General features: G+C 33.3%; 1 protein-coding gene across 2 annotated transcripts; it reads left to right on the forward strand.

Annotated features, from left to right (window-relative positions):
- Positions 1-27,010: 27,010 nt before the first annotated feature.
- On the forward strand, positions 27,011-209,427 carry LOC123549849 (carbohydrate sulfotransferase 15-like). 2 transcript variants are annotated; one of them, XM_053544972.1, is made up of 9 exons: positions 27,011-29,004; positions 46,098-46,204; positions 57,784-57,873; positions 76,913-77,120; positions 89,771-89,872; positions 128,146-128,302; positions 167,761-167,902; positions 187,743-187,890; positions 207,716-209,427. In XM_053544972.1, the coding sequence occupies exons 1-9, from the start codon at positions 28,908-28,910 to the stop codon at positions 207,895-207,897; spliced, it is 1,233 nt and encodes a 410-aa protein (XP_053400947.1). In that variant the 5' UTR covers positions 27,011-28,907; the 3' UTR covers positions 207,898-209,427. The 2 variants fall into 2 exon arrangements, with proteins under 2 accessions (XP_053400947.1, XP_045194224.2); XM_045338289.2 differs by lacking the exon at positions 57,784-57,873 and having other exon boundaries at positions 207,716-209,425.
- Positions 209,428-278,150: the final 68,723 nt, after the last annotated feature.

Genomic DNA, 278,150 nt, shown 5'->3' on the forward strand with positions numbered 1-278,150 from the left:
TCAAGCATTTTCTCAATAAACATATCAACTGCATTAGGACATTTGTAAACTTGTGTTGTTTTAGTGTAGTGAGAATCATAACAACAAACAACTTAATAATCGTAACCACAATCTATATGTTTTTGATATGGTTCAGTAAATGAAGATTCTTTTTATTTTTTTGATTTAACGTCGCACCGACCCATGATAGGTCATATGGCGACTTTCCAGTTTTAATGGTGGAGGAAGACCCCAGGTGCCCCTTCTTGCAATATTTCGTCACGAGCGGTCACCTGGGTAGAACTACCGACCTTCGGGAAGCCAGCTGGATGGCTTCCTGAAAATAAAGATTCAGGTGATGGTGATGGCGAAGCAGTTGATACTTTCTTAGTTATTGATTCAAAATCAACATAAATTATAAAAGGTACGGTTAAGCCTTTATGATAATTTTAAAATGTATTTTACTTCCCTCTTTTGGCATTTTTACAGCTTGAATACCATTAATAGCTAAACAAATTGGAATATGTTCATTTAGTATTCTTTGTTGAGAAAAAGTTTGTAAACATGATTTACAGAAATGTTTTTTATTTGCATGTTTTGTTTTATTAAACATTAATATATTAAAGTCTTTTATCCAAAGATAATGTGTTATTCTGTCATTATCAATTAACAAGATTTCACAGTGTTCTTCATATTGATATTTTGAAATGTACTGTGGATAAACATTATTATCTTCATAACCAAATATATTTAATGAAATATCATTCTGAGTTTCTATTTTACGTATTTGGTTTAATATAACAGGAATTTTTATTCCTTTATAATTGAGTTTTCTATATGTTTCTTTTTACATTTTAAAATTCTTTGAGGATCTTTTTCAACAGGAAATTTGTAAGCTAAATGGCGCCATCTAAAACATTTATTATCATCATTCTTTATATTTATCAATCCTTTCTTTGGTGTTGTAATTGCTTTGGTAATTCTAAATAACTAGAAGCAGCTAAGGGATTATATTTATATCTGTTTATATAATGAGCATCAACTTACTCTATTCTTCAGTCGCTTCCTTCTGAAATCCAATTACCAATCCTATTTATTATTTTATCAAAGGTTTGGCGTAAAGTTTTTTGTTATTTCGTTTGTATTAATAATGATTAATGCCTTTGATTGAAAATTAGCTGATTTATATATTGTATCTGTTTGACTTATATTCGCAAAAGTTATTTTTAAAACAACATTTATTTTTATAACTTTTAAAGTTTTAAGTTAAGATTTAAGAATATCAAAAAGAATTTTCTATAGTTAAATATAATTGATTTTTTGGATCTTGTCTATATGAGCCCCGTCAAGCAAAACGGGTCCTTATGGTAAATTTTCATGTTTATCTTATTACTATTTACTGAAAGAACGCTTTATTTTGTATCAGAAACCGTAGTTTCTGTTGTCTATCTTTAGTAATTATGGAAATATGCTATATTTTGTGACATTATATAATTCAAAAAAAAAAAAAAAAAGCAACAAAAAGTACTAATTCAGAGTTATTTATTTTGAACAGAATACGGAGTTCATCAGCTTATTATCTGCAGTTGAAAAGTAGGAATCAACTTTTTTAATATTCTGCAGCATATATACAAATGATGCTTTTAATCTATAAGATGCAACTGGAATAAAAATTATTATAATTTTCGTTGCCATAGCAACGGATGAAAAAAAAATTTTTTTTTAGGAGATCAATGATATTATAGTCGAGAAGAACTGCTGACACTAATAAAAAAAGATACCCCAAAACACTGAAAATGCTATATTTGCATAAATATGTGTTTCGTGTAAAAAAATTCCTTTTAACAGGAAAACATAGGTTTTGGATATCGCATTTAGAAGTTGATGAATCAGTTTTATCATAACTTTTAATCGGTTTCTCTATATGCGTAATAATACACATATATATTTATATTATTAACCTATTGACCTGTACTGTCTTTGTCATGTAAACATAACGTTCGAGTAAAACACAGAATGATCAAAATCAATAGCTACTGTTTCCATGGCAACTGTTTTCTTTTTAAAATGTAGTAGCGAAAATGATATTTTAAGAAAGGCTCGAAAATGCTACTAATTAATACTTCTGCAAGTGATATTTAGAAACCGCTAAAATTCATTAACATGTCATTTTTGTTCAGTCCATCCCATCAAGCTATTACTTAAACAACAAAGTATAGAAAACATTATTGGTCTAGTGAAGTATAAAGAACAATCAGTGGTAATGAACATTAATCTTTTTAATATATGAAATATATTTTCAACTCGAATTTCATTACTTGTTTCCTTTTCATTGATTCTATAAAGGCAATTGTACTTTAAACTTTCCCTTTCACACAGATTTTACAGAATAATAGCAAATAGTTACTACCAATAATTTATCGTTTCCATGGTAACACTATGCTATGATATTGTTCCCTAAAAGTCACTGAAATGTGACTTTCAAGGAATGATCTTCGGACATTTCAAATCCAGTAGGATTATTGAATATGTTACGTAAATCACTAAAGTTTTGTTACTAGAAAGAACTAGTCTGCTTACTTACTGCATACGATAGTTACAAACGTTTTGGAAAATATTAAACAATTACACTGTTTTGAACGTCCATATAATGCTTCATAAAACGGATACGTAAACATACAAGTTCAGTTCATTCTGAATAAGTTGACAGAAATAATCTTCAATTATAACAAACTTTTCCCGATAAATTTTAATAGCTGCTTTAATACTTTATTATATTTTTCCATTGTAACGTTTAAAATTTTGTGCAATACTCTAAACTGTCACGTCGTTTCAAAAACTCTGCTATTACCTATACTGGCATTAAACTAAACACTAAACGACTCTATTCCGTCTGAGTAGGAGTCGGGCAAATTATGTCCTGAAATGGTTGCCTAACAAGTGGTCTCACGTGCCGGAACAAGTATTCCTGCCTCTCTTTACTCAATCCTCAAGTACGTCCGAAATATCGGTGACATCCATTTATAGGTGATGCGTTTCACAGATGATAAATCGGATTTTATCTACATCGTCTGCGTTTTCTTTCATATAGACGACGCCGGATTGTTCAATGGTGAATCTGAAACTGTGATATTTTGATATGTTTGGAACTGTTTTAAATCTGTCGGACAGAAATACTTTCCACGCCCGCCATATCCATCCGTCTGCACCATAGGTTACAGGAAAGTTGCTGACTGACGACTTTCTGACTACCTCAGATATGTGTTGCGGTGTATCACAGTCTGTTCTCCGATATAACTTTTTAATGTTTCAAAATCCCGCATCAATCAAGCACCATAAATTATGTCGATAGAAAAGCGTTAAAGTTATTACTTTATATATATATATATATTTATCAAACAGGTACTGACATAGTCTTTTATGTACATAGGATAATCCGAACTCCATCTCTTAATGTCTGCATATCCGCTATTGACAGGATTTTGTCTTATAGTGACACATAGTGTTTAAATTTGTAAAACAGTAGACACGTAAATATTACATGCAAGTTGCTAGCATTACATCTGGAATATAAACGAATGAAAGAAAGTGACTGTGATTACGACAGGTCGTTTGAAGGAACTTACCTACGCAGCAGACGACATAATTTATCATTTGTATTTCCGACTCAAGCAGATTTTTGCATGAAAAAAGATGTTCTGATAATAAAATGCAGACTAACATGTAACGCATGTGAAACATGTAATCTTAACCATACCGAGTATGTCCGGGAATCTGAATCATGTATGTAATATTTCTGTGTTTTCCAACCATGATTCTCCAGGCAAAATACGCCAGAGCGTAACGATTCTTGTTTTGACCTGTTGAAGATGTACAAAATATTAATTACATGTATGTATCACTATCGGCCGACAATCGTCTGCAATACTAAATAAATAAACATTAAACAAGTTTCTAAACACACTAGTTGGGACTAAAGTTCATGGAACAAGACAAAAGTTTACAAAACAAATTTTATTGATTTCCAAACAATAAGCCGTGACTTAGATTCACACTTGCATTTATGATCATAGTATTACCATGTGTATAAAGAGCATTCAGGGCTAAATGCCCGAAATCGTTCTTACATCGTTACATGTGACTTCTGAAGCAAGGCAAATTACAATGTCTTTATGACGTAATTATTTCACTTTTAGTACTGTTGCAGCTAACATAGACAGTCTGCTGAACTTTATTAAACTTGTACAAACTTGAGTTGCGCATACAAGTAGATTATTATTTTTATGATGAATACATTACTCATTTAAATAGTCATTTAGGAAAGCAGCGAACAGTACAAAACATAATAAAACTAGAAGAATAATCATTAAACGGACTTACCGAAACAATTGTCAGCATGAATGCTACAGTCGTTCTCACCAGATCCGTATGAATGGAACGCATGGTCTAACATGGAAATAACTGAATCTGGTCCGTGCGCCAGCTGTCTTTCACGACCTGCAATATGTTGATGACTTATTACACATTAGCACACTATACTTTGTTTAAATCATTCATTTTAGAACAATACCAAAATTACCGTCTGTTCTGACAAAGGCAATGCATTGCAAAAGTGTATTTAAGGGTATGTTATCGAGTTTTCGAATATAAAATAAATTTTTTTATAAACAAGTGCAGATGGGTAATAATGGAAACACACGCACGCTCACACGCACAAATACCAAATACACTACTTACCTAATGTTTCGTTCTCACTGATGAGGTAGTTGTACTGGCAGCAACCATCTACCTGGAAACCAAATATCTGTACCTTGACGGGTTGAATAAAATATGTCGGCCCCTTTTTTCTGGAGTGATGTGGCAATTTCACGTACTGGGAAAAATCAAAAGTATAATGTATATCGTCCATTGAAAAATTGTCTCCCGCAGATGGATCAAGTTCTTCTCTTTTTCTAAACATTTCAGCTGACCTTTCTTCACATTTTTGTACACGTCCCTCTCCTTTCTAGCTTGTAAAATATGAGATTGATATCTTCCTGTCGCCGTCAACTTATCATCTTCACTCATAGCATGTTTAATTTCTTGTCTAAAATCTTCGCAAGTGCGACCCACATCTTCTATTGTTGAACTTTTCTTTATATGCGAACACATGTTAACCACAGGTCTTTGAATGTTGTTAAACCAACGTATAGTTTGTCATTTTCTATGCACACCTGTTTGTATTGTTGATGGATTGAAAGATTTGTGTCCGACGACGGCAAATATATTGAAGGTTCATCACTGCGACCTCTGGGAGCTGCCGGCTAGGGAAGGCCGACTTCACTTGCGTAGTTGATTAGAAATTGGATTTTGTGCTCGTCTGCCTGTGTGGCCATGAACGCGCGGTTCCGTTCCATGTTCTTTCATGTGTGCCAAAATGTTTCTTAGGGTCTTATGTTTAGTGTCAAAAATAAATGAAAATGTTTTTTGACAGATCTTTTTTGCCATCAAAAGTATAGTCATATCTTTGTCGCGTTCCTTCTTTATTTTTACATCTGGAATTGTCACCTATCCGTTTTAATGTCCCTATTAGAAGCATTTCTTTTTTAATTAAAACACTTGATATTTAGACAAAGATAACAAACAAGACCCAAATGATATTAAAGAAATTTAATGTCCGCTCACGTGTCACGTACGGCATGTAATACGATAAACTGATATCAATGAATAAGTAAAGAACGACAAAATTATCTAAAATCAGTGGAAAACTGAAATACCCGCAACAACCACTATAGATTACCACAAATCGATTACATGCATATTCAATTCATTTGTGTTCTTTTACATATATGTTTTGATATCTATTTTACCATGTTTTGTATACATTTTATGCAGAAATAAATCTATCTATCTATCTACATGCAATATCTCTCAAACAATATAATTTAAATATATTTTGAATGTGTACATTACAACCACAAAATGCTTCAAAATACAAATAAATCATTATGCACCTTCAATATGTGACTCAATAGATTCTTTACCACGGTTCAATTAATCATTATCATTATATAATATAATTGTACATAATATTATTATAACACACATTTAATAGAAACACACTGAATAGTTAATCAATCAACTAGTGTCTTGTTTCACTTGAGTAGCATGCCTTCAATTATTCAGAGATATGCAATGCAACAATAATATATTATTGAATGGAATATCAACGAGCGTCTCTTTCATTTCATTTTTTTTCAAAATGTCTCTAGCACTCGATATTCAAGTTTCTCTAAACTATAATACTAACACATGTTAAAGCCATGATTCAATGTCAAAACAATACAGTTACTTACATTTATTTAGCAAATAATGTTAATTTGCTAATGAACTATAAAGTAAAGACAAAACAGGCTATAGTACAAAATTGCATAAAAACATACAATAAATGAATAAGGGTAACAAAAACACATGGAAAACATATAAACATTAAAACACAATGGACACACAAGGGGTATTGGAAAGGGGTGGGTGGGTATTTCAAAATGTCATTGTGACACGTTCAACAACGAGTACTATATAACGCTATATTGCGCGGTTCCTAATTTGAATGATGGACACACCCAATCAAACCAATATACGCACCAATGAAAACCAAAGATAAAAGATGTATGGTTACCGGCTACTAATGGGAAATACACAATAAGCCGGGCTAAAGTAGGGTGTGATTGAATTACACATTTTAATCGGATAAAAATAAACCAATTAAAGCACTTGATATTTAGACATAGATAAAAGACAAGACCCAAATGATATTAAAGAAATTTAATGTCTGCTAACGTGTCACGTACGTCATATAATACGATAAACTGTTATGAGTGAATAAGTATAGAACGACAAAATTATCTGAAATCAGTTGAAAACTGAAATTCCCGCCAACTCTCAGCCAAGCCGAGCAAAAACTAAAAATACATGTAAACAAAGCAACTATAGAAACAAAAAAAAAAAGCAATAACATAATAGTAGTAACCCTATCTTACTTGTGATACTACAAAGTCTGGAAAGAACAATTTTAAAACATTAAAATTACAGATAGAAGACAGTGCGAATTTTTTATAGTTAAATGGAATTGAAGACCTGTTTATGTAAATGACATAAAGCCTCAAGATAAAGTAGAAATAACTCTCAGGAAAAAGAATCTTAAACGATTCAAGCCTTCTGTATTCAAATGAAGACCCTCATCATGTTTAGCAAATAAGAAACGTTTGGTGGCTCCCTTATGTGAAAAGAGTCTATATGACCTAATGTATTTGAAATGCAACTCTGTTGCCAACACATCATGTAGATGAAAATTAAAACTTTAGAACAGCTGATTGCGTGCGTAAGTGATCTACAGGCCTGGGTAATATAGAAGAGACTGTAATAACTATATATCTATTTAACTTGCGAATTGAAGCATATAAGTTGGCAAAATCAGATGACATATGCTCAAGAGAATGACCGTTTGCTATATTGTTAGTTCCAACATGAACAATCACATAATTAAAGTCTGTGAGAGGAACTGCTCTTGAATCTATCAAATAAGATAATGTACCAATTGTAGCACCAGGAAAGGCCAATACGGAAACGCCTTGAATTAAGGTAGATGTTTAATGATTGAATCTCCAATAATACAAACACGTCTCACGTCTGTAACAATAAATAAGGACAGAAAATGTACCAGAATATATAGACAATCAAAGCTATATACTTAAAAAAGCTAAAAACACAGCAATTATTATTATTTGTTTTAATATTTAACAAATGTCTATATATAACAAACTTAGTTTGAAGTGGTCAGATGTAATTTATATACAAAAGTATTTAAAGAAATAATTATTAAGTAAAGTAGACGCCATAATATCAAACCAAGAATATTTCAATCCGATTACAAGCAAACTCGGAAAAAATCTGTCCGGAATGTTTAAACACCTTACCGACAACAGAAACATTTCTCCGTAAAGACGAAATGCCCAAGAAAGCCAGGTAACCAGATTGATTGAAGATGAGCTAGGTCAGTATTATTCTTTAAATGAAGATTTAAGCAGGTTTTTTGCCACAAGACGTGAAATTTTAAATTTGTCTGTCAGTGAGTACTGTATGTATCTTTTGTATGCATCAGAGCGCCAGTCCCCCATAAGTTGAATGAGATCTGGTGGAATTTCTAACTGAAAGGCTAAGGTAGCAAAGCCTCTTCTAAAAGAATGGGTGGAAAAGTTAAACGGATTAAGACCATCGTTTTAATACATGATCGCAAAGTGGTTTGGAAGTAACAATTTTACCTGCTGTCAAAATAAAATGAGGGGACTCATCTGAAGCAGGAAAACCTTTAACCATATTACAGAAGGCTGTCACTGGACATATAAACAAGAATGAGCAATAGCAGATAAAGGAGTTTTGAGTACCCTTTCACCCGCCTGTATAGTTTTGGTCCAATGCATGGAAACCAATAGTTCGTCATGTTCATTACCTATTAATTCTACATCTGTTCTTAATAAAAAAATTGCATTATCAAGCTCTTTTTTAAGAGTAGGAACCAAATTTGACTTTCTTGCCATTAAAAAGAAAGCAAACAAAAACTAACACGAATAAGTGATATTATATGCCTTCGAAAAATCTAATGTCAAATAAATATTTTGTAAAATCCATGGCATAATTGCTTCAGCTTGCTTAACTGTGTGCATAAAAAGGTGTTCATATAAATAGTATCACAACCTAACAACTGATGCATAACCTTGATACCACTGATGCAATTCTTAATAGAAACCACTGATTTGAAGGACCTGCTTAAAAACTGAGCATACAATTGTAAAGTTCCGGTAGAAACTGGCAGAAAACACAGTTTAAAATACAAACAAAACATTAAAAAAGTCTCCCATTGAATTCTAAGATTTCTTCTAGAGCCTTCTGCGTAAGCAGCCTTGTTACAAGCTCTCAAATCGTGCTTCAAGACATTCAACTGTGACTCTGAAAAGGTAAAAATACTGATCTCAAATCTATGATTTGAGTAAAACTGAACTGGACTGACTAATGAGTAAATTAAAATTTTTACCAATTGTTAAAATAAAAAAAATAAATTAAATTAAATTAAAATTAATACTAATTGTTAACAAACTCGAAGTCAGATTCAGACACAAGGTATTCTGTTAAATCAAATCCAGATGTTAATCGTCTAAATTCCTGTTCATGGTAACTACTCAAATGCTATTCTCTACAAATGATCTGCTATACGATTTTCGTCTGACTTTAAATGTTGAACTTTTATTTCAAATTCATTTAAAGCAGCTATCTAACAGATTTCCCTCAAACAACTTTGCAAGAATGTACACTTTGATTGACTTGTATTAACCGTGATACTGACTGATAAGTTATCAAACAAGATGACTATTTTTTATGTTTAAAGTATTTTCCCCATAAGTGTAGACAAACAACTACCGACAACATTTCTAAAGCTCCTATGTGCAATTCTTTTTGTAAAACACTTTCAGGAAATTGTATGTAAAAGTAATTACCATTCCAGAAACCACCACAAGCTTGCAAACAAGCATCTGAGGAAAAGAACTGAATCTGCCGCAGACCAATTATACAATGACATCAAAGAAACACCATTATACAAGTGTTAAAAGTATTCCACCATAAAATATCTTTTTTTGACCTCTTCTGGAATTTGATGCAATTCTGTATCCTTGGTAATATACAACAGTTTTAACCAATCCAACAAACGACTCTACTGGATTTCACACAAGCTCCAATAAAGTTTAATTTTCCAAGTAAAGACTAAACTTCTTTGACTGATGCTTTGTCCTTGTACAACTATATATGACCAAGAGAACGAATTTCTGACAATCTGTCAGTAGTGATTTCCATAGTCATTTTAATGGTGTTAAACAAAACACCTAAAAAGGTCATGATGGTTGATGGAGAACAACTTTTGTTTAAAGCTTCTTCTATACCACACTTAGATAAAACTCTTTCCAATAGCATGTAAGCAAAATCTGCTGTATTGGGCCTTTCTACCCTAGCAAAATCATCTAGGTAATTCAGGACACAGACTTTGAAATTGAGTAATATAAAGGCAATGGCATTAGAGACTTTTTGACAAATAGCTGCTACACTTCTAAGACCCATTGATAATACTGTGTCGCAAAAAATATGCTTTTTCGACACAAAGACTACCAGATTATATTCACGCCATGTACCCGGATAATCTTAACTCTGTTCAGCGACCCTAACTCAGTGCCAACATGGCGGATGTAAAGCCGATACAACTTTGTTTTCTGTGTAATTACGATGTATAAAGGAATGTTTCTGTTGTTATATCTATCTCCATTGATCAAGTGTATATTTATTTCAAAATATATCATGTTAAATATATCAACCTTTGTGTATTCATGTGGAAAAACGACGAACAAGGCAACTTTTTACATGGTCTGATTATTGTAATTATTACTTTATAAGCGGTATTGTCTTCTAACTTTGTCATTAATTTTAAGATGTTATATGTGTGCCCACTACAGTAAAATATGTTTCCATAATTTTAATATTATGCAAATAGCAATGTTTGTAAAAATCTGGATAAACCCTAAAAAATAACTCGTTATAAAAGTCAAAATTATTATATTTACATAAGAAATTATTTAATACCACCGATGTTCGAAGTTCTGTAGTCCCCAACCCTCTCTCCCTCTCTCTCTCACACACACACACACTGTTTCAAAAGAAATGTGTTTATTTCAAATCTTGTATATCGTATAGTGTAAGAGATTTTTATAGAGGTGCTAATGGAATATGGAATATTTTTGATATTGTTTAAATGGGATTAGATTTATGATTAATTATTAAATATGATATTTTTCAGACGGTAAAGAGGGAAGAAAAGAGTGTGTGTGTGTGTGTGTGTGTGTGTGTGTGTGTGGTGGGGTGGGGGGGTGAGGCATGGACTGACGGAACAGGGGTGTGGGTATCGTTACATTTTTCACTTGTCCACGGACACTTAAAATCCACTTGTCCATAGTCAAATTTTACCTTCTCTGATTTGTAATATGAAACCTTCATGAAAGCGCAAATAGACTGGAGATCGAGTTCTTTATTTAGGACAATGAAAAGAAAAGCATATCACAGAACTGTGGTAAAATATAAGCTGTTGAAATATTTGCCTTTAAACGTTCTTAAAAGTCTGAAATCGCGTAATCAGTGTTCGGGATCTTTTGAGGTCATGCCTGAAACACTGCTCACACAATGGTGCAAAGCCAGACTAATTCACAGAAAGACTCTTAAAACGTTCCGACTTGTTTTAGTCATACTTGCGATCTCTGTGTGCTTTTGATTTTAATTTGGCTGACTACTGGGTCAAATATTTCATTTGACAGTGACTTATTGTCTCAGCAGTTGGAATTCTACTTACAAACTTGTCATAATACATTTTTAAGTCGTTTACGTTTTTGATTATTTAAATGTCCTTTTAGTTCTCTGTATGTAACCCTTGTTTTCCTATTTTTAGTTTTAGTTACAGAATGCTATATGCTGATGATGCAAACATTTTTCTTCAGCTACTTTAAGTAGTCCTTATGTTCCCTTTAGCATGTATATGGTTTCTTCTTTTATGTTTTTGTTTAAATGCATGTGGTAAAATGTGACTCTTCTTATTTTTGTGAAGTGTCAGCTAATTTGTTTATGTTGCTTTAATTGTGCTAAATCTGTATGTGGTAAATTACTTTTTCGTTTTATTTGCTAGTACATATGTGCTATTTTGTTTTAATGCGCTGTTACATGTATGTGATAATTTGTGATTTGTTTCTTATCTACTTAGAGCCAGATGCTTTATTTGCTTTAATGTGCTTTAACATATTTGCATTTTATTACAGCTGTTTTACTTTTACTTATGTTGAGCTTATTTACATGTGTTTGTCGGAAAAAAGCTTTAAGCTAGTGTTATATGTTTATACTTTTCCGACGTTAAATAAATCTTCTTGTATCTAAATCTTCTCTGATATTTTATTATATTCACCGAGTAACAGTGTGCGCGAGACCTAGTCAAAGAACCCATTATCTTTATCACCTCCATACACTTGAAGCAACACACAATCTAAATGATATTTTATGTTTTCTCATTTATACCTGAAAAAGTATGCTTATCCGCGGACACACAGAGTGAAAAATGCACTTGTCCGCCGGCAACAAATCACGAGTCGGATAAGTTGGACATAGGAATCCCACATCCCTGCAGGGATGGGTAGATCAAAGAACTTCGAGCATCAGCAGTCCATAAAAAAGCACAGACGAACAGCAGTTTTCGTTTGGTTAGGTGTTTATCCATTCTAAATTCGTATTTATCCAGCACTGTTTCCTATACCAGTTAGGAATTATCCGCAAATTTAAACCCACCTCATAATCAATACAATTTTTAAGCTATAAAAATCGATTTCAAACTTTGGTACTGTTAAACATTGTCAAAGAGATATTTATGGAACTAATACATTTAATAAGTAATTAATAAGTCTTACTGCAACTTTTTGGTACTTTAAAACAGTTAAAACATAAAACATGTTCATTTTGAAGACTTTTTGAGTACATTTTAATGAATTCCAGCCACATAATGTGACATTTCGATTGAAATATTTAGTACACAAAACATGTTATCAATACAGGATATTATGACTATCAAAAGTTTTACGCTAACATTGCATACTTACATAAAAACACGAAAAAAGACAAGGAAATTACTTAAATACATCGTCTTTCTGTCAGCCATGTTGACACTGAGTTAGGGTCGCTGAACAGAGTTAGGATTATACGGGTACATGGCGTGATATTGGGATGGGCAAATACTAATTTGTCTGTAAGCCCTTTTTAGACCGTTTTTAAACATTTAAGCACCTTGACCTTTAACTAAAATCAAATTTACAAAGTCATATATCTTTGGATATGTCAAAGTAACCTGCTCGCCTAAAAAATATCTTTGTCTATATGATCGCTTACCGAGTTAAGCTGTGAACCTTTCTTTGGAATTGTGTTCAATGGATAGATCACTAAATTACTACGAATTGGGTTTGATTTAAAAGGACCTATTATAGCCTTTTTCACTATATTCTTTTACTAAATAATCATTGATAGCATCAGAGAATTCATTTGCCCTTTTATAATTTTTATTCAAGAAGGTCACAAACTTCTAATTTTGTATAAAGACATCATTATTGATGATTATTCTTGACCACCAGTAGAACTATCAGTATCGTTGTCACTACCCGAACTGCTTGAGATGTCCAAACTTGATATTCGTAGACCTAATTCTTTGATTTGTTTATTAGCCTTTTCTCTTAAGGATTTCGAATTTCTTAAGTCAGCTATTGTTAACGAATCAAAATCTTTTTTCTTAAGAGTACTTTTTTCACCACTCATGTTACTTGCAGAATGTTTTTTAGTATCTGGATTTTGAACAGAATCTTTGTTCGTAACCAAAATGTGAGAAGAAATGTCCAAACCTCTTAGTGTTTTCACCTCATTTCTTTTCTCCACCACTCCTTGTCTTAGCTCCTCCTTCTGTTTTATATTTTGAAGTCTGACTTCGTCCTTTTCCAACGTTTTCCGATTCATTCTGCAATGCCTCGATTTCTTGGTCATCTGTATAAGCCTCGTCTCCCGAAGATGCGCCTGATTCTGACTTCATTGTTTTTTGTTTGTTTTTTTATCGGTAAGAACACAGAATCTTTCGGCGGCTCCGAAATGTTTGCGCCTGCCTGCTCTTTGGATTTATCACATCCGTCAGGAGAAACTCCATCATCTACAGGAGAGAGTCCTTGCTCATTCATGATTTTATAGTTTATCTTGGTGCCTTTTCTCCGAATGGTTGGCATAATTGTCGATCTCACAAACCACTTTGGATATTTTTGACCTGCCAATATAGGTCAAGATCAATGTCCACTTGTAGTAAAATTTAACTACAGATTGACGTAAATATCATTCAATTCATTTCAATACACAAATAGTTTGTCTTATATAAAATGTTACTGTCTTTCTTTCTGTGCCTTTTTGATACCCCAGGGCCACGTTTTAGTTTTAAAGTCACTTTATGAGGTTTTACGTCCTTAATATTCCTTATCCTATATCCGTTTCTGAAATTATAGTTATTATATATAACACTACTACGATACTGATATTTCAAAATGTCATTGTGACACGTTCAACAACAAGATTTATAGTGACGCTAAAATACGTGGGTCCTTATTTGAATGAAAGACATATCCAATCAAAATCGCTGGAACAAACCAATTTACACACCAATGAAAACTAAAGATAAACACAAATTGTATGGTTACCGGCTACTAATGGAAAATACACAATAAGCCGGGCTAACGTAGGGTGTGCTTGAATTAAATATTTTAATCGAATTAAAATAAAATCATTCTTGGACATCTCTCATAGACTAAGAATATACGTCTGAATTCGGTCCACAGTAAAGTTCAGATAGCAATTCCTTTTGCAAGGGCAACCTGTATTTATTTTAGTTGAGACGTCACCTATATCACTCTGAGGATCATACTCATTGGTCACAGGGACATGGTCGTCATGTTGATCCTCTGTGCCGTCTGCTTGGTAAGTCTCTTCTGTAACCGCTACTGCTACAAAGAAACGGTTAATACGTTCTTCTAGTGAGGTTTCAGTAGCAAAAGTCGGCGATGTTCTACCGGAAGACTGATCTTGTGAGGTATGTGTGGGTGGTTCGCCTAACCCAAACACGAAAGCAAGTCATCCAATTCCTGCACAAATTCAAGAAAATAAAAATTTAAAATTAAAAGTTTAATGTTGGTACGTTATGTTATATTCAAAACAAAAAGTTCCCACCAACAGGAATCGAACTCCATACCTCTGGCTTACAAATCCCCAGCCTTAACCTTGGCGCAACGTAGGACTTTAAACGCCTTTAATAGATTACCTTATTCCCACATTAAACAATAAAGTAAATCGGTAGCTGGATTTTTAAATTCCATAATTTTCTTAGAATAAAATATCATAAACTTTCAACATACCAAACCTAATGCCACGGTTAATTACCATTTCTTTATAATAGATCTGGGTGGAAAACAAACGTCATGCCTAAGAAAATTACTTGGAACAGAAAGTTAAAACCTGCAGATCTATCTTTAGTTTTATGTTAAAACAATTGTTTTTCTTATTTGCGCATTTAAAACAACCTACCTACAACAGGTTATATCATGTTATAGTCCATGCTAACAGGTAAACATTGCCATTGGCATACTTTAAACAAATCTGCTTGATGCGAATAACTCAATAATAAAAAAAAGTTTTGTTATCTGTATTATTCCAGCAGAGAACGCATGGTAGAATAAATAAACATGTATGGCATTCTATTAAAAGAAATGTACATAAAGTATGGGTTTTTTTTTAATTTTAAATATCACTTGCCTCAAATGTATCTATTATTCTGTTTTTCCTTCTGTTTAACCTTGATGTATGTCAACATCTGGGCGCGGTCATATTGATACGTCATCATTTGACTTTGACGTCATTTGTCTCGGAAACCTGTCAGTTACGATAAGGACCTTTTATGCTTGACGGGGCTTATATGTAATTTTAATTTCAAATTTCTTAATATATTGACTTAAAGGCCCCTCTATTTCTCTAACAGCCATCCATGTATTATATTTAGAAAAATAAATCGTTAAGCCAGAACCCGCTCCCCTCCGCAACCCCCCTACCCCCCCCCCCCGAAAAAAACACAACAACAAAAAAATAAAAATAAATAAAATGAAATAAAATAAAATAAAATAAATAAATAAAAAATAATGTTTAAGAAGAGATAAAATATTCGAATTTGTACTTGCTTTCACTTATTTTCGAATTTCCACATTTTACTCCGATGTTCCCTTCACAGCACATTTTTATTAAACCAAAATTGATATAAAGGTCTTGAGATGCTGCGTAAATACTTTTATATGTTTTTTCTTCATTAGTGCCACAATCGGTTGCAATAACTCTTTTAGAATAGTTTCGTTGATTATTTGGTGTGGGGCAATCACATAATATTTAATTACTTTACTCTTCTGCTAAAGGCACTGCTAAAGGCACTGCCAAAGGCACCGAAATTAAACTACCATAATCCCATTCGAATAAATTTATATTCTCTTCAAAAAGATTAGGATCTATAACATTTTGCAATTTATCAAGCACATGTCTTTTATATTCATCGCTAACTATTTGATCATGTTTTGATTTAATAACGTTTCTTCTTTTTAGTACTTATATGAATTTCTATCTTCATTCATTATTTCTCCTAAAGTGCTAGATAATGTTGGCATAATCATTCTATCTACCTTTCTATTAACCATTTATATAATATACTTATACTTGAAAAGTGGTGTTAAACACTGATTACACCGTCGTTACATACATATAATATACTTATAGAAAAAATCTTTAAAAAAACGCACGTAAAAATACATTCAGCAATCTAAATTTGATACAACTCTTCTTCTCTTTTTTATTTCTGTATTCGTTAAGTTTAAATTCCTTCATATACGTTTCAATAAGCATTGAATAGTTTTATTTTCTTTCTGCATTTCTAACAGTATTGTAAAAATAGCTTAAATAACTTTTTTTCTCATGCTCATTATTTACCTTTCCATATTTATTTTGTGGTGATGTAATTTTGAAATAGTTTTCTTGTCTTCAACTTATAGTCTATAAATAAATATAGTAATTACTGATGGAAGAGCGCAAGCAAATTCCACAAATATAGGAATAGCTTGAACAAGTGCTAATGCAGCCGAGCAGCCAAAAATACCCGCTGTAATTTGTAATCCTGTATTTACTATTCCACAAAATTTATAACTATTTCTATAAGCAGCAGCAAGTTTAGTCAAGTGGTCTATTAATTGATCATTTATATAATATATTTTTCAAATTTAGTTATATTTGTTTAAGTTCACTAAACGGAATGCAGTTATTACATTTTTTACTATAACCTTTCCACTTTACTAAAGCTTGTTTCTTTTCTTATAGTCTCGTCTAATAACTTTTTCTATTCTAAAAACCTCTTATTCAGTAGGTAAACGTTTTTGCTCATAAAATGAACCCTAAATTATTTCATTATTCAAATCTTTAATAGAGTATGTTCTGTGATTTGTATTAGGAATTGTATCATAGCTCGGTGTTTTTTCTTAACAAATTTGGTGCAGGTAAATCGTATACACTGAGCGCCGGGTGCGGTAACTAAAAGTGTGCAGGTATTAAATACCCGCACGCTAGTTACCGCACTGTTAGATAGGAAAGTATGCCAGCATGTATGGGCGTGTCTCTAACAGCAGACAGCGAAGTGCATTTTATTGATTTTCTACGCTCGCATTGGTTTATTTTACCTGAGCTTTACACATTTGTAAAGCAAGGATTTTAAGTACTCACTGAACTGCTGTATATGGCAATGTGGAACGCCTACTGAACTACCATATATGGATGGCTATGATACAAAACAGAAAGAACATTAAAACTCTCGGGTAAACGATTTATACTCGGGGGCTACGCCCCCTCGTACAAACCGTTTACCCTCGAGTTTCAATGCTCTTGTTATTACTTGTATCAATTATAAATATTTCCTTTGTCCAGTTTGGTGTATACCCTTTCTCAAACTGTCGTTTAAGTTTGCTTAAGCGAACTCGATCACAAAGTTTAAATTTTGGTTTACTCTTTTGTATCCTTAAATAACCATATAAATCAAAGTAAACAGTACCTCTATTTACGTTTTTACTGGCTTTAGTTGGTGTCGTGTCATTGTTATACTATAATGTGTTGTTTTGTTATATTTATCAACCATATCCTGCAAATTGTCAAAATAAATGTAAGTGTTATTTGCTGAAAAATATTTCCACATTATTCTTTAAACTTCAAATAAATCTTTCGATTACTACAACTTTTTCTTCATTAAATGTATGATACATTTTAATCTTATTTTTATTAAAAAATGATTCAAACTTTTTCTCATAAAATTCTTTTCCTTCATCTAGCCATAAATTTGTAGGATTTCTACCTTTAGGTCGAGCGTCAAGCTCAGGAGCTGAAGCCCCCATTTTTTTTTTTTAAATGCTTCAGTAACACATTCTTCAGTTTTATTCTTTAATGGAATAACCCAAGCATATTTGCTAAACACGTCAATAACGGTTAATAAAAACTTGACACATTTATTATGTTTTGGAAAAAGCTTGTAAATCAACTAAATCAGCAGACCAAGTATCATCAATATCACTAACCCTCACTATTCGTTTCATAAATTTTCGTTTAATTGGTTTATGTAATTCTTCTGATAATTCACCACTCCGTGTTATTTCTGGGACCATTTTAGTAAGCTTTTAGCTCCCAAGGACTTACATAAATGCTCTACCCCATTTTCCCGTTTTTTAACCTTTTCACCGAGTCCAAGTTTGTATTTCGTTTTAATTGCTGGTTTTACAAGTAAATGTTTTACAACTTTTTCTCCAAATGTTTTTGATTGAGTATTGTTTAAGTTGAAATGCATTTGCTTGTAACATATATTTTTTTACACCACTGTCGTAGCAAAAGTCATGGTCCATACATACAGCGTCTAGTTCATTAACAGGTGGTCCACTATACTTATATTCTGGAAATGTTAAACCTTTCTTAAGTAACAAAAGTAACATTGCTTTATGAATATCAATTGCTCCTCCAGAACGTTTCATAAACTGTGTTTTATTTTACCACAGGATGCACACTGAGCACTTATCATAAGTCTACCATTTTTCGTTTTAACATATTGAGATTTATACTATCGGGTAATTTTCCTTTCTTTTACACAATATATTTTATTGTGTAAGTTTATTTACATTATATGTATTTAAAATTATTTAAAGACTACTAATGTAGTTACTAATTGAAAATCAAACCTATATCTTTGCACTTTATCAATTAAAATAACCATCCAAAGTTTTGCAAAAGTTGCACACACTGACAAATTGCTGCCTTCGTGACAGAAATTTGGCAGAAGTTTGGCAAAAATGTTTAATTTGTGTGAGCTGTCAGCTCACAGGGACTTACATCTATCAAACCGGGGTTTTCACAGTAATTTGTTAAATTCTGTGTGCTTTTGAGTTTGCCGGTATTGGTCAGTTAGGTCAAGGGTAAGGGTCAAAATGAGGTCAAACTGCGCGCATACCATCATAATCTATACTACTGCTGTTGACAAACATCTGTCCCAGAAACAACAGTTAACACCTTTAGCAAGTTTAAAGTCTTTACACAACTTAGCTTTTGGAAATAAGTGACTGTAGTCTGCAATTTTTTCAGTAGCACTATAAAACCGGTAAAATCATGTAAAACTGGGCATATTCAAAACAATATATTTAAATTTTCAGAACACATTGAAATAAAATTATACGAGCTATCCTTAAGGATTATTGTGCATTCTTTTTGTAAATATTGGTCAAAGAATAAGCATGTGGGCAAGTTTTGATAATCTTATTGCAAAAACAATGAAGAAAAAGGTATGTTTAACTAAACAGTTAAATATTTCACTAAAATGATTTTGCAGAAACTGAATTTTGACATTTCGATGTAGAAAATTCCGCTCTGGTAAGTACAACACCAATATTAATAATTATTAATCTGTCATGTGTTTACGAATCGGATAGAAATATCCGTCCCGAGGGCACCTGCGCATTGGGCGGTAATGAGGTCTGTTGAATTACCGCCCATGCGTAGGTGGCCGAGTGACGGATATTTCCATAAATCCATTCGTAAACACAAGACTGATATTTTTTCTTGCATATCGTCTACTTGCTAGCATTTTATTCTGGCAGATTATTTTTCTTGCATACCGTATTTTTGCGAATAACAGGTAGAAATATTTTCATTGTAGCTCTCTTTCTTATAGTAGAGCGCGGGAAATTAACACCTGTAAGCAGAAATGACGTCATGATGTTTTAAGTTTTATCGTTTGTAGCGTAACGTTATGTTCTTATGGTAAATTAACCTATTTTGAATCGAGAAATATACTATAAGGAACGGAGAGAAATTATCAAGGTACCTGCTTTTCTCGTATTTTTACATAAACATATATAATATTATCAGTGCATGAACCACTAGTTGTCAATAACAGCACTAGAGTCATCTGGCATGCGGGGAAGTGGGGGTGCCGGAGGGGTTTTGCTGGCATGGGTAAAATCACCGAAAACGCCGGTGCTGTGTGCAAGAAACTCAATCACGAACATACCTTCTGAAAAAATAACGTGGCGTTTAAAATGTTTACCTTATTTATTTAATTTATCTATGTGATTTATGTAAAATCACATAACGTATAACATATGAAACAAACTTGAAACGTTTCAACTATGACTGGGAATCAAACCCGAATTCACTCACACATCCGGTGATCACTACCAACTCGCTATAAAAGCTGGCTCCTGCAGCAAGACCGTATAGATTTAAATTTATACCATAGCCTACCTTAATGTACCCCCTTTCTATTTGAGAAGATCCTCAAATTCCAGGAGTCTGAACCCTTTTGGGGCGTTCCCAGGTATGTATTTTGGTGTGTAACGTCTTCTTTTCGCCCACGAAGATACGAGATTTAAGAAGCTTAAGGCGCAACTTTTACTGTACGATAATAAGCGCCTTTTTAGCTTCATTATGTTTTTAAGACTCGTGTTTTCGCTCATCGGTCTCGTGTTTTCGGCCCGTGCATCCGCTATTTAGTGTGTTTTCTCCTCGCGCATTCGTTCTTTCGTCCCAGTGCAAAAGACATATTTAAAACCTCACTGAATCGAACCTGGGTCCTCTTACACCTAAAGCGGACACCCTGTTGCTATAAACGCTAGCTCAAGAAGCAAGGCCAATATAAGTGCATCCTTGTATTATACCTTAATACGCGTATGTCTGATATGTTGCGTTTTGTTCGTGCTAGATATGAGGTATACTGAAATAGGGTTTCATCCCTTTAATCGTAATATTTATAATTGAAATTATTATCAAAACAATGTTACACTGATACTGGCAATGAAATGAAAAGATAAAAGGAAAATGCAACACAAATAAACGATGATATTTCTCATGAATATTGATAAGAAAATAAATATAACCTTATCAATTACAATGTTATTATTTCTTAATACTGTGTCTCCTCTTGGTAAAGACGCTTATTGCATACTATAGAAAGATCATGCTGTCGTACCTTCATATTAATTTGAATGATCATTTTCATATTTTTCTAAAGATTTAACATTGTATGAAACACGAAAGCATAATGTTTAAAGAAAATGTCTGGCAAAAATAAATGGGCAAAAACACCACTGATTACGCAATTAGAAATAAGGTTGCACCTGAAATGAAATTCTGCGTATTCTTCGTATGTGATTTATACAGTGTCCGCATCTTCTGAAAAATGATGTGCCTGTATGACCGAAGGATGCAGAACATGCGCCGAAATTGCATAGTTTCATTTCGGGCATATTACCCTAATATATCAAACTATTTCTTAATGTACGTATCAGTTAACGAATCTAGTGATATGTCCATTCAGAATGTTCACTTATAACCCTGCTTTTTGATAGAATGCTCTGTATCGCTTTGCATGACGACATGACGAAGCTTATATAATTCAAATAAAAACGCACCTGTAATGATGAACAGAACATAAATGGTATTTTATTTATCTTGCAATCAAATTTGAATATAAAACTACCAGTATTAAAGATCTATATTCAATTTTGTAATATTTTAAATATATATTTAATCCACTCCACTCCACTCCAAGCATGTGATAACCTTCCATTTTAACACTCCAAAGAATTGCGCATTGTTAAGTTTAAGAAAACCACTGGTGGTGTGCAAATATTTAACGTATGTACATACAAGTTTGCAACATAAACTTGCGTATGTAATGTCACTGTGTCGTTGATTTGCAAACAGTGGACTCAAATATTGCATAAAATAAAGGCTAAAAATATATCTTATTACAATCCTTAAACTTGCGCAATATAATGCTATTTATCGTGTTTTAGTTATACATGAACAAATTGTATGTAACTGTACTAACATATAAATCATGTCGCAAGCACTTCGCTTACGTCTCTTACATGTCATAACAAAGCGCTGAAAAATGATCATTTTCTTTTTTAAAGTAACAGGAAGTCAAAGATTAGACGGAAAAACTGGACGTCGTTGTCGATGCCAGCAATCACACATGTATATCTGACACCAAACGCAAAATGCATAGGGAAAAACAGAAAATATTGTTAATATTTACATCGTTGTATATTTTCGTCGTATCATTACAAACAAAATCAACATTTCATTAACAAATGTATTATTCTGATAGGATAGTTTGACCTTGTCTCTCCGTCCATTAAAATGGATTAAAGTAGTTGAGGATAAAATGACAGAATATATAGGAGATTTCCTTCGCCTTTAAATGTTTTAAAAGGGCTCACGATAGCTTTTCTAGACGGGTCGATATTTATCCCAACACCGTGCCAATTTGGTTGTTTCTAATCGATGTAGCTCATTGCAGAGTTGGAGCGGTCTTCTGCGCTTGCCCGGAAGTGATTATTTAATGTCGCGTACGGCAAAATCCGCAAATTATTGTATGTTCGCACGTATTTAGTGTATAATATATATGACATACTGACTAGAGGTTAGTATCACCATGATTACAAAATATATACATTTAAAGTTCTTTTAGTTCAAATTGCCTCATTCCAGCATATACCCGAGTCTGTAATTTATACCGGCGCTCAAACTCTGTATTGAGTCACAGCCGTTTATATTCCCGTTTCGTACCCATACCGTGCTTCCGTATTAATAAACTATAGGTTTTGTTCGGAGAAAGGCGGAAACTTACACCGTTCTTTGACATCAAAATACTTAAGAAACACGTTAAAATCCGCTTATTAGAAAATCTGCCGTTTGATAATTTGATATATCTCTGAGTCATTTGCTCAAACACTGAAAGAGTTTCTGTGTCATTTCTAAAGAATGAATAAAGGAATGAATGAATGAATGAATGAATGAATGAATGAATGAATGAATATTTCATTCAGCATGTGTTACTGGTACTGTTTAGTTTCTCAACATGACCATTTCGGCCTAGGTGGTTCTAATATTCCCGCTTTCATAGCCTTGGGTATTGTTTAATCACCGCTTGGATATGGTGGCTGCTTTTTAATTTTGTCTTTTGACAGTTCGTGTGACACGCAGGCTCCATAACCTCAGATCCTCTTCCTATATTCCAGTTTATTTAGTTCTGTCCATTGTTTTCTCGTTTGGGGCAAACACTTTATTTTATCTGGGGACCAAACGCTGCTCTTCATGGAATTACACGCCTTAGCAAGTGTATCATTGAAGGTTCCATGTTCATCGCCGTTTAAATACATCTGCGGATGTCTCTAACTTGCTTTTCGTACTTTTAGCATGTATAAATGTTGAGTTCTGCTCAACCCGGGGCTAGAGGGCGTGGACGGTAACATGCATTTCCACTACCGTCCATGAACAGGCTAAATCAACCCGAGCCTGCAAAATTTTTGTTTTTGTCGTGTTGAGCGACCTGTGAAGTTTCCACTTTTTTCTATTTTGTTATCACAGCAGCGTTGTTTGTGCCGTGTGGCGGCCGTAAAATGTATCCCCGTACGTTCAATCAGGGCTGTTATATTAAGATCTTCTCAGATCGTTCAGCACGACTTTTATGTGTGTTATTGGTACAGTTTGGTTTCTCAACATGACCATTTCGGCCTAGGTGGTTCTAATATTCCCGCTTTCATAGCCTTGTGTATTGTTTAATCACCCCTTGGATATGGTGCCTGCTTTTTAATTTTGTCTTTTGACAGTTCCTGTGACACGCAGGCTCCATAACCTCAGATCCTCTTCCCATATTCCAGTTTATTTAGTTCTGCCCATTGTTTTCTCGTTTGGGGCAAACACTTTATTTTATCTGGGGACCAAACGCTGCTCTTCATGGAATTACACGCCTCAACAAGTGTATCATTGAAGGTTCCATGTTCATCGCCGTTTAAATACATCTGCGGATGTCTCTAAATTGCTTTTTGTATTTTTAGCATGTATAAATGTTGAGTTCTGCTCAACCCGGGGCTAGAGGGCGTGGACGTTAGCATGCATTTCCACTACCGTCCATCAACATGCTCAATCAAACCGAGCCTGCAAAATTTCCGTTTTTGTCGTGTTGAGCGACCTGTGAACTTTCCACTTTTCTCTATTTTAACCTGTATCCTTCAAACGTAGTGGGATGATTGGCTAAATGAAGTGAATAATTGTTACACCTATTGCTTTTACGATGCGGCAGCCAAAATTATGAAATGATTTCTTTCTATAGAAATCCAGAAAAAAATTCTACAATCACACTTTCAGCGAGTTTATTCCAAATGTTCCTAAGGTGAGCGATCTTGGGCCATTTGATCCTCTTCTTAAATATCTCTGCCTTAAGCTGTAGACAAATACAGAATATTGTCAAGATTTTGGCTAAATATATACCCGTGTTTGAAATGAAGATTGTTCACATATTTTGTACTATTTTTGGGAAAACAATTACGAAACTGTAGCGAGCGTCTGTAATATATCAACAAATAAGACCAAACCAAGAGCATGTTGTCTTAAATTTTTGATAATCTATAGATATAAAAACAAAATAGCTCTAACGTTCACAAAAAAAAATCTAACGTACAATACATTTTATATTATGAACCATTTAGTGGTCCTCTTCTTGTAAAGTATATAATTGCATAACTTGTACTATAATATCTTAGTCTAGTCTACAGTATCAATTTCCTATTAGTAACACACTCGCAGACCCGCAAGAGTTTCCAGTTTTTTACGTAAAGTTGTTATTGTAAAACTGTTACTTATTAGAACCAACAACAAGCTTGAACGTTTTGACGAAACTGACAGAACGTGTCTCTTTATTCTTTATAGCTGAAGTACAAGAAATATTTAAAAAAATATTGTATGGAGTAAGAAAACCAGTCAAAGGAATTCGAGGTGGATACCCCATAGGAATCAGATCTAATATAAAGGCATGTTATTAGCATGTTTTCGTGTTGTTTTAACGTCAATAATTCACATTATGTCCGCTTGATCAAGTGCTCGTACACATCTCTCCTAAACGAACCAGTGGTGGAGGAATATTGACTTCTGATAGTATTCACTATAATAATATCCATTGTAATATCACTTGATCAAAGATTCTGACCGGTATATAAGTTTGACTGTACTATTGGTGACAAATGTTACTACATCTAACTTAAGTTAATGTTTCCTTTTACGATGAATTGTAATCTGCTAGGAATATCAGTCCACGCTTTTCATACCCCAGATATGTTTATGTTTTCAAATCTACATCTTAAAGGGATTTACAATAGTCTTTATGCGCATCTTTCTGCGCAGCTGACACTTTCTACGGAAAACTGGAGTGAAGTCAACATTTGTTGAAACATGTTACAGACAATCTTAAATATGAAGAATCTTGAATGAAATAACATTGGTGATAACTTTAATCAGTAATCAAATGTTGATACTGGTTTATGTTGTATTGACAAGTACCCTGCCTGACAGGTATCTTGTCATTTTTGTGGTTGTGTTTTCAAATCGCAGTTTAGTACAAAGACAGTGTCGTTCATATAATGTAAGACAATTGACTTAGTACTAGTAAGACAATATCACCTTTCAGATTATTTAGTATTCAATTACAGAAAAAAAAAAGAATTTTTAAAACATTTTTTAAACTTCTAGCAGATATACATGTAATCAATTTGGTCAGGTTCGCGCCATTTTCCGTCCAAACAGGTATTGAATTCAAGAGGTCTCAACATAAAATTTAGCCCGGTGACCCATACATTTTTAGGCATTTTTATATTTCTATGCTCGCAATGATAAATTATACGCTAGAAAACAGGAAAAAAATCTATGAAACAGTTTTTTTTCAAAATTGAAAAAGAAATATTCTTCACTATGGGTATTTTTCACTGAAAACAGTTCAAAAAAGTGAATAGGAAACAAGATATTTTTTTCATTTGTACCCATTATTGAAAGGATATAGTATTACAAATATGACTATGATATCAAATAAGTAAATAATAAAATCTGTAAAAAAGAATAAAGTTTATTGTGCTGTCTTGATGTATATTTTGGTTGGTATTTATAAAAAAAGCAGAAAATTATCAAAATGTTGAAAAATCGCTGACAGTTTCAGCAATAGTGAATGTGTTCAGCTTTTTTTTGACACAAACAAGCCTGGTGACCCATTGTTTTTATTTGTTCATTGTTTTCAGCACAAATTTTCCTATCATATATGTGAATTAAAAAAAAAATCTATGAAAGGAAAAAAACTATAGGAATTCTCTTTAAGAAGGGAAGTAGTTTATTGTTTGGAATAAAATTATTATTCAAATACCAGTAAGCATCCGCATGTGAAAAATTACTTAAAATGTGTAAACTGCATATTCTTTCTAGAGGCCGAAAACAATTGTCACCATATCCACCATGTTGCCTGCGATTGTTAGGAATACATTGAAGGCGTTCCAAAAGTGTAAACCTTGCAAGCTTTTAGTAAAACTGAAATTTTTGCGAGCATTGTTTTAGGCTTTTCATTGCAAATATATATAGCAAAACAAGATAAAATGTAACATTTAATTTCAGTTTGTCCGTTTTCTGTCTGGTCGAAAGGTCGTTGGCGCAAGTAAGATTCTGTTCTATCAGACTATAGGCGAAGGTCAACATTATGGTTTACATAATAACTACTGTTAAATCATAACTGTGTTAGAGAACTGTTTAAATGTTAGCTTTATAATAATGTTAAGGACTTTGTTCTCTTAATCTTTTATTTAACATCTGACAGTTAATAAATACATCGATAAATGGAGGAAGCGGAAATCTATAGAAAATTAAGAAAACACTAGAGATGAAACAGTGAGAATAAACACAAGATTATTTGATTTATATACCGTATAAGGTAGTCCCCTGCCAGTGTTTTACCAAATATTTGAAAGGTAAGGCACGTATTTAAAGATCGGTAATTTTGTTTAACTGCAATAAAAGTAACATAGTGAGATAGTGTTTTACATGTACTATTAAAACTTAATTTTAATTATAGAAATAATAAATGATTTTTCGTCATAAATAACAAGTTAGAAGCTAGTATACAAAGTCTAAAAAGATTATTAAACACAAATACATGATATTCTAGTAAGAAATAAGCAACAACTAAACAGTTTTAAGTTCTTAAGAAATATAATTATTATTATGTTACGTGGTTACAATCTGAAAATAAAGTGCGTGGAGGCCATACACCTCTTGGATGATCTACATTTTCTTGACAGTGCCGTTTCCAATTCAGTGATTTGTCAATGGAAACTGGCGTGTTTCGTACTAATTATTTTAATTGTTGGCGAGGAAAGACCAAATAATAGTCATGTTGACAGGAAGAACTACATAGAAAAATATTTCCTTCGGAGCACTATTCATACAACCTTATAAACGACAGGTATTGCCCCAATGTGTGAAATTGTATTACCGTTTGAATCCTGTCCCTAGTGCTGGAACAACTTGTTCAATTATATTGTTTTTGTTTTTTTCGTCCTGGGAAATGTGTTGGTGCCTGATACAGCCTGGTTGGAAGTGTACGTAACAGTGCCAGTGAATATATAATTTTACAAGATTGAAGTGGAAATAGTTATTGCAAATATTTATTCAGCTTCTTGACAATGGATTGTGGAATGTTTGACCGCAGAGAATAAAACATAAGAGAGATGTGTAAACACGTGTTCTTTCAATTACTGCTTTGAAATTTTCAGGTTATAAACGTTCAAAATTTAATTTTGTCTGAACTTACCAGATGTTGACTTTTTTAAGCAAGTATGTTTCCCAACATGATATGTTGTATGCTAAATGAATAAAATGTTTCTCAAGCATTAAAGATGTTAATGACAGATGTTACATTTTTTCAACTTTTTGAATCACACATACGACAGTGATGACGCATTCGAATATAAAGATATATGTACTCAGGACTACATAAGTCCATTTTACGTGTAATCAGACACAATCAAGTAAACAGTGACTCAAATAAAGTAAAGATAATTATACATTGTCTTACGTATTTACGTCTGCAGAAGTCCTCTGGAATGTGTGCGACTGAGACTAAAAGAGACGGTACAAGATGTTCATCTGCACGGAAAGAAATGTCCGTCCCTGGGAAAGCATTTTCAGAAAAAAAAGTCTGTATTAACAGTTATGGAATTACATCGCCTTGTTAAAATGTGATTTTTCTTATCATAATTTTGAATAAACACTAATGATAAAGTTTTAAATTTTGCAGATATTAGTCGGATTGATCTGGTATACAATAGATACTCCAACATAATTATCGAAGTTCGTTGATACATACATGCAAATACACACAGACTTGCAAATTCATTCTATCGAAAATCGGCCACTTTTGTTGAAACATGTGGACAAAAAGGTCATCAATACGAATCGGCCATCGTTATGGAAATCGGTCTGCATTGTGGGACTAGCCAGTGATATGAAGGTTTCAAATATAAAAGTGACTTTTCAGTTTGACTTGTTAACATGTACAAATTACTCTGCTATTATCTTCATAAAGCAGTGTTCTTATATCGACATTCCTTATTCCGATTTCTATCGTTACTCATGTTTACAATTCTTGTTGATTATTTTCTGCAATAACAAAGTATATGATGAAGTAGCTAAATACTAAGGAAGTGTATAAATTCTGAGGAAACAGAACCTGTGATTTAAACTTTAGCTTTTTGAAAAGGAAAGATATGATTTTTATGATAAGAAGAAAATAAATGGCAGTGAAAGCGGCACGACTATAAAATTTAATCACGCTTGTTTTTCGTTTTGAGTAAACATAATAGAAGATGAATGACCAATTTAAGCAAATACTACTGTGTTTCATTCTACTTTTATCCATCTTTTATTCTGTGTTTACTGTCGTGATCTGGAATGGAAACGAAGGTAATATCATATTATTAATTAAAAACTTAACTATATTAAAAGAAGATTTTGTCTTTTACTTTTCTTTATGAATATGAAAAGCCTTAAAGAGGTTAATTCGTAATACAGATATATTAACTCAAACATTTAAATACCTTGTCGCCCGTATTAATATCATGTGTACAAATAGAAAAGAAAACTCATTTAAAGATGAGACTATTGCATTAATATAAATTACATGCATTTAATAAGTTTATAAAGTATTTTACAATAGTTTCTATCTAGTGAATGATACTATGTAACACATTGATTAATCTTATGAACAGACTCGGTCATACAGTATCTGCTTGTTACTCTATTTTTTGGAGTTTTCAACGGCGCTTCTTTCTGCTTTTATTAAGTATCACCGTAGCAGTCTTTAATTAGCGTGTGGTGGTCCTAAACCATATATTCCATAATAAGATTCTGTCCTTCGGGATCATGAAACCCATTTAATGGGTTTGTTTTATGACATAATTTGTCTTTAGCCGGTGAAAAGGCGTGAGGGGTGTTTCAAATTTCATTACATATCATGAAGTGACTAGCTTCATCCTTGTCTGCTTTTGTATTGATATGATGCGTTTTATTCTTTTAAATGATCTTCTTCTTATTGACATTTTTGTTTATTCAGTTTCAAATACTTAGTAATGTAACATGATAAAAATATACTATTTTAAGTTTGGCTTCGGAAATGTAAATTCTTGCGAATATTTTTACGGCATTTCCACTAGAGCACTTACCTAATGAAGATATGTCACTAAAAACTTATAATTTTCTCCGACGATGGATTTTACAGATGTGAGTCAGTCCATGACAATATTCAACTATAGCAATAACGGTAAAATAAACTCAAGATAAGTTATACCTAGTCGCCTTCTTTTAAATATCTCGGAGAGAAAAAAATATCTTGCGGTCGAATATACTCATGTGACAACGAGAGTGCAGTTTTCAAATATCCGCACGTGATGCAATTGCTGGTCATAGTGTGTGACAAAAGTAAAGATAAGCTTTATTTAGTTTCAATACCTGAGCTGAATCGCTGGTGAGGGACAAATGAAATTATGAAGTAAGTAGCACTTAAATTGGCTTATTTTACAACCTGATACTAGTATCCATGTCTAGTACAATTTTATTTCACACTTTGCTGAGGTTTTGACTTGGCAAGAATGACAGCTTAGAAGGACGAGATAGCACTTGGTATGCTGTTTGTCGGAAAATATACAAATCATTTAATTCATAACTACAATGATCAAATTAATATAAATGGCGCTGTCTTATTATTTTGAACATTGCATACTTACAAAGTTTTGGTTAACTGACGCTTTAAAGTAGTTCTGCACGTTCTGATAATTTTTTTCTACGATATAGAATCCGCTTGAGCCCTGATTTTTTCAAAACTTCTAAATACAGTCAGAAAATTAAGAAAATAAAAATGACGATGTCGTGTGTTTTTTCGCTGGATTAATTTGAAAATTTCGACCTCATGCACTTTTATAATGGGAATCTATGGGAAAATCACAGTTTTCCTAATATATTCGCAATTAGATTTTAATAAAACTCCTCACAGTGGTAAATAAACATATGGCCTATACTATGGAAATACGATCTATAGATCCGCATATGTCAGGCGGGTTTAAGACAATAGAGAGTTTGAGATTTCAAACTTCGCCTTCCCCTTCAACGTCTCTCATATATATTTTTTTGGGTAAAACGTCACCGACATGCGTGTAATTTATTTATATCACACGTTGCTACTAAAAATTTCCATGTTATATCACGTAAGCCTAAGACTTCTCTTTATTACTATGCGAAATAAAAAGCTTAGTTTCAGGAGTTCTGCTTAATATGTTATTTGATTATCCATATATATAATTAGAATAAATTTGATGCGAAACACTATCAATAGGTATAAGAATGATGAAGTTTTGTATGGCTAATAACTTTAACTAAATACATTGAATTGAACCTGGAAGTAGGAAGTTATCAACTGATTTTGAGAAACTTTGAGATTTTGTTCAAACTTTAACTTCTACGGCATATTTGTGTCCCGAGGCGGTATCGATTATACCAGATGGGCCTTTTTGTCGTATGAAGTGAAGTTTTGAACGTCCGAAGATGTGATATCACGAAAGTCGAAACTTCATTCTTTTTACATCTATTCTGTCCACATACTCGGCATCAAAGACTGAAATCTGGATGGGGACACATGGCATGGCAGTCATTTTACTTGAAAAATAAATAATTACGCGCGATTATCATTTGGTGGAATATTTTATTTTCACATCCAAATAAAATCAATCTGTTTCTGTCGGACACTTAATACGACAATTGCGTTTTAATTATAAACATAAAATGGTACTAGTAAGACGGAAAATTCTTTTGAAGTTTAAGACAATTTCAGATCTATGATATCATGATGAGAGACGTTTCCTGTTAGCCGTATGGGATAACTCCATTCTTTAAATGCACGGAACCACAGCCTGGCAGAGGGACATTGTGGGTTAATTCCCTCTTTGATTCTTACATTTTACAAAGAAAGTCGGTCTTGAAACTCGGTGTAATCCTACCCTACCCCTACACCCCCCCCCCCCCCCCCCTCATGAAATGGGTGACCCCCTCTTTAATGTTGGTTTGTTTGTTTTGGGTTTAACGCCGTTTTTCAAATGTATTTCAGTCATGTAACGGCGGGCAGTTAACCTAACCAGTGTTCCTGGATTTTGTACCAGTACAAACCTGTTCTCCGCAAGTAACTGCCAACTTCCCCACATGAATCAGAGGTGGGGGACTAATGATTGCAGACACAATGTCGTTTATTAAGTAGTCACGGCGAACATACGCTCTTTAATGTTGGTGTCCCTCTAACCAAAAGTCCTGGATCCGCAGATGCTTTACTTATAAAATAGTATATTGAAATCATATTGTGCTGTCTGAGAGTTTGGCATTATACAGAGTCATACAGAGTGTCATTATCACTTTGATATGATCATTATAGGTTATTAACTTTGTATGTGGAAATATGCACGAGTTCTGCAGCGGCAATATTGTCCGCGATTTAATGAGTGCATGTATCCACATACAAAGTTGATAACCTTTTTATTACATATCCACTATCAAATGATTAATTTATATCTAAATTTTCGTTCTGTCACGACAGGAAAAAATACTGAAAAAAATCTCCGAAAACGCAATAAACAATTCAGACTGACGCGCATTAATATTTTCCGCGAAAATGACGACAACTTGTTGTCGCAACGTGCGCGTGGACGCCATGGACGTCACGCGATTCTTTTCATTACAACGTTAAGAAAACATTCCACGTCCTACATTAGTTCAACTCATAACGTAATTAAAACTTTCATTTCATTTCAGTCTGATAAATTACTGCGTGCTAAGTATCAAATAGGTCAGATTAATCAAAGTGTAAAAGTAAACAAATTAGTGCATAAATTACAAATTAAACAAACACATAATAGCAACAAAAATCTAAAGAAACGAGATTCGTAATGGACGGACCGTCAGGGGAGGTAACTAGAGTCACGGATTGGGACTAGTCCGATATGAAAGCGTTCAACGTCATGATATGGAAAAATATTGCACTATCGCGGTCCATTGAAACCCAATGGAAATAATTTTTGGTATGTAATAATCATTTTTATTTCCTCTCATGTATGATTTACAACAATCGTGCATTGTATACTGACATAATATTTTATAAAACCTAAATGTTTTGAGCAACACTAACGAGTTTTTAACATTGTTCACATTGTTTTATCGGTCTTTTTGTTGTTGTTGATGGACGGATTAAGAGAAGTAAGGTTCATTCTAATGTTTGAAACCTCAAGGAATTTTAATCGAACTTCAACTTCATACGTTAACTTCGCAAGAGACGTTGAAGGGGAAGGCGAAGGTTGAAATCTCAAACTCTCTAATATTCTGTATTATTTAATGTTTCAGATGTTTCAATATCATCTTTTAACTTTAAAGATTGTAACGTTGCTATCAGAATATATTTACTCACGGATTGCCATTAATTGATAATAATGGCATAATATTAAAACATCTGATAAGTATAATAATTCAAAACAAGCGTCCACACGCCCGTTGCGACAACAAGTTGACGTCATTTTCGCGGAAAGTATTAATGCGCGTCAGTTTCATTTGTTTATTGCGTTTTCGGAGAATATTTTTCCGTATTTATTCCTGTCTTCGTGACAGAACGATAATTTAGATATAAATTAATCATTTGATAGTGGATATATAATAAAAAGGTTATCAACTTTGTATGTGGATATATGCACTCGTGCATATATCCATATACAAAGTTAATAACCTATAATTATCATATCAACGTGATAATGACACTCTGTATGACTCTATTTAATGCCAAACTCTCAGACAGCACAATATGATTTATAATATACTATTTTATAAGTAAAGCATCTGCGCATCCAGGAATTTTGGTTATAGGGACGTCAACATTAAAGAGGGGGGTCACCCATTTCAGGGGGGAGGAGGGGAGTGGGGTAGGGGTAGGGTAGGTTCACGCCGAGTTTCAAGACCGACTTTCTTTGTAAAATGTAAGAATCAAAGGGGGAATTAACCCACAATGTCCCTCTGCCAGGCTCTGGTTCCGTGCATTTAAAGAAAGGAGTTATCCCATACGGCTAACAGGAAACGTCTCTCATCATGATGTCATAGATCTGAAATTGTCTGATACTTCAGAAGAATTTTCCGTCTTACTAGTACCATTTTATGTTTATAATTAAAACGCAATTGTCGTATTAAGTGTCCGAAAATAAAATGTTCTACCAAATGATAATCGCGCGTAATTATTTATTTTTCAAGTAAAATGACTGTCATGCCATGTGCCTCCATCCAGATTTCAGTCTTTGATGCCGAGTATGTGGACAGAGTAGATGTTAAAAGAATGAAGTTTCGACTTTCGTGATATCACATCTTCGGACGTTCAAAACTTCACTTCATACGACAAAAAGGCCCATCTGGTATAATCGATACCGCCTCGGGACACAAATATGCCGTAGAAGTTAAAGTTTGAACAAAATCTCAAAGTTTCTCAAAATCAGTTGATAACTTCATACTTCCAGGTTCAGTTCAATGTATTTAGTTAAAATCATTAGCCATACTAAACTTCATTATTCTTATACCTATTGATAGTGTTTCGCATCAAATTTAGTCTAATTATATATATGAATAATCAAATAACTTAATAAGCAGAAATCCTGAAACTAAGCTTTTTATTTCGCATAGTAATAAAGAGAAGTTTTAGGCACACGCGTATCGGTGACGTTTTACCCAAAATATATATGAGAGACGTTGAAGGGGAAGGCGAAGTTTGAAATCTCAAACTCTCTAATGTCTTAAAATTACCTCCTTGAAACGTGCGATTTACTTTAATTATACTCAAATATCTCAAAAATAAACCCACGGACCAATACATTTTATTTCACCACATTATAGGCCGTATATTTATTTACTACAGTGAGAAGATTCATTTAAATCTACATTGTAGAAAATTATATTAACGAACATGTTATGAAAGTTGTGACTGTCCCAAAGAAAAAAAATAAAATCAATCTACATTCCTGAGACCTGTTTGAGATCTTGTTCAGAAGTATTATGCGGTGGAATAGGAGCGTGACGCCCGGCTGATCTAGAAAACTATTCCAGAACAACAGCTTCAAGGTTGGGTTATTTCGATGAAATAATATTTTCCGGGCTTTTTCCGTAGCAAAAAAATTGGAGAACTGGTTGTTAAAATGCCTCAACGATAATATTACTAAGATTACAAGACTTTTAATTTTGATAGTTGAATTTATTAATCCATCCTTCAATTATTCGTTTGTGTCAAAAAATGCAAACATCTAAAATTGATACATACTTAATGAGATATAGGGGATATAGACTCTTGATATTTCACGAGTTTTGTTTTTATTGCAAAAACAAATTATTCACCGGATATGGCTTTTATTTAGTTTTAACGAAAAATGAATGCCATACGATCACTGCAAAGAGAACAGTCTGATGCTTGACGCATGAGAAAAATGATAATAGGTAAGGGTAGACTTCTTGGAAGCACGGAGCACCAAACAGTGTCAGAGCCACGCATTTACAAAGTAGGCCCAAAACAAAAAAGCAGCTGTAACGGAAAAATAATACAGACGGGTTGCTACAAAAATCTAGGAAGTACATGTAAATTTATGCAAAATATAGATAGAGGGCAATGAAGTTGAAAGGGGTAAAAAAGGGGGGTGTTGAGGGGAGTGGAGGAGGTTGAAGGGGTAAGTAGAACAAGGATGAATATAATTTACCCTAACCCTAAGCAACTCATGAACGGACACAATTTAGTCAAGTCTGTATTAAATTCATCTAGGTTGTGTTTTATGGTCCTTTTAGGATCTTCTAACAGATTTTATTTTTTGCGATTTATGCCATGACGGTGATCATTCCTTATCAGTCACAATAACTCATATAAAACGCACTTTGTCCGGATGATTTGTATTCGGATATATCCTTAACGTTACATGCAACTGCATATAGTATGGGACCCTTAACTTTGTTTCTTTTCTATAGGTATAGTTAGATTTATGTAGCTAAGAAGAGTTCGTACTTCGTGGTCATTTTGATTTAATTGAAGTTGTAGCTGAATCCCACTTTCACGCATTATGCCTGATAAATATTTAAAGGGTACGAATTATTGTTAGAGCAGTTGCCCGTCTACATACTATATACAAATTTAGACCAATCATTAATGCTTTTTACAGATACCAATCAGACTGCCCTACCGATATAGCACAGGCATGCCTATGTATAAAACGTTGGACAAGAAGCAACATGTCATTCTTTGTCCAATGATTTTTGAAACACCAGTGAAATCTACCTTGTTAAGAAGCTATTACAGCTAGTGTCAGAACTGATACATTATCTAAAGTAAGATGACGTCTGAGCGTCATAGACTGAAGAAACGTTGCACTATCTTAACTAGTTTAGATGTTGAGTATTAGGATCAGAAAAGAAGTTATTCTTTTCCGATTGTCTAATGCTATAGACGATATTAAAAAGCTAAAATATCGGATAGCTTTGACAAACATAAGAACTTTAAAACCCAGTTTTATCAACTACTCATGCTATATAGGTTACAGACAGACGAGGTTCAACGTTATCGGTGAAGTACAACTAATACACCCTTATCAGTAAAATGACAACTGAGGTATGTTAGTCCAAGCTTGTTAGGGGCTCAAACAAACCATACTAAACCATTCTGTTGTATTGTACACTTCTTGACAGGCAAGCCATTTAGTTTGTATTTTAGTGCATGACATTTGAATTAATTGTAAGTTCTATTTTGATATATTTGACTTACTAGCCGGGTAAACATTGTGGTGAATACAAACTAGTCATCATGCACAATGGACTGGCGATGTATATCACGCAAATCGATTAAGAATATTCAGGTCAAATTTAAAATTCTATGAATTTCAATCTACTAGTAACATGGTGCATACCTTTCTCTCAGATAAACACGTCAGACATCACACATTTGAAAGCTCTCTTTCACACATGTGTTAGCTATTGCAGTAAAAATATATTTCAGAATTTATACAAACAGACATTAGAAAACTATGAACGTTGAGGTAATCCATTGCAGAATATTCCTCAAGCATGTAATTTTCCACTAACGGTGTTGAAAGATTTAAAAAGACAATCATTCTGACAACAATTAGGAAGATCAAATAGAAAAGGTGGCCTCTAGAGTGTTAACAAAATTTTCCTATCATAAGAAATAGTGACATAGTTATTTTCCTATGATTAGTAGCCCAGGTGCAAACAAGTCCTCTACATTTTGAAGAGACAAACATATAACGTTCAAAAGGTTTTCCTTTGAAACGACCCAGGATCAAGTTTTGGACCCTAGGTTACCATTTAGTGATCTCGCCTAATACTTACTTAAGACGAGTGCGGGAGGTCGTGGGTTCGATCCCCGGCCGCGTCATATCAAAGACTTAAAAAATGGTATTAGCAGCTTCCATGCTTGGCGCTCAGCATTAAGAGGGTAGTACTAGGACTGGTCAGCCCGGTGTCAGTATAATGTGACTGGGTGGTGTATCATGTCACGTGTCTACGGCGTGATATTCCAGTGATGCAGCACTATAAAGTTGGACATTGTGCTCACTGCTACAAGTAGACACCGTCGTTAATATGACTGAAAAATTGTTGAAAAAGACGTTAAACCCGAACACACACACACACTTAATTAAGGACAATATTATGCACCATATTCATTAACTAGGGCTTAAATTGTGACCTATAGACTGTAAATAGTCAAATTATTGTAGATGCAGGATGGATGACGACTGACTATAACAGAGGATAATCGTAATAGCTCACCTTTAGCTGAAAATGCATACGCATATAATAGATCCAAAGTGAAAGACACTTTTCTTGTGTATATTGTTATATTGCAGATTAAAGAAAATATCTTAAAGGGCTGCTCATATATATATGTGTGTGTGGGGGGGGGGGGGGGTGTGTTTGTGTGTGTATTTGTGTGCGCGTGCGTGCGTGCGTGTGCGCGTGCGTGCGTGCGTGTGGCATGCGTGCGTATTGTCAATGCAAATTTGTCTGTTTTTGTTTCCTTTAAGCAAATTAGTAAAGCTCATAAAATATGCCTCCTCAACATTAGAATCCAATATGAATCTGGCTCAATGTGATACTATTTCAAAGACTTTATCAAACTTGTTTTCTATTCAACATAACTATTTCAATAAGCTTGACTGGCTCGGATCGATTTTTGTATTACATGGACAAGCAATTTGTTTTTAATCACTCTAAGTTACTTTTACTTTTTACTGCATTGAGAGTAAATGATAATTTTTGAAATATGTTGAATTTGTAATACAGCATACCCTAAAAACCTCAAAATAAAACGCGGTATATTTTACGGATTTAATGGCTTATTGTCGAGACCGGTTTATGTTTGAGTCCGGCAAACTTTTGAGTACATCTATCTGGTAAACGACGTCGAAATTTTTTTTGTTGGACTTAACGTCGCACCGACACATGCTAGGTCATATGGCGACTTTTCAGCTTTAATGGTGGAGGAAGACCCCAGGTGCCCCTCCGTGCATTATTTCATCACGAGCGGGCACCTGGGTAGAACCAACGACCTTCCCTAAGCCGGCTGGATGGCTTCCTCACAAGAAGAATTCAACGCCCTGGATGAAGTTTGAACCCGCATCGATGAGGGGCAAGTGATTTGAGGTCAGCGACCTTAACCACTCGGCCACGGAAGCCCCAACGTTGGTAAATACTTATACTTTTGACTTACCTGTTTTATTACAATTTCTTCCTGAATAAATCCGATGCTAACAGATGATTACCAATTAAAATGTTTTGTCTGGCTTAACAAAAATAATGACAAATGATAATAACAAAAAAAATGATACTGAGATATTTTTCAATATAATTTTCATGGTGTTTTTTTCCTAAATTTTTATTTTTTTCGGGAATTGTTGAAAACGTTCAAGATTTATTAGTTAGTTCAAGTTAATGTAATGATTTTGAAAAACAAAATGTTCTTTTTTTAACAATATAGTGTCCTGATATTTTTACAATGGCAAAAAATACCCATTCGGCCATGAAATGTACGTTGTATAGTTTATATCTGGGTCTTGCAAACAAGCTGCAATTCGCAAAAGTTCTGTTACAGATTAGGCGGACCAAACTGTAGGAATAACACCGAGCAGGATATTCAAAGAATGTGAGAATTAAAACCGCCCACACACCTTACCGTGAAAATCGCACTTTGTGAATACAGTTTATGAAAAATGTTGTTGTAATAATAAATCAAAATGTTTAAGATCACGTCCGAATCATAAGTCCCTGACTTTGGTGGTTCCAATACTTCTGCTTTCATAGCTTTGGTATATTATATGTTCATCCCTTGGATATGATGCCTGCGTTTTAATTTTGTATTTTGACAGTTTCCTCAGATCACCTCTGTAAGTTCTAGTTATTTTAGTTCTTTTTATTGTTTTCTCGCTTAGGGCAAATCCATTCCTTAACTGAGGACCATACGCCGCATTTTGTTTAATCACACACCAGTGTCTCATTAAAGGTGCCATGTACACCGCATTAGGAAAAAATCTGCAGATGTCTTTAAATTGTTCCTGGTACTAGTATCATACTTGAGTGTTGATTTCTGCTTAACCCTGGGCTAGAGGGCGTATAAGTAAAAACCGTCCAAGAATAGGCTCAATCAAACCAAGCCTGCATCATGTCGTGTTGAGCTGCCTGTGGAGTTACCAATTTTAATATTTTGTCAAAAAATGTAAATCATAAAATTGTCCTTCTGAATCCTTTCCAACTGTTGTTTTTTTTAACTGCAATACAAGGATACAACTGACGACCGGTTCATGAACTCTGTTATATGAAATCTCACGATAATAATATATCAATAGTTGTGAAAAAAAAATTGATTTTATTACAATAGCAACGTAAGGAGTTATTGACAGTCATTTCTTTTGCAAAGTTTACGTTTGATATTTCCATTTTGTCAAACATCATGAGAACAAATTTTGCGTCTTCCTGGGCAATAGACAGAGAAAACATCGAATCCGGAGTCTTTTTAAATGTTTGCCATTTGATAACTGTCATCATTTAAAACTGATGGAAAGCGTGTTGGTAGAAATTGAATCCATTTAAGTTTAGGGACGTGTCTAAGTTTAGCCTTTAAACCAGAAGTCATATTATTATCATATTTTAATTGTTTAATAGATTGGATAGACACATCTTTTAAAATGTCACTTAGAGACTGAATGTCTTTATTGTGTACTGTTGGAAAGTACATGTTTAATTCACTTTAACCTTAACGTCCAGCGGTTTTGAGTCAAGAAGAGTTATCCTCCTTTATGTATTTTTACATAAATATTATAGTGAGTGTACTAAAGTACCTCGCACAAAATTCTACGGATTTTGCCTACATTTAAATGCAATTTCATATTTCAGTAACAGATATAATGGCTTCAAATACTCATCAATTATTTTTAACCTATCAAACTGTCACAAAAAATTATTTTATTTCATCTTTTTTGTTAAAATTCTGGTATTTTGCGATTAAGGATCGTATTTTCTGTAAAAATGCTTTTTTTCAATAAAATAAGCATATGCATTTAAGGTATGTTTATTATAAAATGTTTCCGTGTATTATAGTGAAAGTAATATATTAAATACATGCTAAACAGATACATGTGCTTTATGTTACGCCCGTATAAAAATATGATGGTAGGAGAACAATGGGTGGTCCATAATGTCAATGTTACAGAACCTGCCATGCTAGTATCCACATTGATGTGGATGTAACTTCAATTTAATATTATGCAAAGTTTGCATTTGCAAGTTATACAGAAAAAAAAAAGATTTAGATATTTCTGCCAGTTGCATCGGACTGAGATATGTGGTGTCGACGTCGGGGTTATTTCCGGTGATGTCGGGGTTACTTCTGTTGGAGTCTGTGTTAGTGCTTGTGATGGTAGTGTCGGTTCCGGTGACGTTGCAATGAGTTCTGGGGGCATTGATGTTAGTTCTGAGATTGTCGATGTTTATTCTGGGGGCGTCAGTGTTAGTTCTCTGCAGGTCCGGGTTAGTTTCGGAGGCGTTGAGTTTAGCTCTGGGTGTGTCGATGTTATTTTTTTTGGGAGGGGTTTTTTTGATAGATCTTTACTATTACACTGGTTTCTAAATATGTTGATATCCTGTTTGATATATGTACTTTATTTTCTATGTTGTAACAACTATGTACTTACACCTTGGAGGTATTTTTTTTTCATTCTTGAAGAACACTCCCACACTCCGACACCCGTCATCTTACCAAGCACCCTTTTTGTAACACACGTATATAACAATTATTTACAAAGGCATGTGGACTATTTTGTTGCAAATACTGCAAATAAGTTGTATTTGATATTTGTAATATTTTTTCTTAAATTAATCAATTTTGTTTTTTTGAATAAAATTCAGTAATACATTTTAAGGTTATTGTAAAAAAGCAAACGGATATTTTTTTTTATATTTTTGACCTATAAAAATATATTTGTAATTGTAGTTGCGTCACTGTGGTAGGGAAGCATGTTTAAATGAAAAAATAAAAAAGATTATTGTTTACATTACAGTAGAACATTTCAATAAAAATGGGACTGAGAAAGGTTAGGGTTAGAAAGGTCAATCAAGCCACTTTTTTTGGGTTCACAATCTTGTACAAATTACTAGACTACATCCCGAAATGATCTTTATTACGCTTTTTCAGAAGTCTGGCCTTAACTCAGTTTTCACTTATTGGATTGGCAATTTAAATATAATAATGTCCGATGTCCTTTCAAAATTTATTGCACACTGTATTAGCGATGAAAGATCAGGTAAAGATAGATCTGATATAAGTAAAAAGATACTTCAATATGGCACGTTTTAAGCAAACCCCTCATAAACCAAATATTCAAGCACTTAGACACATGCATATATCAAAACGTTTCCACACATTTGACAATAAAATCAAGAAAATATAAATATTTTACAATCAAATGACGCTTTAAAAAACAAAATTGTATCGGGGCCCCAAAAGCAACCCTTATCATACATAGTCCTTTTCTGAAAATCCCGAATATGAATGTCCCACTAAATTTCCTCGCAAAATTGAACTGATATTATTGTCACGCTGAATCCCTATAAATATTATATTCAAGCAATGGTAAAAAGATATACATTCAGACCAATTTTTATTGATTATGTAAAAAGCTTTAAAGGGGACATGGATAGAATACAGTTGCTTCTGAATCTATGAAAAGGCAATATGTATTTAAAATAGCATAGGGTGATTTTTTTTCAGGCAAACATGAATATTAAAGCACTATTTGGGTCATAGAACCCAACATGAATTGAAACGATGACATATTTTAGTAAGTTTGACTTTCAGAAATTGCCACATTTTTCGAAAAGTAGAATATTCCCGAAACAATGGCAACCGGATTTCTTCGTAACTTCCATTTTTATCGATTTTATATACCTTAATCTTCAAAAAAGAATACAACACTGTGACAAGACGAATGACACGAGCCAGACAAAAATAACAGAAAATGACACATTTTAGTAAATTTTACTCTCAGAAATGGCATTTATCGCTTTAATCAGAATAGTTTGTTGCTATTGTAACCAGTGCTTATTCACATTTTCTAAATTTGTTCGATGCTTGAAAAGAATTGATCTTTAGTACTTTTTTCACAAAATATAATATTACAACTGTGAAAAAATTAAGCACACGGGCTTAAGGTAATATGCGCCACCTAACGATTTTCAACGGACTGTTATGAAGTTTTGCCAAATTAAAGTTGACGATATTTCCGATTGACTGGTATTTTTTCAAGTTTTCTGTTATTCTTCATTTTGCAGCTGTAAATCTTCGAACATGACCACTAACGTCATTTTTTTAGCAGAGCGCAAAATGACGTACTGGACAGGTTTTATAAGTAGCGTTTTTATATACAACAAAACTGTGGCAAACATTCTTTGTTTTCAAATTTGTATTAAAATTATCTCTCCAATGATATGTAACTTGTCAAGTTTATTTCGACGTCACATCGGAGGCAAACAATTTATGAACGCAAAGCACGCAAAACTGACGTCGAGTTTCACCCAAAAAGACGCCCATATTTAAGAAACTGCCAGATAGATTTTTGAATAAATTTGAACAAGCGTGCAAATTTTTAATCGCTATCGATTCCGTAAAAGAAAAATGGGGGTCACCGGTTTAGATTTTGCTCTATTTACCGTGGCGCTTCCCCTACCCCCAGTAAAACGTTTTTTATACTTATTTCGTAAATTTCCACTAGTTTAAATTCAGTTTCTGTTTCTGTTGGTGGATATAATGAAATGATATCACAATAATGATAAAATGAAGACGTTATTTCATGATATTCTTCAAACAGATGAATGTTTTCGAGAAAATGTTCTATACATGACAAACAGAAAGATTTTATTATTATAGACAACAACTCTGCCTAAGTGCCTGTGCAAAGTGCATTAACAGTTCTTTCTGAAATGAAAGAATGTTACGTTGTTGTTTTTTTTTTTAAGTACTTAACTGGTATATTTTGTTTATTCGCCGTGATAATTTTTGAAATGCATGTATATAAAATTCAATGGAACACCAGCACATGAATACTAGACTACAATAATAAAAATGGTCTGACTAGGAACTCTAGTATTTTGAAGAGTGTGCAGTTAATGATTCCATCCTTACATAGAAACAGTTAACAGTAATTTAGATTACGCATACAATAATCTAATGTTGAGAGAAAGGGACTGTCCGATAAGGTTATTTAACATGTTTAAGGTGTTATGAATCACATGTACCTCAAACACTTGCATACTTCATAGTTTCACTCGTAGCACTTGACGCGCAGATCTATCAGCGGAAGTGTCAACAGAACAGTTTCCAATAAGTTTGAAAATGCATACGTGTTTTCCTTTGTTTGAAGAGAATGAAAATAAAACGATTTTAAACTTTTGATTAATATTGAGTACTTTAACAAAATACTTGTTTTGTTTATATATCCCGATAAATGTTACAAACTACACCGAGACTTAGGTTCGTACATGTGCTATATATTCCGACAAAAACTGGTAAACGTCTGCTGGAATTTATGCAGTAAATTGAATAAATTACTCACAAAACGTGAGCACGGCTTTATATATTGATATATTTATTAATTTGATTTTATACTACAGTCATGTTTTCCAAAGTCTCCATTTTTTCTTACCACATTTACTTAATTAAACTATCTACTGTGCACATGCATTCAGTACCTTTAAAAACTGGTATTTGTATGGTTTGAACATACGTCTCCTGATATCTGTGTAGTCTGTAAAAATTTAGAAGACGATCTTAACTTTTATGGTTTGACAGGTTTAAGTGACAGGTATTGAACAGTCAACGTAGCAGTATGAATGACATAAGGAAGTAAAATGTAAAAGGAATAGAAAATTAATGTGTAAGAAAAAAGAATCAGTTTTTTATATTTCAAAAATGCGTTTAGACCCGATAATATATTGTTTTAATAGGACTTATAATAAATGCACTCGTTTATCGAAATTACTGCATTTTTTATTAAGAACACACCGTCTTCTGCGTTTTCTTATATACAGTTGCATCTGGTCTTTGTCACACGAACTGGCCAACTGCACTTCCGGGGAGGAAGTTCGAACTTTTGCCTGTTTCCTCTCCAGCTACCGGCTTGTGAACACAAGTCGCGTGCAGTTTTTTTTTCTTGCATGCCGGACAGGATTTTCTCGTGCTTTTCCGGTGCTAGAAAAACTCATCTTAGAAACAGGGGTGTAAGATGACTCACGTGCTATAATATATGAATGAATGTGTAAATTCATATGTTACTATAACAAAATAGCGCCTTCAAGAAAAACCTTCGTTTTTCTTTATATCTTATACAAATTGAAGAATAAGGCACGCAAGAAAAAGAATCAATCACTGGCAGCGGGTAAAGATGGGAATATTCGGCAATCGGGTAACTGTTTAGGCGGTAACTCGACAGGAGCCTCGTTACCGCCTAAATAATTACCCTCGTGACGGATATTCCCATCTTTACCCGCAACCAGTGAAAGATTCTTATACTATAACGGTTCCTTTTGTCCCTATCATGCGTTCGACAGAATACGAATGGAAGATAAAAACACACTGACATGGGAAGAACTGGTGCCGGCATGAATCATACCTGGATATTATCAATTGCGTGAACATAAATTTAAAACGAAGTCTTAGATCAAGTAATAGAATCTCTTAAAGATTGACTATAAACATTTTATTTAGAACTCTAACAGTTGATTTTAGTATCAAATGGTGCTTGTTTGTAAGATTATATTCACTATTCTGCTAATGTTTTAACATTTCAACAAATTTTGTTAATTTCCTCAAATTTAAAATCAGCGAAAGCCCGATGAATACGACTTTTGGCTAGAATGCACTTAACCAATATGCATTTCCTGTTTCAATAAAAGAACTGTTTGTATTTCTGTATCATGTTAGGAGAGAATTTTCTCGAAATCATTCATTTATTTCAAGAATTTCATATAATAATATCTTCGTTTTATCATTATTGGAATTTTATATCATTATATTCACCAGTAGAAACAGAAACTGAATTTAAACTAACGGGAGTTTACGAAATAAGTATAAAAACGTCGTGATTTTAACTGTGGGTAGGGGAAGCGCCACGGTAAATAGAGCAAAATCTGAAACGGTGACCCCCATTTTTCTTTTACGGAATTGATAGCGATTGAAATTTTGCACGCTTGTTCAAATTTATTCAAAAATCTATCTGGCAGTTTCTTAAATATGGGCGTCTTTCCGCAAAACTTTGGGTGAAACTCGACGTCAGTTTTGCGTGTTTTGCCCTGATAAATCGTTTGCCTCCGATGTGACGTCGAAATAAACTTGACAAATTATATAACATTGGAGAGATAATTTTGATACAAATTTGAAAATTAGTAATTTTTGCCGTAGTTTTGTTGTATATAAAACCGCTACTTAAAAAACCTGTCCAGTACGTCATTTTGCGCTCTGCTGAAAAAATGACGTTAGTGGTGGTCATGTTTGAAGATTTACGGCTGCAAAATTGAGAATAACAGAAAACTGAAAAGAATACCAGTCTATCGGAAATATCATCAACTTTAATTCGGCAAAATTTCATAACAGTCCGTTGAAAATCGTTAGGTGGCGCATATTACCTTAAACAGAAAATCTGACAATTTTGTCACTTTTTCTTAGATTTGCACCGGCTATGAAAAATTGGTTTGAAAGGCACGCATGGAATATTCTTTGACAATGCACGTTTCATGCATGCATACGTAGTTAATATTGTTTGATCTATTAGTTCTCTTAGAAAGTTTTTTTTTCCTTGTTCATCTTTGTCTTTGTGTTTACAGTAACAAATTACTTGAACCAATACCGTGTACTACATATGATAAATACAATGGTATCACATGTTGTTCAACAGGTACACAGAAGACTACTTCCTATCAGTCTAGGTATAGAGAAAACACTTCAGAAAGAACCCAAACGTATGCATATTACAACATGACAGAAACCATATCCGAAAGAACGGTAAGAAATCTGATTTCTTATTTCCAGATTAAGATTTATATTTGTTACAGCAATAAAGTGATATTTTGTACAGATGGACGGCTTGGCATTAGTCACCATTCTCTCAGCAACAACAAGTTTACTTTGACATCTTCCCATCTAACATCAATAGGTGGAAAAGTTAGCCAGGATGTTCATATGATTTTTTTCTAACAAATTTTTCAAAAATGCATTCTATTCCATGAATAATTTTGGCTCAGTGGCAGCCAAGACAAAAAAGCAATATCGTCAAGGGCGTGTGCTAAGGTACTTGACCTGTAGCATTGTCAAGTACTCCTAACCAAATGTATTGAAATCATGTCCTATTTGTCCTAATCGGCTCCTTCCAAGGTCTCGATTATTTTACAAATACTTAAATAGAAACACAATTCTTGTGTTTTGCATTTTATGTTCCTAGGAACCTAAAGTTAACGTTTTCTTAGATATATCTTATATTTGTCAATTTAAAAATATGGTATGGCAGGGTTAAGTATAAAAATATATCATACTGACAACGATCCTCGACAATGTATTAATCTAAAAACAGCGCTTTCAAATTTGATCAAAGATGTTACTTAATAGCATGTTCAAAAGGAACTGTAACATTGCACAACTGTCTCGATTAACTTAAACACACATACACACACACACACACACACACACACACACTGAGCTGAATATTTGCCCTGCAGAAAAAATTTCCATCATTTTTGCCAAAATTGAACTGTTTAATACAAGATATTTTAACATTTGAGGTCTTGGTGTGTGACGAGCGTGACGAACTTTCATTTGGCACCATACATGAATAAACAAACACTTCTATCATATTTGATCTAAATTTTACAATGAAAGGCATATAAGAATCGAAATAATTTGCTGTTTAAACACTATTTATACTCCCTGGCGGTTGTTCGAAATTATTTACCCTGGCGTATAACCACCAATCGTGTATTAATTACCGTTAACGCACGGCTTTGCTGTAAATTATTTCTTAGATTATTTGAAATGCTTGTGTTTAATATATTGTATTTTTATTGCACAATTTGAATCGTTGTGGCATGTAAATGTATACCCACTGCTAACATGTATGTAGATTATGGCTATAGAGTAAAGTATTGTTTTAGTTTTATTAGCTCACCTGTCACGGAGTGACAAAGTGAGCTTTTGTGATCGCACTTCGTCCGTCGTCCGTTGTCCGTCCGGAAACTTTTACTTTAAACGACATCTCCTGATAAACCGCTAGGCCAATTTCATTTACACTTCCCAGGAATATTCCTTGGGTAAAGCTCTAAAAAATCTATTAAAAAAGTTGAATTCTATGCAGAACTCTGGTTGTCATGGCAACCAAAAGGAAAAACTTTAAAAGTATTCTTGTCCAAAACCACATAGCCTAGGGCTTTGATATCTGGTGTGTAGCATAATCTAGTGGTCCTCTATCAAATTTGTTCAAATTATTTCCCCAGGGTCAAATATGGCCCCGCCCCGGGGGTCACATGGTTTATTTAGATTTATATATAGAAAAACTTCTTGTACAAAACCACATGGCCTAGGGCTTTGATATTTGGTATGTAGCATCATCTAGTAGACCTCTACCAAGGTTGTTCAAATTATCTCCCTAGAATTAAATATGACCCCGCCCGAGTGTTCACATGTTTTTTGTAGATTTTCATAAGGAAAACATTGAAAATCTTCATGTACAAAACGACAAGGCGTAGGGTTGTGATATTTGACATGTAACATCATTTAGTGGTCCTCTACAAAGACTGTTCATATTATTCCTCTGAGGTCAAAATATGACTCCGCCCTGGTGGTCACATGGTTTATACAGACTTATATTTGGAAAAAAATGAAAATCTTCTTGTACAAAACCTCATGGCCTAGGGTTTTGATATTTGGTATTTAGCATCATCTAGTAGACCTCTACCAACATTGTTGAAATTATCCCCCTAGTGTCTAATTTGGCCTCGCTCCGGGGGTCCCAATTTTTACATTGACATATAGGAAAAAAAGTTAAAAAATCTTCTTGTCTGAAACCACAACACTTAGACCTTTGATATTTGGTTTGTAGAATTGTCTTATGGTCCTCAACCAAAATTGTTCAAATTGTACCCCTTGGGTGAAAGAAGGCCCTTCCCTGAGGTGTCCAAAGTTTTATATCGACTTATGTAAGAGAAAGCTTTAAAATCGTCTTGTCTGAAACCATACGACCTAGGCTTTAGATAGTTAGTATGATGCATTGTCCAGTATTCCTCTACCAGAATTGTTCAAATTATGACCCTGGGGTTAAAAGAGTCCCTTACCTATGGGTCACTTAGTTATTATGTAAGTTATATAGGACAAATACTTAAAAATCATCTGATCCTATTTCCAAGACTGATTAATTATAATTACCTGATGGCCCCATGAAATATGATGTCACTTGACTGTGACCTTGACCTACTGACATACTTTCTTGTTTCTTTTAAGATACAGCATTGAAATTTAGATGACATACACAGTTTTGCACACAAATCGTAAAACTGAATTTCACTGACCATGAATGTGACCTACTGACTTTCTTAATATTTCTTCGTCAGTTTGACATTTGAAACATGTAGCTCATGTAGCTCATATTACTCGGGTGAACGATCGATGTCATCAAGACCCTCTTATAATAAAAAGTACATCTGAACAACATTGGCAGAAATATCACAGGAGTACCATAACTAAGTAAACTATTAACCTTTATTCCGTTTCCCAATTTCCATTTCTTATACTGTATCAATATGTTTACTTTCCTCGGGTATCAGGTATTTTTGGAAAAGTTATTTTTAAATTGATTTACTAAATTTATGCTTGCACTGTGTTGCCCATCCACAAACATAGCAGAAATCGTGAATCCGCAGATGTGTAACAAAAGATGTACTGTTCATAGTTATGCTCACAATGTAATAGAACATACAAACAACGTCTCTGAAAAAGCGATTCCCTTTCGTTTATATAAGTACGTTAAAATTACGCTCGCCTATTTACGAATGATTTAATACTTAAAGCAATGACAGGTATTCTTTAGTTACGAAATATATAACATTTGCAAGGAACAGTGTGTCTACAATCAGCCATTCATTAAGCCAGCAGTAAGATACACATTTAATTGGCATCATTAATTTTTGTCCTCGCATGCATGTGAACACAACACGAAGACATTGCGTATGATACGGGAATATGACAAAGGTGATACTAACATTGTATACTAGAGAAAAGAAAGCAATCCGTCTGTATCATTCAGGGTATCAGCGATTGCTTAGTAGATTAACAGCCTGCACCCATGTGTATAAACAATTTAACCAGTGGTTAAATTTAACCACTGGTTAAAAGCGTGGTTAAAACATGGTAAGCATTTGTATGAAATCTATAGGTAAATATAACCGGTTATTTTTCGTGGTTAACTTTACCCACCTCAGGAACCATGGTAAGTGGGTTACCAGACAGGTTACCAAGTTCAAAACGGCCGACATCTTTAACACCAACCAAAGACAACCGCGAGAGTTTCGACGAATTGACCGACAGCTTACCACTGCGGAAAATGGTTCTGTATACGGGAGTGTACGCATTCCGTATACTCCTAATATACGGGCGTATACGGAAACATTTTTCCCGTATATGGAACATTCCATATACGGGAAACCCGTATTCTTTAATTGGACATTCATGTTTTCCTCACATGGATCAGTTCATTCATACTAAGCATCAATACGTTTCAACAGTTTATGTCAGTATTCAAAGTTAGGGATTGTCAAGGTCCAATAGTATATTTAAGGCGTAGGTTTTGATCATACTTTCAGGAAAGATACCTTTTATATGATATTCGTATATTAGATATATACGGGACCGTATATACCTGAGCTACAGATAAAGCTACAGGTTGCCGTCGGACAACATTGACAGCCTTGTACGGCTGTTACAACACGGACTGGAACGGCGGACTCGACGGAACCGACCCCTGACACCACGTCAACAGGTTATGATTGCCCAACACTTTTATGCGTTCGGCAATGTCTTACAGGTCATCGGTGATACGTTTGGAGTTGACGTGGCAACCGTATCACGGATAGTGACGGACGTTACGGACGCATTATTTGACTTGAAGGACAGGGCTATCCGATTTCCAAAAACAAACGTTGAATTACGGGCAACAAAGAATTGGGTTTCCGCTTTACGTTGTTTTCCCTGTGTTATCGGGTGTATAGATGGCACACACGTCAAGATCATCGCACCTGGTCAGCCGGACGAACCAGCGTATGTTAACAGAAAGCGACAACATTCAATAAATGTAGAAGCTACGTGTGGCAGCAAAGGTGTTTATTTTCTTTTATAATACTAGTGTAAACAATCTTACTCTAGTAATATCACAAAGATCCTTTGAAGTTATTTAAACACTATTAGAAACAGTCTCTTGTGTGTACTGTATATGCAGATCCACATGTGTAAAGTTACAAGTTAAACAGCATTACTGATGTCATTGTCAACAAGAACTTTTTAACTTTGGGGCTCCATATGGGTGGTGAGAAAATAAAATTTATGTTACACTTCTAAGATTTATAAATGTTGAATAATAAAGTAAGACATACAGTATAGATCTACTTAGTCGTCGTTTTCTTATCTTGTAGTATTTATTTGAAAACAGCCCAGGCCTATGTAAAACTTAGCCCTCTGTCAATTGTTTATTTAATAGATCTAAATATTACTAAATTTATTTGTAGGGAGGTTCACCAACATTAATGCTTGCTGGCCAGGATCATGCCATGATGGTCATGTTTTCAGATACTCTAGCCTTTGTCAACATCTAGAAGGAAACCATCAAGGTTGCTCACAATGTTTTCAAAACGATATTAATACAAATTGATAATGATAACATCACAACTACATTAGGCAATTATGATATTATAAGAAAATTGATTTGCTTAATTTAAAGCGATTAAATACAATCAATCACATAAAAATGTATTTGTAACGAGCTCTATATGTTATTTTTATACATAATTTTTACCTGACAAATCTCATTTTTATTTAATTGATTAATTAATTATGCATTTATGAGTATATCAGCTACAGCAGCGATAACTCATAATCAAAACTCTTCTGTTATAATAATGTTAATTTAATGACTTTGTGGGTTTGATCTTTAACTGTTCATTCATTTTTTTTTAAATTTATCATCCATATTCTCCCATTGTTTGAAAACAATGACCAATTTTCATACTGTACGAATTCAGATTATTTACAAAATACTTTTCCAGATTTTGCAAAAGGTGCACTTTTAGGGGATAGCGGCTACCCATGTAGACCATTTCTTCTTACACCTTATACAAATCCAGGTCAGTTACTGTGGACATTTAAAAAATAAATGAACTTATTCAGCGTTAATCTTTATTATTTTATGGATTTAAATTTGATTTGCCTAGAACTTTCTTCTTATGTATGATAAACCTCAAAGCTAGACTTTTGTTTTTGCTGGCCCTAAGTAAAATTGTTACATTTGACATGGTTTCTCAGCCTAATTCAGTATTTTATATATAACACTACTTCACAGGCCTGTTTTTATTCGGATAGGGTTGCAAGGGAGGAAGTGTCCAGACCAACGCTTATGACAATTACAAATCTAACTGGCCAGCAAACTACAATTATTACATTAAATTAATTCTACCAATATCTCTTGAAACGTTACTAGTGCTACTTTGGCATAAGTGTATAAGTTTAAGGTTTAATTATATTGCATTAGAGTTACTGCATTAGACTATAAGGTTCAAGAAAATTGCATAAGGTTAATGTCAAAGTTTAAATTGTACTTTAACTTTAAATCTTTAAACTGCTACTTTCCTCAATTATTTGAGGGGTAGTTTTAAAATAGAAAAAGTGGAAACTTCACAGGTCGCCCAACACGACAAAAACGAAAATGTTGCAGGCTCGGTTTGATTGAGCCTGTTCATGGACGGTAGTGGAAATACATGCTACCTTGTTTTAACATGAATTTCATTGTAATTCATATAAACATCCCAAATTTGTCATTTCATAATCAACAAGAAATATTTTTAAAAATGATGGTCGGCGAATTGTAAAAAGGAAAGAAGTTTATGAATTTTTCATCTAACATTCATCTTTCATCTAACATTTTTCAAATTGCAAAACTAAACACCGCACTTTAAAAATTTAAATGGTTCTCTTTTAATTTTTCGCAAGGTTTCGTAGGGTTGCAATTTTGTTTCGTTTATCCTTAGACGAATAATTACAGCAGTAGTTTGATGAAGATTCATGAAGCGGTTCATGAGAAGAGGTCATTAAACGTGTTTATATTTTTAGCTAAATTGGTCCCTATCCCCAGTTGTAACAAAATAGCAGGAGACCTTACGATATTGTTACACATCGAGTTTGATAAAAATCCATTACATTTTAGTGGTTAATGCGAAGAAAGGCATATGTACTTTTAGCTATAGTTGTCCCTAATAGGGCCCAAGTTCCTATATAAATAAATTTGGAAGAGGACCTTATAATGATGCTCCAGACCAAGTATGACAAAGATCCACCAAGCTGTTCATGAGACGCTGTATAAAGGCATTTCTAGTTTTAGCTCTAGCAGCCCCTAAAAGGGGTCAAATGTCCCAGCTGAACAAAGTTGGCTGCGGGCCTAATAAAGATGCTACAAATCAAGTTTGATTAGAATACATGAGAAAAAATCAATTAAAACATTTTTTTTATTTATTATTTTTATTTATTTCTAAAATAGGCCAACTGATCCCGCTTTAACAGATGCATATTCGCTATTCATGAATCTTTGGACAATGACGTCACACCTATAAAAAAGTGAAGGTCAAGCAAAACATACAATTGTAATTATTTCAATATTTCTGTTTCATAATCATAAGTTTGACCGTAGTCATATCAGAGAGATGAACTGTATACAGCGTACCTCTTTTTCAGTGTAATGAGATTCAGTCATTATATAGCATATACAAAATCAAACAGATTTCAACTGAGTTCAATATTTGCATACCATACTAAAGAAAAATATTCATATATAATAAATCAGTTAAATAATTTATAACAAATATATCAAAGCAAACAAGTACTCATTTTAATATGCTATCTGAATAAGTCACAAAAGCAAGAAATCATTTCATATACAGACGACAATTGTAACAAGGAAAATCTTTTAAAAAGTACTTCTCTACATAATGGACTCTTATCACACCCTTATTCATGTGATACGCAGACCGTTTTCAGCTCTTTCTATAATTTGATATATGTTGGTATTTGAACAGGTTTTTATCATATTTATTAAACTTACTTATCATTTTGAGATATATCAATATTCTTGCTAAATATACTGAGCCAAAGTTAGCTTTAAAACTGTGAACAGCGTCGATTAGGATACACGCTTTGTCTACATTTCACTTAGCATAGCACAATCAACAGAGTGAAAGAAATTGACACTCTCGTCCAATCAGGCAGTGTTGCATAAATCTTCCATTTTGATAAATTATCTATAATGCGTTATCAAGTAGTTTGATTTGCAAACTGAAGTCACGTGGCATAGGTAACGAATTCGTTCTTTGACGGCGTTCGCCGAAAAAAAGATCTTTACTTTTTACAACTATTGAAGCAAATGCCAAGGAGGAAAGATATAACATGTCACACATTGCTACCAGAAATCTGATAGAAATAGTATTTGGAATGTGGAAACAAAAGTTCTATGTATTACATTCAGAGGTATAAATTGTTCGTATTTCTAGTTTGCAAAATAATTTTTAAATGAACATGTAGTCTTTGCTATTTTCTTGAAGGTAAATTAATAAAAAAGTGATAATTACCGGTAGCCCTATTTTAAAAAAATGTTGTTATGAACTGGTAGATAAACTTTAGGTAGTCTCAGAATTACTTCTTTTGAAGTTTAATACAAAATTTGCCATTTATTTCCACTAATCACATTAATTTCCACTAATCAACAAAGGTAGACCATTAGTTTGCACGCTTATGTAGTCTGATTATGTTCTTCACCGTTACACTTATGTGTTAAATGTTTATTTTAGAATCCTTTAAATAAAAGACTGATTTCTCAATTTGAGCCGCGCCATGAGAAAATCAAAATAGTGACTTTGCGACCAGCATAGATCCAGACCAGCCTGCGCATCCGCGCAGTCTGGTCAGGATCCATGCGTTCGCTAACAGTTTTTCTAATTGTTATAGGCTCTGAAGTCGAACAGCATGGATCTTGACAAGACTGCACGTATGTGTAGGCTGGTGTGGATCCATGCTAGTCGCAAACGCATTATGTTGGTTTTCACATGGCGCGACTCATTTGTATTTTATCAAAACAATGAAATACGTAAATATTTTTGCAGATTCTCATGGAACCTCTAAAGGCCAGTAAGGTAATAGTCGCATGCGCAGTTTTACACAATCTGTCAATCTTATGGAATGAGCCTCAAGATGCTGCTGACAGTGAAGATGATCAGCCTCAACAAGATAGATATGACGGGCCGATGGATGGAAGAGGTGTCAGATCTCACATTACAGACACATACTTTAACAGATGGTAAATTAGTTTATATCAAGTACAGAAAAAAGAACAAATTTATTACTGTCACACAGTCACACATCAACTAATGTAAATGTATCGACCTATATCAAAAATAAGAAGAATGATTCAGATAGATTAAAAGTTTAAATCTTAAATTTTATTGTTGTTATTAAAGAAGGTCTGTATGTGAAGTGACCCTTGGGTGGCGGGGTCAGTTTTGACCTTTTGGCAATGAGGCATAATTTGAATAATCTTAGTACTTGACCAGGATACTACACACCAAATATCTTACGGTTTCTTCTATAGCCTTGTTTATCATTCAAGTGTCCTTAACTAAGATTTGTGAGTTTGTGCGTGTGTTCGGGTTTAACGTCTTTTTCAACAATTTTTCAGTCATATAAACGACGGTGTACTTGTAGCAGTGAGTACAATGCCCAACGTTGTATTGCTGCATCACTGGAATAAAACGCCGTAGACACGTGGCTAAGATTTAGACCTAAATTGAACTGTATTGGTTGAGATCTTTCAGTCGAAGGTCTTTAATACCTCGCCACCTGTCATGAGTGGTGGGGGTATAGAAATAGTCTCGCCCGTCATTCCGTCAATAACATTTTGTATCCTTTCTGTATCTCATACACCCCTTGAAGGATAATCATGAAATTTAGGTCAAATAATCACTTCATCAAAACAATGTGCAGAACATTTTAGTCAGCCATGTCGACTCAAGATCATTATTAGAACTTGAAAGTCAAAGCTTTGAACCTTCCATTTTGTGTCCGCTTTTAATATATCAATCCCCTTGCAGGAAAATCATGAAACTTAGGTCAAATGATCACCGCATCAAGACAATGTACAAAACTTACGAGTCAGCCATGTTGGCATAAGGCCAAGGTCACAACTTAAGGTTTAATATTTGAGTCTTCCATTTTGTGTCCGCCCTGTATCTCCTAAACCCCTTGATGATTTTTATGAAGCTTGGGTCAATTAATCACACCATGAAGACAATGTGCATAACTTATGAGTCAGCCTTGTTGGCTCAAGGACACAACTAAAAGTCAAAGGTTTAAGCGTTCCATTTTATGTCTGCTCTATATCTCCTTAACCCCTTGAAGGATTTTAATATGACTAGGCTTTAATATTCCATTTATCAAGACAATTTGCAGAATTCATAATTCACCCTTGCCAGCTTAAGGTCAAGACCACAACTCGAGTGTTTAATGGTTATACCCAATACCATAAACGCTTTCACTATCCATGACAATAGCGGCAAATATAGCAGTTTTTCAGACTGCCTTGTTGCCTTTGCGACCAGTGTAGATGAAGATCAGTCTGCACATCATTAATTTTATCTCTTTGAATTATAATGTATGTAAACCTTTTTTTTTTAGATATGGTACGAGGGAACTGCTCGTTATACAGATATGTTGTCGGACTGATTGATATTTTATAGAATACCCCTGGAAATACTATAATAGTGAATAAATGTATAGTAAAATTATTCCTTGTTCTTTCCTTCTGTTTAGTTTAAAAAGAAACAGTAATTTCAAGACTCTGGTACTATATTAAGGTATTCATTTCATATTAAATAATTAATTTGCTCTATAACAGGGATTGAAGTTGGAAAAGGAACAAGATGTTTTAAGTGTTAAACGCATCTGATAAGTTTAGATATGTATAAGGAACATTTAAAATACATATAAATGTTGAGAACATAAAAAGTCTAGCTAAAAATATAAATAAGCTAGACTAGAATTTAGGAATTGAAACGTCTGCAAGCTTTGCCATCTCAACAGAACACTCTGTCTGGACGTTTTGGCCAGCTATTGCTTGCTGATAGTATTCCATCTATAGCTCCTTGAGCATCTTTGGTTTGCTGAAATAAAAATGACAGTAATCAGGCTTGACAAAGAAACAAATGCCCCAATCAAATTTACGTTAACCAATATGCATTCACGCATTACAAGAAGAACAAATGCAACAAGAATTGTTTTTGAAACACAATGTTCCCGTTGAAATAAAGAATTTTGTCCTTAAATAAATAAATAAAAAATACTGTAGCATTTCACATGGAGATTTATAAGACAATCTTTATTTGGTTTGTAGAACGGCCTAGTAGTCATGTTCCAAGATTATTCAAGACTGATTACACTCAGGTAAGCGAAATTGGGCCATCATTCTCCTCTTGTTTTGTAAGTTGTGTGTTTATGTTTCAATAAAAGGAAGTGTGTGTAATTTTCGGACATAATTCACTTTACAGTTTTGTTAGTACCTTTGGACTTCGGCTGCCTTAGTATTTTACCTTCTGCATATCCTCCACCTGAAAGCCCTACAGGAAAGTCAAATAGTACAAAATATAATGTCGGTTTACGTTAATCATGGTTATAAAATTTATAACTAATTAACAAAAACACTTTTTGAATTATTATCTTACAAACAAATCAAAATACTACATTATTTATTAATATGTAATAAAGCAATAGCGTTAATCTTTAAGTATTTCTTTAAATCATTGATCTTGATGTAAGCAAAGAAAGTAGTCATGCTTTTAATTAGATTACCAGACTGATTCAACTTTTCAGCGCCTTTTCCACTTGTAGAAGGGACTCTGACCGTCATATCATCCTCACTGAATTCCTTTTCTGTCTCGTCAACTGAATGATGTAAAAAAATAGATTCAGTCTATGCGTCTAAGACCAGATAATAGGCAAAAAAGACCCTAAAGCCGAAAATGACCCGTTATAATGAGTGAGTGAAAAAAAAGACAGCTTAAACGGCTCATGTCTGTACGTCTAAGATGATAAACACCTGTACACGAAAATGGTAAAAATATGTCCTCAGTCCCCAGGGAAACTAAAAAAAAATCTATTTTTAATGTAAAAGAAAATAAATTATATGTACTCATGTATTGAAAATAAATATTCCATCCTCAAGATTTATACCTCATTTTCCTCATATTATTATATAAAAATGGCATCCGCTATTTTAACCCTTCTCTTTTTTTCAGGCCCTACTGAAAGGTGTCCCCATTTATTTGCCTCGTCAAATGACTAGTAAGAGTCGAAGTACATCCCCTAGTAGTCATACAGATTACAAGGTATTATAACATATCATAACATTATAAGAATAATAGGTACATGTTATGTGCAAATACATTTTTGCAATAGGGGTTTTATACTTGCTTGAATAGAAAAGCAACATAGCCCAATTTGCTTTTTTCCTATTATGATAGAAAAAAAATTTTAAACATTCAAAAAACACTTAGTTAATTTCTTTTCTTAAAGATATGTTTTTGTAAAATAATAAAAATAAAAAAATAAAATAAAAACTCTCACACTTGTCTGCTTTATCTCTGTTTATATATTAGCCCCTACCCAGCAAAATTTATGTAACGAACTTGTCCATCTTCCAATTTAGAGAGGCCCATTAACTTTTTGAAAGGGTGATTACCCATCAAAATACTAACTGGATGGTGAAAAATGCAGATCTCGGTCAGACTGCACATATGTACAGGTTAATCATGATCTACAATGGTCCCATAGGCAGATCTAATCGTGTCTAACATCATAGGGGTTAATCTGGTTCCCTCTGTTCCTTTTACTTTTACAGGGCTACATAATATCTTTTTTTTCTTTTACATCAATAAATTTGGCTGTATGGAATAGAAAAAAGATATTTAGAAAACCTAAAATAAAAAACACCTCTTATATGAATTTTTTGTTATATTGGAGGTTAGTTTACTTTTTCTTTCAGTCTTAATCAGCGCAGCTACGGCAAAAGATTTTTCATAGATGTCCAAGTGTTTTTAAAATTTTTGATATTTATGCCCCCGAAGGGAGGCATATAGTTTTTGAACCGTCTGTCAGTCTGTCATTCTGTCAGTCTGTCCGCAATTTTCGTGTCCGGTCCATATCTTTGTCGTCCATGGATAGATTTTCAAATAACTTGGCACGAATATGTACCACAGAAAGACGACGTGTCGCGCGCAAGACCCAGGTCCGTAGCTCAAAGGTCAAGATCACACTTAGACGTTAAAGGTCATTTTTCATGATAGTGCATTCGTGTCTGGTCCATATCTTTGTCATCCATGGATGGATTTTCAAATAACTTGGCCTGAATGTGTACCACAGTAAGACGACGTGTCGCACGCAAGACCCAGGTCCGTAGCTCAAAGGTCAAGGTCACACTTAGACGTTAAAGGTCATATTTCATGATAGTTCATTGATGGCGTGTCCGGTCCATATCTTTGTCATTCATGCATGGATTTTAAAATTATTGTGCATGAATGTATACCACAGTAAGACGACGTGTCGCGCGCAAGACCCAGGTCCGTAGATCAAAGGTCCTAAACTCTAACATCGGCCATAACTATTCATTCGAAGTGCAATCGGGGGCATGTGTCATCCTATGGAGACAGCTCTTGTTTTATTTAGTGTTGCCGTTTCTTTTTCAATATTAGAATTGAAGTATATGTAATTTTTGGCTCCTATTACTGTAGGTGACGAATTAAGTATTTTGCATTGATAAATGTACATTTTGAAAAAAAATAATACTAGGTTTTTAGCTGATGACGATTCGTCATTTTTGCTGTACCCAAAAATCATTATATTTTCATTCAAGGAAAAACATGTGTGAGTTGTTAGTTTCGATAGCTGATTTACAAGATTTTTTGTTGTGTCACATCTCCAGAATAAGTGTTCGATTGTTTCGTTTGCCTGTTTGCAAAAAGAGAACAACGTACAATCTTTATATTTCATCTTGTACAACAGATCATTTGTTCCTAGAATTCGAATTTGAAACCACTGTACCTTTGTTTTTTCGTGATTTTAAAAGGTAATTCATAGATATATTTCCATTCGTTTTCGTCAAAGTCCACATTTAACTTTTCTATCCATTTTTCTTGACTCGTTGGCTTTGATTTGTTCGCATTGTTATGTTTTATTATAAATCTAATGTATGGTGGTAACTTTGGTCCATAGCTAGCACTTATGTTATTTACAGTAAAACCATATTTTTTAAACAGTGTTTATTTGTATTTTGCATTCCCTGAAAAGCTAGGTAATTTGTTCGAAGGTTGCATTTTGAATTCTTCTACTGATAAAAGGGAACCATCACTGTTCAAAAAATCTTCTATGTAATGTACACCAGCGTTAAACCATGATTTTAGAAAAACACTTTTTGTACCTATTAACAAATGATTGTTATAAAATAATGGAAGTTTTCCAATGGAGTTTGTATCAAAAGGAATTGCTCCGATAAGTGTAGAAAAGGCGGTAAAAGTGTCTTTCTAAAACATGTTTCTTTTACTAGCTTATCAATATAATGTTTTCCACAATGAAATAATTTCTGCATTTCAGTTTTTTCGTCAATAATGCTTATCCAACATGCGTCGCCTGTTATTCGTCTTAACCACGTTGTTTTTAATGCCAATATAAAAGCAGTAACATTAATCATTTTTAAACCTCCTTCAGAATAATTTTTAACTATGACATTATTTTTAACCCTTCTCTTGCTAAATTTATAACACGGGCTTCTCCAATTTGTAGTTCAGACAATACCATTTATAGTTCAAAGGAATTTTAAATTAAATATTTACAACAGTGCAGACCATATACTGAAAAGCAAAAGAAACTACCCAGATGAATAACTCTATTAGCTGGGTTATTTGTTGATAAATAAAACAACTTATATTTATAGTTTTGACTTGTTTTCTTTTTTTCCACATCGCACTTGAAGACCTAATCATGCATTAGATTTAGCAGATCAGTCATAATAAGTCAGTAGACCTACAATGACCGTTTTGCACAAAATTCTGGCTCTATCTCCTGCGCGCCAGGTGCATTTTAACACCCCACACCCTGGCTGAATTTGAATCAGTCGTGCTATGCAACCGAAAAAAGAAGTTTCTACTTTATGCCGTCTTTTCCAAGTAAGTAAATCATAAATGTTTCCAAGGACAATAAAATTTCCCAAACATAAGCGTGTGTGAATTTCGTGCGAAACAGCTGCAATGGGATTACTGACTTCGCGGTTAATCTACTCTTTAAAATTTTACACGTTAAGTTTTTCAATTGTAATGTGGAATGAAGAAAACAAGTCAAATGTATTAACTTAAGTTATTTTTTTATTAAAAATATAAAATATTCCTGTTTTGCATCTGGATAGTTTATTTTGCTGATCAGTATATATAGCGTGCACACAGTTTATGTTGTTCTATTTTTATATCAAGTTTCCTTATGATTGGAAGATATAATAAGAAAACGCAGCTTAAATATATATATATATTAAATATAATAGTCGAGCTAAAAAAAGAAACACACAATTTCATACTATTGTATTCTATTCTGTTTGTCCCCTATAGAACCCCCTGTGACTGTGGGAAAAGCCGAGACACTGTATTACGTCACCATCTCGCTTTTTGTTTTGGCATATAGATATATCTGGATATATCTAAATGAAATTCTTGTTTTACCTATAAATATTACGTGAGAAATAACCGCTATCGACATTCAAACGTATCTCTTAAAATTTTGGAGAGGATGTTTTATCTCAGTTCTGCACTACACTGTGTTGAAAAATGTATTAAACCTTCGTATACTAACACAGTTCTATGTACTTCACATGTTGATTAACAGAATGTAATGTAATAGGATTCTTTATGAGGACTTTTTGTAAAAGGTTAGTAGTGTTTATTGACTCTGTTTTCTTTAAATGTTTTACCTTCCTATCAAATGTATTTCCTAACATCGGTCGACGAAGGGTCCATGCAGTCTGCCAAGGTGTCTGTTTTAGATTTTAAAAGAACATTAACTTTTCATAAATTCGGAAGTATGAATATAAATTATGCTTTAAAATTTAAATTGCCGGGTAGTGTATGAAACTATGGTAGTTCATTAATAAATGTAAATAATTGATGATAGATCTAGATGATGTATTTAATAGCTGAATAAGTACTATTTACTGGCATACAATACAATTATTTACACGCATTTTCATGTATTTTAATCCAATTAATAAGTCGTGATGGGTTTTGTAGTAAAAATGTCAGATTTTTTAATGGGGTTAGATTGGTACACGTTATGAATCTAAACTGCATTGACTGCATTTGGAAAAACTGTTTCGCAAATATTAGCACCAGGTATGCCACTGAATGACGCACTCTCCTTCAAAAAGTTGACAATAACCAGCGACGTCTGTGACAATTGTGGCAGTGCAGGTCCGCCCCTAGTCTTGCCCAAGCTGACCCGTTCCGCTGTGTAATCAGCTTTGGCTTTCTTCATCTTAAAATAATCAAACATTTTTCAATGTTTCTTTACTCGACGCATTTGATTTTTAAATAGAAATTAGCTGTACGAAACTTTAGACAACGGTAGGTATCTACTATATCTAGTCCGAACATTTCTGCCCATTGTTTTCTCGTTTGGGGCAAACCCTTTACTTTATCTAGGGACCAAACGCCGCCCTTCATGGAATTACACGCCTCAACACGTGTATCATCGAAGGTTCCATGTTCACCGCCGTTTGAATACATCTGCGGATGTCTCTAGATTGCTTTTTGTACTTTTAACATGTGTAAATGTTGAGTTCTAATTAACCCGGGGCTAGAGGACGTGGACGGTAGCATGCATTTCCACTACCGTCCATGAACAGGCTCAATCAAACCGAGCCTGCAACATTTTCGTTCTTGTCGTGTTGGGCGACCTGTGAAGTTTCCACTTTTTTCTATTTTATTATCACAGCAACGTTGTTTGTGCCGTGTGGTGGCCGTAAAATGTCTCCCCGTACATTCAATCAGGGCTGTTACATTTTGATCTTCTCAGATCGTTCAGCACTACTTTTATGTCGTGTTATTAGTACTGTTTAGTTTCTCAACATGACCATTTCGGCCTGGGTGGTTCCAATACTCCCGCTTTCATAGTCTTGGGTATTGTATAATCACCCCTTGGATATGGTGCCTGCTGTTTAATTTTGTCTTTTGACAGTTCCTGTGAGACGCGGGCTCCATAACTTCAGATCCCCTTTCTGAATTCCAGTTTGTTTGGTTCTGCCAATTGTTTTCTCGTTTGGGGCAAACCCTTTACTTTATCTGGGGACCAGAGAATTACACGCTTCAACACGTGTATCATTGAAGGTTACATGTTCACCGCCGTTTGAATACATCTGCGGATGTCTCTAAATTGCTTTTTGTACTTTTAACATGTGTAAATGTTGAGTTCTGCTCAACCCGGGGCTAGAGGGCATGGACGATAGCATGCATTTCCACTACCGTCCTTGAATATGCTCAATTAAACCGAGCCTGCTACATTTTTGTTCTTGTCGTGTTGGGCGACCTGTGAAGTTTCCACTTATTTTCTATTTTAGACTCAGCAGATGAATATATTTTGAGGTCGATATCAAACGTAAAATATCACACTAACTGCTTTGAATGGGTCCAAACAGAGACATTCATTTAATTTCAAACCAATTTCGACAATGACTGTTGATTGATTGATTGATTGATTGATTGATTGATTGATTGATTAGTTGGTTGGTTCGTTGGTTGGTTTGTTGGTTGGTTTGTTGATTGACTGATTGATTGATTGATTGATTGATTGACTTATATACTTATTTATGTATTTATTTATTCATTCATTCATTCTTATAATAGGCTACAATGTTCCTCCATTTTTCCTTCACTTGAGCCACCGTCCTCGGGCGGTTTCCAACCGCGTTCACTGTCTCCGTAATTTCAGCCCATATTCTGTTCGTTTTCTTCTTCGTCTGGGGATTGGGAACTCCATTTGAATGTTTGGCTGTATGTTCCCCGTGCTTGATTTTCATCATCTCTTTTAAGTCCTCTGTTTCGCGATGGCTAAACTGTTTGCTGCGATACCGCTTGTCTGACGCAATTTTGTTTTTGTTTGTCTAACAGTCGTGCGCAAAGATTACGTCACGATTGTATTGTATTGTGGGATTATTTGGTAATTTTAATCCACGGTTAAAATATACCATATCTGGTTACTTACAACAGGGTTAGTTGCGTTTATACATATGCTTAACCAACTTGTTAACTTAACCTTGATTTTAACCGCTGGTTTGTTTTAACCAAGGTTTATTTAACTAGTGTTTATACAAATGGGTGCAGGATGTTAATTTGATATATAAAATGTATTTTGTAACTAAAATACTAAAAACGAGGCGGTTTTGCAAAGTGCAAAATATATTGTTGCATTAAACACTTTTCTTGAAATGCTGATATGTTATTAGCTTATGTAATTCTAAGAAAGTAACAATTCAAAACTGTTTAAATGAACGTAAACAATATTCAGCAAAACTGTTTGCGTTAGAAATAAAACAAGGAAGAATATTCAATCGGGAAAGCCACGTTACAAAAACGCAGCCTCCTCAAAGAACAACCCTCGCACACCACACACACAAAAATGAAAAACACAAAAGGAAAAAAAACAAACACATACATGAACACAGTGGGGCACCGCCTTGGAACGGTCAATGGCAAAACCACCACTGGGGAGTCTAAACGGGTTTATGGTGCACCTAACCTCTACTAATTTAGTAACGGTTTTAAAATAAAGAGAGACCTGACATGTGTAAACCAATACTGTGATGAAACATCATTCAACAAAGAGGATGGCTTGAACTCGACATGTAAGGCATATGTCTTCTACAAGTGCTTATTGCCGTCTTCTTTCACCTAACCGATTTCAGACACTCTTTATAAGGTGTCAAGTAGTTTTTTTTTTTTTAATTATCTTTTGAAAGCAACATGGAAACCCTTATTGCACTAGCAACGTAACACTAGTCATTTTAATTTGATTCATTTAAATTATGTGCTTATTTCATTTTGGAATTAATTATATACATACTGGTGAAATATACAGAAATCTTGATGAAATAAAATGCATGTTTTCGTCGTATTTATTTTTCTCCGAAGAGACACATATTTTCCATATTTTCAGTGCAGTGATTTGATTTTCTTTTCACCGCTTATCTAGATATATTTTACTATCCTTGTGCGGTCCTTTTGGGATCATTTCAAGAATACTTGCTAATGAATAATGAAATAAACTATGTTTCTTTCTTGCAAAAGTCAATATTTGAAATTTAAAATGATTGCTATCTGAGTCCACGGCATTTAAATATCACCAAAGGGACTCTACTCGGTAAACCGCGTCACCACTTTCAGAAAATAAACATATCAAAATTTGTCAAAATGATGGGGAATGGCGAGTAATACATAAATCGTACAACATGTTTTATATCTTCGTTGATTCTGTGTAATTGACAACTGTTTTAAGTCTGAAAGGCGACCTCAGTACACCATGACTCGGGCCCGCTAAATGGTTCGACAATCGACGGAGTTTGGCACAAGGGCGTCCCTCAAGGGTCTGTGTTAGGTCTTCTTTTATTCTTGATATACGTTAATGATATAGCTGCAAATCCTGAAAGTTTAACACGTCATTTTGCTGAGGACAGTTCCTTATCTATAACTAGTTCCAACTTAAACTTTATAGAAATAACTCTCAATGAAGACCTCAAACGGATGACAGAGTGAGCAAAACAGTTGTTAGTTAGGTTTAACTCTTGCAAGAAAGAAGTTTTTTACAACCCTTTTACTAATAATCCTAAATCTAATTTGTTTTTTGATTATGTTCAGTTAAATTTTACTCAACAACATAAACATCTTGGTCTTACATAAAGTGAAGACGGTACATGGCATGAACATACTTAAAATATAACTAAATCTGCCTAAGAAATATTGAGATCAATGTTATTGTTAAAATTCAAATTAAACAGGAAAACTTTAAAACAAATTAACATTTCGTATATGCTGCTTATATTAGAGTATACCGGTGTACTTTAAAATAGTTGTACCGTATACGAAAAGGAAAATATTGAAAAATTACAGTATAAAAGGTTGCTAGGACGGGTATCATTATCAGACCGTCCATTGATTGAAAATTAATTGATATGTATAAAGCAAAATACGTCCATTTACCAGATTACCTTAATACTGTCTTTCCACATGAAGTTTCAGAAACTGCTCCATGTATAGTAAGAAACGATAATAATAATGAAGAACACAAATATTTTCCAAATCATTTATACCATCTGCTATTTCTGCTTGGAACAAACTAGAAATTAATATTCGAGAATCGTCCACTTTAAACGCGTATCAGACAAGTCTCAAAGAAAAAATTATACCTCCACATGTTCCTTTGATTTACTTATCTGGTGTACGACATTGTCTGTTCATCAAGCCAGATTTTGAAATAGATAGAGTAGCTTAAATGGTAACCTTTTAAAAAAATCATTTAAGTGATTCAGCTCAGTGTGAATGTGGCTCTGGCATTGAAGATGCTGAGCATTTCGTTTTTAAATGTAATCGTTTCCGAGATCAAAGACACCAATTATTTACATCCACACACCCCTATCATCCCCTGAGTACTAACGCATTATTATTGGTAAAGAAGTTTTAACAATAAAGGAAATTTTACTGATATTCAACAAAGTGAAAAAGTTTATCATAAAAAAGGTGTGAATAATACATAGTATTAACAACAGATCAAACAAGATCAATAAGATCTTACTATTATCTGAGTAAATTTATTCCCCAATGTTCAAAACTATATAAACGTTTAAAATCTCGTGACAGTCGCTGACCGACAGAGAGGCCCATGCCATCACAAAGTTTTTTTTTCTTTGTATTTTATTTTTCCGTTTTATTTTCATCATGAAAAAGTGTTTGTATCTTCATTACTTTATTTTTTCTTAAAAATACTTGCATATCCGCCATATGTAGTTGATTATTGCTCGAGTTTATATGATGTTATTTTTTATGTTCGTCTTTCCTATCTATAGCATAAGGGAACGACTGTCTCTAATGGTGTCAGAATTTGTTGTCCGAACATTTTGCCCTTTGATTATGTATGTTTGAATTATAATTGTAATAACTTCATATCAAAGAGCAATAAATATGATTAAATAAAAAAAAAATAAAAAAAAATTAACGGTCACCCGGTCCGACACAAAAGATTCCAGGGTAACGCAGAGGGCATTGAAACTAACAAAAGTGGAAAATGAATTCCGAAAAAATCCTCAGATCCACGAATAAACAATACTGGTCCCCCTTAGATCGTCACACTCTGCAATTGTAATCAAAATTCAAAACTAATAGAAGGGCATAGGGTCACCGAAACGCAACTCTCACCTTGAGTTCCCCGAATGTCGACCGCCGGTGTCTAGTGTGGCCTAATCCTCTCTATAATAATCAAAACAAAAATAGAAGGTAGCCCCTCATCTGAATAAGTATATAGTTCCGAGTAAACGTTTCTTATCAACTTCGAGACACGTTCACGGGTATAAAAAAAATTCTAGGTCAGCTAGCCCATGAAATTATTATTATTACTACTATTATTATTATATACCACATTTATATAGCACTCTTTTCATATAAAAGCACGTTCTAAAGTGCTTTACATAAAAGCATTTATATAACGTTCAATAAAAGTGGCAATTGAACATTTATAGAAAAAAATTAAAATTGCATCACGGTTGTAAGATACATAGCGTTTTAAATTAAAGGTAAGCAGATCAAAACATGAAACACAATACAATAGCGCAAAACATTACCTGACCTATCAAAGACAGGTCAAATCAGAATAAAACAGAATATGTCTTACATTTTGAACAGACAGAATTAACCCAGTATGATTCCCGTGAAATGCATCACAACTTGTAAACCGTCCCGGATGATTGGGTCTGCCCCCGTCTAAACGGTCCGGAGAACATCCATGACACAACCCACAGAAAAAACATTGTCCATATTATTCTGTCTTACAAGAGTTCTTGATTAGAGTATATATATTTGTCAGGATACTGGTTATGTGACCCAGGGAAGTCCCTACGCCTTAGGTATCTTGAACAATGGTTTGGGTCCAATCGCTAACGTGACTATGTCTTAGATTAGCTGACAAGCGATGTAGAATGTCCTTTGTTAAAACGTAGAGCTGGTGAGACCAAATATATCGTATATAGAATTTTCCTCTGGCTACTTTGCCTAAATGATTCGTGTATCAATGATTCGTAAATGATTTCCATCATGAGCTAGACAATTTCAGGGATCAGACAAATCACTAAATGTTTCAAACTAACAATCTTCAGTTAAAAATAATAAGCTCAAACTCCTAAAGGCTGGAGACTCTATACTTGTCTGGTCTTTTTGTTGCCCTGACTTCTGGATGATCAGCGCCTATATGATATCATATGTAGCATTTAACCACCATATATATCCCCGATGCCTTGGCTGTATTTCGCCAATAATGCTGAACCGTCTATAAGCTCTCCTACTATCTCAGTAGATTACCAAACTCTGGGTCTCTGTCTCAGCTTCCCTATGCTCGGCCTATATATGCTATCGTCTATGGCATTCAGTTACCTTTAAGGTAAAATTCCTATGTGCTGGCCCTATAGCTGGAAACTATATTGAAATTCTGCAATTCTTCTTTAGTGTATGAACTTCCAAAGTATTCTTTTTAATAATTTATCCGCCTTGACATGGTAACTGCAGTAGTCTCCTTATCAAGGTATTGGGATCAATTATTAGTTGAATCCTCTATGTTTTCTTAAACCGCTGGATACCAAATGAGCTCTCTGTCATCCATCTACCTATTTATACCCCAGCAGACGTGCTACTTTTAGAACTTGTTTCTGATTGGTCCAAGTTAAAACAAAGCGTTTTACAACGAGTACTTGCTCTATCTGGTTCCCATTAACTTTTGTATATGACTTTATGTGTGATGCTGGGACCAAACTATCCATATAATGAACCTTAATCACCCACAAATGATCCAAATTCTATCAATTACAGCAATTCAACAATAATTATAGCAACGACAACCTGAAAACGGATTCAAACTCTATCTGTGCTTATGTGTCATGTTATCAATATATTAAATATACAAATATTCTGACAGTATTTGATTGGCCGGCAAAGTACCTACATTATTTTACCAGGTAATAATTGAGATTAATTCCCAAAAGAATTGTATGAAATAATGCCTCTTTAGCGCTGTTTTGCAATTTTGCAAGGTCTTGCACTCTCTTATACCAAATGGGAGGGCATTACATAACCTCGCAGCTGCTGTCTGAAAGCTGCTGTCACCAAATCGCACTGTCCTACATTTGGGCACAACTGGTTTGAACGCATTATTCTGCGATCTCAGATTTCTGGATGGTTTATATATTTGTAACATGTTTAAAACATAAACTGGTGATTGATCGAGTGACTTATAAGTATTTGTTTGAATTTTGTATTCTACCCTACACTGCACAGGAAGCCAACTGAGTTCACGCAGCACAGGTGTTATATGGTCGTATCTAGATATTCGGGTTACGATATTTTTGACATATTGTTGTATGTTCATTGACTGTTTTGGAATCCCATATAGAAGAAAGTTGCAATAATCAAAACGTAAGAAAACCCATTCTTAAGTGTCAAAGCCGTGCAGATCTATATTTTGTTCACTTATGTGTGTGATAGGGAAGGTAAACCTCACTTGTAAAAATTTAGAGGATAGGGTAAAGTTTACGTCTACCAGTTTTTTCACTGTTTAATTACAGTAGCTATATGATTGTCAGTAAATGCATATATGTCAACCAATGTCTGAAAAATAAATTGATCCTAACGAAATGAAGGGCAAACTTGATATTTAAGGTCAAAGGTCAAATTTTTGTACAAATCGCAAAAATTGGCATACTTGAAATTTATTTTTATTCTTAAACATTAGTGTGTCACTCAGATTTATAGATGTAATGTGTACATATCAGTAAAAATCAGAAATGCAAATCTTATTGCAAAACGTCAAGTACAACCCTAATAATTGAAGGTCAAAGTTCATTTTCATGCAAAAATATGAAAATTGTTACATTTACTTTTTCTAACGTTTTAATATGTATTCACGTTCTTAGTCACTAAAGTTAATTCGTTTTAACGTCTGTATGTCAGGCAAAGTCAGCAGTGCAAAGTAACCCCAAAACTGCCAAAGATAATGCATATTTCAAAGGTCAAAGGTCAAATTTGTGTGAAAATTGAATGTCTTCCTGTTTGAAATATAGCTCTGTTTGATCATTATTTGTAATTTTTCGTGGTTTATTGTAATGTATATATGTCCCACAATGTCAGTAATAAAGATATCGTCTAAAATCAGACAGGTTCAAATGTGATATTAAGGGTCAAAGGTCATTTTCAAGTAAAAATTGAAAAAAAATAGCTCTTGAACTTTTCTTCTTGTTAATGATATTTTGTCGATATCAGTTCATTTTAATGTGTAAAAAGTATGCGATGTCTGGTATGTACATATTATTATTTCAAAACATTCAAGATCGAACATAATTTCAAAGGTCAAAGGTAAAAATGTGAGTAAAATGTTGCAATAATATTATTGTTTAGAAGTATTTGTTTTGTCATTTTAGTAACTGATCGTTGTTAATTTTACTGTATATATGTCTGACGATGTTATGGAAGAGAAAATAAGTCAAGGTCGAACCTGGTATTAAAGGTCAGGGGTCATTGTGCAAAAGATCAAATTGTAGCATACTTGCTCATTACTTTGTTCAAAAATAATTAGCGCCTATTAGAATTTTATTTAGCAATTTATTTTAATGTATACATGTCAAGCAAGCTCAGGAATGTAGGTCTTATCCAAATAAGGCAAAGCCAAGCCTATTATCAAAGGTCAAAAGTCAAATTTGCGTGAAAATTAGCCAAAAATCAACAGTATTTTTGCAATGGTTTTTCACTAATTTGTGAGAGTATTTCAAGGCTATTAACTAATTATTATTCATTTTTAAGTATATAAAACAGATAATATCATTCTTGAAATAATAATGAAAAACTAGTCAAGGTCAAATCTGATATTAATGGTCAAAGGAGAGGCCCTTAAAATCTCGCCATTATGAAAAAAATCTTGCTGGAACAAGTTGGAAGTAAATGCAAAGATCCTCTGCAAGTCTACACAGGCAACGTACGGCCCATAGCAGAGTATTCATCAACCTCATTGGTACCTGCTTCCAAAACCAGTAAAGATAAACTAGACAAGGTTAAATTTCAGGTCTGAGGATAATCCAAGGCAATGAAAACAACTACAATAAAATAAATGGAAAAGACAGCCAACCCTAAGCCATAAGAGACAAGACGAGAGTACAAAGCTTTTGTGCATGCAGACAAAGCAAAGAAACTACCAATCCGACCACTCGACTCAAAACTCGAGAGCTCTCTGTCATCCATCTACCTATTTATACCCCAGCAAACGTGCAATTTTTAGAACTTGTTTCTGATTGGTCCAAATTTAAACATATCGTTTTACAATGAATACTTGCTCTATCAAATATCTGGTTCCCTGTAACCTTTGTATATGACATAATGTGTGATGCTGGGATCCAGCTATTCAAATAATGAAACCAAATAAGCCACAAATGACCCTAAGTCTATTATTTACAGTAATTCAACAATAGTAATAGCAATGATTACATGGAAAGGGAGTCAAGCACTATCTGTGCTTATGTGTCACGTTATCAATATATCAAATATACAAATTATTCTGACAAATAGATATAGCCCCCTCCTCAAGAAAATGCTTTAGGTTTTTCATAAAGAAGTAGATTAACTATTAAACAAATCTCTTTATCTTTTTACTATTTCCTGATTTATTTTTAAATATTTTTTACATCTAACACATATAATTTTCTTTATTGTCTGCTTAAATAATCAGCACATACATTTACGGTCCCTTTAATAAATTTTATCTTGAATGTGTAACACTGCAAAAACAATGCCCATCTCATTATTCTCGAACTTTCTACTCTACATTTCTGGCAATAATCTTCGCATCATTCTATTAAATGTAGCACCTGAATTGATCATACCAAATGGCATTTTCCGGAACTGAAAGCTTCCCTCATATGTTGCTGTCAAGTGCCAAGATTGCTTTTCCACAGGAAGCTATCAGTAACCTTTGTTGAGTTCTAATTTTGTGAAGAACTTATCCCCATACAGGTTTGACTGGATATCTTCAACATTTCCCATACAGAATTCAAACGTCTGAAATCGATACAAAATCTGTTTGTATTGTCTTTTTTACACCATAATAATAGGGCAGTTGTATGCAGAAGTGGCAGGCCCGATAAAATCAACCTGTAACATGTTTTGAACCTCTTGGTTAACATCATCCCGTTTTGCATATGGAATTGGGTATTGTATGACTCTTACAGGTTCTATAGTTGTTAGTTCGACCTTATGTTCTACGACATTTGTAGTCACAGGACTTTCTGTGAAAATGTCTTGATACTGTTCCAGAAGAGTTTTGATTTGAGCGATTTGGTCTTCGGATATCTGAGGGTTGATTTTTACACATTTATATGTTTCAGATCCTCCTATCCTGGTAAGGTCAAGCAAATTTTCGTCATCAAACACTACTCTCTCTGTACTTTCATCGGCTTCGATCACTGAAATACTTTCGGCAAAAATATCCTATCTTCCTTATACTTTATAAGCAAATTAATATGGTAAAGCCCTATTTTGTCACAGACTTTTACTTTATAATCCATTTTATTGACCACATCTACTACTCCATAAGGTTCTTTCCACTGGAGCATCAACTTATTGTGGTCAGTTGGTAAAAGTAATAGTACTTTATCCCCGATCTTCAAATTACTGTTTCTGGCACGCTTGTCATAATAGTGTTTGTACGTTTCTTGTGCTGCATTCAGACTTTTACTAGCTATCTCACAAGTTTTCTCTGGTCGATTTCTAAGATCTGAAACATCTGAGACGTTGCGGCGGCCTATTGGATGAGGATTTTTTTTTTCAAAACCGTGTTTGAAGTTATAGTACCGCCATGAGCTTCAATGTACTGTTCTACTAACTGCGTGATCTCAGCTCTCGATTTTGCAACTCTTTCTTTTAAGAACAAAGCAAGGTCTGTGTAGCATGTTAGGATGAACTGTTCTCTGATCATAAGGTCTTTCAGCATTTCAAACGTATTTTCAACTTCTGTCATTTCTGTCATTTCTGTCCATCGACTAAAATACCTGTCCAGCCTTGCCATAAACTGAAACAGTTTCACCACGCTCTGGCTTGCATTCCTTGAACTTCAATCTAAAACCTTCTTCTGTTAACTGATAACGCTACAGAACTGCTTTCTCCAATATTATGCCATAATATTATAGTCATTGGCTTGGTCTGGAGGCATTCTTGTGTATACGTCAAGGCCTTTTCCTGTAAGTAATGAGCTGAGCTTACAGCCCATGTTTCTTCTTCCCATCCCTGGCTTTTTGCAAACCGCTTTAATCATTCTAGGTATGCATCCATATCACCCTTACTTTCCTCAAACTTCGGTAGCCTTGGGCGCAATGTTCTAATATTTAACTGCTCAGCACACTTATCAGCTCCTAAATCTCCGGCTTCAGCTTTTATTTTAAGGACTTGCAGCTCATGTTCCTTCAAAGCTAAGTCTTGATCCTTTTATGTTCTTTCTTCTTTTAAAGCTCTTTCCTTTTTCTAAACTCTCCGACTCAAATAACCTTTTTTCTCAGCTTGCTCAAGCTCTAACATCTGTTTCTTTTCTGCTTTGTGAACCTCAAACCTACGCTGTTCATCATCATAACACCGTCTTTCCTCATCTCGTCTGTGTCTCTCGTCTTCCCGTCTGAACATACGTTCCTCACATTCAGTATTTCCTTCTCTTTTCTGTCGACATACCAGTAATCACTAAGCTCAGAACCTGTAAAGTCCATTCGTTCTCCCATCGCCATCCCATTATCGTAGTCCATTTTAAAACGTTAATATGGAAGTCTATCTAACAAACTAAAATATATGAAGCTCAGTCTTCCCTTATTCACTGGTCATTTTAGTACACCAACAAAATGTTTAAACCACTAGTCTCTATACTTCCTTTGATATGAATCACGGACGAGCCCCCAAATTGTCAGGATCAGGACACATCTGCGGATGTCTCAGGACGACTTTTATGTCGTGTTAATGATACTGTTTGGTTTCTCAACATGACCATTTTGGCTTGGGTGGTACAAATACTCTCGCTTTCACAGCCTTGGGTATTGTTTAATCACCCCTTGGATATGGTGCCTGCTTTTTAATTTTGTCTTCTGACAGTTCCTGTGATACGCAGGGTCCGTAACCTCAGATCCCCTTTCTAAATTTCAAATTGTTTAGTTCTGCCCATAGTTTTCTTGTTTGGAGCAAACCATTTACTTTATGTTGGGACCAAACGCCTCTTTTCATGTAATTACACGCTTCAACACGTGTATCATTGAAGGTTCCATGTTCACCGCCGTTTTGAATACATCTGCGGATGTCTCTAAATTGTTTTTTGTACATTTAGCATGTGTAAATGTTGAGTTCTACTCAACCCGGGGCTAGAGGGCGTGGATGGTAGCATGCATTTCCACTACCGTCCATGAACAGGCAAAATCAAACCGAGCCTGCAACATTTTCATTTTTGACGTGTTAAGCGACCAGTGAAGTTTTCACTTTTCTGTATTTTAGTATCTTGAACAATGTTTTGGGTCCAATCGCTTAGGTGACTATGTCTTAGATTAGCTGTCAAACAATGTTGAATGTCCTTTGTTAAATGTAGAGCTGGTGAGACCAAATATCTCATATATAGAATTTTCCTCTGGCTACCTTGCCTAAATGATTTATGTACCAATGATTCGTAAATGATTTTAAATATAAGCTAGACAAATTCAGGGATCAGGCAAATCACTAATTGTTTCAAACTAACAATTTTCAATTAGCTCAAACTCCTATAGGCTGGAGACTCTATACTTTACTGGTCTTTTTGTTGGAAGTTTCCATTAGACAATGTCTTTGCATCAACAACATACGAGTCCAATCGCATAGATGCTCGGACTCTGTCCTCTCAAATCCTATATGATTGCCCTGGCTCCTGGATGCTCAGCGCTTATATGCTATCATATGTAGCTTTACCATATAAGTATGTCCCCGATGCCTCGGCTGTACTTCGCCAGTCTATATAACAACAAAAACACAGCCCCAGAGCCATACATTTTGCATAATAGGCCCACAACAAAAATAAGCTGTAATGGAAAAATATTTCAGACGGGTTGCTTCAAACATCCAACAAGTACATACTAATATGAACTAAATATTGATAAAGGGAAAGGAAACGGTAAGGGGCGAAATGGGGTCAGGTGTAGGGGTAGGAATCCGAAGGGAATAGTTGAACAAGGACGAATATAAAAGGGAATGTCATATTCTTTAAAAACAGCAGCACTACAACGTAACCTAAAGTAGCGCAGACACTCATGTACCAAAGATAAATACACAACGATGATCAACTGAATAACATAGAAAAACGAACAAGCAACACATAAGAAAACAGTAGGGCACCGTTATAGATTCAAAAGCATACAAAATGCATCCACACAAGTAGGAAAAACAATCAAGTGCTATCTTGGGATTCGGCTGCCTAAACAAGGAGGAGCCACGAAAACTTACTATAAGTAATGGGGGAGGGGATGCAAAAACATAGCATAAATGAAGGGAAAGGATAGGGCAAAGCGGGGGGGGGGGTGTGGGGCGGAGGAAAAACGCTTACAGCAAACAAGAAAACATACACAAAATATAATACCAGAGAGACAAAACAACCTGTTGAAAATAGGGGTACAATCTTGGAACGGTCAGTAACATAAATTAAGGAAACTGGTGGTTTAAACGCGTTTAGGGCATGCCAACCTCGCACTTACCATATTTTTAACAAGTAAACAACACACTGTAAACCGAGTCTGCTATTATTCTTCTTGGTTTACAGCCTTTATTACATGATCAAAGGGCATTTAAACCATCAGTTTATGCACAAAGTTTAATTTACATTATTTATCTATGAGTCATTTATATCAATCACACATAGACAATACAATGCACAATGGAATTAGTGCTGAGGATCTGAAAGTATATTTTATTTGAAACTTATACTTCTTTAGTTTTTCAGTTTAAACACATTTTATACTTATCTATACATCATAACTACATAAATAATATGCACAAATGGGTTATTCATGCATTATTTAGGGCTATGTATGAAGTACTTATTCAGTTTTACAAGATAAAACAGGTAAGGATAGTTTTCTAGGAAGCAGATAGCAAAACAGCCACGCGTTTGCAAAGTAGTCCCACAAAAAACGTGTAACTGAATGATATTACAGACGGGTCACAGTTACACCACAACGTAAACTACTGCAGCGCAGACATTCGTGTACCCCCCCCCCCCACACACACACACATAACTAACATAGATAAACAGACAAGTAAGATATAACAACACTGTAGGGCATGACCTAAGATACAAATGCATAAACTTACTCAGTAAAGGGGGAGGGGGTGCTAAAACTAGGGAGCGCAATTGCAAGGGAAACGGATAGGGGCGTTAGGGGTAATGAGGTAAAAGAGGAATGAAACGCTAAAAAACAAACAAGACAACAAACGTACAGAGTACAAGACAGCCAGGAAACAAGTTGAAACTAAGGGCACCACCTTGGAACGGCCAGTAACCTATAAAAAGGAAACTGGAAAGAAGACCTAGTGTCCGTTCCAAGACGGTGCCCTAAATTTCAACTTTATTCTTACACTTAGTCTGTAATGCAATTTGTCATGAATGGATTCTTGTTTGCTAGTGTTGTTTTTTATCCTTCTTTCTCCTTTCTGCATTTACAACCCATTATTTTAATTATTATATTTATATCATGTTATTGAGAAATTGAAAATGCCGTCTCTTTTGAGAGTACTGGCCAGCGTTTGTTGTGTTACTCTGGCTATTATTTGCTGTTCTCCATTAACCTTTAGAATGTCCACAGGACATTAGTCAAATATATTAGTTTTTGTTTCAATAACAATCTTTGAGATCCTATGAATGTAACATAAATTCATGTTCATGCCTAACATAACCGGATTGCTTAAATAATTGAGTAATTGAATGATTTTACTCCAAAATGCAAAGATTTTAAACTACTTAAATCGACACCTGAACTTCATTAAAATATCATTAGCTTTAATGTATCAAGACGGACACATATAGACTTTTATTATTTTTTATTTTCAGCTAAGGTTTCTACCAAATTTCAAGAATCCGTGCTGGAGAGAAATATTAGGTAATAATGTTTGTACCGTTTGTTTGCCCTATTACTTTTTGGTCGGCGTAGAAAAATGTGGGACATCAGACTTACATCGACGGTTGTTGAAACATCCCCTTATTTCACAAAACGTTAAGAAAGAGACTCACTGGCTTGCACGACTGAGATTCACCACAGGTATATCTTTAAGTCTTGCTATCAAATATTAAAGTAGTCTGTATAATATATACACTATGTTAGTTTTAAGCATTTACTGCTAAACATCGTTGAACCCAGTGGTTAGATTTCTTACTGTATAAAAGATATGTTTCCGATATGTCCGTTAAAAGCGGACTAAATAGAGGTATGCCTCTTATCATTTTTCGAATCTGTCATCTATGTGCTAAATTATCATCACATAATAGCTGAACAATATGACTAGTTTTGCTTGCAACTAATGCAGCTAAAAACACAGGTGCATTGGCAAATGGCAAAGTCATGTAGATCAATTGTATTGATCTCCATGAAACATATCTGCATTTTCTATAAATATTAGAATGTTGATCAGAAAATTGAACTTCAACGAAGAACGAGAAACGTATTTGGATATGTTTAACAATATTATTAATAAATTAAATAATAATAACTTTATTTTACATATCAATAGTACATAGTATACATACAACTTATTTCCAATATGCCCTTCTATATAGATATAAAAAGACAGTATCTACAAGAATAAGAGTAACAGTATCACAATTTATACGACAAATACACTTTATCAGTATTATGACGTTGCTCTTGTAATTAATAATCCTTAATTTGTCGTTTAAATGTTAATAGTTTATCTCGCAGGAATGTTTATAGTAAATTTGTGAAATATAATGGTCTTAAAATCAAATTTAGGATTGCAACTACTTCGGAGTTTATTAGGTCTGAAAAGTTATTCTTTGCTTTGTAAGACCTCATTCATACAAACAAAAAAATGAACATTTAATAAATCACAGCTCAACGAGTAAAACTTGACTTTGAGAAAAAACGGCTCATAATGTTAAAATGTCTTCCTTATTCTGGAAGCTAAAATGACAGAAAAAATCAATAGATACAATGCTAGATATTTAATTAAATCAGTGCAAAATATTAAAATTTTGTCAAAATTGCAGCGGAGTAATCTGAGTGGAAACAACTTTCAGAATCGTAAACATCTTTGAAACATCTAATGTATTATGCTGATAAAAATGAAAACTGTAAATTGGGTTATGTTATATCTCACTTCTGTAACAGACTTTACAAAATAAGAACACAATATAATCAAACTACATTTATAGAATACTGGTACCTAGGAACTGTTTTCAATGACTGAAATGGCATACTTGTATGTTCTCAAGGTGCAAAACACCAAATTCATAGGTTATAAAACAATAGTATCTTAGCAGCCGTATAAAATGAAAATAAATATTAAATAAACAATCATATTGCGTCAATTGAGTAGTCATTAACCAAATCTCCATGAGCGTTCTGGTCAGCGCTTCTGGCGTCTTTGTCTTGTTTGAGGAGAATACGGCTGTGAAGATACATGTGGTATAATGACTGAAACTGGTGTTTTGAATGACTGATTGAGTAAAACAGAAAAGTTCTGATCCAACGTAAGAACTAGGAGAATCTGGAACAATATAAATCAGAGAGGGAGTTCGAACTATAAAAGGTGAAACCTGGTCTACGCTGGTGGGAAGACTAGGTGTAAGATCAACGCGTGGATATCTACTCATAGGAATGCCATAAGTATCGGTGCCTGAGTTGGAACTAGAATCCCCATTGTACTGGACGTCTTGTGTCAGGTAGATTTAGATCTGACCTTACTGACCGGCATAGCTGCAGGTAAAAATTACTTACAGGGAGCAGAAATGAATTGGAGTAAAAGATGTGGGCCTCTAACTGAACTTTGTATACTGCATATTATACATAAAGGATACAAGATAAGAGTTTTTTTCCCTTTTGTCAGCCAATTTGTTATTGCCGTTGACGTGTACAAAGGTCACCAACACAATGTCGCAAACGGTCCACTTCTCAAAAGGGCTTTATTCTGCTGGTTATTTTTGTCAGATTCATAATAAACAACACTGTAGGCGTAAATACAATTCTCTTGTAGTCTGTTGACATGTGTGTCAAGTCCATGAGCGCTGTAATTTATCGGTAAAAGATTTAAGGATGACGATAATATTAAATACGTTATGTCGTTCGCCTGACTCTTTTTCCAATTGGTTGGGCTGACTATATCGATTGGTGGCAGAAAATATTTAGCAGCCGTTTGAAGAGCAGAGTAACCAGGCAAATATTCAGCGGGCAAAAAAGATGCAGTAACACCTGAAGCATTGACGTCTTCAAAGAAAATGGCTTGCAAATTAATGCATCATGTTCAGAATTAGGTTTCCAAGACTTGTAGACTTTATTGAAGATAAAAGCCGATAAAACAGCAACCCACATATGACCACTGCCATCAAGCTCTGCAGTTGCTAACATAAGTCAACGGATTGTTGCTAGTAAAACAGTAAAGGAGTAAAGATAATCATGGAAAATTTCCGATTTATTCCATTTCCGCGCGAGGAACTCTGGCTCGTGTGCAGGATAATTCAGTTCACTGGGTCGGAACGTTCTACTTGCCTAAGTAATTTCTCGTTGGCTGCCAGCGTCTTGCTCTTCAATCAGAACTTTCTCCAGTTTACATCCGCTAGGGTCAGAATAGATAAACAAGAGAGTCATGATGACCCTAGATCGCTCACCTGAGTAATATGAACTACATGTTTCAAATATCAAACTGATGCTATAATATTAAGAAAGTAGGCCAGTAGGTCACATTCACGGTCAATGAAAATCAGTATTCAGATCAGTGTGCAAAACTGTATTTGTCATCCAAATTACAAGGCTCTATCTCAAAGAAAACAAACTAGTTTATTTCTAGACATTTTCGGAAGAAGATTTCCTATGTACTATCAAGTAACCCCTGTGGCGGGACAAGTTTGACGCCGTGGGTCATGATTTGAAAATTTTTTGTAGAGGTCCTCTAGACAATGCTACGTGTCAAGTATCTAAGCTCTAGGCCTTCTGGTTTATTTTTAGATATTTTTTTTGAACATTTTCCGATGTACAATTAAGTTACCGCTGGGTGGAGGGTCAATTTTACCCCGGGGTCATGATTTGAACAAATTTTGTAGAAGTGTACTAGGTAATGCTACTTCAAATATCAAAGATCTAGGCCTTGCGGTTTATTTTAAGAAAATGTTTAAAGATTTTTCTATGTTAAATCAAATGACCCCTGGAGCGGAGACAATTTGACCCGGGGGTCATGATTTGAACAAATTTTGTCTGTTTTTTTGTTTTGGGTTTAACGCCGTTTTTCAACAGTATTTCAGTCATGTAACGGTGGGCAGTTAACCTAACCAGTGTTCCTGGATCTGTACCAGTACAAACCTGTTCTCCGCAAGTAACTGCCAACTTCCCCACATGAATTATCAGAGGTGGAGGACGAATGATTTCAGACACAATGTCTTTTATCAAATCGTCACGGAGAACATACGCCCCGCCCCGGGATCGAACTCGCGACCCCGCGATCCGTAGACCAACGCTCTCCCTACTGAGCTAAGCGGGCGGGTAACAAATTTTGTAGAGGTCTACTGGGCAATGCTACTTGTCAATTATCTAAGCTGTAGGGTTCTGGTTTTTGAGAGGAAGATTTTTTTTAGATATTCCTATGTAAAATTATATGACCACTCGGGCGGGATCAGTTTCAACCCTTGGGTCATGTTTTGAACAAACTTGGTAGAAGTCTACTAGGCAATGTTTTAAACCAAATATCTACGCTCTAGGGCTTCTGGTTTTTGAGAAGAAGATTTTTCTTCTTTTTTTTTCGATTGCCATGGCAACCAGAGTTCTGCATGAAGTTCAAGTTTTTTAACAAGTTTTGAAGAACTTCACCCAAGGAACATTACTGTGAAGTGTGGATGAAATTGTCCTAGCGGTTTATGAGGAGATGTCGTTTAAAGTAAACGTTTACGGACGAACGCCGGACGAAAGACGCCGGACGGTGAGTGATCACAATAGCTCACCCTGAGCCTTTGGTATATGAGTGTCTGCGCTATTGTGGTTTACGTTGTAGTGCGACTTTTTTTTAAAGTTCAAGTTTTTTAACAAGTTTTGAAGAACTTCACCCAAGGAACATTACTGTGAAGTGTGGATGAAATTGTCCTAGCGGTTTATGAGGAGATGTCGTTTAAAGTAAACGTTTACGGACGAACGCCGGACGAAAGACGCCGGACGGTGAGTGATCACAATAGCTCACCCTGAGCCTTTGGTATATGAGTGTCTGCGCTATTGTGGTTTACGTTGTAGTGCGACTTTTTTTTAAAGAACATGGCATTCCCTTGTATATTTGTCCTCGTTCAACTTTTCCCTTCGGATTCCTCCCCCACCCGGACCCCATTTCAACCCTTACCATTTCCTTCCCCTTTATCAATATCTAGCTTATATTGATATATACATGTTGGATGACTGAAGCAACCCGTCTGAAATATTTTTCCATTACAGCTTCTTTTGTTGTGGGCCTACTACGTAAATGCGTAACTCTGGGGCTGTGTTTTTGGTGCTCTTTGCTTCCGAGAAATCTACCCTTACCTATTATCATTTTTGATGGTGGAGGAAGACCCCAGGTGCCCCTCCGTGCATTATTTCATCACGAGCGGGCACCTGGGTAGAACCTCCGACCTTCCGTTAGCCGGCTGGATGGCTTCCTCACATGCAGAATTCAACGCCCCGGGTGAGGCTCGAACCCACATCGATGAGGGGCAAGTTATTTGAAGTCAGCGACCTTAACCACTCTGCCACGGAGGCAAATTAATGAGGAAGATCTTTTGTTACCTGAAGAGATATCTAATGACATAGAATTTATGATATTCAATTCAGAAATAACAGACGAAGAGATTCTTAGAGGCCTTAGAGGTCTTAAACGCGGTTCGAGTGGGAGAAGTGATAACATTATTTCTGAATTTTTTATCAACGCTATTGACTTGCTTCTAACCTTAAGCTGCAAGATGTTGTACAGTGGCGCTCGCGATAAACTTCCGTGTAATCTCGTTTGTAAACGCTGTTGAAACGCTTCTGCAACGTTTCTCGTTTCCCGGTTATCTCAGTGATAGTCCAATCAAATGATATCTAAACGAGAAGCATTAATCAAGAATCATTCAGCCAATCAAAAGTACGGTAGGCGTTCCCAATCAGTGGATCGATCACCAAAAAAAACAATAAGCTGCTTATTATTCTACTTTGAAATGACGAAAATGTATACTTTTTACATCCGATATAATGAGATACTGGATAAGTCTAAATATTAATATAAAAAGAAAACGAATTATGAAAGAAAGAAATATCGATCTTACAGTTTTTATATGAATAAATGACAATATATGATTCGGTGCCATGTTTGTTTTGTAATTGATGTAATTATTACCTCATATTCCACTTAACAATTGAAACAGAAAATAAATTTTAAAAAGTTTCTTTCTTCATTTTTAAATGAATTACATATTACATATACACTAGCGTATAAAACACTCTTATCGAAAAGGACTGAACATCGGAAAGGATTTCTGATATATTTATCATAGGGTATTATTAAAGTATTTCTTCATATTGCATTTATCAACTAGAAATAGAAAAAAATCTGTTTTTAAATGAAAAAAGACAAAATATTAGTCAAGGCATAAAACTCGCTGATCGTTATTAGAAATGACCTGACATATATTTACTATTGCACTTTATTTCATTATTTTTTATGAGTCATAAACAACTCATAAAGAAAATAAATGCAATTTCAGCCAAATAACACAACATTCTTAACTATGGGTCGTAAGACAGGTTACAGATAAGATCAATTTAAGAAACACATGTTAGTTTTGATTGAGTTTGATTGGATTATCACACCTATCGATTATAACCATTAATTAGGATATTTGCCAGTACATAAAATTTGCACGCGACAATTTTTTCCGCACTTTTTTTTTTATACCTTTGACTTCTAAACAGTTGACTGCCTCTATTTACTTTAGGTGCTTTCTTCAAATAATTTTGCTTTGATACCATGGGTGTAAAGTGTTTTAGATTTTTACTATACATGTTTTTCAATAAAATACACAAAGGATTAGCATGGAACAGTGTGACTGCATATTCTGTAAGGTAAGTGCAATTAGATATGACTGTGCAACATATGACATAAGTAACCATATCATTTGAAAGTGAAGAACAACAGGTAAATTTGATATGATATTCTATTTTCACACAAACAGTTCAAAATGAGGATGCATTCAACGAATGATATGCCAGAGCAAGATGGATTTTTATGTTTCCGTTGTTTATTTTATTCCTTCTCTTTTGTCTCAGACGTTCATGCCGACAAAATCAGGCCAGTCGTTTTCCAAATAACCCACATTTCTATTTCTTAAATTAATTTATCGGAAAAGAAAGTTGCTTCGAAATCTACATTTTTGTTATCTACATTCGCTTACAAGATGAACAGTTTCAATATAGATTCCTAACCAGTGTTCATGGATTCTGTACCAGTACAAACCTGTTCTCAGCAAGTAACTGTCATCTTCCCCACATGAATCAGAGGTGGAGGACTAATGATTTCAGACACAATGTCTTTTTTAAATAGTCACGGAGAACATACGCCCAGCCCAAGGATCGAACTCTTGACCCCTCGACCGACGCTCTACCTACTGTGCTAAGCGGGCGGGTAGATTAGACGATAACAAACCCGCATCCAATCTATATACTACCTCCGCCCCTGACAATCACCGTGAAAACGAAGACTGTGTATACTATTTCCATGGAGTATATTTTTGTTAAAGTCAATTTTTAGTTAATTAATAGTTAAGAAATAAGAAGTTCTCAATCGTGGTCTGTCGCAGAATAACCCGTGATTTGAGTTCTTACGCGTAATAATATACCATGAAGGCCCGAGGTCTGAGTGATTTATTGTTTCACATAAGAACGAAAAACTCGGGCTATTCTACGATAAATCACACTTAAGAAATTATTTCGATTCTAACACGACACACTAGTATCAACGGTGTTAGAAAAAAATGGTTACTACTTTTTATGACCGTGATACACACCTGGATCGGATAACGTCTTTGCACGCAGAATAACCCGCGATAGATTTTGCTCTATATGTATGTGTGTTATTTGCTGGTTAGAATTTTTAATGTAACAAGTTTGAAGCGTAGTACACTAAAGAAAAAAGTAGTGTCGCACTATGTGAGCCGCGCCATGGGAAATTCAACATAGTGGCTTTGCGACTAGTACGGATCCAGACCAGCCTGCGCATCCGCTGTCCATGCTGTTCGCGTTCAAAGCCTATCGCAATTAGAGAAACCGTTCGCGAACAACATGGATCCTGACCAGACTGCGCGGTCTACGCAGATTGGTCTGGATCCATGATGGTCGCAAAGCCACTGTGTTGATTTCCTTATGATGTGGCTCATGTATTTATAGATATTTGATGAAAATGTTTAGAAGTTTAGAATAATTGCTGATTTACGCAATGTTAAGGCGATGTCAATATGCCAAGATTATTGATCGTCAATAAAGTGATAACGTTTCGGCCACACAGTCTAGTGTCCCATGTGATACGCTTTCTGTACGCATCTGCATTCTCTGACATACCTAATCATGCTGATAATGCATAATGGAAAAAGGATGACACTGAAAAGTAAAATGATTTAAGCCGCGCCATGGGAAAACCAACATAGTGCGTTTCCGACCAGCATCCGCCCATGCTGTTCGCTAACAGTTTCTCTAATTGCAATATACTTTGAAAGCAAACATCATTGATCCTGACTAGACTGCGCGGATGCACGCGCTGGTCTGCAACCATGCTGGTCGCAAAGCCACTATGTTGGTTTTCTCATGGCGTGGCTCATTTGTGTCATGCGTAATCAAATTCATGGGAAATAAAATGGTTACATTCTTTTCAGTATCTGATGCACTATGTTAACTAGGTATATCTATGTGATTTATGTGGGAATGGAATACTGTCTGTATGTGAAAAATGTACAGTTTCAGAATTGTACATCTTTGAGATAATACGTGTTGTACAACAAAAACCTACCGTCTGTAGAGGGCTACAGCCCCGTGGTTGCCTTCCTGACTTACACATAAGCCACACAAGAAAAAGACTGCTACTGCCCATGAACTAAGTCTATGCACTACTACTGTATTTAATAACTATAAAACCTTAAAAATATATTAAAACTTTAAAAACACCTTTATAACAACAATTTATTTACGTCCGATACATTTTTATACCCAGGTTTATTTTTAGATTACACGCCACGCCTATATGTCATATCGATAAATATGTTACTCCATGTACTTTACTATTCGCATTATAGTTAACGATTTCGCTTTACTGTTTGTTTTTAAATTGATGGCATTTTTTAATTATTAAAGATTTTTCTATTCTGTTTTTTTTTTGCCTTTTCTAGCCGAAAGTTCAAATTTAATGTTTGTATCTTAATGAAAATGCCTTGATATTCTAGCTATATCTATCCTTTATCGATGTTGAAAGTTTGAAGCAAATCTATTGGGTAATAAAAGCTCTACACGCGTTACCTGTGTACGGGACTCCTAAATTTCGTGGTATAATTCTTAGCTAAAATTTGCCTGTTTACCTGTTGCCAGTTTTTGGTTGCCTGTCGTCGTCTGCTTGTTTACTGTACGTCCTCACTACTGGAATTTCCTATAGTGACTTCTTCCATATACCTTTTACCCTGCTCTGTATGTTGTTTATGCCAGCATAGGTCCCTTACATCTTTTTACAAATGCGGGACTAGCTTGATGGCATTTGGTTAAAATTGATAAAATTTGACAAAACTTTAATAAAATTGGTAAAATCAAAATCGGCCTTTGCCGAAAAACGAAAACACTGACATTTTGTTCTGATTTTTATTATGTCAAAAGGTTTAAAATTTTACTTTAGAATTATATTTAAAGTAATTAGATAAATTCAGGTGACCATCTTTACCGAAAAGATAAAGAGTCTGCAAGAATATGTCTCCTGTTTTTTTTTGTTTTTTTTTTAATTATAGTCTAAAATTAGCCTTAATATGGCTTAAAATTATGTATATGTTTACAATTAGAACAATATAAAAGTTTGTAAATAATCAAAAAGTTTAAGGCCTTTTAATTATGTGTTATAGAACATTATAAATAAACATGTATATATACATTTAAATTAACTAATATTATAAGGTAAAATAATAAAATTTATAATAATAAAACCTTTTTCGGGTTTTTTTGGTATGTTTCATAGAAAATCAGCTCCTGATATTGTTTTTAGATTGCTGGCTATTCACTGTTGTAGCCCGACCATAATAACTTTCATAGATAGCGCCTTTCACCCTGAGGATATATTGCTCATATTGTCCATACCAGTTCAAGTTTGTGCTAATTAGGGGACCTTTTATAAGTAGATCAAAACACCGCAAAGGCGGTATTACTCTTTGAACTTTTTGGAACCGGATATTGGTCGCATGTCAATTAGTGTAAGATAGTGTAATGACGCGTGTTCGGAATCAAACAATTTTGTGAAATGCGAAAGAAGGCTATGTTTTTTTTTTTATATGGATATTTACTTTTTGCTGTTTTCACTGCTTTCTATTTCAGTTTTCTTTTTTAATTACTTATTTCTTTGTTGTTGTGAAATAGTAATTCCGATTTTTACTCAGCCTGAATGTAAAAATATTGAAAAATAAATAAATAAATGAAAAACAAAACAAAAAAAAAACAAAAACAAAAAAACAAAACAAAAGAACATAATAAATTTCGGGGTGGGGTATGGGGGTGAGGAAGCTTGCGTTAAATATGGGATAAAGGGGTGGAGATAAATCCGTTATGGTAATAAATGATAATGTCTCTATTGTATTAAACGATTCAGATTTTTCACGGTTATCGTTTCTTTTCTCGCTGCGCAGGCGCAGTAAACACTCGTTTCACGGCTCTCGTTTAACGGTGCGCATGCGTATTTCATTTACACGTTTCACGGTTATCGTTTCATGAACACTTACCTAACGAATATCGTCTCTTTTCCCGAAATTACGGAAATTTATCGCAAGCGCCACTGTATGATACCGGTTTCTTTCCAGAATCATGGAGTAAGGCGATTATAGTTACCATTCATAAAAAGGGGGACGTAAATGCTCCTTAAAACTATAGAGGTATATCTCTTTTAAACACATTTGGCAAAATTTGCATACGCATATTAACAAAAATATTGACATCTTATGTAAATATGTTTCATAAAATAGAAGAACCCCAAGCTGGTTTTCGAGAACGCTATTCCACAATAGATAGATTTTATACTTCAGTTATTGATAAACAGCTTTCAATAATTATACGTAGCATTTATTGACTTTATGAAATGTTTTGACCATATAAATAGACATAAACCTTGGCAAGCACTGGGGAAATCTGGTTTAAAAGGTAATCTATATGACGCGATTAGCGGTATGCACAAAACGGTACAAGCATGTGTTAGAACAAACGAATGTTTGACAGGTTATTTCAATAGTCCAGTAGGCTTAAAACAAGGCTGTTTGGCTTCCCCAATCATGTTCCTAGTCTTTATCGATGAATTAGTGAGACGTATTGAGAAAAGTGGTTTCAGAGGAATTCAACTTTTTCCCTATACAACTAATTTACTGTCTTTACTGTTTGCTGACGATTTAGCCTTCATCGTAAATACAGTCGTAGGGCTACAAAGGTCATTAAACTTATTAAATGATTTTTGCGTTAAAAAGAAAATAAAGGTTAATCCTACTAAATCTAATGTTATAGTTTTTAGAAAGGATGATAGACTATCAAAAAACAAACATTGTGTGTATGATAGCCAAAATCTTAAAACTGTAAATGTTTTAAAATATGTTGGTGTTACATCATCACAACAGTTGTCCTTTCACAGAATGGCAAGTTATCAAGCTTTTAAAGCAGAACGAATTCTTATATTGGTTCTGTCAAACCTACACAAGTATGGTCAGCTACCGCAAAAAGTATTTTTCAACATATTTGACACAAAAATTAACCCAGTTTTATTATAGGGGACTGAGATCTGGGAAATATACAGGTTAGCACCACCAGAATTAGTACATAATTATCAATGTAAAAGATATTTATGTGTCAAACAAAAAACAACAAATGCTGAAGTGCTTGGTGATTGTGGGAGGTTTTGCAATGTTCATCAATTCTAAAAAACGGGTCGTCAGATACTGTTGTAAAATTCTTAGACTGGGAGAGCATATGTTGGTAAAAAGTGTTATCTTACGCTGAAATGCTCAGACAATAGCGGTCGAACAAACTGGTGCACGGGTTTAAGAAATATGGTATATAGTAATGGGTTTGGATATATTTGGTACAGCCAGCGGGTAAACAATGAAGATATTTTTATTAAATATTTTGTACAAACAGACCAATATTTGCTGGAATGGAATACAATAATTTGCGATAGTCATAAATTATCTGTGTACAGTCAGTTCAAGAATACTTTTGAACATGGAAAATACTTAACTGTTTTAATGATTAGAAAATTCAAAAACGGACTAGCAAAATTACGCCTTTCTTCCCTTAGTCTTGAAATAGAGAAAGAGGTAGATAAGGTATCACACCCAGAGAGCAAAAAATATGTGTACTTTATAATAATGCAGTTGAAAATGAGTTCCATTTTATATTAGTTAGCCAAAAACTGTCCACACTAAGAGCAAGACATATCGCTAAGAAATATTATGACAAACCTAACATTCATAAATTAATATTTTAATGAGCTCAAACTCGGAAAGTGTTATTTAAAATTTAGCAACGTATGCTTGTTATGCATTTAAGACAAGGAGTGAATTATTGCATGATACTAGTACTATGTGATATTAATATCATCATCAGTCCAGTAGATATAAAAGTCAGCAAAATAGTATTTATCGGATCAAATGTGAACTAAAATACAAGTATATATCATGACTACAGAGTGAATAATACAAATTTATGTTAGTATGCTTCATAGTATGATGAAGTACATGTATTTGTATGAATATTTATATGTATGTACCATATGTACATGTTACAAGATTTAAAATATTGCTTTTATGCTTAACAACTGAATCGAAATATAGCAAGAGATTACACTCATACATGTATAGGTTCTGCATAGTTATACTCATATAACATGAGATTGTATCTAAGGGTACCAAAGAAGCTTTAGTAACATTATGCTATTGTATATATGTATTGTATAAATGTTGTACACAATAAGTACATTGATGTACTAACTGTGGTTCTAGTCATTGTCATTGTGATGAATAATGTACAAATAACTGTTGATACGGGCCGGAGGCCATCGATTAAATCATTGTCATGTCATTGTCATATTCACTTTGTGATAGAATAGCTGATGCAAGTGTTGGGGAAATGAAAATAGTGCAGACCCCATTACTAGCTCTTATTAGATTTGTTGACTTCTAAGCTGTCATATAAATTCCTTCAGTTTTAGTGTTTAAATGAGTAACCTAGTTTCCTTTGTAGTTACTTGCTCCTTACTTCAGTCTTATAGTATTGATTTTGAAGCTGCGCTGTAATAACTGAAACTAAAATGTTGAAATCATCTGTGAATTTTGCAAGTGATCTAATCTGAAAATTGGAACAGGGCGATTTCACTGTTGATTTAAATATATTTAAGGAAACCTTCAAGTTAAATTTCTTCAACTCGTTCTACTGCAGATAGCACTTATGTTATATTATTTAACATTTTACAGAAGGAATGCAGTCATTATCAGCATATCTGGAATTATTTCAAGATGCCGTTCAGAAAGATATAACAGTGATTCAACAAAATGGATACTACAACTCTATATTTGGTAAGACAAACACATGTCTTTTGTGGATTGAAAAAGAAGTGACTGCTAAATCATGAGGGTAAAAAGTGGTTTAGACAGTCCTGGAGATAACTCTGCCCATTTGTTTCACAAGTCCAAATTGCTGCAAGTTCGTTATGAAAATGAAAAATACTCAAAAATGTGTATTTCATACGAAAAACACTAACATGCTTTGATGCTAAGAGCTAAAGAAACTTTCATAGTTACATTTTCCCTAATGGGAAAAATGCAATAATAAAGGTAGTTTCAAAGTTAATTAAGCCACACCAAATTGATGACTTGGTTAACGGTTTTCCCTCTCCATTTTTTTTTTGCAGAATCAGCTACCGCTTGCATCAATTTTGTAGACTTATTTCAAAACTACAGAGCAGACATATTTTCCTGTTACCTTAAAATGCCTTCTTGCTGAAGAGCTAACAGAATAATGTCTAATCATAACAAATTTCTGATGATAGAATCGTTAATACTATAGCTGCCTGAAACAATTACTGAAGTTAACAAACTGCCAATTTCTTATTAGATTAGTCGTAGAAGAAGATATATCTATCAAACACAGTTACCCCTTGTGCTGAATATCCTCATCTGATTTGTCCATTCTTAAAATGTTGATCAGATTGCCTATCAAAATCCTTTTGGATTCAAGTGAATTTAAATTTCGGCAATTTTGTACACATCAGCTATGTAAAATGAACACAATTTTCTGGTGGAGAAAGGAAACTCAATCAGGGCAAAAGAATCCTAAAGGACTCAGGAACTCTCAATCCACGAAAACACGCATTGAAGGCAATTTTTAATGGTATCATAAGATTAGAATTGGTATCATAAGATTTTATCAAATAGAAACTGAACATGGGAATGCATTTATTGTTATGACTGCAGCATCATATGTATGTCTATCCTATTCTGCAAAAGTTAAATCTTAAAGCAAAGAGCAATAGAAGCTGCAAAATTAGTCCTTGATTTCATAAATAAACTGGGCCATCAGGAGATGATGGATTTTCTGGCATCTGGCGAAATTGCATTGAAAGTTGACAAACACTATAATATATAGATCATAGATACCTATTGTACTTGTGAGGTTATTGCAGTGTTTTCCTTATATATATTAATTTCTGATATACACAACACAAGAGTAAGAGCTTACTTATTTTTATGTAGTGAGTTAATATTCCAGTAGAAACGTTTGTTTATGTGACTAGAGCATACAAATTTAGCCAACAAATCAGTTCTTTTTAATATGAATAATAAAAAACCCGTAACTCTATTCGCTAGAATATATTTAGAATGCAAGGTTTTTTTTGTACCTTTTAGCTTATTTACATTTCTTAATACTTGTAAATATTAAAATGTAGCGCGTTCCGATAAACACAAATATATGTTGGAGTCAGGTGTTGAGTGGCGGGGTCATGTGTTTTTGGAGCAATTTGTCATTTAACCTTCAATATTTAAGGATCTTTGCTTATTTTTTTGTAATTTCAAGCCTTTCTGAAATGTTTTGGCAGTTTCATCAAATCGCTCCGCTCCAAAAAAAAAAAATAAAATAAATAAATAAATAAAAAAAAAATAATACACAGTATTATGCATTGGATCAATAAGGTTGCTGAAGATCAGACTTAGGTTCCTAAGTGCAAATACAGAAAAGTTTTGAATTACATGAGTTCGTGCTATTGATTGTTCATGTCGGATGTCATATGATCAAATAGTTATTGAATCGACTCCCGGTCAATAATCAAAAGTATTATCTTGGCAAGCCATCAAGTAAATATAAAATATAGTGTTAAATACACTGTCTCGTTTTTCATATGAACGCGTATGTATAATACACTTTTCGCAGTCTGGAGATGAAGGCAAAAAACTTTACATGCTGTCAGCGCAGAAATCTACAATGGCATACGAAATAATATGGTTGAAAACTTAAACTCAAGGCACTGGTTGTCCTGCCTAAAGCACCCTTAAGCTATATCAATATTAAGGGAATATATTGCACATGATCTTATGACCTGGGATAACTAATTAATGAATTCAATAAAACCTGTTTAAACAGTCTCCGGATTTAGTTTGCAAATCCGGAATTATCGCAAACTCAGCTACCTTTTGCCTTTGACTTTTCTCTGATTTTTTTTGACATTAAACGATAGTTCAAGTCCCATAGAGTAATAATTGGTCGTTTCCTTCTTTATATCTTAAAGAATGAATTCATGGGAGGTTTTCAAAGTTGGTCCTCCCATGGGAGTATTTTTCCTCCATTGGGGTTTTGCTAACCCATGGGACGTCCCGCGGATGGATATCTCCCACTTTACCAATTACTGGAGAGAAAAAACGTGGGTTTTTTCTAAAATTTTCAAATCAAAATATTTTAAGTCAAATTAATAATTAATACAATAAAAACTGTTCTGACAAAGAAAACGACTTACTTGTATTGAAATAGCTGCGCACATATCAATATAATATATATATGAGCCGCGCCATGAGAATACCAACATAGTGACCTTGCGGCCAGTATGGACCCAGACCAGCTTGCGCATCCATACAGTCTGTGCCAGAGTCTATGCTGTTCGGTTTCAAACCCTATAGCAATAAGAGAAACCATAAGCGAACAACATGGATCCTGACCAGACTGCGAGTATGTGCAGGCTGGTCTGGATCCGTGCTGTTCGCAAAGCCACTAAGTTGGTTTTCTCATGACGCGGCTCATAAATCCTCGCACATGTAAAAATGTATCACTCGCCATGTTGGAAAGTACCGGTGGTTTGGCTTACTATTGTGTAAGCACTTACCAGCCATTACTTAATAAGTGCGCTGATGCAATCTTTATATCAATACGCGCGGGTATTAGATTGTATATGAGTACGAAACAAATAAAAACATAAACAGTTAATAAAAACATCTATGCCACATCTGTGCTACCGTAGGTAGTACTAGCATCGCAGTGTATATGTGGTTCCTTCAATGTGTATTATGTATATGTTATGACTTGACTTTTTAGTATGGAAAAGTGGATTCTAGTCGAGTGCAAAGCGGTCGTCTGCTTTACATTATGCAACCTTGGCCCTAAATATAAGTCCCAAGTGCATGTATATTGATTCTTACTGATTTTAAAATACTAGATATAGCGTGAAATGTTGTTTTTTTTTTCTTTTAAAAAAAGATCAGCTCCGCCACGTGATATATGAGCCGTGCCATGAGAAAATCAACATAGTGGCTTTGCGAGCAGCATAGATCCGGACCAGCCTGCACATCCGCGCAGTCTGGTCAGGATCCACGTTGTTCGCTTTTAAAGTAATGAGAGAAACCATTAGTGAACAGCATGGATCCTGACCAGACTGCGCGAATGCTCCATGCTGGTCGAAAAGCCAGTGTGTTGGTTTTCTCATGGTGCGGCTCATTTATTTTAGGATATTTCTGAAATATGTAGGTATGCAGCGCTCAAAATATAAACTATCTGACATCAGAGGTATATGCTAACACTTTTAGACAATATCAGAAAAGATTTTTTGAATGATTTGATAAAGTTTGTGTTATTTCCGAGTGCAAACATTTTTTCGTAGATGAAAAGCTGGCATGTCTTACTAAAGCCCAGGTATTTTCAAATCTTAGAAGAAAATGAACATTGACCCCTTATTAGCAAAAGAAGCAAAAGAAGTCCACGCTGATACATTTAGACGGCGTAGTAGCCCCTGCGCGAGACAAATGCGACTTTCTTTTCCGAGTTTAACCTATGTACTTTGATTTTCACTGCTACCGCGAAAAGCTGAAGGTCGTCTGACATCATTTCTTGTGTTGTCAAAGACGTATGTATACCTGGCGAGATTGTTTTAAAATATTAGGACTGGGACGGTTAATCGGATGCGATTCGATTACTAGGTGAAACCGGTTTCAATTTTGCAAGACCGCTAACCGCTCTTAAACAATTAACATTACGATCGTTCTTTATCTTTATATATTTCTTTGAGCAGCACATTGACTCGCAGTATATTTCCGCAAAGAAACAAAACAATCAACAGAATCAATAGTCTTGGATTAGCCCGTCGTGATATATTTAAATTAAAATACACCAAAATATGATTTATTAATTATCAAAAAGCTTGCAAACGATAAAGTCCGTAAGTTCCTAATGAAGTCAGCTGCTGGAAGTACCTTGATACGGTCATCAGGAAAGAAAAGAGCATTTTCAATATGGTGGCCGATTAACCGGTTCGATTCGATTTCATACAAATGATTAACCGATTTCAAAATTTTGAAATCGTCCCGGCTCTATAAAAAATGTCGATCGTCCTTGGGATAAATGCCGTGAATAGGTATTTGAGGGGGTTGTATTGTAACATTATACTGTTGTTAAAACTTGTTTACAACAATAACCTCCAAAAGTCAAATAATTAAAAATCTCAAAAACTCAGGCGACACGAAGCGTGAAAAAAATATGAAAACAACAAAAATGGCATTTTCTGACCTCATAGGACATCTGATGCTTTTTATGATAACTCAACTGTTATAAATTAAAGTAACAAATATCATTTTTTTTTTTGCTTCAAATACTGCTTACGGATACATAATCGACAAAAAAATAAACGTCGGGAATTGGGTTGCGCGCCGGGAATGGAGTTGCTCGTATACATCATAATGTATATAATGTATACGCCCAACTCCATTCCCGGGGCGCAACCCCATTCCCGATTATTTTTTGCCAATCTTTCCCCCAAAAGCAACAGTTCAAGTGTATGTAATATTCATGACTTTTTTTACACGTGTTTGATAATTAGAAGCGTCACATTTCCAGAAAGAAGTCACAAGAGTTAGAAAATTTGCAGTTTTTTGTCCGAGCCAGCAGAGTTTTCGTGATAACGGCTGATTCTTAAATTACTAAGTTGGTATTTCACAAATATGATCTTTATTCATTTTTGTGTCGAATAGAATTTTGCTTTTTTTCGAAAGCACTTGTAAATGTGCTATTATTTACAAAAACAAAAACCCACCTACCTCGAGTTTGCATATATTGATGCGCAACACCAGCACCGGAAGTCGCGCAACCCATTTTTAGCGTATTCCCAGTGGGAACTGGATTGCGCGTTTAACACCCGTGAATCGTGGACAAAAGCATCGTGTGAACTAGGTCACAGCCATCCGAAAGCGAAAGTTGAAGATGGTCGAAACTTACGGTGTGTTACGAGGATGGTCGAAACTTACGGTGTGTTATGAAGATGGTCGAAACTTGTCACGTGACCCAAGTTTTTTTTCTTATTGTTTTTTAAATGTGATAAAATATATATAGAATCTACATAAATATAATATTTTATCATTTAAATAAAGTATTAGTGTATCATACATCTACGAATAAGAAAAAATCTGTGCAGTATCGAAAACCTGTCACGTGACTTGCTCCATGTCCCACGTGCGAAAAAAATTAAGCATACCAATAAAAATTAAGACTTACCCTAATTTCAAGATTTTGACACTTTGGCCGGAAATTTCATCTTCTTTTCTAGCTTACACCTTGAAGTCGTGCTTTTACCAGCTTGAAAGTAGTAGATGTGCAAGTTTTGTCAATCGTAGTGAAGCAATCATACCTGAAACAATCACACTTCGTTATTTATCAATACTACTCAGTTATAGTTTGGATTTATTAAATCGGTAATTTCTTTATAAAATTTACGCACAAACTGATCCTAACAGATGTATGAAATTGACTGTCTAATCGTTCATCATTTCAAAATCTACACTTCTGAAACATTATCAGCAAGATAATTACAGAAACTGAAAACAATGTCGGAAAGAGAATGTGTTAACTAATGTAACACAGATGAAGTATAAATGCATGCGTTGTACAGAACTTTAAGAGCAGGCCTTTCGAGAACCGAGCTTTGCGGTAACGCACATGGTGATGGATTTGAAAACATCCGCCGGAAGCTAACAAGGCAAACCTATCGGCGAGAACTTTTTTCTCTGCACAGTCGGAAGAGAGGACGTCATTCTATTGCTCTAAATTATCACTCAAGTTTCAAAATGATCATATTCTTCCGATAGATAAACTTTAGAAAGATACTGGAAATACTGGCATTAATATTCAAAACGCCAGTATAACGTGGCGAATAGGAAATAACGTCACCATGACATCCGTTCTTTGGAAAATTTACAAATTATAGGAACAGAATAGAACAGAACATTTCATTTAGGATTTTAACTGTACAGTTTCTCATCCATAAACACAATCTCTAATACAAATACAAGGTCAAAATATATAATAATAAATGTATATAATATAATAGAGGATGGTATATAAACAAATTGCATCCATGTTTATATACAAATCAGTATTCTAAATAACTACATTTGTATGTTTCTTAAAACATTTTCACGAACTAATAACGCTTTTTCAATATATCTACATAAATTGCATAAAATCTTTTTTCTTATTGCATGTTAACATTTCAACAAATTTAAAAATACTGGGTCTTTTTTTATAATATTTCGGTAAAAGGGTCTTTCTTACAAATTATAGGGACAAGGGGCTGAAAACACGCAAATGCCACAAGTCTGCGTTGATACAATTGCGAAAAACGTCATTAAAATCCAATCATGAGAATACTAGGGAAGTCTAGAGTGGAAGTAGTGCTTATTATTAGTACGTCATCTGACGACATTTTAAGAACACGTGCATTTACATTCAACAAAATTCCTCATCCGTCAGTTTTTATTGTATTACTATTTTGTAAATAATGTAAGTATTTACACGAAATTTCACATACTGACATTTAAGTAGGTACTGCAGCTAAGTATTGATTTACTTTCGACCGATTTACCGCCAAAGTATCGCTTTAGGCGTTTTGGCCAATTAACATATTTTGCACGTGCATGGCATGTGCACTAATATGCACATGCTAATGAACACTTTTGGCATTATTGACGAAAGTCCTACTAGAAAAACACATATCATCGTTAAATTGCCACAAGAGCAACGCGCCCGGGCTGTTGGAATTATACAACAAAATTCAAAATCGGTCATTCCAATGAATTGTACTTTGGTTAAATTTCGAAAAAAGAGCGCGGATGGTAGATAACCAACGAGTGAAGGTTCTTGTAAACGGAAATAAGGTTACAAATGGAAATAACCATCAAAGTAACAGTTACAAACAAATAACATCAAAATTCTATTGAAATTGTAAAAACAATAACACACGTGCCGTAAATGTGTCCTACCTAGCAACATTTCGACACCTCGACCCCATTGCACTTGTCTCAATTTCACCATAATATGTGTTTTTCCATTTGGACTTTCGTCAGTAATGCCAAAATTGAAAATGAACACGTGCATGTTGGTGCACATGCACTGCACGTGCAAAATATCCAATATTAGGCAAAACGCCTAATGCGGTTACTTTGGCCATGAGTCACCAAAAATAAATTAATAATTAGCTGCAGTACCTTTTCAAATGTCGGCATGTGAAATTCCGTGAAAATACCTGCATTATTGACAAAAGAGTAATACTAATATAAACTGACCGATTAGGAATTTTGTTGAGTGTATGTATACAATGATAACTGTCGGTAAGTTGTCTGCTTCTGATTACTTAAAAAAAAGAAGAAAAAAAAAGAAAGACAACAACAACTATACGTAAGTTCTAACAACAAGATACATTGTACTGGTTATGCTTAAATGCCCTTTAACTAAATATAGGTGTTCTGTAGCATTTCGCACCTGATCAATAAAAGTGTCATACCACATAAAATTTAATTTAAAAATCAACTAACTCTTCATTCCTTTATCGTCCGTGTTATCATCTTAGGAAGCAGTTGGAGTTGTTTGGACATTTCACAAGTCGGCTAAAGATAATCGCATGCACACAGAGATCTGAAAGAAATAAAGGATAAATAAAAAATGTATCGTTTTGTTAATTTGCTAAATATGGGTGTTCTGTAGCATTTTATACAAATATGTACCATATATTACATACTTCAGTCAATCTTACTGATTGTTCAAGTAGAGCTAGCAGCCGATAGTTTCTGTTTTGAATTTGACTCAAATTTTGAGCCGCTACATAATGTCATTTGAATGTTTTTCAGAAGTTTACTGATAGCGAGCTCAAAGAATCGAGCTTTACGGTAACGCAAGTATAGATCTTTTTACAGAGACCTATTACCCAAGCAACGAGAGACAATTTTCTCGCATGCGCAATCTATGTAGGGCAAAAAGACTTGACCGCACAATAGAAATTACGTTAGAGTTATATTGTATTTCAATCTATTCGGTCAATAATGAATTCATTTTATAGTAAATATCCACCACAAGAAAAAGAAAATATATTTGTAAAACCGCAACTGGTATACTTTAACTAATGCGTATTATCATGGGTGGTTTTAGATTTATAAACATTTTTTCAGCAATTTTAATCTCGACAAATTTAGTTTAAGAAAAAAATGATATTTTCCAAATTTATAAAGTAATTATGAAGCTTTTATTTTATTTCCTAACATGATCTCACAGAACTTACCACCTATGATAATAAGCTTACATGATACTTTCAATATAATTTAAAGTCGAAGTTAAAAACAAAATATTCAATTAACGTAGTTCAGCCTTGGATTTTGTATCCACTTATACTCAAATGGGGATCAATTCATTCCGTATAGACCTTTTTACAGGGAGCTACATCCTTGGCAACGGAAAACAATTTTCGCGCATGCGCACTCTACGTAGGGCAAAAAGACATGACTGCACAATATAAATAACGTTAGAGTTACATTGTATTTTAATATATTCGATCAATAATGAGTTTGTTTTATAGTAAATATCCACCGTAAGGCAAAGGAAAATATATGTATATATTTGCAAACCAATAGATTTAACTAATGCGCATTATCATTGATGATTTTGGATTAATGGACTATTTATTCGGCACGTATGATCTCGACAAATTAAGGTTCAGTAAAATGAAAAAAAAATCCATGAATTAATAAAGTAATAACAAAGATTTTGTTTTATTTCCTAACGTGATCTCACATAACTTACAACGTGTCGCAGTTACCATACATGTAGTTAAAAGTCGAATTTGAAAATAAAATGTTCAATTAACAAAGTTCAGCCTATGGTTTTATGTCCAATTATACTCCAATGGGGATCAATTCATTCAGTATTCAAAAACAAACAGCTATAAAATTTTATAGTTCTTTGTCAAAAATAACAATAATCATCTTAAAAAAGTTATTTTTTAATTTCTGTTGTTTCTTCGAATTTGCAAGTTTTGTATTTGACATTACCAACTGGCCGAATGGTCAATGCAGCGAAAAGATTTGATAGAAAGGCGGCGGGTAGCGGGGAGCGGTGTTCTACACTTACACTCTTTATCTGTTCTATTCTTTGCGGAATTCAAGTTTATCATAATTATTCTAAATCACGGGTAATGACTTCTTTCGATATGAAAATGATCCAGCATGAAAACATAAAAAATAGATATTTATATCAGGCATTTTCCTTCAGTGTATAGTTGTAGTCCTTGATATGATTCATATCTTACGAATTTAGATTTTTTGTAACTACACTGTCATCTTTTTAAAATTAAATGTCCATTAAAGTTCCAAATATATAGCATAACATAATATTCTTATAGTTGTTTTTATACTAGTACTAGATATCACGTTTATCAATGTTTATTTTTTGATTCACAAAACAGCTCCGCCACGTGATATCTTCATCCGTGTGCGTTCTTTTAATGGAATTGATGACCGAAAGCATTAATGTATATCACATCAAAGCCAGCTTATTTGCTTCAGTAACTTTTATAATCCGCCCTAATTAGAGGATACTCTCGGTCTTGATTACCCAGGTAACCTATGTTTTATCATGACATTTGCATAATATTACGCAATGATTTCCGGTATATCAGTTAATATAGCAACCTCAGTGACATGGAGCCGCGACATGTCATTCAAGGCGGAGAAAAATGTATATAACAACTATTTAATATTGTTGTAAAAATAGATATTTGGAAAAAAATATGAATTTTTAAACGTAAGGAACAAGTTTTATATGTGTAATGTGTGGAAAAAACTGGAAATGCTTGTTCTTTTCTGACGAAAATAAGAATAAAACAGACTTTTCAGGTAAGATATGTTGAATTTTCACAGATGTCTTTAATCAAAGTATACTGTATGATAAATTACTTGAATTAAATTATCCTTATAATGTCAAAACAATTCGTAATATGATGATAATTTTATGTAGGTTTTCTTATGGTTGAGAGTTCTTTTGCCACACGTAAAGAGCGCATGCGCGTTAAAACCAAAACATCCGCCGGTTAGCATAGTTACAACTTGTATAAAATCATCTATTCAAAAGATATTTATCATCTTAAAATTGTTATTTTTCATTTCTATTGATTTTTTGAATTCGAAAGTTTTTATTTGACAATATCAAAGTAGTTCGGATGGTGAATGCAGCGGTTAGATTTAATAGAGAGGGTCGGGTAGCGGGGAGGGTGTTCTACACTTACATTCTTTATCTGTTGTTAACCCTTGTCCTGCCTAAATTTCTATAATGTTCTCTCAATCTTTCAATTTGGACAGTACCATTAACTGTTAAAAGGGGTGCTTACCAAAAAGATACTGATTGAATGACGAACAGTGCCGATCATGATCAGACTGCACGGATGTGCAGGCTGATCACGATTTACACTGGTCGCAAAGGCAGACTCAGTCGTGTCCAGCATGATTAGGTTAAACGATGTTCTATTCTTTGGGGAAATTCATAATTATTCTATTAATTACGGGTAATGACTTCTGCACACGATCTTTTCGATATGAAAATGATCCAGCATGTAAACATTAGAGATCAAAAAAAGAGAGATTTATATTAGGCTCCGCTACGTGATTGATGCCGTACAATGAAAAAAAAAACAACAACATAGTGGCTTTTGACCAGCATGGCTCCAGACCAGGCGGATGCGCAGGCTGGTCTGGATCCATGCTGGTCACAAAGCCACTAGGTTGGTTTTCATATGGCGCGGCTCAATATTTTTAATCCGAGTGCGTTTTTTATGACATTGTTGACCGAAGGCATTAAAGTATGTCACAACAAAGTCATATGCTTCAGTAAATTTAATGATCCGCTCTAATTAGGGGACACTCTCGAAATAAAGTTAGGGTCTTGATTACGTAAGTGACCTATGTTTTATCAGTCAATTGCATAACAGTTACGTAATGATTTCCGGTTGATTACTTAAATCAGTACATTTTTAGCTAAATCTGATTTCTTTGAGCTCGTTTTGAGACCTTTCTTATTTGTATTATTCACTCTATGTTTATGGTAAATTTCCATAATTTAAAGATTTTGACCCTTGCAAGTCGCATCTGTGTCCGGAAATTACGTTTACCATCTGTTTATACGCATTATCTTGTAGACGGCATTCACCGTCCCGACTCAGGCGTCTTTATGAACGACATACTGAAATTTATCAAAATTTATCGGGAACTTAAAAACATTCCTCACTGTTCGAATGCATTAAATGATAAATTTTGTCAAAAAAAAAGACGAAAAAAAAAAAAAGAACAAAAAAAAAAATGAAACAAACATAAGAATTTACGATAACCAAAATGTGTTTGTTTATTTTTTTTGGGGATTCTTTAATGATACCCCCAAAATAAGAATAAATGACCTCAGAAACCCCCCAAAAAAAATTGTTGGTTACAATGCCCCCAACAGACGCCCCGAGTTTATATTATGTTTTTAAACCAAACAAAATTAAAGCAAAATTTTAAGATTTCATCTCAAAATCATGTGTTTAGCATAATTTTTCATTCTAAGCAATTTTTAAAACCTTTTTTTAAACGGCAAATATTTCATTTTAGCTTATAAAAAAATGAATTACAGCCGTCGAAAACCCGTTAAATAATTTATTTAAAAAAGTTTTGTTTAAAGTGAAAAAAAAATGCGTTACAATGGAAAACACCACCCATGTCATAGAAAGAATTATAAAATTCGAGATTTCGAAATTCAAAGGGTAAAAACATAAGACGATAAAATGTTACACAGAGATTTGTGTTAAAATTTTTTTTTTCATTTTCTTTCACTTGAATACCTTAGAGGGTTGTGTACTTAAACCTGGGGGAAAGTTTTTACTTGAAGGGCAAAAGAAACTTTTTAATTTACACGAAGGAATGAATTGTGTGATTCGTTTTATAAAATCTACCATTTTGAAAAGGTTTAATTCATTTTTAAAAAATATTATACATGAAAAATATGCATGTTATCGGGGTGTATCTAAAATTTTTCTTTTAAGCAAAACGAATAAATAAACTGTGCGGCGAAGAAAAATGCAGTTTAAAGGTATCATTAAAGCAACATTCAGGGGCCAATTTCCCAAAAAAATTTAGTAATTGCTTAGCTATTATAAGTGTGTTATTTGAAATGCTTGTTTTTTTGCATGGTATGCGTTTCATGTTGACTTTATTCATCTTTATCAGGACCGTACATGACTATTTCTAGATCCCCCCCCAAACCAAAACAATTTGAAATTTTTTTTATAGGAAAATGAATAGTATAAATTTTTTATTAAAAAAATCACTTAAGTTCGTTATCTCGTTGCTTAATAGAAATAATCGAATTTGCGGTTGAAATAAGTACTGCCTGACAAGTACTATAGCCTAGTTTAATTTAGCTATCAATACATTGGTATAGAAAAAAACAATCACATTAGATAACAACAGCTTAAATAATAGCATACTCTTAAAATAACCAGACTTACTATGTAATTACTTAAGTTTTTCTTGTGAAATTGGGGCCTGGTGAATGTTTTCAAATATTATTTCTAAAAAGTTTGAGAAAATATAGATAATTAATCTGAAAATACTAGTGATGTAAAATTCTGCCTTAATTCAAGAGTTGCAACGGTAAACTACCGTTTCCAAGTTGGGCGAATATTATGATTCCGAACGCACAATACTTTTAACGGATTAAAAAATAGCACAATAGATGATGCACCCCAGTCAAATTAATGTCAAGTTAAATATATTAAAATGTCTGTTCTGTCTTTTTTCAATCTGTTTATCCGTTTGTTCTCAAATACAATTGCATAAGCAACAAACGGTTAAAATACCCACTGCGAAAAGATAAAGGGTCAAGTACGGGAGTGTACGGTCCGGTATATTTCGAAAATACGGGAGTATTACGGGATGTATATTAACAAATATACGGACTAATTAGATCCCGTATTCGGAACATTAGTATAAGGGAAGTCCGTTATTTGTCATGCATATACGGGAGCCCGTATACGCACGAATATACATATATGTATATTTCCCGTTATAGCCAATATACGACTTTTAAAAAAAATCCCTAGAAATGGTGTTTATTCGTGTCCTGCTTTAAATAAGTTTCATTTTCATGTATTCGATGGGTCTTGAGACTTTTTTTCCCGTATACTTTCGTATTGTAGAATATACGGAACACGTATACGAAGCCTGTATATCCGATATAGTAGTAATACGGATCCCGTATTTTTGTCATATACGGACTGTGATTGCATCTAATATACGGGGCATATACGGACTTGTATTTTCTAATATACGGGTTCGGATTTTTTCCGTATACGCATTGATATACGTAGTATACGGATCCCGTAGTTTTGTCATTTCGGACTGTGACTGCATTTAATATTGGGCCATTTAACGGTCTTGTTTTTCAAATTTCGGGCTTCGGATTTTTTCGTATTTAAAAAAAAAACGCAGGATATACTAAGTATACGAATACCGTACTTTGTCATATACGGGGCATAACGAACTATACTTTTTGATATACGGGCTCCGGACTAGTCCCGTAAAATGCATGGTATACGCAAATATACAGATCCCAACTTGTGTCATATACGGGGAAATACGAAACTGTTTTTTACTATTGGGCTACGGATAGTCGTATATGCATGGTTTACGCAATATACGGATCCGTACTTGTGTCATATACGGATGTATTTGCATTGATATTCGGGGATATACGAACTGTGTTTTGATATCGGGCCAGGTTTTTCCCGTTAAGCTAATATTTAGACTGAATTTGGTTTTGTATTCGGGGAATTCAAGGACCAGTATTCTAAAAGATACATTTACCCAGACTTTTCGCGTCTTGCAGTGTTAGTATAACAAATCCCGTAATTTTTCTTTTATGTGACATGAATTTTGGATTCTGGGCACACACTGAACGATGACAAAAATGAATGTCCGGTGATACTACAGCAGAAATACGGTATGTTAGAAAATAAGCAAGACAAAGACAGGGTATGAGAAAAAAATTACTATTGTTATAAACTGGGAGACATGTCGATTAAACTAAATTTTATTCAACTAAATACTTTTTAAATAGTTTTTCAAAACGGTTATGATTCATTTTCAATTTCATGTCCAAAAGGATATAAGCAGAATTAAAATGTGTGTAATCGATAACATCAGCATTTCTTAAATATTATTATGTTCATTTCTAACTGACAAACTAGCATTAACATTTATTTTCTGCGCGGTTGACTCGGACAAAAATCAGTGGAGAATCACTTCTTTTCTATTGTTGACATGTTTTCGTTATTCCCATGATGCTGATTACGCTCCAGTCTTTTAGATTTGCGTCTTCTAAAAAGGCAGTACACCCTCCTATGTACGAAGATGTACTTTAAAAAGACGGAATGTTGGTTTGTACTGGCACACGATATGTAAGGTAGGTTTACAAATGATGAAACCACATGGAAGTCTTCAGTTTCATGATCTAATAAGTATAAGCTTTTATCTGTTGTTACGAAAGTCACTGCGAACGGAATGGTTATCGGGCTGTCTGTCTGTGTCTGTTGATCAATACTAGTAGAAATACTTCACACATAAGTATTTCTCTATCGTGAAAATAAATAGTCGTCCCGTTTTTTGATTCAGTAAAACAATTCTTGTGTTCAACTGGAATAAAATAATGAAGCATTAAAAGTTATAAAATAAATGGACTCTTGCAATTCATAGATATGATAATTATATCTATTAAATGATGCGAAAAATTATCACGCATATAAATGACCTGTGGCAGGGATGACGATCATTAAGTGTCAGACACGCCCTTACTCATTTTCGTCGCGAAAAGAAATTAGATCTCATTAAAACGGTGCCTGTTGTATTTAATACAAGTTATCTATGTGTGTTTTATTTGCATTTTATGGTTATATTACGTTAAAATCTATCTTCCCAGTAATTTTATATAAAAATGCATGGTGTTCATAGTGGCCGTCACACGTTGTCCGGTCAATCCTCACATCATTTTGATAGCTGTCTTCAACTGGACCTACAGTACAGACAACATAAAGAGGAGAGACTTTTTTCAAGAGAGTTTTTACCTGTCACAAACTTCAACGACATAAGTGCGGTAATTGGATTAAGATAACACTTCCCTTTTTTATTCCTACCAAATGTCAAACTACAGCCACGGTATAATTTAAACCACGCTAGTGTTAACGTAAACTATGCTAAATATTATTGTTCCTTACCTGTCCGCATTACGCAATTCTCGTGTGAGAACTTATTCAAAATGCACAATAAAATCTTTTGTACAGTTGAATAAAATTACATAAGTGACTAAACAGCATTCTCGCCATACCAGAGGTCTACGTGTTCCCCGGGATTTGGTCGAACATCTGATGATGAGAATGCATAACCGTCGCGTTGTTAAGTTCTTGTTTATTTAATTTAATATTTCAAACATCTCTGTAAAATTTGTGACTGAAAAATTCTGAACGATTATCTTTGCTCTAAACGTTTTAATATTTGTGTTAAACAATCTGAAGATTTCCAGAATTTCCAATCTCGCGGTCAGGTATAATATTCTTAGACAGTAAAATCTTATCTCCAGTCCCATCTCTTTTCAAGGGTTCATAAAATATAATGCATCTGTAAATCTGGATTTAAATTATCCAAAATCTCATAGATTAACATATACTAAAATATAATAAATAATATCAGGGTATCAATATAATTTCCATTAATTTCATATTAGAGTTGCCGAATATTCGATAATAAGTATAGTAACAGTTTCTTCATGTCTTATCAGTGTAAAATGAAGAAATGGACTAGTTTGATTGAATGTTTGAAGTTCGCATGTACAGAACATACTCAATTTCATTCCTAATAAATGACACTTTGTAAATTAGAATGCTTGTTTGCACGAGCGCATGTCTTTTTGTGCACGGAACAGGCCTGCTAGAGTACAGAAAAACGGGAGTCAGCAAAGAATAGACTTCCGCGACTGTTATTGTTCTCATAGTTTGTTTGTTTTTTCGAAATATATTGACCCCAGGCAACAGGCTTTAATATTCCTTAATCAATCACAGGATATGCTTGACGATAAATTCTACAAAGAACATCTAGGAGTAAAATATTGAATGGGAGGTTCGATTAAATGCACAATTATCAGTTCATCAAGGATACCTTTTAAGACTGAAGTTGTCACATTATGAAACTTAGAATAGGAATCATTTCGTTTCTATAAACTATTTAAAACTGTCATATATAGAAAAAAAAGTTGTGTCGCGCGGGAAACGAACCCTGACCGCAGCGGCAATAAGAAGTTTTCCACTGTCGTTACCAATTATAACGGCAATGGAGGGTTGTGTTTTATGCGCGTTAAATATTACATTTTTATCGTTAAAAATTAGTTAAAATCTAATTCTCTGTGTTTACGCAAAATTTTAGTCTGTCAGTATACGTATGCATAAATAATACCACCATTAATATCCATATATCTAAAAAAATATAATGAATAAGAAACCCAAATAGTGGGTTGCGACCGCATGGATCGAGACCAGCTGCGCATCCGTGCCGTTGGTCAGGATCCATGCTGGTTCGCTTTCAACGGCCTAGTAAATTAGGAAAAACTGTTAGCGACAGCATGGATCCTGGCAGACTGCGCGGATGCGCAGGTTGGTCTCGATCCAGGTGGTCGAAAAAACTAAAACTATGTTGTTTTTCTCATGGCACGCTCAACTATATATTTTTTTTTCGTGTTCTTGTCGGCCGATTGGAGACAGTTGTTTTTGAGTATTCGTTTAACATTGCGTTTTTCTTATATTAATTTTTACCCCAAGATTGCATACGTTACACTAAATATAAGAATAATTTATTGTGGCAAAATGGTTTAATCACCCTTTAAATTTCATTGTGTATTACAATATTGCCTGGGGATAGAAATATCCGGTCAGTGTTGTTTCAAGCTGGGGTCATAAAAATTATGTTACCCACTTACTACAAGTGATAGGTACTTTTAAAAACTTTATGGTTGATGGTTAACCTGTTTACGAACTTCATTTTGCGCTGCTGAAAACAAAGCGTTTGGTCATATTTGAATATTTACAGCGGTAAAATGGAGTAAATCAGGACTGAATAACTACAGTCAATCGGAAATATCGTCAACTTTAATTCATTAAAATGTCCAAATGGTCGTTGAAACGGAATTAAGATAACAGACTAAGCTGAGCAATTACTTATCGTTTGTACATGTATGGTCTGAAAGTAAATTTTTGTTTTAGATGTATAATGTGTTAACGATTTTAAAAAGTAGATACCATATTCAATTACTAAAATATTACTTTTATTTGACAATAAATAAAAGATTATATACATATTCGACTTGGTTCCGCATTTCCCTTTAATATTAATTAAACTTTCATTCAAGTACATAGTTAGTAAACGTTTGCATGTAAAGCATCAGATGAAACATTATATGACCAAAGCTTTTAGTTTTATCGGATTCACCCCACCCCACCCCCGTGTTACAACAACAACAGCTTTGTACGGGAAATCGACAATTGGATATTTTTCTCCGCTTTATCCGGTTTTAAAGAAGTTACTAAAAATTGGTAATGCAAAAGATCTATAGTGTGTAGTATTTTAGGTCACTATAAAATTCTATAACTTTCAGATTAATAATCAAATTCTACATAATATAAATTTTTATTATTTCCAACCATTTTCTTCTAGACAGAGGCCCAGAGATGTTGTAATTTTTTTGCAAAGATGCACCTAGAATATAGCGTTATTTTGACAGAATTACAATACCATTTTCTAAACCTCCCGCTGATATCCTTCTTAAACCTTTAATGCTTTTCGAGGGATTCAGTTTTATCGAATGAATTGAAGTGCGTGCCGCTTATTCATCCTTAAAGCTAGCCTCGGGCATACCTAGTTCTACGAAATAAACTTCTATTGGAGTTGTTTTTGGTCCTTTACAACTTAAATCTCGTTTTAACCCCCAAGGGTATTCATCAAATGATTTTTGCACGATATTTTTTTTTATTTAAAACACTTGGCAACATCAAACATTTGGTGAACTGACATCCTTGTAGACTATCGGATGAAGAATGAATGAAATCATAGTAAATGATTAGTTGTTGAAGAAATGTTCAATCATGAATGAATGAATGAATGACTACTTAACGGGCTATTTCTAATTTCTTTTTATATTAAGTTTACAAAAAATAAACTGACTGTTTGGACGCTTATGAATTTGTTAAAGCAATTAAAAAGCAACCCGCCATTTCGCTTAATTGAAATATAGTCATGGTTGGGTTTGTCACAACAATATCGGTTTATTTAAAAAATTAAAACATATAAATTAAATAAGTACTTACTCGTGACTTCCTTTCCCTCTGAAAATATGCATATACAGATTATCGTGTGCGGTCACTTTGAGCAGATGTTATCGTTCGGGGATTGAACCCGCGAAGCGTGACGAGCGTGTTCCAATGATTGGATACCTAAATCTCTATGCATTAAAGGATCCCAATTATTTTGCGTAATTTGTGTTAAATTTGGCATTCATCGAGTTTCTGTATAGTCTATTTGCAGGTAGAAAAATGTTTGAAATTGTCAGATGGATTACAGGCTTAGGGTACAAAAATCAGGGATATCTGTCTGATTTAGTTAATATGTACAATTATATCAATTAATGTTGCAGTAAAAACTGTTCGGCAGAAATTATATGTACAGTTTATTTTCGTGGAGCTGGGGTAAATCAGTTGTAATTGCTTATATCATTTGATTTAATGAAAGACACTCATTAATCTTTGCAGATTTGTTATTTTATACGTTCAATCAGTGTCACGCCATCCACATCCCAGGTTATCATTGCTACCAGTCACGTAATTAGATGTTAATCGGCTACCTGTTTTAATCTTTATAATTTTTATTTTTTCTTTAAGTATTTATTTTTAGTACGCTTTGTGACTGGTGAGTGTCTTTTCTTTTTGTCTAGATATTTAAATATTGACTTTTTTACAACGGGTGAATATGAAAACTTTTAATAAATGGACCATAATATACGGTGCGTTTGACAAATAAGTGAAAGTCTGCAAATAAATTTAGAGGGAATAGGTAGGCCAAAACTCGACCACTACCCTGATATTAGCAGCTGAACGCTTTGCCGGCAGCTACCTGCCATGCGATCGTATATATCATAAGAAAAATTATATATGTAATATTTGGTATCGCTATTTATGTTTGGACATGAAAATGAATTTATGGAAATATACGAAATATACACATGTGCTAGGTCCATACTAAATGACCCTACTTCCACGAGAAATACAATAGTCTTGCCAACAACACAAAAAATGTATACTACAGTGGAATAGAGGGGACATAGGAAACATTTTATTATCACGTGCACCAAGTGTTAGCACCACATTCCAATGTTAGATACCACGTGCGGATGTGTTGATTAAACCCGAGCGCACGTAAATAACTATCTTAGCTCACACGTTCGCATGTGATAGCTATCACGTTCGCAGTGTAACTTACACGTGCGAACGTGAAAATCTTACTCAAACGAAATTACTCGTGTATCATCCTTTTTTCAAAAAACCAGAAAACGTACTTCGTAAAATTACAGCTAACTATCCCAAAACACCCTTTACTGAATGTCATCCATTTAAGAAAAATTGCAGATCTGTCACGCTTTTTCATTGATCAGTAACCACGTGCGCACGTGTTAGTTATCACATGGGCACTGGTAGTATAACGTGTGTCACTTGCGCCACGTGATAGTTATCACCCGCGCACGTGTGAATTACCACAAACACACGTGGTAGCTAACAGTGCGCACAGAAAAAATAAAAATATTTCATATGTCTCCGCTATGCCACCGTACTATACATAGAACATCTGCAGAATTAATTCGAAACAAAAGTCAACGAATTTAAAATATTTTTCGCGTAATGATTTATAATTAAGTACCAGTTGAAGTGAAATTTGAACAAAAAGGTATAAAAATACATATTTTATGCTCTTTGAATTATATTAAAACTGAATGCCTTCGGTAGATTATGTGCTTTCTTTATTACCAAATACTATGATATCTACATGTTTGTTTCAAGATTCGACCCTGGAGTGGGTTTCCGTGGTCGAGTGGTTTTAGGTCGAATGACTTCGAACAGATGCCCCATCACCGATGCGGTTCAAGGTGACTCAGCAGTGTTAAAATTTCTCCATGTGAGGAAGACAATAGCGGTGCTCGCTCGTCACGATGAAAATACTGCAACGTTAGGCACCTGGGGGTATTCTCCACCAAAGAAAACAGGAAAGTCGTAAAGGACGATAAGTGTGTCAGCGCAACGTTAATCCCACCAAAAACAAAAAAATAGGACCTACTCGGTCGGGAGCAGACGTACTATATTAAATCGGAACGAAAGCGTTTGTTCGCATCTTTGGACACAACAACATTATATCGATTATGATTGTCTGTAAAAATATTAGAATTGATTTCTTAGTATAGTAACAATACATGTCTTATATACTTTTTCAGTACAAATATAATGGATTAGTTCCTCTTGATTTTCTATAATATTTGAATTGTTTGCACAAGCGTTGGAAATTGTGCAGAAAAGAGTTAATTTATGCTTGCATTTGATTTTTACAATGGCGATGATCCAGGATGTATTTATCACTACAAATAAATAGGGATGAATTGATTAATCTTTTCTTTTCTCAATCGGCTATTAGATTTAATGTAAAATAAATCGGGAACGCGCTAGATGAAATTATGGTTTCATTCATGTTTGATTTTAGATTTTATACCTGTTTTGGTCGTGAATGCTTTTTTCAGTTCATGTCATATTAGAATTAACATTTCTTTCTTTCACTATTGGCATTCATGCTTCATACACGTACAAGTTCGAAAAACATGCAAAACGTTAGACCTTTGACATGGCCGGCGAATATAATTTGCACTACACATATTGATTGCATCCTGTTATTTTTGAAAATATATAAATTATTAAATCCCGTCTTCGGAATAACGGGGAAATATTCGGAGTTGTATACCAAGCATACACGGATATCGTCCGTATTTCGAAATATACAAATTATTTAAATCCCGTTATTTCGGCATATACGGGAAATATTCGGGTTGTATACGAAGAATATACGGAAATTTTATCCCTGTATTGTCGAAATATTCAATCTGTACATACCCCGTATATTCAGAATATACGGGAATATACGGGGTTGTATACAAAAGAATATACGCGGAAATATAAGTCGTTTTTTTAAAATATACAAATTATTTAAATCCCGTATTTCTGGCATAAACGGGAAATATACGGAGTTGTCCCCAGCATATACGGGACTATCCGTGCGTATTTTCGAATATGCAAAATATTTAAATCCCGTATTTCCGGCATCTACCTATCAAATATACGGAGTTTGTTACGAAGAATATACGGAAATTTAATCCTGTATTTTCGAAATATACAAACTATACATCTCCCGTATATCCGGAATATACGGGAAATTACGGAGTTGTATATGAAACATATACGGGACATATACGTCCCGTATTTTCGAAATATACAAATTATTTAAATCCCGTAATTCCGGCGTATACGGGAAATATACGGAGTTGTATACAAAGAATATACGGGAAATTTAATCCCTGTATTTTCGAAATATACAAACTATTATACATATCCCGTATATCCAGAATATACGGGAAATATACGGGAAATATACGTCCCGTATTTTCGTAATATACGGATTTATGTATTCCCGTACACCAGACATATACGGGAATATACGGTGTTGTATACGATCAGAATAACCCTTTTTAGAATTTCCAGTATTTCAATAATATACGGGGTATCGTATACTAAGAATTCCGTATCTCATAGTATACGGAAATCCGTATTTTATTAGTATACGGACTTTTAAATATACAAGCCCCGTACACGCCCGTATTTTAGTTTTCCCGTATTTCTTCCCGTATACGGGTAATATACGGGATCCCGTACACTCCCGTATATTAACTCTTTTTTCGCAGTGTACAAACCTGCATTAAGTCCTTAATCAGAGCCTGTATGTTCTCTCGCACTAATCCGATTTAAAGTGACTATGTCATGACAGCGGGGCATTTATGACCTGGTGCGCAATTCGGACTGGTGTTAGATGAGCCACAGAGTGTGTATGACATTTTTATTACATTGTTATGTCATATGATAGATAAGGTTTTAAAGTCCCTTGAGACTCTTATCTAATTAATCTAATTAAGCATGTTAAGTGATACGGTATAAGAAATGTGATACGGTATAAGAAATATTTCACATTGTGTGGACATCAGGTGCAATATTTTCGCTAACACGCAAGTTTAGTGTGAAAAGAAATAAAAACATGTTTGAAATTCGATCGTACTTATTTTCTTTTCATGTTTTTTTTTTTTTTTTCAATTGTAAAGCAAGTTCTACAATTTACATTAATCACTCTCGACACCTCATTCCTGAGTGAATCCACCGCTAAGAGGGTATGAGAGAATGAGGCCAGTTTCCCTTTTAATGCTGAGCGCCAAGCAAGGGTACTACTGGTACCATTTTCACGTCTTTGGTGGCCGGGAATCAACCCATGGCCTCCCGTACTCGAAGTGGTCGATGCGCATTTGAAAACGTCATGCAGAAATTCATAACAGTAGGGTGCTGAAACTAGAAAAAAAATAAATAGGGAATCGATCCAACCGAAGCGACGAAAATACGGATCGATCCCTTTACAGTAACATACGGTATATACCGAATGAGATATACTATCGAAGGAATTAAAAAAAAATGTGTCCTTCCGACACGTGCACAGAGCGTCTGACTTCGGATTTTTGGAAGGATACGCCTTTTTCTTGTGCGTAATAAGAGTCCATATAACTTGTCCGAACCTCAATGTCTTGCGCATCAGTACAAGCATGGGCAGTATTTTTTATTACAAAATCTACCTTTAAATCCCTATTGAGGCAGTGCCTTGTTTCATATTATTTTTTTTTTATATATATATATTTCCTTTATATTAGAATACCATGATGCGAAATTCAAATTTTATTTGCTTTTGCAGACTTTACTGATAAATACTTTACGGGGAAATCCAACATTATTTTTTTAATTCATACAATTTTCAGAATTCAAGTATGGACCTGTGGCAGTAAAGACGAAAATATTTTTGCTTGGAACAGTGACCATTATATTCCTGAGATTAAAACCAACCGTTTTATAACAGTAAATTACTGAATAAAAATAATACAATAATGTTATGTATTTAATTTATTTCACTAATCTTGCTACTGATCAGACACTCTCTTATCGCTCTTGTTCTTTTATTATAATTCATTTCTGTATATTTCCTTAGCTCTTATTATAGCATATATTTTGAAGCATGATAAATATTTGAGTAGTTTCAGGAGTTATCTCATATGAACGAAATACCTGGGACAAGTTTCTATAGAGTGAATATAACTTGTATAGTAAATCGCGAGTTAGTTCGTTGGTAGGAATTGAGACTGATAATAATAATAATAATAATAATAATAATAATAATAAAAACACACACAACGCACGATAGAGCATATATTAACGTCTCTCTTATGCATGGTAATTCATTAAACAATTTTAGTCAATGTATATTTTGGTGGTCTGTGTAAAAATAACTGAAATTTATTTATATATTTTACAACGAATCAGATTATACATCTTGAAAATTCGTTATAACTACCATTTAATTTATGTTTCTTTTTTATAATTCAAGGAACGAAATGAAGAACGACACCGAAACACCAGTTAAATTGACATTTTGGCGGAAATCAAATAACGGCCCTCCCTTCTTAAGTATGTTCGCAATAAGCACTTCTATATCAGACGGACTTTAGAAAAAATTAAGCAAGGATCCAAACAATTTAAAAGCAATAACCTTCTGACACACTTGTATATATCTTTAAAAGATCTGACCGCAGCATTTGTGTTAAAACGTATAGCTGTTTCTTTTCTTTTTTTTATTCTTTTTCTTTTTTTTTCTTTTTCTTTTTCTTCTCCTTTCTTTTCTTTTCTTTTTTTTTCTTTCTTTTTTTCTTTCTTTCTTTCTTTCTTTTTTTGCCTTAAGGACAGCTGGATATAATAATACCAACATGAGCAACAAAATATTACTCCGGGTATTTTATATAATAAATTAATTTTCTATTTACTTTCATTGATTTTCCCAAATTTTGCATATCTGATCCTATCTAATATGACAATTTCGTCTTGGTACTTCCAAAACACATTTCGCTCAAATATTTCAATAATTCTCTGGATAAATATTACATAATATTTAATGTTTATTCATATATTTCTAATTGCCGCATTATTTTATATAAATTTATTTACTGACAACATAATCTAGACAATAACCAAGCTCATTTCGGAAAACTTCTATTGAATTAAATATTATTTTATTGTTGGAACAATGCACAAGTATAAAAGGATATTTTACATCTTACGTCATGCCTGTAGGTGTGACTTATCTTTCTCCTTTGTATCTGATTGGCTGATATAGAAGATCCTTTTAACTTTGTGCAAATGAATGGGAGTGGTATAATATAAAGGGCCAAGCTGTGCTTTATTGGCGTTGAACCAATATCGTTTTATGTTTTCTTTAATCTAAATGTTGATGAGACAGCTGTTAGTATTACATTTTAAGGGATTCGCAAAATACACGCTGCTTTTAACACACTGGAATTACGCTTGGAGATAATATATCTTTAGTATATAGTAAAATAGTAATGTTGCCGTTTTAATGATTTATTTACTCACTGTTTATCATAAACTTTTAAAAATAATTTTCGTATTCAAGGAGAACATGTTGTACAGTTTGCAGAATGAAACACATTTTCACAAAATACATCAAAACATAACTGACCGAAAAAAGTCAGTTTCTGTTTGTAAATGTGAATGCATGAAATGGAAAGCAAACATTTTGTTTCTTCCCTTCCTACCCCCTGCCACTACTCTCCCGCCCCTTTGTACTTCATGAACTTACTTGTTTATGAAAAGAGTAACAATATTCAAAAGGAAGTCAACTCAATTTTGAAGTCTCTCAAAATGTCGAGTTTTACCCTTACTATGCTAAATTGCTATAATGAACGTGTCCCAGTTTCAGTTTGGACGGTACCAGTCACTGTTACAAGGGAACGCTACCTGAATTGCGAACAGCGCAGATCTTGATCAAACTGCACTGATGTGCAGGCTGATCAGTGCAGGCTGATCATGATCATCACTGGTCGCAAATGAAGAATCAGCCGTGTCCAGCATTATATAGGTTAAGATGTATAATATATAGTTTTTCTGGTTATCGGAGTAATGAAATAAACCTTTAGTTTATTGGTATGTTTAAAAGATTCTGAATACGTTGAAAACTTAAACGTAAGGTAGTGTAAATAAGACAGGATTTAGAACGCGATAAGAGAGTGTCTGATAATTATCTAAAGAGAAATTAAAGATTTTGACGTATTTAAATTTTCCGGCTCATATTCCTTTCAAGAAACTTAGTTACGACTGTGATTGAAAAGAACATAAATTATGTTGAAATGAAAACAGATTATATTAAATCAATAGTAAATAATTATCTGCTCTTCTGATACCCGATCCCATATTAACTTGATAAATAATTGTTCGCGGCGTTAGATTTTTTGTGCTGCACAAATATTCTGTTTTGATGGAGGCAAAGCAGTAACTTAGAACTGGAGCTATGCTATTTTTCAATCTTCTCTCTGACAAAACTATGGAATTCTTCTTTCTCTCGCTTAACAAACATTATTCTCATTCAAAGTATATTTCAAAAATAAACATTTTGGGGCGATTAATCAAAATACTAGTACAATACGGATTTATCTGAATCATATCAATATTAACATAATTTTTTTCTACATAATGTTAAAAAATAAGGACACAAAAATGACATTGGTGTGCTTTGTGAAAAAAAATATCAGCTATCGAATACACAATTACTTAGCCATAAAAAGCGACATGAAAACGTTAAATGTACGGAATTCCGTTAGGGCCATCGCCTTCGAATGTGTTCATCTGAAACGTGATACTCGATGGTACGAAGATGAAAACGTGAATTCACCAAACTTGGATAACGAAAACATAACAACACGATGACGAAAACGCGATCGTTGCGATAGTTCGCGTTTTCACCATCGTGCCTATGTGCATAGAAGAATCCCCCCCACCCCCACCCCCCAGCAGAGTTCTGGTTACTATTTGTCGTGTTAATTTGGTACTATTAAAATTCAAAATGATTTCTGTTGCTTTTTTAATGGGTTGTATAACGTTTTTCAGGTAAAACCAAATATGTTATTTTGCAAACACTCTGCAGGTCAGTCGCTATGAGTTTTCTGTGTTGTACAAGATTAATAACAACAAAAGAGAATGTCATATTGTACCATGATCAGAGAGAATTTTTTGTGTCTAACATGAATATTTTCACAAATATGTCGATGAATGTTTTCACAAATATGATGGCTTTTATTTCTACACTGCAAACAAAATTCAAGCAAATACATGTCTTGTAAAACTCAAGTTATCGATGTTGAATTCCATAAGACGCATAACCACGCTGAAATCGTTGAATTCCATAAGACGCATAACCACGCTGAAATCGAAGAATCGCAAATATTTGAAGAATATATTTTTTATTGCAGTTTGCATGGAAGATATTAGAGAGTTTGAGATTTCAAACTTCGCCTTCACCTTCAACGTCTCTCATATATATTTTGGGTGAAACGTCACCGATATGCGTGTAGTTTATTTATATCACACGTTGCTACTAAAGTTTTCCATGTAATATCACGTAAGCCTAAGACTTCTCTTTATTACTATTCGAAATAAAAAGCTTAGTTTCAGGATTTCTGCTTATTAAGTTATTTGATTATCCATATATATAATTAGACTAAATTGATGCGAAACACTATCAATAGGTATAAGAATAATGAAGTTTTGTATGGCTAATGATTTTAACTAAATACATTGAACTGAACCTGGAAGTATGAAGTTATCAACTGACTTTGAGAAACTTTGAGATTTTGTTCAAACTTAAACTTCTACGGCATATTTGTGTCCCCAGGCGGTATCGATTATACCAGATTGGCCTTTTTGTCGTATGAAGTGAAGTTTTGAACGTCCGAAGATGAGATATCACGAAAGTCGAAACTTCATTCTTTTTACATCTACTCTGTCGACATACTCGGCATCAAAGACTGAAATCTGGATGGAGGCACATGGCATGACAGTCATTTTACTTGAAAAATAAATAATTACACGCGATTATCATTTGGTGGAATATTTTATTTTCACATCCAAATAAAATCAATCTGTTTCTGTCGGACACTTAATACTACAATTGCGTTTTAATTATAAACATAAAATGGTACTAGTAAGACGGAAACTTCTTCTGAAGTATCAGACAATTTCAGATCTATGATATCATGATGAGAGACGTTTCCTGTTAGCCGTATGGGATAACTCCATTCTTTAAATGCACGGAGTCAGAGCCTGGCAGAGGGAAATTCTTGGTTAATTTCCCCCTTTGATTCTTACATTTTACACAGAAAGTCGGTCTTGAAACTCGGTGTGACCCTACCCTACCCCTACCCACCTCCCCGCCTGAAATGGGTAACCCCCTCTTTAATGTTGGTTTCCCTCTAGCCCAAATTCCTGGATCCGCAGATGCTTTACTTATAAAATAGTATATTAAAATCATATTGTGCTGTCTGAGAGTTTGGCATTATACAGAGTCATACAGAGTGTCATTATCACGTCGATATGATCATTATAGGTTATTAACTTTGTATGTGGATATATGCACGAGTTCTGCAGCGGTAATATTGTGCGATTTTAGGAGTGCAATATTGTCCGCGAAAGAACGATGATAACCTTTTTATTACATATCCACTATCAAATGATTAAATTATATCTAAATTATCGTTCTGTCATGAAAGACAGGAAAAAATACGGAAAAAAAATCTCCGAAAACGCAATAAACAAATCAAACTGACGCGCATTAATATTTTCCGCGAAAATGACATCTACTTGTTGTCGCAACGTGCGCTCTAACGCCACGGACGTCACGCGATTCTTTCCATTACAACGTTAAGAAAACATTCCACGTCCTATATTATTCCAACTCATTTCAGTCTGATAAATTACTACGTGCCAGTATCTAATAGGTCAGATTAATCAAAGTGTAAAAGTAAACAAAATGTTGCATAAATTACAAATCAAACAAAGACACAATAGCAACAAAAATCTAAAGAAACGAGATCCGCAATGGACGGACCGTCAGGGGAGGTAATTAGAGTCACGGATTGGAACTAGTCCGATATAAAAGCGTTCAAAATATTGGAAAAATATTGCACGATCGCGGTCCATTGAAACCCAATGGAAAATAATAATCATTTTTATTTCCTCTCATGTATGATTTACAATCGTGCATTATATACTGACTATACTGACATAATTTTATATAAAACCTAAATGTTTGGAGCAACACTAACGAGTTTTTACATTGTTCACATTGTTTTATCGTTTTTCTTTTTGTTTTTTTTTTTTTTTTTTTTTTTTTTTTTTTTTTTTTTTTTTTTTTTTTTTTTTTTTTTGATAATCGCTCTAATATCCATGCGATGATTATATTAATTGAAATGTTTTTCATTTAATTTTCATTTTTTTTTTTTCATTTTTTAAAACCTCTTGTAAAATTCCTGCCCTTTCGGACAATTGGTATCAAAATGCACGAAAAACACGATCATAATTACGGATGAATTGAATAGGCGGATTAAAAGAAGTAAGGTTCATTCTAATGTTTGAAATCTCAAGGTATTTTAATCTAACTTCAACTTCATACGTTAACTTCGCAAGAGACGTTGAAGGGGAAGGCGAAGGTTGAAATCTCAAACTCTCTATTTTCATTTTAATGCATCAACGTCTGGTGATTTTCTTCAGAAATACATAGCATTTCATTTTCAGTTTTCACATGTCAAAATAAAAAGTAAAGCGGTTAAGAACCAAAAGTGACAGGGTTAATATCCTTTAATCAGAAATTTTATTCAAAATTTTACAGGAATGAGAAATGCAGTCAAATTATATTTTCAAAGCCTTTTGAACTTGTTCGCCTTCTTAAATTCATTCTCTGTAAATGTCTCTTTAGTTGCCAATACAAAATAAATAGTTAATTGTGTTGCTTTTGGCTAACTGGCACCTAGTGGAGATCATCAATAAAAATCATGATTTTCATACATAAGGACCCGGGTTCCAATCTGCACTATCTTGAGGGCGGGAGCTGTAGTTCTAAAAGCATAACTTCTAATCTTTTAATTTTAAGCATGCACATGCGCACCGGAAGGTGATGATGCCATAATGATTATGCGACAGTACGAAGGAAATAACGCGATAGTACGATGATGATAACGCGGAGTAACGATACTACGATAACAAAAGCAGTGCAATGGTAAAACCGCGACAGTATATCACATTATCATCATTGTACTATCGTATTGAGGCGTTTTCGTTATCGTAGTATCGCGTATTTAACATCATGTTGTCGCGTTTACGTTATCTTAGTTTCGTTATTTCGCGTTTTCATCATCGTACTATCAAGTATCGCGTTTCAGATGAACACATTCAAAGGCGATGACCCTAACGGAATTCCGTATAAATGCGATCTACTGATTAATGTGTGATTTGAATCTTCGTAGATGTAGCTGCTCACCCCTCTAATATTTAGCTGCTCCGATAAGGCACAGTGTGGATTCTGAGTCATGAATTCGATCAATGGGTTAGCCGTTTGCTTCCTGTGTGATTAAAAGGATGAGCACTGACCTATTGACAATATAATGCCTGTCGTTACTTATATGAAATAATGTTGAAAAACGGGATTAAACCGAAAATAATAAAAAGAAAACTAGCAGTCAGTTTAATTGCGACATATACCTCTCGTAGACCTAGAAACGGAAACGGACAAATAAATTTTGAAAAATAGACATTTATTTCACTGTTCTTTCTTATTGTTTGTAAGGTCACAGAAGTAAAAGAATATCAAAGAAAAACTATTTTTGGAAAACACTGATCTTTCATATATTCAGTTACTGTATTCTGGTCACTTGCTGATATTTATATTGATTAACATTCAAGGATGTGTCAAGGACATTGCCTGTTTTTAATTTTGTTATCGTTTAAAAGTGCAATACCATGTAATTGCGAACATTTATAACATGGTGAAAAATTGCACAATAAGCTAATTTGTCAGCTGCACTTTTGTACGAAATCAAAATTAAGTCAACAAAGAATAAATATACCGTAAACGTAACTTATTTGCTCATTGAAAATCATTTAATGATTAATGTTAATGGTAAAGTATTAGTTTTACAAAATTGTTAATGTTAGTTCTGTTTAATTAAAGTTTCTTTGGAAATAAACACGTTAAACTAACTAAACAAACTACAAACGTATTTTTCATTGACAGTACAATATACTGATGTAAAAATGAAATATTAAAATATAAAAATAGAAATCAAGGCTAAGATATTTTAAAATGGAAAAGCAAAGAAAAAACAGCAGGCCTGAATGAAACGAAATTCAAACTTGTAAAGCAGACTGAAAATTAAGAGTTGACTGCCAAAAAGCTGAGGCTTAGCAAACACTAATGAAAATCTTAATTTTGACCATACAAGTAACAAGAGAAAAACGTCACGGGTGAATTCCTGCAGAAGCTGTAAACCCGCCCGCAAGCTATTTCGGTGCGCGTTAAGATATTTATTACCTCTAACAGAAGATAGCTAGCATACATTTAATTAAGGTGAGATCTCTTATAAGCATAAATAACTTTACACGAAAATAAGCATTTAGAGTTCTTGTTATTATTATTGTCATTGTTGTTGTTATTATTATTATTTATTATTACTATTATTATTGTTGTTGTTGATGTTGTTATTATTATTATGTTAAGAACATCAGTTGTAATCACAAATTGTTGCGTAAACTACCAAGAACAGATTCTATATATGAAAGTAAGAATAAATGGGGGAATAACCCCAGTTTCAAAACAGGAGAATAACCCCATTTTCAAAACAGGAGAAATTCTCCCGCAGGTGAACTCTCCCGCTGGAGTTCGCCAGTATCACATGTGGGAGGAAACGCTTATTTTCAGGTCTAATATAAAAACAACACGACAGTAAAGACTAAGAAATACTTACCAGCGATAAACAATTAATTTCATAAATTTTGTAATTCTTAAAGTGGGAGAAAACCTCCGATTGGACCTCCATTGGGATAGCGAAAACCCCACGGGAGAAAAAAATACTCCCATGGGAGGACCAACTTTGAAGCCGTCCCAAGAGTTCGTTGTTTGAGATATTTGAAAGGAATTGGCCAATTATTTCTCTATGAGACCCGAACTATTGTTAGGTGTCAAAACATCACATAAAAGTCAAAGATAAAAGGTAGCTGAGTTTGCGAAAATTCCGGACTTGCAAACTAAATCAGGAGACTGTTTTTAAAGATGTTTGATATTTGTCTTTGTTTTTTGTAAGTATAACATGTAGTCATGGAAATAATAGTAGACGCGGTGTGATTAAAATATGCAAATTATGTTTGTGGCTAACAAATCAGGAACATATAAGTTAAATGTGTTCTAATCAGTTATACCGCTAGATGTAAGCAACAATTGTTTTCACTTGTGCAATCTGTGAATATAGACTATTTACACAAAGCAGATGTTTAGTTGAAACAAACTTTAAGAATATCATTTTGTTTGGATATTCTGCGATCAAGGATTACTTTAAGGTAGTTCTGCACGTTTGATAAACCGGAAGTGATGGCGTAACGCAGTTGTTCCGGAAAACGTAGAATAAAGATTGGATTCGGCGTACGGAACAGAAAATCATTTATGAATTAACTGCAACCTGTGAGTAAATTTATTACAATGGCACTGTTGCTATATTGTAAAGTCAAAATATGGTATTAAAACATATCACTCATTAAATAATTCAAAATAACGTCTTAAAATTAGCGTGAAATGCCCGGTTTACTTTAATCATGGTCAAATATCTCAAAAATAAGCACACGGACCTATATATTTTATTTCATCAGGCTATAGGCCATGTCTTTATTCACAACTGTGAGAAGTTTCATCAAAATCTACATTGTAGAACAATTTCTATTCGTGAAAATGTTATGAAAGTTATGATTTTCCCATAGACTCCCATTATGAAATATTGCGTGAGGTCCCTATTTTTCAAATCAGTCTAGCAAAAATCAAGCACACGACCCTATCTTTTTTATTTGCATAATTTTCTAGGTATATTCTGAAGTTTTGAAAAATCAGTGTTTAATTAAATTCTACATTGTAGAAATAATTTCGATCCAAACGTGCAGAACTACCTTAAGCGTAAAAGAGAATGAACAAGGAAAGACCAAAGTTTATACCAAAATGAGTCTTTATTTCTGTGCGAAAGAACAAACTTTAAATTTTCACACATCTCAGACTTCAATGCAAAAAAATATGAAGAATCAGAAATTTCTACAAATATTGCTGAGATGTAACAATTTATGATTTTAGACGGTAAGAATACCGGACGAGTTAGGCTAGAACAGAGGAATTTAGTTTCATCGTTTGTTTGTTTGTTTTGGGTTTAACGCCGTTTTTAACAGCATTTCAGTCATGTAACGGTGGGCAGTTAACCTTACCAGTGTTTCTGGATTCTGTACCAGTACAAAACTGTTCTCCGCAAGTAACTGCCAACTTCCCCTCATCCATCAGAGGCGGAGGAGTAATGATTTCAAACACAATGTCGTTTATCAAATAGTCACGGAGAACATATGCCCCGCCCGAGGATCGAACTCACGACCCCGCGATCCGTAGACCAACGCTCTTACCTACTGAGCTAAGCGGGCGGGCGAATTTAGTTTCAAATAAAGTTTCAGGTGATGTCATAGAAGCGGTCTAGATAATGATAAGAATGCACCTAAAGTTAAAACAAATAGGGAAACAAACAAATACAAAACATCTAGGGGGCCCCAGGCAGTGACTTTCTCAAACATAGTTTAAACAGTATTATCCTCACTTTCAATTGAGATATGTATTTGCTTATAATCATGTAATTTTAATACTTGTGTCGCAGAAAACCATGAAACAAATCCGATTATAGAACAAGCTTGTCATAGAGCATTATTAAAGGAAACAATGGACGTCAAATAATAATTTGTGTCTGTTTTTAGTCCTTATGTAAAGTGTATCTGCTTATATTCCAAAGGTCTCATTTATATTTGATCAACCATCGTATTTCCTGCGAAATGCATTTCCATGGCCTGTTTCCAACAACACAATTAACAGTTATGATATAGGATCCTCTCCATGAATATCGTTTAGAAAGCATTGATAATTATGATCATACAAATGTGTCTGTTTAAGAGTAGATTGAAATAGTTTATGGTTTTGAACCAATGTGTTGCATTTTCGTTTGAAGTGTTGCAAAGATCTTAGAAAAAGAGTGTTCTGCTCAAAATTATTGACCACATATTAAAAACTTTGTAAACACTTACAAGCACGTGATTTTTTATTAAAGTGAGAAACTTAACAGTACCAATACACGACATAAAAGTCGTGCTGAACGATCTGAGAAGACCGAAATATAACAGCCCTGACTGAATGTACTATTTTACGACCGATTTTAAGAGGTTTCATATAATCAGAATTCAAACTTTGTTACATTTGAGCAGGATATGTCAGGCCTCACATACAACCAGTGAACGTTTTATATTCATAACAACCTATTTATCAAAATAGGAACGAAGGTGAAATAGCGGGAAAACAAAATCTACTACATTGTCATAATATACAGCGGTATTTCTTGCATTTTATTGCCGGATAAAAGAAATCAGTAAAAGAGAAAAAAAAATCTTATTTTGACCTCGCGCAGTTTCAAAATTTTGAAATGTTGACCTTCATATGATAGGTTAGAAAGGTTAGGGTACCACAATTGCTACGAACTGTCATATTCAACTCACCTATTTCAACTTCACTGACGTTTACCAAACCAAGATAATTTATATTTGATGATTGGTTTATGCATTGCCAATTGGACATGTGTTTTCGCGCCTTTTAAATAGTCATATGGCTGACATGAAAAGTAGAAAACTGTGACTGTCAGTCTTTGTCAGTAAAAAATCTTAGCGTTAAAGCACAAATTATGCATAAAATGTATAAGACTATACATGAGTTGTTAAACGCATGACGTCAGTTAAAGTGTATGTAAGATTAAAGAAAGGCCTATAAAATGCGACAAACGTAATAAAAATTGTTTAAAAGATAGAATAAGAAATATCTGTGATTAATTTACCTGATTTTCAAACTTCTGTTAGATTAAGCTACAGTCACACATACAGATATATCCGTGCGTTGAGGTACGGTGCGGATAAGATTAGTCTGTTGGCGTATAACTACGGAGCATTACGGCTTAGTACGGGGAAAATGGTGAGAAACAGGAAACAAACAAATACGCTTAAGTACGAGCAGCCTCGGATAATTACGTTAGGCTACGGCGAGGTACGTAACAGCACGGATAACTAGTTCGTTTAACTACGGATAAATTAGTTTCAGCCAATTTGGACTTAGGTCACGCTCAAATGGCTACGGTTCGCTCAAACGTTTGTGCATGTTCAAAAGTTAGAGAAACTTGCAAGTTTGGAATAAGTTTTGATAACGTTTTCACCACGTTTTTGTACGGATTAGTACGAATGACTACTCTGACGTCCGGCTCAGGTACTGATCGTTTCTGTGCGTACCTAGACGTAGCTATCCGCGCCGAATGTGTGACTGGGGCATTAGGCCGAGGTTTAATATTTCTTTATCTACCCATTTCAAAACAACAAGTTTTTAATTCGCTACAGCATTACATGTATCACGTTATAAATACTTAAATATCTTGAGGGTCGGTGACAGAGTCAGGTAATTACACTTGATTACGTTCTTACATGCCTGACACTGTCTGCCAGAATACCGGTACTTACAAATAACAAATTATAAACATGAAGTTAAACACTATTTCACTGTGCGCGAAAAATGTAATAGATTGATTGTATATAGTACTGAATGTTTGTGACTTAATGTTAACATTATTCAAGACGAAATACTTTATCAATACTTGCGTTGAATTTAATTTTTTAATTTTACTATTTTAATTTAACTTACTTTAGATAAATTTAGGGAACACATTACAAATAATTGACTTGTTATGTTTAAGCTGGGGCTCTGGGGCGTGGGGCGTGGGAGGACTTGCACATTCCAATATTTTAATATTTCAATTCAATTGCAGCAATCTTGCAGCGGTTGTTGAAAGTATCCATGCAGTTGGATTCTGTGTTGTTATTTTTTTGGTCCTTTTAGATCATTGAGTCCATTCCATAGATGTGTATTAGAGATCCGCTCAAGCAGGTGTAAGGAACGTGAGAGGAGTTGCACATTTAATTACCTCTCATGAACAGTCTTAATCACACCTTCAGTAGGGAGAGCAATTAATAGAATAAAAGCCACGAAAATGTGTGTTACATATCTATCTAAATTACTTGAAATTAATAAATCTTAAAATGACAAAGACACATTTTATTTCATTGTTTGCCCATTTCTTTCGAGAAATTCATTCAGTTCTATACAATTGTCTATTGGGCCGTGTTCTTATGATAGACCAACATTGACCAAATTTTCGTCAGAAGTTTTATAAATTCTATAATGGATAGATCACTTCATGAAATTGGATGTTATAGTTGTCATATAAGCCGTTTAACATTAGAGTTTTAAAAAATCGTACAATTCTACCCAGTTCTCTGCTATTTTCAACGGATCGAACAATTGTTTATAACATGAAATGATGTTTTATGCAATATAAGTCAACTACTTAGTTGCTTTCAAATACGATTTCAGGTTTCTATATTGAATAGGTTTGGTTTAATTAGGGCTCTTCTAAGAAAAGACGTCATTTGCAATTCGTATTTGCTGTTTCCAATTAGGCTTTACTGACCCTGATTAACGGTCCTTGTTTCCCCTGTTACATTTATGTGTGATAATTGTATTTTGTATTGAGTTTTCTTCTTCTCATTTGCTCCCTCTCCCCACTTTTGTCGATGTCACTACAAATCAAAATATTTTTGTATTTACAATGTTTTGTTTAAACAAATCGAGCTCAAATCACAGTATTAATCAGTATATATGCGAAATCAGCAACCTATACCACTTTAATCAAGTACAATAGTAATTGCCCCCCAGTAAATCCTATCACATGTTAACCATTCACAGTTTTTAATCATACAGTCTTGTTTCGTTGTTACAGCTAGGTAAGTTTATTATTTTACACATAATGGAGGATAAATGACAAAAAGAAACAAGATGGTCATGATGACCCTGGATCGCTCACCAGAGTAATATGAGCTACATGTTTCAAATGTCAAACTGATGATTTTTAGAAATTGTTTGGAAGATTTTCCGATGTACAATCAAGTAACCCCTGGGGCGGGGCCAATATTACCCCGGCGGTCATCATTTAAACAAATTTTGTAGAAGTCTACTAGGCAATGCTACATGTCAATATCTAAGATCTAGGCCTTCTGGTTTATTTTTAGAAATTTTTTGAAGATTTTCCTATGTAAAATAAAGTGACCCCTGGGGCGTGGTCAATTTTGACTCCGGGGGTCATAATTTGTACAAAGTTTGTAGAGATCCACTAGGCAATGCTATATGTGAAATATCTAAGCTCTAGGCCTTCTGGTATATTTTTAGAAAATTTTTGAAGATTTTCCAATGTAAAATCAAGTGACCCCTGGGGCAGGGTCAATTTTGACCCCGGGGGTCATGATTCGAACAATTTTGTAGAGGTCCATTAGGCAATGTTATATGTGAAATATCTAAGCTCTGTGCCATCTGGTTTATTTTTAGAAAATTTGAAGATTTTTTCTATGTACAATCAAGTAACCCCATGGGGCGGGGTCAATTTGACCCCAGGGGTCATATTTTGAACAAATTTTGTAGAAGTCTACTAGGCAATGCTACATGTGAAATATCTAAGATATAGGCTTTCTGGTTTATTTTCAGAAAATTTTTGAAGATTTTCCTATGTAAAATCAAGTGACCCCTGGGGCGGGGTCAATTTTGACCCCGGGGGTCATGATTTGAACAAATTTTGTAGAGGTCCACTAGGCAATGCCACATGTGAAATATCGAAGCTCTAGGCCTTCTGGTTTATTTTTAGAAAAAATTTGAAGATTTTCCTATGTAAAATCAAGTGACCCCTGGGGCGGGGTCAATTTTGACCCCAGGGTCATGATTTGAACAATTTTAGTAGAGGTCCACTAAGCAATGCTACATGTGAAATATCTAAGCTCTAGGTCTTCTGGTTTTTGAGAAGAAGATTTTTTAAGATTTTCCTATGTAAAATCAAGTGACCCCTGGGGCGGGGTCAATTTTGAACCCGGGGTCATGATTTGAACAAACTTGGTAGAGGTCCACTAGGCAATGCTTCACACCAAATATCTAAGCTCTAGGACTTCTGGTTTTTGAGAAGAAGATTTTTGAAGTTTTTCCTTTCGGTTGCCATGGCAACCAGAGTTCTGCATGGAATTCAATTCTTTGAACAATTTTGTAGAGCTTCACCCAAGGAACATTCCTGTGAAGTTTGGATGAAATTGGCTTAGTGGTTTATGAGGAGATGTTGTTTAAAGGAAAGTGTAGACGGACGGACGGACGCCGGACGGTGAGCGATCACAATAGCTCACCCCGAGCACTTTGTGCTCAGGTGAGCTAAAAAGTAAAAGGAGCTACACTAGTCATGTATGCTTATTTGTTTGTCGAATATATCTGTCACGCCAGTAAACGATTGTTTGTTTTCCATCAAGTATAGCTTGAATGAATGCATTGGAATGATGATTTTCTTTCAGGAGACGCGTCAGTTTCAACACTATGGGATAACAGGTATTTGCTATCCAATGTGTTTACCGCAAACATGACTACACCCCCTTACACGAACGCAAATGTAGTTTACAGTTTGAATCCGCGTACAAAAATAATTGTCATCTTGAGAAATCCTATTACAAGGTAAATATTTGATTACTATAGTTTTGCACTATTCAGTATTTGGTTTATTAATCAGTTCTAGTTAAATGTAAATGAATGTATATGTAAATACCGTATAACGGGTATTTTTTATCTGCTGCTAATTTTTACTGAGTTTTATGACCAAATCAGATTCGTACATATTTGCCACGAATAAATCGCCACATAAAGTCAAATAAACTGGACTTTGTAATTTCGTAAATTTTAAAATCGTATATTTTACCCCAAGTCCGTAAACTTTTACAGCAATAAAAATAACCCGTTAATCGGTAAATATATATCTCACAATTCTTTTGGTGTTAAGTCTCTAAAGAATTAAAACTTTGGAAAAACACGTGTTCTTACTATATATGTCATGCCACAATAACATAGCAGATCTTCGCGTGTTAAATTAAAAAAAAAAAACACACACAAAAACCCAACAAAAAACACAACAAAAAAACCGATCACCTGTGAAGTCAGTAGTCCCAAAATAGATGTAACGTGCGCGTGTAATAACCGATTTTCTTTGTGAAATTTTAATGTCATTCGAAACATTGATGTTCGACACACTGTAAGAGCGCAATTGGGGTGTCATAATGCAATGGATGCGCGGAAGATATAGTAAGAGTTCGTGCAAAACGGCTATTGTGACAATACTGACTTCAATGTTGATTGATTTTGTTACATTTAACACACGAAGTTCTTCCAGTGTAATGTGGTATGAAGAAAACAAGTCAAATTTATAAATTAAAAGAAAAAAAAAACAAAAAAAAAAAAAACAGTTATACATCTGGATAGTTCCTTTTGCTGTTCTTTATATTATCTTCTTTACACTGATTAGTTATTGTATACTGATAAAGCTTGTCATAGTTTTGATACATTATGTATGTCAGTAAGTTTTTTATAGACTAAGTTTTACTAGAAGGTCTCATACACAGGATGTTAAAAGTCTGGGTTATTTTAGACTTCCAATATTTCCTTTTAGTCTATAGTCCTACATAGAAGTGCTGAAACATTCCAAAAAACTTTGCAAAAGGAGCTGTCTGAGGACAATGTAGAGACTTCTGTAAGATTTTATTTTTAAAACTGTACTTCTTAATATCAAGATATTACCAGTTGGACATTTAACATTTGAAGGATTTACATTAACATTGTGGACAGGATTTACATTCTTTGGATATGCAAACTTCAGTTAGGACTTTATTTGAAGTATTATGGAATTTATACTGGTTGGATTTAAAGTTGCACAGGGCAGGATTTGGACTATTCTTGCATTTATTTTCGATGTGTCAAAATTTCGCGAATTTGAAATATTGAAGTATTTGAATAGTTACTTTTCATAATAAAGTCTATATTTTGAATAGTTGCTAGTTTCTTCCCGTTACCTGTAATAGTTTCAACAGCAAGCAACGTAACGGAAATTGGGGCTCGTCCGGGAAGTGGACATTGAATGCTATAATTTTGAGGATTTGTACGTTATTTTACGAATTATTTTGTTTAAAAAAAAACTACTGAATTTTGATTTTTAGTACATTTCTCATACCAGCAGCAATCAAAATGTCGTTTGATATCAATAAAATTGTGGCTGAATTATCCCAGAAAGTTCCAGTTAGCTAGAAAACTGACAATCTTTTTCTAGCCATGAATTCTATGAAATGCAGGGCATTGATCATAGTTGAACATGGGTTTGCCGTAAACAGAAAAAAAAATGGATAAAACTTTAAAGACTTGAATTTGGGGAAAACAAATGCAATTTGAGTTAGAAATGAAAACGTTAGAACTGAAAAAGAATATAACCTTTTCCAAGTTCATCTTAATTTGCTGTCACCTTACATATTAAGGAAGTTCCACCACTTTTCCAAGGAGAGACGTTTATACATAGTTCATTCATTTCAAAAACAATATCAGGAAATGTTATATGACCCAGGAAAATTGGAGTCTTTCTATATAAATTGTTCTAGTTTGCCTGTGAAATTTATATACAGCTCTCTATATAACAAAGCACAGATTATAATATTGTCATCGAATTTATCTTGAAATGCTATGGGCTTGTTTTGAGGCATACAGGCAAATGTTCCAAACACAGAGAGGATTAAGATCAGATTCTTGTTGAATTATCACGAGTTATAGAGCAGCTAGGTGTATATCAAGGAAGATAGGAACTAGGTACGATTAGCTGAGGCAGCTTATGTTAACTGAAGATTTTATAAAGCTGTATTGGCACACAGGTATAAAAGCAGGTTGAAAATATAGACGAGGCTGCTTGATTGGCAGGAAGTTGTACTTTAACTCAGAAAGTTCCACTCAACAAACCAAATGTTTTAAATAAGAAACCTTCTGTTTCAAAAAATTCTTGTTTGTTTCTCGTCTGGTGTTAATTCTTATTCAGGGCAATTTTAACAATCAAAATTTGCAGGTAATAAATCTACTAAAAACCCTTATCTCTACATAATTTCAGCTTTTGTAAGAAACCTGGAAACATTATCTCAAAAGAGAAAGCAGCAAAAAATTAGACAGAGCCTACAGGCGTTACCTCTCTTTGATTTCAACCCCAGTCTTCTGATATGAATACTATTACGTTAATCTTGATTTGATCATGGAGTTTTATCTAATGAAACTCTATCCTTTATTGTTGATTCTGCATAGCTTACTGCTATTAAAATCTTACGGGATACTGGGGCTTCTAAATTGTGCAGATGTCTTATGTTTTCTTAGAAAACTTCTTCTAGCACAAATGTACTTATTCAAGGAATAGTGTGAGTTTGGTCTTTTTCTGTACCTCTCTCTATTTTCGTAGGTACATTACCAGATTTACAGTTTAGAAAAGTCAATATCCATTTAGGAAATGACCAAGCTGGTGATATGGTAGAGTTACATCCACTTGAAACTGACACATTTTGTTTCGAAAAAACCCATCCAACGGAGCAAGGTATACCTGACCTTTATCCTTCATGAACAGTTACTCACTCCATGATTTAGAAAACCATAGAGAGTAGTATTGTGTCAGATATTTTTATTCCTGATACTATTATCAATGACATATCAAATTTTGAGACAAATAGATCTGTTTTCTCAAACCTGTCTGACTCACACAACTTCTCTTATCGTTCTCTTTTTAAAACCATAAATCATGTCATAAGTCGCTGTCAAGGTCACAGTTTATTCAGAAACAACGCATTTATCCTGAAATGCCATTATTAATTGAAAAGGCAGTCTTTGATTATGGAGCTTCACATATCCCTGTCTGCTATTTCATTAAACATGGGATTTAAATGACAGAATGGCCAAACATTGACGACAGGAAATTCCTACCCTTATTTATGAAACGTCCGTATAAGTTCACTGTGGTGTAAATGAAACATACCTCAAAATCATCAATCATTTTATCGGCCTTTTTGAAAATCTGGTGTGTCCCAATTCTGTAGGTCTTGTAATGCTCATCAAATCTTAGACAGACCTTATCAGAAAAAATCAAGGCACATCTTCAGTCCATGCCAGAATTTTGTGAACAGTTTAGCAGAATTATAATGAAATGTGTTGGTCCCTTGCCTTAAACTAAATCAGGGAAGAAATATCTATTATGCTGTACCTTTAAGAAACATTTAGGTGATTTTTTTTTGTAAAAGCATTAATATAGTTTTCTTTCACATTTGTTTGTCTCCTCAAATCTCCACAGCTTGACCAAGTTTAAATTTAATGTTATTCAACAAGTCTTACCTAAGGCATGAAACAATAAAAATCTTCAGGATATCATCCAGAATGTCTATGTGCTTTATAAAATAGAAAAAATGGAAACTTCACAGTTCGATCAACACGACAAATACGAAAATGTTGCAGGTTCTTATCTTTGTTTTTTCTTTCTTTTCTTTATTGAACCTGTTCATGGACGGTAGTGGACATGCATGCTACCGTCCACGCCCTCTAGCCCCGGGTTGAGCAGAACTCAACATTTAAACATGCTATAAGTACAAACAACAATTTAGAGACATCGCAGATGTCTTCAAACAGCGGTTAACATGGAACCTTCAATGATACACAGGTTGTTGTGTGTAATTCAATTAAATTTTGTCCCCAAATGAAGTAATAGGTAACGCCCAAAACGAGAAAACAATGGGCAGAAGTAAACAAACTGGAATTTAGGAAGGGTATCTGAGGTTATCGAACATGCATATCACAGGAACTGTCAAAAGACAAAATTAAAAAGCAGGCACCATATCCATGGGATGATTATACAATACCCAAGGCTATGAAAGTGGGAGTATTTGAACTACCCAGTCCGAAACGGTCATGCTGAGAAACTAAACAGTACCAATAACACAACATAAAAGTCGTGCTCAACGATCTGAGAAGATCTTAATATAACAGCCCTAAAGTTTTTAGGAAACAGTTAAAAATAAGATTTGAATTTATTGTTTTGATACAAAGAAAACCTTTGATGAATGTATTCATTTATTGCTATTTGTGGTCAGACTTTTTATACACAGTTTCACTTGGCTTCAATACATTTGAATTAATGTTTGGTCACACTGACCCAGGACCGATAAAATTACTCAAAGAGAAATATTTCATTTATAAGATGATATTTCTTTAAATTTGCTACAATATCTTTCTGACTTTAAAGCTAAGTTTACTAAAAATTGTAAACTGGGACTTTCTAATTTGCAATCAACACAAAACAAAATGAAATCAAGATATGATCAATGTACCAAAGAACTGGATATCAGTTAATAGAGTTTTGGCAGTTTTACCTATCCCTAGTAAACCATTACAAGCCCAATATTATGGTCCTTATACAACTGAAAAAGGAGTCAAAATATATAAACTATATGATTAAAATGACTGGGAGGCGCAAGAAGAAACAGTTATCTCACACAATTATGTTAAAAGAAGACAGAGATTGAAATAATTCTGTCCCACAACTTGTATGTGTTATTTTACTTGTTAATGAGAAAATTGAACAATCAACCAAATGTGACACTGATTTTGATGCCAATATTGTCTATGGTCAATGTGAATATGAACATTTGTATCCTGAATGTACCTACTAATCTTACAATATCTTCATGAAAATTATCTGATAGATTATCCTCTAATGAAACAACCTAAATATAGAATGAACACAAGAAAACATAAATATTTAAAAGAGGAAATAAAACATTTGTTGGACAATGATTTCATTAAATAGAGCAGCCGTTATTGGAGTTCTCAATGTTCAAAAACCTGATAGATCTTTACGGTTTGGCGCAGGTAACAGGAGAGTAAATAACGTTGCAAAAACGGATTCATTCCCTATGCCTATGATTGACTAATTTATCGACTGGCATGTTCCTCTCAAAGAGGAAAATACCCTGCAAAGTTTCTGCGACATTTTAATTTCAATATTTCTGGGATTGAATTATGTGATGGATACATTGATGATGTTATCATATACCATGACATTCGGCAAAGTTATTTGCACAAAATCAAGAGTTAGTGATGCAAAGTTGATAAATAATTAATCAAACAAGTGAATTCTGTAAAGCTGTATTTTCATTAGCCCATGTTCTTAGACAGGGTAAAGAAACACATATTGATGGTAAGATGGAATCAATCATTTATTTTCCAATTCCAGCCAATAAAAGATAACTTATGCGTTTACTTGATATGGTTGTATAGTAGATAAACTTTTGTCAATTATTTTCTTCAAAAATTACCCTTAACAGTTTTATTGACTAAATATTCAAAGTTTATATGGAACGATAAATGTTAAAAAAGCAGATGCTAGAGATATTGATGCCGATAGTTATTGCTACATGATGACAACTTTGGAATTAATAGTTCTGTCTGTTATTTCTCAACGTTATTTCTCAACTTTGTTCAGTAAGCATCATCACTCTTCTATTGAAAATGAGTGTCTAGTTTTTTTGTTGTTTTTTTTTTGGCAATTCAGCACGTTGAAGTATATTCAAGTGCGGCCATGTTCCCTATCGTTGTCTTTAGTGTATATAATCCTCTCATATTCATTGACAAAATGAAAAGTAAAAATCAAAGATTGTTGAGGTGAAGTCCTTTACTCCAAGCCAATAACAGGGTTATATACAGGACTAAAATAGTTATTCCATGTAATACATTAAATGATCCTTACATAGGGCTTAGGATAAAAAGCTGTGTGAGGACAGGACCGAATATTTTTGAAATACTTCCCTGTATTTCTTAATAACAAGACATTAACAGTTTGGACTTTTAACAGTATGTTTGACCTGTGAGTGTGACCTTGAACTTGAGACAAGGACCCGGATCTTGCATGCGGCACATTGTCATCTTATAGGAAACATTTGTGCCACGTGTTTTCAAGATCCCTCCGTGGATGGCATGGACCGGGCACAAAATGTGACGGACGGATAGATTTGCTCCCCTGTTTTTTCTTAATTTGTTTTCAAAATCGTGTTAGTTCAGTGCAGTTTAATATCTGTGTGAAACGTCGCAAATCACAGATTTGTTGAAGAATCTAACAAATGTCATTCACACGACGTCTAAGACTTGGATGTCTAGGAGACGTTGGAATTAAATTGGATATATAGTCTGTTGAATGTTTTTATTATTAAACTGGCTGGTATAATCTAGTAAAATAGAGAAAAGTGGAAACTTCACAGGTCGCTCAACACGACAAAAACGAAAATGTTGCTAGCTCGGTTTGATTGAGCCTGTTCATGGACGACAGTGGAAATGCATGCTACCATCCACGCCCTCTAGCCCCTGTTTGAGCAGAACTCAACATTTACACATGCTAAAAATACAAAAAGCAATTTAGAGACATCCGCAGATGTATTCAAACGGCGGTTAACATGAAACCTTAAATAGTACATGTGTTGAGGCGTGTACTTCCATGAAGAGCGGCGTTTGGTCCTCATATAAAATAATGAGTTTGCCCCAAACGAGAGAACAATGGGTAGAACTAAACAAACTTGAATTTAGGAAGGGAATCTGAGGTTATGGAGCCTGCGAGTAGTATAAGAAATACCGCTTCTGTGACACTTTTTTTCAATTTAAATTAGCCGCCCTCTTTTTAATAATCCAAAGCTGGCCAATTTAAAAGAAGAAAAAAACAAATTTTTGTTAAAACTTTTGGTTTCACCAACGAAGACTTATAATTGTACAAACAACCGAATCACTCAAGCGTAGGATTGTAGAACAATCACACGCATGACTTAACATTATTAAACTTTCGTGTTACTGAAATCACTCAAGCGTAGGATTGTAGAACAATCACATGCATGACTGAACATTATTAAACTTTCGTGTTACTGAAATCACTCAAGCGTAGGATTGTAGAACAATCACACGCATGACTGAACATTACTAAACGTTTATGTTATTGAAATCACTCAAGCGTAGGATTGTAGAACAATCACACGCATGATTGAATATACGCTTTTGATACATTTTAACTCTTTTTATTAAAATAATTTATAATTGTTTGTTCATTTGCTCTTTGATTGTTAACTTTTAGTATTTTATACAATAAATCATACAACGGGACTTTGTCTTGTAGCATTTTTATGAAAAATAAACAATAATATCCACAGAGTGTACTTGTTTTGTCTTGATATTGTATGATTTAAATTTAAATACATATAATATAAATGAGTTTACAGAATAAAATATATTGTTTGAAAGAAAGAAGATTTACTGATAATATAAATCCTCATTATGTTACAACAAAAAATGGGAGAAAAATGATAATGGCTACCCGTTCATCTTGTGGACGAATGCAATCAAAGTTTGTTAAAAGTACTACAACGGGGAGCAAAGCTTCCCACTCTGAGCCTAAGCTCACATCTGGTAATTTAGATATTCACAAAGCAATGTTACCTTTATTGCCTAAGAAAAGGTTAACACTTCCAGGATATAACTATTGTGTACCCGGAAATCCCCTAGATAATGGACACCCTGTCAATGAACTGGATCCAGTATGCAAAACTCATGACTTCTGCTATAATGATACTAGTACAAATAAAAACAAATGCGATAAGCAAATGCTTTCCGACTTAAATAACACTAAATCAAAAACATTTGGAGAAAAGATTGCAAAACATTTAGTTCTGAAACCTGTAATTAAAACGAAATACAAATTTGGGCTGGGACATAAGTCCCCGGGAGCTGGAAGCTCACTAGGACAAAAACGAAAGTCAAAAAACGGGAAAAGGGGGTAGAGTATACCCCTGAAATAACATGGAGTGATGAATTAGCAGACGAATTACACAAACCAATTAAACGAAAATTAAGGAAACGAAGAGTGATTGTTCGTGACATTGATGATACTTGGTCTGCTGATTTAGTTGATATGCAAGCTTTTTTAAAATAGAATAAAGGAATAAAGTACTTGTTAACCGTTATTGACATATTCAATAAGTATGCTTGGGTTATTCCATTAAAGAATTAAACTGGAGAATCTGTAACAGAAGCATTTAATAAAATAGTTTCAGAACGTAGAACACCAACAAATTTATTGGTAGATGAAGGAAAAGAATTTTATAATCAAAAGTTTGAATCATTTTTGAATAAAAATAAGATTAACATGTATCATACATTTAATGAAGGAAAAGCTGTAGTAACTGAAAGATTTAATAGAAGTTTAAAAAGAATAATATGGAAATATTTTACAGCAAATAATACTTACACGTATTTAGATAATTTACAAGAAATGGTTGATAAATATAAAAAACAAAACATTCTAGTATAAAAATGACCCCAACCGATGCCAGTAAAAGCTTAAATAAAGGTACTGTTTACTTTAATTTATACGGTAATTTAAAGATACCAAAGAGTAAAGTAAAATTTAAAATTGGTGATCGGGTTCGCTGAAGCAAACTTAAAAGACAGTTCGAAAAAGGATATACACCAAACTGGACAGAGGAGATATTTATAATTCATGGAATTAATAATACAAATCCAAGAACATACACCATAAAAGATTTAAATAATGAAATAATTCAGGGTTCATTTTATGAGCAAGAACTTTTACCTACTAAACAAGAGGTTTTTAGAATAGAAAAAAGCTTTTAGACGAGACTATAAGAAAAAACAAGCTTTAGTAAAATGGAAAGGTTACAATGAAAAATTTAATAGTTGTGTTCCGTTTAGAGAATTGGAAGAAATTTGAATTGAAAATATATTATATAAATGAGTAATAAAAATCTAATTTATAATAATGGAATAGAAACAATAGATCAATTATTTATTCACTTAACTAAACTTGCTGCTGCTTACAAAAAAAGTTATAAATTTTGTGGAAGAGTAAATACAGGATTACAGATTACAGCAGGTATTTTTGGTTGTTCGGCTGCATTAGCACTTGTTCCAGCTATTCCTATATTTGTAGCAGTTGCTGGCGCTGTTCCATTAGTAATTACTATATTTATTAATAGACTAAAAGTTGAAGACAAAAAAGCTGTTTTAAAATTGCATCACCAGAAAATAAAACAATCAATAACAAAAGCACATATCGGAAAAGTATATTTGAAGAAGAGAAAAAAGTTATTCAGGATATTTTTGCAATACTGTTAAGAAATGCAGAAAGAAAAAACTATTAAATGCCTTTTGAAACGTATATGAAGGAATTTAAACTTAATAGATATAGAAATAAAAAAGAAGAATAAATTTAGATTGCTGATTTTTAAGTGTGTTTTTTTTTCTATAAGTATTTTATATAAATGAGAAAAATTATATCAGTTGAAGGTAATATTACATCAGGAAAAAGTACGTTTTTAGATATTATTAAAGACTATAATCCTAATTTTAATATGATTTTAGAACCAATTCATAAATGGCAAAATGTTATGGATCCACGTGCAACCGAAGGTTTCAGCTTCGCAAGTTATAATTCATATAACCTTTTTGAACTTGCTGCTCAAGAACCTTCCAAATATTTATTTCCTTTTCCGCTAACAACTTTAAACAGTCATATAAAGATGTTATCTTCTGCTAAACAGTTTGATGGTGTTTCTGTCATCGAACGTTTTTATTTAACTAACAGTAACGTTTTTTACAAAACAACATTATGACAACGGTGTTATAAATGACCCCGAGTGGGCAGTATACAATCTTTTCTTAACTGATCATATTATAAAAACATACGAAAAAAACCCCAATTTATGGATTTGTTTATGTTAAAACCAACCCAGAAATATGTCTTAAAAGACTTCATAATAGAACCAGAACTGAAGAAAACAGAGTTGGTTTAGATTACTTAGAAAAACTACACAAATTACACGAAGAATGGTTAAACAAAATGTCTCAAGAAGGTATTAAAATTTTAACAGTTGATAACAATTTAGAAAAAATAACTTTAAAATCTTATTCAAAAGATATAGATAATATAACCTATTTTTTAAATGTTCTTTATGTTCGTTGTTAAAACATTTTTTTTCTTTAAGTATATTATTTAGATGTTTAATAGAAAAGTAGACAGAATGATTATGCCAAAATTATCTAGCACTTTAGGAGAAATAATGAATTCAGACAAAAATTCATATAAAAAAGTTCTTAAAAGAAGAAATGTTATTAAATCAAAACTTGATCAAATAGTTAGCGATGAATATAAAAATCATGTGATTGATAAATTACAAAATGTTATAGATCCTTATCTTTTAAAAAATAATTTATTTGAATGGGACTGTGGTTGTTTAATGTTAGAAGACGAGAATAATGAAATATTATGTGATTGTCCCAGACCAAATAATCATCGAAACAACCCTAAAAGAGTTATTGCAACCGATTGTGACACTAATGAAGAAAAAATATATAGAAGCACTTACGCAGCATCTAAAGACCTCGGTATTAATTCTGGGTTAATAAAAATGTGTTGTTAAGGGACAAACAGAGTAAGAAGTGGAATATCAAAAACTAACGAAAAAAAGATATAAATTTAGATATTTTATTTTTTAATCCTGTTTTGCTTAACGATTTTTATTTTTCTAAATATAATATAAAGATGGAAATTGAGAGATTTTTAAATCAATATATTAAGAAATTTGAAATTAAGATTGAATATAGACAAGATCCAAAAAAAATCAATTATATTTAACTATAAAACACTCATTGATATTCTTAAATCCGAACTTAAAACTTTAAAAGGTATAACAATAAATATTGTACTAAAAATAACTTTTGTAAAAATGAGTGTAACAGATACAATATATAAATCAGCTTATTTTCAATCAAAGGTTTTAATTAGTATTAATACAAATGAAATAAAAGAAAAACACTTTACGTCAAGCCTTTGATGAAATAATAAATAGAATTAGTAATTGGATTTCAGAAGGATGTGGCTAGAGAATAGAGTCAGTTGATGCTCATTATATAAATAGATATAAATATACACCACTGGCTGCTTCAAGTTATTTAGAATTACCAAAACCATTACAAAATCCAAAGAAAGGATTGATAAATATAAAAATTGATGATAATGAATGTTTTAAATGGTGTCATTTAGCTTACACATTTCCTGTAACAAACATTCTGAAAGAGTTTCAAATTATAAAAAAACATATAGAAAAACTCAATTATAAAGGAATAAAATTTCCTGTTACATTAAATCAAATACCTAAAATAGAAGTTTTAAATGAAATATCATTTAATATATTCGGTTATGAAGAAAATAGTATTTATCCATTGTACATATCAAAATATCAATATTCCGAAAGGTGTGACATGTTGCTAATTAATAATAACGAAATAACACATTATGTTTGGATAAAAGACTTTAATAGATTAATGTTTGATAAAACCAAAGATCAACATAAAAAACATTTCTGTAAATCATGCCTACAAAATTTTTCTCAAGAAAGAATAATAAATGAACATATTCCAAATTGTTTAGCTATTAATGGTGTTCAAGCTGTAAAAATGCCAAAAGAGGGAAGTAAAGTACAATTTAAAAATTATCATAAAGGTTTAGCAGTACCTTTTGTAATTTATGCTGATTTTGAATCAATAACTAAGAAAGTTTTAACTGCTTTACCATCACCTGAATCTTCATTGACTGAACCATCAAAATCATATAGATTGTGGTTACGTTTATAAAGTTGTTTGTTGTTATGACGATAAATATACTAAACCAACTAAGATTGACAGAGGTCCTAATGCAGTTTATAAGTTTATTGAAAAAAATGCTTGAGGAAGAGAATATTGTAAGGACATTTTAACAAAGAACTAAGAATGTCTAAAAAAAGACCAAATTGAATTTAAAAAACAAAAGTTTTGTCATATCTGTGAAAAAGAATATATAGAAGGCGAAGTGCCAATACGTGACCACTGTCATATAACAGGACAATTCAGAGGAAGTGCTCACTCAGAATGTAATTAATTTTAGACTAACACACAAAATTCATGTTATATTTCATAATTTAAGAGGTTATGACGGTCATTTTATTATGCAACAAATAGGGAAATTCAAAAAAGAAATTAATGTTACTCCTAACAATATGGAAAGATATATGGCATTTATGATCTCCGACTTGTTTTTTTATTGATTCATTTCAATTTATGTCTCAACCGTTAGATAACTTAGTAAAAAATATTCAAATATTTATCTCAAGAATTTGATAAAAATATAGAATTATTAAAAAGAAAAGGTATTTATCCATATGATTACATGGATTAATTTAAAAAAAATCAAAGAAACAGAACTTCCTTCCAAAAAAGAGTTTCATTCAATTTTAAATGAAACTGAAATTAGCGATGGAGAATATGAACATGCTAAAAATGTTTTGAGTAAATTTACAATTAAAACAATGGGAGAATATCATTATCTATATTTAAAAACTGACGTTTTACTTTTAGCTGATGTATTCGAAAATTTTAGAAAACTATGTTTGCTCGAACTCGAGGGTCCCGTGGAAATTAGTTCGAGTTTTCCGTTGTTCGAGCCATCCAAATGGCGGCCATTTTGAATTTGGGAATTCGAGGGCATGATGTGTTACAAACCTTACATCGTAATATATTGTCATATTGTACCTAAATATGTGTATGATACGATGATAAATAAAAAACGAACGCTGAAATATGCTTTATTATTTATTTTCAAACATGACATAAATACAAAAAAAAAACACAGATAAAACACTAATATAATTATAAGAATCTGGTGAAGACAGCATCAAATAGAAAGACATGAATAACAAACCTTTTTGAATCATAGTCCAGTACAAATATTATCAAATGTATTGCTTTCCAGTAGCCGACTTAGCTATCCCCCCGTATCCGGGTCGTTTACTAAGTTGTTCAGCCATGCTAAAGCAGTATGAAAGTTGACGTCGGATCTCCCGTTTTTATGCAGAAAAAATAAAGACAGACGTAGTATGTACATCGCTGAATCATTTTAAATAATTTTATTCGTATAAATCAAAGCCCATTAAAGCATTGCAGTGAACGAAAGTCACTTTGTTTAATTTGTTTGTCGTATACCGACGCTAATTACGTTCGCGTGTGAAAATTACGCACGCGCCGGTTAAAGGGGAAGCTTGGCGAATGTCAAGCAGAAGTGTGAAAAACACAAGCCATCCCGGCAAAAATTGTCTGTTCGACTGAATAGGTGTAATTATCACTGTGATTAAGCCGAGGGGACCACCAAATGAGTTCGAGAGTTCGAATTATCGAAGTTCGAGCGACCCGAGGAAGAACTATATAGAATAAAGAAGGAATAAATTCGGGACCGGGCGAAGAGTTCGAGCGATCCCGGGTGTTCGAAAGATCCGAGTTCGAGCCATTGAAGTTCAACTGTATATTATAAACTTGACCCTTGTCATTATTTTAGTATTCCTGGTTTAGCTTGGGATGCAATGTTAAAAATGACTGGAATTAAGTTAGATTTAATAACTGATATTGATATGTATATTTTTATTGAAAAGGGACTGAGAGGAGGAATAAGTTATATTTCAAACAGATAGCAAAGCAAACAATAAATATATGAAATATTACGATCCTGAATTAGAAACTAAATACATTATGTACCTCGGCGCCAATAATCTTTACGGTTGGGCTATGTGTCGACCTTTGCCCTCTGGAAACTTCAAATTTATATCCGAAAAACAGTACAAGAAATTAATTGGAAAAGATAAAACTAACTTTATAATTGAATGTGATCTTGAATATCCAAAAGAATTACATACTGTACACAGCGATTATCCTTTGGCTCCTGAAAAAATTAAAATACCAGATCAATGGCTTTCAAATTATAGTAAAAATATTAAAAATCTTGAACTATATACACAATTAGGGTTAAAAGAAACAAAAATACATAGAATATTAACTTTTGACGAAAGTCCTTGGTTAAAAAGAAATATATTGATTTTAATACTCAAAAAAGTTCTAAAGCAAAAAATTCATTTGAAAAAGACTTTTTTAAGTTAATGAACAATTCTGTGTTTGGTAAGATGATTGAGAATTTACGCAAAAGAATCAATATTAAATTAACTCATAATGAAAACCTTTTATTAAAATATATTGCCAAACCTTCTTTGCTAGTTCAACGATGTTTAATTCTAACCTTTTTGGTATTCATAGAATAAAAGAAAGTTTGTTATTAAACAGACCTTGTTATGTTGGAATGTGCATTCTAGATTTATCAAAATATTTAATGTATGATTTTCATTATAATTACATTAAGGGAAAGTATGAGGATTCAGCAAAACTTTTATTTACTGACACTGATTCATTATGTTATGAAATAAATACTGAAGATGCATATGAGGATTTTTATAAGGACAAAGATTTATTTGATAATAGTGATTATAACCCAAATTCAAAATTTATTTCCGACAATAATAAAAAAATAATTTGAAAATTCAAAGATGAAGCTGCCGGCATTCCCATTATTGAATTTATTGGATTAAGAAGTAAAATGTATTCATATTTATTACAAAATGAAGTTAACATTAAAAAAGTAAAGGAATTAAAAAACATGTTGTAAAGAAAACAATAGTTCATAAAAATTACAAAGATACTTTGTTTAATTCAACCCAAAGTAATCATACCTTTAAAGTTATTCGTTCTGATAAACACAATCTTTCCAGTTATGTTATAAATAAAACATCTTTATCATGTTATGACGATAAAAAATATATTCTTGATAATGGTATTGATACATTAGCTTACGGTTATATTACAGAACCATAAATTGTTAACTGAATATTTTTAACGTTTTAAGAATTAATATAAATTACATCATTTGTTTGAAATTGATAAGCATAATTAATAGAAATAGATTCACTTTTTCCGTTATTTTTTACAACTTTGAAGAATTTTACTTTCTTTGCTTTTTAATTCCAATTTCGCTTCTCCTTTATCTAATTTAACTGCATCAATAAGAATAATTAAAATGCAATTTTGGTTAATTGTTACATTATAACGATTTTGAACCAAACCAGGACTAGCATTTACAATTTTCTATTGAAATAATCCACTATCGGTATCTTGGGTACAACATGTCAACAACAATGGAGGTTTTCTTATTATTTGTTTTTCTATTTTACTTACTTTTTCATTTATATTATTGAATATTCCAATTATATAAAAAACAATGAAATAAATGGAAATAAATCAATTAACAAGGCATATTTTGAGATAACTTCCTGGCTCTATAGTAAATGTATCAATATATTTAGGTAATTTCGATATGTCTACATTTAGTAAAATTGCAAACCATGTTTCTTTGCTAATTTTTTTTTTCTTTAAAACAAGTGTTGTATCTTTCCATTTGTGTGACCATCCAGACCCAACCAGCTAAAAATAAAATCAAAACTTTTATTAAAGGAGTCTACGATACCTACGATAATGTTAACTGCAATTATATAATCCTCATCTTGTTCCATTAGAAATTTATTTGTTCCTTTCTTAATAAAACTTTTTTATTCTCTAATCTTATTAGTTCGTATTCCAAATAATGCAAAAAAAAATCTAAGGTTATTACTTTTTGTTGTAATTGTTTATCTTCAAGTTCATATGGTTTTCCTATAACGGAAACCATTATATGTAGTTGTCTGTTATTGTAATGTTCAAAAAGAAACACTTCACGTCTTTAGTTCATTTAGTTCAAGAATTATTTCAGCTAAATCATCAATTCGTTTTGTTGTAGCAACTTCAGAAGTAGACAAATTGTCAACAGTATTTTTTGTTCTAGCTAATTGTGTTTCTTTTTTTTAAGAAAACATTTTTTACTTTTGTAATTTCTTCTGCATTAGTGGTTATTGATTCAGTATTAGAGGTAATTAACTCTCCTTGTTTAACTAATTTTTCAACTTCAAAGTCCAGTTAATTTTTATTTTTTCCAACTTCAGCATTAAGCTGCGCTGTATCTTCTTGATATATTTTTGTAAGTTTACTTAAGTGAAACTGCCGTTTCCAATTCAGATTTATATTCTACAAATTTACTTGAAAATGTATCGAGTAAATCTTGATTCCCTTTTACCATTTTAGTATTTAGTTTATTTATTTCTGTTCTGATTTCTAACTGATACATATTTTGTAACTTTTTCTCGGCTTCAATAATCTTGTCTTTTAGTTCTGCATGTTTAATCATACTATCTTTTAATTCTTGAACTTGAGTGAATAAAATGTTTAAACTGACCCGAAATACTTCTTTTATGTTGTCATCTGTCAAATCAGATTTCTCTTCAAGTTCTTAAATAGAATCAACCACAGCTTTCATTTCTTCTCCAAGTTTACCTTGTAATTCAACTATTAATAATGAATTGTTTTTAAAATCTTTTGTTAATTCTTCAATATTCTTTACTTCTGCTTGTAGTGTCTGTTTTATAATTTTGATATCTTCAAGATTATAATCATCTATTACACTTTGAACTTTTTTATACATAAACCGTCTTGAAACTGCATCGTTGGGTTTATCTGGATTTCCTCTTTTGATTATTTCATTACCTGCCATATCTAATGCTCTGTTCATTGTATCATCAAGTTCCTTATTTCTGTAAAGATACGATTCCGTTTCCTTTTTAAGTTTTTTGAATTGTTTTTTAGTAGCATAATCACTTAAATCAATATCAAATTTAACATTACTTATACTGTCGTGTTCACTTATTTGTTTTACATTATTAAAAACTCCCATCTATATAATTCCTGTAAAGTTTTTTCTTAAAAACTGGTTTGTCAATATATAAGAAATCATATTTTTGTTTTGTTGCATTAGCAAAAGAGTTAGGGTTAATATTTTGTTCATTACAAATCATATCATTTTCTCTTTTAACTGGACTTTCAAATAAAATATAATGTGAACAGTTAATTCGAATATCCTTCGGTGTTTTATAGTAAGACTGGCTTAAATAAATAACACAACAGTTTTTGTGACGTCCTTGAATAAAGTATTTTGTTATTTCATTCTGAACCTTTTTATCTTCACATACAAAATCATCAAATATTACTACTTTTTGTTTTTCTGATTCAAGATCATCACAGGGTTTAATTTGGCTGCGATCAGCCGAATATTCAAGTATTTCATTTGGATCTACTTTAATTTTTTTTGCAATTTTATTTAAATGATTTATTAAATCCTGATATTTAGATTGTTCTCGGTGTTTAGCATATAGGTATAATTTACCATAATATATAAGAGGTTTTCGTAACATATGCATTAGTGTATTTGTTTTTCCCGATCCAGAAGATCCACATATTAACATTCTAAAACATAAATCTGGCATAAAAGGATAAAATTGTTTAAAGTTATTAGATTTATCACTTTTTGTATCATAATTTGGAATTTCCATTATATAATAATATTACATTATCTTACAATATTTTACATTATCTTACATTATTATATAAATGTTAGCAAAACTGAATTAAATAAGAATAAGAAAAAACTTAATCAGACAAAAAGTAAGAGGTCTTAGAGAAGAAATAACGAGAGAAAAATTTAAAAAAGCTACAAATCGGGATATGTATAATGAAATTTATAAGCCAATTTCTGAAGGAATAGAAAGTAAAAAAAAAAAACAACAATTATCAAGTCAGTTAAAAGCATTACCTGGAATTAAAGAGCAATTAGCGTTACTTCCAAAAAAAAAGGTTTGTTGATAAAATATAGAGGAACGATTGAAGATATTCATAATCGAGAAAAGTATATGGGAAAAGGAATAAAACATCATAATCGAAAACAAAGTTACACTTTACCAAAGACAAAGTATAAAGTTTCACCAAATTGACAATATGGTAATCTAATTATTAACTTAAATAAACTTTATAGTCAAAACAAATTAATTGCTAAGGATCAAAGGACTGGAAAAGAAGTAATTAACACTAAAGTAGATGATGATTTGATTGATTTGATTAAAAAAAAGATATAACAATAATAAAAAGCATTCAATTCATTCTAGAAAAATATTCAAAGAATTAACAGGAAAGTCAGGATTACCTATCAATAAAATATCTATGAAATTTAAAAAAGTAATTAGAGGACAAGGTTATGACGTTTATCCGTGTAATCCAGAAGAACTGATTAGTAACTTAGAGCTTATTTGTGGTTCAATTGATGCTGGAAATAATAATGAAGAACTGAAAAATGAAGGTATTAGCATAATTGATGAACTATTAAAAATGAATGAATTGTTACCAAAAGAACATGAAATGTTATATAAAATATATTTTGCTTGAATATATAAATGGAACAAAAAATAGTAAAAATAAAACTTATGCTGTTGGTTTGGATAGTATTAACACTATGACCTACTCTTGGCATAATATTAGTGATGAATACGACAATAAAAAAATTCGTTATTATAATGGTAAAGAATGGAAAGATATTATATTTACAAATGGTTCTTACAGTTATACAGATATTAATAATTATATAACGGAAACATTAATAAGTAATGATGATTTTGAATTTGATAAATCAGACATTGCTCCAATAAATTTGGAATTTGATTTAAGTAGTTTTAAGGTTTTGATTTCAATTAAAGATAATTTATGTTGGATTTAAGAATGTCAAATTTTCATACATTGCTTGGATTTGAGAAAAAAGCATTGAGAAATACTGAATGGGGAACTACAACACCAAATATAACTAACTATGTGGTTACAATTTACATTCATTGTGATCTTATTGATAATTCACTTGTTGATGGTAATTTGAGTGATATTATCTATGCTTTAAGTACTGCATATTTAACAAGAGCTTATCCATTTACAAAAGAACCAAACAGAGTTGGATATTCTGAAATTAATAAAAATATTATACACTCAATAAGAATATATATTACAGACGTATTTGGTAGAATAATCAATTTTAATGCAGTTGAAACAAGTTTTACACTAATTTTAAAAGAAATTAATTAAATAATTAATAAAATTTAGTTTTATATAATGTACAAGGAAGTTTATGAAAAGGAATATTTATTTATGTTGATGCTCACATGGGAGAAGACATTATACACGGTACAGGTATTTTTGACACTTTAACGAAATTGTTTTCAAGTGGTGTTGCATCTTTAATTATAGCACAGCTGGAAAAAAAGCTCTAGAAAAAGCAGCACATGGAAGTGGAACAAAAAAGGTTGGAACGGAAGTCGGAAATTTAGCTGCTGAGAAAATTGTTGAAAAATTTAAAAAGAAACCTGCTCCGGCAGTTGGTAATTTAATTGCTAAGGAATTACAAGAAAAGAATAACAGTAAAAATAATGAGGAGGATATTAATATGAGAATAAATAGAATATTGTCAGGTTCTGGAGATTCAGCTCAGCGTAAACGTATTAACAGATTAATTTATAAAAAAATAAAATAATATATAATATACATGTTTAGAACAAAACAATATTGTGAAAGATACGAACTAACTCCTATTCAATTAGATATAGCTTTAATTTCTGTCTTGGGAAATAATGTTAAACAACAAAAAAGTGGATATCACTTTACAATTAATGATAGAAGTTTATATTTTGATTGTTTTAATGGTTATTTTGAAGTAAGTTTTAAATTTAATAAGTTTGCTGATGGTGCTAATTATGCTAGTGGAGATCAAATTGCTTTAATTAATAATGCAGCTTCAATAATTGATCAGTTAGTAGTTAAACAAAATGGAAAAATTGTATATGATTGTAATAATTTATACAAAGTAATAAATGTAAAAAAATTAGTTGAACTATCTAATGATTATGCAGAATCAACTGGAAGAAATGAATTTATCTCTTTAGATACTAGTGCTGTTGCTGAAAGTAGGAATGCCCAAAATGGATATAATAAGGTTTTTGAAATTAGAAAGAGATTAATCCAGGGTGGTAATGAGTTAAATGCTAAGATTCCGTTAAATAATTATTCATTTTTTCAGGGTTTAGAAAGTAATATTTTACATCCAAGTCAAATTCAAATAACACTGCAGCTGACGGATGATGATGAATTAATTTTTAGAGCTAATGCTGCTGATGCTGGTAGAGTAATTGTAACAAAATTAATTCTATGAATTCTGCGTTTGATTTTCAATGATTATGGCATTAATTTAATTTCTGAAAGATTTATGAAAGCAAGATGGTCATACCTCTGAGAAAACTTTTAGAATAACAGCTGGTGTAACAAAACCACAACATGTATTTGTTTATTTACAACGACCTGATAAAAGTAATTCACAAGAACATAATCCACATTTATTAGATACATTTAAAATTAATGAAGCAAAATATAATTGCACTTTGAGCTCCTGTCGTCTTGAAGTTGGTAATGGTGTTTTTTATCCAGAAGCAGAATACACAAGTATATCAAGAATATATGACGATGTAATTAATTATTATTATAAACAAAATAATAAGACTACTGAAAGTCTGCTAAATAGATCAAACTTTTATAATTTATTTGGATTTGTTCATTTTAACTTGGAATATAAAAAAGGAAGTAATAACAGAAGATCCTAAGCATATTACATTACAGCTAAATTAAATATTGCACCAGCAGCTAATATTCGTGTGTACGCAATTGTATTGTATGAAGAAACAGTTGAAATAAATACTATTGGAAATGAACTTGTTATTGTTTAAATAAAATAAATTTTAAATATATAATGGTATCAAATTATATTGAATATAAAGTTAACCTTACAGATGGACAAAAGAAAAATTTAGCACAAGCTTATGATAATAAAATTCCACATACTTTTAGATTAAAACATGAACAATTACGTGAAACTTCCCTTTACTTTTAACAAAAACACAAGTTAATCAAATTAAAAAGGCTGTTGCAAATAAGAAGGGATAAGAAATTACAATTTCAAACAAAAAACAAAAACAAATGTCCAGTCAAGGTCAAAATGGTGGATTTTTAGGAGCTTTGGCTGGTCTGTTAGGTCGGACAGTACTTCCGGTAGCTGCAAAAATAGCTCCAAAAATATAAGGACCGTTAGGGGTCGGAGCCCTTTCTTGTCTTGCCAGTACTGGTGTTAATAAAATACTTGGAAATGATATGATTTCGGTAGCTAATGATAAGAGAAATATGATAACACCCTATATTACTCCTAATCAAAGAAAACAATTAAGAGGAACTGGAGTAATTAAATTAACACAAAAACAAAAGCAAGACGGTGGGTTCATGGGTATGCTGGCTGCTAGTCTATGAATACCTTTGACTACATCTTTGTTAAGTGGTAAAGGAATACAAATAGTAAAAGAAATAAAATTTATAAACAAACCAATTTTTAACTTTGAAATTGAACAATGGGTTAAACAACTCGGTATTAAAAACTTTAGGGATGTATTTAGCAGAAATAATTTACCAAAAACAAAGTTGAATAATGAATGTGGAATTATAAATTTAGATGACTCTGTTGGGTCTGGAACACATTGGATTTGTTACTTAAATACTTTGTACTTTGACCCATTTGGACTTCCTCCACCAAAAGAAGTAATTAAATATATACCCGGAGTCAAGTATAACAACATACAATATCAAGACAAAACAAGTACACTCTGTGGATATTATTGTTTATTTTTCATAGAAATGCTACAAGACAAAGTACCGTTGTATGATTTATTGTATAAAATACTAAAAGTTAACAATCAAAGAGCAAATGAACAAACAATTATAAATTATTTTAATAAAAAGAGTTAAAATGTATCAAAAGCGTATATTCAATCATGCGTCTGATTGTTCTACAATCCTACGCTTGAGTGATTTCAATAACATAAACGTTTAGTAATGTTCAGTCATGCGTGTGACTGTTCTACAATCATACGATTGAGTGATTTCAGTAACACGAAAGTTTAATAATGTTCAGTCATGCGTGTGATTGTTCTACAATCCTACCCTTGAGTGATTCGGTTGTTTGTACAATTATAAGTCTTCGTTGGTTAAACCAAAGGTTTTAATTTGTTAAAATCTGTTTTATTTTTTCTTTAAATTGGCCAGCTTTGGATTTTTAAAAAGAGGGCGGCTAATTAAAATTGAAAAAAGTGTCTCAGAAGAGGTATTTCTTATACTATTCCTGCGTATCACAGAAACTGTCAAAAGACAATATTAAAAAGCAGGCACCATATCCAAGGGGTGATTATACAATACCCAAGGTTATGAAGGCGGGAGTATTGGAACCACCTAGGCCGAAATGGTCATGTTAAGAAACTAAACAGTACGAATAACACGACATAAAGTCGTGCTGAACGACCTGAGAAGATCGAAATACAACAGCCCTGATCGTAGTATAGTTTAAAGATATTTACTTGTTTGCATTTAGACCCGAACATGCACTTATGAAAATGTTGCCTTCGCACACCAGATATTAAAGGTTATGTTACCAGATTGCTTTCAAAACTGGATTTTTATTTCATGTTCAGGTACAAAATGCAGCCTGTATACATGTATGAATTATTCTTGGATTCACCAAAGATTATACACGTGTTGTCTATTAGTCATACAATCGCGAGATAAGCCTGTAGCGGTTTACATAGTTTTACAGTAGTTTGATGTATGGAACAAGTTGATAAATTCATTAGACAAAGGTTTCCGCAATGCGAGTACCAGAGTTTATGAATTAAACTTATTTGAATAGTTGAACTTATGCATGTTACACTTTCTTTGGATAGTTTTTTTTTAAAGATTGATGCGTTATGTTTGTAACTATAAAAAGCAATTGCATTGTACAAAACTTCATTACATTTTACAAAGTTATGAAACATCATGTACAGAATTTAAAATATTACATGTTTTTCTTTTTTTTTTTCTTTTTGCACATAATAATTAAGTTCTTAATGATAGCACTAGCATACATGTAAAAATTTTAACAGATTTTAATAAAATGATGAAACGGATGAAAGGATGAAACGGATGGAACTCTCGAATTTAATACAATTTAGGTGGGAATTTATCAGATTTTAATAATCATGCAAAACTTATCAAACTTGAATGTTTCAGTTTTTAAATTACTTTATGGACTTATCATATTAGACCTGGATCGCTTCAATATGAAATAAAGAAGAGAAAACAAATCAGTTGAATACGTGTTTGATCATAAATTACGATGAAAAATGGTTGGATTTACGTTGGAAAATAGTCGGATTACGACATTTAGCCAACGTCTCATGCCAATTTTATTTCTTATTTCTTGCCAAAATAAACAAAAAATCGCATTCATTCTTTAAAATGCTAATAATAAATTTTGAAGTTTTTCGACATAATTATAGATTTCCAGAGATATTAAAACTACATACATCTTCATCCATTATATGATATATAGGTATGACTTATAAACATATGTTGCCCCCAACCCATTCGCATATAGAGGACGTTGATAACAATTTCTTCTTTGTTTTTCAACAATTAATTTTAGGTGCATTCGATGTTAAAGTGTAAACTGCATACAAATAAAATCTGGAAAATAGATCCCTCGGAAGCACCGAAAACAAGGCAAAAAGTGAAAATTGCAGACTCGGTTTGATTGAGTCTGTTCATGAGCAGTAATGGAAAATGCAACACTGCCCACGCCCCCTAGCACCGGCTTAAGCAGTATTCAATCTTCAAATCTTAATGAGTTGAAATCAATGATCCCGAAGGACCAGAAAATATAACAACACTGAGATGAAGTCGGGGCGACTTTTTACGGCCGGCACACAGCACTTAACACCCGCTGTTGTGAAGTAAATAAAATCTGGAAAATAGATCCCTCGGAAGCACCGAAATCAAGGCAAAAAGTGAAAATTGCAGACTCGGTTTGATTGAGTCTGTTCATGAGCAGTAATGGAAAATGCAACACTGCCACGCCCCCTAGCACCGGCTTAAGCAGTATTCAATCTTCAAATCTAAATGAGTACAGATAAAGATACAGATAGGAGACATTAAGGGTTATAGAGTTACTGCCCCTGAAAAGGGCAAAATTTTCTATTTCGGTTTAGACTACAGGTTTCATTTATGCTTTGATTTAATACAAACTTGCACAGAATGATTATCTTGATGTTCTCTAGGTCTGGATTAAAACTGGGTCATGTCGGATCCAAAACAAAACTAGGTCATCTGGCCAATTAAGGAAAAGCTTACTTACAAGCTAGAGGCCACATTTATGACCTATCTTCATTAAACTTTGTCAAAATGTTCATCTTGATGATTTCTAGGCCATGTTTGAAACTGGGTCAAATGTGGTCAAAATCTAGGTCACTCTGTCAAATCAAAAGGAAAACAGTGTCAACACTCTTGAGGCAATATTTATGACCATATCTTCAAAACACTTCTTTAGAATGTTTATCTTGGTGATTTCTAGGCCAAGTTTGAAACTATGTCATATTGGGTCAAAAATAAGTCACCTGTTAAAATCAAAGGAAAAGGGAAACCTTGTTAACACTCTTGTTCATTTGATGTGCACAATATATAATTGATGAAGTGCCGAGCTTTAAATAAAATCAAAGCATGTCTTATAAAATAATAAAAATGTTGTCAATTTACGTGTACATACTTTCAATGGAAATGTATTGTGGAAAGAAAATGAAATAACTTCGTTACCGTGCTTTTCTAAAGAGAGAATTCATTACCCGTGTAAATATATCTAGAAAAATATAAGTATGAACATGCGGTATTCTTAAAAATGGTATCCACTCGTTTTCTAATGATAAGCTTTTATGTGTATTTTTTGTGACTTTTTACAAATGGGATGTGGTAGTAAATTGAATAGGAATATATGTTTGCGTCATCTAATACTTTAGAAATTTTACCATGTTAGTAACGACACTTAGGTCTAGAGGTATGGTAAATGTCAAAAATGTATTTACAAAAATTTCAAAAAATATTTCAAAGTTGCAACGGCGGTTAGCTACCTCGTTCAGTATATATTTCCTGTGACCTTTATCCTTATATATGACCATACAATGCGTTTTCGAGTGCAAATATATGATTTAATAGGAAGTTAGGTGCTACCTAGATGGCAGAGCTCCCTTGAAAAATCACCAGTGTCCCTTGAAAATTAAGGGAGTGCTGCTGGAATTATCTGGAATTATGGATCCGTTTAGGAAGTTTATGTTTTAAGATCTATTAAAATTTGAAGAATTGATGATTATTTATGATTTCTGAATGAATGTCTTAGAAAGCATTAAGAATAAATCTTGACATGCTATATACGAACTAAAGAAAGTTGTGGTTCTTTTCAGAAGGAAAAATGTGTCAAACTTTAAGGCAAAAATACTGCCATGATAGACGTCTGGTATGAGAGAATGAAAGTCATTTACATGTAGAAAGCTTGTTTAAACTCCAAAAGACTAGCTATCTTTAAAAGTTAGTGATGAGAGTTTTACCCAGAGAAAATCACTGTTTCCCGAAATTCTCGAAAACTCCTGTTTTATTTACTGAACTGCTAAGTTAATAGTCAGTCCATGACATTTTTTTGGTTAATCTTTTAGCACTACTGGTATAGAATTGGAATGGTAGTAGGAGCCGTGTTGATGTTTATTGATAATTCATAGGCTACAGTTTTTTTTATCTAGTAATAAACTCTGGTCAGTGATTTTAATCTTGTGGATGAAATATATGTTATTGGGGAGAAGAGCATTATGTGCTTTTCACAGTTCAATACCTGTATATTTTGATCCCAAAACCTTTTCTTTTTAAAATAAATTCTATCTACAGACAGTACATTGGAACCTGACATCACTAACAAAACACATGGTAAATTTCGCATGAATGACTTTATTTTTTACAATGCTTTCAAAACACAATAAATAAATAAATAAATAAGGAACTGAAATAAAAGAAATGCATCTGAGGAGGACCGAACTCCCAACATTTGGTTTTCAACGCGAACTCGCTAACCACTGCACCAATGTGGAACAATGACGTCATCAACACAAATTTTAGTATATATAATAAATTTCAGTTATGGAAGCGTGGCAAAAATCGTTTCGCATTGAAAAAAATTGTTTTCTATTGTCTTTTGCTTCGTAGAAAATTTATTTAGTACTAAATTTTTATTATAAGACGCTCATCTACATTTTTATTTAACGTTCAAAGCAGTAACCGAATCGCTTTTAAACCCGAACAACACCGATTCCAAAAACGTACCACGAATTTTCAACACGATAGTAATGTGATACACAGTTTTATTAATTTTGTTTTTCACATGTGTAACAGTAATTCAACGCTGTCGGCGGCGAAGCGGCACCGGTAGCTCTACTATTAATTTGATACAAGTGTATGGTCTACTTATGCTTATAATTATAAAGTTATTCATGAATTGTTGTATCAGTACCGCAAAAGTTTATGAAAATATTAGTTTTAACACATGACATTTCGACCTCTATATCCTGGATATAAAGGTCATATAATTTCGGACGACAACAGTCAGATGAACCGGGGATGTTCATACTTTACCAAGCATTAACATTCTGACCCTCATTTATGTTTTTAGAAGTTGACAATGACTGTAATGACAATATCGTGAAGATTAAAGTTTTCAACAAGACTTCAGGTCCTTGCTTGTAAATAATATAAGCTCTGAAATATAAACCCAAGAAAAACTGGCTTGGGATACATCTCAATCAAATCGAAGGAAATTTGCAATTTCAGACTGAAGGTAATCTCTGTCATATGTATTCAGAAAAAAACAATAGTATCCACATCGTAAACCTTAGTAAACGGAAGCTCTGTAGAATATTTGTTAGCTACCACGTGACCATGATGAGGTTTATCCATGACAAGTATGCCATTTAAAATGCATGAAGAGATGTTCAAGGTACTGATGACTTTTAAATGTGTATGCGGCAATACATTTAACATAAAATCCGTTTCTTGGCAATATAAGTCAAAGCCTTTACCAATAGCGCACAATTAATTCCAGCGTCAATATATTTTTTTACTCTATTGACTGGCATAGACCAAGCCTTACGCGACTTATCGATACGTAGATGCATTTCAGCGTGTAAGTTATTGTTGGTGTGTTCATCGTTCCTTCTTTATAAGCTCTATGCTTAGTAATAGTAATGCCGAAGACAATTCCGACACATTTTAGACATGCATGAATATAGCAAAAATATTTGATGGCTTACTACTGCATCGACAATATTGGTGCTCCTTCACTTCTAAATATACTAACAGCTGTCTGTCTTCCAGTATCTCTTCAAAATCGTCAAAGCATAGGAAAAATTGCTAAAAATACCTTAACTAAGGCTGTAGTGTCAGGTTGACAGATAATACCGTTGAAATCCATCGACAAGATCACACACATTGATGAAATTGATATAATAATTGAAGGAGAACGGTACAAACTAATCGAAGGAATTTTGGAACTCATAAATATTACATATCCTAAAAGGAACTTGCAAAAACTCTAGATATGCAGATATTTTAATCCGGGCAGGTGCCATGTAAAATCAAATGATCTTAAAACAAGAACACGAAAGAAGAAGCTTTAAGTGGAAAACAAATCATTGTATCTCCTTTTTACAAACAGTCCGCAGATGGAAGTGTCATGTTGCTAGAACGTCATGATTTGCGTAGTGAAACATCATCTCCTGAGTGGAACAAAGAAGTGCGAACGAAATATATATATATATTTTAATGAGTTGTAACGATGTTTAGAATAAGAACGATTAAATGGCGACACATTTTATAATGATAAATAAATGTTAACAGTAACAACAGGATTCAACGCAAATACTTCACGGCAGACCTGTTACCGCTAAAATGTTGAAGAAAGTGATAGCCACAACGTCTAAGGCTGTCCATAGTACCGTGCGATTAAATATATAAAGCCTCTAGTAAATCATTTTATCTGGAGGCTATAAGAATAAAAGTTCATTCTAGTGTGTGCTACAATAAGCCTAAATATCCAACATGTTGCATGAACCTGTGTACTGTAGGTGTTAAAATGTCTCTATTATCTAACATTCGCTGACTTCGAGGGACTATCCCTTATAAAACAGTCCCCGAAAATTTGATATTTGAAGAGTGCGTGCAACTTCTTTGTCAAAGCTTGACAAAATGTTACTTAAATGTAAGAAGTTATTTATTGTTATTCTCTCACTTATCTAAACTGTAGAATGTCCATTAGCCAGAATCTTTATCTTTTACCGAAGGTGTGCCGTTTTGCATCACCAGATGATAGTGTGATTTTGTTGATTTCTCCCGCGATGCCATTGATCGGTATAAGTATGTAAGTAAGTTTCATTTGGCAAGTGTACATGACATGGCAATATAGATATAACAAATACATAAAAAATATTACATAGTGACAAACCAACAAGTCCTTATCATATTACTCAGCAAAACCATGTAATTCTCACCAATACCAGGGATAACACAAAAAAAAAAAAGATGAAATGATTCTTCTTATTTCCATTGGCGGCATCACACAGAAAGTCATATTTAACTATTATATGTTGAGTAATAAAGCATAATACATAATATTAAATACTAAATAATAAATGAAAGCTAATTGATATCACATATATGTATCACAGTAAAACATTTATCACAAAATATGTCACGAGGAATGATCAGTGAATGATAAAATGATCACAAAGTTGTCAGCCAAAATAGAAAACTCACTACTTCTGACGACAATAAAATATTTATACCTTAAAAATGTAAGTATTGCTACATTTAAAGGAAACCAGTAAAGCAGCAAAAATAAAAAAATATAAATGACTAAGAATATTTCTAAGACTTGTTTGTTGAAATCAATTAAAAAAAAATAATATACTACAGCTGAAATACTATTAAAGTCAATAAAGCATTGAAAAAGGATTTGATGGCATGCTTAATTGAATGGGAATGTAAATCTTTAAAAAATATCCCTTTGAAGCAAAGAATACAACAAATAAGAATAATAGCAGAATCTAACCCTAGAGAAGACTCAATATCCAATATTCCACAAAACAACCCCAATATAAGCAAAATACTTTCTACCAAAGCTACCCATCCAAAGAAAGCCGACCAGTATCAACAAAGGAATAATTAGAATCAAAATAATTTGATGATGGAAGTGCAGACGCTCTAGATCTGGTAAAATGGTCATGGGCTGGAAAATGGGATGTAAAATGTTCCTTAAGCTATTCTGTTGCAGTGCCTGACTTTATTCTATGGTCATGACGAAGAGTTATCTGATCTACTCTTTTTGAGATAGGTCACCAATTTAGAGTCTTTAATTTCTCTGACCCAACATGAGACCTACTATCCATGTTCGAAACAAATCTGATCATTTTGTTTTGAGTAGTTTGAAGCCTATTTTTCCAATACTTGGTCAAACTTGGATACCAACTAGGGCATACATAATCAAAATGACACTGTATCAGAGACATTACTAAAAGTTTCTTAGTATGAAGATCTAAGAACGGATTCTTTCTATGAAGGAATTTTAACCGAGCATAGACTTTGTCACCACTGAACGTTCATTTTCATCACCGGAAAGATTTCGGTCTAATGTAGCACCCAGATACTTCACTGAACTGCTTGCTTGAATGTTTGTACCATTACAAGAAACATGTAAAGCATTGTGTGTCTTTAACCTAGGTTTAGACCAAGCGAGAATAGACTCTGTTTTACCAAGATGGAGTGAAAGCTTGTAGTCATTCTCTTACATTTTCCATTTCCATAGATAAAGAAGACTCAATATCGACCACTTTTACCATACCCAAGAATTCCAGAATCATGAGCATACAATAATAACTTATTTATGACCACAGCTGACATATCATTGACATAGATTAAAATAAAAGGGAACCAAGGACTGAACCTTTGGTAACCCAGCAGGTTACAGAGGCAGAATTGAAATTGACACCTGAAACAGCAACTAACTGGTATCTATCAGAAAGATATGTTTGGAACTAGAGAACAGCATCTGAACTAAGACCAACTGCATGCATTCAGTTTCATTAACAAAATACTATGATTAACTGTATCGAACGCCTTCTGCAAATCCAGCAGAACCATTCCAACCATTTTACCTTTATCCATTTGAAACTTGACAAATCTGAAAGATGAATAAGACAGGTATCCGTGGAAAAGCCACGTCTGTACCCGACTGAAAACAGTATATAATTTTTTTTGTCATTCAAGTAACCTTCCATTTGATCATAAATTACCCTTTCAAAAATCTTGGAATGTATACATAATATAGACACAGGACGATAGATACCAACGTCGATTTTATCGTTCTTCTTATAAAGAGAGATCACCCGGGGATTCTTAAGATCATCGGAAACAGAAACCTGGATAATTAAAATATTGATAATATGAGTCAAAGGATAAGTTATAACCGAAGCACTGTCCGTTAAAAACCTACAGAGGATGCCATCCAAACCAGTAGCCTTATTAGCACTGAGTCTATTAAGATACTTCAGAATCTTGCTTTCACAAACAATTGAAAATGAAAAACTATTTGGAAAAAAACCTTTAGATAAATAAAATTCATTTACAAATGATTTACCATATTTCAAACAACTATTTGGCAGTTTTTCAATTAATTTTGATGCAACGGTTGTATAAAAACTATTGAATTTTTCAGCAGCATTTAAAAAATCAAAGCATACTTCTCCTTCAGTTTTTAAACTAATGTTGCTAGAAGAACTAACACATTTCTTTCATGGCAACTCAAACTGTTTTAAACATTTCCAGAGAGATTTAGAATCGGATTAATTGCTTTCTACATTCTCTTTGAAATAATTTTTCTTTGCATTATAAAGTATGTATAACAGATGACCAGTCAGATGAAAGTAATGACTGTTGAAAATCTTCTCTATTATAGTTTTTCTGAGTTCTGATTTTTGTGTTTACCAACTGAAGAATGGGTAATTTTACTGGTACAAAATATCATAGAATAGTCACTCAAAGATACATCAACAAAATGACAATTTGGAATTTTATCTTTGTCTGAAACAAGTATGAGGTCAATTGTTGTAAATGATGATTGTGAGATTCTGGTAACTCTGAAAAGCTCACAAAAAGAGAAGTGAACATTTAATACCACTAACATTTGTGTTAAAATCACCGAAAATTAAGGTGGAGTGCGACCTTTAATTTTTTTAAGATACATCTATGAAAAGGTAATGGAAGAAAATTGAGGATATTTCTGATTTATTTCAGTTTTCCTTTTGGCACTTATTTAAGCCACATTTGTTTGGTGCGCTGTCAAACTTAGCTACTAACGGCACTTTTTGGGCGTCATTTCTTGGCTTCATATTTATTGTTTCTGTAAGGATTTCAGCATATCCCTGTTTTAGCTGGAAGCGGACGCGAATGAAATTTATACAGTCGAACTTCGATGGCTCGAACTCGAGGGTCCCGTGGAAATTAGTTCGAGTTTTCCGTTGTTCGAGCCATCCAAATGGCGGCCATTTTGAATTTGGGAATTCGAGGGCATGATGTGTTACAAACCTTACATCGTAATATATTGTCATATTGTACCTAAATATGTGTATGATACGATGATAAATAAAAAACGAACGCTGAAATATGCTTTATTATTTATTTTCAAACATGACATAAATACAAAAAAAAAACACAGATAAAACACTAATATAATTATAAGAATCTGGTGAAGACAGCATCAAATAGAAAGACATGAATAACAAACCTTTTTGAATCATAGTCCAGTACAAATATTATCAAATGTATTGCTTTCCAGTAGCCGACTTAGCTATCCCCCGTATCCGGGTCGTTTACTAAGTTGTTCAGCCATGCTAAAGCAGTATGAAAGTTGACGTCGGATCTCCCGTTTTTATGCAGAAAAAATAAAGACAGACGTAGTATGTACATCGCTGAATCATTTTAAATAATTTTATTCGTATAAATCAAAGCCCATTAAAGCATTGCAGTGAACGAAAGTCACTTTGTTTAATTTGTTTGTCGTATACCGACGCTAATTACGTTCGCGTGTGAAAATTACGCACGCGCCGGTTAAAGGGGAAGCTTGGCGAATGTCAAGCAGAAGTGTGAAAAACACAAGCCATCCCGGCAAAAATTGTCTGTTCGACTGAATAGGTGTAATTATCACTGTGATTAAGCCGAGGGGACCACCAAATGAGTTCGAGAGTTCGAATTATCGAAGTTCGAGCGACCCGAGGAAGAACTATATAGAATAAAGAAGGAATAAATTCGGGACCGGGCGAAGAGTTCGAGCGATCCCGGGTGTTCGAAAGATCCGAGTTCGAGCCATTGAAGTTCAACTGTATATTATAAAAGATTTAAAATTTCCTTTCCTATGATATAAATTCCGTGAATTATCTATGATGTACCTTAAGATTTTGACGCATTAAATGGTCAGACTTACACAGAGCGTAACGTAGAGTTTAGCTGGAAAATTGTCCGTTTTTCGAGTATAACATTTTTTCGGGTTGAGGAATTTTGTTTAAATTTCCATCATAAATGCGCAAATATATTTACTTGCGTTTGATTAACAAAAATTGTATGTCACCGAGTTTGTTTTTGTTTCAGTACTACCGATTTTGTTTCCCCACCCCAGAACTGAAATGTGGCGTCATTTTGTGGTATTTTTAAAATTGCGCTAAAATTTCAGACGATTTCGGACAACGTGTTCTATGGATCATGTTGTCGACATTTTATCGTAAAAATATACGTTCAATAAAAGCATATTCTGAAATGTAAGAAATAACACATATACAGAAAATCGAATAATAGAAGAAAAAATGTATTCCCGGCTAGCTTTGAGCTGCGAACATTTGGTTTTTACTCATATTATAATAAACATTATTAGCATTCGATTTTGATACGTAATTTTAATGGGGTTTCTTCTATAAAAAAAATCATTAAAATTTTGTATTGTCTTCATTATTTTGATGTGAATATGTGTTATAAAAGACTCATGCATGTTACCGTTTCAAAATTTTCTAAAGGACATCGAAACCGTACATACATGGACGATATCAATGTAAAATATTATAACTGTGTGCCTTAGATGTCGTATTGTTGCTGCATGTATGAAAGGTAATGAATTACCCACAAGTTGAATTTTTACTGTTAACGGAGTGTGTTTACTTATTCTTTTTTAGTTTAAAAAATACTCTATATTTTTCATCATTGATTTTCTGTTTGTAACTCGAGCTCGATTGCTGACTTGATATAACATTATCCTTGATATACTCGATTTCTTGCAGGAGATATCATGCCCACTGTGATGTTGAAGATGCATATGCAATTTTTAAAGTGTATCAAGCGGCAAAGTTTGATCGAAAAGCAACACTGAACTATTCAATTACAGTAGAAGATGTGTTAAAGTTTACAAATAATGTCACAGAGAATCGCGATTGACACTCAGTTAGAAATTTACAGCTCAGCTGATATGCAATGGAAAAAAACGTCATATCAAACAATCAACCAAACACAAAAATGATGGCGAATTGTGAGAGTGAGATGGTGAAGTGCTGCAGTACTGCTTCGCCATCGTAATGTACTGTCGTGCTTCGCCACCGAAGTGTCACCACCGCACCGTCACGCTTAACCATTTTAGTGTCACCATTGCACTGTCACGCTTAACCAATGTAGTGTCACCATTGCACTGTCACCATTGCTTCGCCATCGCACTGTCGCTCTTCACTATCGTACTGTCATACTTCGCCATCGTTCTGTCATGCTTCTCCATCGTTGTGTTACCATCGTACTGTCACGCGTTACTATAGCTCTGTCACGCGTCTCCATCGTAGTGTCACCATCCTACTGACACTCGTTGCTCTGTCATGCTTCTCCATAGCAGTTTCACCATTCAACTGTCGGGCTTTGCAATCGCACTGTCGCGCTTCATCCTCTTTTTTCTGTTTATATACCTTATTTGCATTGTACTGTTCAAGAATAGTCTCTGTTGATCTATTGTTTTCATGAGGTTTGAAAAATAAGTATCAACGGGTAGGGTGTAATTCAAACGAATATCACCCGACTTAATGTTATTTCTAAACAATATTATATTCAAAATTAACCTCTCAGCTAGAAAATGAATAATAATATATGTAATTGTTATTAATTGTTTTGTAAGGAAATATTTTTAATCAGCTCTTATTGCAAGCCAGGGAACGTTAAAAATATTTGTTGTAAGGTTAACATCATAAAAAATACACTTGCGACAGTGCGTTGGCAGTACAATATGGTAAACCGCAACACTAGAATGGTGATACTACGATGGTGAATCGCGGACCGCGACACTACGATGATGAAGCACAACAGTTTATTTCGAAGAGTAGTTCAATAGACTGTCACCATCGTACTGTCGCGCTTAGCCATCATACCGTCGTAACTTCTTGCTTCCCATTTACAGGGAGTAGGCGCTGGCCCTAACGGAACACCGTAAATCCGAAAATCATTATTCTTCATATGATGCGCTTTCTGACAGGAGTAATTCAATCATAATCACACATTAAACTCGAATGCTAACTAAGTTAATCATAATAATAAAAAAAACGCGAAAATTCACAGCTCATAACTAGCCGGGATTTCATTTTTCTATTATAATTCGAATTAGAGGCCTGTGTTATTTTCTTATATTTCAGTATAAGCTAACATTAAACGTATAACTTAACGAAATCATGTCGACAATAAGCTCCATGGTACAAAGTTTCCGAAATCGTCCGAAACTATCAGCGTAGCTTTTAAATACCACCAAATAGCATCGATTCACTGTATATGTGATGATTTTTTATATTTTAGTATATGCCTTCATTGAACGTTTATTTTTACGACAAAATTTCGAAACGTTTTCGAAGTCGTCCGAAACTTTAGAGTAACTTTAAAAATACCACCAAATAACGTCGCAGTTCAGCTCTGGGATGGGGAAACAAAATCGGTACTACTGAAAAAACAAATTCGGTGACATACAATTTTTTGTTAATCAAACGCAAGTAAATATATGTGCGCATTTATGATTGAAATTTAAACAAACTTCCTCGACCCAAAAAAATGTTATACTCGAAAAACGGACAATTTTCCAGCTAAACTCTACGTTACGCTTTGTATAAGTCTGATGCTTTAATGCGTCATAATCTTAAGGTACGTCATAGATCATTCACGGAATTTATATAATAGAAAAGGAAATTTTAAATCTTTTAAAAATATATACGAGGGATGTTCGAAATGAATTGCTTATTTCTATCTGGAGACTTCAAATTTCAAGTTAGCCCAAAAGGGCTCATTTCATGCCCTCGAAGTACTCCCTGTGGCTAGAAATGCAAAGTTTCAGCCGATGTATCCACTTCTTGAAGGCGTCACGGTACGCTGATTTGGGCACAGTAATAAGGTACTGATGAATGGCAGATCCAAGTGCCTGTCTGGACTGATATTTCCGCCCAGCAAGGAATGATTTCAATTTCGGAAACAAAAAGAAATCACATGGGGCAAGGTCTGGGGAATACGGGGGGTGAGGCAAAACAGTTTCTTTTCCTTTCTTCAAAAACGCCGTAACTATTGCGGAGGTATGAGCGGGGGCATTGTCATGTAGAAGACGGACTTGTTTAAAACCAGTGGCAGGGCGTCGTTTCTGATAATACTTTTTCAGTTTCTTCAGTACTACGTCTTTGTAGTACTTTCCGGTGATGCTTTTGCCCTTTTTCACCGGCACTTTTATTGCGACTCCTTCACCAGAGAAGAAGATTGCATACAAAACCTTCTTTGCACTCAAAGAACGTTTGGCAATTATTGGGCGTTTGCTGTGTTTAGTGGCCCAGATCTTATTGCTAACCTTTCTGACGGGCTCAAAATAATGGACCCAGGTTTCATCACCTGTGACGACATTGGCAAACTGCTTTTTGTCATATTTTGGAAACATTTGAAGCAGCTTTTTGGCCACTTTAACCCGTTGCCTCTTTTGCTCATCAGTCAACAGATGTGGCACCCATCTAGCAGAAATCTTTCTGACTTTGAAATGCTTCTTCAAAATAAGGTGAACCGTTGATAGTGATATGCCTACCTTTCGTGCAATATCACGAACTGTAAATCTGGCATCTCCTTCAATGATTTCCTTTATTTTGGAAACGATTTCTTTACGAGATGCAGATTTTGGCCAACCTGATTTCGGTGCATTTTTGATGGACTCTACACCAGACTCAAATTTCTTTTTCCACCGCCGAACTGTGTCATAAGACACACAAGAAGGTCCATAAGCAGTAGAAAGTTCAGTCATCAGCTGCTTTAAATAACAACCAAGTTTTGAGCGAGCTTTTATGTAAGCCCGTATTTCATCTTTCTTGTCGACGCTTCTACAAACCATTTTTACTACAGTGGTCAATGATTGCGTGTATTCAAATGGCAAATTTTATATCTTACACTTAGTCTAACATGTACATTTATACACCGTTGTGTAGGTATTGAAAAATCCTATACAGGTAGGTATTGGTTTTTATCGTGCCCAACGTGGATATCGAGCTAGAGGACAATAAGCAATTCATATCGAACACTCCTCGTATATTTCATTCGCGTCCGCTTCCAACTAAAACAGGGATATGCTGAAAACCTTACAGAAACAATGAAAATGACGCCAAGAAATGAGCCCAAAAGGTGCCGTTAGTAGCCAAGTTTGACAGCGCACCAAACAAATATGGTTTAAATAAGAGCCAAACGGAAAACTGAAATAAATCAGAGATGTCCTCAATTTACTTACGTTAATTTTTCATAGATCTGACTAAAAAATTAAAGGTCGCACTCCAGCTTAAGATTTCACGTGTATTAAAATCATCACAAGAAAGGCCCAGTGTTTCCAGGATGTAATAAATGTTAAGGTGTTTTGGTGGTCTGTAGATGACTCGACAGAGTATGGCTTTGGATTTGGGCAGAAGGATATCCACCCAGGTAGCCTCCAGATCCGGGATGGTTAAATCATGACGGGGGTTAAAAGCCATGTCATTCCTTATAAAGCGCAAACACCACCTCCTCGACCGTCCGGCCTGTCTCTTCTTTGAACATTATAATAAGAAATAAGAATTTCAGAGACTGGCACAGATGTATCAAGCCAAGTTTCAGATAGGAATATAGCTGCAGGAATGTATTTTCTGGCAACAATACGAATTTCCTCCAATTTTGGTATCAAACTACATGTATTTAGATGAATGAAATGCAAACCACGCTTTCAATGAAACTTAATGCCAGACCTTTCACTATTTCCTCTATGGACGGGGCCGGGGCATGGATGAACGTCACCACACAGTAGAAGCCACACTGGGGTAGTTTTCTGGTAGTTAATGCGAATGTGTGAAGTTCTTTTAGAAACATCAGTAAATGAATTGACAAATTTCTGGTAAAACGTATTTTGTTCATATGAAATTGTCAGATCACTCGCTCTTACAAAAATATGGGTTGGGTACAGCTCATTCTCAGGTTTTTTCAGTGAATATAAAGTCTCCAGTTTTTCTTCCAATAACTATGATAAATATTATTGATCTCAGCACGTCCATATTGTGTTCTCCAATATTAAAATGTTGTAAAATAGAGTCTAAAATCGTTTAAAATTCCATTTTTGATAATCATTTACTTTTGTTTACAAAAACACGACTTTAGGTATCACACCACCAAATAAATATGTATATAGATTTCATAAAAGTATTTCGGCTTTCGGCTTTTTCAACAACTGCATAATATTGTTGCTATGTATATAATCACTTACAATTATTTGTGATCTCTTCATAGTAAAAGGTTGAACTAAATGCTTAAAGTTTAATAAATTTCAATAAATTTTCTGAGATGTAAATCCATCTTTACAAACATCTACACCTTCTTTTTAATATTAACCTAGTTTTGTCTTGAGTTTTATTCTTCAACAATTTTATCTCATCATTATCATCATCTATGTCTATTGCTCCTATATTAACAACATAACATAGATGAATTCAACGTTTTCCGCATTTGTATTTGCAACCTTATCTCTAAGAACTAATTCAACGTTTATCCCTTTTTTATACATTATACATATGTTATGTTTCTTTCTTCTCATCTTTAAGAAGAACACAATTGATGGCTTTCCGAATGACGATGATTTTCACACATGTGTTATTTCAATATCTGTGCTCTTCAACCTGTTTTCGAGTTTTGTTGGTACAACGATCGAATTTTAGTTTGAGAAACACCTTTTCTCCGCCTATGGCCATAGCTGCTTCAACATGTAAATTTAATACTGACGCTGCTCTCAATGAATTCTATAAACTTCCTATTTCTCGTTCTAGACTGACATTAAATGTCGTTGAAATTGGCTACCGTTGATTTGAAAATTAAATACTTCTATTCTATTAACTACTTGTTTGAATGCGACCCCTTTAAATTTCTTGCACTTTCTTTGGTTACTGAGTAAGATCTTTTTTTTTTTCAACGCCGCTGTGACTATCAATTAGAGCACCCTGCTACCGCACTCTTCAAATGGCTGGAACATTCCTTCTACTTCCGCCGCCATCTCCAATTCAAACTCAGCAATCTTCTTTGTTCATGGGTTAGGGTTAGGGTTAGCGTTAGAGTCACGTTGCACACTAGTTTTGTCTGCCACAATTTAATAACAACTTTGATCCTCATAAATCTTTTCCATTTTCATTATGTCTCCGGTCAAGCAAGTATTACGATACTTTCCATTTCCGATTAGGGAATTGAAACAAAGCTCTTCTAGTAGACAACATTTTATCTGTCTATTAAGTACAATACCAAATGCATAGAAAATAATCTTTGATGTTTTTTCCTCAACCATGTAATTTTAATGAAAGTTTCTTGCAAATTTTCAAATATTTCTACTTGTTCGCGGTAAGCTTCTATTACATAGTTTTCAATCTCTATTCTGAGAAAACAATATTCTACCCTCAATTTATTATCTTAGTTTTACTTCTATATCTAATGTGAATAATGTTTGATGGTAAACTGGCCAGTTCAGTATTTCTGTATCATTTTCGTCTTGTGACGGTGTAATATTCCTTCCGAAAGCATTTTTTGTCAACTCTGAAATGAGAAAGTTACACTAGTTTTTTTTTCATATATTTTTCTATTGTTTCCTAATATGTTGAACATCTTTTTGTATTTTCTGTTTTTGTATATCTTTTTGTTTATTTCAGACTGTACTCGAGCTATTTGTTTTTTTACAAGAATACAAGTATTGTAGATTTTCATAGGAGAGTTGATACCTCTGTACAAATCCACAACAAGTGTTTGAAGAGCAACAGTTTACGTTACTGTGCATATTTTGTACATGGTCAGGTAATAAATTATATTTATATTAACTCCTTACTGGCTGGGGAATAGAAAATACCAGCTGTTTCTCCATTCAAATTGGTACGATATCTCTAGAATTGGAGCCGCCCAATAGCTGTCGGTAGACTGGGAGGGAGGCTCTTGAATGTTGGGGTGCCCAATAGCAACCAGGAAAGTTGATGTATGATTGTTTTCTTATGTGCATCCTATTTTCAGAGTGTTAGTATCAACAGGCATTGATGAATTCTTAATCTGTATAGACGTTTTTGGCGTACAAATAGGCCCAATACGATCAATCGACTAGTCGTGCCAAGCCTAGAGAAATCTTATTTATACTTTTACAGCTTCTGTTTTGTCATACAATATCGTACACAAAATCCAACAGCAAAGATATTCTATTAGCGTCCGCTTTGCTAGTAGGCCTCCGAGTGTTAGATACCCAGTATTTGTAAAATGATGCAATTCTATTACTTGCTGATCAGCATGAGTAGCTAGGGCAATGGATTCAATTAGGAATGAGGAGTAAAATATAATTAATATATGTTGTAGAATTTTCTTCACAGTCGACCTAAAATGAAAAACAAAAGTAAAAACTGAATACGAAATTCAATGAACCATCATCCCATGTTAGTATTTTTTTTGCGTTCAGCAAACCATATAATGTTCTTGCAAAATTATTTTCACTTGTAAGTAAAATGTATGTTCATCCCTATTTCTTAAAAGCGGAGACTCGGGGTCAATCGTGTAGATATCAAGTATTATCCCTTAAATCCCCATACTGCATTTTTACAATACAACAGATAATACTTATAAAAATTCAAAATACTTGCCCGAGTAAACAATTCCAGTAGCCCTTATATCTTTGAGCAGGATTAATTTATTTAAAAAATGACCGCATACTGAAAGAGATTATGGCGTTGAGGAAGGTGAAAAACCCTGGCATCGCCTGTCAAAACGATCATAGCAGATACCTCTCCTTTAATTACATAAACAAATCTAATATTGGAGATTATAATTGTTGCTAGAAATCTGTCAAGAAGTTACAAAATTGTGTCTTTGAAGTGGAAGGGCAGCACATAAAAAAAATCAGTCTGCTTTAATCATCCATAACGTGTATTCCACATCGTTTTCCTAATTTATCAATGAAGATAATTTTATTGTTATATTCATGCTTAGTTCATTGCTGCTAAACGGATCAAAATGAAGTACAATCAGTACGGTTAGCATAATTCTCACATTTGACATTTTCGTTCCTTTCCACAGTCATAAACGTCGGCTACTCGCGCACAAATGTCACTATATATGTATTTAGTTTTCTACGGTGCTGTAAATGAAATGTAAAGGAGAGAGTACACGTGTCCGAAGTGCGACAAAAATGGCCATTCTTATGACTATGACACCTGATGTAGTTACATGTGTTATATGATTTCCAAAGAGCCAGGTTCAGCCACTTTTTGTAACTGCTACACCTGAAAGGTCGAAAATACGTCTTCGTCGAGGTAAACGGAACATACTTCAAATTCTAATTTTACGACGAGTTAGTCAAATATCAGAACAAAAAAAAAATCATATGGAAACTGGTAAGATTGAATAGGGATTATGTGATCAAATGCAAATCTATTTGTGCTTTTCTCTTCATATGAATCGGTTGACATGAAAGGATGACAAAGACCCGCCATTATTCTATCTGATCGTTAAGCCAATTGATAGTCAAAACGATTCCACCTTCCAAGTCACTGCAGGAGATATCTATTATATTTTTTTTCGGTCAAATATGACTTGATGTGAAGTAAAATCTTTATGTGGATGTCCGTGGACGTAAGGCTAATTATAGCGAAATTATATTCATCTGATCAAAATATTATCCTTTATTTTACTGTCTGTCTGGTTGAAATGTTTACAAAAAACTGACATAAATCTTTTAAATATTACTAAGTGTATATATCCAAATGCTTGGCATCTATTGGAATATATAACACATGTCCAAACATACACATTATTGTTAATACTCATACTTAATCAGTCGCAAAATTGTCACATACAACTAAATTTCTACTCGATATTTATAATTTATAAAAATTACCTTCATCTTCACAATTTGGACCATTTTACCACAGTCCTTTTTTATGGAAGATTGTTATCATGTTATCATGTGTGATAGTTATCATGAGGGTTCGGGTAATTCTTGTAGCGACATAGGAGGTCAGTAACATGCATTCAAAAAAATATCTGTAGAGATTAAATGAATATTGCAGGTTGAGGATTTGTGTTTGAGTTTGCAAATTTTACTAAATATTAAATTGCTAAACAAACACAAACCTTCATCCTGTAACAGGTAGCTACTTTTTCACATTATTTGCGAATTTGCCATCAGAAGAGTTTCACTGATGAAGAACAAATCTGCATTTTGCAACAGGTAGCTATTTTTCATCAGAAGATTTTCTATGATTTTGAAAGGAAAATAGATTATCCTTTTTTCTAGATTTGCTAAAGCTGAGTAGACGCAGTTTAAAACTTTACATACCAATGACTGTGATGGTATCTTGATCTTGTAGATTGGATGTTATGCTATCTGATGTTGCTGACCAGTCCATGTCAGAATCCTAAGAAAAAAAGTAAACATAAAAAATTTGGTGTAATTATTATTACAAGACCACTGTTCGAAAACATACAGCAGCCTTTAAAATTAGACATATGACAGACACAAGAAAATCCACAATCGCCTTTTGAGAGCAATAGCACACAGAAAAGTTCTTGCAGTTGAGACATTTTAAAACTAAATAGCAGGTAAACAACGGAAAACAACGGAACATTTTGTTTGACTGAAAAACAAGTATACGTGATTCATTTATCAAAAACGAACATCATGTATCCGCCACAAGACACAGCACGGAAATATCATGTTTTCATGTTGCGCCATGTGGTGGATATAAACACATTTGTTAGTTACGGTAACATTATGGTGGCCCTGAGCTTTTACAAAAGGGTACGGAAATATTTCATGTTGATCATGCAATGTTTTTGGTATCATAAAGATATTAACCTTTTCTTTTATTCAGCATATAACACATCTAAATCTCTTATTGAATTATTGATATACAGAAGTTGTAATTACGACTAGATCGAGTTTAAATAGCTTCAGTATTAAATTACGATTGTATTGCTTATTGTTCGGCAATAAAATATTATTTACAAATGTTTTAAACCATCTGTCATCCAGGTTTTTGCATTTCATTTGTAGCATTTAGAACATTGCCAGTTGAAACCTAGTAGCACACGAATTCTCTATTTTACATGCGCCGAGAAAAAGCCTCATTGTGTGACAGGATAGTCGAACAAGGAACAGAACTACAGTGCCTTGAAATTGGCTACTCATCGCGAAAGTAAATTGTACAGTTTAAGGCCCGTTACAATAGTTTAGTGGATAAAAGCATAAATGGCTGAAGTATTTAAATTAATAACTTCTCTTTTACTGAACCGAATCTAAAAAAATTTACATGTACATCTAATTATAAAATGCAAAAATTATGCACGAGATTTTAAATTTGAAATCTAACATTTGCCTCAATATTTCCAAAAGTACAGAACATATTGCAGTAACCTGCCATTCTACTATAGATACTTTGAGGTCCGTATGACAATTTGTGACACATTTTTATATGACGAAACGATGACAGTAGTTTAAGGAATAGCGCTTTGCGATTTGACCTAATTTTGACCCTCACCTTTGACCAAAACTGACCAATGCTGACCAATTCAAGAAGCATCCAATTTGATAGACGTAAGTCCCTGGGAGCTGGAAATTTCCATAATTCAAAAACCCACAGGTTTTGAACCCAGTTAAAAAAATAAAAATAAAAATAAAAATAAATAAATAAATAAAAAATAAAAAAAAATAAAAAGAAAGAAAATTTACTGATAATATAAATCCTCATTATGTTACAGCAAAGAACGGGCGAAAAATGATAATAGCTACCTGTTCATCTTGTGGAAGAATGAAAAGTTTGTTAAAAGTACAGCGGGTAATTGAGATATTCAAGAAGCAATGTTAACTTTATTACCTAAGAAAGGTTTAACACTCCCAGGATATAACTATTATAGACAAGGAAGCCCTTTAAAGAATGGACCTCCTGTAAATGAACTGGACGCAGTATGTATGAACCATGACTTTTGCTACGATAGTGGTGTAAAACAGGTATATGTGACAAGCAAATGCTTCCCAACTTAAATAACACTAAATCAAAAACATTTGGAGAAAAGATTGCAAACCATTTAGTTGTAAAACCAGCAATTACAACGAAATACAAACTTGGACTTGCAAAAAAGTCAAAAAACGGGGAAAAAGGAGTAAATACAAGCCCTCAAAAACTGGAGAATCTGTTACTATAGCATTTGATCAAATAATTTTAGAAGGTAGAATACCTACAAATTTATGGGTAGATGAAGGTAAAGAATTTAGATAAAGATAAGATAACCATGTATAATACATTTAATGAAGGAAAAGCTTTAGTAATTGAAACATTTAATAGACGTTTAAAAAGAATAATGTTGAAATATTTTACAGCAAATAATACTTACACTTATTTATATAAATTACAGGATATGGTTGGCAAATATAACAAAAGAAAATATTCTAGTATAAAAATGACGCCAACTGAAACCAGTAAAAACTTAAATAAAGGTACTGTTTACTTTAGTTTATATGGTACTTTAAAGATACCAAAGTGTAAACAGAAGTTTAAAATTGGTGATCGAGTTCGCTTAAGCAAATTTAAACGACATTTTGAGAAAGGATATACACCAAACTGGACAAAGGAAATATTTATAATTTATAGAATCTCAGAACATACACGTCTAGTATTAAAGACTTAAATGATGAAATAATTCAGGGTTTATTTGATGAGCAAGAAATTTCACCTACTAAACAAGAGAGTTTTAGAATAAAAAAGTAATTAGACGAGACTATAAGAAAAAACAAGCTTTAGTAAAATGGAAATGTTATAATGAAAACATTTAATAGCTGTTTACCATTTAGTGAATTGGAAGAAATTTAATTAAAAAAAAAATATATATATTATATAAATGAGTAATAAAAATCTAATATCTAACGGAATAGAAACAATATATCAATACATAGAACACTTAACTAAACTTGCGGCTGCTTATAGAAAAAGTTATAAATTTTGTGGAAGAGTAAATACAAGATTACAAATTACAGGTAATATTTTGGTTGCTCGACTGCATTAGTACTTGCTTGTGATATTCCTATATTTGCGCTTTTCCAGCAGTAATTACTATATTTACTAATAGACTAAAAGAAGCCAAGAAAACTATTTTATCACATATCATCATAAAATAGAATAACTAATAACAAAAGCACGGATTGGAAAAGTAAGTAAAGAAGTAAGAGAAAAAAGTTATTGAAGATAGTTTTACAATACTGTTAGAAATGCAGAAAGAAAGAAAAACTATTCAATGCCTCTTGAAATGCATAGGAATTTAAACTTAACGGATATGAAGATAAAAATGAAGAAGAGTTGTATTGAATTTAGATTGCTGAATTTATTTCTTTACGTGTTTTTTCTAAAAGACTTTTTTCTATAAGTATATTATATAAATGGCTAATAGAAATATAGATAATAATATTTCCATAAAACTAGCTGGTTCTTTAGGAAGGATATGGTATTAATATAAAGAAATAAAAGAACTACGAGAAAAGATAAAGGAAAGAAAAATCATTTTAAAAAGTAAAGAAAAAATAGAAACGTTATTAAATCAAAGATTAATCAATTAACAAGTGGAAATTAAAAAAAAAATAAAAAAGTAAGGAAAAATGAAAACATTTTTAAATCAAAACTGAATCAATTAACCAGTGAAAATTTCAAAACTAAAGTAATTGATAGATTGGAAAATGATATAGATCCTTATTTTTTTGAAAATAATAAAGATTTATTTGAATGGGATTATGGTTGTTTAATGACAGAAGAGGAAAGTAATGTACCCTCGGGTACAAAAAACCTCTGATTTTAAAATATTATGTGCATGTCCCAGACCAAATAATTAACGAAACAATCCTAAAACGATAACTGCAACCGGTTGTGACACTAATGCAGAAAAAACATATAAAGCACTTACGCAGCATCTAAAGACATTGATATTAAATCTGAGTTAATAAAAATGTGCTGTGAAGGAAAAAACAGAGTAAAAAGCGGCATATCAAAAATTAATGGAAACGATATAATTTTAAATATTATATTTCTTCTAAAGATTTGTTTCTAAATATAATATATAGATGGCTGTTAGAGATATTGAGAAGTCTCCAAAACAATATATCAAGAAATTTGAAATTAAAATTACATATAGAAATGATCCAAAAAAATCAATTATATTGAAATATAGAAGACTCATTTGATAAAACTTTAAAAGGTTTAAAAATAAATGTTGTTTTAAAAATAACTTTAACGAAAATGGATAAAACAGATACAATATATAAATCAGCTTATTTTTCCTCAGAGGCTTTATTTGTTATTAATTCAAACGAAATAAAAAACAGTTTACGTCAAGCTTTTGATGAAATAATAACTGGTAATTCAATTTCAGAAGGAAGTGAATGGAGAATAGAGTCAGTTGATGCTCATTATATAAACATATATAAATATAATCCATTAGCTGCTTCAAGTTAGTTAGAATTACCAAAACCATTGCAACATCATAGAAAAGAATTAATAAATATAAAGAATGAGCATGATAATGAATGTTTTAGATGGTGTCATTTAGCTTACAAATTTCCTGTTAAAAAAGACCCTCAAAGAGTTTCAGTATATAAAAAGCATACAGGAGAACTCAATTATAAAGGAATAAAATTTACTGCAACATTAAATCAAATACCTAAAATAGAAACTCATAATGCTATTTCATTTAATATGTTTGGTTATAAAGATAAAACTGTTTATCCATTATACATATCAAAATATCAATATGAAGAACACTGTGACATGTTGCTAATTATTAAAGATGAAATAACACATTATGTTTGGATAAAAGACTTTAATAGATTAATGTTAAAAAAATATATATGAGAATAAAAACTATTTTTATAGGTCATGTTTAATTTTTCTGAAGAAAGAATATTAAATGAACATATTCCAAATTGTTTAGCTATTAATGGTGTTCAAGCTATAAAAAATGCCAAAAGAGGGAACTAAAGTACATTTTAAAAAAAAATATCACGAAGGCGTAGCCGAACCTTTTGCAATTTATGCTGATTTTGAATCAATAACTGAAAAAAATATCAACTGCTTTACCATCACCTGAATGTTCATTTACTGAACCATATCAAAACAATTGTGGTTACGGTTATAAAGTTGTTTGTTGTCATGACTCTCACTATACTATACCAACACAAGTTTACAGAGGTCCTAATGCAGTTTATACATTTGTTAAGAAAATGCTGTAGGAAGAGGAATATTGTAAGAAAATATTTAATGAAAACTTTAACAAAGACTTGAGAATGTCTAAAAAGAAGAAGCTTTATTTAAAAAACAAACCTCTTGTCATATTTGTGGAAAAGAATATAAGGACAATAAAAATCCAATTGAGGATGGACGTGAGTCCCTGGGAGCTGGAAGCTCACGCAACAGTCCCCAAGGGCTGACGCCCGTCCGAAATTTTTGTCATATAACAGGAAAATTTAGGTAAAGTGCTTATTCAGAATGTAATATAAATTTTAGACTAACACACAAAATTCCTTTTATATTTCGTAATTTAAGAAGTTATGATGGTCATTTTATTATGCAACAAACAGGAAAATGTGAAAAAGGAATTGATGTTATTCCTAATAATATGGAAAGATATATGGAATTTATGGTAAGTGATTTGATTTTTATTGATAGTTTTCAATATATGTCTCAATCATTAGATAACTTAGTAAAAAATATTCCAGAATTTAAGTACCCATCTCAAGTGTTAAAAAAAGATGAATTATTAAAAACAAAAGGTATTTATCCATATGATTACATAGATTCATTTGAAAAATTCAAAGAAACGAAATAACCTCCAAAAAGAGATTTGTTCAATTATTATTATATTTAAAAACTGATGTATTACTTTTAGCTGATAATTTTGAAAATTTTAGAAAACTATGTTTGGAATATTATAAACTTGACCATTACTTTATATGTATCTTTTTATTGAAAAGGGACTGAGAAGAGGAATAAGTTTTATAGCTAATCGTTACAGTAAAGCAAACAATAAATATATGAAAGATTATTATCCTGTTCCTGAATTAGAAACTAAATACATTATGTACCTCGACGCCATGTGTCAACCTTTACCCTCTGGAAATTTTAAATGGGTTACTGAAAAACAATATAATACATTAATTGCAAAAGGTAAAACTAACTTTATAATTGAATGTTATCTTCAATATCCCCAAAAAAACATGATCATTACAAATGATTATCCCTTAGCTCCTGAAAAAAATCAAAACACCAGATCAATGGCTTTCAAATAATAATTAAAATATTAAAACAAAATTTGAAATAGGAAAAAGTAATGTAAAAAATTGTTCCAACTTTGATGAAAAAACAATGGAAACAAAACTATGTTTTTCATTATAAAAATCTTTAACTATATGTACAATAAGGATTAAAAATAAGAAAAATACACAGAATGTTAACTTTTGACGAAAGTCCTTGGTTAAAAGGATATATTGATTTTAATACTAAAAAGATCTAAAAAAAAAAGAAATCTTTTGAAAAAGACTTTTTTAAATTCATGAACAAATCAGTATTAAATTAACTCATGATGAAAATCTTTTATTGAAGTATATAGCAAAACTTTCGTTTGTTAGTTCAACAATGTTTAATAAGACTTTTTTTGGTATTCATAGAATTAAAGAAAATACATTATTAAATAGACCTTGTTATGTTGGAATGTGCATTCTAGATTTATCAAAATATTTAATGTATGATTTTCATTATTATTACATTAAAGAAAAGTATAAAGGTAATTGTAAATTACTATTCACTGACACTGATTCATTATGTTATGAAATATAGACTGAAGATGCATATGAGGATTTTTATAAGGACAAAGATTTATTTGATAACAGTGATTATGATAGTAATTCAGAGTTTTATTTCGATTATAATAAAAGGTATTTGGAAAATTCAAAGATAAAGCTGCCGGTTCCATTGTTGAATTTGTTGGATTAAGAAGTAAAATGTATTCATTTATTAGAAAATTAAGTTAATACTAAAAAATGTAAAGGATTAAAAAAGCAAGTGGTAAAGAAAACAATTGTTCATGAAATTTACAAAGACACCTTATTTAATTCAACCGAAAGTAATCACACCTTCAAAGTTATTCGTTTAGAAAAGCATAATCTTTCCAGTTATGTTATTAATAAAACGTTTTTATCATGTTATAACGATAAAAAATATATTCTTGATAATGGTATTAATACATTAGCCTACGGTAGTAGAACCATAAATTGTTAAATGAATATTCATAACGTTTAAACCAGCTATATAAATAACATCATTCATTTTAAATTGATCAGCAAAACTAATAGAAATAAGTTCATTTTTTGTTATTGTTTACGTTGCAACTTTGAATAACTTTATTTTCTTTGTTTTTAATACCAATTTAGCTTCTCCTTTATCTAATTTAATTGCATCTATAAGAATAATTAAAATGCAATTTTGTTTGATTATTACATTATTACCATTTTGAACTAAACCAGGACTAGTATTACCAACTTTCCATTGAAATAATCCAGTAACCTCTTCTGTTGTAAATGTTATAACCAATGGAGGCTTTCTTATTTTTTGCCGTTCTATTTTATTTACTTTTTCAGTTATATTATTGAGTATTCCCATCATATAAAAACAATGAAATAAATCAATTAACTAAATTACCCAGTTAAAATCTAACATAACTTCCTGGTTCAATAGTAAAATCCTTCGGTGTGTTTCTAATGTTTAAATTTAGCTAAATTGTAAATGTTGTTCCTTTGCTTGAATTAATTTCATTTTTTTTCATGAAAACCAATGTTGTATTTTTAATCTCAGGTGATATATGCTCATATCCGCTCGTGTGTTCACTCCTCCAGTAAATAAATAAACAATCTTAATTCTTTACCAGAGTATTCAATGATAATATTCATTTCAATTATGTATTCTCTCATCATGTTTGATTTCAAATGTATATCCATCTTTTTCTATTTAATAAATCTTTTATAACCTGTAATCTTTTTAAGTCGTATTCCAAATAATGCAAAAAAAATTGAGGTCTTTAATACCTTTTGTAGTAACTGTTTATCTTCCATATCAAATTGTGTTCCAAGATATTTTACATGTAATTGTCTGCTATTATAATATTCAAAAAGAAATACTTCACGTTCTACTTTTTCTACTTCTTCTATTGCTTTATATTTATTTTCATGTTCAAGAATTACCTTTGCTTAACCATTAACTCGTTTTGTCGTAGCAACTTCAGAAGCAGACACATTGTCAACAGTATTTCATATTCTAGCTAATCGTGTTTCTTGTTTTAAAAAGGCATTTTTTACTTCTGTAATTTATTCGGTATAAGCAGTAATTTCTTCGGTATTAGTAGTAATTGCTTTAACAGTAGCAGTAATTGATTCTTCTTGTTTAACTGATTTACCAACTACAAAGTCCAATTTTTTTCAATTTCTTCTTTTTTAGCATTATACTGTGCTATATCTTTTTTTTTTTTTTTTTAATTTCAGCAACCAAAGGTTGCTCATTTATTATCCCCGTCATTGTGGAGAGTGGGGTCGGAGAGCCATCCACCACTTCCCCTTACAGAATCATGTATAGCAACTACCCATATAAATTTTTTTAACTAATAATAAAGATATACTGGTAGTTAAACTTCGTTTAAAAATGGGGTTTTCGTATTTTTTTTTCCATTTACAATGTGCTTGTTCTATTCTAGCCAAGCAAACTGCCCTATATTGTATAGCGTTTTAACTCTTTGTTTCAAAATGTTTGGTATGAACACTGGTTGCATGCATTTATATATAGTAAAAACATTTTAGTATTCAGACACGTTACTGAAATTTCGTTAGTTTAAATCACACTTGTAGCTATGCTATAGTGATACAAGAAGTTTTTTTTTACATTGTAACAATATCTAACATTTTGTTTCAGTGTTCAAAATGGAGTGGTAGATTTTGTGGCTAAATAACACTATGTACCAAAAATACAAACTCTATTTTATATACAACTTAGTTTCAAAACACAGATTAGCCTAATTTATACTAAAAAAAAACAAAGGTACATTGTAACAAGTTTTTGTACAGAAACAAATTTGATATGGATGTAGTGTCTGTTTCGGTTTTCTTTTACTACTGTGTAAAACTACATTACAGCCAATAGGATCCTTATCTAATGAAGGTGTACCTGAATATTTGGAGCGTTTGTAATATTATTATAATTTACATAAGTTCTATTTCTAACATAATGAGCATGCTGTAAAAAAGACATATATGTATACAAATGTGTTTCTTCAGTCTGTGTTAAATTTGAAAAGAAACAAAAACAATAGATACAGTATCAAATTTCAAAAACCAGTGATACAGCTAAGACAGTATGCTTTTGTATCTATCAGTCTACAACAAAAAAAAAACAAAAAAACTTTTAAAAGGTCTTCGGTGCAAACTACTGAGGTTTCCTTCTTTCTGTAAGATATTCAAGAGAAGGAAAAAAAAGTTGGGGGTGGGGGGAAGGGAGAAGATGCTGGTGGAGGACCTCATTGTAATGATAATGTAGGCGTTAATAACTTCACTTTTTGCTAATTCTTTCTCATAGTGTTATTAAAAATGTATTTATTTAGATACACATGTACGTGTATATAGGTATATAACTTTAAATAAGATTATAACAGACTTTTCATATAGTATGTATGCTATTCACCTATTGAGATATTTCTATAGAACTAAGTTTCTAAACTTTTCCCATGACTTTTCAAATTTTTCATGTTTGAGAGTTTGTTTAGCAACATATTTTTCAATGTTATATGTGGCAACAATTTGATCTTAAAATTTTCTAGACTAGGCCTTAATCTTTTCAACCTACTATAATATATATAATGTTTCGCATATAATATAAGTTTGTTTAATACATTTTCCATCTTTGTATTACCAAATAAAATATCTGAAATAGTCCAATCTTCAAAATTCAGATTACATTTATTTTTTATGTAGGACTGAAGCTGTAGCCAAAATTGTTTAATTACTTCACAGTCATAAAACAAATGAATCAAAGTTTCTGGCTCATTCTGACAAAAGGAGCAAGAGTCTTCATTAATAATCTTCATTTTTTTCAGCAAATAATTTGTGGCAAGGATTCTATGGTTAATCCTGAATTGGAACCATATTATTTTGGGATCTTTTGTGCATTTATAAGCCATATCCTATATCGAATTCTTTTGAAAAAACTCTGCTTCTGTTGCATTTCTTAGTTCATCCTGCCATTTTTGTAAAGAATTTGGATAATGTCCTACATTCTGCATTATTTTGTAAATTGATCTACATCCTTTTTTATCCTTAATTATTACTGCAAGACTTTGCGAAATATGTATATGATAGTTGATCTTCTTTGGTAGATGTTGGATATTGTTTACTTCAAGAAATTCATTTACTGCTGTCAACATACCTCTATATTCTAAAAAGTTACTTCTAATATTGTAAGTGGCTAGAAATTCATTGTATGTATAGAATTCTCCATCATGATTTAAAAGATCACCTAAAAACAGAATTCCACCTGAAATCCATCTATTTATACAAACACTTGAATTTCCAACCTTAATTCCAGGATTAAACCATAAATGAACAGAATAACATTGTTTACTATTTTCCGGTGTTGCATTTAAAGAGAGAGCATAATAACTATAAAGAACATCTTTCCAAAAAGGGTTAATATCTAAATGTAGTTTTGTTTTAATATAGTCTGTCCCATACTTAGAGATTTGCTTTACAACTGGACAAATACTATCTACTAACTGACTAAATTTGTTATTTGAATTAATGAGTCTTCTTATCCATGTTGCTTTTAAGCTATTCATAAAACATTTTAAATCTATCATTTTTAGCCCCCAAAACTTATAGTCTTGTGTTATAATATTTATTTTTACTTTGTCTCTAGAGTTACTCCACATAAAGTTGAAAAAAAGGTTCTGTATAGTATTAATCTTGGCCAATGGTGGATTTGGTATACTCAAAAACAAATGATTTAATTTTGCAAGAGCAAGGGATTTTATAACAACTAGCTTGCCTATTGGAGACAGGACTCTTTTAGACCAACTTGCAAATAGTTTCTTAATTTCTTCAATTTTTGAATCATAGTTCAGATCTATAATTTCAGATAATTCTGTGGTAAATTTAACACCTAGGACTGTAAAAACTTCATTGTTCCATGACAAGTTATATTCTGAGCAAAGAATGGTGTTACTATTTTTTTGTGATCCAAACCAAATTACTTTTGTTTTCTCCATGTTGATATTAAGGCCTGAAATTCTAGCATAAAATTTTAATGTTAACATTGTGTTCTTTAGAGATTTGTTTGTACCGTCCAAAAACAGACTAGTATCATCTGCATACTGGGAAACTTTATACTCCTTTCCATGTATCATTATTCCTTTTATATTTTGATTATTTCTTATTAATATTGAAAGTATTTCAGCACAAAGAATGAACAGGTAGGGTGACAGGGCATCTCCTTGACGACATCCTCTCTGTAATGAGAACCATTCAGACATATGTCCATTTACAATGACACAGGATTCAATATTTGTGTAAAATAATTTGATCCAGGATTTTATGGAATGGCCAAAGTTAAAAAAGTCTAAAACTTGGTGCATAAAATTCCATGAGACAGTATCAAACGCAGCCGCGAAGTCAATCAGAAGAAGTAAACCAGGCATATTATTTTTTTTCTGTATAAAAAAGCAAGTCATATAACATTCTGATGTTTGATGCCATTAGTCTACCTGGTAGAAATCCAGTTTGGTCTTCATTTATGATATTTGCTAGGATATTTTTGATACGAAAAGCGATTGAAGCAGAGGCGATTTTGTAAGCAACATTTAGTAGGGAAATTGGTCTCCAATTTTTTAAGTAAAGTTTGTCTTTGTTCCCCTTTTGTATACATGTTATAACTCCTTGTTTCTGGGTAACTGATAATTCACCTATTGAATATGCATAATTAATTGACCTAACTAGTAATGTACCAATATCTTTCCAAAAGAATTAAAAAAATTCCACTGTGAAGCCATCATTTCCAGGACTTGTATTGTTTGACATACGCTTCAAAGAGTTCAACATTTCATTGTATGTGAGAGGCCCCTCAATGGATTGCTTATCATTTTCTGAAAGTTTAGGTACTTCTAAATCTCCTAATGTTACATTTAAAGAAAAATTTTCTGTTTCTTCCACTTTGTATAAAACTTCATAGTGACGCTTTGTTTCGGCAAGAATTTCATTTTGTGTTTTTAAAATATCACCTACTGTGCTATATCTTTTTGTAATAGACCTGTAAGTGTGTTTAAGTCTGCATACTTTAAATTGTGACGTACGTCGATAGTTTTTATCCAGTTTTGAAATTGTTTGTTAGAATTAAACTATTCTTTAAAAGTATCTAATGTTGTGTCATGACCTCTTTGTGAAGCTGCCTTTACAAGTTCAGATTTATATTCTGTAAGTTTATTTGAAAATGTGTTTAACAAATCTTGATATTTTTTGTAGTCAGTATTTAGTTTATTTACTTCTGTTCTGACTTCTAACTGATACTTATTTTGTAACTTTTCTTCAGCTTCAGTAATCTTGTCTTTTAATTCTCGAACGTAATTTATTTATTACAAATAAGCTTCTTTAACAAGGCTACCGTTGTTATAAATTACGTAAAAACATTTCTAGATTTTACTATCGTAATTCAGATTTGGTTTTAAAATACAATAGCAATTTAAAATCACTTCTGCGGGAAGGTATATCAAAACCCGCTTTTTATGGGGATGTGGTTTCAAACTTCGTAAGATTTTGGGTCATGGCAATTTTCCAAGTGTATTTAGTAAAGTAATTAAACGTTTTATGAAAAGAGTTTACAACCCAACTGTTTTGCGACACACCGCATGATTGGTGTTCAACCCTTTTACAATTGGACGCTACGCTTTCCTCTTTGATTGTGTCTGACGGATCAGGTGGAAGACTCTATGATTGGTAGTTCTTAAATCCCACTAGGACTGAGCTATTTTGATTTCTGTCTTCTGGGCTGTTCCGTCGGTCCCTTAAGGGTGTTTTCCTTGTTGCTCTGTCTTCTGCAAAGGCACTGAGTACATGCATTTTAGGTTCTTAAGGATTGCATTTTTATATTATATCTACAAGAGCATCTTTGTGTTTTACATTACATACTTTCTGTTGCCTTTACGTCTGTTAGGGTTTCTCCTGGCGGGGATTACTTTTATTTACACTGTCTTGTGACCGGTTTAAACTCCCCAGTGGTGGTTTTGCCACTGACCGTTCCAAGGCGGTGCCCCACTGTGTTCCTGTATTTGTTTGTTTCGTCCTTTTGTGTTCATGTTTGTGTATGGTGTGCGAGAGTTGTTCGTGTGTGTCTTTTGGGAGGCTGCGTTTTTTGAACGTGGCTTTCCCTCTTGGATATTCTTCCTTTTTTTTCATGTTTAATCTTACTATCTTTTAATCCTGGGTTTGCTTGTGTAAAAAATATAAATTAACCCGGAATACTTCTTTCAACTGACTATTTTTTAAATCAGTTTTCTCTTTAAGTGCTTTGACAGAATCATTCATAACTTTCATTTCTTTTTCAATTTTACCTTTTAACTGGAAAAGTAACTTTTCACTGTTTTTAAAATCTTTTGTGAATTCTTCAATATTTTTTAATTCTGCTTCTAGTGTCTTTTTAATGCTTTTGTTATATTCAAGATTATAGTCTTCTATAACACCTTGATGTTTTTAAACACAAGCCGTTTTGAAACTGCATCATTGGGTTTATCTGGATTTCCTAGGTTGATTATCTCATTACCTCCCATATCTAATGCTCTGTTCATTGTGTTATCAAGTTCCTTATTTTTATGAAGATACGATTCCGTTTTCTTATAAGCTTTTTGAATTGTTTTAGTGGTATAAGCACTTAAATCAATGTCAAATTTAACTTTACTTATACTGTCGGGTTCACTTATTTGTTTTACATCATTAAAAGCTCCCATTATATTTAATTATTATCTTAAAAACTTCCTCGGTTTGTCAACATAAAAGAAATCATATTTATGTTTTGTTGCATTAGCGAAAGAATCACGATTTATATTTTGTTCATTACAAATCATATCATTTTCCTTTTTATCTGGACTTAAGGTATAGTGTAAACTGTTAATTCGAATATCTTGTGGTGTTTTATAGTAAAAATGACTTAAATAAATAACAGAACAGTTTTTGTGACGTCCTTGAATAAAGTATTTTATAATTCCATTTTTGAACCTCTTTTTTCTTCAAATATAAAATCATCAAATATTAGTTCTTTTTTGTTCTTCTGATTCAAGATCATTAACATCAATTATTTCATTATTAGAGAATTCATGTATTTCATTTGGATCTAAAAATCAAAAATATTAGGGCCGTTAGGCGTTGGTACTCTTTCCACTCTTGGCAGTACTGGTGTTAGTAATATACTTGGAAATGGTATGATTTCGGTAGCTAATGATAAGTGAAATATGATATCACCGTTATCTAACCCTAACCCTAACACCTAATTAAAGAAAACAATTAGTGGGATCTGGAGTAATTAAATTAACACAAAAACAAAACGGTGGCTTCTTAAGTATGCTGGTTGCAAGTCTAGTGATACCTTTGATTACATTCCTATTAAGTGGTAAGGGACGAGGCCAGGGCATACAAATTGACTCTCAAAGAAGACCTTACAGACAAATTTCTATTGTAAAACAAGTAAAATTTATAATCAATCCTATTTCTAACTTTGAAATTGAACAATAGGTAAAACAATTAAAAATTAAAATGTTTAGGGGTGTATTTAGTAGAAATAATTTACCAAAAACAAAGTGGACCAAGGTGTGAAGGAAGAAGTGTGGAATAATCAATTTGGAAGACTCTGTCGGATCCGGAACTCACTGGGTTTGTTATGTAAATAAAATATACTTTGACTCATTCGATTTACCACCACCAAAAGAAGTAATTAGTTATATTCCGGATATAAAGTATAACAGCAAACAATATCAAAGGAAAACAAGTGTATTGTGTGGTTATTATTGTTTATTGGTCATAAAAACGATACAAGATGGTAAAAAAATTATGATTTATTTATAAAATACTAAATGTTAATAATCAAAGAGAAAATGAACAAATAATAATTTTCTATTTCACATCTCAATACAACAAGTAATCTAAAATTAAGCATTTACACTGTAAACGATACTAAAAATAAACGTAAAATATATAAAGTCGACTAATGCTAAAAATAAGCGTTTACACTGTAAACGGTACTATAAATAAACGTAAAAATTCCACTAATGCTACAAATAAGCGTTTAAACTGTAAACGTTACTAAAATAAACGTGAACATTGTACACGGAATTTAAAATCTAAAAATAATCGTTTACACTGTAAACGTTACTTAAAATAAACGTGAACATTGTACACGGAAGTGGTGTACTGAAAACAGTTACCAATTCAATTCTATACATATTTCCTAAATCAGTTTCCTTTTTTGATTAAAGCTCCAATATTTATACTACATTTTAGTAAATTCTAATATTTTTCAATTAAATCATAAACTAGACCAAAGGGCCGACAATATATTTTTTTTTGTAAAGTATACCTTTGTTATAAAGATGAAGTCCTATAGGATAATCCTTTGGGCAAGATTATTGTAATGTTTTAATTATGAATCCAATATTATATGTTCAAAAAAATCTATATGTCGTTTGTTCCTGCATATGTTTGAATCTCAATTTTGAATACTTTTGACACATTTCTCCTCGTTTAAAGTATCTACATATTTTATAACTTCTCCTTGTCTTTCGCCAAATTACTTCTTGTATTTCGCTTAGGTCAAGGTTATATTTCATCAACTAGTTTGTAGTAATATTTTGTATAAAATGTTTCAGTCCATTTTGCAAATGTTTGATCTTGTTGATAATTATCCCCGAGATGGGCGGTCAAATCTATCAAATATCTCAAAAGTTCTGTTGCTGTAATGTTATCCCTGAAATAATATAAAAGAAAAAACAATTCAATTAGCATAAGCAGGTAAAAGTAAAACTTATCTCTAAAAACACAAACTAATATTTCTGATGTTAGTGGAAAAAAAACAAACAAAAAAAAAAACCGAAAAATAAAACTTACATTTCATTTGTTTAAATTCTCCTCTTTTCCGTCGTACAAAGTAGCTATAGCTTATTAATACAAACAATGTCCTGACGCTGTTAATCAACTAAAGTAATAAGTTCTTACATACAGGGAAAACCAGGTGTAAAAATCTATATTTAAATCCGCATCATAAATGCTATATTTAAATGCTATATTTAAATGCTGGAAAACCGATATTTGTTCACGCTCTCGTTAAAGCAGAAGTTGTCCCAGTAGTCTGTTAAAACCTGTGGGTTTTTAAACTGTTTGAGTATACCTTACATCAAACCGGAGGTTTATTTAATTTGCCGGCATTGGTCAATTTTCTTAAAGGTAATGGTCAAAATGAGGTCAAATAGCGCCTATAGCGCTATTCCTTAAACTACTGAAGCCTAGATAAGTTGTGTCCTAAAACAGGAAGATCATTTGGCTAACACGGACTATTTTTCAATTTTCGGAAAGCGATATTAATCTATGATGTGCTGCCGTCAGCAACCTTATTCGATTGAAATATCATTTGCCAAATACCACTTTAATATTTTCAGCTGAGACAAAGGCTTTTGACTTAGCACTAATGTTTATATCAAATATTAGGAAGTCGTGTTCGTTAATTTTCTGGCTCACTTTTTGTTTAGCAGTTACTTTATAACCGAAGTGAGACAAATCTAAATATTCAAGTATTTTTCTTAGGGTTTATGAACTATATTTTAAAATCAAAGACATCTTTACTGCTTAAAAAATACATTGTATATGACTCTGTCGAATAACATTCAAATGACAGCAACAAAAAGGGTCAAAACTTCAATGACATCATATGTGATAAGGTCGGAGCATGCAATCTACATAATGAAAAACAATGATTGGTTTCTTCAGAATAGGCAAATTGAAATTTTAAACTGAAGTTTACGCATGGCAAAATGATACCTGCCTATAGTCTATGACATTTCTGCCAACATATGCTCTGCATATATTTGCAAACACTTGCCTTTTTCAATAACAAGGCAAGGTACAAAGTACTTCTATCAATTTTAAGCTTACAGTTCTGATACCATATAAATGGTTATAAAATACTGAAAAAAATATTATGCTTTTTGACGTAACAAATCAATATGTTGGCCATCGGATTTGAAGTTTATCAGAAATGTGTTATTTAGTGTTAATTTAGAGTAGCGATCATATACCCTTTCACTGAGAAGACTACCTAGTGAACAAATAAATACACTAATGCACTTAAATCGATTATTGCTTGGGAGAGTCTCGTTTTCCCTGTTACTACCTTATCGAGTAAAATACATGTACGTTTTTACCAACACGAACACAATAATTTTGCCTATAGAAAATTATAAACCCAAATGTTCCAAATAAACCTGTCCCTTAAATACTTACAAAGAACTGTATACAATTCAATTCAGCATACTCCATATAATAGGGTTTACATTTCAGATTAGACTGCATATTGGTTTGTATTATATTTACATAGAGGATTACTTGCGTGTTTTTCCTCGACAACAAATAAAGGTGCTTCGATTAGAAAATTTCACACGAAATATTGCTGGAACAATGGAGGAGGTTTTCAACTTTTTGGAAGTAGGTACGTAAAACACTTTAAATAAATTTAGAAACGTTTCATTTAGAAAAACCTGCATTTGTCTCCCCTCAAGGTTCTGTTAATCCTCATGCAAAATGAATTTAAACGACAGAATACGCATCAGCAGTATAAGTTCTGTAATACTGATAGCAACAGTAATAAGTGCAACGCACTGAACAAAATATTTTACATTACATTTAAAACAGGATAATTATAAGTGCTCTGAAAATCGGCAGTAAATCTCAAACGTTAATGTATTGTCTTTTTGATTTTATTTCAATGATTTACTAGAGCTAGTCATTTAATATATTCACGTAAGGAGAAACATATTATTAAGTTTTATTATAAAGAACAATTCTAAATGATATTTTTCTGTTAAAAGGATATAGTTTTAATTTTAAAAAGACAAAACGACAAAAGACAAAGAACATTATATGGTCAGATGAAATAGATATAATATAGCTATGTAAAACCTTTCAGATAGGGGTACACAGGATTGGGCTGATTTTGGCCCTAACCTTAATGATGACAAAGTATATGACATATTTTTTATTAAAATGCATGTATTTACCAAAAATAAATATAAACATCTCAAAGGAAAACTGTTCAGGAAAGATTTCTCGTTTGCACTGTGTGTTGTTGTGAAAAAAAAGCATTGGTGTAACATTACGGGTTACACTTAAATAAATTGGAAAAACAAATAACAAATTATTAATGTTATAAATGTTTGATTAAAATATCAAAGTACACACATCTGGCTATTACAACATGCATAAGCCGGTAACAGAATTCTTATAGAAACGGTCATAAGTAAAGGAAATACCTATTTGCAATGCGGAAACTAAATAATCCTTTGAAAACAATATTTTATTGTTATATTTTTTGTTAACGTTTCCAAGAAAGTTTTAAAAATCATGTACAATGATAATTCTTGGCCTGGTATATTTTTCAATATTAAATGTTTGCTTTTACTGTTAGTTGCCATGGCATCATGGCTAAAATTCAACATGTTTTAGCTTTTCTACATGTTCTGGCTTTAATATTTTCATTTTTGTACGTTTAATGGCTGATCAATGTGACAGTTGACCTCAGCGATGTTCCAGCGAAAGAAGCAGGAAATAGTCTTACAGTTGTCATGATAACAGTTTGTATGGTAACGTGTTAAATAATGTTTCCTACGGATATTTAAGTTTTACTTACTTTGTTTTCACAACTTATGATAAAACTATTAGCACTGATAAAATGGATTTCATTTTATTTGTTTTGCATGCAAAAATGGTAAGAATATTTGATTGCTATGACAATACATGAAAACCTGTAGAATTCAATTTATGATCTCACATCATTCCACTATATTTCTATGATTAAAGTAAACTGAAACTGATTTTTTTAAACTAAATAATTTGATACCAGTGCTGTGCTTAAAGCATCATATGGTTCGCCCATACGAGCTGCATATAGAGGTCCCCATCCCCGGTTAATAGTGTCATCATATACTATTTAAGAAAGAAATATTACCCTACACATAGAGCCTTACCAACAAGCAAGTTTAATTAAACAATCCTTGGAAATATAAATGTTGAAATGTAAAACCTTTTACAAAAGTTTAAGAACTACCACCTGCTGTTTTCGTATAATAAACAGTTTTCAAAAAAAGTAATAATAAAACAATGCCGCGAGATCTCTGAAAAACAGTGCATAAAGCTTTTGTTTTTTAATATATCAAGTGAGTTACTTTTGCGTAGTTCTAACGGCATTTCATTCCAAAGTTTTGGCCCATAATTGAATGTTTCGTACTTGTTGTAAGGAACAACATAACGACATCCAGAATTTTCAGACGGTCTCTAACCTTGTCTACTAGGAATGTACTCTGTAAGCAATTATGTTAAATACAGAGGTGCTCTGCAAGTGTGACAGCTATACACGAAAGAAAGTATCTTGAACTCAATTCTTGCTTTCACTGGCAACCAATGTAAGTGATACAATGCTTGTTTAGATCTGTCAAATTTCCTCCTGTTAAGAATAATTTTTGCGCACATGTTTTGAAAACATTGCATCTTACGCACCTCACAGTTAGCTACACGATAAGGAATGACATGGCACTAAGTTAGATGTGAAATAACTAGTGACAAAACTAAAAGTTTAGTGGCTGCTTTTGTTAAACATTTTTGGGATATCTTAATTCATAGGTAATTCAACATATCTGTACGACATTTGCGATTTACATGATCTTTAAAGTTCAATGTTTTGTCATGAAATGCACCGAGACATCTATTTGTGTTTTCACGTTTGACATCATCATCAGCAATTTTAATTTGTAAAACATTTGTCTGCTACCAAACATAAAAAAAAAATCAGTTTTGGAAGAGTTCATTTTCAGTTTGTTTCTATTCCTCCTTTCATTAATCATAAATGTGCAACTTTCATGGTCTCCGATCGCTTGTGATTCTAAGGAAACAGATGTGGGGCGAAAGCTTTCATTTGCTATATGATCATCAGCTAAACCGTAAACTGATATGGATTTTGGAATGACATCAAAATGAGTTCGAGCATAGGTGAGATACAGTCACGGACCAAGACAACTGCCCTGGGACACACTGCATTCAAGACGGCAGTCTGATGAATATACATTGTTGATATGAATCTTTTAAGTACGAGGCCTAAATAGTAGTCTACCTATTGAATAGCTGTATAACACACGCCATATTATACTTTTAGAACATCTAGAAGAATGTCGTGTTCAACAGTGTCAAATTCCGCACTTAAGTCAATCGCAATAAGGGCCTTGACTTCTTTTTCTCCATACCACTTAGAAGATCATTGACCAACCGAAGTAGCGCAGATTTACAATAGTGGTATTTCCTACATGCAGACTTGTTCTTAGGCAAGAGATTGTCTTGGTTTACATTTTTGTTTAATATGTAAAGAACAGCTTTCTCTAAAGGTTTTTGAAAGAAATGATAAATTACTCAAAGGACGATAATTTGAAAACTCTAGTTCAAGACCTGCTTTTTAGCAGAGGTCTAACAACTGCTTGTTTGTATTTCACAGGAAAAACAATTTAGTGATACTAGAGAGATGTTCATCAACATAGATTTTAGAATACGTGTTGGCAAAATATCTAACTCTAAAGACGTTATATTCTATTATATTCAATTCATTGATGATATTCTTCACTTCTTCTTGAGTCAATTCAGTAAATTTGTTTAAATTTTGTTTATCCTTTACTTGAGGCTCAAAGTTTTTATAATTACATAGTGGTTGACGTATTTTTGAGGATGTTTGCGAATTAAAAGTCAGTAAAGCTTTCGGCCAATGAATCAGACTCTCCTGATGACCATTGGCCAAAGTATTCTTTAGCTTTTTACAATATAGTATTTTAGTCTTAGGATCAGCATGATTTTGACATTTAACCTACTGGTACCTTACAGAAAGCTAATTTACAATGACTTTTTCTAAGGCTAAAGCATTCTGCTATTATTGATCAATTAGCGCTTTCAGACTTCCCAATACTTTGTGTATTATCATAAATTCCTTCCTTTACCTTTCCTTTCCAGTAATTGAAGGCACAGTAAATTGTTGATAGAATTAAAAAGTGTAAAAATGTTGCTGAAATAGGTGTGTGTGTGTGTGTGTGTGTGCGTGCGTGCGTGCGTGCGTGCGTGCGTGTGTGTGTGTGTGAGAGAGATAGAGAGAGAGAGATAGAGAAGGTACACTTAGAATTGTTAAGTCAAACTTGATTGAGCAGCTGATTGCAAAATGTGTTGTTATTACAAGAAGTATATATGACAAAATAGATGTTTTAACAATATATTTTTTATATAGAAAAGATGTTCAACCAAATGAATGACATTAAGAGATACTTTTGGGAACTAATTGGCATATGTGGAAAAACATAAATGCCACGAAACATGAAAAATACACTTGAATCAGAACTTTATATATTTATTTATCAGAAATTCTGTGTTAAGTCAGTTTTTATGGAAAATGATAATTTTTATCATTCTGTGTTCAAGAAACAGTTTCATTAACTTTTATTAAAATACGCTATATTATTACTTGCTTATTCCTTTCGGAGAAGAGTTAAAAGATTAATCAAATGTGACTAATAAAAGATATTTTTCAATATATATATGTATGAAAATGTAGATACATTGAAAACATTCATTAATCATTAATGAGTAGCATATTTCCGACAACATTAGAAGTATTAACTTGTATAATTGATAATGCACAACACTACAACCCCATAAATGGGGCTCCCAACGAGAAATTAAAATCTTATTTGCACAATCGATTAAGTCATCAAATGTATTCTTTATGAAATAGAACAAAAATATTTGGTTTAAAATCGCAATTTATTATGTTATATGTATTGACAATGATTTAGAGTGTCTTTTGTTATCAAGCTACATACAAGCTATATAAAAGATACTAATATAATCATTAAGATCTTATTTGCACAATTAAATTAATGCTCAAAAGCATTAATAAATAATTTTATCATAATATATATCTAAAACCAAGAAAGAACATCCAACAGGGAAAGCCATGTTTCCAAAAACGCAACACCCCCAAAGACACACATTAACAACACTCGCGCACAACACACACGCACGCACGCACGCACGCACACACAAACACACACAAGGACAAAACAAACAAAAACAGTGAGGCACCGTCTTGGAACAGTCAGTGGCAAAACCACCACTGGGGAGTTTAAACCGGTTTATGGTGCACCTAACCTCACTCTTACCCTCACCATGTTCCAAAGTCACAAGACAGTGTAAATAAAAGTTATCCCCGCTAGGTTCAACCCTAACATATGTAAAGGCAACAGAAGGTATTAAATGTAAAACACAAAAAATGCTCTTGTATATATATATGTATATAAAATATCAATCCTTAAGAACCTGAAACGTATGTACTCAATGCCTTTGCAGAAAACAGAGCAACAAGGGAAACACCCTTAAACCATCTTTTTTAGTTATTTTCATATGTTTTCATCATGCTTTTTTGTATCTCTCGGTGTCTTTATGTGTTTCGGTGTATTCCGGTAATAATATACTCCGGCTTTACACATTTACTTTCCAAATGTGACAAAGTTCGTTACAGGCAAACAACTACAAATTAAAAGTTCATTCATTACTGAATGCACATGCCATTAAAAGGGTCAGGTAATTGGCCTTATTTTTTTTCAAACATTTTTAACAGATTTTTAACAGGTCACCATTAAAATTCACCCATTTCTTCTTACTATTCAATGGGATTTTCATGACTATAGTTTTAATGCCATATATTAAAAGGCCATGAAATAAGTAAAACCCTGGTAAGATATACCCTGTTAAAATGACTGTGATGGCCATGAAAAGCTGCATAAAATAAACCATAAAAATAATTGATTTGGCTCCATGAACATTTTTAATTGGGATGAAATTAATGCGCCATTAAAAAAGTACCCGTTAATTCCACATTAATTAGCAAATACTAATGGGGCCATTAATTTTTTAATACTTTGTTAAAGGCCTTTAAGTATTAAAAATTGATTAATGCTCTCAATATATATGTCAGATTCAATGTTAATGAGTATTCTAATATTTTAATGGTGTATCAAATGAAGGGCCATGAAACTTTGCAAACTTCATATTGATATTTGCCGTATTGATTTAAACTACGTATTTCTGCACACGTAATAGTATCTATACATATGTACTGTTATGTAAAATGCCAGAAAATATTTCATTTTTTTTTCTCTCATATTTTGTAATGTAAACACATTTAACAGCCTTGTACAAACATTTGTCATATTGTATCCTCATTCTCTTATATGTTCATATGAAATTAGAAAATTAATGAATATTGTATTGTATTGAGGAGGATTTACAGGTACCGGTTTAATAGATCAAGTGACCATATGGGTAGTTTTAACTATTCGACATTTTTATATTAACAAACATTCTGACCAAGTTTTTATTAGTACAGACATGAGGCGTCAGGTGTATTCAAAAGGCAACTATTGATGACAATTTAGTGCTCAGTTGGCGATTACAATTTAGCTCTCCTTCAGTACTTTGTGCTCAGGTGCATGCACTTAAACAGATAAGAGCGAATGTTTGAGGGATTGCATCGCCAGTAGCCCCCCACAGTCAAGCGTACCACACTCTTTGATTCAATAAAACGAAGAAGCCATTGATCTGCCCATGCCCAAAATGAATTTCAGTCAGCCTGAAAATCTTTACAATTATGTGTACTTTTCACTTCTCTATAATAAAATCTGGAAAGTAGATCCCTCGGAAGCACCGAGAACAAGGCAAAAAGTGAAAATTGCAGACTCGGTTTGATTGAGTCTGTTCATAAGCCTTAGTTTCTACTCAAGGATTGGGAGAATGGAAAATCTAAACTGGTCTGAACACATTTTATAATGTAAATTCCATACCCCACCCATTTTCTTATACAAATCGTGACTATTTTGACAGGAAAACACAACAAAAAAAAAGCAGAAAATGTGGCATGCATCAATACGTATTTACCCTTACCAAAATAATGTTGACTTATGTTATCAAATAAATTAATATGTTTTCATCCGACTTCCATTGAAAAAAATCCGATTTGGCAAACATTTGAAAAATATGGCGTAACTGCATCAAGGGGAAAAAGCTTTAATGCAACTAAAGGAAACATTATGATATATTATAGACGATGTTTGCGCAGTATGTGTTTATTGTGATTAAAGTCAATTCTACACCAATATGGGACTGGAATTATAAGCATTCAATGGAAATAGTGCAAGCTTCTGAAAATATTCGAACACATTTTACTGAATGAAGGATTTAATGGACATCAAATTGCTTTCAAGGGCCATTAAGTTTACTCTTAAATGAAATCGTACAGAACCTGAATATTTAATGGGCATTAAATCAAATTTACGCACCATGAATACTCCTGTTAAGTTCAAAATTCAAACTTTTTTAGCTACCAAACTAAATTTTTAAGGGCATGATTCATGGTCAAAAATGCATGTTTTAATGGTATTTTAACATGTAACCCATTAATATTGTGAAACCTATTAAATAAAGTGATGCAAAAATTCATGGGGTAAATTAACGGTTTTTCGTATTTTAATGGATATTTTGGAGGGTTTTAAACCATGTTTCATTGAATGTGCATCCAGTAGTGATTCTTGGATATCAAAATATCTCATGGTGAGAAAAAGTACAGTAAGTTTCTAATACTCAAACCTAGGACCATCCTTTTTCGGGGATCGTGGTCTCTCATCCATATTCTTCATTAATGAGACCAAGTATATTCGATTACAATCTTTAAAAAGAAGAAAGAGTAGAAAGGAAACTATCGGTGTGATGATAAAAGGCTACTCGAAAATTTAGGTTAGAAGCTAAAATTACACTTCCTATCCACAATTTATTCTTTAAGCAAAACTAAAGATATATTTTCTGGTATATACTTATACCTAAAAAGTTGCAGAGCTACTGACAATGTACATGATCCTGGTCGGGAAACCATCAATTTCAAAACCTGCTGGTGATGGCATTATTATTTGTTGCTGTTGTCTATCCATCTATTTCTATGAGTTTTTATCGGACTCTGATAACACACAGTGTTTCCAGTTTGACAAATTAGTTGCCGAAATATATTTTGTTAAAACTGCAAAGTCCGTAATTATGACACCACCTTCCACGTCAAACATTTTAATGTTTTCATAAATGTTATTTTTTCTACGATCACGATTTTTCTTTGTCGGCCGGAAGGTTGATTGTCAAGGGAGACAATCCAATCAGCAATGTCTAACAAGGGTTTCGCCGCCATCCAATATTTTCAGTGTCGAAATATCACTCATCTTTAATAATTCGGTGTAAAGGAGCCCTTCCCTACAAAAAAAATTTATTTTTAAAAACTTTTAACTTTTAACGTACCCCTGAGGTTTCAATATTGTGTGTGTGTGTGAGGGTGTGAGAGTGGTGGTGGAGGGAGTCCCTAAACCTAAAGTCCGATTTTTGGCATAAAGTTATGAAAATGTTGTGACCCGTGGTGGTTCAGATATGATTTGTGATACTTTATCTAATTTTGTTCAGCTTTTTATAGCGATATATATTAGACTAGACACCAATGTAATAAAAACAAGTCATTTCATATACTGTATTTGACTTTTGAAATTTCAAACAAAAATGGGGGCTAATTTCCTATGTAAATCTTACGTAGCCCTTTTTGTGACTCCTTTGAAAACCGGAATACTCTAAACAAAAGACTTCTGACTTGTTCCGGACATTGTCCGATTTTCAGAGATTTTGACTGTATTAACTTTGATAATTCAACGTGTATTTTGTTCAAACAAATGAAAAGTACAATACTAGATCAGTTTTTGGTTAAATCAAGTGTGCACAGAAGTGACCTGCCTAGGTAATTAGTATGTTCATTTTATTCATGAATGACATGCGTGAGTAATAAAGTAACTTCTCTTTTAAAGTACAATAAAGTCTGTTAGAAACAATGCAATTTCGATGCAAGTTTTATAACCAGAATGTTTAAGGTGTTTAGAGAAATGAGTTAGCTTTTGATTTTAATTTATATTGCATAACGTCTCTATATTTTGAACATTCGTGCCAAGTTGTGTCAGCTAGACAGGTAAAGCAGTTTAGATGTTATTATGATGATATGATTTATAGCCAGTTAACGTTTAGTCCGATCCACTGTTTAGATGTCAAACCTATTCTACCCATTATCTCAAGAAAGTGTACATTTGCGCAGTTAGTTTAAAATCCATCATTCTGGCATGGTGTTGTAAGGAAGACAATAAACTATGGTCACGACCATAATTGCAATATTTGTTAATTGAAAGGGGTTATGTGAAACATACACCCTGCAGACGGTTTCAATTGTGATGCATATCTACTGTCATAGCAAACTACTTCAAGCTTAGTATACATGAATTATAGTCACAAAACCTTTCATTTTTAAGGATTTTGTTTTTATTTTCAGCAACAAGTAACATAGCATGACATACAAAATATGAAGATTTTTGCGATCAGCAGTGCATCGCACGTGTGTGTCATTTCATGTAAGATTGATATGAGCAAAACAGCAATACAAAGGCTACAATGAAATGTTTCACTACATGTACATATAGATAGCATTATATTGTGTATTTTCTTTAAAAGAAATCTTTTCCTTAACATAGAGTTCAAACATAGTTCGAAACAAGATCTCTGTGTTTAGGATAGTATATATATATATATATATCGCAAAAATGTAAGATCAACATAACACTACGGATCTTACAAGTTAAAAATTATATATACCCGAAAGAATGTAAGTTCAGCATAACACGCAGTGGTCAAGCTATTTTAGTTGTTCCGCTTCGCTCATACCAATTATTCTATTGAGAACTTCTATATTTTCTTTGTTTAAATTTGGAACTTAAACATTTGTTTACATTTGAAATGATTTTTTTTTCCAATCGCATCACTTTTTCGCTTTTGAAAATTTTAATTCCTTTCTGTGTTTCCAGAATTTTGTTTCAAAAATGAAAGTGTTTAAAATGTTAGGTTGTTCAAATAAGTTGTGCCTATGCCCAATGCTATCTTGGAATAATCGAGAGTAATGTGCTCCTCGGGCAGAATTGAATGAAATATTTCGTTTACAAAAATCCATAATCGTTCAATTTCACAGCATTGCCAAATGAGATGTAATGTTTCATCTTATTTTGACATATGTTGCATAACCCGTTATATGTGTCATTAAGAATAATTTGTGTTCCGTGTAAATAACATTGTGAACAAATCTCCATTGAAAATATTTCGTGCTTATAAGACAGTATGATTTGTATATGTTCATCCAAATTTTGTCCCAACCGAGACAGGAAATACTTAAATTTTGTTCCCAATTCAATTCAATTTTTAATGTTAATTTATTGTCACAGTGTACTAACTGTTTCATTATAACACGTACATGCAAGTTCGAGTTATGTACCAATTTGTACCCGTTTTTCATAAGTTCTAGATGTTCAAACTTAAAAAAGTATTTACTTGCTGTAGTTGAATCTTCATTTGACTTTAAAATAGATAAATACTTTGCTGGAATACTATTTCTTACAACTGACCATTCAGATATCCAATTTACTTCTCCTTTTTGCCTTTGGAAAATCTGATCACTTGATATAAATTGCTTTTTTCCAATCCCAGATATTTCTAATTCAAGTAATACCGCTTTCTAAATGGTTTAATAAGAATAGGTTTCATATGAAAAAGTATGGGCGGCGGTTACCGCCAAAATTAGTAAATATACAACCCACCCATAAACAAGTCAGTCAATGCATTGCATTTCAATGCCGTCTAGTCTAAAACTCCATCCCGTCCGATATATTGACATTCAACGCATTGTATTTTGAAACCATTTAATACAAAATAAACGTGGAACGATGCATTGAAAAACTTGTTGCGATGCACCGTAATATGAAATCATCAAACAAAACGTGCAGTGTAAAATGAAATGATTTACTACAACTTGACGCTGTTTAATGCATATTGACACCGCTTTGTATAATTGAGAGCGGTGTATTAAAACTTGATGCCATGCAGTCCAATGTGAAGTCGTTTCATTAAAGTTTGGCGCCATCTAATGCATACTGAAACCATGTCGTGTGATTTGGAGCGGCGTATCCAAATTTGATGCCATGCAGCCAGATGTGAAACACAGGTGGCAGTAACGTAACTAGGATACAGTATGGGTCCATGAGCCATATGCTCTTAAATTTATTACAATTATAATGTTTTCTTGGGAAAAAAATGACAAAAAGCCATATATTGGATGGGATGGAGTTTTAGACTAGACGGCATTGAAATGCATTGCATTGACTGACTTGTTTATGGGTGGGTTGTATGTTTACTAATTTTGGCGGTACCGCCGCCCATAAAAAAGCATATCTGTAAGATTAAATAAATAAGTATCTAAAATATCTTCCACCGTAACTTGTTTATTTCTTTCTTTTTTTTTTGAGGTAGTTTGCTCCAGTGCTTTATTGCCAGTGCATAATAAGAAGACACTCTTCTCTCATAATCGATATATAAGTACGAACATCTGCAAAGAAAGAATGTCTGTGAATAGGTGTTATCTAACGACTGTAAATAATATTTACCGATTGAGTTCCAGTTATCTACCTTTGAGTGTATGATTTTATAAATCATTTAAATGTAAAGTGATTTTCGTATATCTGAAATGTTATATAAATTTATTCTCCCTTGCCATTTTCCTTTTTTTCGGCGTCAGTTAAGCGACAAGTGACTTTTTTCCGTTCCATAAAATGTCAGATATTAAATCTTCAAGTTCTTTAACCCATTTTTCCGGAATGCCTCGGCTCTCAATTCCAAAATTTAACACAGAAAAAAAACATACGTTTTTATCAATAAAGATTTACCATGTACGGTCAGAATTCTGGATTTCCAGACTTTTAAAGAGCTTTTTATTTTATCTACTTTCCCCGGTCATATTGCATCATTGTCTACATCGTACCCGTTGTGAACGGCAAGTGTTTTTACATACGATTTTGTCCATTTTATTTCCTTGAACGATGATTTCCTATGAGTTTGCCAATAAAAGTCCGAATGTTTTATCTTATTCAGTTTAGCTCCGGATGCTTTTTCGTAATTTGACAAATATTTGAATATGTATTTCAGCGAAGTTTTGTTTTTAGCAAAAAATTTTGTATCATCAACAAACTGATTTATTATCGCCGATAATGTCAGACGGTAGCGCTATTCCTTGAATAATTTCATTTTGTTGTATGCAACATGCCATTGACTCTGCTTGAATGATCACAAAACATTTAATAATTTACTCTTGGTTCGACTTTGAAAACAGCTGCTTCCTGCACATTTTATAACCTTGTCAAAATATATATTTAAACCAAATCTAAATCTGTCAAATCTGAACACTTACATAACGGAAAAGACTTTTATTTCGAATCAATATTAAGAATACACTTTAGGAGAGACAATAGACATCTACGCCAGGAACAGCATTTCTACCAAACTATAAGTGATAAGATTATAGCAGTTAACGTTAGCAGACTACCAGTAGTATTGTATATTCAGAACAAATCTTATATTTGTCAGATTTTATAGCAATCCATAAGCATTTTGGGTTACTAAGATTAATTTCAACTGTCAATACTTGCAATCTGATATATATCCGAATAAATCACATATCTAGTTTTGAGTTTACAGTTTAAATGTATACTTCTTGCACATCACCAACAGTAATGGATGCAAAAATAAACATCACTAAATATAGCTGCATTGTAAGAAAAGAGCTATGCTGGCCATACAATGTTTGCCAGAGCACTATCAATCAAAAAGAATGGAGCAGAACTTTAGAAATTTTTATAATATTACTTAGATAAAAGCAGATCCTCATTATCATAACTAGATACAACTTGGAACTTTGGGAAATTATTTATTATATCTACGAGTGTGTTTTTAAAGTTGTGATACTAGCCTCATAACTGTGTTTAAAAGTTAAGTTTATAAAAACTAAATATTCCCTGAACAAACAATACAATATGTTGAAGGTGGTAGTATATAAGAATGCATTGATCAGTCATACAAATCGTTTAAAATGTCTAAATGGTTTGCCAGTCAATAGTTAAAACTATAGCAGGAGCAAATTTAAATATTGGTTATATACCAGTCAAAAATATAAATACGAATTGGCGATTTGTTTCAAGGGAGGTATAACTTAGAAGCTTGTCCAGCACTTTCAAAAAGTTTGATCCCAGTAGCTTTGACTCTAGGAAACTTCACCTTAAAATAGATAGCAGATATCTACCGCTCGCCAAGACCAACTCCTATGTAAAGATTTATAATTAAGGACAGGGTAAAATTGCAAAGATTAAATGAAAATTTAAACTATATACAACTGCGACTGTGGCACCAGACCGAGCCTAATTCTTAATCTAAAATGACAAGCGGGTATTCAAATTAATACTTTGTAATGAATTATGTGTTTGCAGTACTTTATGAATTGTTGTATTTGAAATGGAAACGAACTGAAGGTCAGTTATGCAAGGTAAACCAGTATATAATTTGACCGGTATTTATAGAAACAAACATTAGACATAACTATTTTGTATAAATCAGGTAGATAGTTTACCAAGATTTTCGATGATTTGAAATAGTGACTAAACTTTTGAACTTGTCATGAATTACAAAAATCCATGATTTTGAAATTGAAAAAGCTGTCTCTAGAGTGTCAACAACATTTTTGTATGATTTGACATATTGGTCCAGTTTCTTCCTCAGTCACCCAGTTAAAATTTACCCAAGCTTTTAGACGGACAAACTTTCCTTTAAAGATCAAGTAGAAAAGTTCTCCTTCTGAGTGCAAACGATTTATTTCTTTGATTTTTGACCGACTGACCTAGGTTTTTAATAATCTTGTTTCCAGCTTGACATAGGTTTACTAGAGGCAGACATCCGTAGTATGAGTGATGCATATCGAGTCGAAAATGTAGCCTTTAAAATTTTAACAAGTGTTCTTCCTATGATTCTATCAAGTGACCTTATATAAGATCACGTGCCTCCATGGCCAAATGTGGTTAAGGTCCCTGACTTCAAATCACTTGCACCTGATCGAATTGGGTTCAAGCCTCACTCGGCTCTATAAATTCTTCATGTGAGGTAGCGATCCGGTTGACTTACGGTCCATGAACAGACTCAATCAAACCGAGTCTGCAATTATCACTGTTTGCCTTGTTCTCGATGCTTCTGAGGGATCTAATTTCCAGATTTTATTTACTTCACAACAGCGGGTGTTAAGTGCTGTGTGGCGGCCGTAAAAAGTCGCCCCAATTTCATCTCAGTGTTGTTATATTTTCTGGTCCCTCGGGATCATTGATTTCAACTCATTTAGATTTGAAGATTGAATACTGCTTAAGCCGTTGCTAGGGGGCGTGGGCAGTGTTGCATTTTCCATTACTGCCTATGAACAGACTCAATCAAACCGAGTCTGCAATTTTCACTGTTTGCCTTGTTCTCGATGCTTCCGAGGGATCTAATTTCCAGATTTTATTTACGGAAGGTAGGTTCCCCCGTAGTGAAATAATGCAAAGAGTAGAGCCTGGGCTCTTCCTCCACCATCAAAGCTTGAAAGTCGCCCGCCGTTTTGTGTCGTTGCGACCTTAAATTCAACGAAATAAATAAACTATATCTGACCTACGATAACCCAGTTGGAATTCTGACTTAAATTTGAAAGAGACAAATATTTTTTTCTCTGGTTTGTCCTAAAGACATAGTTCAAAACATCGCCAAAATGTTTTGAACTGTACCTAGATTGCATAAAGGCCTAAATTCTTAAAAGGATTTACTATAATTCGGTACAAATTGTGATACACAGTCATTCCATGATTTTACCTAATGACTCATTTTCAGACTTAATGAGACGCAATTTAGTTTAAAGCTTAATCTTTATTTCGATAAAGCAAACTTTCTGACAAAACTTTCAGCATATCAATCAACTTTTGGAGGGTTTATTTATGATTTTTACCTGTTTACGTACCCTTTGATCTTTGGTAAACAAGTTTTAGATCTGTTCTATGTTATATAGAGACAGAAATTCTGGCGCACACTTAAGATTTTCAAATAGAAAGTACATCCTCTAGGAAGCAGAGAATGTTTATTTTCTATACTTTGACCTGCTGGCAGTCTTTGGCATCAGGAAACACAGTTTTGAATTTTTCATACATTAAATAGAGATAACAGTTTGAAACATTTTTAGTCTAGCCCGCTGGCTGTAAGCTCGACACTGGTGTCACAATGGCGGTTCAGTGTTTGTTGTATATACTGTCAAGTGATGTAAAATAACGTTATGAGGAATGTAAAAAAAACTATATACTTTCTTTTCTTAACATAGCAAATATAATTCCATAATGTCTTATACGTAACGTTAAGTTAAATGTAATACATAGGTTCATATGAGAAATAACTATCCTTTTCATCAATAAAACAACTAAAATACATTTGTAAATTTAATCTTTCAACAACACATTGGCACTATAGGCGTCCTAACGCACTTCTTAAGGGGGAAAATGCTATGTCATTTAACAGCTAGTAGTATATATTTCCAAGATGTTTAAATTGCCAACCCACACAATGTTTAATAGCCGTATTTCAAAAAAGGCAATAATAAAAATATAGACACAGTAACAAAGAAGCTGCAACGCAAAAATATCGAAAAACATGCCCGAAAATACGCGCGATTCATATCACATAACCAGCTATCCAAACAACACTAGATGGACAAATTAGCCAGCCGGAAAAAATAAACCTGATGTAAACGGGTAGTTTGAGATTTTCATTGATTTCTATTGAAACGAAGCTGGTCGTTGCAAGTCAACTTGATAGTATTGTAAAGGAAGTGTCTGGCTTAAATATACAACTTATAGTCTGAAAACAATCGTTCTGATTTTAGAAATTATCAAGCATTTCTTCTTACTCTGAAAAAATGAAACAAAAATCCATAGTTTTACGCAAATATATTTGTTTATGAACAATCAGTGAAGTATTTAGCTACTTAGTTAAACAGACGTGTCTTTTTGGAGTATCGGTGTGAAATTTCAAGGAAACAAATCATGAACACTGTTAAAGCGAAAAAGAACTAAAATATAACAACTATAGTAAATATTCGCTCTGAAGAGTAAGTCCCCAATCAACACAGGATTTGATAGAATTTATAATGCTATTTTGAAATTTTCAATTTGTTGGACTCTTCAGATTTTTTTTTGAGAGTGAACGATCGGTATTTATACCTCATATATTAAACTTGTAACTTTGGTATAATACATCATTGAAATCCTATTTTTGTAAGGCACCAGTTTATATTCTCAAGGAATGTATGATGTATCGTATGTTGATAATGTTCCAGCACAGTCACGTTTTTCCACAAGCCGGTCCTTGAACACATTTTCGTTCAGCGATTCAGATCAAAATTAGACGCAAATATGTGAAAGCCCAAGCCGGTTCCAAAATGCATATATGACTGTTCGGACTCGGTCTCAGTGAAATGTGTGAAATGGTCTTTCATAACTCGCAGCACCTTTTAACTCTAATGACTCTCAACACGTGTTCTGTAGCTTAAATTTATCACTTGATTCTCATAGTTTCATGTTGGGTTTGGTGATTCTAGCTAAAATATTCCTTAATTAAAAGCATTTTCAATAACACATAGGCGGAAGGATGGACGGACGCACGCATGCATGCACACACGAACGAACAGTCGGAGGGACAGCGCTAAAACAAAATCCCTCAGACTTCAGCTGGGGATAAATACTATCAACTTAACTACCTCACTTCCATCTAAGGAATTTTAAACATATCTTAAGGGGCCTCCGTGGTCAAGTTGTAAAAATGATGACTTCAAATTACTAGCCCCTAGCATATGGGGTCTTCCTCCACCATCAAAGCTGAAAAGTCGCCATAATTATGACCCATGATTGTTTCGCTGCGGTGTTAAGCCAAGAAAAATAAACATATCTTAAGTTCTAAAGTAATCAAGTCACAATTAATTAAAACATATCTGTTTGATCATGAAACGCATTATGCATAAACATTTTGCAAGATAGTTTGACAACAATATTTTAAAATGATGGCGCACCTTAAAATCATGTCAGAATACTGTTTTGGTTGAATGTAAATGATACATAATATATCTTTAAAAATTGCATAACTATCACATTCCAAATTGAAACAGACATCAGGTTAAAATTTGAGAAAAGAAGATAATACAATCTAGATGTCTGTCCATAAAATAATGGTGCCACAAACCACTGCCACTTTCACATGCTACATAACAATCCTGTGAGGTTTGATGTCACTAGATCAAACATATTTTAGCATATGCACGACACAAATTCGGACAGATGGATTGATGAATAGATGGAAGTATGAGGGTGACTTTAAGGAACTAGGTTACCTTAATATTTGTATATGCGCATGCGCAACCAGAAAGTAACTTGACGATTTACGTCAAACTAAATGTGTTTGCATAATTATTCTTCTGAAAGAAAATCATTAAATTGTCTCTGGTCTGATGCTCCATAGTTGAACTATGCTGTAATAATGAATAAATTACGGCAGAAACGCTTCAAACAATTGCTGCCTTAAAATGACGTCATCGACGTCATGACGATACGTGTCAATTACGGCTCAAAGTTAGTAGATTTTCTCTTGAAAGCATTTGGTTATTTGAACTTATTTAAAACGGTCATTATTTGCCGATATATTTATGAGTCTTTTACTCTGAATACTGATAAATATTTTGTGGATTTTATGTATTTATATTGAAATATTATGCGGAATGTAAGAAAATTGGTGATGGCAGCTGGTACTATAAGAAATACAACTTATTTAAACATTACTTATTCCGGTCATTTATAAATAAAATTTAGGAAGTTTGATTCGTTATACCTATTTTTCCGTGTCCATTGATACTTTAGTACTTATATACTAAAACTACGCTCTAAAATTGTGCAAATTTCAGTAGAAATTAGTGAGTTTTTGAATTAAGTAAATGTTACCATAGAAACCAATCCCGTAACCTATATATCTAAATGTAAAATTCAAAGACGTTGAAATTCTTTTTTATTTAAGGAACATAGGTTCAGCTTTTATCTGTATCTTAATACTACCCATGAGAATAATGATTGCAAGCATAAAAATGTAAGACGAGGAGTAATGCTTTAAGTAGTTTAAGCTTTAAAATTTGTAGAAATAAATGCAATTAGCACGAACATATTACTTACTTAGACATAAAATGTTTTGATGCTACATTAAACGAGAAAGATAACTTTATTTAATATTGTTCTACTAAAATACGAAAATAACAAAAAAAAAAAATATAAAATATTTTAAACATCTCTGTTTCCATGGTTACGTTAAACGTTAATACAAATATGACACCATGTAAAGTGTTTGGTATTCTGCTTTGAATATTACCTTAATATTCCAGATAACATTATTGGTCATTAACAAAATGGCACTGAAGCCGTCGAAAACCCCGTTGTCACACATAGTTATTGAAAAAAGAGAGAAAATGCGTTACCATGGAAACACGAGCCTCGCAACATATACATTTTAAGCGTATTTTAGAGAGCTAACGCTCATACTAGTAAAACTAGTAACTACGCAGACTTCTACTGATACCAGTGTAATCGAAATGCACTAAAATTGAAAAATGTTTTATATCCGTATTAATTTTTTTCTGCCAATATGAAATATTTCGGAGCGTCATGTACTTCAAACCTGCAGGGACAGATAAGTGACTCCATCCCCATCCGCCTCATTCCAAGAACAAAAAGAAAGAGAAAACTCTTTGATGAATTCATATCCCGTCGAATAGGTTGTCTTCTAAATGCGGGAACTATATTTTCGGAACTGTGACAAATTGCAACAGATAATTTGAAAAAGAGCGTTAAACCTTAAATCGAATCATTGTTAGCCTGGTGCATAAAATTTACAAACAAAAGCAAGGATATATATACACAGGGAAACGCAGTCTCCTCAAACCTTAAGTCAGCGCGTGGACTCACACATGGCAAAAACACTAGGACAAAAACAAACAAGTAAAGGGACACAGTTGGAAACCCCCTTGGAATGGTTAGCGGAAAAGCCACCAATGGAGAGCTTAAACCGGTTTAACGGTGCACAGATCATAATACGCATATACTCAATGCTTTTATTGAAGACAGAGCAACGACGGAAACACTCTTAAGGGCTCGACGGAAGAGGCGGGAAACAGGCAACAGCATAGCAGTTTGGTCATAAACGTGTAATAACTTCACATAATACAATTCGAAATTGTTTTTACCCAAAAGCTTGCGAAGTTTGTAAACTATATCCTGATAAAAAATCCAATTTCGGTATCTCTTCTGTCTGTAGTTTTTTTAGGCTACGATTGTATTTCAAAACAAAATCTAAATTATGATAGTAAATTTTAGCTGAGTAATATTCTTTAACGATGGCATTGTAGACGAAGCTTATTTGTTATATATTGATTACGTTCACTGAAATCCTCAACATAACTATACACTCTTGCATTTATTTGTTTATTTGGGTTTTACGGCGCACCAACGCAGTATAGGTTATATGGTGCCAAACAGGACTACAAATTTTGGTTCCCTTACATCGAAATATAAACATGAGGTATGGAATAAAAAGTTGCATATCTGCTGAAATCAAAGAGTTACTGCAAAACCAAGTGTTAAGACCCTATTAGTCGCCTCTTACGATCACACTCTTAAAACAAAATTAATCGAGAAATATATATCCAATAAGCTGTTGATTTGGGTAAGTCCTCATCCAAAAGGGGTAAATTTACAATACTGAAATTCAGAGATGTAAATTTATAAATGAAGCAGAAATATCCGAATAGTTTGACTGAGTCTTGACTTTCGATTTCATAATAATACGTTTGTATCATTTATGTTTAATTTTAAAGCATTCCTTTTAATGTGCTTTTTTATCTGTAGGTTCAAATAGAAAAAGTAGAAACTCCACAGGTCATTCAACACAACAAAAACGAAGATGTTGCAGGCTCGGTTTGATTGAGCCTGTTCATGGACGGTAGTAGAAATGCATACTAATGTCTACGCCCTCTAGCCCGGGTTGAGCAGAACTCAACATTTACACAGGCTAAGTACAAAAAGCAATTTAGAGACATCCGCAGATGTATTCATCAAGTCTTGTCAATTGTCTATAGTTTCTATTTTTAGTTTTAAACCTAATAGCACATTGTACCAATTTTCAATTTTCTTTTGTATTTGCAGGAGTTCCGTCGGAACATATTATGCAAAAGATCACAGCACAAGAGAAAACGAATACTAACACAAGACGTCTTCGTATTGTTGGAAAAATGTTTCCTAGAACATGGACAACTTTGTATAACTTCTATAAGCCATATAACGACCGTCTCGTTGAGCTATTAGGAAACGAATATAATTATAACTAGTCTTACTATATATATATATATATATATATATATATATATATGTTCAGTGTACATGTTCTGTTAATATTTTTTACTGAGTGATTATCAGATGCAATATTACTATGAGTGTCAGTGTACATTTGTTCAGTGTACATATTCTGTTAATATATTTTTACTGAGTGATTTTCAGATGCAATATTACGGTGAGTGTCACACTCACAGTTAAAATGTAAAATATACTTTTCACAATGGAAACGTAGTTACATCTTGCATGTTAAACAAAGAACCTTAATTCTATTTAATGTATTTTAAAGGTTTTTCCGGTAACACAACCACAGTTAAATACATTGCCTCGTGAAGTCACAAAATCATGCTATAACAAAATCTATGTTGAAAAAAAACTGAAATAATGCTACAAAGATTCCAGTTTTATTTCACATGTAAATACAGTATGCGTTTATTTTATGTCGGTAAGGGTATTTGTGTCAATCAGTATGAATTGAAATCAATTTTAAAAGTAATTTCTGAATATTTTAATACATATTCTTTCGCATTCAAGTGAACATGTAGGTTTAAAAAGAGAAAAATAGCATTGATATTTTACTGCTTCAAAACGGTGAATGTTTCAATTTAATTTCACTGACATATTCCAGTAGTTCACAAAAGATCAGAAAATAATACACAATGAAACAGTAGGTCTAGTTTATGACGGGACATAGTATTTGAAGACACCGGATCTCGTATCAGTGTGAGAAAATTTACTGAACTACGGGTATACGGATATATCACAATAATACAGTCATAAACTTTGCAAAGAATAAACTGAGATTTTGTTTAATCTGTTGTAGATGAATTGATAAATATACATTGAGCCATGTAAACATAAAACATTGCTGAAAGTACATGTCTTACAAGAATCAAATGAAAAACAATTCAGTATATAACTGACATAATATAGTTAACACTTTGAAGTAAGAGAATATTTCTTCGCTCCCAATGAAATCTGAAACTCGTAAACCAAACCATGTGTATGTAGTGTAAAATAGTTTTTGAATATATTATCAAAGAGGTAGTCTGTGTTCTTCAGTCCTTCGTTCCGTCACACTTCGTGTTCGGTTAACACCTCTGCAATCCGTTAAGGGATTTTAATGTAACCTTGCACAAATGTTCCATATTGTGGGTTATTTTTAAGACCCATATCCCTAGGTCAAGGTCACACTAAAAGTTCAAATGTTAACTGGGTCTGGTTTGTCCGCTCTGTACCTATGCCATTTATTAGGGGATTTTGACATTGTTTGCCAAAGATATTTTCCATATTGAGACAGTATTTAATACTTCAAACCCATTTTCCTAGCTTTAATGAAAAGTTCACACTTTGAGGCCAAAGCTTTAGAGTCTCGCTTTCATGTCCGGTATATTAGTCTACCATAAATTGATTTCAAAATTACTTGGTACAAATTAGACGATACGGTAGTGGAAATCCATGCTACCGTCCACGCCCTCTAGCCCCGGGTTGAGCAGAACTCAACATTTACACATGCTAAAAGTATAAAAAGCAATCTAGAGACATTCGCAGATGTAAACAAACGGCGGTGCACATGGAACCTTCAATGATACACGCGTTGAGGCGTGTAATTCCATGAAGAGCGGCGTTTGGTCCCCAGATAAAGTAATGGGTTTGCCCCAAACGAGAAAACAGTGGGCAGAACTAAACAAACTGGAATTTAGGAAGGGGATCTGAGGTTATGGAGCCTTCCAAAAAAAAAAAACAAAGACAAATATCAAACAGGGAATGTCACGCACCAAAAACGCAGCCTCCTCAAAACGAAACTCCCAGCACGCAGACGCGTGCACCACACACACACACAAACAAACACACACACACAAAGCCAACAGGCAAGGACAACACGAACAAACAATAAACAATGGAACACAGTGGGGCACCGCCTTGGAACGGTCAGTGGCAAAAACACCACTGGGGAGCTTAAACCGGTTTATGCTGCGCACCCAACCTCACTCTTACCCCTACCATGTTCCAAAGACACGGGACAGTGTAAATAAAAGTAATCCCCTCCAGGTGAATCTCTTACACACGTAATGAAAACAGAAAGGCATGACATGTAAAACACAAAAATGCTCGTGTATAAATATATATTAAAAGCAAACCTTAAGAATCAAAAGCATATGTACTCACTGCCTTTTCAGAAGACAGAGCAACAAGAGAACCACCCTTAAGGGCCCGACGAAACAGGCCAGAAGACAAATATCAAAACAGTTCAGTTCTGGTAGGATGTAAAAACTGCTTCTCATAGAGTCCTCCCCCTCTTCCGTCAGACGCAATCAAAGAGGAAAGCGTAGTGTCCCAACTGTAAACGGGTTGAACACTAAACATGCGGTATGTCTCAAAACAGATGGGTCGTAACCTCTTTTAATAAAACGTTTTATAATTTTACCAAATACATTTGGAAAATTACCATGACCCAAGATCTTACGAAGTTTGTAATCCAAGTCACTTGAAATAAACGGTGGCCATATTGAAATTATATGTTGCTTGCTAGACTAAGATCAAAGTCACATTCGGTTGTTAAATGATTTTTGATTGATCTGTAACTTTTTTATGCATTGGTTTATATCTAATTACCTTGAAATAAATAATCCCGATTACAGTTTAATATGTTATATGCAAAGGTCAAAGTCCCAGACATTCAACTTTTAACTTTTATTTTTTTTTGTTTGTGCTTGAAATTACTTTCGTTTTGTTTGATCAAGAAAATTACGTGTGTTTTATATTAATTTCCCACTAATTCAACTATATAATTCTGTTTAAATTGAGATGGTTGAGATTAATAGATATGAAAACCTTATTACATATTATTATTATAAATCATTATATAAAAGTCAATATTGCAAACCTAAACAGAAGTTATAACTTAATACTTACACTCGCCTTACTCTGATCTGTTGAAAATTATGACGATCATTTAGCGTGGTATAGCAAAAGGAAAGGTATGAAAGATCGGTAATCATTTTCATGAATTCACGACTGTAACTTCATGAATTTGCGATTTCAACTTTATAACTTCACGATTTTAACTTCATGAATTCACGAATTCATAATTTGAAAAAAAAAAAAAAGAATTTTACAGTACATGTGGTTAGCTATTGTTATCGCATGGTATCCATCATTATCATGTTGTGTTGCTAACTATTCTACTGATAAGTTGTTAACACTTCAAAGGTCAGAAATTTATCAAATTGAACCTTGTCAGTATATTTGCCTTATAAAATCATTTACAAGTCATGGTCATTTTAAGTCAAAAACTAGGTAATTTGGTCAAATATTAGATATACATTGTTAATTGTTCAGAGGCTACATTTTCTACATAATCGTAATGAAACTTTATTAGAGTAATTATCATGTTTATAACTTAAATTTAAAACTGAATTAACAGAATAAAAATATCTAGTACAATAGGTTAAATCAGAAAAATACACTTGTTTTAAGACTGAACATTTTTAGCAACTGCTAAAAGTCAGAATGATGTGATTACACAGATCTGACCTTCTGGTGACCCTCTACAATGCTGCTAAGCTTTGCTACCCTATACCAAGCTACCTGGTTGATCACAAATACATGACCACATGTGGATGGGACTGGCTATTCATATCTTACTGTATAGAATATTTTGCGGATCTCTTTCTTAAATGTTATTGGTCTGATTTTCATATAAATACAACTCAACTTGTCATAAGATGGCTGCCAGGGGCAGGCTAACTCTGTATAGAAACAGCTGAAAATATTTCAAACAATTAGTTCAGAAGTATGTCCATTTTGTAGGAGAAATATTGATTTTGTTAGTAAAGTTCGCCTCCTTTCTTCTATAAAATCATCTTAACCTTTTTGTTAGGATCTCTTTTATCAATTGACAATGTTTAATTGTGTTTTACAGACTTAATTCTTGAGAGCAGGTGGCTACAGTAACAGAATGTCAATACAATCAGTGTTTAAAAGAGTACTTTAAAAGCATGATAAAAGCGACATAAAATATGAAAAAAACAACAAGAAAACTTGAATTAAATAACCTTTAAAAGATATGAATTAATAATATAAGCTGAAACTATATTTATGATCAAAACATTAATGATTGATTAAGCTCTTATAGAGATAAACTACTATTATAACATTATTTTTTGTTATACACATAACATATACTATTGTTTCGCTAAATCTTATTTTCGATAATAATTTGTTTACTCATATTTCTCAAAGGTTGTTTGTTGAATAGCATTGTTATCGATTTTGTCCGTTTGGGTCTCTTAGACTTAAAAGTTCATGTGCAATATTAAAAGTACGATGTGTTAATTATTTATTATAGTGGCAGGTACATTTGTTGGTTTGAAAGATAAATAAAACTGCCCATCGTCGGCGTAAAAAATGATAATTTAGTCCATGTTTCTTGCACATTGCACCAACTGATTTAGTGTACATTGTGAAAAATTTGGTCCGAGAACGGACCCCTGTGGGACACTGTATGTCATTTGCACTGGTTTCGACAATTCACCATCTATGGTTGGTAGCGGTCGCTCAGATATAAAGTTATCCATTCAAGTGGTTTCCCTGCGATACCAAAGTGGTCATGGAGGTGGTGAAATAGTGTCTTGTGGTCGATGGTATCGAAGGCAGCCAAAGGCCAAGCATCACTAACATTGTTATATCATTTTGGCCAAGGGAGTTGAGAATGTCATTTTGAACTTTCAGTAATGCAGTATCAGTGGCATGAAATTTTCTGTATGCAGAGTGGTGTTCTTCGTGGAGACTGTTCAAAGACAAGTGGCTTTCCAAACGAGCATCGATTACCTTTTCAAGTATTTTAGACACATACGGTAAATTAGATAAGGTTTGTAGTTCTTCAGAATATTTGCATCTAGATCTGACGTTTTGATGAGTGATCTGATCAACGAACTTCGGTACATATGCTTTCTCCAAAGAATAATTGATTATTTAGTGAGAGATGGTAGCAGTTCTTCTAAGCATTCTTTTAAAAGCCACGTTGGAAGTGGATCTAGCTCACACGAGTTACTTGCAGATTTTGAAATAACTTTTTTCACTTCATCCTGTGAGACGGGAGTGAATTCAACAAGTTTATCTATTTGCGCGTTCGAAATTTCCTCGGAGGTAAAACTGGTTTGTAAGTCTGTTTCTGGCCTAATTTTATTTCTAATTCCATCAATTTTATCGATGAAGAAATCGCTGAAAGTTTGCGCTAGTTCTTTGGAAGAAGAAGCTGTTGGCAGCACGGCCTCCTCGTCTGTACCAAGACGATTCTTTTTCACTTTGAATAAAGTTTTCTGATCTCGTCCGCAGGACTCTATTTTTTCAGAATAGAAATTTACACGTGTTTGTTTCAGCAATTTATTCACATATATAATATTGTTCTAAATGCTTCTACATTTCCAATTTCTTTAAAAATAATTTTAAACATCAGTGGACCAATTTCGTTTGCATTTCGAATAATCCAACAAATATATTTTTTGGTCAATCGGTTATGGCTCATCTTTTATAAAAACGAACACTGTTCACCTTTCTTCTGACTATAGGTGGTATCCACCCCATAGCTCCAAGAATGACGGGATTTAAAACACATTTATGGACACCGATGAAACATTTAATAATTCTGCTGTGCAGAATGTCCTGCTTAAAGTAAAGTTTAAAACCCCATACAAAAGACGAGTGGTCCATAATAAAGACTGATCTACTTTCATATATTTTCATGTAGGTAGTAAACATAAGGTCATATTTTTACTGTATAAGTTTGATATTAAACTTGAAAATGCTCTACTTGCAGAATCATTTAAAGCATTTGCTGCTTCAGTATATTCTAAGAATTCATCGAGCACAATAGATATTTGTAGTTTTGACAAATTTCGACAACAGAACTACCCAGTTTAAGTATGAATCCAGTTCTATTTTTGCGTTTTTACCTAAAATGAATTATTTCAGTTTTATTCATATTGACTTGCATTTTGTTTTTACTACACCAGTGGTCTAAAGTATCTAACATCAGTTGGAAATTTTGTTCACTTGGCGCTATTAAAACTATGTCGTCAGCAAACAACAAAATAGACAAAATTAATTCTTTACTTAAGTTTTCACCTTAATTTAAACATTTGATTTCTTCTGCTTAATCGTTTATAAATATTAAAAATAGCGTAGGCGAGACAACATCCCCTTGTTTCACACCGGAACGGAAGTGATGTCAAAAAGGTTTGTATAGCTTCCGTTAACGTCAACAGCAGCCTTGCATTCAGTGTATAGAGCTTTCAGTGACTCAAAGACCAGTAACGCCAATATTGGCTAGTTTTATACATAAGATGTCTCTATTTACCCTGTCAAATCTAAAAAGCAAGTGAATGTGTCTTGATTGTCTACTTTCCTATTTCTAATAATTGAGGTCAAAGCAAAAATATGGTCTTTACATGATCTGTCTTTTCTGAATCCGTTTTACTCGTCCTTTAAAATGCCATTTTGTTCAAAGAAAGTAACGAGTCGCTTATCTAATACATTCGTAAACAATTTGCAAGACTGATTCCTGTATAGTTTACTGGTGCACGAGGGTCATTTTGTGTGATTTTTTGGTAAAGGTTTAATTATTGACTTTGACCAAAGCGACGGGTTGAGATGACAAGTTAAGCATTTGTTAAAAATGAGCATAAGAGGACCTTAGAACTATCGTTCTTTAAAACTTCATTTGGAAGAGGTTTTATTCCAACAGCTTTTCCAGACTTTGCACAAGAAATGATTTGACTACATTCTTTTAACGAGACACGAATATTTAACTCTTCAGAATCGGATTATCAAAATTTATTGTCATGGAGATTTCCGTTCGGGTTCGCGTTAGGAATGTGAACACTTTTAAAAACGCTATCCGATTTATTTTAAATAACTTCTTGTTCACAGGAAGTCTGGCCGTTTTCCAGAATTACTTCATTTGAGATTTTTGTATTGTTTATTGTCTGCCAATTGTTTTTAATGTTCGCCAGAATTCTGTTGGATTTTATAGTTTCAATTTCCGCCATGCCTACCTTAAATTTATTTTGATAATATTTATTGTTTCGTTTTGCTTTGTGAAATTCCTTGTCAAATATCCTACGTTTAGTTTTAATTTCAGAGAGTAAACTTTGTTTAGATGTGCGATTAGATTTTTTAAGTATTTTTTCAGTTTTTTCAGCTTTTATTAAGTATTATTTATTTGTTGTTGCTCGATCCTAGCAATTACATCATTTATCAGGACAAGAGTGAATTTGTCACATATAGAGTTTTCAGGAATTGTGCACCTTTTGTGCTTTAAATATTGCCGATCAGTAAGCACGTTAGAGGTTTTTGTATTGATGTCATTTTTACTTGATACATTATGGGTAGTGTAGAAAATACCTGCTGAAGCAGTTTGACCTCATTTTGACCCCTACCCTTAACCTAAACTGACCAATTCTGGCAAACAAAAACACAGGTATTAACAACATACTGTGAAAAGTTCTGGTTTAACCAAATGCAATCCTCTTGTTTAACCGAATAAAAGCCTCTGGTTTAGCGGCAGGTTTTAACAAAGTGAAGAAAATATATATTTTATATCAAATATATTTCATTAAAAACCCGGGAGAAAGCTTCACACTGTAAAACAAATTACAATAGTTTTGTCTTTAATGATTCATGACGCGGAGTGTTTACATACAACTTTACTACTTTATCGATAAGTGGATTGCACAATTGTGCAATGTTGAATACATAAGGAAATTTTTTAATGCTTTAAAGTAGGTCACGGCTGTTACATGCTATGTTCACAAGGTTTAGTATGACACTGACTTATCTGTTTAATGGTAGTCTGGTTTCATTCTGAGGTTCTGTATTAAGTCTGTTCCACCCGCATGGTTCCTGCTGTGTCTATTACAAATTGAAGGTTGCGCGCACAATAGATATCTTCCTACTATTTGTAATAGCTACCCGGTTTGCCTTGCCTCGTTCTTGTCTTTGTTTCGAAGGTTTGAGAGGAAAAGAACATTGGAGTTAAAGGTGATTCTGCTGTGAGCCAACAGGTGGGACGGCTTAAGAGGAACCAAAGCTTCATTCTGGGTGAGCCAACAGGTTAAAAGAAGTGTGCAGCACTCGAGACGTTTGCACGTTTTCGTATTTTTTTACTTTATACATTGATTTTACAGAATAAAATATATTGTTTGAAAAAACAATACTGATAATTTAAATCCTCAATATGTTATAACAGAAAAATAAAGGGAAAACAGATATTTACCTGTTCATATACTGACTCTCTAACCTATAATTTCATTTTATAACTTCATTTTATAGTTAACATGTACACGAGTTAACTGCTTAGAAGAGACTGTTTAGCAGACGAAATTACGATTATTGGAAAAACAAGTTTATCAATGTATAGTTTTACGACATAACAAACAGTTACACCGTTAAGGTATTAGACTCATAATAGAGAGTATTCAATTCCTATCATTATCCTACTTTAATTACAATTTTCAGTGGGGCGTAGGTCCAAGTCCCGCTTGGGCCAATTTTCCTTTCTTATTTTCCTTTTGTAGAAGCTTGGTAAAGTGTTCTTTAACTAATTTTAAATACATATAATATAAATGAGTCAAAAACAAATATTTTGTTTATAAGAAAGGAAATTTACTGTATAAATCCTCAATATGTTACAACAAAAATGGTAGACTTATGTTCAGAGCTCAGTGTGCATCCTGCGGTAATATGAAAAAACCTGTTTGTGAAACGTACTGGGGTTGCAATTGATATTCATTAAGCTATAATACCTCTTTTCGATCTTCTCAGATCGTTCAGCACGACATTTATGTCGTATTACTGGTACTGTTTAGTTTCTCAGCATGAACATTTCGGCCTGGGTGGTTCTAATACTCCCGCTTTCATAGCTTTGGGTATTTTTTAATCACCCCTTGGATATGGAGCCTGCTTTTTAATTTTGTCTTTTGGCAGTTCCTGTGATATGCAGGCTCCATAACCTCAGATCCCCTTTCTAAATTCCAGTTTGTTTAGTTCTGCTCATTGTTTTCTCGTTTAGGGCAAATCCATTATTTTATCTGAGGACCAAACGCCGCTTTTCATGGAATTACACACTAGTGTAGCATTGAAGGTTCCATGTGCACCGCCGTATGAACACATCTGCGGATGTCTCTAAATTGTTCTTTGTACTTTTAGCATGTGTAAATGTTGAGTTCTGCTCAACCCGGGGCTAGAGGGCGTGGACGGTAGCATGCATTTCCACTACCGTCCATGAACAGGCTCAATCAAACCGAGCCTGCAACATTTTCGTTTTTGTTGTGTTGAGCGACCTGTGGAGTTTCCACTTTTTCTATTTTACACTTCCAGAAAAAAAAACTATTGTGGACTAGGAAGTCCTTTAGATAATGGACCTCCTGTTAATGAACTGGACGCTGTATGCATAAACCATGACTTTTGCTACGACAGTGGTGTAAAAACAGGTATGTGTGACAAGCAAATGCTTTTCAACCTAAATAACACTCAATCAAAAGATTGCAAAAAATAAAATGTAAAACCAGCAGTTTAAACGAAATGCAAACTTGGACTCGGAAAAAAGTAAAAAAAAAAAAACAACAGAAAAAATAGGGTAGAGTATTTACTTAAGTCCTGAGGAGCTAAAAGCTCATTCAAAAAGACCCCCGAAATGACATGGAGTGATGAATTAGCAGAAGAATTACATAAACCAATTAAACGAAAATTTCAGAAACGAAGAGTGATAGTTAGTGGCATTGATGATACTATGTCTGCTGATTTAGTTGATATGCAACTTTTTAAAAAAAATAATAATAAAGGTGTGAAGTATTTGTTAACCGTTATTGACATGTTTAGCAAATATGCTTTGGTTATTCCATTAAAGAAATAAAACTGAAGAATCTGTTACTGAAGCATTTGATGAAATAATTTCTGAAGGTAGAACACCTACAAATTTATGGATAGATGAAGGAAAGTTTGAATCATTTTTGAATGAAAATAAGATTAACATGTATCGTACATTTAATGAAGATAAAGCTGTAGTCATCGAAAGAGTTAATAGAACACTTAAACGAATAATGTGGATATATGTTACAGTATATAATACTTACATTTATTTAGACAATTTGCAGAAAATTGTTGACAAATATAACAAAAGAAAACATTCTATAGTCTGTCCCACCTAATTTTGGACCTCCGATAATTTATTTATACTGTATATAAAATTGTCAAAAACTGACATCGTTAATACAAGACTGTTAATATCTCTAGGCACCTTTTTAATTTTTGTTTGAAAAAAAAGTGAAATGAAGTAAAAAATCAAGATTTTATGTTTTTCCCCATAGACTTGCATTGTAAAATGACGCGACGTCCATTTCAAGATGGCGGTGTCCATGCAAACGTCATTTGGGGGTTTGCTCACAGTTAGCGACGTCAGATATATATTATTGTTGAATAACAGACATGCGAATCTAAAACAAACTCTGTCCAAAACTTGTAGTATTTTCTTGTACAGAAGACCCTGAATTAACAATTTAGTAATACGTCAAATTAAAGTTATTTTCGTTTCAGGGTTCAGCATTTTTTTTATCTTAAAATGTGTTTGTACTTACTCGTTAGCTTTGACGTAAAATAAATACATGTCTCAAGTCCAGTGCGTATCAATGTTTCAGCTGTAGATCTGTATCGTAATAGAGGTGGGGACAGCGGAGATGCGCGCAACCCATTTACTCATTTTCATTATTAGTTACTGTTGTTTACAATCGTATCAAAGGTTCAGATGATAACAGTCTGTTAAAGGGTTGTTTTTAAATAGCATGAATACTGTAAGTGTATTAATATTAGCGGAGTACTAATTTTCGCGCTATTAGCGGGATCGGACATGCGCTAATTAATGTATAGTGCTAATATTTGACTGATAGGAAGGGCTTTCCTAATAAAAAAGTAACATTTATCGCATCGAAAGTACCGTCATTACAATGCAACAGAACAAACAGAAATACATATTTAATGTGACAATAACTGCATTCCTAACTAATATTCTGCAGAAAAGTTTTAATAGAATAATTAAACCTGTTTGAACATTAGCGCAAATGTCATATATTTTTTTAATTATGTTGCATTTTTTGTATCTTCGCCATTGTCCGTAAACATCGTATGTAACACCTTCGGAGTAGATCGCCAGTTCATCTGGTCGCGCTAATTACGAGTGTCACCATAACATTTTACTGCTTTGAAAACCAAGTGTGAATTTGAATTTGAAAACAAACAATTATCACCATTCTGCACTGTATATATGTACAAATTTACAGTATATAGATTAACACTGATTTAAACGAATGTAGATTTTATGTCATGTTTATTTGTGAGCCTGGTCGATTTCATTACAAATACCAGTCAGCCGCCAGCCATTTAATATGGCAGAGTTTTTCACACTCTGATGGGTAGTAATAAGCCAGTTTGCGTGAATAGGTTTCATTCTTGAAAGTTTTAAGTCAACTGCGACGTCTTTCACATCAATCCCGTTTTGAATTTGTCACTCAACTTCATTTTTATACCAGCACTGAAAACTGTTTATGACAGATCGTTTGAATTCGTCGTTACCCGCAACATCTAGTGGTTATTTATATATTGCATTTTATTAAAAAATGACTTAATGCGTATGTAAACGTTATTAAGTAATATATTTTTAAAGACGAAACGTGTATATATAGTCCTGAGCAGAACTGCTTGATACAACGGTCATGTTCGGGCCATTCCGTATTCCATCGGAAATTGGTGTTTCAGATACCGCCAATGGGCTATTTTAGCACTGCTGATATTGCGCTAATACAAGTACGCGCTAATAAGTCGACATTACTCAATTGAAGGCGTTTGCTCTAAAATTTAATCGCCCTAATATAAGTACACTTACAGTACTTGTTTGTGTGCTAACTGGTGCTTACTATTTTTATTGACCGTTTGATCGAGGTAAAATATTATTCCTCAATGCAATTAATGATTTAATATATACATAAATCAAATTGAGACAACCACCTATATAAGGGACTCTACTTTAAACAAATAAATAATTGCCTTTATTCTTTATAATAACATAATACCAGTTTTTCAATTCCATCCTTGCGTCTTTATTTCTCATGCTCGGCCGTTCAGTGAAATCCAAAGTGGCATGTTAAAACATTTTTGTGCTATTGATAGGCATGGTAGACCTCTAGACAAAATACAAATATGAGCCGCGCCATGAGAAATCCAACATTGCATTTGCTACAAGCATCCACGCAATCTGGTCAACTGCCTACTGCAATTAGAGAAACCGTTAGCGAACAACATGGATCCTGACCAGATTGCGCGGATGCTGGTCGCAAATGTACCATGTTGGTTTTCTCATGGCGCGGCTCATATGACCTTTTGAAGGGGTATTTTGTTATTCGTACTTGCACGAACTTTACCATACTGTGTATAACTAGCTTATTAAATACATCTACCCATCAAGTTCATTACAAAAATATACTCTGGCAAAAATGACGGTATCAATTGCCACAACTTGTAACCAATGCAACATTTAGTCTACACAGAATATCACTGCGGTCATATACATAAGCCGTGATATAGTCACATGCCAAACGAATTTTCATTGTAGGCATATCATACGGAACAGGCCCGGATAAAGAAACATTGGACGGGGCAGGGGCACCAGTCTAGAACGAAGCTAAGGTGCATAGCGAGATATTGGAGGGGATGCTCTTGCCCATGTTAGGGGTGGGGGGGGGGGGGGTATGAAATGGTGTTCTCTGGTGCATTTATTAGTGGGTGTACTCCCCTCATTTTAGTGGGGTCAGGGGGCTCTCCCCTGGAAAGCTTTGAAATACAGACATAAAATGGTTGCTTCCGGGGCAGTTTATGGTCTAATATAGATCTAATAATGGAGGAATTACTCCTCTCTTGATGTGTGTGTGTGAGGGGGAGGGGTGGTCAGGTGGCTCTCCCCCTTGACAATGTTGAAATACAGGTGTGAAACGGTGACCTCTGGTGCGTTTCTGTGTACACATTTTGAGAATGTTTTTTTCTTTACCGAAGTAGGGTGCATCTTTGATGAGTAACATGAGTAGGCCTATATGTCACTTCTCAGCCAACTGGATCCGGGCCTGCGGAATCTCATTAAACTTCAGAAATTATGTTGGCAGCGGTAGATTTGTTGGTTTTCGTGTTGTTGGTTTTTACGCTTGGTTTTACGTCATACTGACACAATTTAGGTCATAATGGCGACTTTCAAAGAATCATCTACACTTTACAGGTAAGAAGTCAAAAATTCAAATTTATGAATATAACGCACTTTCCGTAACCGGTAAGGTTAAGGTTGTTTGTTTTTGTCGGTGATAAAAAAAAATCCCTTTTAACACGTTTTCTTTTAAAGTAGCTGTATCGATATGTTATAAAGGAAACAAATTAACTATTTTTCTAAGATTTAGGTCTTGGCTCAAACTTAAAGCAAACGGAATCATTACCGCCTTTGTTTAGTCCACAGCTAATTTGCTTTATCCTCTTTAAATTCGGGATTCAGTTAGCTTCAGTATTTAATTAATTAATTATTGTTGGGGTAGCTATGCGTAAGAGAGCCGAAATGTGCCGACTATGCACGTGATCGCTTCAGATATTTAGTGACGTCATATATTGTGTGACATAATTGGAATTTAGCGTTTGAAAAGTTAGTGTGTCATGGCGAACATCTTAAATGTGTAGAACTAGAAGGCTATATTCTAAGGAGGCTGAAGCAGTTGACGTCTTTGTATCGTAAGGTTCTTCCTGGATTATGCATTTAGAAAATACTGTGATTAAAGATATAGTTTCAAATACATAGTTCAGTTATTTGCCTGAAATTCTTCGAAAGACTGCCGTTGATTGACTGGATCAAGTTTCGGATGATGGATTTTAAGTGTAAATCTTCTGGCTTTGAAAATTGTGTATTGAACTGGACTCATTTGGAAGGATATAAGGATAAATGGAATAATGATTAAAGGAATTTATAACTGAACACATTACTTAATGGCCGGATTCTTTCGTGCAAAGTAAGTTCTTTTTCTTTTTTTCATTTTTACATTTTTCAGAAATTCGTTTGTATTGAATCTACTAAGTTGTAAATTCTATATCAAACCCATTCTGTTTATTACGGGAGGAAAAATAGCTAAGTGTAAAAAATAAGCGTGAAACGTCCCCACAGAATAACACGTGAATTTTCCCGAAAATCTCCAAAATATAGAATATTTGGCAATGGCGACCAGAAATAAACAACAGCGAATTCCTATAGAGAAACTGAAATGTAGTCGCACGGGAAAACCAGACGATTGTTTCAAAAATCCTGAAATTCTCGAGAGTGACTTTTTTTATTCACAAACCAAGTTTTATGTTCTTTGATTCCGTTTCATTTCTTCATATTGTATCATAGCTCGCTGTTTTTCCTTAACAAATTTTGTGCAGGTAATTCGTATACTCTTGAGTACAGGGTGCGGTAAGTAAAAGTGTGCAGGTATTTAATACCCGCACGCTAGTTACCGCACTGTTAGATAGAAAAGTATGCGAGCGTGTCTGGAACAGTAGACAGCAAAGTGTATTTTATTGATTTTCTGCTCTAGCATTGGTTTATTTTACCTGGGCTTTACACATTTGTATAGCAAGGATTTAAAGTACTCACTAAACTGCTGTATATGGCAATGTGGACCGCCTACAACTACCATATATGGATGGGTATGATACAAAACAAAAAGAACATTAAAACTCTTGGGTAAACGATTTATACTCGGAGGCTACGCCCCCTCGTAAAAATCGTTTACCCTCGAGTTTCAATACTCTTTCTATTACTAAACCCAAAGCTGAGGTCGAAAATTAGGTGGGACAGACTATAGTATAAAAGTGATACCGGCTGAAGCCAGTAAAAACTTAAATAAAGGTACTGTTTACTTTAATTTATATGGTATAATCATACCAAAGAGTGAACCAAAGTTTAAAATTGGTAATCGAGTTCGCTTAAGCAAACTTAAACGACATTTTGAAAAAGGACATACACCAAACTGGACAGAGGAAATATTTATAATTGATAAAATCCATAATACAAATCCCAGAAAATACACTATAGAAAATTTGAATAACGAAATAATTCAGGGCTCATTTTATGAGGAAGAACTTTTACCTACTAAACAAGAGGTTTTTTAGAATAGAAAAAAAAAGAGACGAGACTATAAGAAAAAACAAGCTTTGGTAAAGTGGAAAGGTTATAGTGAAAAATTTAATACTTGGATTCCATTTAGTAAACTAAAACAGATACAATTAAATTAAAAAATATATTATATAAAGGAGTAGTAAAAATCTAATCTCTGAGGAACAGAAACAATAGATCAATTAATAGATCACTTACTAAACTTGCTGCTGCTTATAGAAAAAGTTATAAATTTTGCAGAATAATAAATACAGGATTACAAATTACAACCGGTATCTTTGGTTGCTCGGCTGAATTAGCACTTGTTCCAGCTATTCCTATATTTGTGGCATTTGCTGGCGCTGTTCCATCAGTAATTACTATATTTATTAATAGACAAAAAGTTGAAGACAAGAAAACTATTTTAAAATTACGTCATCACAAAATAAAACAACTAATAACAAAAGCATGGATTAGAAAGGTAAATAAAGAGGATGAGAAAAAATGTTATTCAAGATAATGTTCACAGAACTGTTAAAAATGCAGAAAGAAAAAAAACTATTCAATGCCTCTTGAAACGTATATGAAGGAATTTAAACTTAACAGATACAGAAATAAAAAAGAAGAAGAGTTGTATTAAATTTAGATTGCTGAATTTATTCGTTTTTTTAAAGATTTTTTTCTATAAGTATATTATATAAATGATTAATAGAAAAGTAGATAGAATGATTAAGCCAAAGTTATCTAGCACTTTAGGAGAAAAAATGAATGAAGATAGAAATTCATATAAACACGTACTAAAAAGAAGAAACGTTACTAAATCAAAACTTGATAAAATAGTTAGCGATGAATATAAAAGACATGTGATTGATAAATTTCAAAATCTTATAGATCCTTATCTTTCTGAAAGAATATAGAATTATTTGAATGGGATTGTAGTTGTTTATTACCTAAAGAGGAAAGTAATTAAATATTATGTGATTGCCCCAAACCAAATAATTATCGAAATAATCCTAAAAAAGTTATTGCAACCGATTGTAATACTAATGAAGAAAATAACATATGAAAGTATTTACACAGCATCTCAAGACATTGATATTAATTCTGGGTTAATAAAAATGTCATGTGAAGGGAAAAACTGAGTAAAAAGCGGAAAATCTAAAACAAATGGGAGAAAGTATAAATTTAAATATTTTATCTCTTTTTAAACTTATTTGTTTTTATTATTATTATTTTTATACTTTTTCATTTTTGGAGCTTAACATTTTTTTCTAAATATAATATATAGGTGACTGTTAGAGAATTTGAGAGGTCTCCAAAACAATAAACATGTATTAAGAAATTTAAAATTAAAATTGCCTATAGAAATGATTAAAAAATTAATTATTTTTAACTATAGAAGACTTATTTGATATTCTTAAACCTGAAATCAAAACTTCAAAAGGTATAAAAATCAATGTTGTTTTAAAAATAAAAAATAATTGTTGTTTTAAAAATATCTTTTACACTAATGGATATTTTTTGTTTGTTTTGGGTTTAACGCCGTTTTTCAACAGTATTTCAGTCTAATGGATAAAACAGAAACAATATATCAATCAGTTTATTTTTCATCAAAGGCTTCAACTGTTAATAGTACAAACGAAATATAAAGCACTTTACGTCAAACTTAGAGTCAATTTGATGCTAATTGTATAAATAGATATAAAACGGACCACTGAGCATAATAATGAATGTTTAAGATATTTTCATTTAGCTTACAAATTTCCTGTTGAAAAAGATCCTCTAAGGTTTTGACAATATAAAAAGCAAAACTCAATTATAAAGGAATAAAATCTTGTAACATTAATTCAAATGACCACCTCGGTAGCCTAGTGGTAGAGCGTTCGCTTTAAGTGCGGGGGGTCGTAGGTTCGATTATCGGCCGCGTCATACCAAATACGTAAAAAAAGGTACTAGTAGCTTCCTCGCTTGGCGCTCAGTATTAAAAAGATAGTGCTAGGAATGGTCAGCTCAGTGTCAGTATAATGTGACTGGGCGGGCATTGTGCTCACTCTGTCGTTTATATGACTAAAAGAATGTTGAAAAAGACGTTAAACACGAACACACACACATTAATTCAAATACCTAAAATAGAAACTCAGAATGATATTTCATTCAAAATATCTGGTTATGAAGATAATAATGTTTATAGATTGTTTATATCAAAAATCATTATAGAGAACATTTTTGACATGTTGTTAATTAATTAAGGATAACATGGTGTAATAGCCATATTTCATATCTTGTAACTGGATGGTAATATTTAAATGAAATTTGGTCACTTTAAAGACATTCCAAATTAAAATGTTTTCACGGAGAGATTTTTCAAATTTTATCATTTTTGGGGGAGATAATCGGTATTGAAGTTAACATTGATGCCTATGGGAAATATATAATTTCTTTGATTATGAGAATCTGAACTTGAGTTTCAAGAAATAGTTGCGGTAGAAAGCTGCATTATATGATTCTGATACAAATATCAAAAAGAAATCTAAAATTCCCCATAGGGAAAAGGAGAAAATCATTTTTTTCTAGTTTTCAGGGGAGATAACTCATGAAAAACCAAAATTATCAGGGGAGGTAATCTAGAGGATTTTTTTTTGAGAAATTCTGTCACTATATAACTTGTCAATATGCACCTTATTTCTATCGTTTGACATTTTTAAAGCTTAAATTATCAAGTTTTATGTAGCTTTTGGTGAAATTGAGGCCTATTACACCATGTTATCCTTAAGATAAGATAAACCATTATGTTTTGATAAAAGACTTTTATAGATTAATGTGTAAAAAAAAACCAAAGATCAACATAAAAAAATAAACATTTTGCAAATCATGTTTTCAAATTATTTCTCAACAAAGAATATTAAATGAACATATTCCAAATTATTTAGCTATTAATGGTGTTCCAGTAAAAATGCCAAAAGAGGAAAGTAAAATACATTTTAAAAATAATCATAAAGGCGTAGCCGTACCTTTTGTATTTATGCTGATGAAGACGTTTGTGGTCATACTTGAAGATTTTACAGCTGCAAAATAGAGAAAAACAGAGAACTGAAACAAATACCAGTCAATCGGAAATATCGTCAACTTTAATTTGTGACAATGTCATAATGGTCCGTTGAAAATCGATCGGTGGCGCATACTTAAAATTACAGACTAAGCTGAGCAATTACTTATTCTTTGTTCATGTATGATCCTGAAAGTAAATGTTTGTTTTAAATGTATAATATGTAACGCTTTTTAAATATGTCAGATACCATATTCATATTACTAAATATTACTTTTATTTGATAATAAATGAAGTATTATATACATATTCGACTTGTTCCGCATTTCACTTTAATATTATTTTAAACTTCATTCAAGTACATCGTTTAGTAAACCGTCAGCCTGTAAATGCATCAGATAAAATTATAATGACCAAAGCTATTAGTTATCGATTCACTCCACCCCCACCCCAACCCCCGTGTTACTACAACAACAACACTTAGTAATGAAATCGACGAATTGGATTACTTGTTCTACTGACTTTTATGATAGGTAAAGCTGTTCCACTTTATCGGTTTTAAAGATGTTACTAAAAGTTCGTAATGCAAAAGATCTATAGTATGTATGTATTTTTTCGTATTTTAATGTCAATGTAAAATTCTTGACACTTTCAGATTAATAATCAAATTCTACATAATATGATTTTTTTTATTACCAACCTTTTTTTATATAATACTTTGAAAAAAATAATACGCATCACAATCGCTTACATTTTAGTCTAGAAAAAAAGCGTTATTTTGTCAATTATTACCGGGACCCATTTTCTAAAGATAAAATATTGTAACGATTAACTTTATGAATGCTTTTCATTGAGAAAGAATGGCTCATCCTGGCTGTCTGTCTGCATCTGTTCATCAACTTGTAGAAACTTCTCACATAAACATATTCTCTATCGTGAAAATAAATCGTCCCGTTTTGTGACTCCAGTTGGAGTTAACAAAACACAACTCTTGAGTCAACCTGAAATGAAAAATGCACACATTAAAAGTTATAAAAATGGACTGATGCAATTCAAAGATACTGATAATTATATCTATTTCAGCATATAAGTGTCAGGATGCACAATACTCATTTCGTTGCGAAAAGAAATTAGATATCTTAAATGTGCCTGTTTTAATATAAAATACATGGCGTTCATAGTGCCTTCACATGTCGTCAGGCCAATCCTTGCCTCATTTTAAAGGATTGTCTTCAAACTGACATACAGTAATGACAAAAGTACGGGAGAGATATTTTTTAAGAGAGATCTTACCTGTCACAAAACTTCAAAAGCAAATAAAGTGCAGCAATGGGATCTAAAAAAAACACTTCCCCATTTTCTTTCTACCAAAATGTCAAAATTACATCCACAGTATAATTCAAACCAAAGCTACATGAAACGCAAACCTCCGTAGCCATTTATTTTGAAACATTAGTGTCACATAACCTTTCCGCAGTTATTATGCTGAATTAGTGTTCTATAACCTTTCCGCCATTACCACAATAATTCTTTTGTACAGTTCTGATAAAATATGTGAAAGTAACATAACAGTCGCGTTGTTAAGCTTTTTGATTTAATTTCAAACATCTCTTTAGACTTTGTGACTGAACAAGTTCTGAACGATATATTTGCCACTAAACGTTTTAACTTTTGTTTAAACAATCTGAAGAGTTTTCAGAATTTCCTGTCTCGCGGTCAGTATAATATTCTTGCTAAGATTTAATATAGACAAGTAAACTATTCATCATATAAGTTTCATCTCTTCATGTTAAAATAAACATATTGCATCTCGGCTTTTCATTCAGTAGTCCTGTATTAAGGTATGAAAATAGTAAACTTAATTGTAAATCTGGATTTAAAATTATCCAAATCTCATAGATTAACCTAACTGACATATAATAAATAATATCAGAGTATCAAAATAATTTACATTATTTCGTATTAGAGTTGCCGAATATTCGATAATAATTATGTAACAGTGTTTACATGTCTAATCTGTGGTAAAATGAAAGAAATTGTACTAGTTCGATTGAATGTTTGAAGATCGAATTTACAGACATACTCGATTTCATTCCTAACAAATGACCACTTTGATTTGATAGATCTAATTAGTAAAAGATATAATAATAATAAAAATATTCAATACTTTCTAGGAAATATTCAAATAATTAACAGAAAAATCAGGATTACCTATCAATAAAATTTCTATGAAATATAAAAAAGTAATTAGGGGTCAAGCTTATGACGTTTGTCCATGCGATCCAGAAGAATTAATCAATGATTTAGAACTTATTTGTGGTGATATTATGCTGGAAATAATAATGCCGAACTAAAAAATGAAGGTATGAGCATAATTGATGAGATATTAAAAATGAATAAATTTTCACCAGAAAACCCTGAAATGTTATATAAAAATAATTTTCTGGAATATAAATGGAACAAAAATAGTGTTAAGTTCTGAAGCAGTTGAAAACGATGATAAAAATACTCCAAGCGATTTTACAGTCAGATTAAGTCTTCCTTTAATTTTAGATAAAATAAAACTGATGTTGTTGGTTTGGATAGTATTAACGCTTTGACTTACTCTTGAAATAACATTAGTGATGAATACGATTATAAAAGAATTCGTTATGATGATGGTAAAGAATGGAAAATATCATATTACAAATGGTTCTTACAGTTAAGTTAATAGTTACATCGAATGAACAATAATAAGTAATGATGATTTTGAATTTGGTGAATCAAAACTTGCTCCAATAAGTTTAGAATTTGATTTAAGTAGTTTTAAAATCCTAATTTCAATTCATAATAATTTTATGTTGGATTTAAGAATATCAAATTTTCAAACATTGCTTGGATTTGAGAAAAAAACTTTGAGAAATACCGAATGGGTAACTGCAACACCAAATATAACTAACTCTGTGGATACAATTTACATTCATTTTGAACTTATTGATAATTTACTTTTTGGTGGTAATTTTAATGATATTATCTATGCTTTAAGTACTGCAGATTTAACAAGAGCTTATCCATTTACAAAAGAAAAGAAAAGAAAAACAAAGAATTTGATATTCTGAAATTAATAGAAATATTTTAAATTCAATTATGATATATATTACCGATGAGTTTGGTAGACTAATCAATTTTAATGAAGCTGAACCAGGTTTTAGGTCAGGTGAAGGACTCTATGATTAGTAGTTCTTAAATCCCAACAGGACTGGGCTATTTTGATTTCCGTCTTCTGGCCTGTCTCGTCGGGCCCTTAAGGGTGTATCCCTTGTTGCTCTGTCTTCTGCAAAGGAATTGAGTACATGCGTTTTAGGTACTTATGGACTGCATTTTTATATTATATCTACAAGGGCATCTTTGTGTTTTACATTACATACCTTCTGTTGCCTTTACGTATGTTAGGGTTTCATCTGGCGGGGATTACTTTTATTTACACTGTCTTGTGACTTTGGAACATGGTAGGGGTAAGAGTTATGTTAGGTGCACCATAAACTCCCCAGTGGTGGTTTTGCCACTGCAGTTCCAATGCGGTACCACACTGTGTTCCTGTATTTGTTTGTTTTCTTCTTTTGTGTGTTTCATTTTTTTGTGTGTGGTGTACGAGGGTTGCTCGCGTGTCTTTGGGTAGGCAGCGTTTTTGTTGAACATGACTTTCTCTGTTGGATATTCTTCCTTTTTTTTTTTTTTTTTTTTTTTTTTTTTTTTTTTTTACACTATTTTTTAAAGAAAATATAAATATATAATGAAAACAAAAATAAAAGAATATTTATCTATGTTGATCATTGATTAGGAGCTTTAGCTCTCTATGAGTTCTATGCTTAAAATGGTTTAGGTATCTTTGACACTTCAACAAAACTGTTTTCATCTTCTGCTGCATCTTCAGTTGGTAGTTCTGGATAAAATACTTCTGGAAACTGCAGGAAAAAACTGCGATTGAAAGTGGAACAAGAAAGATTTGAACGGAAGTCGGGAATTTAGCTGCTAATAAAATTACAGAAAAGAATCCAAAGATTAAATAAAACCTGTAACATCTGCTGTTGGTAATTTAATTTGCTAAGGGATTAAAAAAATCAAATGATGAGGACGATATTGCTATAAGAATAAATATAATACTGTCAGATTCAGGAGCTTTAGTTCCTTATGGGCTTAATGCCTGTTCAAAAAGACGTAAACGTATTAACAAATTAATTTATAAAAAATATTTAAAAAATATATATATAACATACATGTTTAGAACAAAACAGTATTGTGAAAGATACGGTCTAACTCCTATTCAATTAAATACAGCTTTAATATCAGTCTTGAGAAATAATGTTAAACAGCAAAAAAGTGGATATCATTTTACAAATAATGATAGAGTTCATATTTTGATTAGTTTAAGGGTTATTTTAAAGAAAGTTTTAAAGTTACTAAACTTGCTAATGGTAATAATTATGCTGATGGAGATCAAATTGCTTTAATTAATAATGCAGCTAATGGAGATTATATTGCTTAATTATATATGCAGCTTAAATAATTTATCAGGTAATAGTTAAACAAAATGGAAAAAAATGTCTATGATAGTAAAATTTATATAAGGTAATAAATGTAAAATATCAGTGGAACTTTCTAAGAATTATGCAAAATCAACTGGAACAAATTAATCAATTTATTTAGATAAAAATGCTATTGCTGAAAGCAGGAAGCATGATACATATAATTCAGGTTTCGCTGCTAGGACAATCAATCCAGGGTGGTAAGGAGACATATGTTAATATTCCGTTAAATAATTATTCATTTTTTTTTCAGGGTTTAGAACAAAACCTGTTACCCCCAAGTCAAATACAAATAACACTCCAATTAACAAATGATGACGAATTAATTTACAGAGCTAATGCTGCCGATGCAGGTAGGGTAATTGTAAGTAAATTAACTTTGTGGGTTCCACGTTTAAATTTCAATGAATTTGGACTAATTGCTGAAAAATATACAAATGCAAGGTGAAAATTCCTCCGAGAAATGATAACACAGTCAACAGATACACAACAGACATAACTTTTAGAATAACAGCTGGTGTAATAAAACCCGAACATGTGTTTGTTTATTTACAACGACCTGATAAAAGTAATTCACATTTATTAGATACATTTAAAATTAGTGCAGGAAATGATAATTGTAGGTTGGAATCTTGCGCCTTGAAGTTGGTAATGGTGTTTTTTTATCCCAGAACGGAATATACAAGTATATCAAGAGTTTATGATCTTGTTATTAATTATTTTCATAAACAAATTAATAAAACTACTGGACGTATCTTAAATATATCAAATTTTCAAAAATTGTTTGGATTTGTTCATTTTGACCTAGAATTTAAAAAGGAAGGAATTGCAGAAGATCCTAAGCATATTACATTAACAGTTAAATTACATATTCCACCAGCAGCTAATATCCGTGTTAACGCAGTTGTATTGTATGAAGAAACAGTTGAAATAAATACCATTAGAAATGAATTTGTTTTTGTTTAAAAAATATATATATAAAATATATAATGACATCAAATTATATTGAATGTAAAGTAAGTTTAACAGACGGACAGAAAAATATGGCAAAAGCTTACAATGATAAAATTCCATATACTTTTTGATTGAAATATGAACAATTGCGTGGAAACTTTCCTTTACTTTTAACAAAAATACAGATTAATCAAATTGAAAAGACTATTGGGAATAAGAAGGGATTAGAAATGACAATTTAAAAAAAAATGTCTAGTCAAGGTCAAAACGAAGGATATTTTTGAGCTTTAGCTGGTTTGTTAGGTCGATTAATACTTCCGGTAGTTGTAAAAATAACTCCAAAATATTAGGACCGTTAGGCGTCGGGCTTTGTTAAGACTTGCCAGTACTGGTGTCAGTAAGTTACTTGGAATTGGTATGATTTCGGTAATACTAATAAGAGAAACATAATATTACCGTATCTTACGCCTGATCTAAGAAAACAACTAGTGGGAACTGGAGTAATAAAGCTAACTTAAAAACAAAAACAAGACGGTGGGTTCTAAGGTGTGTTGGCATCTAGTCTCGGAATACCTTTGATTACATCCCTTTTTAGTGGAAAAGGTTTACAGATTGATTCTCAACGAAGAACTTACAGACGAAATTCTTATTGTAAAAAAAAAACAAAATTCATAAACAAACCAATTTCTAACTTTGAAAGTGAGTGAACAATGGGTAAAAGAATTCAAAATCTTTAAGGGTATATTTAGTACAAATAATTTACCAGAAACATCAATAAAAGCAAGTGTGGAATTATAAATTTGGATGAATCTACTGGGCCTTGAACACATTGGGTTATGTAAATAAAATTTACTTTGACCCATTTAGACTACCTCAACCAAAAGAAGTAATTAATTACATCCCGGATGTAAAAAAAAAAATAACATACAATATCAAGATAAAACAAGTGTATTATGTGGTTATTATGATTTAGTTTTCATAAAAGTGTTTCAAGACAACTACAGTTGTATGATTTACCGTACAAAATATTAAATATTCATATCTAAGAGAAAATGAACAAACAATTATAAATTATTTTATCCAATAAGGACAAAACTATAGTAAATTGTTTTTCAGTGTGGAGTTTAAAGTTTTCTTCCGGGTTTTAAATGAAATTTATTTAATACAAAATATATGTTTTCTTCACTTTGTTAAAACCTGCGGTTAAACCAGTGGTTTTCATTCGGTTAAACCAGAGGTTTTCATTTTGTTAAACCAGAGGTTTTTACCGTAAGTTGTTAAAACCTGTGTTCTTTTTTAAGATTGCCAGCATTGGTCAGTTTAGGTTAAGGGTAAGGATCAAAATGAGGTCAAACTGCACCAGCTTCGGTATTTTCTAAACTACTATTATGCTTAATAAAATCATTCTTAATTGGGTATGTTAAGACGGGATTGCCCTTTGAAGCTAAAAGGAATATAAACAAAATAAATCTGAGACAGAAAACACAGAAAAGTAATCAACAAAATGGATTTTTTTCATGGCGAATAAACATAATCAACCATGGATTTTCCCTTAAGAGAAATGCAGGTAAAATTGTCAGCGTGCCTTGAGAACCATCCATTATGCATACAAAAATGTACACGTTATTTAAAAAACAATAAACGCAGAACCCCACTGATTTGTCATGTAATCAATAGTATGTCGGTCTGGAATATCGCTTTCATCTATGAAGGATACAATATCAGACATATTTCCACATCTTCCATTAATATCTCCCATACATAGACAAAAATCGGCATTATTTGCTCTATAGATAAGGTTTGTAAGATGATTAAACAATTGTAGTGACATACATGGAAATACAAAAATGTGTTTGTTTCATGTTAGTTTATCATACTTGTATTAGGAACATCTTCCATGAAATTTTAGAGAGAATATCTATTTTATCTGTAGTTTTTTTGTTTAAAAACTGATACCTTGTAAAGTACAGATTAAAGCACGTCACTTTTAGCTCACCTGTCATGAAGTTACAAGGTGAGCTTTTGTGATCGTCCGTCGTCCGTCGGAGTCCGTCCATGCACAATTTCTTGAGAACATGATAGCGACCACATTTTGCAATCAATTTTAATCAAACTTGCACACAACTTGATGTCATAATATCTAGGTTTCTTCCAAAAACTGGCCAGATCCTATCAGGGGTTGCAGAGCTTTGTCCCCTCAAAGAGCCAAAACTCGTAAATCTTTACTTTGTGAACACGATAGAAGTTAGACTTTACCTTGCACAGAATGTTCGACTTGATGATCTTTTGGCAAAGTTCGAAACTAGGTCATGTAGAGTCAAAAACTAGGTCACCAGGGCAAATCAAACGACACTTGTTACCACCCTAGAGGCCATATTTGTCACCTTATTTTCGTGAACCTTAGTTATAATGTTTTCCTTGATGATTTTTATGCCAAGTTCAAAACTGAATGATATGGGGTTAAAGACTAGGTCACCCAGTTATATGAAATGAGAAGCTTGAGGTAACATTTATGATTCTAACGCCAAGTTGGAAAAGATTTCGGGTCAACAACTAGGTCACCCTCTCAAATCAAAGGAAATGTTTATATGCCATATTTATAATCATATTTTTAAGAAGCTTGGTAAGAATATTTTTCTTTATAATTCTAGGCCAGGGTCGAAACTTGGTCATATTGTGTTAAAAACTAGGTCAGTCGGTCAAATGAAAGGACAATTTTGTTAATACTGTATAGGCCATATTGATTAAATCAAGGGAAATGCTTTAACCCCATATCATTCAGTTTTGAACTCTGGATGCCATATTTATGATTCTATCTTCATGAAACTTGATATGAATTTTTACCTTGATGATTCCTAGGCCAAGTTTGAAACTGGGTCATGTATGGTCAAATCTAAGTCACCACTCAAATCAAAGGAAAAGCTTATTAACACTGTAGAGGTCATATTTATGACCATATCTTCATGAAGCATGTTAAGAATGTTTAATTTGATGATTCAAAGTCCAAGTTTAACAAGTAAGTGATATAGGATCATTATATGACATAGGGTCATAATGACCCTATTGTCTTTATTTCAGTTTTGATAAATACATTTTTCAAGCTTGCGATTTCTGTCCAAAAGCATACATTACTGTACTAAAAGCTTTTTTCACAGTTGAGCTGCATTTAAGAATGAACAAATTTAATTCTTATCTGTAATCATAATAAATCATGTGTTAATAAATAAAACTTAACCAGGTGGACAGCTTATTCAGTGAATAAAATTTTGGCGCAAGGCCTTCCTTATGTCTGTATAAAAGAAACAAATAGAATTTGGATTACCAAGTATAGTAACAATGTCTGAGTAAATACAACAATACAATCAAGACAGGAAAATGAAGCCTGTACAACAAGGTTAATACGTCTCTAATCTATGTTCTTAACCTGCTGGGATGCAATAAGATTTGCACCTATGTGACTCTCCGTCAAGTCTTTTTTGCAGAGAGTTGCAATCCAATTTAATGACTTTTAGTTTATCTGGCGTTTAGCGCTCCTGAGCAGAAGGTGCTCAAGGTGGGCTATTGTGATCACCCTGTGTCTCTCGTTATGCTTCATCAACAATTCGACTGTTGACAAAGTGATCTTGCTGTAGAAATGAAAAGGTCTGAAGGCAAAAACGTGTTATCTTTAAGCAAGGCTTGTTTTAATTACTTCAGAAATTTATAAACAAAAATCAGGAAATCTTCTGGTAGGTAGGGATGTAGGAACATTGTATCATCTCAAAACAGTAATTCAGAGAACAAGTGTCAGCTGCAACTTGAAAAGTCGTTACAGGGTATGTTTGGTGGAAGCATATACATTAACACAGCAGCAAGACAAGGGAATTTAAGTATGGCTAACAGAACAAAGTGACTGGGTGTTTAAGGCAAGTGCCTGCTTTATATAAGTGACAGAAAGACCGGTTTAACTTCAGAGACAATGGCGGGCTTTTTGACACATTTTTCAGTAACAGATACAGACAAAACAATTGTTTTAAAACAATCTCAACAAATTAAGGAAGTATATACAGAGTAAAGACTTCTTTATAGGGTTTTTGTTTTAGTTAATTCTGTTCTTTTTCCCTGCATATCTCCTTATTTGGGGTTTGTCGATATCTTCATTTATTTAAAGCACATGAAAAGACTGTGCTCTTCTTGTCATGAAGTCATATTTGCATGAGGTGACTATGGAGCATTCGGGATTGAATTATGAAAGGCATTCCTTAATGTCCCAGAAGTCATCATTTAAAACGTCCCGTGGAGTTCAATAATGCAATTGATGGGATTATAACAATGATGTGCAGTTCACTGAGTTTTAATGAAGTTAGTAACGGTGAGTCATACATAAAGGTTGTAATGTCAGAAGCATATGTAATACTATACACATACATAAAGAACCCGCCTATCGTGTCATTTATGAAACGTCTGATGGTGTCTTACATTCAAAATGTGAAAACGTTTAAAAATCGGCTGTAAACAATCCTGTGTAGTTTTATTTCTGTAAGTCATCGTTAATGATTCATAATAAATGATACAGACTACTCTTTTAGGTACATGAACAGAACAGTGTTACTGTGACTATAGCTTGCCTTGATGTACAGTTATCAGTAGAAAATGGCAATGTTTACATCAAACGTCAGCACCTTGGACAGACCATAATAGTACCAATACTTTTAAAAACTTTACAACAGAACAGTGTAAGAGTAATGTTAGGAGGGACGGCTGTGACCATCATGATAAATCAATATGATGATCTGCAAAACTATATTTCGATTATTACAGTACCACATTGTTCTTTTGAACTCTAAAGACTCCATTCGGGAAGGTGACATTATCCGTAGAAGCAACATCCTAAAGATAGCAAGATAGCTTTGCCTTTATAAGTGATTCTCCTCTTTCAAAGTACATAGTGGAGTTTATAAATTTCATTCTTAAGACAGAGATATAACTACCAGCTAAACTTTCAATGCAAGTTAGAGTTGCCAAAGGCAGGTACGGTAAAACTAAATGCTGACCTCCAGAAAAATCAAGTCAAAGAGGTCAAACTCCTTCAGGGCCTCTCTGCAAATAATACCGAACAAATTGTTTTAAAGATATCAGCAAATGAACCCGTAATTAAAGGCATTGACCTCCAGATTTGGCTAAAAATAATCTTTCCCTCAGATTGAAGTTTGGTCATATTACAAACATCAGAATATGAGTTTTTGCTTCTAAATTATTATAACAAAATTAAAATCAAGAAAAAAATATAACCGCGACGGGAATCTAACGCCGGACCACCGCGGCAATAAAGACATTTTCTCGTCGTCGCAACCGATAGCGCTATAGCGGAATTAGTGAATTATGAATTATATATGAATATAGATATTTATAATCGAGACATTTTACCTGGAGAAAGGAGTTACAAACGCTTTTTGTTTTTCATTGTGAAAGGTAGTAAAAAGAGCAAATTCTCATGTTTCCGTAACATATAGTTAGTCACTACTCTATTTTTAAAGCCTTCTTAAGAAATATAGCATTTATTTCCATATCTAAACATAATTGTTTGTTGTCGAACTATTTGGAGGCCCGTCTCTTTAAGGACATAGTTTAAACTTTGCAGCGCCAGATAGACTTAAGAAAGAAATCTATATCAATGCAAGAACTATCTGAAGAGGAGGACTTGCAATGTATTATAAAAGCTCTCCTAGAGCCTCGGCCATTTTGGACTGTCAAGGATAGAAAACTTGAATAAATTAATTACATTAAGGCTAGTGATATTCATGAACTGTATGACAAAAGATGTATTTTAAATGAGAAATAAACTATATACTGCAAATTGACACAAAAGGGGACTTCCATTACCGGATGAGGTTAATGATTAAACACATAAATATTCGGATGTGTTTTGAGAAAAATGTATAGATCGGATGGAATTTAAATGTCTGGTAATGTTTTTATAAATAGTTTTCTACCAATCAAATGGAAATCCAAGTGTAAAAGTGTTTTTCTTCAAAGGGAAGTAAGCAAAACTTTGGGACAAGATAAAAAGCGTTTAATGTGTAAGTTTTATGTAAGGTCAGTGACTGTTCATGTTTGGATAACTGATATTTTAAAAATATGAAATACTACAACAAACAATTAGATTTATCATGTACTTGTGTTTTGTTTATATTGTCTATTGATATAAAGTTTAGATGTGACTAGTGCAGATGTATGTTTTTAACTGTTTCTATCAAACAGGAAATTAAATGTACGTAACCTTATAAAGAGTACTGAGAATGTTTCTTACATTAAAAATATCTTATCAGCTGATGTAGGTCAGTTTGGTCATTTTTTTTTCTTTGTAGAATTTAATCATACCCAATTTCCTAAAGGGTGATTTTTAAACGTGTATGGTATAAAAACAGCTAAATCTATTATAGTTTTTCCTAATATGGATTGTGTTACAAATTGGTTTTAGAGCTTTCCATATAATTTTAATACTACAATTGTGCCTTTTTGCAGGTAAAAGGGATTGATTTACTTTATTTCTTCCTTTCATTTCAATCATTAATCATCAATATTTATCGGGCAGCCTGACTTTTAAAACATTTTCATGCTGAGGTGTTTTTAAACCTTCTGTTCTGTGCAGATCTTCAATTACTAGAGCAATCTGTTGTGTTTTCTTTGAAAAAGGTACTGTCTTAACCAAAATCTTTACTAACTGCAGGCGCAGACAAGTTACATTTTTTTAATGTAAAGGCGTACGGCATTATCAAGCCCTTCCAGATTTTTGCAATGTCACTCTGATTGAAGTAGCACAAAGCCACAGCATTTTGTCCTTCCAGTGCTATAGATTTCTTGCAAATACTTTTCCAAAGGTGTTAGTGACCGCAAATTAATGAACAATGCTAGAAATCGCTGATGCATTCAAACACATTTCTAAGACTACTACAGAACCAATCGCTGTTTTGGATTTACATTACGCAACTTGTTTATGATGTGCAATTTCATAGTTTGGTATAAGCTTTATGGTATTGAGCAACAGGTCTGTTTTCCGCATCAGAACTATCTTATGCCACGCAATTGTAGTGCAAGTGTAGAAACTGCTGTTTTACCTCCACGCCTATTATAATGTAGCGTTCCCAAGGGATGCTGTTTAGGCCCCTGGCTCTACCTCACTTATGTGGGAACTCTATTTGACGTCATTCTCCAGTCAACGTCAGTGTATGGTTTTGCTGATGACCATATTGCCAACAAACGCTTTCGATCAACTTCAGTTGAAAATGAGAAACAGGCTATTCAAGAACTTGAAAACTGTGCATTTACCATTAATAACTGTATGAAACAAAACAAACTTAAGAACCAAACTCATCTTATTCGGCGGTAGACAGCAACTTGACAAATGTTCAATAACAGAAATTGACACTGGTGGTGACAATATTAAATCTGCACATTGTATGAGGTACCTAGGGGCGTTTTTAGATGAAAATATTAGTTTTAAGGATCATGTCAAGAGAAAATGTCAGACCACAATGGTTGTATCCTAGAATCAAAAATATCAGAAAATACCTTCCCAAACTCGTTTTAAGACTCAGCAAGCACGCCAGTTCAAAACATGTTTTGTTCCGACTACATTGGCTTCCTATCAAAGCTCGAATTGAATTTAAGATTTTAACTGTTATGTTGAATTCTTCATTCAGCCAAGCTCCATCTTACTAGACTGAATGTTTATCAGAAAAGCACCAAGACGTAGTTTCAGGTCTTCAAATTCTGTTACAGGTTGTTACGAGGTACCATTTGACAAACGTAAAACATTTGGTGATAGAAGTATTCAAACTGTAGGGCCGAAATTTTCGAACAAAACACCAAGTGAGAAATTCTGATTCGGTAGACACTTTTAAGAAAAAGCTCAAAACACTGTTTTCTAGAAGCTTTGAATCACGGTTATGATTACTTCTCTGTTGGTGGACAGAATATGGTAGAAGCGCTGAGTTTCTACTATGTAGTGTGATCGACGTATGTTTAATACGCAATGTTGTTATTTGAACTGTATAAATATTTTGTCCAATATGTCGTGTTTCATTGTTTGATACCATTATGCATATATTTTATCATATATTTTTAGTACACACTTGTTCTCAGCAGGAAACTGCCAACTTCACTACATGAATCTGAGGACGACTGATGTCAGACACAAGCCTTTTATTAAATCGTCACAGGAAGCATAGCTAAGCCCATCGGACTCACGACCCAAAGATCCGTACATCGGCGCTCACCCTAATTGAGCTAAGCGAGCAGTTTAGAGGGGAGAGGGAGGGGAGTGGCGGCGGAAAATCTTAAGCCGTTTTTAAACAGTCCTTCGTTTAAGTTGGATAGTTTCCTTGATTTCATACTAGCATTAACTTTATATCTACAAGTATCTGCTACGATCGCTCGGATCACAAATCTCCTAGCAGGTCGTATGAAATCCAGGAAACTGTCTAACCAAAACAAACAAACAAACAAACGAAAAACAAACAAAAAATGACAAAACGTTGTACAGTGGAGTATATATGCAATTTTGACGAAGCATACTTCTGATGAAGCTTAATTTAAAAAGAAAAAAGTTTCACGAAAGTAAAGTCCCTTTAGATATTCAGATAAATTGAGATAAATCACAGGAACTGTTTAAAATTAGTTTAATGTTAGAGTATCAACACAAAGTTTGTTTTAGGACAAATTTCAAAATGTTTTTATGTAAAACTGATCCAGAATCTATATTTACAACAGGTCAAACTCGTGTTTCGTTAAACGGTTTCACATTTGGCTGCATGGCTTCAAATTTTGATACGCCGCTCCAAATCACACAATATGGCTTAAGTATGCATTAGACGGCGCCAAACTTTGATGAATCGTTTCACTTTACACTGCACGAGCTCATGTTGCGTTAAATAGCCGGGGAGCCAAGGCATGAAAAAAATGGATTTACCTGTCCGGTCATGCTATAGTCAGTTTCTATACATATTACGAAAGTACAAAGTCTCGCGGATCAGAAAAATCGGGCCTGCAAAACAAAAGCTCTTGCAAAATTTGAGAATATCAAGGGGAGATAACTCTGTATATTTGCAGTTTTTTTAAGATTCTAATCGTGTTTTTACTAACAAAACATGGCACCATGTTTCTAAAATCAGTTCAAATATATATCTTTTAACATTGCTTTTACGCATCAGGCTTATGCTTGAAAAATACGCAAAATGTACTCATTTTATATACATTTTATTATAAGATTTGGCACCTAAAATACCAGAGAATAAAATAAAAATATTTAACCTAAAATTTACAGTAAGAAGAAGTAACCTTTAAAATGGTCTTATTTCTCAAAGTCATTTATTAATACCGCTGCGAAACAGTCTGTTAGAACAGAAAATCATCTAGATACTCTAGTTCAGGTTTGGCTAAGAAAAAAACAAATCAGGGGTATTTTATGTACCCCACCCACTTTATATAAGGAAAAAAATATATAATAAAAATATTCGACCAACAACCAAGAAGATATATTCTTTTTATCACGTATACAATATAATCTATATTTTTGACCATATAAAGCTGGATGAGGGGTATTTAAAGGATTTTAAACAGAAAAAGGGGGTAGGAAAACATATGTATTTTACAACCGATAATTAGAATAAACAACCCGTTATTAAATAAGAGCAACACTAATGAAAGGCGATGAAACTTTTTCATGCAAACTATTCATTTAGAAAGTAATTTATTTAAATACTCTTTCGTGCAATTTAGTTTGGTTTTTGCTAAGAAATACACTAATACGGGGTATTTTATGTACCCCTCCCACTTTATACAAAGCAAAAAATGTATAATAAAAAATATTCGACAAACAACTAAGAAGATATATTTTTTATCACGTATACAATATAATCTATATTTTTGACCATATAAATCTGGATGAGGGGTATTTAAAAGATTTTAAATAGAAAAAGGGGGTAGGAAAACATATGTATTTTACAACCAATAATTTGAATTAACAACCCGTTATTAGATAAGAGCAACATTAATTAAAGGCGATGAAACCTTTACTTACAAACTGTTCAGTTAGAAAGTACTTTAATTAAATACTCTTTCGTGCAATCTACTCCAGGCGTGGCTAAGAAATACGCAAAACCGGGGTATTTTATGTACCCCACCCACTTTATATAATGCAAAAAAATGTATAATAAAAATATTCGACGAAAAATCAATGAGATATATTCTTTTTATCACATATACAATATAATTTATATTTATGACAATTTAAAGATGGATGAGGGGTATTTAAAAGATTTTGAATAGAAAAAGGGGGTAGGAAAACCTATGTATTTTACAACCAATAATTAGAACAAACAACCCGTTATTTACCATTTAATAAATACAAACATCAATAATAAAAGGCGACGAAATCTTTACTTGCTAACTGTTCATTTGAAAGTAAATAATTTAAATACTCTTTTGTGAAATTTTGTCAAAATTGTGAAATTGTAGGGGTATGAACATTACCCCACCCATCTAAAACTATGTATAAAATGTGATTGATCGATCAAATACAGATTTTACAAATTAACAAAGTATAAATGCTTGCTTCGGGGTTGTTTTTACCTTTCTCATGATAAACAGATTGATGGAATGTAGTTCTGATATGTTGAATGTAATGTAGAGTAGAAATTTGACATAATTTGTAACTTTAATGTTCATAAAATGAGACATTTTGAATAATCTTTACTATTCAGAAGATTTTAAAACTAATTAATGTAATGATAATTCATTATATCACTATTCAAGAAATTTTACAAATCGTACAAAAAAAAGTCGTAATTATATCCCCCAAACATATATAATTCAAACAGATTCTGTCAGAGTTTTAGCTCACCTGTCACGTGGTGACACAAGGGAAGCTTTTGTGATCGCCTTCGTCCGTCCATACGTTTGTGAACACGGTAGAAACCACATTTTACTATTGATTTTAATCAAACTTGCGCGCAACTTGTATAAAAGCTAGGAGACGAGAGAGGAAATCTACTGGCCACCAGGAACAAAAAAAAAAAAAAAGAAGTCAATGCAGCCTTTCAAGGTTATGCATTGGAATGCAGAAGGACTCCTCAATAAGAAAATGAATTAGGGAACATATTGTTTGATAAGGACATTCAGGTCTGCTGCATGGAAGAGATTCACCTTAGCGAGGATAAATCCTTCAATGTTAAGAGGCCACCAGTGCTTCCGTTGTGACAGGTTGGGTAGGAGCAAGGGAGGAATCCTAACACTGATGAGAAACAGCATAGCAACTTGTACTGGTATAAAATCTCGCTTTAAAAACTGGCCAAATCTCATAATAGGTTCCAGAGTTAGGGTCCCTTAAAGAGCCAAAAGTTTCTGTTTTGGCTTGTGAACAGGGTAGAGACCACATTGATTTTAATCAAACTTGCATCTCGGTTCTTGTAAAAAAACTGGCGAGATTCCATAATGTGTTCTAGAGTGGTGGCCCCTTAAAGGGCCAAAATTTGTCATGTTGGCTTTTGTAGCCACACAGGCACTTCAATTATAGTTTGATTTGAAACAAACTTGCGAAATATCTTTAACAGCAATAAATCTTGCATTCCATGATGACTTCATCAGATCAAATCATAGGTTCCAGAATAACGACCCCTATTTGAACTCCGAAAGTCCCAAAAATTTGTTAATTGTTACATTATGAACACGCTAGAAATGACATTTTACGTTTGACTTTAACCACACTTACGACTTAAGTCACGATACGATCTCGGTTCAGTTCGAAAACTGATTTGATTGACCTTTTAGCCATAAAGAGGTTTCATTTATGCTTTGATCTGACACAAACTTGCAAACTTGATAATATTTAGACCAAGTTTGAAACTGGATTATGTGGGGTCAAAAACTAGGTTACCAGGTCAAATAAAAGGAAAAGCTTGATAGCACCGTAGAGGCCACATTAATGACGCTATCTTCATGAAATTTGGTCAGAATGTTTGTCTTGATGATTCCTATGCCATGTTAGAAACTGGGTCATATGTGATTAAAAACTAGGTCACCCGCTAAAATCAAACGAAAAGTCTGTTAACATTCTTGAGGTTGCAGTAATTACCATATCTTCATAAAACTTGGTCAAAATATTTATCTTGATGATCCCTAGGCCAAATGTAACAGGTGAACGATATACATGACCCTGTTTTCTCAGAAAATGCTAGTATAAATCTTAGATAATCTAAATTATAAACTTATTGAATGGCTTGTTTGTCATTACTTATAAATTACCTAGTATATTGCTCTATGTCTGGATGACAAACAACAAATAGTTTTGACTATTGATAGGCAAGCCCTTCGATTAGTGTTTTTATACATGACATTAGAATTAAACTTTTGTTGTATTTTTTCACGAATTGAACAACAAAGTGCCATGAACCAAGTATTTATACAGAGTCATATCATTTTAGATAACATTTACTGGTTTGGCACTAAAGGCTATAATAGTAATTAGAATTTTATTTATATGCGGTCCATCTGGAGCACAATTTTAGTTACACATTCCTGCAGTACTAACGACAAATAGTTACATCTGTACGTGCAATTTAAGTAGACATTAACACAATACTTCATAATATCATGCGTAACTATTTTTCCGATCTGTATATAGAAATACTTGTATCAGCTACACCACAAAAATGATTTTATCTCGTACTATAACTTGCACTGGCAGTGTAAATGGTAATGCGTTATATTGTTTTAACTTTAAATATGTGATTTTAGACTGCAACAGTTCAGTATGTCTTTTTCGCAACTTATACACTAGTATTAATCAAATTCATCTAATTCTGTGTCAAATAGACTGTGTTTTATTCTGCGACACTTTAGAGGCATAACATTACACCAGCAGGATACAGTGTATTCTATATTAGATTTGGCGCAGATACAATATCTTAAGCATTTTCCATTCGTGCCTTTACAGAATAAAGTCTGGTTTCCGCTCAATGACATTAAAAATCAGCTATCATTGAATTTAAAAGAATTATTTTCTGCGGTCAGTAAATAAGCAATATTGTTTTGCGACAACTGATCAAGGAAAAAGGTCACAATTACCTAGTTCAAGTCTAATATGATTACCACTTAGTAAATAAGGAACGTTTTGTCTGTCGATCCCCTTAAAATGTAATGTTTGTAGTCTGTAGAAGATACCTGCTGTTAATAAGGTCAATGCTATAAAATTAGAACTTACACTCGCCTTTGCCTTCAACAAACCATCATGGGGGCATATGTTTTTTACAAACACCCCTTCTTTATATCATATTTTATATAATTTCCGATAAGTTATATGAGCCGCACCATGAGAAAACAAACGTAGTGTATTTGTGACCAGTATTGATCCAGAAAACAAACATAGTGCATTTGCGACCAACATCGGTCCAGACCAGCCAAAAAGAATATCTCTCCTTGATTGATGGTCGAATATTTTTATTATACATTTTTTTTGTATTATATAAAGTGGGTGGGGTACATAAAATACCACGGATTTGCGCTTTTTGTCGCCAACCCTAAATTAGATTGCACGAAAGAGTATTAAAATGAATTTCTTTTCAGATGAATAGTTTGCAGGTAAAGGTTTCATCCCTTTCATTAGTCTTGCTCGTATTTATCAAATGGTAAATAACAGGTTGTTAACTTATTATCGGTTGTAAAAGTCGACATCATTTTCATATCCTATTTTCTATTAAAATCTTTTAAATACCCCTCATCCATCTTTAAATTGTCAAGAATATGCATTTCATTGTATGCGTGATAAAAAGTATCTATCTCCTTTATTTTGGTCGAATATTTTTATTATGATTTTTTTGCATTATACAATTATATAAAGTGGGTGGGGTACCCCCTTTTTCTACTTAAAATCTTTTAAATACCCATCATCCAGCTTTATATGGTCAAAAACATAGATTATATTGTATGCATGATAAAAAGAATATATCTCATTGATTTTTGTCAAATATTTCTATTATATATTTTTTTTGCATTATATATAGTGGGTGGGTACATAAAATACCCAGGATTTGCGTATTTTCTAGCCAAACCTGAACTAGATTGCATTATAGTGTATCTAAATAAATTACTTTCCAAATAAATAGTTTGCAAGTCAAGGTTTTTTCGACTTCCATTAGTGTTGCTCTTATTTAATAACGGGTTGTTTATTCTAATTATCGGTTGTAAAATACATATGTTTTCCTACCCCCTTTTTCTGTTTAAAATCTTTTAAATACCCCTCATCCAGCTTTATATGGTCAAAAATATAGATTATATTGTATACGTGATAAAAAGAATATATCTTCTTGGTTGTTGGTCGAATATTTTTATTATACATTTTTTTCATTATATAAAGTGGGTGGGGTAAATAAAATACCCCGGATTTGCGTATTTCTTAGCCAAACCTGAACTAGAGTATCTAGATGATTTTCTATTCTAACAGACTGTTTCGCAGCGGTATTAATTAATGACTTTGAGAAATAAGACCATTTTAAAGGTTACTTCTTCTTACTGTAAATTTTAGGTTAAATATTTTTATTTTATTCTCTGGTATTTTAGGTGCCAAATCTTATAATAAAATGTACATAAAATGAGTACATTTTGCGTACTTTTCAACCATAAGCCTTATGCGTAAAAGCAATGTTGAAATATATATATTTGAACTGATTTTAGAAACATGATGCCATGTTTTGTTAGCAAAAAAGCGTTTTGAATCTTAAAAAACTGCAAATATGCAGAGTTATCTCCCCTTAATATTCTCAAATTTTGCAAGAGCTTTTGTTTTGCAGGTCCAATTTTTCTGATCCGCGAGACTTTGCACTTTCATAATATATATAGAAACTGACTATAGCATGACCGGACAGGTAAATCCTGTTTCTAGGCACCTTTCGCACTTTTGGCTCCCTGGCTATAAACGTCTTCACATTGGACTGCATGACATCAAGTTTTTATGCAACGCTCTTAATCACACAGAGCGGTGTCAGTATGCACTAAACAGCGTCAAATTGTAATAAATCATTTCATCTTACTCTGCATGTACTCATGCTGTGTTAAACGGCTTCATATTGAGCTGCATGGTTTCATGTTTTCTTGGATGATTTCATATTACGGTGCATCGCAACAAGTTTTTTTTAAATGCATCGCTCCTTGTTTAAATGGATGAAATGAAGTATTGTATTAAATGGTTTCAAACTACAATGCGTTGAATGTAAATATATTGGACGGGATGGAGTATTAAACTACACGACATTGAAATGAACTGCACTGACTGACTTGTTTATGAATATATTGTATATTTACTAATTTTGACGGTTACCCCCGCCCATAGCTATGTTAATCATTTCCTCACGGGTATACCAAAAACCAATCTCAGCCATGGTAATACGGTGTTGACTCAAAAATGCTTTCTGTTCCTCTGAGAATAGAGGAGAAGTACCAGACTTTAGGACATCTACTGATGTTTTCCCCTTACTCTGTCCTTGGGATGCCAAAGTCTTTGGCAACACGGTCCACATATAGGTGGTGTTCTTTTACCATGTTATATGCATGTTATGTCCTGAGGGGTATAGATAGTCCTGTACTACCTCTTTACAGTACTTTGAAACTTCAAGGAAAAAATATTACCACATATAAGAAGGTAGGTAAAATGTATCGAATTTTTGGAAGCACCCTGTACATGAAAGACAAAAATTGATGACGTCACCAATGCAGAGGATGCCACAAACGTAAGTTATATATATCTTATTAAAGTTGAATTACTTGTTTTATTTCCATTTTTATCCGGCTGGCGAAATGAACGAAAATCCCCCTCACTCCCTGTTTACAATTCAGTTAAATTGAGCGCAATGTATGGTCTCGCGAGCTTACAGAAAGCTCTAAATGCCTACTGTATGAAAGACAAGTACTGCGGTAAGAGATGCCGAAGAGATATATTGTTGCAACAATATGCGAAAGGAAAGTTATTCATAAGTTCTGACGTTGACATCAATGAAGCAAAGGACATGATTTTGACGGCAAATAGGGGAGATATTATGACATTATATATCTGTCGGTATCATGTGAATTGTATTTTCTATTATTTAATCTTGTTGATAAACTGTTCGTTTTCATGTTATGTAAATTTTTGCTCTTTGTACAGCAGATGTCTATATGACTGCTTACGGGTAATTCTCTTACCGACGGGTCTCAAATTTGTTGATAATGAATTGTTCTTCTAGTTCTTAATTTGTTTCCTGTCTGACCTATGTAATATTTACTGCAGCCATTACATATCATACCATTAAGCATATTTGTGACATTACCTTTTTTCATTTTCATGATATCTGGTAATGAATACAAATGCTGAGAATGGTATTTACAAAGAACAGACTATATTTTATCTTTAGAAACGGGAGATGATTTCAAAAGTTTGCTCTCGTATTTTTCTTGTCATTTTAAATGCAGTGTAAGTGACAAGAAACAGAAGTATTTTTAATTCTTTAGTACTTGGACCAAACCAAAAACTTTCAGATGCACTGCAGCACGAAGTAGTAAGCATGTTACTTTGATGAAAAAAAAAGATCTTAAAATAGGATTTGATAAAAATATGAATTGCGTTGAATATTATAATTAATAATTCTTTGAATTTTAATGTAATTTAAACTACTGTGACTGTTGTACTGTTTATGTGTTTATGTTGAAACACGAGCTACATGTTATATGTACAAAACTATTACTGCATTGGTTATAGCCTTTTGGCGTCTGTGCGCCATTTGTAAGCGCCAATGTTAAATAAATAAGTTGTACCTGAGAAAAAGAGTTATTTCAGACATCAAAATGTTTGTTATTGGTTTAATTTGATAAATGGAGGTGCATCTTATATATGCTATGATATATCTGCCTGATATTAATGTTTGTTGTGTTTTGAAAAGATGGAATCTTCTGTAATATGTTTTCGCTACTCAATTAAAATTTTTGATGTCAATAAATTGTATAATAATTTAGATTTGAACAACTTTTCTTGAACCGAGGATTTGCTAAATTTGTTTAAGTTGTGACACAGAAGTGTGAATTACATACAGTCTCGGTATATTCCCTAATATAACAATTGTATTGACTTTCATATTTTTGTGCTACTGTTACAACTTGATGATTGTTATTGTTTGTTTGTTTGTTTTGGGTTTAACGCCGTTTTTCAACAGTATTTCAGTCATGTAACGGCGGGCAGTTAACCTAACCAGTGTTCCTGGATTCTGTACCAGTACAAACCTGTTCTCCGCAAGTAACTGCCAACTTCCCCACATGAGTTATCAGAGGTGGAGGACGAATGATTTCAGACACAATGTCTTTTATCAAATCGTCACGGAGAACATACGCCCCGCCCGAGGATCGAACTCGCGACCCCGCGATCCGTAGACCAACGCTCTCCCTACTGAGCTAAGCGGGCGGGCTGATTGTTATTGTACACTTTAAAGAAATGATAGGTTAGGCCTTCCTTTACCGGACCTAGAACAGAGTAATGCACACTGCCAACCATTATACACATGTAATATAAACACATTTAGTGTTTAACACATGCAAACATATCCTAGTAAATCCATTAAACGGCTTGCTACATTTCTGACTGAAGTAAAACGTATATAAGGCTATCATTAAAAATCATTTGTTTGTAGTAACACGACCTACCTGTGAAAATCCTTGTGACCCAACAGTTTCTCATAGACATTCGGATGAAACTTCTTTACCTATATGATTATACTCCAAAAATATTACTACCAACCGACTCACACACACAAAAGAAAACTTTTGGTTGTATTACGCGAGTCTCTGATGTTTTCATCAGTGCTAGAAAACTCTGTCTTACGGCCTGGATGTAAGATGATAATCGTCCTGTAATTGATATATAACGAACTATGTCTTACTATATAGGTACATATTTTAAAACATTCTGAATTTCGTTTTTGCAGCAATGGTCGTGTTGATACTATTTTCTCTGAAAGCAAACTGTCAATAATCTGCAGCCATTCAGCTACTGTACCAGAAACACGAATAAAGGCGTAAAGAGGTAGTTTTTAATTCTTAATTTGCCTTTATTAGGTTCATACAGAAGAGATACAGTGGCTGAGCTTCAAATTAACTTTGGAAAGATTGTGAAGAGCCGGGGCTGAGAATTGATTTACATCAATTTATATTTTGTTATGCTGTGATAGGATGCACGTATCGGGGACAATGACTATCAGAACAAATAATCAAACTTTACAATATTTACAAATTTATTTACATAAAATGGTTATTTACAATGAATAAATGAAAAGTGAAAAACAAACTTATTGTAAAAAAGAAAAAAAAATCTAAGCTCAATAACTCTTCTATCAAGTATAAAGTTCTAACACTGACTGTCCGTTGACACATATGTTTCCGTTAACTTTCAACTTTAAGTAGCACAAAAATACAACATATCTTTAAGTAAAGTCATTTTAAACCGTGAATACGTTGACTCCGTTTTGGCTCCCTATGATGGTAGTTTATTGGATCCCTGAGCTGATTTCAGTGGATCACAAAAGTCATCGTTTCACGGTTTACGGCACAATCATGGGACGAAAGCTCTGCGCTGGGAAAATCACATCAAGGCGGATGAAGACGAATGAACCTCGGGTATTGTACTTCCGGGTCGTGACAGCATCACCAGGTAAAAGTCGTCTGCTGGAAGAAGCTAAAATATATAACATATGGTAAGCAGCATAGCAAAACAAGTAAGTCAGGCATAAAACTGTTCATTTGGAAACACCATACCTCCGTAGGCTCCCATAATTATACATGCTACTTATACAAAATATGAGTGCTACTAAGTTCATACGTCACGTGATTAAAAAACGTCACTGATTAATTCCATTATTACTAAAATTAATTACTTAAAAGTCTAAAGTTAAAGTATGGAAAAGATTTGAAAAGTTTATGATGAAAAATTATAGATAAGGAAATGATAAACTGCAGCTATTATTTACAGCTACAAATTAGCACAATACATTGCGAAGTAAACGTTATACAATAGTTGGTATCAATATAATATCAATTTCCATTCAACGAAACGGGCACTGTTTAGATATGCTTTAGACTGGCACACAATTATACATATATGGTACTAGACTTGCCACATAGATTTCACATTACAATGCAATGAAATATCGGTGTTCCATAATTAACAACGAAATGTTTGAGATATGTTTTTGAAAACGAGTACTATACAATTTTCATGTTACACACATTTCAGTACAAATCTTACAGCTGATATAAACGAACAAGTTTAGATTCCTCTTTCGAAATGATTTACAAAAGCCTGAAAAATTTAATGAATTAGCCGTAAATACCGAAACTAGCCAAAATCAAATACCGAAAAGTAAACGTTACAGAATTCTGTAGAATGACCAAAAATGTAATAAATAAAAATTGTAATTAAAAAATTATACAAAACTTTAACAAATAAATTTCTTCCCTCGATTGAGCATAAATTTCTACCAAGAAAAATCAATTTTAAGTAACTTCGTCTAATGTCGGTAGCGGTGTGCGCTAGGCATATCTAATCCAGTCTATTTGTAGGGTAATGTCCAGCCAAATACTAAATTTCATGGGACTCACGGTTTATGCGGTTACTCTAACCATTTGTATTTCCACATAAATCACGATATAGCCGGGAAGTCTGACTACTTTGGCGCGGATTGAAATTTAAACTTTGAGGCCCACTATAGTGGTTTTGGGGATAAAAACATGAGTTACTGAAGTTTATTAAATACCAACCTTCTTATTACTGAACAGAAGTTAATAAAATTTGCATGGAAATTTAAGTTATGAAATACAGAAAAAAAACTTTTGAGGTATTTTATGCTAAAAATCTGACATTTACCTCAATAACTCAAAAATATACAAAAAGATGATGCAATACATACACTTAAACTACAGATAAAAGCCCGTAATGTCAATTCGTGATACAAGTCCCCCCTTAAAAAGTAAATTTATAATTTTCTTAAATAAAAACAAAATGACATACAGTAAATAACAAAATCAAACAAAAAAAAAAGAAGAAAAAAAAAACATTCATTTTTCTTTACACCATATAATATAGCCACCTGTCTACACTCTACTTAAATATTCTGCATCTACCTTTTCTCTACCAGGAATTGCTCTAATACTGATCCTATATGGCTGCAATGCCAATGCCCATCTCATCAACCTGGGATTGCTAAGTTTTGCTTTATTCAAATAAGTGAATGGCTGATGATCTGTTTCTAAAACAAAGTCTTTACCGAACAAATACCAGTGAAACTTAGCTACTGCCCATGCTATCGCTAAACACTCCTTCTCTATCACTGAGTAATTTTGCTCCCAAGGTAGCAGTTTCCTACTAGCATACGCTACAGGTAATTTCTCTCCATCAATTTCCTGAAACAATACTGAGCCTAAACCTACATCTGAAGCATCTACACTCAATATGAAAGTCTGATCTAAATCTAGCAACTTCAAAATAAGCGGCCGCGGACCCATTAAGCTAGCCTTCGAAGTCTGGACAGTCTTTTTCTTGACTTTTACCCCACTCTACAAGATCCGGCTGACCTTTTTTCGTCAAATCTGTGAGTGGAACTGCAGTGGTGGCAAAATTTTGGAAAAAATTCTGTAAAATCCGACTACACCTAACAATGAACGTATTGCCTTCTTGGTTTCCGGTCTATCGGCATTCTGTATGGCCTGTACCTAATTTGGAGCTGGTTCAAGAGTCTGGACATCTCCTATCATATGCCCTAAAATATTCTAACTTCTGAAAACCTATAAAACACTTAGTCGGTTTTGCTGTTAAATTAGCCTCTCTTAGTCTGGTTAACAACTCAGTAAGAGCTAATATGAAATAAGGCACTGCCTCAATCGGGAATCGATCAGACTTCAACTCATCCCTTTAACATTTAAAAAAACTGTCTACTAGGGTGTTTAATAACAGGCAAATTGTTGAGAAGCACAATGACAGACTTAAGGTGGTCACAACAGCTCACACTGAGCTCAGGTGAGCTAAAAATCATACAAACTTAAAAGTTACTAGATTGCAACTCACTGTTAACAAGACTTAACAGACACACATTAACAATCTATTTGCGCCACGGCAGGTTAAGAGCTCAGTCTAGGGAGACATATTAGCTTTCTTGTGCAGGCTTGGTTTTTTTTTCTATTTGTGTTAATTGTAATTCTGAAATTACTCGTAAAACAAATCCTAATTTTGCTTTTATATATACATCACAAAGACTTGCATAACACTTTATTTATTGAATAAACTGTTCACATGTTTAAGTTTTATCTGTATACACATTTATAATGATCACAGATCACATAATTTGTTTTATCCATACATGATATATAGCTGAACTGTGAATAACAACTTTTAATAACAGTACTGGATGCTTTTGTCAGGCTTTGAAATAAGTATTGTCAAAATAAAGAAAATGTGACTTGCTGTAATCTGTATTCTAAAATGTACAATTTCTCTTACAACAAGAACAAATAAACAAGAGGGCCATGATGGCCCTGTATCGCTCACCTGGCATATTGACATAAAGATCATCAAGATCAACATTCTGACCAAGTTACATTAAGATATGATCATAAATGTAGCCTCTAAAGAGTTAACTAGCTTTTCCTTTGATTTGACTTGGTGACCAAGTTTTTGACCCCACATGACCCAGATTCAAACTTGACTGAAAGATCATCAAGATTAACATTCTGATTAAGTTTCATGAAGATGCAGTCATAAATGTGGCCTCTGGAGTGTTAACAAGCTGTTCCTTTGATTTGACCTAGCGACCTAGTCTTTAATCCCACCTGACCTAGATTTAACTTGGCCTATAGATCATCAAGCTTAAAATTCTGACAAAGTTTCATTAAGATATGGTCATAAATGTGGCCACTACAGTGTTAACAAGCTTTTCCTTTGTTTTGACCTGGTTACATGTATCTAGTTTTTGACCTTAGACGATCCAATATCAAACTTGTCCAATATTTTATTGAGGGTAACATTTTGACCAAGTTTCATTAAGATTGGGCCAAAATTGTGACCTCTAGAGTGTTAACAAGCTTTTCCCTTGATTTGACCTGGTGACCTAGTTTTTGACCCCACTTGACCAAGATTTGAATCTGATCTATGGATCATTAATATTAACATTCTGACCAAGTTTCATGAAGATATAGTCTTAAATGTGACCTCTACAGTGTTAACAAGCTTTTCCTTTGATTTGACTTGGTGACCTAGTTTCAAGATGACCCAACATCAAATGTGTCCAAGATTTTATTGAGGGTAACATTCTGACCAAGTTTCATAAAGATTAAGTCAAAATTGTGACCTCGAGAGTGTTAACAGTCAAATTGTTGACGACGGACGGACACAGGGCGATCACTTTGTGCTCAGGTGAGCTAAATGCTAGAGTTGTTACAGGAGTGACGAATTATACCCCCACAATATGGCCTTATCAAAGAACTAAGCCAATAACAAAGCAGCATTTTCTTGAGCTATTACCTAATGACCTCAAATTCAATCTCCATAGTTTCATGATCCTCCGCCAAAGTGTTCTCAAGTTGTTGTATGGAAAAGGTTTAAATGTTCCGGGTCATCCTGACCTTTGGAACTCTAAATCAATACAGGTAATCTGCTGGTCAAGACCAACCTTGTACTAAATTTTGTGTTTCTCATCCCAAGCATCATGAAGTTATTGTCCAAAAAACCGTTGTAAAGAACCGTTATTTATTTTGTTGAAGTTAACATCACACCGACACAGGATAGGTCATTTGACGACTTTCCAGTTCTAATGGTGGAGGAAGACCCCAGGTGCCCCTCCGTGCATCATTTTAAAGAACTGGGTCAGTGTGACCTTGACCTGTGACCTAAACATCATTAGGGGTCACCTGCTGGTCATAATCAACCTCCCTAACAATTTTCATGATCCTATGCTAAAGCATTCTCAAGTTATAATTTGAAAAACATTTCACTGTTTTGCCTTATTGTGACCTTGACCTACTGACCTCAAAGTAAAACTTGACCTGTATTTCATGATGTGACACGTGTGTAAAAAACTTTATCATCCTAGGCTCAAGGTCTCAAGTTATCATTCGGAAACGGTTCAACTGTTCAAAATCACTGTGACCTTGACCTTTGATCTATTGACCTCAAATTCAAACCACCTGTATTTTATCATGTTACACCTGTGTTACAAAAGCTATGATCCCAGGCTAAAGCGTTTGCAAGTTATCTTGACCGTTGACCTACTGACCCCAAAGTCGAACTTGACCTGTAACTATGTACCAAAAAATATTTAAATCGGTCAAGCTTTTCATGAGTTTTTATCTGGAAGCCATGAAAACCTACTGACTGAAAGACAGACAAGCTTACTACATGGGGGTAAAACAGAACATTCTCTTTAAAATCTCATGAAAAATATGAGAACTAGATGCCCACGGGCAATATGTCAAGCCCGCCAGCTGTCAAAAGGACTGGGAGTTGTGCATGACACTCCTTGTCTTATTGAGGCAAACATTTATGCCAAATAAAAGAGATTGCAAAAAGTTACAATATAAGTTATTTACAGTAACAACAAAGGAACGTAAAATTAAAAAGAAAAAAAAATTAAAAAAATAAAAAAAAATTCACACAAAATCCGCACCAGCAGAGATAGGTCAAAATACACCTAAAAATTGGATGTAACATGCATGTTGTACTACAGAAAAGTGGTCTTGATTTTTCCCTACGACCAGTAATAAACAAGTTACAAATGTAAGCTATTTATAGTAACAACAAAGGGAAGTAATTCTAGGATCTTATGCATAACACTCCGTCGCATGATGATGAAAAATTGTGCCAAGTTACATCAAAATCCCTCTATGCATCAAAAAGAAATGCTCCAGACAAAGTCATTCTTGTATCTGACTTTTGACCTCTAAGTGTGACCTTGACCTTAGACCTGGTTCTTCCGCATGACACTCCGTCTCATAGTGGTGAACATTTGTGCCAAGTTACATCAAAGTCCCTCCATGCGTGAAGAAGAAATGCTCCAGACAAAGTTGGCATTCTTGTTTCCTTTGACCTCTAAGTGTGACCTTGACCTTAGACCTAGGACCTGGTTTTTTGCGCATGACACTCCATCCCCATGATGGTGAACAATTGTGCCAAGTTACATCAAAATCCCTCCATGCATGAAGAAAAATGCTCCGGACAGTCATTTTGAATTTGACCTTTGACCTGTAAGTGTGATCTTGACCTTTGAAATAGGAACCTGGGCTTGGCATGACACTCCGTCTCACTGAGGTTAACATTCATACCTATATAAACAAGATTGCTCCATGCATGTCCAAATTATGGTCCGGACAAACAAATCCGGATGGACGCACGCACGCACATACACCGAATAGACATTTGGACAACTATGTCTTCGCTTCCGCAAGCGGGCTCGACAATAACAAAACCAATGTGATAATCACATTATCTCTTAATGTAACAGAGCTTAGTCAAACACTGCTGTTCTCAAAATATATTTAGTTTCTAAATAAATCCTGAATTCCTATCCTTAAAAGTTTTTTTTTTATTAAAGTTCCCTTGTTCTTCTGTCTTTTTATATTTTCTGGTGTTTCTTTCTTGCTTTTCAAGTATACTGGATTTGTTGACCTTCCATTTTGTAGCTACCTGCTCTCAAGAAGTGAACCTGTAAAACAGAAATCAAATAATGTAAATTGATAAAAAGAGACCCCAACCAACTTTCATAAAGATCCCATGAAAAATGTGACCTTTAGAGTGGTCACAAGCAAAAGTTTACCGACGCACGGACGGACGACGGATGCCGCGCTATCACAAAAGCTCACCTTGTCACAGGTGAGCTAAAAAATCAATATCTGAGAACCGCTTCCTGCAATAACACTAAATTGTAAATAAAATTAAACCATTTGTTGATGTGATTTTTGGGAACTGTTACCTTGCATTTTGGGATGTTGGGGGAAAAATGCAATATTTTTTGATTGGGAAGTGGCCGAATATAGGCCTCTGTCATATAAGGATGAAAAGCCCTGCCGGCTAACAATTTCTGACAAGAAATCATTTTCAAAGTTTTTCTTTTCGGTGAGTTTTATATGGAATTAAATTCTTTGGGTAATTTTGAAAGAGGACCACCCCATGATCATTCTGTGAAGTTTGGTGTATCTGCCAAGTGGTTCTGAAGAAGATTTTTACAAATTGTTGGCACATGACGGACATCAACTCATGTTGTCACCCTGTGATAGGTGATCGAGCTAATAATTGTTTAAATTTGCATACATGTATTAAATTTTATGGTTTTGTCCAGAAATGCTTTATCATCAAGAAAATGAAATGGAGTCTTTACTAAGGACTAAAAAAAATTGTGTTTCCGGTAACATGCTAAAAACAATTAGGGTAGGTAGGTCGGAAAAACTTTTTCCTGGGATTTTTTAAAATTATTTTTAGGGAGACTTTTTGAAAATTATTTTTGTGTCAAAAAATGAATACAAATAGGGGGGTTATGCCTCTAGAGCATCAGTAAGTTGATTTATAACATCACTGTCCATGTTTAAAGCATAAAAAGTGCAGTTTTGCAAATTTTTGTCAAAAAGTTGAAAAAAATGTTCTCAAAGACAAAGGCGGACGGAATGTCCATTTAGGGTCGGGCCAAAAATTTATTGTAGGTCAGGATACAGGAAGCAGACAACTTTTTTACGCCTAATGTTCCTTGGTATTTGATTCTATGCACCGACTCAATCGCAAAAATCTGTTCACACAATTTTCATGCCAATAAGATGACCCCAATTATATCATTGGCATGGCGGGAGAAATTTGTTAAATAAACTTTTTTTAATGAAAATAAAACAGTAGCAAATTTTGTCAAAATGTATAATGAAACGAGGTAAATGCGGTTAAAAATTTCAGTTTTGAAAAAGGAAAAGTCACTGTATGAGTAGGTTTGTTTACATGACTGACCAGCCAGAACAGCCAAACATTCATAGCTGTCAAGGCTCCACAAAGGCCACGAGTGTGATCGGAGTTCGAAGGGAATGTTTCCCTCTTGAGGGTCTGGAGGGCGATAATCCTTAAAAGCCGGAAACGCCCTCACATAGAAAATTTAGACTTTTAACACACAATAGATCTGGTTTTGAATAGTCTCCCTCCATGTTTACTTTTTGTGATGTTTATTCATACGGTAGAAATAGCATGTTGCACCGGTGAATGTAAAAGCTGTATTATACGGTATAAAAACACTGTGTCAACGTCACCTTGCATGTTTGATTCAATAGTTTTCTACGAAAAAAACAATTGATTGCTTTATTTCTTTAACATGCGTGTGACCTTGAATAGTAGGCGTGTGAGCGTGATCTAAGGCCGAAATGAGTGTGGCACATGCGCAATGCGTGTGTCTTGACAGGTATGAACATTACTTTAACCCAGTGAATTCCATGTACCTTTTTGACTTGGTGGTCTATGACCTTCACTTTGCTCGGTATCATGAAAAGGCAAAAACAGACTGGTAAAGCAGCTAGAAGAATCTGTTCTGCCTTCCTCAGTTTAGTATGAACACAGGAGTCGACAAAATTCTACAATTGTTTATTGGTATCTGACGGTCATGATTCATAAACGTATAACTTTAAACGTATCTGAGTATGTGTGCAGTGTACAAAATTCAGATTTCAACTAACCATGCTGGCAACCAGATAGAAAGTTTTCCAAGCCTGAAAACCAATTTTCACATGCCCGAACTAAAGCTGAATTTTGAACCATAAAACAACTGGTCTAGCTCATACCCTCAAAATACTTCATCATATTGTTTGGGACATGCTCGACTGGGGATTCCTAGGAGAACAGGAACTGAATGCATCGGACCAAAAAGTAATGTGAGCGGCTTCAGTTTGCATTTGCAGAGCTCAAATTCAACTTTTTTGACCAACGTACTGCAAATTTTAGCATGTAGCTTTTTTTCTTGTTGCTTAATCTGAAATCTACTTGCAAATTTAGACTTTCAATTAAGAATGTTAGAATATCCTAAAAAATCATGCTACAACATCAATATTGTTTGCACAGTTTTCCTTGGTCTACAATTTTGTGCGTTATAACTCAAAATGACCTTCAAAGTAATTCGGAACGCATCATTGATGGCGTAACTTAACTACTGGCTGAAACTACGGCAAGGCAAATTTTCGTACCTAATATTATAAATAGCGATTCAAGTGTATACATGTACAGTTTAGTAAGATAGCCTGCGTTCTAGATTTAATTATAAGATAGACCTCCACATTTCTTTATAATCAGTAATCCATTCAACAAAAAATGGCTAACCAAAAAAGATGTTGTGTTTTCTGTTATCCTCAAATGAAAGCGAATCTACAAACATTAACAAAAACCGCAACAATTTTGACTATTATTTGTATTTACAAAATAAATTGAGTGAAATTTTTATCTTAAGGTTTAGGAGTATATCACCAAAACACAGAAATATTTTATAAACGAACAACATCGTTACCAATATTTTACCTGACCATTACAATGTAACATGTAACATGTTCTGCCGTACTGTCCCGTACTGAAAATATTCTGAAAAAGTTGTCCCCCTTTGAAAATGAATGCCATTTGTAAAGAAATAAAAATAAATAATCGCTGAAAACTGTGTTTCACCTAGTTATGTGAAATTTCAACACTCGCACGCTATTACAAATGTATCAAAACAAACATGTGTAACAGTTCCTTGACAATGGTGAGTTTTTAAAAGCGCTTGACTGTCTGGAAGCGGGGCCTGTTTAAACAGTTCTTTTTTTTTTTGGAATTCAATGCTTATATCAGTATACTGACACTTGTTTTGTAGAGTAATATAAGTAATATACACGCTATCATTACAAAAACAACAAAACAAGTGTCAGTATAATAAAATAAACATTGAATTCCGAAAAAAAAGACTTCCTAAATGGGACCCACTTCCGGGCAGTCAAACGCCTTCAAAAACTTACCATTTTCAAAGAACTGTTACACATGGTAGTTTTGATTCATTTGCAATCGCATGCGAGTGTTGAAATTTTACATAATTAAGTGGAACACAGTTTTCAGCAATTGTTTATTTTTATTTCTTTACAAATGGCATTCATTTTCAAAGGGGGACAACTTTTTCAGAATATTTTCAGTACTGGACAGTACGGCAGAACATGTAATGGTTAAGTAAAATATTGGTAACGATGTTATTCGTTTATAAAATATTTCTGTGTTTTGGTGATATACTCCTAAATCTTAACTTGCATTCCATGAAATTGACTTGCATTTAGCGAGTCCAAAATTTGAGCCCTGTGATTTGTGAAAGTAATTACATCTTCTGCATGATTATGGTTCTGAATAACTCTTAAACTCTTGCATTTATGGAACAGTTTGAATTCAATTCCTTCATAATTCTGACCAACTAATTGAGCATGCTTCAGAACTCCAGATAAGGGCTGTATTTTTGTAATTACGAACTTGTTAGGGATCAGATATGACTTTATTTTAAAATGTGGATGTATCAATACGAATTTATTTTAAAATGTGGTTGTATCAGTACGACATGTACACAGTATTACATATATTCCAAAGAAAGATCGAGCCGAATTGCATGTCTGCGCCAAGTTGCGCTTATCAACGCTATCTCGACTGTTGACAATTTGCACGGTGTCAAATGAGTGTGGAATATACGAAACAAACACCAATAGCATAATGTAATTCATTAACACATAATTCTTTGGACTTCAAAAATTATGTGTCATAAAAATCTGAAAAGGGAAATAATTCTACCAAAACTGAAGGCAACCAAGTTATTTTTATTTTAATTTGTGTCATATGAACAGATGAACCAAGTTTGAAAGAAATATCTTTACTATTTTTCAAAAACAAATGTTAGTTTTTATGTCGAAAGCCCGATCGGGCAATGTTACCAGCCTGTTTAAAATCTATATTTTTTTCTATAAGCCGATCCGATTCCCTATAATGCTATATTTAGGCCGAGCACAGCTTATCGGCAGAATCATAAGCTCAACTTAATTACTGTGTATACATGCAGTGAGCTTTAAGAAATAATAATCGAAAAGGCCCATTTCAAATTGCTGAATAAATAAAAATGTAAAAAATAAGGAAATTCTATGCTTTTTATGGGTGGGGTGTTTGTTTACATTATTATCATACAATGGAAAGTTAGTTACTCACGTTTCTAAAAATGTCAACAGGTCCAACCATGCACATGCTGTAATGGAGTGCCGTCCATATTCTATATAAAAGTAAAATAATTCCATTAATCAGTCATGCCTGCAAGTAAAATCACAGATTTCTTAATTTTAAAAATTCAATATAGGCTTAGTAACAAAGAAGTTCAAAGAAACTAAAGTACCGGAAAGGAATTAAATACGATCTGAAAAGCGACACAAAGGGATGAATCTATTCTCTCATTCCCCGAGCTGAAGAACTCGTTGGAGAATGTTTTTGTTTCCTCAAATTTTCAAAATGTCGGCGCCAGTGTAACGTGTATCCACTCTCACTCTAAATATAAAAATGTTCAAAATGTCGCCGTTTAAAAATGCTACTCAGTATTGAATAAAGCATGTTTGTATCACAAATTATATCAGTGTAGTCACGTTACCGGCTGATTAGCTTCTGACGCAACAAAATTAACAGCTTACTTTGAATATTCTATCGAGTCGCAGACATCTTACTGTGCGGATATTGCGTTTCGCCTACTGATTAACATTAACGAAGACCGTGATATCCCGAATTTCATCGGGGTCGTCGCACGCCCATGGTCTAAACCGAAACTCCATATTTTTTTATTTGGATAGTATGTGTTGTTTGGATACCCTCGTATGTTACCGTAGTGGGATTCGATCCCGATTTTCGTCGCTTCGCGACGAAAATCGGTAAGATCGATTCCCTATTACATGTTCTGGCCATGTGATTTTTTTACACCAGGATATCATCAATGAAGCTATCTGAGTGCCCAAGGTCCTTCACAACCTTCCGCATCAATCTGCAAAACCTTGCAGGTGTATTAACTAATCCAAAGGGCATCTTACGGAATTGAAAGAAAACTTTCGGGGTTTCAAAAGCAGTCATGGGTTTTGCCTTTTCAGACAAAGGAACCAGCCAGTAACCTTTGCTCAAGTTTAGTTTAGAAAAATATCTATACTTAGGTAATTTTCAAAACATCTCCTCCATGCTTGGCATAGGTTCAGCATCGAAAACCGTCAGTTTGTTGACCTGCCGAAAATCTATACAGAACCTAATACTGTTATATTTTTTTCCTTATGAGGACAATAGGAGAGGAAAATGGAGCATTTGATGGTTCGATTACTCCCAACTCGAACATTTTATCTACTTCCTCTTTCACTACTGGCTGCGAATGAAAAGGAATAGGATAACCCTGTAGTTGACAACTGAATATCATGTTCAACTAAGTTAGTATTCCCAGGAATATCTGTCAGTACATCTGAGAAATTTTCTAACAAATCTACCACTTTCTGATTACATTCTACTGGTAACTCTGGAGTTACCACTACATTTTTGTACGTTTCTGTACCCTGCTTTATACAACATAAAACTATATATTTTTACTCTACTCGAAAACTCATCACTACTTTCATTCAGGTCAAATCTGTCATAATCTCTCTGATCCTCCTCTACAATAGCTGCTCCAACCTTACTTAATATTCTCTTATCTGGTAAAGACTTACTATCATCCTTCCTTTCACAGTACTGTTTCGGCATGTTTGCATGAAAAGGTTTTAACTTTCCGTCTACATCTATCCTGTAATCTAGTCTATTTACTACCTCTACTACTACGTAAGGACCCTTCCAATACAACAACTTCTTATGTGTCTTAGGTAACAATACAAGTACCTTACTACCTGCCTTAAACCTCCTATCTCTAGCCTTCCTATTGTAATATTTCTTGTCTCTAGCACTACTTTTCGCTGACTGTTGCTGAGCTAACTTAAACGGATCCTCCAACTTTTCTTGCAAATCCATAACATACTGGCAAGTGGATTTAACCTTATCATTATCCGTCTTACCAGGCCATAACTCTCTTAGCACGGTTATCGGTCCACGGATTGTTCTACCGTAAAGTAACTCAAAGAGAAAAAACCCAAACTTTCTTGCGGAACTTCACGGTAAGCAAGCAACATAGCATTCAAATACCTATCCCAATCTATAGGTCTCTCACTACACATACGCTTCAACATTTGCTTCGAACTACCGTTAAACTTTTCTACTAAACCGTAACACATAGGGTGATACGGTGTTGTAGTTAGCTGCCTTATTGCCAAAAACCTACTTACTTCTGCCATAAGGTCTGACATAAACTGCGATGCACAGTCTGTAAGCATTTCCTCTGGAACCCCTAATCTACTACACATATCTACTAATGTCTCTGCTACCCTTCAGTTTCAATACTAGGTAGTGCTATGGCTTCAGGATATCTAGAAGCATAATCTACAATAGTCAAAATATATCTGTTTTCCTATCAGTCATTGGTTCGATCGGACCAACAATGTCGACAGCAACTCTCTTAAACGGAGTATCAATCAAAGGCATTTTTCCTAACGGAACTTTGTTTACTCTACCCTTAGCTATAGTACGTTGACAAATACTACATGACTGATCGTACCTCTTAGCCTCTGCCATTACCTCTGGCCAGTACAATTAACCTAATACCCTATCGCTAGTTTTCCTTACTCCTAAATGATCTGAGAGTAGCATATCATTTGCAACTTTCAGCACAGTTTCTCTAAGACATTTAGGTACAACCAACTCTCTACTTTTGTCTAAATTCTGGGCGAAATACACTCTATATAACAACTTACTCCTCATCTCAAACATAACTGAACCTTTACCTCTACACTGCTTAATCGTACCTTCCTCAGCCTTCGTTCTACACAGATCTAAAGTGCTATCTTTCTGTAGCTTTTCGTAGAATTCCCCCCCCCCCCCCCCCTCGATATATCTAAAATCTGAGACGGAACTTTAAGCCTTACTTGCTTCTTAAATTTGTCTTGCGCCCTAGTTTATACTGCTGACGCTAAACTACTAAACTGAGGATCTACAGCTTCCTCTACATTACCAATTATAACATCCATGGTAGGATTATCTACAACCAACGCCTCTACTGTACTCTTAAAATACGGACAATCAATATTTACTCTAGCTACATCTAGCCTGTGTTCACTCCCATCTATGTCCTTACATCTATGGGTTTTCACTGCAAACTGACTTGCTTCAACTAAGTCACGTTTCACTATTACACATGTACAACCTGTATCTCGCATAGCGATTACATCCCTACCATTACAAGTACCGGGTTTTGTAGGATGTACTAACACTAAGCATACCTAACTCCTCAACATCACTGAGTTCTATAATACTATTTCCACTCTCCGACCTATTTGACTTACTCCTATTTCTATCTCTATTTCTTCCTCTACATCTACTCCTAGATCGGTTACGGCCTCTACCTCTATTTCTTTTTTACTTACTGTTTCTATTCTCTCCTTTACTACTTTCCTGTTCTTGCTCTACCTCTACTGCTGCATTAGCAATATTACCGTACTTTCTAATTCTACAGTAATATGAGCTATGCCCTATACGACCACAATTAGAACACTTTAATACACCAAAAGGTTTATAACCTTTACCTCTATTTGCACCATTATTACTACCTCTATTACTAGTGCCTACATTACGACTACTAGAATACTGTCTCGGAGAGGTATTTCATATGGTTTATGGCTTCGGTCCTCCAGGGGTCTTTGCAAACAAATCTGCATCTTCTGCTACATCCCTAGCTTTAACTTACCTCTTCTAACTCAAATTCTGATAAAGTTCTCTATTACATATATATAAGAATTGGTCCCATAAAACATCTAACAATCCTTCGTAAATTTTCTCTACCTTACTCAATCTAAGCCAACCATCTAAATATCTACTTATTTTGGCAAAACACATTACAAAGGTCGCATTATCACGAGGCCTTTCAGTTCTAAACTTTTTCTTATAGCCATCGTCAGTGAGTTCGAACTGACGTAGCAAAGCGGCTTTCAGTTTATCATAGTCCTTCCGGTCTTCTAAAGGAAGCATATCAAAAACATCTCTTGCCGTACCTTTCAGAAGGAACGGTAAGGTGAGTGACCATATCTCTTTGTCCAAATCCTGCGCAACAGCGTACGTTTTGTACACATTCAAGTACGCATCCATGGAATCATATTTCTCATCAAAGGGAGACATCTTAACCTTTACCTTTTTCTTTCTCCTCGTTTCATAGTCTCTCTTAAACTTATGCTCTGTTTATAATTTCCTACTTTCTGCCTAGCTCCCTAGCTAACGTTAATGTCTGGTTTTTCATTCCTAATTTATCCTTTTCTAACTGTACACCTAACTTAACTTAAGTTCAAATTCCATGTTTTCCTTCTGCAACCTAGATTTTAACTCTAACTTTTCCTTGTCAGATTCTAAGCTACTTTGTCGTACATATTCTATCTTTTCCTTCTGTAGTCTACCATCTAACTCTGATCCATACTTCTCTGCTTCTAACATATGTTTCTCTGCTTCTAATCTACTATGTCTTTCCTTACGTTCCCTAGCCTGCATTTCCTTGACAAAGTTACGTAACTGCTCTCCTTCATAACCTAACTCCTGTCCTAACTTCGTTTACTCTACTACACTAATCATGTTTAAATGATTACACCATGTTAACACTACATAACACTATACAACACAGCAGTACTATGTGTCAATTAAGGTTGCATAAGCAGCAATCAACAATGTACAGTGACAATAGGGAGTAACACTACCCTAGCCATATCAAATAATAATCAACTGTAACTAGTGTTAACACTTTAAGTGTAAAAAATAAAACAAACAAAAAATAAACCAAAGTGCTTTATCCTATGATAAAGTTTAGGTATAACACAACTGTGTATCACATAAACATAAGAGTAGGTTAAAAGTATATGCAAGTGAACAAGCTTGATAACACACACAATTAAAATACTGTATCTAGTATGTATAAATTACACTAATACATAAAAGGATCACTGGGAGAAGTAGGGCGACGCACAAGTTAGAGTGAGTAAGAGTAGGATAACTCTCCTTGTCAAGGGTGGTTACTCTCAGCGCAGATATATGGTGGCTTAATCATAAAGGAACAATCTCACCCCACAATCCAAGTGTCGTGTGAAACTGTCTATGAGTCTGTGGCCACTAAAGCTAGTTAGCTGAAGCTATGGACCTGTCTTGTCTTGTCTGGGGTAAGTCGTCACTCAATGAACAAAACTATTATATGTGTAACAACAACAGAACAAAATAGAGGAATCTTTACAAATTATTGCTGCCGTTTAATGAGTGTTAATTATGTTCAAATAGCTACAGTGTTTGGTCGCCAATCTTACTTCTTACACCATTTGTGACAGGATGGACGTACTGGGGACAATAACTAACAGGACAAATTAACACCCTTTACAATATTTACAAATTTATATACATAAAATGATTATTTACAATGAATAAATGAAAAGTCAAAAAAAAATCTGAGCTCAGTAACTCTTTTATCAATTATAAAGTTCTAACACTGACTGTTCGTTGACACAGATGTTTCCGTTAACTTTCAACTTTAAGTAGCACAAAAATACAACATATCTACAAGTAAAGTCCTTTTAAACCGTGAATACGTTGACTCCGTTTTGACTATGATGGCAAGTGATTGGATCCCTGAGCTGACTTCAGTGGATCCCAAAAGTCATCGTCTTTGAGGTTTACGGCACAACCATGGGACGAAAGCTCTGCGCTGGGAAAATCACGCCCAGGCGGGTGAAGACAATTGAACCTCGGGTATTGTACTTCCGGGTCGTGACAGCATCACCAGGTTAAAGTCGTCTGCTGGAAGAAGCTAAAATATATAACATATGGTAAGCACCATAGCAAAACAAATAGGTCAGGCATAAAACTGTTCCTTTGGGTACACCATACCTCCCTAGGCTCGGGTAATTATACGTGCTACTTATACAAAATATGAGTGCTACTAAGTTCATACGTTAGGTGATAAAAATTCCATTATTTCTAAATTTAATTACTTAAAATTCTAAAGTTAAAGTATGGAAAAGATTTGAAGAGTTTATGATGAAAAATTATAGCCAAGGAAATGATAAAATTCAGCTATTATTTATAAGTACAAATTAGCACAATACAATACAATGCTAATTCAACGTTATACAATAGTTGGTATCAATAAAATATCAAATTCCATTCAACAAAATTGCCACTGTTTAGATATGCTTTAGACTGGCACACAATTATTTCAAATTACAATAACATATTACATATATGGTACCAGACCTGCCACATAGATTTAACATTACAATGCAATACAATATTGGTGTTCCATAATTAACTGCAAAATGTTTGACATATGTTTTTGAAAAAGAGTACTTTACAATTATCATGTTATACAAATTTCAGTACAAATCTTACACTGATATAAGCGAATTTTTTTAGATTCCTCTTTCGAAATAATTTACAAAAACCTGAAAAATTTAAAGTTATAATACTGTTAAAAATCACCGTTAAAATAAAGCAAATAACTTTGTAGATTTGTAGGAAACAGTCTAATGAACAACTTCGCCCGTTAGTTAGACTTGGATGGCCAAATATTGTTGAGATACGAATGGATATAAAAAATGAAATATTTAATGACCAGCTGGTCACTAATTCACTGGCCAGGCTTCGCCAAATTCCGAAAACCAACGGAGACAGTGTTACGTGTCAAAAATTTAAGTACGTCAAACAACAATGGCTGATCGGCCGTGATAGGATTTTGTGTAAAGACCGCGGATAAATGCAGAAATTTACAAATATTTTGCTTTTCGATGCCATTTCTACAAACAATGATTTAATGTTAAAAATCATGAGTTTCTCACGAGAGACTGTGCGAGATGTTGGTGTTTGATACCGGTTAGTTAAACAAATGGGGTTTCGCCATAACTAAATGAATGCGACCATCAGAAAATAAAAACAGTGTCAGTTAAGTTATGTTAGCCAGAGCTAGATAGTCCCCATTGTCAATGACTGTCTGTGACTGTGAGGCGACTGTCTGGTCAACACTGATGATTTTAAGCCTTCATTGAAAACAAAAATTAGTGTGCAATATTAAAATCAGCACTATTATGTTACAAGTTACAGGTTAAAAGATGATAAAACAGATATTTCAGGTTTGAGCAATCTAGGCCACTCCTGAACTCATTAAGAGTATCATTAGATTTAACATGATGTGGTAGGTTGTTTCAGAGTCTAATAGTTCTTAGGGAAAAAATGAATTATTGTGATAATGGGTGCGAGAGGAGGGAATATCAAAGTGAAGGTCCTGAGAGTCTAGCCGGTACTGGTGATCTACAAAAAAAGAATGGAATGACGGATTTTATATAAAAGAATCAGGGATGTAAGGACGTGAAATTTCTCCTTGTTTCTAACTTTTGCCAGTACAGTTAACATTTCTATGATGCTTCATCTACAGACATACTTGATTTGAACATATCTGGCGGCAGCCTTTCGTACTCTTTCAATTCTATATGTTAGAGACTGTTGAATGCCAAACAGTTGAGCAATATTCCAATTATGGTTGAACATGTTTTATACGGAGTTTCTTAAATTTGTACATTTATCATTTGTTTGATAATTTCTTTTCATGTATTTTAGGGTCTTGTTTGTCTTTTTTCTGTGATCTAACACTGCTGGTTTGCCGAAATATTAAGCATTTTTATAGTTTTAAATTCATGGATATGTAGCTTATAGCAAAAAGCAATGTTTTTTTTTTTATTTCTTTTTATATACCTAATCACTTCGCATTATCGGAATTCAATTCCTTTGACCAGGTCTTTTTCCAAAGCTCTAATTTATTTCGTATTCGTACTTGATCTTAATGTTGATAATTTGTCTAATTTCAGTATGCTGCCATTACCAAAGTACCTAAAATATGTAGGAACCATGACATTCAGGCAGTTCTTTTCTGTTGAAATAATACTTTAGCTGGAACCATGGCATGAAAGAAGTCCTTGGGAAATATATGCAAGTGGAGAGTGAGATATCAAATTTGAAAAACTGAAAGGCAAGTGAAGCAAATAGCAAGGTCTGAATGCTGCAAAGTAAATGTTGGTAGACTTTGGATGATTCACTGCAAACATAGGGCAAAAATGACTCAGCTACAAATATATCATAACAATGCTTACATGCAAAACTTCTAGGGCATCTATACAGGATATTTCAGTTGAAAGTCCAGGAGATTTCAGAATTTACATTCTACCTAGTTTGATAATATAATTAAAAAGATAAATCTGATATTTTTAGCACATGTGATTCATTTTTAAATCAACAAGGTATTGTCAGCATTTGTTGATCTTTGTCAGCTGTGGTCTTGGTAAATATTTTTGCATAATTATGTTCCTCTTTCCCTTTAGTTAGAAACTATTATAGCTTTGAAACAGAGTCTATCTTCATTACAACAACAAGAGTCATAATTTCCCACTTCTGGCACTTTTTGGCAGAATTATGACCCCCTGTGTACCTACAAAATTGTTTCATCGTTAAATCTTTGGTTAAATTAAACGTTGCATACTTTAAGAGCTATAGCTTGAAACTTTGTACACTTGTTTCCATCATCAGTTGACTAAATACGTCATAAGCCACTATTGCTTGTATTCTGTCAAAATAAGGCCCTTTTTAAATTTGTATTTCTTGGTCAATTTTTTGTTTGGTCTACTTTGTAGCTCAACTATTTGAGAAATAAGTAGAGCTATCTTACTCATCACGGTGTTGGTGTCAGCGTCTGCATCACAAGTTACTTGTTCCGTACCAGTCCACATTTTGACAAAACATTTTGAGATAATAGAGAGTTTGACATTTTTTTTACATGTATGGGAGTTCAACATTCGCCTTACCCTTCAACGTCTATCGTATATATTTGAGGTGAAACGTCATCAATATGCGTGTATTTTATTTATATCAGACGTTGCTACTAAAGTTTTCCATGTAATTTCAAGTAAGCCTAAGACTTCGATTTTTATTACTATGTGAAATAAAAGGCTTAGTTTCAGGATTTCGGCTTATTAAGTTATTCGATTATCCATATGTATAACTGGACTCAATTTGATGCGAAACACTATCAATAAGTATAAGAATATTGAAGTTTTGTTTGGCTAATAATGTTAACTAAATACATTGAATTGAACCTGGAAGTTTGAAGTTATCAACTGATTTTAAGAAACTTTGAGATTTTGTTCAAACTTTAACTTCTACGGTATTTTTGTTTCCTCAAGCGGTATTGATTATACTAGACGGGCCTTTTTATCGCAAGAAGTGCAGTTTTGAACGTCCGAAGATGTGATATCACGAAAGTCAAAACTTCAGTCTTTGTACATCTACTCTGTCCACATACACGGCATCAAAGACTGAAATATGGATGGAGGCACGTGGCATGACAGTCATTTTATTTGAAAAATGAATGATAACGCGCGATTATCATTTGGTGGAACATTTTATTTTAACTTCCAAATAGAAACAATCCGTTTTTGCCGGACACTTAATAAGACAATTGCGTTTTAATTATAAACATAAATTGGTACAAGTAAGACAGATTTTTTTAAAGTATCAGAGAATTTTAGATCTATGATATCATGATGCGAGAGGATTTCCTGTTAGCCGTATGGGATAGCTCCATTCTTTACATGCACGGACCCAGAACATCGCAGAGGGGGCATTTGGGTCAATTCCCCTTTGATTCTTACATTTTACAAAGAAAATTGGCCTTAAAAGTCACCATCCCTCCCCCCTTAAAGTTTGTGTCCCTTCTCTAACCAAAATCCCTTGATCTGCACATGCTTTACTTATGAAATAATATATTCAAACAAATACGTGTATATGCCCACATGTTATTTTGTGCGACAATTTTCGTCTCCACCTAACAGTTCTTGACTGTTTCGCTAGACACATGGTGACTTGGCACGATTATATTGTGCTGTCTGAGAGTTTGGCATTATACAGAGTCAAACTGAGTGTCATGATGCCAAAACGTATGATATCACGAGTGTCTTACATTTGTTTAAAATTACTTGTTAAATGTATTCATAAATTGTGTATATTTGCTCATGTTATCAACATAATTTTTAAAAGGTTAGATTTTCAACAGGAGAAATCTGCAAGTAAAACGCGCCTTTTAAGGAATTCGATGTACAAAGTACCAATTCAAACTAAAAAAAAAAATTTCAGAAAAACTATGAAATACTAGTCAACATCCTTTTGTGTTTGCTTTATTTCATATATTTAACTTCAAAGTATATCGATAAATGAATTTGTTATAGTTGATGTCTCATGTTTTTATGCCCCCCAAGGGAGGCATATTAGTTTTCAACTGTCCGTCCGTTCGTTCGTTCTTTCGTTAGTCACAACGTTAACTTTTTGCATGAAGGCACTTTACTCGCGAACCACTGCACCCAGGACCTTCAAACTTCACATGCTGATAATACTTATTAAGTATACCACCCTTACTGACTTTTGGGTTACCAGGTCAAAGGTCAAGGTCACAGGGGCCAACGTTATCTTTTTGCATGAAGGCCTTTTACTTGCGAACCACTGCATCTAGGACCTTTAAACTTCACATGCTGATAGTACTTATTGAGTACACTACTTCTACTGAGTTTGGAGTCATCAAGTCAAAGGTCAAGGTCACAGGGGCCAACGTTAACTTTTTGGATGAAGGCATTTTTCTCGCGAACCACTTCACCTAGGACCTTCAAACTTCACATGCTGATAGTACTTATTTAATATACAAACCCTATTGCCTTTTGGGTCACCAAGTCAAAGGTCAAGGTCACAGGGGCAAACGTTAACTTTTTGTATGAAGGCATTTTACTCGCGAACCACTTCACTCAGGACCTTCAAACTTCACATGCTGATAGTACTTTATGAGTACACATCCCCTACTGACTTTGGGGTCAACAGGTCAAAGGTCAAGGTGCTGCGGGGGCATTTATCACCATTAGTGACAGCTCTTGTTGTTATAAATATTACCTATAATAATTATCTTTCAAGAACACTATCAACAATAGAAAACGTTGATATGATTATCATATTTATTTCGTCTCATGTATATTTACAATCGTGCATTGTACACTGACATTATTTGATATAAAATGTTGTGTTTATTGTTTTTTTGTTTTTTTGTTTTTTTTGTTTTTTAATCGCACTAATATCCATGCGATGATTAAGTTAATTGAAATGTTTTTATTTAACTTTCATTTCTAAAACCTCTTTGAAAAGTCCTGCACTTTCGGACAATTGATATCAAAATGCACGAGGAAAACAGATAAATTGAATGGAACGATTAAAAGAATTAAGGTTCATTCTAAAGTTTGAAATCTCAAGGAATTTTAATCGAACTTCAACTTCATACGTTAACTTCGCAAGAGACGTTGAACGGGAAGGCGAAGGTTGAAATCTCAAACTCTCTAATGAAACTTTGAGCACTTCATGTTGTCAATTTGTAGGTAAGGCTACATAACTCTGTCAACTATTCTGGATGAATTATGGCCCTTTTTATTCCCCCGGCATCTACTGATGCGGGACGCATATAGTAATTGTCCTGTCCGTTTGTTTCTACGTTTTTTCCGTCCGTCCGTCCGTACGAGGTTATCCAAATGGGACCGTTTCGTCTAGCATCAATGCCCCTTACTAGAATGACTTGATACTAACGCAGATGTAACTTGTGACCATTCTTCATCTTCAAACATCACCTGACCTCAGTTTGACCTTGATCTTGACCTCGTTTTTGACTTAGGTTGATTTGTATGGGCCATCTCTTGATTAACCAAATGGGATCGTTTCGTCTAGCATCAATATCCCTTACTAGAATGACTTGATACTAATGCAGGTGTAACCTGTGACCGTTCCTCATCATCAGACATCACCTGAACTCAGTTTGACCTTGACCTTGAACTTGATGTCGTTTTGGACTTAGGTTGCTTTGTATCGACAAGGCTGCCACCGGGGGCATCAAGCGTTTAATGAACGCAGCTGCTTGTTGGACTTCAAAGTCAGTTAAATTTTTCATACCTACCTGTCTATATTCATATGGCTTTGAAATATTTACCACTTGTTTACCATCATAGTATACATAGTTAGGCAAACCTAAATAACTAGGACAAGACTTTTAGCTCAGTTATGACCCTTTTGTGTCAAAGAAATTGGTTAAGTTCGCATACGAATCCATTTTGTGTCTAAACTGTTTGATATATGGCTTTAAAACTTTGAACAGTCTTGCTTACTATCATGGCCACATATAGCCATAAAGCAGAAGACTTATCCAAATCCACAGGTACATTGTTTGTCTAATCTATTTTCCTCTTTTGTCTGCAGATCTTTGGTAACATTTCAACCCCATACTTCCATCAGTTCTTCGAACAGTCGAGAGCACTGTCAACAGACAGCTCTTGTTTGCGAATACTATAAGATCTATTTGCTTTAAAACTTTGTACATTTCTTTACTATCAGTAAGTGAGTAAGAGGGTCAAGAACAATTTATAACACTTTCTATTGCATATTGTTAAATATCAATCATTTACAGACAAGGGTAGGCACCCGCAGTTTCTCTGGTTCATACCAATTTTGACATATTTTAATGGATGTCTGGTATAATTTTGACTACAAGAGGTTGCTTAAATATTATGATAGCATGTTTCTTTGATAACTTTACATTCTGGCATTTGAATGCAGAATGGGCAAAGAAAGAAAATGTCATTAATGTAAATGCTATAATCTTTATACTGAGGTCTTAAAAGCAAAAAGGAGAAATATACTTATTTTGGGCCATTTTTTTCCAGTCTGAATTGATAAGTTATCATTGAAAACAGCTGTAATAGAACCTAACCCTAGGGTCATTTCATTTCTAACATTTATTATAAACTACACTAGTTTCAAGTCATAATTTGTAATGAATCACACACTTTTGAATGAACACATTTATATTTATTTCCTTGTGAACTTGCATTATTTTCGCTGGTGGGTGGGGTAAGTCTATTTATATAGTGTTGCTTTTTTCTGAAACGCAAAATTGCTTGTTGCTTTTTCTAATGGCTTTAACTGCAAATATTTTATATTATCATATTTATAATCTTGAAAACATGTAACTGATGGAACAGATTGTTTTCAACTTAATAATATTTAATGTTATGTTATAGGTGGGATGGTGGTCTAGTGGTAACACACTTGACTGTCAATCCAGAGATCCGTGGTTCTTATACCGGTCTAGGCACTGGGAATTTATGAGATGATCTTAAGTGTCTCCAAACTAACAAAAGGTCTATTCTGGTTCTTCCCAGGAAAGACGGCTTTGCATGTATCGGTGCTATACACCGGGCACGTTAAAGAACCAGGCTGTTTATTTGCAAAGAGCTAGGCTAAGTTACCCGGACAGACCTATATCTACAAAGATGTCTCTCTAACTGTTCTGAGGGCTTTATTTCTCTCTGTCCCTCTGGTCAGATTGCTCTGTACTAGTAGAGGATAAATTTCGCGCCCTGTTTGGCTGCGTTTGCAATATGCAAAGCGCCTTTGAACGTGTTTATCATATGAAGGGCGCTATGTAATGATAGTGTTGTTTTATGTACCAAATATTAGTTATTCGTAAGCGATGTTGACGGCTAAAGTTATTGTATTTTGTATTTATAAAGGTATATATTTAAAAAGGTATATTAATAGTATATATTATATCAGTTAGCTGATAAGATGTTGTTTCACCTGTTGAAGTAAGCAGTTGTAATGCTTAAATGTTTAAATAGAAAAACAGCCAAAAATATGCAACATATTAGATTAATTTTGGTGTTAACTTCAGCCGCAGAAGACATTTTTGATATTGATTACCTTGATATAGTCTGTCTGTAAAATTTCAAAATATATTGTGACCTATACTTTTTAATTTTTTATTTCTTCTATATATACACCTATCTTATTTTTTGAAAAGTTTCAGGAAAGTAAAGAATGCAGAAAGGTCTGTAACTCTTCTTCAAATAATCTGGATCCATAATGGTTTCAATGATTTATCTATAACTTTAACGAGACAAGATTCAAAATTTCGTTATTTGTCTGCAGATAACTGTGGTTAAAATTGAATTATTTGCATTATTTTTCAATAATATAGTGTAGGTCATATAACCATTTTGAATAGAAATCACTTGAAATATTAGCAAACTTATTTTTTTAAATATAAACTTTGGCTTTTGTAATTTATCTATGTCAAATTTAATGTAAAGGAAAGAATTGTATGAGTTCTCTCCCCAGTTGAGTTATGATCCTTGATATCTGCGTTTTTTCAAACAGCCAAATTGTAAACTTTCATATAACAGCCAAAAAGGATAACATTACCAGGCATACAATTTAAGCCATTTATGGATCTGATACCTTAAATGAGTAAGTTTCTTTTATTTAGTTACATAGGCTGCAGTTTGGTAGATTGCATTTATAAACTCTGTTGTTCGCTATATGATCCGCACTATGAGAAAACCAACATAGTGCGTTTGCGATTGCATTGATTGCTGTTCGCTTTCAAAGCATATTGCAATTAGAGAAACCGTTAGCGAACAGCATGGATCTAGACCAGACTGCGTGGATGAACAGGCTGGTCTGCATCCATGCTGGTCGCAAACGCACTATGTTGGTTTACTCACGGTGCGGCTCATATATTGATTTCAGTAAATTTTGTTTGAGTTAGTATTTTCTTCAAGTTTGATGGTTGTCTATATCCCCTAATGGTGTTATTGGCTATTAATATTTTGTTCATGGTTGAATCTGTCTCTAAAACCGATATATAATTTCTAAGAACGTTAAACAATCTTTAATTGGGTTAAATTTTGATACATATGTATGATTTCATTGGAATCTTTTTCAAACGGTCTGAGAAGATTTTCTCATGGTTCACCTTTAACTTATTTGATTCATGTTTTGGTTGTACTAACTTGGGTTATTTCTGTTTATGAATAAGGCTTTCAGTTCTTCAAGTCTTTGAGCTATAAGTTTAAAATTCGATATGATTGTACAAATATGCCTTGCTAAATTATGAGGGATATTTCTTTCTGTGTGTTTTGTTTGACACGAATGAAAGTTTAAGTATTGTTTAGTATCTGTGTCTTTAAAATATCTGTCTGTGCTAATGTCAGTGTCGTGTTTAATGATCAATATCTATGTCAAGACATGGTAATGCTTGGTCACTTGAATCTATGGTAAAACAAATTTCTTTATGAAGATTAAATTAAACTTCATGTAATCGTTTGAGCTTCTCGTTTGTTTTATTCCAGAATATGAAGCAATCAACATGGCATTTTTTCCAGTTTTGTGTAACTTTTGTGTCATATTTCTGTTCTAAATTATTACAGTGCAATCTCTCTAGAGCCGTCCTGTCTTAAGCAAAAACCTGTCAAAAACACAATCATCAAAATGTTCCTAAGCTGAAATATACTATCAAATTTACCTCCCCAGAAGAACAACCTCTACATAACAGGCAATATTTGTATCTTCCAAAGGGATAGTTGTAGCATATGTTGGTGCAAATTTTGTGCAAGTAGCCGTACCCTTTATTTGATTGTAAAATGTATCATTAAACATGAAGTTATTGTTTTCAAGTATAGTTTTAATTGCTTCAAAAATAAACTCTTTAATGAACCGTTTGTGAATTAATTCTGGGTGTTTTTAGTACCCAACGTTTGATTGCTTCTATGCCTAATGTGTACTAAATACTTGTATAGAGTGTTATAACATCAAACGAGACTAATAATGTGTCTTTATAAATGGAATAAAGTATATGAAATCTAGGTCTAATCTTACGTAAAATTTAACTTTAGAATGAAGATTTTTAACATAATTTCGATTAAAGTATAGAGACGCTGTGTTGTACAAGCTGCACCTGCTACAATAGTTCTAAATTTTAAAACTGGTGGATTTATTAATTCTAAATATTCACTTTTCGTCTCCTTGCATTTGTCATTTATTAGCTTCCTTATGTGAAGATAAGGCAGACCGAAAAATGAGTATAATTTAGTATATTTATATTCAAAATCCATGATTTCATGTCATCTTTAATTTCTTCATAGAAAGAGTCATCACTTAACATTTCTAAGATCTTATCTTTATTAAAATATATATTTAATATAACTATGCCGCCGACATTACCAGCCTCTTTGACAATCGTAGATTTATCCTCTGTTAATGATTTTAATGTTTTGCGTTCTTTTAGAGAGTAGTTATAGTGTACAATTTTAGTTTTGTCATTTGATAGCAAAGAATTTGTTGTAGACATAATCTGATCAAGGATTTGAGTTCTTCCTTTCTGGGATTTAAATTTATTTTTGTTTCTTACGAAAGAATCGTCTTGTATTATGTCTTGATTATGAAAAAAATCATTAATCGTAATCTTCGATGAAAATCATTAACATCTGTGATTAGTTCTTGGTGATTATTAGTTTCTGAAGATGTAGATTTGAGACCGTTGAGAAAAATTTTGATTTCATCTTCAGAAACTTGTCTGCGAAATTGAAGATTTTTTTATATTATTTTTGTCAGAGCAGCTAGATTAGTCAGTGTTATGTTAATGTGTGGTTGCTACCACTGTCGAAAGAATAATTGTCAGAGATGGACAGTATTTACACTGGTTCTTTGCTTTTGCTGTAATTGTTTCTTTGCTTCTTTTATCGCACTTTCCTTTCGATCTTAGAAGGACGTGTTTGTTTCATTCAGTAAGTCTTTCAGTGTTGGGATATTGATAAGTTGTGGCCTTTTAGTCCCCTTGTTTAAAGGTGTCTATCGTTGACTGACTGTTTTCCTTTTTGTCTGTTTTAGTGCATAAGCATATGGTTTTAGGTTTCTAGTTTCTTGCTCTTTGAAAATATAAGAACTTTTTTGTGTGTTTTTTTTTTCAGCAAAAAATGTTCATATTCATCCAGTTATTACTGGTTTTTCTTTCATCTGTTACAGGATATGTCTTCATTGATATCTGTTTGTTGTTTCCACATAACTAACAATGATAACAGCATAACTGCATTTTTGTTTGATAATCATCTCCATTTCAGAATTGCGCTCTAACGGCCTGTAATTCGATCTTGGTCTCGGTCTCATATTCCTTTTTGGCTGCTTCTTCCCTTAATTTTCGCTGGTCAGGATGTTCATTTTTAAATGTTTTACGTTGTAAATATTTTGATACTACTATTGGGTTGTTCTACATCCACTTCCAAGACACGTCTCTTTGTCCACTATTTTTAATCATGTTCCAACATGCCTTTTTTGCAATTTGTTGTCACATATGATTGCAATCTTGGCTCTGACTGTCAGTGCTTCTTTCAAAATAATAT

Source organism: Mercenaria mercenaria, chromosome 6, assembly GCF_021730395.1.
Source record: "Mercenaria mercenaria strain notata chromosome 6, MADL_Memer_1, whole genome shotgun sequence".
Taxonomy (NCBI): domain Eukaryota; kingdom Metazoa; phylum Mollusca; class Bivalvia; order Venerida; family Veneridae; genus Mercenaria; species Mercenaria mercenaria.

What these genes read in the sequence shown, in the direction of transcription:
- LOC123549849 (XM_053544972.1), top strand. Translation starts at nt 28,908, where the DNA reads ATGAATGACCAATTTAAGCAAATACTACTGTGTTTCATTCTACTTTTA. An exon ending in AAACCATATCCGAAAGAACG is followed by an intron (nt 46,205 to 57,783) that starts GTAAGAAATCTG and finishes TCTTTTTTTCAG; the next exon opens with GCCCTACTGAAAGGTGTCCC. An exon ending in TTGAGAAATCCTATTACAAG is followed by an intron (nt 128,303 to 167,760) that starts GTAAATATTTGA and finishes TGTTTATTTCAG; the next exon opens with ACTGTACTCGAGCTATTTGT.